Genomic DNA, 288,358 nt, shown 5'->3' with positions numbered 1-288,358 from the left:
GGCCTGTATGTAACCACAAAGTCAAACTCTTCAAAAAATTGAGCCCATCTTAATTGCCTAGCACTCAAAGTTCTGGCCGATCTTAAATACTGTAAATTCTTGTGATCAGTGATAACCAATACTGAATGTCTGGCCCCCATTTAATAATGACACCATTCTAGAAAAGCCTCCCTGACTGCCAAAAGTTCCTTGTCCATAATGGCATAATTCTCTTCACATGCTGTCAATTTGCGAGAGAAATAGCCACTGGATGTAGAATCCCCTTCTCATCTGCCTGTGACCAGATTGCCCCTATGGCCAAATTAGAGGCACCAGTCTCCACCTGAAACTGTTTCTCACAATTAGAATGACATAGAATCGGGAGCCTACGTGAATGCTGCCTTTAACCTTTCAAATGCTTTCTCTGCCTCCTGATCCCAATGGAACTTGGTTGCCTTCTGCAACAGTCGGGTAATAAGGTAGAATGATGTCAGAGAAATTATTGATAAACCTTTGATAGAAATTGGCAAATCCCAAAAATGATTGAATGTCCTTCACACACTGGGGAGACGGCCATTTGGTGACTGCCTGTATCTTCTTGTTATCCATAACTACTTCTGCTGGTGTCAAAATAAAACCCAAAATTCTACTCTGGTGGCATGAAATTCAAATCTTTCTAATTTGGCAAACAAATAATACTCCTGTAATCTAGTTAGAACTGCCTTAACATGCTGTACATGCTGTTCCACAGACTCCGAAAAAATCAAAATGTCATCAATGTACACAATCACAAACAAATCCAAATATTCTCGCAACACCTCCTGCATAAAATGTTGAAAAGCAGCAGGAGTGTTACATAAACCAAAAGGCTTCACCAAATACTCAAATAAACCAAACTTTGTACGGAAAGCCGTCTTCCGCTCGTCACCCTCCTTCACCCTGATGAGATTGTCTGCTCCCCTCAAATCCAACTTGGTATAAATCTTGGCCATCTTAAACTGGTCCAATACTACTGAAATTAAGGGCAAAGGAAACCGATTCTTGATGATCACCCTATTCAGTGCTCTGTAGTCGATGCAAGTTCTTAAGGGTCCCTCCTTCTTGGGCACAAAAACAATGTAGATGAAACTGGGGATTTAGAAGGTCTTATAAACCCACCCAGAGGCCAACATTATCATCTAAATATTCACGCAAATGTTGTGTCTCTTTTTCAGATAAGGCATACACCCGATTGCAAGGTAACATACCCTGCGGTTCCAACTCGATCATACAGCCAAAGGGCATATGGGGTGGCAACTAAGACGTGCCACCCGTCTCAAAAACACCAGCAAACTCTTGGTATGCTACCAGCAGGGTGGTAACCACTGCCCCTATCTGGGCCTGCTGATTCACTCCCTTCACCAAAAAGGTTGTGGGACCCCCAATGCCCGTTAAATGAGATCCACACTGTTCATTTCCAAAAGTCAATGTCCTTCGTCACCAGTCTATGCTGTGGTTACGTGCCACTAGCCGGGGCATTCCCAAAATCACCCTGAATTGGGGAGCAGCAATCAAATCCAACGTGATCACCTCCTCATGACCCTCCCCACACCACATCCTCACCTCTTGGGTCTGGTTGGTAATTGGACCTGATGTCAAACATGAGCCATCCACTGCCTGTACCAACTCGCTTTCATTCTTGATTCTTGTGGGGATTCCTAATTTGATTGCCAATGCAATGTCTATGAAATTTCCTGTGGCCCCTGAATCTACCATTGCCGATACCATCTCCTTACTATTTGCAAAAATCAAAGTCACCAATTGATAGATATGAGGAGCCTTAACCTGCATAGTATTAGCCACTACCGAAGGTAACTCTTCCTCCTGCTGGCTCAGGATAGTCGTTCCCCCACTTACCGAGCCCCTTCTTTTCCTGCCTCCACCTTTATCCTTTCCCCAACTCGAGCTGGTGTACTGGGACAGTTCTGGATGTAATGCCCCGATTTCCCACAATACAATCACAAGTTGTTAGACTTTCTCTTTTCCTTTTCTTCCGCTGACAAAGGTCCCTGAACGCTACCAATCAGCATGGGCTCCCCCTGCTCCCCACCAGCACATCCTCCTACCTCCCTACTTCTGTCTAAGCGCACAAAAAGTACCCTGTCTCACCCCTGCGCTCACCCAATCTATGGTTCAACCGCAGGGCCAAGTCAATTAATGCACTACATGACTCTGGCTGTGGTTCCACAGGATCTATTGCATCCTTTAACTCTTCTCGCAATCCATGATAAAATAAAACTGCTTGCTTGGGTTCCAGCACCGCCATCTCTATCACCAAGCTATTAAATTGCATCACATAAGTCACCAAATCCTTAGTACCCTGCCTCAGTGTTAATAACTCTTTGTCTTGGGCCAATTATGCATTTCGACGATGAAACAGTTGTGCAAATTCCACTGAAAACCTGGCCCAATCATACAAAATTGGTTCATCCTTTTATCCTAGGGGATTCGCCCACACTGCCGTGGCCCCCTATCAAATAAGAAATAACAATAGCCGCCCGTGTCTGAGCGGACTCAAATTCTGTAGGTATGCATAGAAAATGTAGCTTGCATTGTGTCAAAAAGGTAGAAAACTTCCTAGGTTCCCCTGCAAACTCTCGGGGGCTGCCAACGGAACACCAAGATGTTGTTGCACCACTACTGTATTTGATCGACTAGATGATCCTGCAGATGAAGCCGCAGCCGCCTCCCCCTGAAGCGGCATTCCTTGAGCTATAAACCCACTAACCTGAATCTTCAACATAGCAGTCTCCTGCCGAGACTGAATCCACTCTGCCTGAATATCCTATAGTGCATTTAGCACCTCTGTTCAAGGTGGAGGGGACTCCATCTGACTTGGGTGGTTTCATTATCTCGATTTGGGGGTTGGTGATTATGTCACACCCCTGGAGTATCACACAACTCCTTCCTAGCCACGGAAGCCAAGTGCAGGGGACCCCTCCCACCTTGGTTGGTACGGGCTCCTGATTTTAGCATATACAGGTACCTCGAGGCAGCCAAAGGGGGGAAGAGGGATAGGGAGAGGTTGTGGATAGGTAGGGGGTGTAAGGATCACCAGAAAGAGGTTTAGGGTTCTTGAAATGGATGGGTATAGGGAATATAGGGAAATTACTTGTTTAAACCAATGCAGAACCTCCTAACATCTCCTGAACCTAGCTAACACCCTTCTGGATTAGGATATTGATTCCTAACTCATGTATTTCTGCTCACCCCATACCAGCTACAAACATAAGCACATAATGAGTTATTGAGGGCCATAAGTAACTGCAGCAGCGTACACCATAATGGACAAGGCACAATCAACAACATGTATCTTTCAGCAGTGTGATATTCCCTTTGGAAATACTCCAACCCTTCCTGCGGTGTCACCAGGCGTAGGTTACCTTATAATAATGCATAGAACATAAGCGGCTTGCCACAGACATGAGATGGGACAAGACCACACAGACAAAAACAACATAGCGTTCCTCTGTTTGTTGTGTGAAAATGCTCCCCCCAATGTTCTAATGTTCAGAGCGCTAGGGTTCCGCTTGCCACGGTATGCCCAGCATGAGTTCATGAGACTCCTCTCTGCAGAGGCAAACGCACGTGCGGTACTTCGTGACATGTGCTTCAAACCTTATCAGCATGTGGAAGATAAATGTTCAGCAAAGTACACACAGTGTGAGTCGCATCCAAGAAATGACTGTATGAACCCAAGACTCACACACATACTCCTTGAAACACTTAACTGAGGCCTGGGAGAGCTCACCGGCACCACCCCAGGCAATGTGTTATCCTGCATTGGACGGACACACCGCTGTGATCTGCTCCGTGCCCTTATGAGGGACAAAGCCTTTCAGGAGCACGCCATCTCACGGCCTGGCCCGGGTCCTACATAAATCTTCCACAAACGCCTGCACACCTGCTCTCCTCCGGCCCATGTCAGCCACACCCACAATCACCAACAGGAAGCACGGGCTGGGGAGTGTCTTAAATAGAGCGAATGAGTCAGCATACCTGCTCTCCTCTGGCCCAACCAAAAACGAAAGGCTCATGGGAATTATAGTTTTTTTTGCCCGTTTGCGCAACACTTTCCTAAGCTGCTTTGCAGCCTACGCATCCCCTTTTTCCTCATAAAAACAGCTGAAAATCAGTGATACTAAGTAACGGAGTGGTCCAGCGAAAGGAAGTAGCCCACTCTGAAGTCTCTGTGAAAAGTACATTGTTTAAAGCGAATGAACATCAAAAGTTATATAAAGAAGTTTAGCTCCTAGAGAAGGGGAGAGTGAAAGTTAAACTGTAAACTTTGAATTGAAGTGTTCCTGTGGTGGTCTGTAGCGAAAGCCACGCACATGCGAAAGTCTTCGACATCCGAAAGAGGTCTGAGCCTGACAGAGGGAGACCCGAAGTAAAATAAGCTTGGGGAAGGGAGCCCCTTTGCCGGTTTGTGTTGAACTTTATCGTGAGAGGTCTGAGCCCGACAGAGGGGGACCTTAGTGAACTTTTTGGTTGAAACATTATTTTGCAAGTCAAGAAAAGCGAGTTTAATGTGGAAGGCCAGGTGGGCCTCGATCCACGTTTTGGAACTGTTTATTGTGTTGGAAACCGAGCCTTACTCTGTGAGGTCTAACGTGGGGAAGAGAGCTGGTTCAACAACATTTATTCATTTGAACACTGAATTTTTCTTTTGCATACATTTCTCCTTTTCACACTTTTTGTACAAGAGATAGGGCAGGCATTAGGTTTTGTTAGCATAGGCCATTTTGATTTGACAGACTCCACTAGGACTACGTTATCTATTATTTGAAGTAGGAGTTTCTCCAGCCCCAACAATTTCAATAAAGGTTTTACAAATTGTACCCATTGTGTCAGTGTCAAACTTGTGATACCATGCCTTCCCTACAAGAAGAACTGGCAAGATCCATCCTTAATGACTCATTTACCTACAGCAACTTCCCAGAACCCTTCAAAATCGTGCATGTCAAACATCTTCTAAAGAAACCATCCCTCAACCCTCTCCAACCATTCAACTACAGGCTCATTTCCAAAACCTGATTCTTGGTAAAGCTCATCGACCGCACTGCATACTCCCAGCTCAACCTTTTAGTAGAAACCAGCAACCTCCTAGACTCTGAAATCAGGTGTCTGTCCTTGCACAGAACAGAAACCACACTGAGCTCTATCTGGGATGACCTCAAAGTCACTGCAGATTCAGGAGGATGCGCAGCACTTGTTATTCTTGACCTCTCAGCAGTGTTTGACACCGTCATCCACACAATCCACCTTGACAGATTACACTACCTAGAAATAAGAGATTCGGCGTTAACTGCATCGCTTCACCCCTCACCAACAGATAGCAAATCACCTACCACCTACCCCCCACCCCCTTCTTCTCCAATGCCTACCCAGTGAGCACTGGAGCACCCCAAGGCACCTGCCTCTCACCCCTGCTCTTCAACCTTTACATGGTCCCTCTGCCCAGGCTCATCCGCTCTCACAACCTCACCTGCTATAACTACACTGATGACACACAAATCATCCTGAGAATCCCCAAATCGACCTCCTAGCCCCACCCTGACCTAGCAGCTTGGCTTACAGCCTTTGACCTCTGGATGACGAGTAACCATCTACATCTGAACCCAGGGAAAACTGAGATCATGAAGTGTAGCAAAACAGCCCTATTCCCACAACCGTCTCCCTGGCCATTCTCCCTCAGCCCCCCCAAACCTCCATCACTGTCCAAAACCTTGGTTGCACAATTGATCTGACCTAACTCTGTCACACCACATTAACAATGTATCCAAATTCCTCCCTAGGCTTCTGAAACGCATCTTCCCTTACCTCACTTACCCCAATAGACTGGCAGCAATTATGTCCATTGTCATGTCCAGACTTGAATATGCGAACTCCCTTTACCTAGGTGCAGCGGCCTACCAACTAAAAAAATTCCAAAGAGTCAAAAACTCGGCCGCCAGAGTGCTCCTTGCGCTCAGATGTGGGGATTGTATCTCACCTGCTCTCTGCAATGGCTCCCCATTGGTCAAAGTGCCACCTTCAAAATCCTGTGCATTACTCACTGAGCGGTGCACAAAGTGGGTCCCAAATACCTACAAGAAAAGATTACCCTTTGCCATCCAACATGAACTCTAAAGTCAAGCACTGCCCTTGTCCTAGTGGTCCCTGCCTTCAATTCAGCCAGGATTGGTGGGTCCGCCTACTCAACCCTGGCACCAACATTGTGGAACTCAGTGCCTCACCTCATTCGACACATCCAAGATTACATAGCATTCCGGAAAGCACTCAAAACTTGCATCATCCCCTAAAAATGCTACAAAGTAACCATTGGGCCCCCGATCACCCATTAAATCAGCCCTCCCGACCAACCAGCCATGGCCAAGAAATGGGTTGGAATCCATCGATATGGGCAGGTAAGAATGACTGGAACATGTAACCTCGTTGCTAGTAACAGATACTTTTAACACTATGAACCTACTGGCCTCTTACATACTCAGCAATGAATGCCTAGTTGCACTCATGCGTCAACGCGTTGATTGTGTTTACTCTACACTTATCTGGAATTTAATGCCCAGGACTCCAAACCCGGGGCCTAGTAGCACTTATGTTCTTACGCTATGACTGGGCTTGATCGTTGTCTTCCACCAGGTAAGCACTACATTCTCAGACCAGGTGTTCTTTACCTTTATTTGTCTGGAAATTAATGTGCAGAACTCCAAACCCAAGGCATAGTAGCTCTTATGCTCTAACGGTATGATTAGGCGTGATCTTGTCTGCCACCAGGGATGCACTGTGCTCTTTGATCAGGTGATGCTTACCTTTATTTGTTTGAAAATCCATGACCTTTACTCCAGTACCAGGGGCCTGGTAGCACTTATGTTCTAAAGTTATGATTGGGCCTGCTCTTTGTCTCTACCGCGTATGTACTACGCTCTCCGATCAGGTGAGCTCTCTAGCACATTCAACTCTCGCAAGGGACAATGATGCTCCGTAACTCATAACTCAAACTATAAACTAGTGTGGGAACACCCAGCCACTCGTTGTAAACAAATACCTGGGACCAGCACGTATGCTCCAGCATTAGAAATGGACTCGCATTGTTTCACCATCAAGGTACTATGCTATTAAATCAGATGAGAACTATGGCATAGCAAGCTCCTGCAAGTGACAACAATGTGCTGTTGCCTGTTATCAATACTGTGAAGGCATCATGAAGCAGACACAGACAACAGGTTCAAGGTTGATCCATAGAGTTTTATTAACTTTTAAATGCATGATGGATTAAGGCCTAACCTGCCCTATGGTAAGGTGGGATTTCTCTACCTAAAGAAAACTAAGGATATTCTGTGTCAAGAAGTCCAAAGCAAATCTCTGTCTGTGTTCAAAACCTATACTTGCCCTCACAACTAACGCTGTACAACGTGTCGGGATGTCAGCAACAAAATAAATTGTGTTCAAAGCTAAGTTCAGAGCTTCTTCCATCTCTCAACTTTCTCTGACCTTCCCCTTCCTCAAGTGCAAAACAGTTCAAAAGGAATAGGGGTTCCTTCCCCAAGAGTTAAAATATTCTAGCTTTTCCAAAGAACACAGTTTCTTGGGACACTTTCCAGCTCTTATGATATGGTTCTTTTTCACTAATTCACATAGACAGTGCAGTCTTTTGACTTCAAAACACATTAGAGGTTATTGTAAAACCCAAGCTTCTTTATAGGTGCTTTCACTGGCTCTTCCATACAGGGGTGCACTCGGTCTAGGCACAGTTGTCGGACCACACGGTACACCCATTACAGGTCACACAACCGATACCCCTTCATGGCTGCTTATTCACCAACACAACACCACTGCTTCAACTTGACAGTGATGCTTTGTTTATTCACCAGTGTCACACTCTCTTGACATTGTATTGTGACTTATTTGTCCACTATGCATGTGTTACACTTTCTTGCATTCTCCTGGCTCCTGCCAATGTTTGTTTCTTCATATGGTTTCTCCATAGGTGGTTGGCCACCTTTCATCTGTTAAGGTTTTCCTTCACCCACCAGATATGTATTAATATTCGTTTTCAACTTTCTCTCAAGCTGGTCACTGTTTTGTGTTACAATTCATTTGTTGCATTGGACTATGTTTGTTCTTAAAGTTCAATGCCTTTCAAACACATTTGTCACAACAACTTTCTCTCTTGTTGAGTTTTCAATATTTCAGGTCGTTATTCAAAATTACTTAAAGTTCAATAATTCATACAGACTCAACCACTCGCCGGGCCCGGGCCCACTTTTCTAGGCACACTCACAGGATTATGCATACAGCGGTTCTGCGAGTCTCTTATTTGTGGTGTGTTGGCATTCGGCAGCTCTGCTTCTTGCACCGGCACACTGTCAGCAGGACGGGCACTTCCTCGTGGGTCCACTGACTCATCAGTTTTACTCCAGCAGTTCAGCCTGGACCTCCGCCTAGCACTGTCTCCTCCTTCCGCTGCCTCAGCTCTGCACGCCCCGGTTCTTCTGCAAACCTCTCGCCTCCACGCACACCACCGATTGTGGCTCCGGCTCTCCCAGATGGCTTCAGCCACTTTGACTCCTCCTTCACAGGTCCTGGAGATTTTAAAGTCCCCGTCAAACTGAATGGTCTCCTTACAACTAGACCACTCACTATCTTTATGGAAGTCCCTTTTCCATGTTGTTTGTATTGTCCTCTTCCTCGCCCCAGTACCAACGTGGTGTTTGGTACTCTTCTTCATCTCTGTACCAAAATGGTGTATGTGTGAGTCAATGTCAATGAGAAAATAGGGACAGTATTGGTAACAACCTATAAAGGCTTGGAGTATATTTTATTCCCTATGAAAGGGAAATGGGAGATACAATGTGTCATCCAGGGATGTCCTCCCCCCACTCCCCAATTCTTCTCCACCCAGCTGATCCTTTCTCGCATATCCACCCCAGGGTCAGGAACCAAGAGTGATGGCCTTTCCCTGGCCACCCAAGAGGCAGATACAGGGGGAAAAGAACTGAGGAAGTCCTCAGGTTCCTCACATATTCTTCCCCTATGTGGGTTAGACATAGATGTTTTACATGGAAACTGGGAAATGAAGTTGACATTTCCCTGATATCGACCCCTCCGGTGTTCCACCGTGAAACAGCATGGCTCAAGGTCTAAGAACCATCGCATAGTTCTCGGGTTCGTCTATTTTCGGTGGCTTATCCACACTAGAGGAGAATGATCGGTAACTAGTCGGAATTTGTGCCCCAACAAGTAATATTTCAGAGGGAGTATGCCCACTTGATTGCTAGGGCCTCGATTTCAAAAATGTAATAATTATTTTCGCGGGGGAAATAACATTCTACTGTTCTAGAGTATGGGGTGTTCCAGTGCATCATGATCTTGAGAGAGGACAGCTCCTAATAGCATTAAAGAGGCATCCGTTTGCAGGATGAACTCTTTCAAGACATCAGCTACCTTTAAAATGGAGGCTCTGACACAAGGTGTCCTTTAGTGTGATATGACATTTTGGATATGATATGATGTGGCATTTATAACGCGCTGAAAAGTGTTTCAAGGCGCGACGTGGCAAGGGAGGGGGAACAGAGGGAAGACAGACAACGATCCTACTAGGCCAGGTATCATTCAGATTGCGCAAGTGCATGGGAAAGGGGAGGGGGGAAAGTGCAGTACATGGGATAAGAATAATAAACAGTAAGTAACGTAAGTGCAAGGGTAGTGCAGACATCAGGTATCAAGTGCTGGTGGTGAAACTGTATGGATACAGAAACAGTATGGGGGTTGCCAGAAGGCAGTGCAGGTGTGCTACTCGCGGGGGGAAGACATGGGTCCTAGTTCAGGGGGTGGCCAGGTAACCAGTGCAGTTTCAGTATCGGCCAGGAAGTCAGCGGGGGAGAGGAGGAGAAAAAGCAGAAGCAAAGAGAAAGGTTTTGAGGTGCTTCCGGAACCGGAGATGATTCTCCTGAAGTTACATGGAGGCAGGTAGGCTGTTCCAGAGGGACTGTTCCAGAGGGAGGCCCCAGCCGAGGAACGAGTTCTACCTCCAACTCGTTGCTTGGAGAAGAGACTGACCCTAAGGGAGTTGGATGAGCAAAGAGCTCGAGAAGGAAGATATTTTGGAAGAGAGAGCTGAAGGTATTGAGGCCCCATGCCCCAGAAGGCCTTGTGGACAATGCAGAGGGTTTTGAACTTAATCCTCACAGCCACTGGGAGCCAGTGCAGAGATTTCAGTGCTGCAGAGATATGATCCCAGGGCTTGAGGCCAAGGACAAGTCTCGCAGTCCTGTTCTGGATAAGTTTCAGAGGGCGGAGAGTAGAGGCAGGTAGATTTAGAAAGATTCTGTTACAATAGTCCAACCTAGAGGCATGGTACCTCTGAGGAGGTGCAGCAGGAAGTTTGACTTTTTATAGACCTCAGAGATATGGGCAGAGAAGGAAAGTGGGGAGGCAAAGATGACCCAAGGTTCTTAGCCTCCCAGGTAGGTGTAGGAGGAGGCGTGCCCAGGGAGGCTGGCAAGAGAGTGAGGGAAAATGATAGAGATTGTATGCCAATGAAGAGGATCTCAGTCTTGCTGGCATTCAGACAAAGGTCATTGGCGGCACACCAATCTTGAATGGCAGTTAGGCAGTCAGATATGAGAGAGGGAGAGGAGGTGGTGGGAGGGCAGTCGGAAAATGAGTTGAGTGTCATCAGCGTAGCACTGGAAATTTGAGCAGAAAATGGCAATGCAGTGGGCGCAAGTTGCCAGGTATTGGTTGAAGAGCCAGGGTGAGAGGTTAGACTCCTGCGGAACCCCACAGGAAGAGAGGAAGATAGATTATAGGAATGACCCCAGTTGAACCTAGGAGGGTCGATCAGAGAGGAAAGAGTTCAGCCAGGCCAGAGCCTGATCAGTGATACATAGGTTATCAAGGAGACAGTTGAGCAGGATGGTGTGGTTGACTGTGTCGAAGGCAGAAGAGAGATCAAGAAAGAGGAGGACAGAGGGAATGTTACAGTTTAGGTTGGAGAGCAGATCTTCACGGATGTTCAGGAGAGCAGTTTCTGTGCTTCTGGCCGCTGTGAAGCCAGACTGATGGTCATGGAGACAGCCAACAGAATCAGAATGAAGGTTAAGCTGAGAGATGGCCAGCTGTTCCAGGAGTTTGCCCAGAAAGGGGGTAATGGAAATTGGGCGATCGTTAGCCAGACAGGAAGGATCAGCTGTGGGTTTCTTGAGAAGAGGATGCACAAGGGAGTGCTTCAGAGGACAGGGGAAGGATCCTGAGGCAAAGGAGTGGTTGCAAAAATTGGCAAGGGCCGGAGCGAGGGTGTCAATGAGGTCCTTGATGGTTTTAGAGGAGCAGGGATGAACCTGTTTTGACGAGGCTTTCATAGATCGGACTTGTCTAGTGAGCTTGTCAGGGGAGAAAATAGGAAAGGAAGAGAAGGACGGTGGGGGGATGGTTAAAGGGGGGTCTGCAAGCACGGACTGAGAGGGAATAGGAGGGGCAGGGGGGAGAGGGTGGACAGGATGTCCTGGGTTTTTGAGATTAAGTGCGAGGCAAGGGCATTGCAGAGAGCCTAGGAGGCAGGAGGAGGGGTGGAGACTGCCGCAGGATTGGCAAGCTCCTTGCAGATTTTAAAGAGTTTGGCCCAGTTGTTAGATGCCACAGAGACACAGGCTTGAATATGGGCTCTCTTCTTAGTGCAGACAGAGAGTCAGTATTACCTTTGGAGCAGGCGACAGGCCTGTTTGTTAGAGGATGAGCAAGAATCCTTCCATTTCCTCTCAGCCACCCTACACTTACGATTAAGTGTAGCTAGGTCAGAGTCATACCAGGAATTGCACTGGCTTTGGACTTCAAGCGGAAACTCATGACAGGGGAAAGAGCATCAAGAGTATCAGAGATAGAAGAGTAGAGAAGGGACAGGATTGTGTCGGGATGTGAGTCAGCCAGAAGAGGAGGAGGGGCGGTAGAAGGTGGCAGCGAAATCCTCCGCTGACACACGCTTCATAGGTCGGATGTCTGAGAAAGTTAGTTGCCATGTTGGGGTGGGGTTGGCTTGGGGGGAAGAGAGTGAAAGATGGGAGGGGAGAAGGCAGTGGTCACTCCAGGAGGGGGGGAGTGATCAGAGGGATAGAGAGGGGGAGGCCAGGGGAGATCAAGACATCAAGTGTGCGCTGCAGAATGCGTCGGGCCAAAGGGGAGGATAGAGAGGGAGAGGGAATCACAGAAGTTGCGAAAGAGCAGAGATGAGGGACAGGGAGAATCGAGGTGGATGTTGAGGTCACCAAGGAGGAGGAGTTGAGTGGTTAAGGTCAGGAGGGAGGAGGAGAGGTCAAAGTTTCAAAAGGAATAGGGGTTCCCTTCACCAAGAGTTCAAATCTTCCAGCTTTTCCAAGCTACACAATTTCTTGGGACACTGCCCAGTTCTTATGATATTGTTCCTTTTAACTAATTCACATAGACAGTTCATTCTCTTGACTTCAAAACACATAAGAGGTTATTGTAAAACCCAAGCTTCTTTATAGGTGCTTTCAGTGGCTCTTCCATACAGAGGTGCAGTTGTCAGACCACATGGTCCACCCATTACATTTCACGCAACCAATACCTGTTCTTGGCTGCTTCTCCACCAACACAATGCCACTTCTTCAACTTCCACGTGATGAGGGTAGGAGCCCGTCATCCATCCGCTGCAGGAGCAGCTTTGCTGAGCAATCACCAACAAACTCAGAGTCGGGACGTAATTCCCGTCAGTGTTCCACTACCTGAAGAATCTTCTAATGTGGATGCTCGCAGTGAAAGCAGAATTGTGCGCGAGCAGCACTGAATGCACCTTTCCCTCTGTGGAGAATATTAATTGAAAATCTGACTGTAACATGGACAACGAACAAGCGAAAACCTGGGGTTTTCATCTTCACCAAAATGCCCGGCGCATTTGCGGGCCGTCGTCGTGCTTCATCTTTGTTGTTCCACGTTGCCTAGCAACGTGCACTATTTTAACCAATGGCAGTCCGCTGGTAGGCAGAAGCCGGCCCCGTTTGTAAGGCCCTGTTTAGAAGGCCCCTGTCCGCTGTCTGAACGCGTCTTGCAGTAAAATTCCGTGAGTATGACTGCATTTTTGTTTCTGGCTGCCCCCCTGTTGTATCTATGTGTCTGTGTGACCATGTTCTGCATCCAACTGTCCTCCCTGTGCCCACTTGCCTTTCTGCATCCTTGCATAGTAGCCGCCCTGCAATATGGGGTATGGCTCCTCAAATGTGGCTGCTTGATGAACTTTCTTCCTCCTTGTGTAGCATCCTCCCTGCAATATGGGGTATGGCTCCTCAAATGTGCCTACTTGATTGACTTTCTGCATCCTTGTGTAGCAGCCGCCATGCAACATGAGGTATGGCTTGTCAAATGTGCCTACTTGATTGACTTTCTGCATCCTTGTGTAGCAGCCGCCATGCAATATGGGGTATGGCTCCTCAAATGTGGCTGCTTGATGAACTTTCTTCCTCCTTGTGTAGCATCCTCCCTGCAATATGGGGTATGGCTCCTCAAATGTGCCTACTTGATTGACTTTCTACATCCTTTGTGCAGTAGCCGCCATGCAACATGGGGCTAGTTGATTCCATTGTGCTACCTGCACCCTATTGCACTCTTAGTAACTATATTCTGTGGCAACAGACTGTAACGAATACCTGTAACCACTTTAACTTACCTCTAACCATAAGCACTGTAACTAATTTCTTAAGCATAAGCGCCTAGAAACCCCCGGGTTTGGTGCGATATATAAATAATAAAATAACAAAACTTGACAGTGATGCTTGGTTGATTCACCGGTGTCACATTGTATCGTGACTTATTTGGCCACTATGCATGTGTTACACTTTCTTGCATTCTCCTGGCTCTTGCCAATGCTTGTTTCCTCATATATTGTAGGTCTGCATATCTGGCAGATTCACAAACTTTCTTTCATTCTGCTTAATATTCAAGAGTGCCCACAACTTGCTTTCATTCTGTTCAGTATTCAAAAGTACCTAATTGGCTTTCACTTGCCTGCCAGGTTAAAGGATTTCTCCTCCCGACCTCTCTCTCCATCTGCAGCATCACCCAGGGCTCCAACCTTTCTCCCTGGCTCTTTAACATCTATCTTGCTCCGCTCGCACACCTAATTTCCACCTTCTCCCCTAACTTCCAGTGTTATGCAGATGACACACAACTCTTCTTCAAACCTCCTCTGATCATCTCCTTACTTCGTCCATCATTCCTGAATGCCTATCTGCCACCCAGTCCTGGTGTGCCTCCAATGATCTCTGCCTCAATACCAGCAAAACTGAGAGCCTTCCCATTGGGACTCCTGCTCCCTCTTTCTTCCCTCACTCAGGCCACCCTCCATGGGCAATCCCCCTTCTCCATCATCTGAAGCTAGAAACCTCCGAGTCATCTTCGACTCCTCTCTTTCCTTCCGTCCTCACATTCAGGACCTTGTCAAGAAGGCCCACTTTCAACTCCACCTCCTCAAAGGAATCCTTCCTTTCCTCACTTTCCCCCAGAAGCTCAATGTCTATAGAGCTGTGATTCTCTCTAGGCTAGATTACTGCAATAGCCTCTTCCTAAATCTACCCTTCTCCTCTCTAAGACCCCTCCAGCTAAAGGAGAATAGGGCTGCAAGATTTATCCTTGGCCTCAAGCCAAGGGGCCGCATTTCTCCAGCCCTAAAATCTCTCCACTGGCTCCCGGTTGCCGCAAGGATCAAATTCAAATCCCCCTGCATCATCCATAAGGCTGTGTGTGGCCGGGGACCACGCAATCTACAACTGGCTCTAAATAAATACTCTCCCTCCAGAGCTTTATGTTCCTCCGGCCTCAACTCTCTGTGTGTCAAGCGCTTCGCTAAACAGCCAGCTGGTGACTGATCTCTTTCCTCCTCGGCTGGCCCCTCCTATGTAACAGCCTCCCCCTTCGCCTTAAGCCGTATCTCCTCAAATTCCAGAAGCTCCTCAAGACCTTCCTTTTCACCACCTCCTTCCCTCCCTCCCTCCTCTGCTGAACCCCACAGTTGCTGAGATTGGTGACCAGGGCCCTTGTATGTCTACCTGGGTCCTGGTTTATCACACTCAATCACCTTCAGCCTCTGCATGCTCCCAGCACTTGCCTAGGCACACACTGGCCTGTGCTATCACAGGCTTGCACTTACCTATTCATTGGCTATCACAGGCCTGCACTTACCTACCTATTGGCAGTTGACTACTCTCACCAAGTCACTTAATGCTGCTTACTCCCTAGCACTTCCTTCTGGGATACTCCTAGCGCTTAGCCCCCCTCCCTCATCCTTTCTCTCTCTCTGCACTTGCACGCTCTGAATGCTCACAAGGCCTAGTAGGACCGCCTCTTTCTTTCATTGTTATTTTTTGTTTCATTTCCATGATCCCTACCTGTTGCCCTGTGGGTGCTTTGAAACAATTTACTAGATGTATAAGCACCTTACAAATGCACAAAAAATAAAATCCCAAAATCCATAAGTGGTGGGCTACCTTTCATCTGTCAAGGATTTCCTTCCCCCACCAGATTTGTATTAATATACATTTTCAACTTTCTCTCAAGCTGGTCACTGTTTTGCATTACTATTCATTCATTGCTTTGGACCATGTTTATTCTTGAAGTTCAATTTCTTTCAAACACATTTGTCAGATCAACTTTCTTCCTTGCTGAGTTTTCAATCTTTCAGGTCGGTATTCAAAATTACTTAAAGTTCAACAATTCATATGGGCTCAACCGCCCCTTCGCCTCACCCGAGCCCCCTTTTCTAGACAAACTCATTGGATTATGTGTACAGCGGTCCTGAGAGTCTCCCGCCTGCCACGGTTTAACTTCTCTGTGTGGCTTCTAGCATCTGTGGTGTGCTGGCGTTAGCCAGCTTCGCTTCTTCCACCGGCAGGCTGTCAGCAGGACGGCACTTCTTCGTGGGTCCTCCGGCTCTCGTCTGCTTCATTCAAGCAATTCAGCTTGGACCTCCGCCTCGCACTGCCTCCTCCTTCAGCTGCCTCATCTCTACACTCCCTGGTACTTCTGCAAACCTCTTGCATCCACACATGCCACCGATTGTGTCTCTGGCTCTCCCAGCTGGCTTCAGCCACTCCGACTCCTCCTTCACAGGTCCTGGGGGTTTTAAAGTTCCCACATAACTGATAGGTTTCCTTACAAAGCGAGCACTCACAGTCTTTCCGGAAGACCCTTTTCCATGTTGTTGTTTGTGTTGTCCTCTTCCTCGTCCCAGTACCAAAGTGATATTTGGTAATCTTTTTCATCTCAGTACCAAAATGGTGTGTGTGTGAGTCAATGTCAATGGAAAATTGGGACAGTATTGGTAACAACCTATAAATGCCTGGGGGATATGCGATTCCCTATGAAAGGCAAATGGGGGATACCATGTCTCACCTAAGGATGTCCTCTCCCCACTCCCCAAGTCTCCTCCACCCAGGTGATCCTCCCTCACATATCCATCCCCAGGGTCAGGATCCAAGAGTGATGGCCTTTGCCTGGCCACCCAAGAGGAGGATACAGGGGGAAAAGAAGTGAGTACGCCCTCAGGTTCCTCACAATACCCAAACCATACACTAGACCTGTAACACTCATAATTCTGCTGCATGCAATAATGACAGCCAGGCACAGCACAACAACATGGCCTCGTTTTGATGCTTGACCTTCATGTTCACTGAGTACCAGTCCATGTGTCTAGGATTTACTCGTAATTCTGATAGAACAGAACAGGCTGTAACCGCACATCGAGAAGGTGTTAACCGACAAGCAATTACAGACTCAATTAGACACATGGATGGCCATAGACCTGCAATCGCTTGGCCCAGCAAAGGTTTGGAATCAGCCAACTCAGGACTGATGGTGCTGATAAGCCGGAATGATACAGCCAAGCTTGGTTAACAGAACTAAACCTTACTAGACCGAGAATGTTTCTGGGAGAACTAAAGCACTGAACTGCTAAAATAGGGAGAATTAGTCACCTCGGCAGACACTGGAAGGTAATCAGAAACAGGGGACCTCCTTGAATTGCACACATACCAATATTCTGACTCTAACCTTTGCACCAACAAACAATAGAATGCAACTATACCCCTCAATTAATTCGGCCTAGCTGCACACATAATTATACACCACAATGAATACCTCAACAATCTGGAAAATCAGCTTAGCTGCACACATACTACTGATCCCACACAACTTCCACACCACTCCTAGTACTAGTGTGCAGCTACCCACCATGAAAATTCAGCCTGACTGCACACATACAGAGTGCACCCAAGCACTACTCTCTCCATTGACCTGGACTATGGTCCCTGAGGGCCTTCAACCCACAGCGCCTTGTGATCATACAATGGTAAACAGGTGCTATACACATGCCCAAAAACATAGCATAACAACCTTGTAATATGTCAATCCTGAGAAAAAAATGCTCTGTCAAAAGATTATTGGTTTAGCTTTATTTTTCACTGAGTGAATGGAAAACTAGAAGTACAAGAATGCAAAATAATGCATACCGGAAATATATTTTCTTTTTACACTACTGTATTTTAGTCATGGTTAACAAAAGTTGTCTAGCAACATACCTGGATAAAAGAATGGTTTTTACAAACCTGTGGTTTGTGCAATGCAGAACAATCCCTTTTTTGCATGTCAGCATAACTGACATGGCCAACCTTTCAAAGGTGGCTTTCTCTTTTGTATATGTTCAGGCACTTAGCAGTGGGACACCTATTGACTAGGTAACGATCTGTGAGGGGCCTTTCAGATTCCAATGTCCCATCAGTGCCAAATGCCTAAGCATATGCAAAAGTAGGTAGTGGCGCAGGAAGAAGACAAAGGTGTAATTGTAGGCCATAAAGGACTGCAAGCAGCCCAGTGCAGAGTGCTCTGTGGAGCTGCGACATGTAATGGACTTCACAACAATGCAAAGAATCCCAACTACACATAAACATATGGTGAAAGAAGCGGAAAAAAACACGACACGTGACCTCCAAATATTAGAAGCAACTTTAGCCAAAAGGAAGCCCAAAGTCACTTATAGTAAGTGGACCTGGCAACACTCCTTATCTCTCGTACTGGCGCCCTTTCTATCGTCTACTCCCCTTCCTCCCACGTGACCCTCCCATCACATGGCTCCTTCCTTGTGTCAGCCACTGACACCTTAAGGGGCAGTGTCCCATTTATGCTGTAACATCACCCCCTCACAAATGTCCTTTGGCCATCTGAGCATTCTTTCACCAGGCACAGTGGTCTCCTGATTATTCTCTGGGGTCTGCTTGTATCATTGTTCTGAGGTATCTCTACTAGGTTTCAACCTTCTCGCTGATGGATATTTTCAGTCCCTTCCGCACCCCCAGCAGATCTTCTGGCGGGTCTTCTCCTGCAACTTCATGTTTGTTGGCTTCCGACTCCTCTGCCTCCTTTCTGAATAGATGTTGTAGTGTGAGGCGTTCCTCGTCAGTTCTTGACCCTCAGTCCTTGCAGGCACCATTGGCCCTTTGATGGCTACAACGTTAAACAGGGTTTCTGCATATCTTGAGTCCGTCTTCTTTTGTACTCGTCGTTTTATGGGTACTTTTTCTCCTGTGCTGAATTCCTTCTCGCTCCTCTTCTGTGATCAGCCTCTTCTTTCGCTCAGCGTTTACTCGTGGCGTCTCTTTCCTTTAGTTCTGCATCCTTGTCACTGCGGTGTGATGGCATTTTGATAAGCCTGGTGTTAATTTGATATGCCACCATGATTTCGGCTGGTGCTTTCTCTGTGGTTTCATGTGGAGTATTTCTGTAGTTTCTTAGCATCCTGCAAAAAGCCTGATGTGTTGATGTACCTTCGATGTTTGCTTTTTGAATTGTTTTTTTAATAGAGTACATGAATTTCTCTGTCATCCCATTGGCCTGTGGCCATAGTGGCATGATCTTCTGGAGGATGAAACCCATGTGTCTTGCAAACTTTGTAAATCCGTGTCCATTGAATGGAGGCCATTATCAGATTTGATGGTGTGTGGGATCCCCCTATTCACTGAGTATTTCGTCCATAACTTCTGCCATCTGCGGAAACACTGTTTTTAGGTGTTCGTTTGACTATTGGGAGCCTCGAGAACTCGTCTATCATTGTCAATACTTATTCCCCTGATTCCATCAGTCAATAAAAGTCTAAAGCATCTCTGTGCCATTGCTTGTTGGTGATCTCCGTGTGTTGTAGTGGTAATGGGGGGGGGAGGGTCAGCCCTGGCCATGCATTGACACAGTAGTGTGAGAAACCAGAAGGTGGCTCATCCACTAGTCCCCGGAGATCTGTCATCCAGGTGGCCAGGAAACGGCCATCGCTTTTAAATCCAATTCCTGGGGGTGGACCAGTGCAGGAGGATCACCTGGGTGAGGGGTCTTTGGGGAGTGGGGCGCCAGATTGTGAGACGCAGGATCCCCTTCCCTGTAACACCTTTACCCCATCCTACCCAATAGGATATTTAGGAACTCAAGCCCCCCCCCCTTAACAACGCAAACACTTTCTCACTGACAGCCCGCTCTAAGGGAAAAAAGACTAAAACCATAGCCGTGTACCTGACATGTCCCAATACTATGTTCAGGAGAGGTCTGTCAGTTATAGACAATCACTCATACCTGACCTCCATTACACCTCCCCACACGAATAAACGGGACAGCACAAGAGCACACTCTGAGCGAGGCAAAGCACACGAGGGAACAGCAGTTCCAAGATGGCAGTTTTACGAGAGAAGAGAGACGGCAAAACAGAATGGGGTCGCAAGGAGAGAAGTTCCCGTGATCTTTTCGACACCGAATAGTTACTTCCTCGAAACCTCGAGAGAAAGCGTAAGACCAGGAAACCAGGCTGAAGAATCCTAGATTGTGCGTCGGAGGTACCCGGGGCCCTCCCACGTCAGTAGTCAAGGCGAGGAGAATCTTCAGCCACTGTGGTACTGTCCTTGGCTTACAAGAACAAAGCCACTTCAATGAAAGCCACACAGCCGATGAGTTGGGGAGACCGATACAAGAATGGTGTTTGTTGAAGCCAAGGTTACAAGCAGCAACATTGTATGGCAAGCGCTGGAATGAACATTGTTGTTGTTATAAGTGCCAATAAGTGGAACAAACATTTTTAAAACACATGTGATAAGAGATGCAAAAGAAGTTAAACTGCTGATGAGTGATTGAACTTTGAAGCTAGCTACAATACCTTTGACAAAGTGGCCCAGCACAGGGTGGGTGCTCAATCAAAGGTCTCTGTAAAGCACCCAGCTGAGAAGTGATGAAAGTAGATAAAGTTGGTCCGAGGCCAGCCAAGGGAGATCAATTGAATAAATGTGAATCAAAGTGGTCCTGCAACGGGTCAAGTCAAATCCTGCACACAGTCGAAAGACTTCAATTACAATGAAGTAGAGAAAATTTAGAAAAGTACATGGATTTGGTCCAAGCCCGACAGAGGGAGATACATTGAAAGCTTTGTGTTAAAGTGGTTCTGAGCCCAGTGGAGGGGGGTCCGAAGCGAATTGAAAATCACCCAAGAAGTTGTACATGAGAATCCTAAGGAGAAAGGAACTTTTGAATGTTTGTTTGTTGCATCAGGCCCTCTGAAGTAAGAGACTTTGAATGGCAAAAAGACTTTGACATAGAAGGTCCTGATACTGAGATTTGAACTGCATCCTTGCGCTAGAGAAGACAGAGACTGTGCGAAGTTTGAGTGTGCCGCTTCGTCCCGTGCAGAAAAAGTGGGGAAGGGAGGCCAATGGCTTGAATATCCCGACATATCATTTCTTGAACACTTTTCTTTTGCGTAACATTGTTTCTCACTCTATTTGTATTTAGAAGGATTGGCAATAGGTTTATTAATATAGGCCCTTTTATTGTGACAAGACACCAATAGGACTATGTTATTATTATTTGATGGTCATAGCTTGCTCCCATATTTAGATTTAGGATTAGACAGGTGTTTTTCAAACCCAGTTGAAGTTCAATAAACACCCTTGAACTGTGATCACTTGTGTCTGTCTTACTGTTTGATACCATGCCTTCCTTAAATATGGTGTGCCAGGAGTGGGATGTGAATCTATTGAGACAAATTGGAGAACCCTAAAATTCCAGAAGCTTAGTCATAGAGCCTCAGATCCCGCTATCGCCACAAAAGAATCCATAGGCTTTGATATCTGTAGCAGCTGAGAAGCTACAATCCCTCCAGGGAAAAGAGGAATGATTCCTACAGACTTAGTCTGGATACCCCCTCCTGGGTGTAATATAAGATTGGCTCCAAAATCTGGGCTGGAAGTTCAGTCTAGATGTCCCAGTGGGCATCATAGATCCCGACTTCTGGGGAAACAAAGGTTCTCCTACAGAACCATAGGGAAATTTCATTTGAAGCACATCATGGCGACAACATTGCACAGGGAATTCTTAAAAGGGCTCTGTTTCCCCGTTTTATAGAAAGTGAAACAGAAGATATGGAGAGAGGTACCTTAGGGTTTGGGGAAGCTGATGAACCATCTACCATTGAGGCAAGATGGGAAGAAGAACCTACCATCCTTCCCGACGTAGCCTTCGCTCAGCAAAATGATCCAGCACTTGCACATGCTTTCTTGCAGGTGATTCTTGAAGCGGAAGGATTAGAGAAGGGAAGTCCTTTTTTCTTCCTAATGCAATAATTATTGTACAGAAAGGAAAAATCCACAGAACACCTAAGTAAAACTCAGTTAGTAATCCCCAAAACCTATTGGAAGATCATGCTAGAGATTCCACATTCTCATTTGACAGGGGGACACTTAGGACAATCAAAGACCCAGGTGCACATCACTGGGAAGTTTTACTGGCCAGGTATCCATGCTGATATAAAGAACTTCATTCAGACATGTGAAATATGTCAGAAAACCAGTACGCATATTCCCTTGCCTGCCCCTGTGAACCCTTTACCAATAATAGAAGTCCCTTTCTCCTGGATTGGGATGGATATCATTGGATCGTTGGAAACCTCTAGACTGGGTAACAAATATGTCCTCGTAATCATTGATTACACTACCAGATACCCTGAGGCATTCCCTATATGGAATAATACCCAGCAGTTTTTAAAACATCTATTGCCATATTTCTCCAGGGTTTTGTTTTCCTATAGGAAATTCTGATGGAACAGGGATCCAGTTTTATGAGCAAACAGTGCCTCCTCCAAGGAAACTCTCACCGACATCCTCTTTGTTGTGCCTTCACCTGATTTATGGACCCTTCATATGGTCTCTGTGCTCTCTCCTTTCTCCTCTTCTCCCATTAATGGTGGCACCCATTGGGACGTCCTCCTGGCCTCCTTCCACTCCTCTAAGGTCATCATTAAGGTTTACTCTAATGGGACTGTCTTGGTCCAAGGCCCTCAGGCCAACCTTCACCTCTTTGATAGACGCTTCCCGCGCCTCATCAACTTCCTTTCTTCTCCTGCTGTCCCCCCTCTCCTTTCCTCAGCTACCTTGCCCCCCGCCTCTATGCCCCCTCTCGGGCTCCTTCTACACATCCGCAGGGCGTACCTCTGATCTGTACCCCTCCCCGGAAGTCCTTTAAGAATGGCAACCTTTTCCACATTGCCACTCTTAACTCTCGCTCTGCTGTCATACATTCCTCTGATACCTGCCGCCTTCTTGAAGAACTTGACCTTGATGTCTTGGGTCTCACTAAGACATGGTTCACGGCCAGCTCTGTCACCAGCTTCGACACGCTCCTTCCTGACGGGTACAAGATCCTCTCAGTGCCCAGGCCCAACAGATCCGGTGGGGGTGTAGCCCTTAACTTCCCTGAGTGGATTCCTGCCTCTGTCACTCCTACGCAGACCTACTCCTCATTTGAATGCCTTTTCGGCCGGCTCTCTCTCTCCCCAAGCCATTCCCTTACTGTGGCTACTATCTATCGGCCACCTGGTCAGATTTCTTCCTTCCTCTCTGAGTGGGCGGACCTCTCCTCCTCACTCCTGGCCTCAACCACTCAACTCCTGCTTCTTGGAGACTTCAACATCTACCTGGATGCCTCCTGTCCCCCCTCTGGACTCTTTCGCGACCTCTGCGACTCTCTCTCACTCACTATTCTCCCCTCTGACCCAACTCATTCTGCAGGGCACAGTCTCAATGTTCTGATCTCCTCTGACCTTCCCCTCTCTGTCCCTCTCTCCATTCCTCTCTCCTGGAGTGATCACTTTCTCCTATCCTCCCACCACCCCCTCCCTAACCCCCAGGCCAAGCCACCTCCATCACTGCCACCCACCTTCTTGGTCATCCGACCCATGAAGCGCGCGTCAGTTGAGGCTTTCGCCACCACCTTCTCACCCCCTCTTCCCCCTTTGGCTGACTCTCACCCTGACACAGCCATCTCCATGCTCCACTCTTCTATATCTGATACTCTTGATATCCTTGCCCCTGTCATGAGAATCCGCCTGAAGCCCAAAGCCAAGTGTAACCCCTGGTATGAAACAGATCTTGTCACCCTAAAACGCAAGTGCAGGGTGGCCGAGAGGAAATGGCATGCTTCATGTTCATCCTCTGACAAACTGGCCTGCCGCCTGCTGCAAAGGCAATACCGGCTCTCCGTCCTCACCAAGAAGAGCGCTCATATCCAATCCTGCATCTCTGCAGCATCTAACAACTCGGGTGAACTCATAAAAATCTGCAAGGAACTAGCCAATCCTGCCGCAGTCTCTACCTCTCCTGTACTTTCCCAGGCCCTCTGCAAGGCACTGGCTTCTCATTTCATTTCTAAAACACAGGGCATCCTGTCCTCACTCTCCTCCTATTGCCTCCCTCCCTCCATTCCCTGCTCTTCCTCTGGCCCTTCTGCAGTCACCCCCCTCCCTCCTTCTCTGCCTTTCCCCTTTTCTCTGCAGACAGGGTTTCTAGACAAGTCCGATCTATGAAAGTCTCGTTGAAACAGTTTCACCCCTGTTCCTCCAAAACTATCAAGGACCACATCGACTCACTGGCTCCTGCCCTGGCTGATTTCACTCCTTCGCCACTGGAGTCTTCCCATCCCCCTGAGGCACTCCCCTGTGCACCCTCTTCTTAAGAAACCCTCTGCCGACCCCTCCTGCCTGGCAAACTATCGCCCAATCTCCATCACTCCATTCATGGGCAAGCTCCTGGAGAAACTGGCCATCTCCCAGCTTAATCTCCACACTGAATCTGTTGGTTGTCTTCATGACCATCAATCTGGCTTCAGAGCTGCCAGAAGCACGGAAACTGCTCTCCAACCTTGACTCCAACACCCTGTGTGTCCTCATCCTGCTTGACCTCTCTCTTCTGCCTTTGATACTGTCAACCATGCCATCCTGCTCAACCATCTCCGTGATAACCTGGGTATCACTGGTCAGGCTCTGGCGTGGCTGACCTCTTTCCTCTCTGACCGACCCTCCCAGGTCCAACTTGGGTCCTTCCTCTCGGATAGCTTTTTCTCTACCTGTGGTGTCCCCCAGGGATCTAACCTCTCTCCCTGGCTGTTCAACCAATACCTGGCACTCCTAGCCCACCGCATCGCCGCTCTCTGCCCTCATTTTCAGTGCTATGCGGATGATACCCAGCTCATTTTCAGGCTACCCTCGGCCTCCTCCACTCCTTCCCTCATCTCTGACTGTCTGTCTGCTATCCAGGAGTGGTGTGCCGCAAATGACCTCTGCCTTAATGCCAGTAAGACTGAGATTTTACTCATTAGCACACCCACACCCTCCTTCCCTGCAGCTCTGTGGCCAGCCTCTCTTGGCCCTCTTCCTGCTCCCACCTGCAAGGCTAAAAACCTCGGGGTCATCTTCGACCCCACACTCTCCTTCTCTCCTCACATCTCTGACGTCTCTAAGAACTCACACTACCAGCTACACCTCCTCAGAGGTATTCTTCCTTTCCTTTTCTTCCCCCAGAAGCTCACCATCTCTAGAGCCCTGGTTCTCTCTAGGCTGGACTATTGTAACGGCCTCTATCTAAATCTGCCTGCCTCTACTCTCCGCTCTCTGCAACTTATTCAGAACAGGACTGCGAGACTTGTTCTTGGCCTCAAACCCAGGAATCGTATCTCTCCAGGACTCAAATCTCTGCACTGGCTCCCAGTGGCTGCGAGGATTAAGTTCAAAACCCTCTGCATTGTCCACAAGGCCTTCTGGGGCCTGGGGCCGCAATACCTTCAACTCTCTCTTCCCAAATATCTTCCTTCTCGAGCTCTTCGCTCATCCGCCTCCAACTCCCTCAGGATCAGTCGCTTCTCCAAGCAACGAGTTGGCTGTAGATCTCTCTCTTCGGCAGCGGCCTCCCTCTGGAACAGCCTTCCTGCCTCCCTGAAACTTGAGGAGAACCATCTCTGGTTGCAGAAGCACCTCGAAACCTTCCTCTTTGCTTCTGCTTTCTCTCCCCCTCTCCCTTGCTAAATTCCTGGTTGAAACTGTACTGGTTACCTGGCCACCTTTTCTTATCTCGGGCCCAGGCCCCGCCATTTGCGCACATGCACTGCCTCCATGGCAACCCCCACACCTGGGGACTGTTATTCTGTATCCCTACAGCCCCCTACCAGCACTTATGTATGCTCATCATCTGGCCGTTTTATTTATCTTCTTTATTGTACTATCCCATGTACTTCACTTTCCCCTCGTACTTTTGCTTTTTTCCCCTTCCCATGCACTTGCGCAATCTGAATTACACCTGGCCTAGTAAGATCGTTGTCTGTCTTCCCTCTGTTCCCCCTCCCTTGCCTCGAAACACTTGTGTATAGGCGCGTTATAAATGCCATATCATACCATGGGTGAAGTCAAGGAATCGCTCCATATTGCCACCTTAAGAACCTCAGTTTACCATCCCCAAACAGATTGGTAGAAAGATTTAATAAAACACTTAAAAGTATCCTAAGAAAGTTGGTAGATAAGGATGGGAAGGACTGGGATCGCATGATCCCTTGGGCCCTATGTGCAGTAGGAAAGACCCCTCAGGCGTCCACTGGATTCTCTCCTTTCGAACTACTTTATGGTAGAGAACCAAGAGATGTTTCCTAGACATGTTCCCGGGAGACCTGGGAAGAAAGAGAAGAGGCACCTAATCCCCTTTCGCAAACAGTTACCAGATTGGGACAGCATATGAAACTTGTTCAAAATCTACTCTATACTCATATGTAAAAAGCCCCAGCACAGCAAAAGTCCACCTAGGACAACAAAAAGGTAAACTTAAGACCATTTTCAATAGGACAAAAGGTATTCCTCTTACCTACCGCTGAAAATAAACTTGTCTCAAAGTGGCATAGGCTGTATGAAATATTAGAACGAACAGGGACCTGTACCTATAAGGTAGCCCAACCAGACAGGAAGCAAAAGACCCATCTCTACAACTTAAATCTCTTAAAAGAGTGGAAGGAAAACAAGACCAGTCTGTGTTGTAGCCAAGATTGCAAGCAGCAACTGCAAGCTGGAGCGAACATTGTTAAAATGCGTATGATAAGAGACGCAAATGAAGTAGCTGCTGATGACGGATTGAACTTTAAAGCAAGCTACAATACCTTTGACAGAGTGGTTCGGTGCCCGTGTGTGCTCAATCGAAGGTCTCTGTAAGGTACTCAGCTGAGAAGTGATAAAAGTAAATAAAGTTGGTCCGAGCCCGACAGAGGGAGATCAATTGAATAAATGTGAACGAAGTGGTCCTGCGATGGGTCAAGTCAAATCCTAATCACAGTCGAAAGTCTTCGATTTCGATGCAGTAGAGAAAGTTTGGAAAAGTACATGGATTTGGTCCAAGCCCGACAGAGGGAGATACATTGAAAGCTTTGTGTTAAAGTGGTTCTGAGCCCAGTGGAGGGGGTCCGAAGCGAATTGAAAATCACCCAAGAAGTTGTACATGAGAATCCTAAGGAGACAGGAACTTTTGAATGTTTGTTTGTCGCATCAGGCCCTCTGAAGTAAGAGACTTTGAATGGCAAAGAGTCTTTGACATAGAGGGCCCTGATACTGAGATTTGAACTGCATCCTCGTGCTAGAGAAGCCAGAGACTCGGCTAAGCTCGAGTGTGCCGTCTTGTCCCATGCTAAAAACATAGGAAAGGGAGGCCAACGGCTTGAATATCCTTATTTTGACAAGACACCACTAGGACTGCGTTATTATTTGATGGTCATTGCTTGCTCCCATCCAGGGACGTCATTTGGGGTCACCAGAGGTCGCAAGTACGACCTCTGCCAACCTTCTGCGACCTCTGGACTGGAGCATGGGTTTAGCTGGTATTCCTTTAAGAAACAGTTTGCTGTTTTCAACAGGGGACAGGCCCCTGTTGAAAACAGCAAACTACCAGTTAAAAAAAGCACAACGCCCAAGCTGGGCCACGATGGGCGCCACTGTGTCTGCACGTTCTCAAGCTAGTGGTTGTTCATCATTTTGCTGTTTGGGCGGCGGGCGAGCACAGCCACCAATGTGTCTCCTTGATTGGCCTTCAGTTCTGTAAGCCTTGCAAGGTTTGCTTAGCAACCATTAGCTTATCAGAGAGCGCTGCACAATTGCACCTTTTTATCAGAGCCCAGGGCCTGGCACTGAGAGGAAGAAAAATAATTACTGAGCGTGGTGCATTTCTGGGGGCAGGGGGAGAATTAATCTTAATTTAATGCCCAGGGTGTCCCCGGCATCCAATTCCAGCTCGCCTGGTATTGTATGTCTCTGCGCAGAGGCTGGGCACCACCAGATGATGCGACTGTCACCCGCTAGCCCTTTCCACCAGTTCAGAGGGCAGCTGCGGGCTCCGACCAAAGGGCGGAATGATGTCTGCGGCCGTGTGGCGGGCTACAACCAGCATGCGGATGGGCGTCGGGGGCGATTGTGGCATTCTACTTGTGTATGTATCTGTACGTGTGTGTCCATTTTATTTGAATGACACACACTGTACAAATAATTACATTTTACAAACCCAGGTTTATCGCAACTGTTGTAAGGTCTGAATTGAATTTTCATCCTGGCTCAAAAGCGCAGTTGTAACATAGTTGGAGTGATTTTATACATTGTAAAAAATCAATATTTGTTTTGGTTTTATTCACAGTCATGCCTGGTGGACAAACGCATTGCTCCGGGTTATTCTCCAGGAACACTTACATGCATTTTGTACATGAAGTAGTATGAGAAACGTCCCAGCAGAAAACCTTGTTTTTGTTTGTTGACGTCATCCAAATGGTGTTTAGTACTGTCAGATTGTCCACAACGTTGTGTGGGCGGGCCTTCGCTGAGGACCAAAGGACTTGACATTCCGGATGGGACGTCAAGGGAAGGGGCGGGACGGGGTGAGGGGTCCGGCAGTTCCCGCCGGCTTGTTAATAAAGCAGGTCACCGTTAACCCGGCTCCTGCGTATCATTGCCTGCGACAGCCTGCAAACGTGCGTGTGTGTGAGTGAGCCCCCCCAACACTCGCGACTAGCGTGCACGAGCCCCCGCTGTCTCTGTGACGAGGTTTGCTGCCGGGCAGTCAAGCGCGTCGGTGCACCTCAGTCACGGAACGCTGCACGAGTGCGGCCCCGCCTCCCGCGCGACAACAGACTTGGCAAAGGGACCGGGTGAATCGGGCCCACATCCCCTAGTACTAAAGGGGTGTCAGTGGACACACGAAGCTCGTAATAAGAGTTTTAGCATCACAACGCCATTTCAAGTCAGAAGACGCAGAGCCCATCCGCCGCACGGCGTTGGCGGCGCTGCATTGAAGGAAACGGCGCTCGCCCCCCCCACAAGTAGCGGCACAGTGCAGGCCCCCCAGTGACAAAGGCTGTGCCACAGGCGGGCTGGAGTGGAGGATAAGCCGCACACCAGCCAGGAAAGGAAAAGCGTGGCCATCCTGCACCACGGGTGATCAGGAAGGGGATATTCACCCAGAGCAACAGGTACCACCGCACACGCTGCGCGAGCATTACAGGGGCACGCCACCACACAGGCCCACAGCATCGCCAAAAACATGTCGGAGTCGGCGAGCACCACGGCCTCATCATCGGGAGGGGCGGCACCAGCGGCAGCAGGAGACATTGATGCAAATCATGACAACAATCAAACAGCGGGAGGTGCATCCCAAGTCATGCACATGCCGAATCCATTTGAAATTCGTGATACCTCAAATCTAGGACCCAGATGGGCAATATGGCTCCGGGACTTTAAGTTCTACACGGGTGCCATAGGATTAACAGATGACACAAGACTGAAAAATACACTGTTCATGGCAGTGGGTCCAGCAGTAAGAGACATTGCAGGGGAACTACTGAATGTGGACACAGTCACATTCGGAGAACTACATGCCAAACTCTCAGAATACTTCGCACCTCATACTAATGTCGACTATGAACGCCATACGTTCCACACAACCAGGCAAGAAAAGGGTGAGTCAATAGACAACTTTGTGATGCGCCTCCGCATCAAGCTGAAACACTGTGAATTTCACAAGTACTCTAATGAAGAGGCACTCAGGTCACAAGTAATCGCAGGGTGCCTCTCACAACCATTCCACAAGCAACTTCTACAGAAACGTAGATCCCTCGAAGAAATCCTAGCTCTAGCTCGCATGGAGGCAGCAGTTGACTCACAATTGGACTGTCTGGGGAAGGTATCCATACAACAACCCCATGAAAACACTGAATCGGTCAACAAATTATACTCGCACCCACCTCAATGAAACAAATCCCTAGAAGCTACGTGTCACAATTTCGGATACGAGTACCCGCACACAGGGGAATGCCCGGCCATAGGACAAAAATGCGCCACATGTGGAGGCATGGATCATTACAGGGCCATGTGCAAGAACGCACCAACACACACGCCAAACAAACATCGAAACCAAGACAGTCGTCGCTACGCTCGCCAGAGCCCACCCAGACCCATGGGTGACAGCGAAAGGAGACACTATAGAAAAGAGGGCAGTGACCGCAAAAGCCGATACACTCGTGAAGACAAGCACTCATCGGAAGACACAAGACACTCGCACAGAAGGAGATTCGTAAGATACGTTGAAACCCGTTCCCCCACCAGCAGTGACACTCCATCATCCGAGGATGATCAAAGAAGAAAAGGATACATATGGGCTCTGAAAGACAACACGGCCGCCACTCAACATAGCCCTATACTGACACTCCAGGTAAACAATACCCCACAAAAATTCCTGATAGACACCGGAGCAACGATTAACATCATCAGCGAAAGAGAATACCAATCCCTGGTTCCTCAACCAAAAATCAAGAAAGCCACAGTTGACATTTATCCCTATGGGTCCACGACCCCCCCTGCCGTGCAAAGGAATGATCACGGCCTGGTGCACCCACAAAGAACACACGGCAAAGATTCCACTATACATACTGAAAACTGAAGCAAACAGCGGATGCATACTAAGTTTCCGGACCGCAGTAGACATGGGACTCGTGCACATTTTATATCAGATGATGGCTCACAAGTATTTTGCCAAACCGGACACTATTGAACAATCATTCCCTAAAATATTCACCAGCCTCGGCAAACTGCGAAACAGGAAGGTGCACCTACACATAAACCCTCAGGTAAAGCCGGTAGCCCAACATCGCCGAGGGATACCGTTCAACATTCAAAGACAGGTGGAAGAAGAACTGGACAAACTCATTAAACTAAATGTCATAGAACCGGTAACAGGGTCCACACCATGGGTATCCCTCATCGTCCCCGTCCCCAAGAAATCACCTGAGGGATCCATACGCCTGTGTGTAGACATGCGCAGGGCCAACACCGCCATTGAAAGAGAGAGGCATCAGGCGCCCCGAATCACCGACATGATTCACTTGCTTCATGGTGCAAGAGTTTTCTCAAAACTCGACCTCACAAAAGGCTACCACCAAATCGAAATTGCGCCTGAATCCCGGTACATTACTACATTTGTTACCCATCTCGGCCTGTTCCAGTACAAAAGACTCAGTTTTGGCATATCCTCCGCCACTGAAATATTCCAAGAGGAAATTCACAAAGTAATCAGGCATGTTCCCAACTGTCTAAATTATTCGGATGACGTTCTAGTCTACGGCAAATCGCAGGAAGAACATGATATAGCACTTCACAGAGTTTGCCAAGCACTGACTGATGCAGGATTAACATTGAATAAAACAAAGTGCGAATTCTCGAAAGGATTGCTGCGATTTTTCAGACACGTCTTCTCGGACAAAGGCATGAGACCCGATCCAGAAAAAGTGGAAGCTCTCAACTCGGCCACGCCCCCAATCAACACTACGGACCTGAGATCGTTTCTTGGCCTAGCCAGCTACTGCTCCAGATATCTGAAAGACTATGCCACCGTCAGTAACCCATTACGCTTGCTCACTCGCAAGGACACGCCATTTATTTGGTCGAAGGAGTGCCAAGATGCATTTGAAGCCATAAGGAAAGCCATATCACAAGCAGAGGACATGGCATACTTTGATGCCAACCGTACCACCGAACTGATCGTAGACGCCAGCCCTGTGGGACTCTGCGCCATTCTGACACAAAGAGACCCCAGAGAACCACACGTCACCCACATGGTGGCATACGCCAGCAGGAGCCTGACAAGTACAGAGCAGGCATACTCACAAGCAGAAAAAGAAAGCCTGGCGGTAGTCTGGGCGTGTGAGTATTTTCATCTCTTTCTGTTTGGTAAGGAATTCACTGTCATCACTGACCATCAGGCGCTACTCACCATCTATGGGAGCCCAAAGGCTAGGATGCCACCAAGAATCGCCAGGGGGGGTCTGCGACTGCAGGATTAGAGATTCCAAATAATTCACCGCCCGGGGAAAGAGGAAAACCCTGCAGATTATCTCTCTCGGCACCCTCTGTCCTCCACTGCGTCCCAACCATCCATAGCGGACGCATACATAAATTACATAATTCATCACCTGCAACCGCTGCCCGTGGGATGGGCTGAACTGTCGGCACAGTCGGAGATGGACCCAGCACTTCGAATTGCAAGACACTGCCTGTTGACAGACAAGACAACCCTCATGAGACAACAGGCCAGAGGAGAATCGGAGACGACACGCGAGGATGTCAAGTCACTGGACCAAGTAAAGGAGGAACTAACGGTAGTAGAAGACAATGTGATCCTGAAGGGCTGCAAGGTAGTCATCCCGAGAACTCTCCGAGAAAGGATAGTGCACCTAGCCCATGTAGGACATAGAGGAGTAATCGCTACGAAGCGCCTCCTTCGCCAGAAAGCCTGGTTCCCGCAACTAGACCACCTGGTTGAAACCATCGCAGGGAACTGCCACATCTGTGCACAAGTGGCGCCACCGCCACATCCCAACCCCTTACAGTCGTCACCGCTACCGAACAAAGCTAGCGGTAGACCTGGTCCACTGAGCAACGGGACCCACGTGGTCGTGCTCATAGATGAACATTCAAGATACCCGGACGCTCAGATAGTTGAAAGCAGTGCCACATCAAGCGTTATCCCGGCACTTGACAGAATGCTCTCTGCATATGGTATCCCCAAAATCATAAAGTCAGACAATGGCCCCACATTCATAAGCCAGGACTTCCAGAGATTTGCAAAGTACATGGGATTTCAACATCGACGAATAACACCCCGATTTCCCCAGGCCAATGGCATGGTCGAAAGATTAATGGCCAACATAAAAAGAACCCTACAAATCGCCCACGTCCAAAATAAGCAGTTCGAGGAGGCCCTCAACCAGCTACTCCGAGAGTACAGGCACACACCTCACAACACGACGGGAGTGTGCCCAGCTGATCTGCTGTTCCAAAGGCCGATCACCACGAGACTGCCAGAGGACCCAGACCACAAGAACTGACGTCGCTTGAGCAAGAAGCGAAAGCAAATGACACCGCGAGGAAAGCAAAGACAAAAGAAATCACGGACAGGAAGAGAAGAGCTTGTGAAAGTATAATGCAGCCAGGAGACGAAGTATGACTCAGGCAACCCAAGAATCGCAAGGAAGAAGCCACCTTTACACCCACCCCCCTCGTCATAACACACACCGGGGCACCATGGTCACAGCACAGAGGGACGACTGCTCTGTGGTGACCAGGAACAGCTTGCACTTCAAGCGTGTCAGACCGACACAGGGAAGGCAGTGGACAATGGACAGAGACAGCGATGAAGACAGACCACAAGAAGAAGCGTACCAAGGAGATGGGGAAGAGTCAGGAGGCGAGGCACACCTCCCAACTCCCGCCAGGGAACGATCAACCCCAAGCAGGGCGCCACGACCCCAGAGGAGCCGCATGAAGCCAATGCGACTCATCGAAGAAATGGGGCGAGAGTGAAAGCCGCGCGGCTCATTTGTTAAAAAAGGGGGAGATGTCAGATTGTCCACAACGTTGTGTGGGCGGGCCTTCGTTGAGGCCCAAAGGACATGACGTTCCGGATGGGACGTTTAGGACACAGTGCAATCTAATTGTTTTATTGGATTTCAAGTAGACGTAAAGTTGTAGCTGTTTTGGCTTCACAACATTAAGGTTGCATTAGCTAGTGTGAAATCGTAATGTTCTTTTTTTCAGGGTAATGGAAACATATATTCTTTGAAACGGGAAGGGGAAACAGAGCACAGTCTGCTTTAACACGGCAGAAAGTAACACACAATGTTAATATTATGTTACACACTCAAAGCGAGGAGAGATGGTGTGCACCATCCCTCTCACTCACGCTTAGCCTCTCGCGGACATATGGGTCTTGATTTACCCAAAAAATTTAAATAGGGAAGTCTCTTTGAAAAACGTTTGCAAATCAGGCCCACGGGCTCTTGCCTCGTTTTCTGATAAATGTTTATATGGTGCAGGCTGCACGCTTAGGCTCTTCTGATATTTTGGACCACAACTCCCATCAGCCCTTGCCAGCTTAGTCAGTGTTTATGGATCATGGAAGTCGTAGTCCAAAGCATGTGCAGTGCCACGGGTTGCAGGCCTCGGTATCCAAAGTAAGTACACCTGAAAAAGGATTGGGATCGCACATGTCCATGCGCACTTAGGACATTCTACTCTCCTTCCCTCTACACCAATCACCTCTCCTGCTTTTCTACTGATTCAGCCAAATTACATATGGTTCTCTCGGGAGGATGCAAGGTGAGAGCCCACTTCTGGAAAAGATGGGTTTTAAGCGCAAAAAGTTAATGTTGACAAATGCCACGGTCTATGAGAGGACACTGATAATTCAATGAACAGTTGAACTCAGCAAGTCAACGTATTCTTATTGCTTCAAGAGCTAATGGCCCGACTCTTAAAGGTATGCACAGGGACACATGAGGCGCTGGCCATGAGCATATCTGATCTGCACCTGCAACCTTATTCCTTATTCAGAAAGCCCAAAACCAGAGCTCATCTCTGAGATGCCCTTGAGCAAATATGTGAATATAATTTGCCCGTGACAACCTGTCAGATACTACAGACACCACTGTAGTGGCCTCCAATGATTACAAGACACTGGTGCGATGTGAAGAGGTGTTTATTCAGACACCTGACAAATGACGAGTAACAGGTGTATTTAAGTCCAAGATCAAAGGGGGGAAACCAGTAATCACAGTTCAGTCTCTTTGCCTCATGCAGTTGACTTCACTGCATGGTACATGGGCTGGGGTATTAATATGCCCTGCCAGCTGGCGATCCCACGAGGCTGCCCTCAGCCATGGTATTACCGTCAACTGTCTAGGGGCCTGCAGATGGGGCGGGTTTGCATAGGAGGGCTGAGTTCCCTCAATCAGGAGGAGCGCTGAGGACTGACTGTATTCTGGTCCCTGGCTCTGATTCTGCTGCGTATCGCTGTGCCTTCACGCTTGGTGCGCGAACTCTGGCGAGATCTCGCTGTGTCGAGTTCTCGCGTGACAAGTCCCTACACACCTCCTTTTGTAGGAAGAGCTGGATCCTAGTCCATGACAAAGTCTGTGAATCTGGTTGGCTTCCTTCTCTCCCGTTGGGGCCGGTTCTGATCAGTAGCCGCTTTGGGGGACTGGGTGGTTATGCGAGATGTGTCGCAAGGGGTTTGTTCCGCTGAGGTTGCTTCATGATATGGTTCTCTAGACCAAGGGTGTGGAGCTCATGTGTACATGTTCATTTTGGTTTCCTTCTGACGTCCATCTGTGGTTGTTGGCGTTTGCTGGCTAACTCCCACGGCTCATGGTCCTCTCCTACTCCCATGGAGGAGCAGGTGATGGAGGCCCTTTTTTTTGCACACGGCCACTCTTTCCAGGTTACACCTTCTACCATCACTGCTGTGGAAACGGTTGGTTCCTTTTCGAGTGACTTCTATGGCCCTGCTATATTTGGAGCTCGTCGCAGTGCGTTTGTGCGGTAGGTGTATTTTCACCAAGTCCCTTTCGTTGACCTCAGTGCGATGTGCTGCTTTGCGTTTGTCGCTCTGAGATTTCATGATCTACTTGTTCTTTTACAATCTGAAGACAATGCTGCTCATGTCGATGTCATCATCCTCTCTGACTTTGTGCAGCCACGGTGGTACCAGCGTGGATGCAGCCCTTCTCCCTCTCAACATTTGAAACAGAGATATTCCTGTGATGGCATTCGGCGTCAAGCGATGTGCTGCTACGGTCTCTGACAATTTTGCATGGATTCATGCCTGATGCACATGCCAGTTGTAAGGCTCCTTTGATGAAGCGGTTTGCCCTTTCCACCAGCCCATTGGCTTGTGGGTGATACAGGCTTGCTCTCAGGTGATCCATATTGTGGTTTTTAGAATGCTTTCCATTTCCCTGGAAACTAGTTGCAACCCATTGTCCATTACGATTTCTTTGGGGAGCCACTCTCTTTGAAAGACGGAGCCAAGTACTGCTATGACTGTGCCTGTGGTGATGTCTGGCACAAATTCAACTTCAACCCACTTGGAGAGATAGTCCACCATGACTACCCCATACCTGTTGTCGCTCAACATGCCGTCTAACGGGCCAATGAAGTCCAGCCCTATTTTGTGCCAGACGCCATGTGGAATTTCTGTGGGTATCATGGGTGCTTGCCTCACCTTCAATCGCTTGTCGCTGTTTGCGCAATCATGGCATCTTTCAATCATTGCCCTTACATCTTGGTCCATGCCAGGCCACCAATACGTGTCACGCACTCTGCGTCATGTCATATTGGTGTCTAGATGACCTGCATACGCTCTACACAATATTACCTTGCGGATGCCTCTTGGAGGAATCACTTGGTCACCTCCCATTATTAGAGCATCCATTTCCGTGATTTCTTCGCTAACTTTCCAGTACGGTCATAGACCTTCCGGTACTGCTCTCTTATTGGGCCACCCTTTGCAGGCCCATTCCGCCTCTCGGCCCGGGGCATCATCCTGTACCATTTCCTCCTGCCACAGCGACTCGCTAATTTCCATAAAGTCTTTGTTCCTTAGATCTCCTATGGCTACCACAACACATTCGTCTTTGAGGAATGTAGTGCCCGGGGTACTTTGATCCAATAACCTGGACATGCAGTCTGCTTGGGCGTTCTTCCAGACCGCAATGTGAGTGATCTCATATGTGTACTCCTGCAATTTGGCGGCAATTCTTGATAGACATGGTGTCACCGTTTTGTGCCATCAGGGCTGAACATGTGCACCAGTGGTCTGTGGTCAGTAACTAGGTGGAATTTGGTTTCCCACACGTATGACCTGAAGTACTCCACGGCCCAGGCGCAAGACAGCATCTCTTTTTCAACAGTAGAGTAGTTTTTCTCTAAGGTGGAGAGTGCTTTCGCCGCAAAGGCAACAATATTTTCATTGTCTTCCTTTTTTTGGGTGAGGGTGGCGCCCAAGCCGAATGCCCTGGCGTCTGTCATTATGTAGATTTCCCGTTTGGGATTGAACGGTTTGATTCATGGTGCATGTAGGATTGGGAGCTGTGAGAGGCTGGAGAAGGAGAGAGACGCTAAGGAAGAGTGCGGGCCGTGAAAGGGTCTACATTTCCAGCCGAGCTCCGGTTGCCGATAGCAATAGTAGGAGGCTGGGCTCTGCCCAAAGCAAGCATGAGAGCGCGAGAAACTCTCCGTGGCCACGACGAGGAAGGTGAAGCTCCGTGAGGGAGACAAAGCTGGTGGACCCAGGAGGATTGCAGAAGGAGAACCGGCAAGCTGCAGAGAGCCGGCATGCATAACCAGTGAGTGTAATCAAGGGAACACTCTGTCGGAGCACAACACTATTGCTGCTGTCTATTTTGAGAATACTGAACAAACTGAAAGAAAAAAACTATGAATGTCGAATGATCTGAAAGTCCTTTGGTCATCATGGGTAATCTTAACCACTAGGCCAATGACCAACTTGACAAAGTGGGCCTCAGCCTTGTGGACTCCATTACTTCAGTCAGACTCACACAATGGATCAAATCTCCCACACAAAAAAGTGGTCACACTCTCGATTTGCTCATATCGCAAAATACTAACATCTCAGACATTACGGTCACACCATGTATATGGTCTGACCATTCCCTTATCCAGGCCAAGATTGTCTTTCCTAATTCTCCGCCCAAACTTAACACCCACCTGCATCTACGAAAGATGACTCATAATTTGAAAAACATAACAGCCCCAAACTATCATCGTTGCTATCATCTAAGTTACAACCCTTATCCAACTTTGCTGACTCTTCTGCCTTAGTTAACCACTTGACTCTCATCATCAAGGAAGCAGTTAATGACCTTACTCCTATGAAAATGAAGGTAATCAAGTCAGAAGCCACAAAGATCACATGGTTCTCAGAAGATATTGTCACTGCCAGACAAACCAAAAGAGCTCTAGAAAGATCCTGGAGAAGGGACCCCAATGATGATACTCTAGCTGCCTATAAAAAATCCACACTGGCATACAAGAAACTTATCATTAATGCCAAAGCCACACACTACAACAAAAGGATCATAAAAGCCCAATCTAATGTTGGTGAGCTGTATCAGCCACCACCATCGAATAATATGACTAAAGATTCCAAATGGCGCCAAGACATCCACGATGCATTTTTATCTAAAATTGATTCCCACAAGGAAAACATTAAAGATGCCTTTAGCAACGTGACACCTAGGTCACCTATAAAAAGAACACCCCCTCTCAACAACTCTGATAGTAGAATTCCTCAATTCTCCTTCACTCATTACTCTGAAAAGGAGGTACTTAAAGTAATACAAGATCTTAAGGCTACATCCTGCCCAGCAGATGACTGTCCCACAAACATCTTCAAAGAATCTACTGACGTACTGGTCCCTTGGATCACCAAGCTGATAAACCTATCTTCTGATGAAGGTGTGGTACCTGATGCGCTCAAATCTGCCTAGATAACCCCTTTGTTAAAAAAAGAAAATTTGGATCCCACTAATAAAGACAACTACAGGCCAATAACCAATGTGCCCTTCATTCTGAAGATATTGGATAAACTAGCCTATATGCAATTGCAGGCTCATGTCGAAGAACACAACATTCTTGGCACTCGACAGTCAGGCTACAGGGCTCGTCACGGGGCCGAGACGGCCATGCTCAACTTAAAGTCCACTCTTGCGGGCATAGCGGACAAAAATCAAGCCGCGTTGCTGATGCTACTTGACCTCTCTGTATCCTTCGATCTGGTTGATCACAGTTTACTAGTGACAAGGCTCGAAGAGGTCGCAAATTGCTCCATGCTAGCATCAAGATTGATAGCCTCCTTCTTGGGCCCTCGAATGGTAAGGGTATGCATGGGAAGCAATCAATCCACTCCCATTTCTCAAAATTGTGGGGTCCCACAGCGTTCTTGTCTGTCGCCACTGCTTTTTAATTTGTATATTCGTCCCCTGCTTGATCTTCTTAGTAAACTTGGAGTTCAATATACAAACTACGCAGACGACACTCAAGTCACCATACAACTTAGTGGCTTGTATAAGAACGATGTTTAAACTATCAACAGCATCTACAAAGCCATACAGGACTGGATGGCCTGCAACTCCCTAGATTTGAACAACAAAAAAACGGAGCTCATGATGGAGTTTTCTTACAAGAACACCCGTAACAAACTTGATTCTGTATATGCCAACTTCCCTATTGCAGACAATACCATCAATGCCCAAAGGAAAGTTAAGACCTTGGGAGTCGTTCTGGATGAGGAGCTATCTATGAAGTCTCATGGCTCCAGCATCAGGTCCAGTTGTGGAATGATTAACAAACAAATCAGCTATATTCGCCCTTTCATTACAGCAGAAAAGTGTGCTCTCCTGTCAACAGCATTGATAAACTCCAGACTTCACTATTGTAACAGTCTTTTGTCTGGCACTACTGTCACCAATATTCAATCGCTACAGTTGGCTCAGAACAACGCTGTGCGCACCATCTTAAATCAATCTCCTCGCACTCATATTTCCACCTTCAGGATTAAGCTACACTGGCTTCCTGTAAAACATTGCACAACACACAAAGTGCTAACGACAACACACAAGTGCTTGTCCCTCGGCAATCCCACCTATCTGTCTGAACATATTAGCATCAAGTCCAATGGAAGAAACCTTCGTTCTTCCACTGCTACTCTCCTTGATCACCCCAGATTTAAGACCGCTACATTTGGGGGCACCACCCTTGACGTTCAGGGCCCCCTCCTCTGGAATGCCCTACCAACTGGGATACGACAGATCCAAAACTATTCCGTGTTTAAGCAAGCTATAAAGACCCACCTTTTCAATCTGGAGTAACCCTCCACAGCCTCACTCTCTTTTTACTGGTCATGTTGTGAGTCTTGTCTTTGTCTTTTGTGCGCCCTGAGGCCTACGGGCATGCAGCGCGTAATAAGAATTAAAATAAATAAATAATTGAGCATAATGCTAGATAACAAAGGGAACATAAACAAGTAGTAAACACTTACAAAGGAAATTTTAAACCAATATTGAATATCAAACTGAATGAAAACATTGTGGACAAAGCTGTGAGATGATGAAAGACAAACGGGAAGGAGCCAATTTAAAATAGCGCAAATGTGAAAGCGCCTACCAGAAATGTGGGGAATAAATATGACCACCACAAAGTGAACTGGCAAAGTCAAGTGAACTTGATTAATAAGTACCATGTGGCAAGGCCAAAGACTGGCAGAAGTTGTGTGACACATTGTGGCAAAGCCAAGAGGCTAACCAGCAGAGGCCAAGAGAGTGTGAAACTGCACATACAGCCAAGAGACCAACAAGGAGAATCTAAGTGAATGTAAACCTACACACAGGGACAAATATAGAATAACCTGTGTGGCCTGAAGAGCCTTGGGTTCCTGGTTGCACGATCTCAGATGGGTAGACTGTGTGGTCTGACAACTGTGCCTAGACCAGGGAACCCTCAATGGTGAAAGAGGAACACTTTGCATGAACTGTTAATGCAACCCGGAAGGAGTGTCAAGTTGACCTGGAGTTGGGTTGAACATTGGAAGTTTGAAATCAAGTATACGATGATGCGTTTGAGTCTTGGGGAAGGGAACCCTGAGGCTTGATGAACTACATTGTTGTCTTGAGGACGAACCTCAAGACCCCTTTTCTTTGGAACAGTGTTGCCTTGAACTTGTGTAAGGGAACCCCAAGGAGCTGTGGAAGTGTGAACTTGGGAAAGGTAATCTCAAGACTTTTGTGGAACTTTCTTGAACTCAGGGAAGGGGAGCCGAGAAGGAATCTACAAGCTGGTTGATCACTGTTTCATTTGTTATTGACATCCCTAAACATTGTTTAGCTTTAGATGTGAGGGAAAGGATAGGTTTGGGACACAGACAGACTTAAGTTGAACATTTTGACTCAGACTTTCCTTTGTTTTGTTCAGGTAGGGAAATCCCACCTTAGCATAGGGCAACTTAGGCCTTCAACCATCCATTTAATTTAATAAACCATTTTATTTTAAACTTTAAGTCGGTTGTCTGTGTCTTGCTTCATGATGCCTTCACAGAAGGTTAAAACATAAACCAGGGACGACGACAGGACAAAATGACATTGAAGCGGGATGGTGGAGAAAGTGCTAAATTAAGGATGGAGGCTGAGGGGGTGACACAAATGTGCTGTAGGGTTGTCCATGAAGGGTAGGGAGAGAGGAAAACAGGGTGATGGAGTAGCATCGAGTGCTAGGAAACAGGTTCTTCAGAAAGGAGAGCTCTGAGATTGGATGTAAATAGAGTTAGAGTTTGAGAAGTACAGAGAGGGAGAGGAAGAGCATTCCAAAGTTGAGGATAGAGGGAGAGCGGAAAAGGGAGTGGGCACTTGGGGCTCAAGCAGAAAAGGGAGGGGGAACTGGGGGCTCGAGTGATGGCAAGGGGGATGATCTTAAGTGAGGAGGAGAGTAGGGAGTGAGATGAGCAGATAAGTAGAGTGGGGCGAGTCCATGGACAGTTTTGAAGATGAGAAAGAGTTGATACTTAGCCCTTTGTTTCATAGATATCCAGCCAATCTCCAACGGGCAGAGGAGATAGAGGTAATGGGGTAAAGGTTCAAAAGTGTGCTGGGCGCGAAGTTGAGGACTTTGGTCAGAGATTAAAAAGCATAGTTGGGAAGGCCAAACAAAAGACTGCTACAGTAGACAGATCTAGAAAGGACTAAGGAGGGGATTAGCCGATTAGAAGTATTGAAAGGAAGATGACAGATTTCTCTGATATTGAGCATGTTGTGTCTGGCTGCAGTGGAGGATTTGGAGACGATGACCGAGAAGTCGTGTGATGGGTTGAAGATGACAGGAAGGTTACAAGCGGATGCAGAGTAAGAAAGGTAGTCATGTGAGTAGAGGAGGAGAGGAAGAGATAGCCTGTTTGTCTGTGAAGTAGAGAACTTCAGTCTTAATGGAGTTGAGCATGAGCGAGTGAGCCGCCATTCAATATTTTATTGCGGAGAGACAGTGAGATTTTTTACAACAGCTTGTCGGGTAAGTAGTGAAAGGAGAAGAAGCTTTAATTGTCGTCAGTTAAGAGTTGATAGGAGGAGACATAAGAGGAGATCAGGGCACCAAAAGCTGAAGTATAGAGAGTGAAGTTAAGTGGACCAACGGCAGACCCTTGGGGGATCTCCAACAGTAAATGGGGTACGGGGGGAAGTAAGTATGTTCCAGGATACCTAAAAGTATCTGGGGGCAAGGTATGGAGCAAACCAAGCAAGGGTCTCACCTCTGATGCTAAGGAGAGATAATGTGGTGAGATGGACACAAAGGCTGACAGTATTGAAGGCAGCAGAGAGGTTGAGAGGACTAAGAATAGATTCATTGTTTGCATGCTGAGCGGAGGAAATTATGTTGCTGACACTGATGAGAGCTGTCTCAGTAGTGCAGAGGTCAGAAGCCAGATTGAAGAGGGTCCTGGAGGTTGTGAGTATCAAGGAACTCAGTTAATCGATTGAATACTAGACAGGGTGGAAGTTGGCAGAACAGTTAGGATCTAGACCAGGTTTCTTAATGAGAGGGATGACAGTAGCCGTCTTATAGGATGAAGGAAAAGTGGCCTTGTCAAGAGAGGAGTTGAAGAGGAAAGTACGCTATGGAGCAACACTGGGAGCTATGTGCTTCACAATGTGTAGGGACAGTGGGTCAGTGGGGATACAGGAAGGGTTAGCCTTGAGGAGTAGGGAAATAATCTGATCAGGGTTGGTGGGGGCAAATGAAGACAGTAGCGGGAGAGGAGGGTAGGAGTGGTGGAGAAAAGTGAGCAGGAGGAGGGGATAGAAGGTAATTAGCGCAAATAGGTAGTGAATGGTAGAACATTTAGATGAAAAGTAGAAAGCAAAATCATTTGCAGAAAGAGTAGAATAGATGGAGGAGATGGGTTTAGGGGGTGAGGGAATTGAGTTGATAGATTTTTGGTGGCGCCTAGGTTGGGAGAATCGAGACAAAATGAGAGAGAGAGAGAGATAGTAGTCACATTTGGCAGAGTCAAGAGTAGAGGAATAGTTTTGGGGAACAGTGAGAGAGAGTTGAAGATCAAAGGAGTGTCTTGACCTTTGCCAAGTGCTAAGCTTTTTGGGCATTGATGATTTCAGGATGCAGATGAGAGGTTTAATCCAGAGCCATGGAGGGGATTATTTAGAAGTGAGTGTAGTAAGAGGGTAGTGAGAGGAAAATGGAGCATAAAGAGCAGTGTTAAAGTTAGTGAAGGCTCCTCAGTGGACGGAAAGGCGAGTTCAGTGTAGGAGGAGAGAGTGGTGTAGGTCAGAGGTGTAGTCAGGGAGTTTGGAGGAGGGAAACTTGCGCTCAGTAATAGTTGTAGATGGAGAGAGGGGAAGAAGCAGGAGTGGAGACTGAGGCAAAGATAGTGATAGGTGGGAGAAGGTGCGCTGGACATCTTAGAGATGGAAAGTTGAGAGGAGATGAGAATAAGGCCAAGAACGTGTCCATTGCAATGGGTGGGCAGAAGAGAGTTCATGTCAGTGGATAGAGCAGCAGAGAAAGAGGTGTGGCTGAAGCCACCAATGACAACGAGGTGGTGATTGGGAGGGAGAGAGTCAATTAGATGGGAGAGGTGGTTGAAGAATTGTCCTACCGGACCAGGTGGCCGGTAGAGAGAGAGAATATGTATGCTGTAAGGGGCAGTGATTGTGGAGATAGTGTATTTGAATGATGGAGAATTCGCAGCAGATAAGGGAGTAGGAGAGATAGGAATTTTGGAGGACGTAAACAGTCCACCATCATCTCTGCCAGTGGGGCTGGAACAGTAAGTAAACCTTTAGACAGGGTCATGAAGGGCAGCAAGGTTTGAAAAGTCAGAGGGAGAGATCCAGGTTTCAGTAAGGGTATTGAGGTCAAGAGAAGGTGAATGAAAAAGGAAGAAGTCAGAGGTAAAGGAGGTTTATTTGCAGACAGACTGTGAATTCCAAAGAGCAACAGAAAGAGATTGAGATGCAGACGCATTGCAACGTGGAGTCTGAGAAATAGAGAGGCACTGGGGATAGGTGTGAGAAGAGGATCTGTAATGGAAGTTAGGGTTGGAATAGGTTTTGTGAATAGAAAAAGTAGTGGAGCGAGAAGAGATGATAGGGATGCGGCGAGAGTTGGGATGGTTCAGAGGAGAGTGAAGTAGATGGGAAAGGGATAGCTAGCATGAGAAGTGCATGGCGATGGTGCAGATGGGAAGAAGCAATTAAGGGTACTTGCAGACAAGTAGCAGGACACAGCAAAGGCACATATGCTAAGAGGTAAAGAGGCTGGTCAACGGCTGGTTTTCACCCTTCACTGTTACACCCTTAACTGGGATGCCCTTAAGGAGTACAGAAGTGATGGCACACACTCTCATCACCTGGTCATCTACTCCATCAGTGGTTGATTAGTTGGTCTCCCTGATATTGTCCCTGCTGTTGCTGGCATGAGGCGATTACTTCCCGATTGGTGTCACCAGATGAGCCTTTTGTGGCCTTCAGCTGGCAATAGGGTTGATCCAAGATGGCTACAGGAAGTGATGCCACCAATCCAAAACAGCCACAGGAAGTGATGTCACTGATCCAAGAAGACCACAGGAAGTGATGTCACCAATCCAAGGTGGCAGCTGGAAGTGAAGTCCAGACAGAAATTGAAGCCAAAAAACCAGAAAGGATGGTACACCTTCCTGTCACCTGATCACCTACTGCATCAGTGGTTGCTCTCTCTGATATTGTCCCTGGTTGCTGGATGAGCCAATTTCTTCCTGATTAGTGTTCCAAGAGGAGCTTTAATCAACTCAATTTCAGTAGCCATCTTCATTTCATTGCAGTTAGCATTTTACTTTAAAATATTTGTACTATTATTTGTCACTTTAAATGCATGAATACCATGGAAAATCAAACAAATGCACTGCTCCGATAAGATTTCTTACACTGTCTAGGGTCTGAAAAACCACACTTGCCATAATCTCAGTAGGCATTTTCAAATCTATCCATCCATTCTCAATATGAAATTATTCAATATCGCAATTATACATCTACATAGTCACCCATGCTTCCATTATGTGTGTCCTATGCCACCACCCTGTGATCTTCTTTGCCATTCATCCATAGAAAGAGTGATATATTGAAGTGTTCTTATTTGCAACATATTTCATCCATTAGTGCAAAATTATTCTGAAGGCGCTTCACAACATTCTATCAATGCATTGAGCAAAGTAAAATAGAATTGGGAAAATGGCAGTCCTGTTTGCAAGACAAAAGTTCCAACGGGGCTCAAGGTCCTATGGATGATCATCAAGATCACATTTATGTTGCTGCAGGGATCATAATCTCTTCAATTTCCATGCAGAGCTGTTGGAATACTAATTGTGAATTGTTTGGTTCTCCTCTTACATTTTTTAAGCATTTGATCATCTTCCCAAGTCCCAGAGTGAGCATTGCAAAACCAAATCAGAAGATTGTAAAAAGTCAAGCGAGTTTGCCAGAACACCTCTTTTAGCCATATTTTAGTTTATTATGTGTTTACGATGGAATCTAAGAATTATGTGCTACTTTTATTTGCATGTCAACCGTAGGTGTTTCTAGATTTGCCTTTAACTTTCCAAGTTTGGGTATACACTGGTGCATACACAGTGTCAACTTCATAAATAATGGGCGATTTTGCTTCTTGTGTTAATAATGTTTGATAGTTTAGATTTGGAAACAATGACAATATTGAGACCCATTTCTATGTGGAAGAGTTTGCTTCTGGTATGTTATAACATGCTTACATTCAACCTCCTTCCCGGAAACCAGTAACAAACTCATTGCGTAACTGAATAAATATCATTCAAAGATAACTATGAACATAGCTTTAGTGATGTATTTGTACCAGCAATTGAACCATAACTGACATATACAGTTACAGTGGTGAAGTCACAATCCACACAACATAATTCATTCAAATGCACTGACATCACTGAGACAAACAAAGCTACAACGAACACCCAACATCCTACAGAATCAAACGCCAGCACGAGGAGTTGTGTATGTTCATCCAAATGAACTCTTAAACCATGATACCATTTCCCAAGTGCAGCATGGGTACAGTTGTTGCTATCTACATTCGTACTGTTTCCAATATTTGCCTATCCAGTGCACTGATATGACATTTCTCTAAAGACAAATGCCTCCAAGTTGTATTACTAAACTGCTTAACTATACTGTAGGTAATGAGCAGAATAAACCTCATTACCGAGTCGATGTGCTTGGGATGACTTTCGGTATTGCAGGAGAAATGTAGGATGTTCTTCAAACCTGCACGTTATCAACATCCAGACTTGGGGGTTGCAATGCATATAGTTACCCTTTGGACTAATTTCAGCTCGCTCTGTTTAGAGTTGAATTTTTTTGAAAACTAAGGACCTACAGCAGAAGGCATACACGGTTTCTGGAAGACGTGCCGCTATAACTGTCAGCTTTCCTATGCAGGCTATGTTTTATCAGGGCTTGGCAGGACCATTTGATCATCCGGCACATTATTCTGCCAGAGATGGCGTATAGCTTTCATAGCATTTAATCTCATTATTTGTAGATGCAATCTCTGGTGATTTTCCAGCTTTCTTCTATCATTGAAACATTTTTCACATTCATTACATGGGTAAGGTTTCTGCCTTGTATGTGTTCTCATGTGCATTTCGAGATGTCCATGAAAAGCAAAGGTTTTGGTACATTCGGAACACTGAAAAGACCTCTCTCCCGAATGAGTTCTTTCATGTTCAACAAGACTGCTTTTAAAACTGAAGTTTTTCTCACATTTTGGACATTGATAAGGCTTCTCACCTGTATGTGTTCTCGTATGTATTTTGAGATATCCCTTAAAAGTGAACTTTTTATTGCATATAGTACACTGATAAGGTCTCTCCCCTGTATGTGTTCTTTCATGTGTTATAAGACTACTTTTATAACTAAAGCGTTTCTCACATTTTGTGCATTGAAATGGCGTCTCTCCCGTATGTGTTCTTTCATGTATTATAAGACAATTTTTATGACCAAATCTTTTCTCACACATGGTACACTGAAAAGGTCTCTCCCCTGTATGTATTCTTTCATGTATAATTAGATTTCCCTTCACATTAAACGTTTTCTCACATACAGCACATTTATAAGGTAACTCTCCCTTATGCGATTTCTCATGTATAATTAGATATCTTTTACGACTAAAGCTTTTGCTACATTCGGTACACTGATAAGGCGTCTCCCCAGTATGGTTTCGCTGGTGCATAACAAGACTTGCTTTGTATCGGAAGCATTTTTTACAGTCAGTGCATTGAAAAGGTTTCTCTCCAGTATGTGTTCTTAAGTGTCTAGTCATGAATGCTTTCTGGCTGAAGCCTTTTCCACATTCAGTGCACGGATATAGGTGCACACCTGTATGCTTTTTCTGATGGATAGTAAGTTGTCCCTTCTTAGTAAATTTTTTATCGCATCGATTGCAATTAAATGATTGTTCAATCTCAGGATTCATGTCTTCGGATACAGCAGTTAGAGGTTTTGCAAGTGCATGTACACACACGTGATCTTTAAAAGTTCCTGTGCTAAAAAATGTTTTTTTACATTGAACATATTGGTAAGTTTGGTCGGCCAGGTTCTCTCTCTGGAGTCTGTTCTTCAGAGGTTTCTCAGTTTCATCACCTTTATAAGACATTATTTTGGCAACTTGTCCATGTAAATTAATATGGGCTGTGTCCTCAAAACCACTATCACAATGAGTAGATTTCCTTTCATTGGATTTCTGATTAACTTCAGACCATGACATCATTCCATCAAGGTCTTCCTTGTCACTGATCTGGGGCACAATTACTGTGATCTTTTTTGATGGTGATTTGCATGTCGTCATTCTTTCACTAAATGTCAGATCACCATTCGTCTTCATGTCCATGAGGCCAGAATCTGTTCAATAAAATAAGTCAGGTAAGTGATAGTCTTAATTAAAAAAAAAAACTGTCACATAACAAATCAAATAGTGATGCATTGTGGGGTCATACAAGATTCCAGATTTTGCAACCTTATGTCTGAAATGTTTTTGTTTTGGGAGCAATGTTTTTGTAGATTGTGTGATCAGAAATCACTTAGCTAAGCATACCCTGGGCCACCAAACTAATACAATTCTCTCATTTCAGCATAATCATGTTTTAGGTTTTGCCACACAATTCAACATCTGCTGCATATTTTTCATAATTCTGTAAAAACAAAACCTGTTTCTACAACACAAAGTTACACAGAAAAGCTCACAGGAATAGCAAACAACACACTCTGAAGTTGCCCTCCCATTTTTCAGCAATTAATTGTCACAGGAAGACCTTAAAGAGACATTAATCACAGACTAGTTACTTGACCCCTCCACCTCAGCGATGATTGGTAATTGCTGGTGACATTAATGTGGGCTTATGTCTGTGTTGGAAGGTTTAAACAGCCTATGCATAAATACTCATTCTTTATAAAAGAAAGGGGGCTACTTAAGCAGGTATTGTGGCCAAACACAGAAAATCCATAAAGAAAAATGAAAAATTTGAATTATACTAAACAATCACGCATATATTTTAACAAATATACTATGTATTAGATGTATTAGAGTAATACAAGAGTTATATATTTTTAAATACTAGTCTTGATATTTTTGTAATTTAACTGGAATTTTCTTATCAATGCAGAGTTTAGAAGAACCACAATGATTTTATCTCCGTCTTTAAGGTGTGTAGTCTTTATCCCTGATCACTTCTATAGTGTCTCCCAGTCACTCTATGGATAGTTAGGGGCAAGCAACAGAGAGAAACAGCTAGGGTTAGTGTCTAGGGATGTATTGACGGAGAAAAGCCCCTTCTATCACCACTAAGGAAAAATTCTCACTGACAGCAGCCACTATTACGAATGCCAAAAAAAAAAAGAGATCTTCAATACAAGAATACACAACGCCAAATCTGGCACGAAAGAGCTCTTCTCCATCCTAAGAGAATTGGAATCACCCGTGACCCCCTCCGATGACTGCATCAAGGACAAAACTTTGTGCAACAACATTCAACACACGCTCTCAAATAAAATAGCTCTCCTGCAAGCCAAAATAGAATCCAAAAAAGCTAGTCTCACAGCTAAAGACCACATCAGCTATTCACATAGCTCTCTTCATCCCGACTGCCCCCTCTTCCACTTCTCACCAGTCACAGAGGATGCAGTAATAAACATAATTGCTAGCCTAAAACCATCTAATTGTCTAGGTGACCCATGTCCTGCCCCAGTCATTAAGGACGGGCCAGAGACCTTGCTCCCTTTATCACCTCTTTGATCAATGCCTTGTTCAAAAACGCAGTAGTCCCGAACAACCTTAAAGAGGCTTGGGTCCTCCCTCTGCTCAAAAAACCCAATTTTAGACTCCAACACACCCACAAATTACAGGCCCATCACAACGGTCCCCTTTCTCCTAAAAATACTAGACAGAGTAGCATAGCTCCAAATACAATGACATTTGGAAGACAACAACATTATAGGACTGCGACAATCTGGCTTTAAACCCAGGCACAGGACGGAAACAGCCCTCTTGGATCTAAAAATTCAAATGGATGAAGCTAAAGACAAGGGCAATCTGGCAATCCTGCTCTTGTTGGATTTGTCCACAGCCTTCGACCTAGTCAACCACCAATTCTTACCAAACATCTTTCCTCGGCTGCTGCATTCTCCCAAGATGCCACCAATCGGATTCGGTCCTTCCTATCGGACAGAACAACCAGGGTCTTCGCCCCATCTGGCGGCGCAGCAGCTGAAACAAAAGACGAGGATCCGAAGTTAGGAACCCACTCATCCGCTGCACTCTATCATAAGTCCATCAAATGATGGTTCAGCAATTTTAAATGCATTTGTTGTAGTTAATTAATAATGTTCTGATCAAGTTAGTAGTAAGACTGGACACTCAGTGATTTCGTAAAAAACCCAAAAACAGGGGGCGGGGGGTTTAATTAATGTCACAGTAAATTCACCATACAGATTTGAAGTGAAAAAGCCAAAATGACTGTCTACAAAAAAACATGAGAACAGTAAACAATGATAGTCCATTTATACAATTCGTGGCTGACGCGTTTCGGGATATTCATCCCTTCTTCTTGAGCCTATTGGGTTTGGACTGCACAACCTAAACAAAAAACACCATTTAAACAAACATAGTATTCGCATGTAAAATGCTAAACATAGTGGTCCTTATTAAACCCACATCGAATTCACATGTATAGGTATATCTTAACTAGAATAGTTCAAATGTAACTATCTGAGGTATTCATAAACGTTACTCCCCAATAAGGGGTCCCAACTGTGGCCAGTGCACCAGGAACAAATCCATATTTTACATCAGAAAATAATCTAAGGAATAATAGTCATTGCCCATCTGTGAGAAACGTCTCCAGGGAGTGTGTGCCAAAGAAGTAGAGTGGCGGCATACCTTAAGTATAGTAGAGGTGAGGCGTAAGAAAACCCTCAAAGTTTGGTGAACTCGTGTTTCTCAGTTCTACCCACCAGCTGGTGGAGAAAACCCTCGTCTCAGGCGTGCAAGATGCCGATACATGAGATATAAATGAAGCGGTTCTAAGAGTTTGGATATTAATTACACATGTAAATGGTAAAAAAAAAATGTATATTGAAAGTTTGTTCACAGAATACACTAAAAACAAAGAAATAAAGGGACAACAGTCCCTTTATGAATAGAGATGAGTAGAAATGAATTAGGTCCATAAGTACATAATGGGCGTGAAAAATCAATGGAAGCATATGTAGAGCTCTTGCTTACCTTACAATCTGCAAGTTAAAACGGGAGTTACACGTGCGGATGCACTGCTGGCCCTGAAATATTCATATGTCCCAAAATGTCCTCGGGAACCAGAGTCTAAAGTGCTCGGCTGTAAACATGAAGGAAGCAAAAAATTCAGAATACTCCCCAGTGGAAAGGGGGGATCTGATAGATCGTGGTTTGTAATAGGTAAGGCGCCATTGATCTTGTGTTGTATTTACCTCTGCCAAGTAGTTTCAATGAAGCTATACGATCGCGTGTGAAGGCAAAAGCCGCTTCTGCTGCTAAATGTAACTCAAATACGGGCGCCTCCCGATAAGGGAGATGAGATGCTCCTGTGGACTGTGGTGGGTCTCAGCGTCTCCCTGGCAACGATCTACACAGACACCAGCCCATCCAAAACCGAGTGTGTGTGTGGGAAAGATAAAAAAGGACTAAATGAGATCTTCATGTGCACCAGAGCTGAAATGCTGGTGTTTAAATGAGCGCCATTATGGAAAGTGTGTTGCACAACAGAAAAGTGCCTGCTGTTGGATGACAACAAGCAATAATCCACATTGAAAGACTGAACAGTATGTTAGGGATGAGTCTCAGAGAATTATAATTATGTTAGTTGTCAAAGGACCCCAGATAAATTATTACAGATAATACAGGTTAAATGAATATACGTGCTGAATACTATGGCCACAGCACGGAACCTCCCAAGTGGGAGCCCTAGTGTATGGTAAATGTACCTAAATACAGGACATGTTATACATATGCTAAAGTATAAAGTGCACTGGTGTAACAGTGGAAACGCCCCCAATGGAGCAACATGAATACCAACTCCCTATCAATGCGTTAAAAGAAAGAAGTAACGCATTGTAGGACATAAGTTATTAAACAGTGGGCCGGTCGACATGTCCCGGACTCATGGTTTTAACAGTTGTTGCACTGTGGATGACAGTAATGACACTCAATATGTCCATTGGCGTGGATTCCATTATAGTTAAATTCAGTCAAAACAATTAAAGAAGCAGAAAAGAATTTAGAAGGAGTGTGAACAAGGTAAACTGTCTTTACTCGCACACAGTATAGACCAGAGAGGACAGTGAAAGAGGAGATCTTAAAACGCTACAGCGTGTTAACACCATTGTTCTATAGGAGAACATGGAGTCAGGTCAAGTTCAGATAAAACACCTCAAGGAAAATTCCTCATTGAGCCCTTTTGGGTTAAGTGTGTCTAGCTGGTGTATCCAAAACTTCTCCCTGTGCAGAGGATGGATTGGTAGTCTCCACCCCTATGTGGCTTCTTGACGACCTCCAGAACCTGAACCTTGATCTGGGCAACCGTGTGATGATGTTCCAAAAAATGTCTTGCCAATGGGGATTTTGTATTTTTGCACCTAATGTTGGATTTATGCTCGGTTATCCTCTCCTTAACCGCTCTTGTGGTCTGGCCCACATACAGTTTGCCACAAGGACATTTGATTGTGTAGATAACTCCTGTCGACATACAGGTCGCGAAGTCTCTGAATTTGAATTTCTTGCCCGTAAGGGGATGTGATATGTTTTCACCCTTAATCACGTTGTTACAATGGGAACACCCCAAGCATGGGAATGTGCCTTTTTTCCTTGTTTGTAGAAGCATTTGTCTATCTTTGGGAGGTTTTTCAGCTCTCACAAGTTTATCCCTCAGGTTCTGGCCTCTTTTAAAGGCCATCATTGGGTATTTGGGGAATAGCCTTTCCAGTAGTGGATCATTATGTAGAATGCTCCAATGTTTCTTAATTGCTCTACCGACTTGAAAGCTTTGACGGGAGTATTTGGAAATGTAAAGTAGTGGAGTATCCTTGTTTTTAATTTTAGGCGTGAGAAGTTGTTCCTTACTTATGTTAGAGGATCTCTCTTTTGCTTCTTCCAAAATGGGTTGTGGGTATCCCCTCTTTTCAAATTTGTCCAATAGCTTAGTGCATTCCACATCCAGCCCCGCTGGGTCAGAGACAATTCTCTTCAATCTAAAAATTTGGCTGTATGGTAAACTGCTTAGCATTGACTTCGGATGAAAACTCGAGAAGTGCAATAAGTTATTGACGTCCGTCGGTTTGCGGTAGACATTCGTGGCGATTACATTATTCTTAATCTCCAGGCTGACATCTAGGAAATGTAGGGATGGAGTACCTACCTCCATCGTGAATTTGATGCTCCGATGTACTGAGTTTAAGAAGTTGAAGAAAGTAGTCAGTTCATCCTGGGTGCCACACCAAATTCCAAAAATATCGTCGATGTAGCGCTTCCATACTAATATTCTGCTTGACCAATCGTCATTTTCCAAGACGTACCTGTGCTCAAATCTATACATGAAAGTGTTCGCATACACCGGGGCCATTGCTGACCCCATTGATGTTCCCGTGACTTGAAGATAGAAGTTCCCTCGGAATCTGAAATAATTGTTGTTCAGTATTAAGCTTAGAAGTTTTACAATCAACTGTGGGTCACCCCTTGGAGCCTGAGAGTTTAATAGCAGCCATTCTACTGCTTGAATGCCCTCCTCGTGTGGGATGGAGGTGTACAGACTACACACATCCATACTGAATAGTATGCAACCCGAACTAAGTGCTCTGACTTCTTGAATACAATTTAGGAAATCCGTCATATCCTTCAGATATGTAGGGAGGTTCTGTATGAGTGGTTGAAGTAATCGATCTATATAGATGGATAGTGGGTCAAAGATACTGTCTGTACCAGCCACAAAAGGTCTTAATGGGGGATCGTCTTGATTTTTATGGATTTTAGGCAAGCCATAGAATACCGGTGTGATGGGATGATGGTTAATTAAAAATTCACTTGTTTTACAGCTAATCCATTCATTCTCCAAGGCTTCCTCAATAATGTCTTCAATCAGCGCTTTTATTCTCATGATTGGGTCACCACTGAGTTTGGTGTAGGTACCAGCTTCATTGAGTAATAACAAACACTTTTTTGTGTAGTCCTTAGTGTCCATGACAACAATAGCTCCGCCTTTATCAGCTGGTTTTATTGTTAAGGATTCATCCTTTGCCAATGCTTCCACATGATCTAATTGGCACTTCTTCACATTGATGGGGGTGGATATTTGATAGTTAATCCGTTTCAAATCTGTGATAACTTTTTTCTCAACGAAGTTGAGGATAGAATTCTGAATCTGAGGATCGAAGTTGCTTTTCGGACGTATTTCCAGTATTTCCCCCCTCGGGTTGGTGATTATCCAAATTTTCATCGTACTCAAAAAAATGTTTCAGTCTGAGCTTTCTTAGTAGCCTATAGAGGCATATTTTCTCCTCAAATAGGGTGGTGTTGTTAGTAGGGATGAATGATAGTTCGCGGTTTAGCATCTCAAGTTGATCACTAGTGAGAACTTTCTTGGAGATGTTGACTACTAAGTTCTCACTGATCTGTTTTGCTTTCTTTGTTTTGCTTTGCCCTCTCCTCGTTTTTCTCTTGATTTGTCGCGGAGGCCTAAAAAAGCCCCAGTGTCCTCTGATCTTGGTGAGCCAATGCCCGGCGTTATAATGGCTGATTCAGCGGGTAGAGACCCTTCGATAGATGGTGGTGTTGGTCTACTTGCTGTCTCAACTGTTGAGCTCTTAGTGCGTGGTTGTGTTGGTTCACCTATGCTACCCGAGCTGCTATCATTCCCAGAGTTTGATGAATCTGGATTCCTAGGTCTTGTTTTGTTGAGGTTCCTATGGTAATAGTACTCCTGCCAGTTGTATACAATGTCGTTCATATAGTCAAAAGGTATCCCTTTTGAATTTCCTTAGTTTTCTTTGTTCGATGTCTGATTTATAGGAAGCTAGTTTGTCATTAATATCTACCAACAATTGTGCTAGTTCTTCAGAGGATTTAAATTCACTGAGTTGGGTTTTTAAATTGACAATGTCCGTGTCAATAGTAGTTAGTGACTTAGATAGTTCCTCTATTGTTAACAAAATGAGGTCCAGAGAGCATTTATTCAGGATACAGTCCCACTTTTCAATGAATGCTTTGTTTTCACTACACAGTGTAGGTCAGAGGTAGACCCTCAATCCCCTAGGAATGCTTTTGGATTTGAAATATTCTAACATGCTCGCGTGTAGTTTCTGTGCGATCTCCTTCCTAATGAGTTTTTCCAGCTGGAATACAAGGCGGTCTGGACAGACCACAAGAGCGGTTAAGGAGAGGATAACCAAGCATAAATCCAACATTAGGTGCAAAAATACAAAATCCCCATTGTCAAAACATTTTTGGAACATCATCACACGGTTGCCCAGATCAAGTTTCAAGTTCTGGAGGTCGTCAAGAAGCCACATAGGGGTGGAGACTACCAATCCATCCTCTCCCGCAGGGAGAAGTTTTGGATACACCAGCTAGACACACTTAACCCACAAGGGCTCAATGAGGAATTTTCCTTGAGGTGTTTTATCTGAACTTGACCTGACTCCATGTTCTCCTATAGAACAATGGTGTTAACACACTGCAGCGTTTTAAGATCTCCTCTTTCACTGTCCTCTCTGGTCTATACTGTGTGTGAGTAAAGACAGTTTACCTTGTTCACACTCCTTCTAAATTCTTTTCCGCTTCTTTAATTGTTTTGACTGAATTTAACTATAATGGAATCCACGCCAATGGACATATTGAGTGTCATTACTGTCATCCACAGTGGAACAACTGTTAAAACCATATGAGTCCGGGACATGTCGACCGGCCCACTGTTTAATAACTTATGTCCTACAATGCGTTACTTCTTTCTTTTAAAGCATTGATAGGGAGTTGGTATTCATGTTGCTCCATTGGGGGCGTTTCCACTGTTACACCAGTGCACTTTATACTTTAGCATATGTATAACATGTCCTGTATTTAGGTACATTTACCATACACTAGGGCTCCCACTTAGGAGGTTCCGTGCTGTGGCCATAGTATTCAGCACGTATATTCATTTAACCTGTATTATCCGTAATAATTTATCTGGGGTCCTTTGACAACTAACAATTATAATTCTCTATGAGACTCATCCCTAACATACTGTTCAGTCTTTCAATGTGGATTATTGCTTGTTGTCATCCAACAGCAGGCACTTTTCTGTTGTTTGTTTGTTTGTTTGTTTTATTCACTTATAATGCGCACCAGACCCGCAGGTATCCGGGCGCAGCAGTACAGAAAATGCGAAGCTTAAGTTGCAGGGTGGGGTCATGGGATATATACACTGTACAAATACAAAATACAAAATATAGACTGCAAAATATCACAGGAAACACACTTTCCATAATGGCGCTCATTTAAACACCAGCATTTCAGCTCTGGTGCACATGAAGATCTCATTTAGTCCTTTTTTTTATCTTTCCCACACACACACACTCGGTTTTGGATGGGCTGGTGTCTGTGTAGATCGTTGCCAGGGAGACGCTGGGACCCACCACAGTCCACACGAGCATCTCATCTCCCTTATCGGGAGGCGCCCGTATTTTGAGTTACATTTAGCAGCAGAAGCGGCTTTTGCCTTCACACGCGATCGTATAGCTTCATTGAAACTACTTGGCAGAGGTAAATACAACACGAGATCAATGGCGCCTTACCCATTACATACCACGATCTATCAGATCCCTCCTTTCCACTGGGGAGCATTCTGAATTTTTTGCTTCCTTCATGTTTACAGCCGAGCACTTTAGACTCTGGTTCCCGAGGACATTTTGGGACATATGAATATTTCCGGGCCAGCAGTGCATCCGCACGTGTAACTCCCGTTTTAACTTGCAGGTTGTAAGGTAAGCGAGAGCTCTACATATGCTTGCATTGATTTTTCACGCCCATTATGTACTTATGGACCTAATTAATTTCTACTCATCTCTATTCATAAAGGGACTGTTGTCCCTTTATTTCTTTGTTTTTAGTGTATTCTGTGAACAAACTTTCAATATACATTTTTTTTGACCATTTGACCATTTACATGTGTAATTAATATCCAAACTCTTAGAACCGCTTCATTTATATCTCATGTATAGGCATCTTGCACGCCTGAGACGAGGGTTTTCTCCACCAGCTGGTGGGTAGAACTGAGAAACACGAGTTCACCAAACTTTGAGGGTTTTCTTACGCCTCACCTCTACTATACTTAAGGTATGCCGCCACTCTACTTCTTTGGCACACACTCCCTGGAGACGTTTCTCACAGATGGGCAATCACTATTATTCCTTTGATTATTTTCTGATGTAAAATATGGATTTGTTCCTGGTGCACTGGCCACAGTTGGGACCCCTTATTGGGGAGTAACGTTTATGAATACCTCAGATAGTTACATTTGAACTATTCTAGTTAAGATATACCTATACATGTGAATTCGATGTGGGTTTAATAAGGACCACTATGTTTAGCATTTTACATGCGAATACTATGTTTGTTTAAATGGTGTTTTTCATGTTTGTTTAGGTTTTGCAGTCCAAACCCAATAGGCTCAAGAAGAAGGGATGAATATCCCGAAACGCGTCAGCCACGAATTGTATAAATGGACTATCATTGTTTACTGTTCTCATGTTTTTTTGTAGACAGTCATTTTGGCTTTTTCACTTCAAATCTGTATGGTGAATTTACTGTGACATTAATTAAACCCCCCTCCCCTGTTTTTGGGTTTTGTACGAAATCACTGAGTGTCCAGTCTTACTACTAACTTGATCAGAACATTATTAATTAACTACAACAAATGCATTTAAAATTGCTGCACCATCATTTGATGGATTTATGATAGAGTGCAGGGGACGGGAGGGTTCCTAACTTCGGATCCTCGTCTTTTGTTTCTACTTCTACTGTTATTGTGATCCTGTGCCAGGTTCACGTTTCCTCCCCCGCACCTCAAAAAAATATGTATATTTCTACACATTATTGAGTAAATCAATCTCTGATTATAGAATATCAGGGAGTTCTTCTACTGATCTACCCCTTGGCGCAGCAGCTGACCCAGTCCCAATCCAATGTGGAGTCCCCCAAGGATCCTGTATCTCCTCCACGCTTTACAATGTCTTCACTAAGCTCCTCTTTGTCCGCCTTGATGACCTGGGCGTCACATATACAAACTATGCTGACGACACCCAGGTCCTCATCGCTCTCACGGGGAGCTATGACGAGGATGTTGCAAAGCTGAATGAGATCTACCTTGAAATCCAAGCATGGATGGCCACCCATAGCCTCTGCTTAAACAATGACAAGACAAACTGCTTATTGTCGGCTCACAGGCCCGTCTCAACAAACTCGACCCCAGATACCAATCCATCATCATTGATGGTAACATCATAAAAGTGTCAAAAGAAGTCAAAACACTGGGGGTGTATCTTGACCCCACACTCTCTCTCAAAAAGCAAATCAACGCCACCATCTCATCTACAGCCTACACCAATAAACTTGTACATGCCTGTAAACCTTGTTTATCTACCAACAGCTGCCTAATACTTGCTAGAGCCCTCAAATTGTCCAAATTGGACTATTGCAACACACTTTTCCTTGGCTCCACGAACCACAACTTGAACAGACTACAGATACTCCAAAATAACGCCATGCGATGTGCTCTCAATCCCCCTCCCCGCCCCCAAGGCCCACATCTCCACTCTCAGAAAGGAATCTCACTGGCTCCCCATCCGTGAGAGAATTAAACTATGTGCACTGGTCATTACACACAAATGCCTATATCGGACAACCCCACGATACCTATCAGACGAATTTACAAGACAGAACTGTACCAGACCAACCAGACCCCCTTACCTACACCAACTCAAAATCCCGAAATTCAACCTGAAAACGGCCAGAGGAGGAAGTTTTCCTGTACTAGCAGCGAAATGCTGGAATGCACTACCTATGACAATTAGAGCCGACACATCGTTTTGGTTGTTCAGAGCCAAAGTCAAGGAACTGCTCATAACTCAACAATAGCCTGTCAACCGCACTTAGCTATATTCGATTGTACCATTATCAAATCTATGCCACTATGTATGCCTCTCTGACACCTGTAACACGGTCCCACCACAACCTACTGTGCCCCTTTTCGTGGACCATTCTGTAACCTGGTCCCTTTCGCCATTTACTGTACTGTATCATACTTGCCTGCCTCTGTGTGCGACTTTCTGTAACCATTGCTGACCCTAAAGACTTAGCACCCAGTTACCCTAGGGTTCGGATGCGCTATACAAATAAACTAAACTAAAGACAGGCAAGTGGGTAAAAGGGGGGGGATATCAGACAGAATGAGCTAGGAGAGCGGGTGAGAAGCCAGGCTGATCATGAGATGGGGAAGAATTAAAGAGGGGCCATGAGGGAGAGCAAGGGACCAGACCAAGAGGTCTGCAAGTATGGCCCTTGATAACTAGAAATCACACCAGGTTTTCAGGAAAACCATTGGATATGTGAATATATACCATCCTCCTTTGACTGGTACTCAATTTCCCTACACCATTGCAGGCCATGTGGTAAATCGGAAATAGCAGACGGCCACAAGAACATGATTCAACCAATGCTTTATTGGTAAACAAAGAAAAACCTTCTCTAGTCCTTACTACCAAGGTGGGTTACATATGTTATGAAACAAACCAGTGCTGGTCAAGATGTCGCAAAACAAATGCAGTCTTCACTCAAAAACCTAAATTTACCTATCACTAACTTATTTGAGTAGCAAAAAAAGAAGATAGAAAAGAATTCTAAGCGTGCGCTTAGTTTAAGGTTACTCCACCCAGCGAACTTACCAAAGGCTGGTTTCTGAACCCCATCCAGTGGTGCATAACATTTCTGAAAGTTTGTAGGTGTAGTTTCTTCAAGAACAAAAGAAGGTCTCTTAAAGTAAAAATTAAAAAAAAAGTAAAAATGTCAGAAAAATGTTCTCTCAATAAGGTCTCTACTCTTATCCATCTCCAGAGATAGTGCAATGTGATCACGGTTGCACAAATCCACTTCCAAGAATAATGGTCTCTCAACCTTCCGAGACTCTCTGCTTTTTTGGCCTCGGGTAGACGGTGGGTTCATACAGCCCAAGTTACTCTCCCTCTCAAATTAGCCTGTACTGGGCTGTGGGCTTCTTGGCTGGACCTTCTCAGAGTATGGCTTCTTCAGCCTTGGCCATTTCTCGGCTTGTCTCTCGTGGGGTGCAAGCTTCTCTAGCTTCTGTGGTTCCTGAGTTTCCCTCTCATGGACTATATGCTTCTTTAGCCTTTGATGCTTCTTGGTTAGCCTCTTGTGGTTTCTAAGCTTCTCTTGCTTCTGGGGTTCTTCGTTGAGCCCCTTGCATGCTACGGGTGTCTTTGCCCCTGTGGGTCCTCAGTTTGCCCCTTGCAGGCTGCCACTTCTCTTGGTTTCCCCATCCGGGAATCCATAGTGTTGGCGTTTCCAGACGTCGGTTTCTTCTCCGTCGGTGAAGGCGGTGCTGCCCGATTCAGTGGCCCAAAAGTGTGTGGAGACTCGTCATAGCACCAGCCTGCTCCTGCTAGGTTGGCATGTATCTTGAACAGGACTTCCCCCGTGGAGTGGCTTCACACGTCAGTGCTTCCTGCTCCTCAGTAGATGTTCTCATCTTCTTTGGCTATCCGGCTGGTTTTAAGTTCCTCCCTGGGATGGAAGCAACAATCAGGGTTGGTCCTGGCATTCGGCAAAAGGCAGCACCATATACAGATTAGGAACTAAGCGTTTCACCTTAAAGGGACCCTGTACCTGATGGTCATAATCAGTTCCAATATATCCCAAAAACATGTCGAAGTTTGAGGAAAGAGGAGGGTATATGTTGACATTAGGGCATTCCTTGTCCCCAAAGGGGGGAGGGGGATCACTGGCCCTGTCCCCGAGGGAGGGTATTGCCATCTCCCTGGATTTGTCACGGCTCGTAGACAATAACAATTCAAACGCAATAATTATTGTATACATTTAAAGAAGTGCAGGAGCCTCTATGCCAAATGAAACCTTTAAGACTTATATCCAGGGGCAGAGAACCTTTGGCACAAGTTGCAAGAAGTCCAAGGGAAGAGAACCTTTAGCACAAGTTACGGAAAGGCCAAGGGGGAAAGAAAGACCAGAGGAAGGAAGTTATATCCTTTGCCGGAAGACAGAACTGTGATAAAGAGACTATTGCTAAAGAGAACCTGAGCAACGCTTGAGAAGGGAGATGTCTTCCCAATATTGTTATGTAACTTGAAACTTTAAACTGTCTAACGCATCCCGAAGAAGGGAGTCATCAGTTCTAAGCAGGGTATAGTTCAGTTCTAGGTTTTCATCACTTCACTTTATTTCGACCTGGGGCCATAAAAATACATCATAACACCTGAAAGCATCAAATAACAAATATAGATATACACATATAAGGCATCAATAAGACAGGAAAGAATATGAATACATAACGCATTAGCAACATCCCTGGCTCTCGACTGTGCTCCTGCGTACAATTCGCAGTGGGGACTTCTTCACAAATTTACAAGAGTAACTAAATCATCAGTTATGCATTTGGCATAGGAGCACGAGCCAAGCAGGGTTACCAAGTGGTCCTTTCCCCAGCAGGATTACATTTGCGCCAGAAGCATGGCCCGTAGAGGCATGTGGTCAAGGTGGGTGTCAGCATTATTTCGGTGGTGGGCACTGATTTCTATCACACTATTTACAGGCGATTGGCATCGCTTGTCAAATCCCAGCATACCACAAGCTACACTTGGCTCCTTAAGTTCTATTTGTATAGAGTCATGCGCTCTTTCCCCCCTAATGGCGCAACCTGGTGCAACTTAGAATATCCCCCCGGTTACCAAATCACACCCCTGGACAGTTTTAAGCCAATTCATCCATTTGTTCAGAAGGGCTTCCCTTGGTTCATGGTAGGTTGGTACCAATTTGGGGACCTTATGCAAGACTAATAGCCCCTTTGTGCGAGTCGTTACCACCTTGCTGGTTCTTGTGGTTTTATTGGTGTAATTGGCCGGCACATTCCCAGCGTTGGCGAGTATCTTCTGTGAAGGCATCATGAAATAAGACACAGACCACAGATTCACTTGTCTGAAATGAAGCTTTTATTTTTCAAATGTCAGGATGGAGTAAGGCCTAACTGGCCCTATGCTGTGCCTGGGAGGGGCTGGAGGGAGGTCCCAACATAAAGAAAGGATAGTCTGTGTCATAAGGTTCAACTCAAAAGTCTGTCTGTGTCCAAAACCTATGCTTGTCCTCAGGCCTACAGATACGGGGTGAATTGGCCACTTTTACTCCCTAAAAATAAGCAAATACTCAAAAAATAATAGGGAATAAAAATACTCCCCAACAAAAAATGGGAAACTGACATGTAGAACCATGTGCCCCTGAGTTCACCAACACAGCTGCATGAATATGTCTGGGTCAGTAGTGCACATAGTACCACAGGAAGAAACTATTATTATTATTGCCTGATCAGAAGAAATAAACCTGTTTATTTTAATATGTCTGAATAAATAGGCGCAACAAATAATTATTACAAAAACATTTTAGTTTTTCCAGTTAAAATATTTTTACTTGCTTATAAAATATTCCCACTGTGAATTGGACTTACATTTTTACTCCCTAAAAAATAATTTTACTCTCAACTTTAAAATATAAGCAGTACAATACTCCCACTTTCCAATCTTTTCTGGACCACTGCTTGCCCTCACAACTAAATCTATACAATGTGTAGGGATGTCAGCGACCCAAAACAACAGTGTTCAAAATAAAGTTCTGAGCTTCTTCCAGCTCCTGGCTTGCTTTCAGCTTCCTCAAGATGCAAACAGTTCCACAAAAAGACCTCAGGGTTTCCTTGCCCAAGTTGAACACAGTCCCCAGTTAATTCAAGTTTCTCAGTTTTCAATCTTGATTCAAAATCCACTTTGTAAACTTTGAGAATATTCAACCATTCACTTGGCTTATTCTTCTGTTTAGTCACTTTAAAACTTGTTAAGCAAAATAACTTCAACCTCTTCATTTTCTTTGGTTCACGCCAAGTAGGAATTACTCGATCTAGGCGCAGCAGTCCGGCCACACGGTCTACACCTTCACATGTCACTCAACCGATAACCCTTGGCACTTTGTAATGTTCATTGATTCTTATTGGACTTCCTTGCCAACGTAGGTTTTCTCTCTGCACCCATGATATTAACCTATCTGTACACGTGTTTCTTTTTGGCAGTCTCTGGACTGCCAACACGCGACTTTCACACAGTTGACTTTGTGGTGTTTATTCCTGGTCACCACCTTGCTTTCTAACTATCCAATAGTGCTCATCATTTGCCTTTCACTTGCTTCACAAACTCTCATTGGTGGTTTTCATTTGGCTTTGTACTTTCACATTGCTCATAAATGCTTTTTCCTTATTTTCACTTCGTTCGTAAATACACATCACTTTCTCTCCAATCGTGCAGTATTTTCAAATATTTTGCATAGCTTTTCTTTAGTTTGGTATTCAATAACTCATTAAGTACTTTGCACCTTGTTCGGTATTCAATAACGTCCATTTGGTCTCCAGACCCATTCATTATATACTTTCACTTGTTCAGCATCTTCCTTTGCCCATACCAAGCCCTTGAGCACCCCGGCATGAGTGTTCTCTCCGTGTCACTCACAGGTGTACGGCCTCTCCTGGTGCTTGCACGTTCCTCTTCTGCTTTCGCTCCCACCCCTCTTTCACGTCGGGAGCTCCTTCTTGCTGCTTCCTGCAGCTTAGTGGAGGCTTCTGTGCCCTACAGCTCCAGCTGGTGACACGTGGCTCAGGGCTCTGCACGGCTCTCAACTCTCTCATGGCTCGCCCTGGCTTCTGCGTCTTTCCCACTCCTCCACAGCATTTGGGGTACTTTTCACGGGCTCCTCTTCAGCCTGCTCCACGTCGTCCTGGCTTCCCAGAGTGTTCTCTTTCTCCAGGCAGGTCTCTCCTTTTTATATGCACCTGTAGCCTCACAAGGAAGTGCAGGTGCGTCCTTTGCCTGACCACAATTACTTCTGTCAATGGTACATGCCTGACCTTTAGAGTGGTATTCCACAGTCCTCTTCCTCGCCCCAGTACCAAAGTGGTGTGCACAGATGGAAGTGTGCATTACTCCTAGTTGCCTCTTCCTCAACCCGGTCTTTAAGGGTTATGAATGTGGAGGAGTTGGAGTGTGCAACAGTGGGGAAGATTGGTAATCGATATAGATAAAAGTAAAAATGTGCGGGTTTGTAGAAAAACATATGTTCCCTATACAATTCCACACCGTTTCACCAATCTGCACCAAATTTTGCACAGTCCCCTGGTCGAATTGTTACTGATCGTGTCTACACAAGGAACAAGGTTAGTTGTACTACTGGCTATAGAGGGCTTGAGACCCACTTATCTCCCTCCATTCTGGTGGACACGTTCCCCCTTAGCTCTCCCATTGCCCCACCTTTTTCATGTGCTTCCAGGAGTTAAAAGAGTAACTTCTTCAATATAATTTCGGCCAAACAGAGCTACAGCTGCACCCATTGGCCACAAGTGCCCCTTTACAGACCTGCTTGAAGGTAGACATTACACCTGTATCTAGATGGAGAGGTGGGTATGGGGGCTGGTACGAGGTTAAAGACCACAGTATCTGCTTCCCAAATGTTTTTGTTATATTATGTGTCAACGTGGTCCGTATGATTACTTCACCCCGTACATTCTCCTTGTGGACTTTGCTCTCCATATGCTCCTCGTCTTCTTGTATGTTGATTTGGACAGTGTAGGAGGTGCGCTCACCCCGTAATGACCGTCAGGGGAGTAACCAAGTCTCCCTCATGGTAATTTCAGCGTCAAAGCTATCAGGGGTATCAGGTCTCTCCAGCCGGCTCTGGCTGGGAATATAGGTGGCAAGTAATGAAGTGGTTAATATAGACGGGATGAGATAGTTATTGTCTTGCGATATATGGAGGGGTTTGAACACAAATCATTGCGATAAAGCCGTTGATCAGTAGTCTGGTCAGCAGCAGTATCAGCACTTAGAGGTATTCCCCTTAACCTCTAATTACAAAGTTTATGTTGGGTTGGTTGTGCCGGAGACTTGCGCTACACCCTAGTGTTTGAACATTGTATTTAGAGTTCATTCACTGATCTGCATGATCCAATGCCTCAGTGCTATTTATTGTTGTATTGAGTAACAGCCGACACGGTTTCAACCCTCGGTGGTCCTCAAGGCAATTGTTGTAATTCAGGACGAGTCTCCCCAAGTAGTGTTCCTGCGAAGTTTATATTTGATCAGTGTTGTTCCTTCAATAAAACGGTTTATGACATTGCCCAATCCCATTCCTTGTTAGGTGTAGTATATCCATAGGAATAATTCCCTGCCTCGTGTCCGTTTTCCGCACGCGCGAGGCAGGGAATTATTCCCATTGATATTCTGCAACTAACAAGGATCGGGATCGGGCAATGTTATAAACAGTTTTATTAAAAGGAACAACACAGACCAAACAAACTTTGCAAGACCCTAACAGTGTATCACATTGGTGACCGAATAGAGAAAGGATACGGGCAAAGACCGTAAACGCTGAGCACAAGAAAACACTAGTTAGGGAGACTACTACTGAACTACAATTGCCTTGAGGATGACCATGGGTCGAAACACGTGTCCGCTCTTACTCAGTACAACAATAAATAGCATTGTGCAAATCCTTGAATGAACTCTAAATACAATGTACAAACACTAGAGTGTAGCGCAAGTCACCGGCACAACCAGCCCAACATATGGTATATATTACTCAACGTAATCGTATTTCTGATGCTTGTATCTGCTTAGATTCACAGGCTATGCATAGGCTGACATCTAGTGGAAGCTGCAGGGTATTAGAATTGTTTTCGAAATTCGAAAAGTGACGTCGACAAGACGTGCCAGTAATACTATCCCTAGTGTGACGTCCACTGTACCCATGGTCCTTCACGCGTCGAGGGCCCTCAGATAGTTATTTTTCTGACATGACATAGCATGAAGTCTAGCGTGAGTACAGTTGTATCCAAGCAGATACGTATCACACGTTCATAAGCATCCATGTGCCTTCTCTCCGAGGGGAGCATGGGTGGGCGCATGTGATCTAAGCAGATTCAAGCAACAGAAATACGATTACGGTGAGTAACGTATCCCTTCTGAGGCTTGTGGAATCTGCTTAGATCACATGCTGTGCATAGCTTAGCGAGCAGTGTTAGGAGAAGGTGGTGGGATGTGAGAAGGTCCATGGGTGAACAGATGTCTTAGAACTCCTTGTTCCACCTGTGTATCTGTCTTGGAATGAGCGTCAATGCAGTAATGTTGAGTGAAAGTGTGTATTGAACTCCATGGAGCTGCTTTGTAAATGCTTTCTAGAGGGACATTTGCAATGAAAGCCCGAGTGGCTCCTGTGCTCTTGGTGGAGTGAGCTCTAGGCATGAAAGGCAGGGTCTTGTTTGATAATGAATAGCACAATTGTATACATACGATGATCCATCTGGAGATGGCATTCTTGGAAATGCGGTCTCCTTCTCTGCCTGGTGCTATGGAGACAAACAGTTGGTCTGTTTTTCTTAGCGGTCTGGTCTTGTTTACATAGTAAAGAGCTGCCATCCCCACATCTAGTGTTTGGAGTTTTACCTCAGCTGAGCTGGCGGGGTTCTGAAAGAAAGCCGGTAACTCAATAGACTGGTTTACATGAAATTTAGAGATGAATTTAAGGGAGAACCTAAGGTGAGGACGTAAAACCAGCTTGTCCTTGTGTATGATAAAGAAAAGATCCTGCACTGACAATGCTTGTATTTCACCAACTCTTCTTATTGAAATAAGAGCCACTAAGAAGGCAGTTTTGTAAATCAGGTGTTTAAGACTGGTCTTATGCATAGGCTCGAAAGGGAGTCCCATGAGCTTAGCAAGTACAACATTGAGATTCCAACCTGGCGGCGGATTTGAAATCGGAGGGTGGAGTCTCTTTACTCTCTCCATAAATGCTTTGACGACGGGCACCTTCCACCATGAGATCTTATTGTGCAAGGTGTTGTAGGCTGACAAGGCCGCCAGGTGGGCCTTTAAAGAGTTGAATACTAACCCGAGTCTAGCATGTGGAGCAAATATTTTAGAATGTGGGATGGGGTACATTCTATGGGGTTAATTTGTTTAGACTGCCACCAAATTACAAATCTTCTCCAATTGTCAAAATAACAGTGTCTAGTGTTTGGTTTTCGTGCTTCATTCAGGATATCCATACACCTCTGTGGCAGGTTAAGATGTCCAAACTCTATAACTTCAGGAGCCATGCTGCCAAGTTCAGTGAGTGAGGTTGCGGGTACACTGTTAATTTCCCGTGCTGAGTGAGCAGATTGGTCAGATACGGGAGCTTGATGGGCTTGCACATCTCCAGTTTGCGCACATGTGGATACCAAGGTTGTCTTGCCCACATAGGAGCAACTAGGATGAGCGTCACTTGTTCCTTGTGGATCTTGTTCACCACCTTCTTCATCAGAGGCGTCGGGGGGGGGGGGGAGCGCAAGCACATTTCCCTGACCAGTTCATCCATAGGGCATTCCCCTTGGAGCCTGGCTGGGGGAACCTGGACGCAAAGTCTGGGCATTGACTGTTTTTGCATGTAGCGAACAAGTCTATTGTGTGGAAACACCATAGAGAGAAGATGATGCTCACCTTGCTGTACTTTGCTATCCATGGATGAATATGATTTTTGGTTGATTCATTACTTGTGGATCATTTGTGAGAGTCGCTGGCATGGATGATAATGACATTCTGGGATCACATCTCTGAAAGCATCTCTCAAGAGTTGGATCCTTCCACTGAGAAATGACAAACTGGGGGGAGGTATTATCAAAGATGTATGTATTCCTCTCTGGCATGGGCTGGTCCAAGTCCTCTTCAAGAGGATGAGGGGGGCTATGGTGGTACGAAACTCACCTCTATTCTCCACAGTAGCCTCGCTGGTACCTACTTCCTGGACAGTGAAATAGGTAATGGGCTCACCTCACAAATGAATTGGTTCATGGAATCCCCTACCTGGATCAACCGGCCATCATATCCATCATACACCAGGATTTTGTGGACCTCTAGAGGAGGAATTACAATAGAGTGCTAGGTTCCAGGGGAGGGATTACAATAGGGATTTGTCCTAGAGTGAACAGTGCACAGGGCTTACCAATACACAGTTGGGTTTTCCTACAGGAGTCGAAATCCTTAGCAGACTCTGGGTCAAATCAAAGTTCATAACCCCTCAAGATGCCATAGTCTACAAAGCAAGGCCTCCAAAAGGATAGCCAGCAACATTTTCCAATACCCAAACTAACAGGCCTTTAGCCTCCTGGCTACTGTACACTAATAACAAACATCCTAAGGCTTTTGCCCAATGAAAAGGTTCAAACTTAGTCTAATGGATAAAAAACAAAACTATTCCTCTAGAAAGGTTTTTGTAGCAGTTACTCACAAAATGGTGTCTCCTTCAGCCTGCTCTGCTCCCACCTTGTGTTTCAAGGCCTCTACTGTGTTTCAGAGTTCAAGGGTCTCTACCCCCTTCAGGCTTTCCCTCAGCATTGCAAAGAGCATTTGTGGTTTTTCCCAGCCCTTGGGTTTCTCAGGGTTTACTGTACGTATCTCCCAGACCACAGGTTTATCAGGATTCACAACAGGTCCTTCCCATAACTATCATTGTTAGGATTTACAACAGGTCCCTCCCTGACTTTGGCTTTTTTCTCTGAACATCTACAATAGCAGCAATGGGTAATTCCCTCATTAGGGTCTTTGTCAAGCGGCCAATGTTATGTGACCCTTCTGACCCGGGTCCAGTCTCTCTCCCTTTTACATTAGGGTCACTGGTGGATCACCTCGGGTGGTGTAAGTCCCTCAAGGATTGTGACGTGATTGCCAAGCACCCTGGTCAGCTTTTCCTCCCAGGGCCTCGAGGCCTGGAATGCATCGAGTCTGTACTGTCCATCCTTCTTTCAGGTGATAATCCTTTTACTTTCCTGGTTCTTGCTTTAGGGATCTCCTCTTCTGTCAAGGGAGTATGTGCACATATAGAACATGGAAATCTTTCCAAGGAACCGTATGCTCACTAAATCTGTGCTGAAAAGCTACGTAAACAGTGACCAAATAGGAAATAATATTTGGGGAAAAAAATCTATGTGTACTTAGATTAAAAGTCTGACCACACAATATTTCTAACAAAATCCATTCTAGGTTTAATCAAATGTATATTTCAATTGTATTGTTCATTTATAAACGCGCTTAATACCAGCAAGTGGATTCTAGGCGCGTGATCTGGATTCAAAACTGTGTTGCCCCTTGTTGTCTTGGTTCCAAGACACACACGTTGACACAGCTGAAGCCAACGCATTTCAGACCAAGTCCGTCATCAGGGAAAATTCTGTGCTCACGTATGATGTCCAGCATAAGGTCTATCTAGTAGTACAAAGGAGGAGCACTTTTTACTCACCACTGTCATGTTTTAAGCTTTCGCCTCGCACAAAGCCCTCCTGTTCTGGATATTGTTCATCGTCTTCCTTGATAATAAACGACGCATCCTCATTTTCTTCTCCTACAATCAAAAGAGATAATATAATAGTAAACAAATATAATATGTGGTTTTGCCACACTCTAAAGAGAAGGCACGACTGGTACGGATCTGATCACACTATTCAGATCTTTCACAGAGCCTTTGCAGTATTTGTCATAGACCAACAAAAGGAATGAGGTTGATTAGGTGCATGGTTACAAGCAGCCGGCTACAGTTAATACATTCCCACTTAGCGATTCAATGAACAAGTTACTTTCTTACCTGGTAACGTTCTTTCGATGGGATGGTCCGACGACGTATTCCATATCTATGACAGGTAATGTCCACAGCTGTGCTGCTTCGGAAAATCTTTGGCGTCTGCGTCCTGCGTCGATGACGTTGATGCGCCGTCCCCGAGGACCTCCTCCGACAGCCGATGTCACCCGATGTGATAAGTAGGACGCACGACGCCCATAGCCTCAGTTATAGTTTTTTCCCAGAAGGTGTGCCACCAGTTTTCTGCCAGTCAGGCACACAAGGCCTTGCGGAACGCAAGCTGCAATCACAAAAGAAATTCTGCAGCGGGGAAGGCAGGGAGGGAGCGATATGGAATACGTCGTCGGACTATCCCATCGAAAGAACGTTACCAGGTAAGAAAATAACTTGTTCTTCGAGGGGATTGGGTCCTCCGACGTATTCCATATCTATGACAGACTCTCAAAGCAGTACCAAGCAAGGAGGTAGGAAAGAATTTAGAATACAAATTTAGCATGCCCAATCAAATTGCGGAATAGAGAACTGCCTTGCCAAAGGCCAGATCTTGCCCTCTGATGGAATCGAGGGAATAGTGACGGACAAAAGTATGTACTGAAGTCCAGGTGGCTGCATCACAGATGTGACGAATAGGAACTCCCCTCTGCAGGGCAGTAGACGCAGCCACTCCTCTGGTAGAATGGGCCCGCAAGCCAGCCGGAGGGTCCTTACCCGCCAAGCGGTAACACTCGGAGATAGCTAAAATAATCAAACGAGACAAAGTCTGTTTCGTCACAGCTTGTCCCAAACGCTTTCCAGCGTAACCAATGAAAAGTTGATCGTCCACTCTGACCCGGGACATGCACGAGATATAAAAGCTCAATGCTCTCCTAGGATCAAGCCTATGGAGCCTCTCCTCTTCCTTACCAGGATGTGGAGGAGGATAGAACGCCGGAAGAACAACCTTCTGGCTCAAATGAAATTCCGAAACCACCTTCGGAAGAAAAGAAGGACGAACTCTAAGGACAACCCTTTCCTTGTGAAACACAGTGAAGGGTGGCTTAACTGAAAGTTCCTGTAACTCACTCACTCTGTGAGCGGAAGTAACCGCAACTAAAAACACAGTTTTCAGAGTTAACATCCTCAAAGGGCAAGAATGTAAAGGCTCAAACAGAGCACCCATAAGAAACTTAAGAACAAGGTTCAAATCCCAACCTGGCACCAAAAAAGTGACGGAGGGAACACATTAGTGAGCCCTTTCAAAAACTGTGAAATTAAAGGAATCCTAAAATAGGAACACTCTTCAGACGAGCACTTAAATATGGACAGCGCCGCCAGGTAACCTTTAATGGTCCCCACTTGCAAGCCCCTGTGGGCCAAAGAAAGCAAAAAAGACAAAACCATGGGAATGTCGCATTCAAAAGGATCCACATTCTGGACTCTGCACCAGTCGCATTTCTCCAACGGCAACGGTACAGAGACTTTGTTGCCGGTCGCCTGGCCGAGAGCAAAACCTCCATCACGTCTTCAGGGAGGTCCCAATCCTTATACCTCAACCTTTCAGAAGCCAAGCGTGAAGATTGAGGGATCTGACCTCTGGATGGAGACCCTGACCCCCCTCCCGTGAGAGCAGATCGTCTCGGTAGGGAAGACGACGTGGAGGGCAGATGGACAAGTCTAGAAGGTCTGGGTACCACGTCCTCCGGGCCCACGCTGGAGCAATGAGGATCATCCGGGAACCGAACCTCTGTAACCTCTGCAACACTTGCGGGATGACGGGGACTGGAGGAAACGCATACAGGAGTGGGAATGACCACTCCAACCCAAATGCGTCTCCTAAGGCTCCTTTAGGAGGAAATTCCCACGGGCAAAACCTTTCGCACTTCCGGTTGACACTGGAGGCAAAGAGATCCAGTTGAGGAGTCCCCCAAAGGGCGAAGATCTCCAGGAGAATCTCCTGAGCCAGCTCCCACTCGTGAGAGATCGTGCTCCGCCTGCTCAGAGCGTCCGCCGTCTCGTTGTCGTCTCCGGCCAGATGAACTGCCGAGATCGAAACTTCCTGCTGGATGGCCCAGAACTCGAGCTGCATCGCCTCCCTGCACAGCGGAAGTGACCCTGCCCCCCCCCCTTTTTGTTGAGGTAGTGCATGGCCACTGTGTTGTCCGTCAGAATCAGGACACTCTTCCTGTGCACAGTCGGCAGAAAAGCCTTCAGGGAAAGCCTGACGGCCCTCAGCTCCAACAGATTGATATGGAATCTGGACTCGGACGGAGACCAACGACCGCTGACTGTCAGCTCGTTGGCATGAGCTCCCCATCCCGTGAGGGATGCGTCCGTCACGATCGTCACCTCCGGCCAGGGCAGCCAAAATGGGGCACCCTTCATCAGATTGCCCTCGACGGCCCACCACAGAAGGTCCCGGGCTACCGACGGCGGCACCTGAACAGGATCCGACAGCCTGCCGGAGGACTGAGACCACTGGAGCTTGAGTGCCCACTGCAAAGATCTCATCCGCAGACGAGCCTCTGGCACCAGAAGAATGCAGGATGCCATGAGGCCGAGCAGTCTCAAGAACTCGGACGCTGGGAGAGTCTGGGCAAATTGAAACTTGTGCACCATCTGCTGAATGTGAAGAGCCCTCACCTGAGGAGGAAAACACTGCCCCAGGGACGTGTCAAGCACTGCTCCGATGTACTGGAGCCGCTGTGTTGGTGTCAAATGGGACTTCTTTAAATTGAGGGAGAAGCCCAGCCTGTGAAGGGAGTGGCAGGTGACGGACAGATGATCCAGGACTTGCTCGGGAGAGCTCCCCTTGATCAACCAATTGTCCAGGTAGGGGTAGACGTGAATCCCCCTTTCCTGAGATGCGCTGCCACCACCACCATGAGCTTGGTGAAAACCCTCGGAGCGGAGGTCAATCCGAACGGCAGGACCCGAAACTGAAAGTGCAAGTCGCCAACCGCGAACCTCAGGTACTTCTTGTGCTTGGGATGGATCGGCACATGGAAGTAAGCATCCTTGAGGTCGAGAGACACCAACCAGTCCTGAAGCTGAAGGGCCTGGAGGACTTGAGAAAGAGTCACCATCTTGAAGTTGTCCTTCCTGAGGAGTTTGTTCAAACCGCGCAAGTCCATGACGGGTCTCAATCCCCCGTCTTTCTTTGAAATCAAAAAATAAGGGGAATACCATCCCTTGTTCCTCTCCGCTACAGGCACCAGTTCTATGGCGCCTTTCTCCAGCAGGGCTTGAATTTCCTGCGCAAGGAGCGGATCCGGACTCTTCAAAGAGAGGTTCCCTGGTGGATTGTCGTGAGGCCTCTGCCGAAAAGGAAGACAGTAGCCGTGGGTTATGATCTCCAGAACCCACACATCCGAAGTAATGGCTTGCCACTCTACAAGATGCTGCGCCAGCCTTCCCCCAACCGGCGAACCACGGGACCTGGCCTCATGACTGAGTGGTAGGCAAAGAGGCAACTGCCCGAGCGACCTTGGCACCTCAAGTACCTTTGTTTCCACCTCTGGCACTCTTACGATGGCCTCTTTGACTGCTAGCTCCTCTTGCTTTACTGAAGGACGAGTAATAGCGAAAAGAACCTCCCCTCCATTGCTGTCCCCTAGGACGAAAAGGCAGAGGTTGGGGAACTGCAGCGCCCAACGACTTCGCTGCAGCTTTGTAGGTCTGCAACCTCTCAAGGCTCTCGTCAGCCTTGCTGCCAAAAAGGTGTTCACCGTCAAAGGTCATGTTGAGGAGCCGGGACTGCACATCAGGAGCGAACCCAGACTTCCTCACCCACGCAAACCTGCGCATTACGGTGCTCGCCACCATGGACCGGCTGACACAATCCGCCAAGTCCAAACCCGACTGAACGGCCTCACACATGGCATCCTTGCCACCCTGAACCATAGCAAGGAAACCATCCCGTTCGTCGCCTTCGGGAATATGATCAGCCGCTAATGCAACACAGTTCCACACAGTGTGTGTGAAACGAGACAAGGCACATATGGAGTTGGCCGCCTGAAGCGCCATACACCCAGAAGAAAACACTTTCTTCGCCCAGCCGTCAAAACGTTTGTCATCCCTATCCGGAGGGATGGTAGGATACGCCGCCTGCTTTGCCGGGGCCGTGGCCGCCTGCAACACCAAACTCTCCGGGGTGGGGTGCCTAGACAAGTAGCAGGGGTCGCTACTGGCTGGACTGTATTTTCGCGACAAAGACTTGCCCACTGCCGGGAGACTCTACGGAGCAGTCCAAGCCGCCGCCACCCTTCTCTGCAAAGCCATATGAAAAGGCAAAACCGGGTCAGTGGGTGGACCGAGATCAAGGATGTCCGTGAGATCATCCTGAACGAACTCCCCTGGGGGAGCTGACCAACCCAAGTACTCGGTAACCCGAGACATAAGGCGCCGATATGACGAATCGGCATGAGTGCCAGGCTCCGGCCGACAAAACTCCACCTCCGGAGAGGTGTCCAGTCCACTGGCATCATGCAGTGACTGCCTCAGGTCATCAAACGGACTATGGCCCGAGATAAGGTCATCCGGAACCGGAACCGGAACCAGACCGCCATCAGAGCCTTCATCACCCTCTGAAATGTACTCCAGGCGGGGAGAGGAAGATCTCTGCGGACCAAAGCAGTGCCGGACCTTAGCCATAGCCTATTTAGGGTCAAACCCCGTGCCACGGGGCCCCTCCGACACCACCACCTTGAAAGGCGTCAAGCGAGTCGGCGTCGACAGAAAAGGCGTCAACGTCGAGCGAATCGGCGTCGACGTTAGCTGCAACGCCTCCAGCATCTGCGGAGTCGACACAGTCCTCGAAGCCGCAGCTCCGAGCGTGTCTCTCGACAACCTGGGCGCTGACGACCCCCTCGAACACCGAACTTCGAGAGAAATCGCCGACGACCTCGGCGCCACAGGCGTCGACGTCTTCTTCGAAGACGGCACAGGATCACGCAGTCTCGAGCGTGTCGAGGACCGGGACCTGGAACGGGCATGGCGAGAACAGCTACCCTTGTCCGAACGGGACCTCTCCCGCGAGCCGTGCCGACCACCCGAGCCCGAAGGCGTACGGGCGGTGTCTCTCGACCAGTGCCAACCGACCCCACTCGGAGGCGCAGACGGACCGGTGCCCTGCGATTCTAGAATCGCTAGCATCTGCTTCCCGAAGGAAGCCCATTCTTCCGGTGTCGCTTGCATGGAGGGATAAGCGACCCGCCGACGGGCAGAGTCCTCGGAAGAGGACGGGGAAGGCGACCTATGTCGTTGCTTCCTGGAATGCCTAGAAGAGGCGGAGGAGTGGCAAGACCGACTCCTGGAAGGAGACTCACCGGACTTCCGACGACGACGTGGAGAGTCACCCCTCGAGTCATCGGTCGAAAGCCCCGCAGACCTCGACTTCCCGGGCTTATACACCCGACCTACCGACAGTTTCTTCTTGCGTTCTCGCAAGCCCTTCACAGTGAGCGACTGGCAGTCGACACAGTTGTCCGTATCGTGGGCCTCCCCGAGGCACCAGAGGCAGGCGTCATGCAAGTCCGTGACCGACATCTTGGACCCACAGTCCCCACAGTTCTTGAAGCCCGGACGCAGGGTCGAAGATGAGAAAGACATTGCCACGAACAGGTCTTCACACCAACCGAACAGGTTCAACGAACCGAGAAAGAAAACAGCAACTCCAACGAGTCGAGACGTATATTCACAAAGCGAACACGTTCGTGGAAAAAAACTGAACTGAGGCTATGGGCGTCGTGCGTCCTACTTATCACATCAGGTGACGTCGGCTGTCGGAGGAGGTCCTTGGGGACGGCGCATCGACGCAGGACGCAGCCGCCAAAGATTTTCCGAAGCAGCACTGCAGGTGACAGCACCTATGCTACAAATGCAACACTGGGAGTCATTGAAACATCAAGCCATTTCCAGCCTCTTCTGCCACACTCTCAAGGGGTGGTCAAATGCTGCATGAAGAATCGCTGTTGGCAGTTGCCTGCTGTGTTTCTACTACTCTCCATTCTGGTGATCCCTCATGTGCAATGTAAGCTGCAATTAACTGAAAGGTGGTCCTGGCTTTCCCACGCTTATGTAAATGAAGACAACAGTGAGTTCATACATGGCTGCTCAAGAGCAGATTGACAGACAAGAGACGCAAGGGACAAAATGGAGCACACATTTTAGAACGGGAATATGTGATTTTTAAAATAGGATAGAGGCAGCGTGTAAATGATGTGCGGCACCAGACTTCCCATTCAATCAAGGCAGTGCCTGTGGAGCAGTAGTTTCAGAAATGCTACAAGCCTTTCCCAGGCGGTGCAGGAAGCGGAGCGTGGGAAAGCTATGAAGGCAATATCTAGTCAGTTTTTGTTCCAGCTATCGATGTGATGTGTGCACCTCCTCGATAGTCACAATTCCAAGTAAAAACACATTTTCTACTCACCAGTGGATTTAGTGAAGCTTTCTTTTTTCTTCGAGTCTTCGTCCACAGGCCATGTATCCTTCTCTTCTTTAATGGTAAATGAATGAACAGGAAATTCTGTTTCTAAAGTAAAAATAGTGAATTTAACAGTGCACCAGTAAGAAAAAACAATCCTTCACAAACTAACGTTCCATTGAGAAAAGAAGGCAGAGTTATGCATGATGGCCCTGTGCACTGCAAGATTGTTGTAGAATAATATGAAATCTGGGAATAGGCCGTGAGAGAGTGATCTCCATGTACACGTGTGTTCTCCAAGAAAGAGGCAGAACTAAAGAATAAAGCGAGCTAGGGAGAGGACATGCTAACATTTCAACAGAGATAGGCAAGCCTCACAATGCTAGGACATCTGTTCTCTTTCTCTATGCTGCACAGGGGCGTTTTTTGGCAATGAGGATTAGTCACGCTCCTGTCTGCAAGGAGGGAAGGCTAGAATTTTACTGAGGCTGGAGGAAAGACCAGTGGGTGGATAAAGTTTCTTTACGCAGGAAGCAGCAGAGATAAAACTGTTTCCAACTGCTGTGGTGTCAATCTGGCTGGCAGCGACCTTTGTTCTCCATCAGATCGTTGGGAAAATGGTAGAGAATACGTTTGAAGCCACTGGCTCTCTGAGAACATTACCAACTACACTTAAAGTATCTGTAAAAGGGTTGCACAAAAGCAACAGGACATGTACACCCAAAAGGGTGATTGACTACAGAGCAAACGCATTAGCTTAACAAGCAATGACAAAAGGAAACCTTTTTTGTTCGTTTTTGAGATGGTATTGGCCAAGAGCCATATGTTAGTTAACAACATTATTTATCAGCTATTTCCCTATGTACAACAGTCAGTTATGAGATTTTGCCATCATTCGCACTGTCACTCACATTATATGGGAAATCTATCACTATCGTATAACAGTAATGAAATCGAAAGCCCAAAAGGAAATCAAGCTTTTGCCAGGTTTTGCCATTAACAAATGCACAGACACTTATTTTGCATTAGGGTTTTTATAGTGCAAACCCAGCTAGGAAGCAGTAGAGCGCTGGAGGCAATTGCCAGCTAGTGCCAACAATTTGGAGACTCAAATCAGCATCAATTGCATGTTATGAAGGGTCGACGGACCTCGTCGATTTGGCATCGCTGGCGTCACATTTCCTCAGTCTTTCAGAGTACTCCCAAGATGGCGTCCCATACTGAGGGTATCGTTCCAGGCCGAGCAAAAGGAAAACGAGAGACTCCTCCCTCATACTCAGAAGCAGTATTTCTAAAGCAGAAGCCAGGACCGAAGTGCGTTGCTACTGCTTATTGTGGTTGCGCTACGTGAGTTATCGAGTAATAGTTTCTGACCATTCTACTGAATACTTACCTTTCATTCCAGTATCTTTTGTTCCTTACCTCTCTTTCCTTTGTGCTTCCAGGCAATCCCCTTCCGCGCGTCCGCCGAGCTCGGACACAAACATTGCTGCCCTAGTGAGACCGTGGATCCCCATTCCGAACGTAGGTGCTGTTCCTTCCCCAGTTTCAATCTGTATCTTGCCCGTCTACTTCATTCAATAATTTCTTCTCTATTGTGTAGCTTCCTCCTCATCAAAAGAAGACTCGTAGTTACAAAACTACAATACCCAGCATTCAACCCGCTCACGTCGCGGACGTCCTCCTTAGCGCTCTTGGTAGGTGGAAGTTTCCAGACAGATTAGTTATTGACTCGAGTTCCCTCTGCCTTCCAACGAATCCCTTCCCATCTTGCCTAACAGGAATCGAGTGTTTAAATGACCGGCAAGACTCCCTGCCATTCTTCATTCCTTTCAACTATTTCTGTTCACCGGAAAGGTATCCTTGTTTCTCTATCCTTCTATAATGCTCAATAGCTAAATTGCCACATTAACTCTTCTTTTTTTCATTATAGTTCTACTCCCGAGACTTAGAGAGGCATCTAGTTCTACACCCTTCAGTCCCAAGGGGGAAATCAACGCTCACTAGCGACGATCCCTATTTTCCCCTTTCAAGGGTTTCCCTGCCGCGGTCTCTTGTTGCTTCATCTGTAAGCATATAGAGAGTGTGGCAGGTGAACTTCTCATCTCTAATGGCAGAAGTCAAGGTAGGCTTCACTTCGGATTGTACTGTCTATCTGTCAACGCTGAGAGGGAAGAGTCTTTTTGATACTTAATGCAAGTGTAATAGTGAATTAACATTGCATGAAAAGGTAATGCACTCACACCAATGGCATAAACACTAACAAGGCATGCAAACAATAGGCCCCATTTGCCACCCTATTCCCAGTTACTGACACACAGTTGTTCCCAATTAGCACATCATGTTTATTTGACAACACACCATGGATGGCCACATTCCAGCAAGCGCTGTTAGTTCTTTACTTTCAGTTTCTATTCTGCCCACTTAGCATAGCAGGTTCACTGATCATTATGCTCAGCTGGCACAAAGATAAGAATCAGTCATGCCCAGTTACCACATCCTGGCCAGACACAACCTAGTCCATGCATTATGCCCCATATTACCATGTTCTACTGAGGGCAGCAGGGTGGCCGTTTGACTGTTGCAGTGGTCCAGTTACCACAGCATGCCCAGTGTACAGTAGGCTCAGCTGGCATAGCTTGCCCATATTCTATGTTTAGTCAGCACATCAATGCCAGATTATATCATGCCAAATTAGAACAACAAGGCCAGATTACAGTATATACAGTAGGAATAAGAAGAATACATTCTATTATGTCCAGTTAGCCATGTATTGCCTGATTGCATTTTGCCAGTCAGCAGTTTAAGGTAGATTCCATTCTCCCCAGCTAGCACTGCAAAGTCACAACGAGTGGTTAGCAATACAAGGCCAAATTCGTACTCATTATGCCCAGTTGATACTTCAAAGCCAGATTTCATTATTACCGGTTAGCACTGCAACACCTGAATTCACCATGCTAGTTAGGACAAGGTTTGATTCCATTATGCACAGTAAAAACTTGAAGGGCAAATTCCATAAGGCACATATACACATTAAATGCTACAGATTCCAGTTATAACCATTTGGCCCCTGAAGGCCTGATTCCATAAATAACTACAAATGCTGATATGATTATGTCCAGTTCACACGGCAAAGCCTGATTCCAGTTTGCACTACAGACTGGTTCCTTTATGCTCCGTTACCACTCACTGCAAGTTAACTTATTCCTATATGCCCAATCGGCACTGCACAGCCCCGATTCCAGAATGAAAGGCCAAATTGCATGCCCAGTTAGCAGCATAAGGCACAACTTAAATATGCACATTTAGCACTGCAAGGCCATATTCCATCATTCCCAGTTAGCACTGCGCAACATTATTCCGAGATGCTCAGTTAACACTGCTAGGCCAATTCTGGCACACCCAAGTAACATAACACCCAAGCAGACCTCTTATTAAACATATGACATGCGTTACTTACTGTAATAGCATGTCTGATGATTGTATCTGCTTAGATTTCCATGCTGTGCATATAGTCCAACATCTAGTGGTAATCGCAGAGTATTGCATCTTGTCTTTCGAGGATCGAAAGGAGACGTCGACATGGGCGTGCCTGTAACACTATCCCTAACGTGACGTGTAGTGTACCCAAAATCCCTCACACGTCGAGGTCCCTCCGATTGTATTTTTTCTGCCGTGAGGGAGCCTTATGACTAATGTGAGTGAGTACAGAGAGAGAGAGAAGTAGTAGTATTAAGATGTCTATGTTCCTTCCATCCAAGCAGGGAGGAAGGGTGGGCGCATGTGAATCTAAGCAGAAACAATCATCAGAAATGCTATTACGGTGAGTGATGCATGTCTTCTCATGCTTGTGAATCTGCTTAGAATCACATGCTGTGCATCGACTAGGGAGCAGTACCCAGAGTTGGTTGTGGAAAGTGAGAAGGAACAGTAGTGAAGTGATGTCTTCGTACTGCTTGTCCCACCTGAGAATCAGACCTAGAGTGAGTATCCAGGCAGTAGTGTTTTGTAAAGGTGTTTACAGAACTCCAGATTGCTGCTTTGCAAATGGACTCAAGAGGGACATTTGCAATTAATGCTGTGGAAGCTACAGTGCCCAGAGGAGAGTGTGCTCTAGGCTTGAAGGGCAGATCGCTCTTGGCAAGAGTGTAACAGAGTGTGACATAATTGACAATCCACTTAGAGATGGCTGATTTTGAGACAGGGTGCCTCTCTCTACCAGTCGCCACTGAGATGAAGAACTGGTTGGTCTTCCCTAATGGTCTAGTCTTTTCCAGATAATATATGACTGCCCTGAGCACATCCAGTGTGTGTAGGCTTCTTTCTGCTATGTTAGTGGGGTTCTGAAAAAAAGTGGTTAGTTCTATTAATTGGTTCATATGAAACTTCAAAATGAATTTGGGCACAAATCATGGGTGAGTGCGCAGAACCACCTGGTCTTTGTGGATAGTGACAAATAGGTCTAGAACTGAAAGGGCCTGTAGTTCACTAACTCTTCTTATAGAATTGACTGCCACCAGGAATGCGGTCTTGTAAGTAAGTGCTTGAAAGCTAGCCTTATGCATCAGTTCAAAGGGAGATCCCATAAGTCTAGTTAGTACCATATTTAGGTCCCATCCGGGAGCTGGTTTTGAAATGGGGGTGAAGTCTTTTAACCCCTTCTATGAAAACCTTGATTACTGGGATTTTCCACCACAAAACCTTGCTCAGGGACGTGGTGTATGCTGAAAGTGTGGCTAAGTGGACCTTCAGGAAATTAAAAACCAGACCCGAGTCCAGTAGATGAGTCAGGTACAATACAATGTGTAGCCGAGCAGTGTATAGGATTGATGCTTCTGGAATTACACCAGATGACAAAGCGTTTCTATTTGTTGGAGTAGCAATGTCTGGTGTTAGGCTTTCTTGTATGTACATGCATGCATCTCTGAGGAGGTTGGAGGTGCCCAAACTATGACTTCAGGAGCCAGGCCGCTAAATTGAGAGTTTGCGGGCATGGGTGTAGTGTTTCCCCCTTGTCCTGCGATAGCATTGTATGGGCAAGGTTGTTTCATTGGAGGGGAGATAAACATCAGAAGAAAAAGGATGGGCGAACCCTCTTTTTTAGGGGGCCTGACTCGAGAGGGTTAAGTAGTACAAAGATACGAGGGGGTTGAGTCAAAAGCTTCCCAAGCCAATAGCTTGACAGGAGGTCACTAAGGCCTTGCCAAAGAGCTACATTACTACTAGCTCTGAACACACACACAGTGGAGAACAAAACAATACAGATTTATTTATCAGGAAGACATTTTTCAGTTTTTTACTTATGCTGTGGTGCGGCACATATGCATACAACAAATCTGCATAATAGTGAGTTTGTCACTACTGTATACTGTCTATTTTATGTGTTTGATATCACAACACATTGACGTTGTCGACACTTGAGTTGGTGTTTCTGGTTCGGTAAACGGTTGACAAGAAGCAGTGGCTGGTAGAAATGGAGCAGCTCTGCACGGTGAGTATCGAACTGTCTTCAGGACATAGAGGTCGAGTTGAGACTGGGTGAATGAGTAGGGTGTCGTCCTATAGTAAAAGACACTATGTTAAAAACGGTGAGAATAGATATTGTCCACTAATGGTGAGAAAGGCAAGGCAAAGGACCTACCATGTAGATGTTAGTTGGCGCCATGGCTGTGGTCTGAGTAATTTTCAGATGCAGGGAATGCGGCTGGGGGGGTCAGTCTGCAAGTGTCAGAGGCCCCGATCTAAGTTAAAGAAAGTCAAAAATGACTGGTCAGAAGGAGCAATTCAAGAATTAATATGTGCAGAGGCCGTGACTATGCGAAGGCTTAAAGAAGGCTTGTGAGCAGTGAGCGGTCAGGACCAGGATTAGGATGTGAAGAGCACCTGTGGATGGTCTCAACAGTAACAAGACAACTCTAAGAGTCACGTGAGTGTGTCTAGGAGGTAAATTACGGGGTAAATTCAATGCGAGCATTGCAGTGATTCAAAAGGCCAGATCTTAAAAATGGGTTCTGAGTGGTGCTTTCAGTGAGAATGCCAAAAAAACGACTCGATGCACAGTCTGTGATATAAACAGTATAGCCAGTACAGGGCTCGGATATTACAGTGGTGTGCCCGTGTTTAATCCGACCAGCGGCGGGGGTGAATCATCAGAATGAAGCTGGCAAGAAGGCTGTGGATAGCATAGATGGGAAGGCAGGACGGGGGAGGGGGAGGGGGGGAGCTGCGTCCTTGCCATGGATTTTACCTGTGTCGGAGTCAGGAAAAAGAGCTGTGTCACTGCCGTCAGTTGTGCTGTACTGGCTGCACAGTATTTAGAATGAGGCTGCTAAACCCCGCGTGGACTGCACATGCGTCCGGGAATAGTGTGAGTGGTTGGATTAGTCACACTGAGTGCGTCGGATGAGGCTGTGTTAGGCACGCGCATGCATGTTGGTCATGTCGGAGATTTGAAAACTTTAAAGAAGCACCGTTGTTGGACTAAGTGTGCCATCAATGCGGAATTACAATTGTAGGCATGTAAAAACAGATTTGCACATCATTTGAGTCATGACAGCAGTGCAGGGTATAAGAGTATATCACATTGGGTGGCGGAGCTTGAACATAGTGGCGCTCGATCCCATGGTGCCCGAGACATTATTGCAAATGTAAAAAATGTCACAGTGGCCGTATCTTTTCTGTGCAGCTATATTAAAGACGTGATACAATGCATTAATGTTTCATGCTATCAATACAGGGCTTCAAAAGAGAGTCATGTGTTACAGTTTAACACAAAGAGTGATCAGTACCCAAACATTGTATTTTGTCTATGCACACAAATAGTGGACAGTAATGCATAAGGATAGTCGGTGCATAATCACTATCTTTTTGTGAGCACATTGCTAGTGGACATTAATGCATTAGGACTGAAAGAGTCAGAGTAGATCTTGATTTTAAGGGCAAGCCATAGGGTATGGCAGCATGACGTGCTGTTTAGGGTGAGTGAGGGAGACCAAATCAGGGTGCCAGGATAGCATGAACAAAGCTCAATGATGGGCGCTAAACATGGCTTCACTTGTTAAAAACAGGTTCCATTCGATGGAGATGTTGAGACCCTGCTTTACCGAATCCAAGCGATAAATCCATTTTTGCTCGAGATTTTCGAAGTGCAAGGTCCCTGTCGCATCCGCGTGAAGGATTGCCTACTGTTTGCAATATTGCCCAGAAGATGTCGTTGTGGGTATGATTCATCATCTTGAAGTGTGCCACTAGTGGTTTGTCTTCTATTTGGTTGCGCACACAGGACCGGTGTTCGCAAATCCGTTGGCGAATTTCTCTCTTAGATTTACCTATGTAAATAAGATAACATGGGCTTTTTATGATGTATATGGACCGTTTTGTTTCACAGTTGGTAAACTAGTCCACTGGTTTCCTTTCAGATCGATGGTCTTGAGATTGGCCGTAAGGTTGCAGAAGGAACAATTGCTGCGTTTGAAGTGTCCTTTTACAGGTGGGAGGTTCCACAATGTGGCTTGGGTACTGTTAGGAGCCTCCGCTTCCGTGTACGTATGTACAAGGCGGTCTTTTAGGTTACGACTGCGTTTAAAAGCAAATCTTGGTTTGTCTGGTTTACAAGATTCAGTGTGGAGTTTATATTTTTTGGGATAAACTCCACACCAAATCTTTTTTAAAAGACAGCCTTGTACACACGTACACAGAAGCGGAGGCTCCCAACAGTACCCAAGCCACATTGTGGAACCTCCCACCTGTAAAAGAACACTTCAAATGCGGCAATTGTTCCGTCTGCAACCTTACGGCCAATCTCAAGACCATCGATCTGAAAGGAAACCAGTGGACCCTTAACTCGTTTACCAACTGTAAAACAAAATGGTCTGAATACATCATAAAATGTCCATGTAATCTTATTTACATAGGTAAATTTAAGAGAGAAATTTGCCAACGGATTTGCGAACACCGTTCCTGTGTGCGCAACCAAATAGAAGACAAACCACTAGTGGCACACTTCAAGATGATGAATCATATCCACAACAACATCTTCTGGGCAATATTGCAAACAGTAGGCAATCCTTCACGCGGAGGCGTCAGGGACCTTGCACTTCGAAAAACTCGAGCAAAAATGGATTTATCGCTTGGATTCGGTAAAGCAGGGTCTCAACATCTCCATCGAATGGAACCTGTTTTTTAACAAGTGAAGCCATGTTTAGCGCCCATCATTGAGCTTTGTTCATGCTATCCTGGCACCCTGATTTGGTCTCCCTCACTCTCCCTAAAAAGCACGGCACGCCGCCATTCCCTATGGCTTACCCTTAAAATCAATATCTACTCTGATTGACTCTTTCAGTCCTAATGCATTAATGTCCATTAGCAATGTGCTCACAAAAAGATAGTGATTATGCACCGACTATCCTTATGCATTACTGTCCACTATTTGTGTGCATAGACAAAATACAATGTTTGGGTACTGATCACTCTATGTGTTAAACTGTAACACATGACTCTTTTGAAGCCCTGTATTGATAGCATGAAACATTGCATCCCGTTTTATCTAGCTGCACAGAAAAGATACGGCCACTGTGACATTTTTTACATTTGCAATAATATCTCAGGCACCATGGGATCGAGCGCCACTATGTTCAAGCTCCGCCACCCAATGTGATATACTCTTATACCCTGCACTGCTGGCATGACTCAAATGATGTGCAAATCTGTTTTTACATGCCTACAATTGTAATTCCGCATTGATGGCACACTTAGTCCAACAACGGTGCTTCTTCAACATTTTCAAATCTCCGACATGACCAACACGCATGCGCGTGCCTAACACGGCCTCATCCGACGCACTCAGTGTGACTAATCCAACCCCTCACACTATTCCTGGACGCATGCGCATTTCACATGGGGTTTAGCAGCCTTGTTCTAAATAGTGATACGCGCAGCCAGTACAGCACAACCGACGGCAGTGACACAGCTCTTTTTCCTGACTCCGACACAGGTAAGATCCATGGCAAGGACGCAGCTTCCGCCCCCACCCCCGTCCTGCCTTCCCAGCTATGCTATCCACAGCCTTCTTGCCAGCTTCATTCTGATGATTCACCCCCGCCGCTGGGCGGATTAAACACGGGCACACCACTGTAATATCTGCGCCCTGTACTGGCTATACTGTTTATATCACAGACTGCGCATCAAGTCGTTTTTTTGGCATTCTCACTGAAAGCACCACTCAGAACCCATTTTCAATACCTGGGCTTTTGAATCACTGCAATGCTCGCATTGATTATACCCCATAATTTACCTCCTAGACTCACGTAACCCTTAGAGTTGTCTTAGTACTGTTGGGACCATCCACAGGTGCTCTTCACATCAGAATCCTGGTCCTGGCCGCTCACTGCACACAAGGCTTCTTTAAGACTTTGCATAGTCACGGCCTCTGCACATATTAATTCTTTAATTGCTCCTTCTTACCAGTCATTTTTGACTTTCTTTAACTTAGATCAGGGCCTCTGACACTTGCAGACTGACCCCCGCCTAGCCGCATTCCCTGCAGCTGAAAATTACTCCGACCACAGCCATGGCGCAAACTAACGTCTACATGGTAGGTCCTTTGCCTTGCCTTTCTCACCATTAGTGGACAATACCTATTCTCACCGTTTTTAACATAGCCTCTTTTACTATAGGACGACACCCTACTCATTCACCCAGTCTGAACTCGACCTCTATGTCCTGTAGCCAGTTCGGTACTCACAGTGCAGCGCTGCTCCATTTCTACCAGCCACTGCTTCTTGTCAACTGTTTACCGAACCAGAAACACCAACTCAAGTGTCGACAATGTCAATGTGCTGTGATATCAAACAACACATAAAATAGACTGTCACTAATGTATACTAACTCACTATTATGCAGATTTGTTGTATGCATATGTGCCGCACCACGGCATACGTAAAAAACTGAAAAATGTCTTCCTGAAATAAATCTGTATTGTTTTGTTCTCCACGGTGTGTTTGTTCAGAGCTAGTAGTAATCTAGCTCTTTGGCAAGGCCTTAGTGACCTCCTGTCAAGCTATTGGCTTGGGAAGCCTCTGACTCAACCCCCTCGTATCTTTGGGGAGATAGACATCTCCATAAGATGGGAGAACCAGGGTTGGCGGACCCACCATTATCATTGTGACTGGTTCCTGGTGCATCTTGTGCACCATTTTGTTGAGTTGGGGAGCGGAAAACAAATTTCCCTGACCATGTTATCCAAGAGACTGTCCCCCACGGAGCGGTTCTGCGGGTACCTGGTAGCGTAATCTGGGCATTGTCAGTTCTCCAGAGTTGCGAACAGGTCGATCTCTGGGAAGCCCCATTCTGCGAAAACGTTGGAGACAATGTCTTCTTGTAGTCGCCATTCGTACTCCGAGTTCCCCTGGAATGAGACAGGAGGAACATCTTGTATCTGAGAGCTCACTTCCATATGTTCTGGGACAGTTTGGATAACCCTGAAGAAAGAGTGCCTCCTTGCTTGTATAGGTAATGCATGGCAGTGGTACTGTTCGTGAGGAGTAGTACCGTCTTCCCCTCCAACTGTGTCTAAAAAGGCCTTTAGGGCTTTGAACACTGATAACAGCTCCAACAGATTTATATGGTTGGATGCTACTGCTGGGGACCAAACGCTGTGCACAATCTGTTGGAGGAGGTGAGCTCCGCACCCTGTGAGAGATGCGTCTGTCGTGAGAGTGGCTTAAACTGCGGGGGTGGTATAGGTTTTTCCCTTCAAGAGGTTTTTCCCTCGACCAGCACTGCAGAGAGAACGAGGGCTGCTGAGACAACCACTAGATCATCCCATTGTCCGCTGGCCTGACACCATTGGCTGTTGAGCCACTCTTGCATGGGGCGCATGCGCAAACATGCGTGTGGGACTAAATAAATGTAGGAGGCCATCATTCCTAACAGTCGCATAGACTTGCGTACCGTTGCCTCTCGACTGGTTACCTATTGAAGGATTTGAAACAGCATGTTTTGAACCCTTTCGTTGGAGGGGAACATGAGGCTGTCTTCTGTCTGAATTAGAGCCCCCAGAAATTATTTGACTTGACTGGGGTCTAGGCTGGACTTCTTCTCGTTTATTGAGAAACCAAGACTGAAGAGTAGATCGATCATCTTTTGGGTATTTGAAGGGCATGTTCTGTACGAGTCTCTGTTATGAGCAAGTCATCGAGGTAAGAATAAAATGGGATGGATTGCCTGCACAGGTGAGCCGCCGCCTTTGTAAATACCCTTGGGGCTGAGGCAATGCCTAAGGGAAGGACCGTGTACTGATCGTGCTTGTTCGCCATCATGAACCTCAGGTATTTTCTGTCGCTGGCAACATTGAAATATGAAAGTATGCATCTTTCATGTCCAATGTTGCCATGTAATCCCCCTGTGTTAGTAGAGGGCTTTCATTTTGCAATGTTATCAATCGAAACTTTTGTGGTTTGACAAATTTGTTCGCTAGGCGCAAGTCTAGCACAGAGCGCATGGTGAGATCCATTTTGGGGTACAAGGAAGTACACTGAATAAATACCCTAGTTTACCTGTAGAACGGGGACCATTTCGATTGCGCCATTTACCTGCAAGATCTCAACCTCTTGAGTAGGATCTTCAGATGTTCCGGTGACAAACTCCTGGTCGTTGGTGGTCGGCTGAACTCGATACAGTAACCGTGGGTGATGGTCTTGAGCACCCACTGCTATGTGGAAATTCCGACCCATGCGTGGAAGAATGACATTATCGGTCCCCAGACCAGGGAGGCAGGGGAGGGGACCTGGATCAGCGAGTTATTTCTGATTGGATGCCGGGGGCCTCTAGGAGTGGTGCTTCTACCCCTTCCTTTACCACATCGTTGTCCCCTAGACCGATATTTATTTGAGGCTGACCCCTGTCTCGTACTGATTGTGAGGGGAGCGAGGGAAATACTGTCCACGAAAGGAGCCGGCGAGAGCTTCCACCTCGGTGCTGAAAGGGCCATTGAGTTATTAGGTTTAAGGATTTCAAAGTCTCATGTTCTTTTTTCACAGTTTCAAGTTCCTCATCTACCGCTCTACCAAACAGGTTAGATTCCTCCAGCGGTTTGTTAATGAGGGACACCCGAGTTTCTGGCTTGAATCCCGTGTTTTTCAACCATGCATGCCTCTTTAATAGGGTACCTTGAGCCAGAATTCTCCCTGCTGTTTCTGCAGCATCTAGGAAGTTTTTGAGAATATTATGATTCACCTGCCACCCCTCTGACACAATCGCCAGCAGGTGTGGCCGTGTTGGCTCAGGGACCTCTAGCATGACTTCTTGAAGGTTCCACTGAATGTTGCAGTAGATAGCCAACAACGTAGCATTGTTGGCAATTCTAGTGGAATAGGCTGCCGCAGTTGTGACATGTTTCCCCAGGGCATACCATTTTTGCAGTCCTTGTCTGGTGGGGTTTAGCCCGTGGACAAGGGCACCCCTGCTCTTTTCCTTGATGTAGTTACCACTAGGGAATCAGGTGTGGCGTGTCCCCGGATGTAGAGAGAGTCTGTAGGTGAGGGGCGAAAAGGTTTTGACCCGTGGATTCACAGCTCTTGTCTGCGATGGTGTCAGCAAAGAAAGGGCGATACGCCGTTTGATGGAGTTCAGTAAAGGTATAGCCTGGCTTGCAGGTGGTTTCTCCTTTAGAATATCTTTCACGAAGTCGGTGTCCACCACTGCTTCTTGCGTGACAATCTGAAAATGCTCTGCCGCCTTCTTTAGAATGGCATTGAATGCCATCTGGTCATCTATGGGAGATGCCTGTCTGATAGGAGGAGATGCGGGAGGATCCATGCACAATGTGTCTGGATCAGGGGTATTGGTTGGTCACAGCCATGGTGCATTATCCAATGGCTGCTCATCCTCCCAATCTGGGGTCTGGTCAATAGGGTCCTCAAAGGGATCACCTCCCTGTGTAGAAGCGTCCTGAGGAACCTCTTCTGGTTCCGTCAGGTCAAACACCTCCTCATGAAGAGGACAGGAGGTCCTTTGAAATTTAGATACTGTAGGGTATAGGCCCTCCTCACTAGGCCTTTTAGGCATGGTAAACCTTTCGAAAGTCTTTTCATACACCCCTCAAACCCATCTGTGGTCCATAAGGATGAACCAGAGGGGTCTGGGGGGGGTCTCCTCTAAGGGACCTGAGTGCTTAGACCGTCAAGATTTATCTGAGAGAGTCTTAACCAGGGACTAGGGACCTTCAGAATAGTCTTCCTGCCTTTCTTGGCATGTGGACGTGTCTTTCGACCTATCTTTAGGCCTATTAGCCGCCAACACAATCTTCGCGAGACTCTCACGGATATTCTGCGTTTCTGGGAGAGATTGCGACTGTTCTACCGGCTTTGCCATAGTTTGACATTGTCAAAACCTTCTGCGTCGGCACGCTATTAAGAGGCGTCTCAATGCTCTCATGAATTTTGGTGCCGAAGCCCCTGTCAGTAGAACGCTCAGACGCATGCCGCTCAGGCGGTTGCAGGGAGGACTGACGACCCTGTGGATTGGCGGGTTCCGTCGATTAAATCGAAGTACCCGTTGGCGTCTTTGACCATCCCGATGATTCCGTCGAGGCGATTCGGGGGATTGTGCGTTTACCTTTGTGAGTGCCGTGTGCGTTCCTGTCGCCAGAGTGTGCACTCCCCATAGCAGAACCGGTGGCCTGCCTGCTGGGGCCGGACGACTCGGAGAGAGGCTTCTCTGAAGAAGAAGGTCGATGGCCTCCGTATCGGAGCCATGGCTGTCGCTCAATTCCTCGCCACTCTCGGCGCCTGCGGCAGTGGGGGAGCTACCCTCGGCATGAATCATGACATAGGCCGCCCACCGCTTAACTCGCTGTTCTTTGATTATCTTAGGAAGCAAGAGCTGGCAAGACTGACAGGACGCCTCGTGGTGATCTCGAGGGAGACACTTATTACACCTCCAGTGCGTGTCCTTTCAGGGGTACTTGCCTTTACAAGAAGGGCAACATTTAAAAGGAGTCCTGTCCATAGCTCAGGTTTCTAATGACAGCACAACCATAAGGGAACAGAGGGTAGAAGGAAATACATTCTTAAAAAGAAATAGAGCCCCGGACCCCACTCTCCCTACTGTGTAGGCCGGCCAAGAGCACCAGCCGTCGAAGTCTGGAGTTGTCTTCCGTGGTCTTTGGCGGTGGTGGTAGATAAGTAGTCGTAGATGAAGGGGATGAATATATAAAACAACCAGAGGTCGTGGACAAAAATTAATTTGCAATTTTTAGGAGCTCTGCATAAGGCGACCAGCTGGCTGGGTGGAAAAAAACAATCTGAGAGACCTCGACGCGTGAGAAATTTTGGGTACACTACACGTCACGTTAGGGATAGCGTTACAGGCAAGACAAGATGCAATACTCCGTAATTACCACTAGATGTTGGACTATATGCACAGCATGTGAGTCTAAGCATCAGAAACTGAATTATTTGACAACTCATTTCTATGTCTACACTCTTCTTTAAAAATATTGTTTAATTTGTTAAACTACTGCACTTGATACAGGGACTGCAGTACCAGAACATGTTCTCCTAATATGAAGACTGCATGGAAAAATACATGTTCTAAGTTCTGGAACAATACAGTAATGATCAATTAAATGAACTGAGAACATGTGAGGTGAGGATTCTTCTTTAAAAGGTTGACACAATTTAAAAGAAAAAGAATGGAGTCACAGAACTGACAAGTAGGGCAATACACTGTACGTTTAATCAATTAGATATTCACTCTGTAGCGGATCCCGAGCACCCGATAAACATTTTTTTTAAAAGTGTGCTTTGGCCTATACGCAGGATTTAATATTTTCAAGCATGCCACCTAACAGACCCCATGCAGACAATGTGCAAGGTGTCAGAGCATGACAGGAAGCATTGAAACTGGATTCCTCTCTTGCACCTCAGCGCTGTTGAGGAGCTGACTGTACGAGAGTAACAAATCCTCTCAGACCTTCTGCTGCCTTGTCTGCCACCCCTGCCCTCCTGACTTTTACAGCGGGCAGAGCAGGAAACAAGCAAGCTTGCTGGGGCATAGTGGCCAGGCGCCGCCTCATGCCCAGAAGCAGTGTGCCCCAAAGACCAGTAGAGTAGGAGGTGGCCTGGGGTCTTTCATCGCCCCATCGCAAAGCATGGACTGATCAGCATTCCGGGTGTCAATACACGCCTCGATTCTGCGAGGGAACGCTTAAATCTAACTGCCAAAGAAATCATATCACCGGGTGAAAATAGAGAAAACGAAAAAAAAAACCAATCATAACACACTTTCCTCAACAGCACTTCTTATTAAGAACAACCAGGTTAAGGTATGTATTTATTAGACCTCCCAGGAACGTACACAGCACATACCTTAGGAGTTAAACACTCCTATACATATCCCACATTAGGAAATAAAGAGGAACAACGCCACCAACAACTCACACCCCAATCAAGGCCTCCCAATTCACCTTTGTTCCCCCTCAAAACCAAAGAGCATAATTATACCACAACACTTTTTTTGTTTGGCTAAAAAGGTTGTGTTCAAAGTTTAAGCAAACATTTTGCTACGTGCAAAATGTGGTATACACACAAGCGTTGTCAAGTTCCCAGCCTTAATGCCAACATAGCTATATGCCAGTGCAGTTACACAAAGAATTCTGAAGTGGCCATAGCAAAAATAGATTAGCTCAGGAGAAGGAGTTGCACAAAATCCTCTGGACCTCGGTGGCCACAGTTTAATGTTAATGTTAAAGAACATTTGTACCGCGCACTATCACCACCGAAGTGCTCCCCTGGCGCTCTGGTGGCTCTGAAAAGGGGAGGAGAGGGGGTGGGTTAGTGGGAATAACCTGGAAAAGTGCAAGAGAGCAGTGATGTGCTGTTGTCAGCCTCAGCACGGTGGGTCCGTTGGCTGGGCTTGGGGTGTTTTATGGTCCGTAGTCGACATGTTCTGTTGTGCAAGTCTATGTGTGGTTTGTTTTGTTGTTGCATTGTTGTGAAGTTTGTGCGGATTGCTGCGTTTTAGGCTTGCGGTTGTGTTTGGTTATAGTTTCAGAGGTGTATGCAGAGGGATGGAATTGTTAGTTGGTTGGTTAGTTGGCATTGCTGTCCTTGCAATTGTGGGAATCCATCTAGGTGCGGTACATGCTAACAGTCACATTTCTATCTAGATGCCGCGCAAGCTAAAGTTCAGAATTCCATACTAGTGTGGCACATGCTAACAGTCACATTTCTGTCTAGATGCGACGCAAGCTAGGGTTCAGAATCCTGAGTGTGGTGCATGCTAAGAATCACATTTCTATCTAGATGCAACGCCAGCTAAAGTTCAGAATTCCATACTAGTGTGGAACATGCTAACAGTCACATTTCCATCTAGATGCGACGCAAGCTAGGTTCGGAATTCTAAGTGTGGTGCATGCTAAGAATCACATTTCTATCTAGATGCAACGCAAGCTAAAGTTCAGAATTCCATACTAGTGTGGCACATGCTAACAGTCACATTTCTATCTAGATGCGACGCAAGCTAGGTTTGGAATTGTAAGTGTGGTGCATGCTAAGAATCACATATGCTAACAATCAAATTTCTGAAATTCCGTCCAAGTGTGGCATATGCTAACAATCACATTTCTATATAGATGCGATGCGAGCTAAACTTGAGAATTCATCTAGGTGTGGCATATGCTAACAATCACATTTCTGTCTAGATGCGACACATACTAAACTTGAGAATTCCATCTAAGTGTGGCATATGTTAACAGTCACATTTCTATCTAGATGCGACGCAAGCTAGATTCAGAATTCTAAGTGTGGTGCATGCTAAGAATCACATATGCTAACAATCACATTTCTGAAATTCCATCTAAGTGTGGCATATGCTAACAATCATATTTCTATCTAGATGCGATGCGGGCTAAGCTTGAGAATTCCATCTAAGAGAGGCATATGCTAACAATCACATTTCTGTCTAGATGCGACGCATACTAAACTCGAGAATTCCATCTAAGTGTGGCATATGCTGACAGTCACATTTCTGTCTAGATTTGGCGCAGACTAAACTTGAGAATTCCATCTAAGTGTGACATATGCTAACAGTCACATTTCTATCTAGATGCGACGCAAGCTAGAGTTCAGAATCCTGAGTGTGGTGCATGCTAAGAATCACATATGCTAACAATCACATTTTTGTCTAGATTTGGCGCAGGCTAATCTTTGTGGGTCTCTCGGGGTATGGTACCAGTTAACATTATACTGCAGGCAGTATTTGCTGTCCGGCCATGAATAGGTTTAGGCTGGTGGTCACATATTTCTCTAATAATGCATGGTGTAGGTCTGTAGCAGTCTAGGCCATTGAAAGGTAAGTTAGAGTGGCAGGAGCTTTCTGGAGTAGAGTAACTGCTCTACCCCCCACCCATGCCAGCACTTACAGTTTTGACGGTGTTTGGTGGCTTCATTGGCTTCCCCTTCTGACACCTGCAGACACATCTTGGAACCGCCAATGTGCGAGCCGCCCTTGTCCTCGGGCCCTTAGCTGCAGGGCTGCACGGGCAGAGGGCTGCCCTGGGAGGACCAGTGATGAAGGGCTCGGGCCGAGTCGGAGCGGGGATGGGCGGGTCGGGAGGCGGGAGGGAAGCAGGAACTGGAGACGCTGCAAGGGGATGCGGGCACACGAGGCCTGGAGACCCCGGTTTTTTAAAATAAAGCGCACAATGGGGCAGCGCAGAGGTCCAAACTCACCTGCTTCCAGGATAACGACTCAGGGGGGTCAAATAGAACACAGAAGGCCCGGAGGGACTTCAGAGGGGCCTCCACTCACCTGCCTTGCACAATGGAAAGTGCAGGCAGGGGGAGAGAGGCAGCGCAGGGCCTACAAAGCTCTGTGAGGCAAAGCCAATCACCGGAGGGGGAGGGCTAGGGAGGCAGGAATAGGGGAAGTAAGCAGAGGGGAAGGGGAGCGGGGTACACGGGCCGAGGAGGCGGCTCAGGGGGGTCAAGTGGAACACAGAAGGCCCGGAGGGTCTTCAGAGGGGCCTCCACTCACCTGCCTTGCACGATGGAAAGCTTCAGTCTGATGTAAAGGTCCGCATTTATAAGCCATGAAGAAGAAAGTCAAGGCACTGGCCAACGGCCGTATGAAGAGCCCTTTGTTGCATTCGATGTATGGTCGCTGCAGATTTTAGACTGCGCTAAACACTATTTTTAATGTGCTAAATACCCAAAGGTTTGTAAACGCAGACCCAGGGATTGAACCTGTGTCGCTCCACGTTGTCTTACTTCCAAGGCAAATAAGTTGCCCCTGAGCTATCCTTCCGAGGAGGCTACTTTATTCTGTCGGCAGACAAGGAACACTACCCAGGACAAGCGTAATACAATCACGCCTGCTAATTCAATGAACCCAGTAAAACCTGGCACATGGGTGACTGAGATTTTTCTTTTTTAAGTGATATGGAAGTTTCCCTCAACATGAAATGTTGCAGTAATATACCTAGAGATTGAGATCACATATATCTAACAGGTTTTTTAAACTTTGGATTTGCAGAATCCAGGAATGTGAACATTGTACTACATTTTCAGAAATGGTCATATAACTGGGGATAAGACTTGCCCAGTTCCGCAGAGTGAACAGATCTGCAGGTTTTCTGTTCACTTGGCCCTCTTCTCCGGCTGAATTCCACCATCATAGCAAATGCATAACAGAAAATATCTCATTTGGTTCTATAGTTCAGAAGTTGATTGATGCCCTCGATTTCAACTAATCACAGTAACAAGGTCATGGCCGGTTAGAATAGTTGCAATGGTCTGGTCAGTCTTATTTTAAGGAATTCAGGGGCATTAGAGCAATCTGATTTACACGACCACCTCGCCACACAGAATAATGTGGAAAACTTTGTATATTCCATAATGGTATGACAAGTCACCTCTAAGGTCGTCATGAGCAGGTACTTGGGAGACTGGTTGCCAGGCGGCAAAGTTCAACCCTTGCGACTGGTATCTGGGGAGGCCGACCTCCCAAAGTCCACTAAGTATGCACTCTCAGCACCTGCAACTCTGAGACTCATTATAAAGAATGTCATCAAGATGGTAAAGAAGGGGCCCCTAGATGAGGAGACCAAGGAGGAAGCAATTTCAGGAAACCGGGATACATGCCAGCCTGGCGTACGAGAACAGTCATGAGTACCACAGTACATGAGGGGAACATATACATTTCCTTGGGCTCGCCTCACTCTGCAGACTTGCTTGCAGGGCGGGAAAACCCTACACCATGCATACAAGGCTAAAGAAGGCACAGGGTGGAGCACAAATAGGAATACAAGGAAGCTTGGCACTCAGATTCAGGAAACAAACAGATGGTACATGCTCAGTGCGCTTGAGATGTTAGAAGGAAAATACAGATGGACAGTTGGTGGGACCACCAGACCTATGTTAGCTCTACCTGGCTTAAAGATGGTGGACAGCCGTTTTAAATCCTTGGGGACACAATCACCCAGCCTACTACAGAACGTGGGCTTTTTTTATTGTAATTTTTTTTATTGCATATGGTTTATACAAAAACCTTTACAAAACAAAAATATCACATGAGTTAAAATGATAACAATAATACATTTCCAAAACATTCTTTACCTTGGAAACACCATCTTAGAATTAAAATTCATCGTGGAACCAATATGTTGGCCACAAATTGCAATGATGAAGTGTGCAAAACAACGCATTTGCAAAGGTGCTGTGAGAAGAATACTTGAACCCACAGCACAAGGGTTGGTTGCAAAAATCAAAATATTTTGGGTGCAAAGGCTTCACATTAGAGTGACATTGTTTATAACAAATCTAATTTGATAACAACTCCTTATTCATAACAATTAAAAAACAAATAGGTAAAAACACATCAAAATTCGCCTTAAACCTACATAGTGGTCACAAATTGCCATAATACAGAGTGCAAAGCAACACATGTGCAAAAGGATGAGAAAGGATAAGACATGGGTACTCTATGTGTACTCAGGTCCACAACGCAATGCCAGAGAGCAAAAGTGCTACTAGTGGGAAATCCACATTCAATCATCATCATTAATGTCGAGTTACGTTTGGCATCAATTTCTTGTTGATTACAGTGAGAAAGTTGGTGAGCAAGATGATCAAAGGCATTTTCGCCATAAATGGACCCATAATGTCCATTTCAATGAGTGAGAAGAGCACCTCAATTAATCGACAGGTGCTGGTGTCCAGCTTTAAAGTGAGAATGGGTGGTTTCCATAACTTCCTTTTGAAAAGGTGTTGGGGCCAGAAATTGATGACAAACTTTCTGTGCCCCCTTGGTTTCAGCTGAACGTGTAAAGGAGCCCCTGTTGTTCTATAAGAAGTGATGGCCTTGCCACACTTTTCCTGCTCCTTCTGTGTCACAGCCATATGTGAAGTAGCAAATATTATAAATTCCGGGATTACTAAGAGGCACCGTTTACCCGAATAAATTTGAAGCATGAGGGACTCAGCCCATGGAGAGCAGAACATTTGTTTCAGGGTTTCCGTGTTAAGGAAGGAAAGCACAGCAGACTGAAGATCATCTCGATCGCATGCTTAAGCAGAGAATCATCAATGCCTGCTAGCATGGATACCCGGAAGAGGAACTGATCAGAATACCATCAAAAAGGGAGTAAACACCTGTTTGAACACTTCACTTCTGAAGTGTTCGAAACTGTGCTGTTCATGCTCCCATTGCCGTTCCCGGACAGTATATCTGCAGTTGAATCTCAGACCACCCATCCACAACCTCCAGCTTCTTTGACGCAGCAAGTTTCTTCAATTTTGCTATGCAAGCTGCTGCTGCTGACATTTTAGTTATTGGGGACTTGCTTGCCACTTAACTCCTTTCAGCTTCTGAAATGCACAGACTTCCCAGCTATTTCACTAAATTGTGCATGCTGGTTTTGCTGCCGACCTCAACTCCCCTTCGTAGAGGGACGCTCACCTTGCTGTTCCTTGCAATCCAGGGATGACATCGATTTCTGGTTGATTCATTACTTGTGGATCGTTTGTGAGAGTCGCTGGCATGGATGATAATGACATTCTGGTATCACCTCTCTGAAAGCATCTCTTGGAGTTGGATCCTTCCACTGAGAAATGATAAACTGGGGGGAGGTATTATCAAACATGTTTGTATTCCTCCCTGGCATGGGCTGGTCTAAGTCCTCTTCAAGAGGATGAGGGGGGTTGTGGTGGTATGAAACTCAATTCTATCCTCCACAGTGATCTCTCTGGTAGCTACTTTCTGGACAGTGGAATAGGTAATGGCCTCAAATTAATTGGTTGATGGAATGTCCAACCTGATCAACCGGCCATCATATCCATCATGCACCAGGATTTTGTGGACCTCTAGGGGATGAACTGCAATAGGGTTCTACGTTCTAGGGGAAGGATTACAATAGGGATTGTACTAGAGTGAACAGTGCACAGGGCGTATCAATATGAAGTTGGGTTTTCCTACAGGAGTCGAAATACTTAGCTGGCTCTGGTTCGAATCAAAGTTCATAACCTATTCTTACAAGTCCTGGTCTCCCTCAAGATGCCATATCGTACAAAATCAAGGCCTCCAAAAGGATAGCCAGCTAAATGTTCCAATACCCAAACATAACAGGCCTTTAGCCTCCTTGCTACTCTACACTAATAACACAAACATCCCAATGCTTTTGCCCAAAGAAAAGGTTCAAACATAGTCTAACGGAACAAAACAGAACTATTCCTCTATAAAGGTTCTCGTAGTAGTTACTCACAGGGCCTGATCACGACTTTGGCGGTAACGCCGGCGGTATTAGCCCTACCGCCGAACTCCCCAATAGCGCCGGATCACGAGTTCGGCAGTAATGTTAATCCCCATTGAGCCCATTCGAGAATGGAAATGCAAGAAATTAGAGCAAGGGAGTCCTCTTTTTTAGGGGGCTGTGTGGCTGAGGACTAGTTAAGGCAAATATAAGGGAGGTACCACAAACAGCTACCTACCTATACACGCACAAGGTGTGCCTGGTTGTAACAAGTGCTACTTATCATGTTGGTCAAAAGATCCAAACAGGGGAAATAGAGAAAAACATTTTAATCAGTTCATGTAAAAACAACCGGAATGATTTCCGTATAAAACAGTGGACAAAAAATGCATTTTGTAAACAAAGAAATCACATAAAACAATCTCATGTGACGGTCATATTTTTCAATAGTTGAGCAAAGCCACAATTTTCATATAGTGACAGTTTTGTGAGGTTAGTAATAATGTGTGACAAGCACAATTATTTCTGATGTCTTTAAATGATGATAACTAGTCCTTGACTCCGTCGACACAACAACATGTGTTTCTGGGACACAGTAACAGTTGTTAGCAGTTTAAGTTGGCTATAGAGTATTTCTATTAGGTATATACTGGACCAGTCTTCAGGACGTGGAATTATGGCATCACCAGAGGTGGTGGTGAAGTGGAAGGGAGAAAACCATCAGTCAACCTTTCCAATTTGATGTAATCTAAAAACCAAAAGCACACAAGACGGCAAATTGATGGAAGAATGATAAAAACCCAGATTTTAGGGTAGCATATCTCTATTAAAGTGCACGTACAACCTTTTGCACTAACCTTTCAAGTATTTTGATGGCGTGTATGGTAGCGAATGAGGAAAGCAGTTTTGACCAAATTCGACAGGAATCGCTGTGGAGACTCACAGTGATTAAGGCTGAAAAAGCAAAAGCGGAGGGAGCTTTAGAAACTCACGTTTGCCAATCCTTCCTAATAATTCTGATTTGCACATAAGATTAGGTACATTAGAATGAGATTATTTCTTTTTTCTTTTTTCCTTTATCAGAAGCTTGACTATAGCTGCTGACCTTTAGTTATTTTTTGATTTTTAAAGTAATTACACATAAAATGTAATCAAACATTTGCATAGTTTTTCGTTCAAATGCAAGTTAATGATAGCACCATGGTAACGAGCTACCTAGGGTGCATGGTGAAATTTAATTCGAAGTGCTGGCAATCTATACCACCAATATGTTGTATTTTCTAGTGGCGTATATTAGCATTACATTCCATAGATGAACAAATATATACCTCAAGAGCTCGTTGGATAATTGCCACGGTCTTGGTGGACGAAACGTCTGTGTGTAACGCCAACGTGGTTTCTAGCTTCTCTTGAAGCAAACTGTGTAAAAAGGAAGTTGAAGTTTACTTGCTGCCAATGAAAAGTACGACAGGTTGTCATGCAGCGTTACCGCGGCGTGGCATTGCTTACCTTCCATCTATATGTTTTGCTGATGAATTGATGGAGCCGCTTGCCGTTTAGAATCAGACCGAACGCCGCATAAGTGCACGCCAAGTGCAAACACAATGTCTGCGTTCGAGATTGTTTAACTGATCCGCGAACGACTAGACTGTAACCACTGGAGAAACCTACGAGCCATCTTGGAGTAAGAAATGGCGGGTGGAAAGCCGTGAAAATAGATAAACGTCTATCTGGATGCATTCAAAATAGAGACGCCATTTCTCAATGGAAACTGGCGAAATGTCGACATAGTGCAGAAGACAAAAAGCCATATTTTCATTTGGTGGCAACGAAACTCGAGGTGTACTAAAACCATTTTATTTTAAATAAATGCCACCGGAGTATTTTAAAGGCACATTAAGCTACTACTGAAGCTTAGACAGAAGCCGCCTAGTTAATTCTAAATTATGGGCCAATATAAATCTGTTCATAAAAAGATTGAATGTGTTCGAAAGAGAAATTTGAATACAAGTAAAATGACAGGTGGAGAGCTTTAGAGAAGTTCACGTGGATGAAAAATTCTTATGTATATATATCTCTAAAGTCTATTACTTGAAAGCTGTAAGGAGGTGAAGGGACTTAGCTCTTATATACATATATGTAAAGTCTGTGAATCTAGTTGGTTATTTGTGAAGAAAGACACTCCACTCAATACCAACATTTTGGCCTGCCTGTACAGTGTTAAGATTATAGATCCATGTTTGCTCTAATTGTTTTAATTTGCGGTCTCTATCTCCACCGCGTGGGTGTGCTGGCACCGTTTGAATGATGTACCACTGTATGTCTTTGGCAGTGTGTTTAGCCTTCAAAAAATGAGAAACCAAAGGTTTATCTGGTACTGAATTTTTCACACAGGAACGATGATCGCAGATTTTATGCTTAATGGGTCTCTTGGTTTTTCCGATGTACATCAGGCCACATGGGCATGTGATGACAAATTGACCATGGTGTGTTGCAATTTATAAAGTTAATTAAATGCCATAATCGGCCATTTAAAGTAACGGACTTGATGTTTTTCGTCAAATCACAGACTGAACAGTTCCCACATTTAAAGTGCCCACTAACTGGTGGTAACTGCCACAATCTAGTTTGTTGAGAGTTGGGCAGTTTTTTCGGGACTTTGTATGTATGGACTAACTTGTCACGCAAATTCGGCATACGCTTGAAAGCGAAGCAAGGTTTGTTAATGGAAAAGTCTTCGGTTTGGATAAGGGGCCAATTTTTTAGAATGCAACGGCGTAGATCGTTGCTGATTGGCGAATAGGTGGAAACACACGTTATTTTCTCTTCTTGGACTTTCGTTTGTTTTTCTAAACAATCAGATCTATTGATGTTCCGCGCTCTTTTCAACAATCTTCGAATAATGTGGGGTGGATATCCACGTTCTTTTAACCTGGATGATAAATTTTGACTATTGCTATCAAATTCTTCTTTTGTCGAACAGTTGCGTTTAATGCGCAAGAATTGCCCGAAGGGCAAATTTTCCCGCAGAGCTTGTGGATGGAAACTTTTGAATGACAATAGGGTGTTTTTGTCTGTTGGCTTCTTATACAGAGCAGTATTTAGGTTGCCAGCAGGTGTCTTGTAGATAACCAGATCTAAGAAGGCTATTTGTTTGTGATCAAAGTTCATAGTGAATTTTATGCAAGGGTCTCAGGAATTTATCCAAACCAGAAATTCACAGAGAGATGTTTCGTTGCCTTGCCACAACATGAACACATCATCTATATAGCGATGCCAAGCTTTTATTTGTGTTTTAAATGGATTATTTTCATGGTACACAGATTCTTGTTCCAGGTTATCCATGAATAAATTTGCTAGATCTGGAACAAAAGTGGCACCCATACTGGTACCATGGAGTTGTTGATAGTATTTGTCTTCTACCATAAAGAAGTTGTTAACTAAGGCTATTTTTATACATTCACATATGAAATCTGTTGGCACCGATAGATCTTCTCTTTTTTCAAGGTATGTATGTATGGTTTCAATGCGCCGAAGTTGGGGAATGCTAGTGTAAAGGGATTCTACATCTAAAGTGACCAAAATGTCACTAGATTCTGAAGCGAGGTTGTAGATGATTTTTATCATACAGGTGGTATCCTGGACATATGACCTCATTTTAAGGACAAAGGGTCTAAGAAAAAAATCTGTATAAATTGACAATGGTTCTAGCAAGGAGCCGATGGCAGCAACAATGGGACGCCCAGGAGGATTGAGAGCGTTTTTGTGAATCTTGGGCAGACAGTATAGGGCTGGAGTAATGGGGGTATTCGTTGTTAGAAAAAGTTTCTCATTATCAATCCAACCTTCAATGTAGGCATGCGAGAGGAGGCTGTTGATTTCCTATTTTATTTCATTTGTTGGATTGCCCGTAAGCTGTCTGTAAAACTTTGTGTTCTCTAGTTGTTTATTAACTTCAGCTTTGTATTTTAATGTGTCCTACAACACTACTCCACCGCCCTTATCTGCAGGTTTAATCACAAAAAGGTTGTTAGCTTCAAGGTTACTGAGAGCTAACTGCTCCTCTTTCGAAAGGTTGTTAGTGCATCTATTTCTTGTTTTAATGAAAGTTTGCATTTCTCGAAGCACTTTATTTTCAACACTTATGATCTCAGGTGAGACCATGGATGTTAATGGAATAAAGGAGGAGGGTGGTTTCAGACCTGTTGTGCTCTTTTCTTGACCAATCAAGTCCTTGTCCCGAAAAAAGTATTTTAATCTTATGATGTGAAAAAAAATTCTCATCTCGGTTTCTGTTTGAAACAGATTTGCACTATTAGTTAGTACTAAAGACAGTCCTTTGCTTAAAAGAGAAATTTCGATTGGGGTCAGAACATGCTCGCTCAGATTGAAAATCGGGATCCCTAAAATTGGGGTCGCCATGTTTGAGGGGGTGGTTGCCATTGGCGAGTGCGCATCCCGTGGTTGCCTGGTTGCCGCATTTTGCCCCGTCCCTGAAAAAACTGGCCTCGTGAGCCACGTGAGGAATTTCCGCCTGTGTTATTTGGAGTGCTGTTCCCAGAACCTGAGTCTCTGCTGGCACTAATTGGAAAAAGAGACCTTTTTTGTAAGGTTTTTGCCAATGGGGACCTCGAAGAGGGCCTTGGTTGGCATTCATAGTCTGGAAAAACCCTGGAACTAAGTAGGGATAAGTATATCTTTTTTCAGTTTCCAAATTTTTTTATCCAGAGTGAATGTTTTAAATTTTGCCATTTCTTCTTCCAGTTTTTCAAGCAGCGACTTGAGGTATATATTTGTTCATCTATGGAATGTAATGCTAATATACGCCACTAGAAAATACAACATATTGGTGGTATAGATTGCCAGCACTTCGAATTAAATTTCACCATGCACCCTAGGTAGCTCGTTACCATGGTGCTATCATTAACTTGCATTTGAACGAAAAACTATGCAAATGTTTGATTACATTTTATGTGTAATTACTTTAAAAATCAAAAAATAACTAAAGGTCAGCAGCTATAGTCAAGCTTCTGATAAAGGAAAAAAGAAAAAAGAAATAATCTCATTCTAATGTACCTAATCTTATGTGCAAATCAGAATTATTAGGAAGGATTGGCAAACGTGAGTTTCTAAAGCTCCCTCCGCTTTTGCTTTTTCAGCCTTAATCACTGTGAGTCTCCACAGCGATTCCTGTCGAATTTGGTCAAAACTGCTTTCCTCATTCGCTACCATACACGCCATCAAAATACTTGAAAGGTTAGTGCAAAAGGTTGTACGTGCACTTTAATAGAGATATGCTACCCTAAAATCTGGGTTTTTATCATTCTTCCACCAATTTGCCGTCTTGTGTGCTTTTGGTTTTTAGATTACATCAAATTGGAAAGGTTGACTGACGGTTTTCTCCCTTCCACTTCACCACCACCTCTGGTGATGCCATAATTCCACGTCCTGAAGACTGGTCCAGTATTTACCTAATAGAAATACTTTATAGCCAACTTAAACTGCTAACAACTGTTACTGTGTCCCAGAAACACATGTTGTTGTGTCGACGGAGTCAAGGACTAGTTATCATTTAAAGACATCAGAAATAATTATGTGCTTGTCACACATTATTACTAACCTCACAAAACTGTCACTATATGAAAATTGTGGCTTTGCTCAACTATTGAAAAATATGACCGTCACATGAGATTATTTTATGTGATTTCTTTGTTTGTTTACAAAATGCATTTTTTGTCCACTGTTTTATACGGAAAACATTCCGGTTGTTTTTACATGAACTGATTAAAATGTTTTTCTCTATTTCCCCCGTTTGGATCTTTTGACCAACATGATAAGTAGCACTTGTTACAACCAGGCACACCTTGTGTGTGTATAGGTGGGTAGCTGTTTGTGGTACCTCCCTTATATTTGCCCATTCGATAATGCCGCATTCCCCATTGGGCTCAATGGGGAATTTTCGTGCTCTTACCGCCGGCGGATTTCCCGCCGGCGGTAATAGCACAAATTTTCGGCGGATTTCCACTCAGCTCAGAGCTGGGTCGAAATCCGCCGAAGTCCTGATTTGGCGGACCCTTAAATCGGCAGTAATAGCGCGACTGCCGGATTTAAGGGTTACTGCCAAAGTCGTGATGAGGCCCACAATCTGGTGTCTCCTTCAGCCTGCTCTGCTCCCACCTTGTGTTTCAAGGCCTCTCCTGTGTTTGAGTTCAGGGGTCTCTCGCCTTCAGGCTTTCGCTCTGCATTGCAAAGAGCACTTGTGGTTGTTCCCAGCCCTTGGGTTTACCGTAGGTATCTCCCAGACCGCAGCTTTAACAGGATTCACAACAGGTCCCTCTCAGAACTAGCAAGGTTATGATTTACAACAGGTCTCTCCCTGACTATCGCTTTTTTCTCTCAACATCTACAACAACAGCAATGGGTAATACCATCCTCATTCGGGTATTTGTCAAGCGGCCAATATAATGTGACCCTCCTGACCCGGGTTCAGTCTCTCTCCCTTTTACCTTAGGGTCAGTGGTGGATCACCTTGGGGTGGTCTAAGTCCCTCAAGGTTTGTGACATGATTGCCAAGCACCCTGGTCAACTTTTCCGCTCAGGGCCTGCAGGCCTGGAATGCATCTAGTCTGTACCGTCCATCCTTCCTTCAGGTGATACTCCTTTTACTATCCTGGTTCTTGCTTTAGGGGTCTCCTCTTGTGTTAAGGGAGAATGTGTACATATAGACCATGGAAATCTTTCCAAGAAACCGTGTGCTCACAAAATCTGTGCTGAAAAGCTACTTAAACAGTGATCAAATAGGAAATTATATTTGTAAAAGAAAATCTATGTGTACATAGAAATATTGTGTAGTCAGAATTTTAATCTAACAAAATCCATTCTAGTTTTTATTGAGTTTTTATTTCACTTTAATGTTATAAACTAACACACTTAATACCAGAAAGTGGTCTATAAGCACGGGATCGGAATTCGAATCTGTGCTGCCCCATGTTGTCTTGTTTCCAAGACAAACATGTTGCCCCTGAGCTATCCTCCCTCCCCAAAAGGAGTCGGACACAGCTGAAGCCAACGCATTTCGGACCAAGTCCGTCTTCAGGGAAAATTCTGTGCTCACGAATGATGTCCACCATAAGGTCCATCTAGTAGTACAATGGAGAAGCACTTTTTACTCACCACTGTCATGTTTTAATTGTTCGCCTCGCCCAAAGCCCTCCTGTTCTGGATCTTGTTCATCCTCTTCCTTAACGATAAACGACACATCCTCCTTTTCTTTTCCTACAATCAAAAGAGATACTTAATATAATAGTAAACAAATATAATACGTATTATTGCCCCACTCTTAAGAGAAAGCATGACTAGTACAGATCTGATCACACTATTCAGACCTTTCACAGAGCCTTTGCAGTATCTGTCAGAGACCAACGAAAGGAATGAGGCTGATTAGGTGCACGGTTACAAGCAGCCGGCTACAGTTAATACATTCCCACTTAGCGATTCAATACAGGAGTTGACTAGTACACACAGTTTTCCTGCCCTGAAGATTGAGTCTCTGTAGAAGCTTCCAGAGAATGCCTGCAAAGCACTCTGGTCAATTTGGCACTGAACCAAAGTACTGTCAAGCAATATTAAGGCCCAAATGTGTCTTTTCTTTGTTATTTAGGATGTGGCATTGAGGAACCTATGCTTTTTGAGTATTATGTTACAAGGTGCCTGTGCAGGAGCGAGGAGACCTTGCAGCAGAAAGCCGTTCTAATTTTGCAATTGCAGTTTAATTTCCTCAAAGCCAAAACACTGGGTCGGCATAAATAGAACCGATAAATACAGCACAAAGCAAGCACAAATACAAAAGTGATTCTGCAAAGCCCGAGATTGTTTGCTATCGGATATTGCCCAACTCAAATCCCACAAGTATCTTCTGCTCACTAGAGTCCTTTTCTAACTCTTCTTTCCACTGAGAGCTTTGATGTTCTGGGGAATTGGGGTCATCTTCTTTAATGCATGTAGATGAAATCACCTCTCGTTCTATTCCTAAAATGAGACCACAAGTGTTATACTTCTCAGAGACAAATGACACACTAATGGTACACACTTTTTAAAGATCACACTATTCATGCCTTTCAGAGAAGCTTCACAGCCTGGCATAACCTTAGGCGAGACCTGGTTACACGTTGCAAGTGCAGGGGTATTCGCTCGCCCATCTAATGCTTTCACCATCCATATGTGCTGCAAGGTAAAAGTAATTAAACACCACCATCTATAGCTTTGGATGCATTGGACAAAACACAGATCCAGCATTAACAGTGAAGCATGGGCTTGGAGAACAATCTTTTCTATTTGCAACAATAGCTGACATTTGATGGGAACCTAAAATGCCAATCTGCTGGAAAACAGTAAGCATTGTGTGGCCAAGTATATTCTGTGCCTGGCCTGCTGGCAGAACCATTACCACTAGGCCAACAAGGAGAACACCTCATAATCCCCTCTGCCCAGTACACCTGTGGAAGAACGATGGCGTTTACCAGCAATAGTATGAATAACAGGAGACGTGCTACATTCCTGGGGTCCTGAGAATAATACTCACACTGCTCAGTTGGTATTTTACTCTATGTCGGAATCTCTATTAATCTTGAACAACAATGAAATGCCACTCACATATGATAAACAGTGTGGTAACCATCTCAGAGGGTCATCCATCAGGGCGACCCACCTCACCCCAGACCATACCTCCAAGTCCATGTGCAGAGACAGCACTGAGGGTGGCTATAGTTAAGATAAATCCTCCCCGCCATTTAGCACTACTTCCAAAGTGAAGTCTGGAATATAGCAGAATACAGTCTTACCCAGGTTACACCACCCTATTAATTAGCATGAAGAAAGCACCAGCAGTGAGGTGGTACCTGAAGCATAAATGGTACGCACACCTTGTAGCGCTCTCGGCCCAAACGTGAAACAAGATAAAATGAACTGCCTCCTCACCTCATGTGCCCAAGAAGTCAATAGCAGTGGCTTATTCAGGATTTCTGTTGCCATAGGCCCAGTAAAGTGCTTGCATCCCTGCTTTACTCCACCCCCTTTACCCAAATCTGCCCCTCACCAGACTCCACCAGAAGAGGGTACTGCAAACCTATCCTGCCCATGATGTGTCTGGAGATAGGAGCAGTCAAGTACATTTCAGGATGTTTTATCAGACGAGTCCTGAGGAGCCTGCAGGAGCATTGCAGGAGTGGAGTAGCAGGAGTGGGAAACCGCTTCCCATGATTACCCAGGTCATTGCCCCCTGTAGACACACAGCGCAGCATACAGCACAGATGCTGCTCAGCACAGCACCATGGACTCCGATTCCATGATATACTCTGACTTGGCCTAAACAGCACGTGACAATAAAAACAGAATGCACGCACCTTAAGTGTATTTCTTTGTTCTGTGGAGGAGCACAGGGACCGAAATAAAAGAGCCACGGCCACAGCTCCATGCATGCAGTCAGAGAGGGCTAAATGTTCTGCTCAGATTAGCCTAAATCTGCAGTTCACACACGATGCAATTGTAACCTTTTCTCTTTCCCAGAAGGCGTTACATGGGAACACGCTTAATCGCTTTTATTGTATCCATTCACGAAATAACACCCGAGCCTCTGGACCAGGAAATAAGAACTACATCGCCTCCACCCACCTTTATTAAGGGAGAAGTGCCTGGAAACCCCATGCAATACCGAAAGATGTATCCCATTAACAAATGCAATTTAATTCAAGTGTCCGAAGTCAAACCGGATTTCGAATACAACAAACTCAGAAAGCCAGGACTGAGAGTTCACTACTCTGTATCTCGCCTCCAGGGGTCTTACATAAGAGCAAATGTATATACTGGACCCAAATGTTCAACACGCTACCTTCAGGCTCCAGCTCCCCTTTTAGATATCTGAAAGCAGTTCTAGATCCAATGATTTAAACTACAAATCCCAGAATACACATGACCATAGAGTCCAGAGGTGGAGAAGAAGTGGAAAGCCGCCCTTGGTTCCAGGATAACTGCCCTATGTAGTAGAACATGTAAAGAGGAAAAGTGAAATCTTGAAGTGTGCATGGCAAACCGATGTATGAACCTAACGCATTCATTGTCTGCAGACCCAGGACCTCCTTTGCTGCGGGTTCATTCATGCACGAATGTCGCACTGCACATGCACACTACACAGAACCTGGAGGTAACCCTCATGGACGGGGAACCTTCCGTATCCCTCAAACACTGCCTTTGGCCTTTTGCTTCTCAACAGCTGCATTCTCAGGATTCACAAAGTAGGGTGGGCAGGAATTTCATGCAATCAACTGATGCAAGTACAACATATTGCTTAAATCAAGTGGCAGAAGGCAGTGTTGATTAAGACATTTTTACTACAGCAGGAACTGGTTTAAAGATGAAATTAAGGCAGACCTTTCAGAAGACAGCTTAAAATTAACACTGAACAGCTATTAAAAGCACAGAGCTAGCTCAAAGAGATCCTTAAGATTTTCAATTCTGAATATTAGTCATTAAGAGTGATTTAGCTTATCCTGACCTAAAAAAGCATCACTCATGGTTTATGGCTGAAAATCGGGTCAGGGGTGCTCCTGCTTGATCCCTAGAAGAGCCTGGTTAACTTGATACCAACCTCTTCCAGGAGCTAGTTTTGGCTCCCCAGGCCAACCGATGTGTGAGGCCTTGGTGCGTCATTACTGTTCTCATGATCGTCACCCATGTACAAAGTTTACCAATTTGTGTGATTGTGCAGTTGTGAGAAAATGCCTAAAAAGCAAAGGGGATACGAAGCTCTTTTCCACTCCAACCAGAAGGCCGATTCATGGAATTAATCTGCGTGGAAAATTCCTGCGCAAGAGTGCGAAACCGTGCGAATCTCAGTGCAAGTGCGAAAATCGCAGCAAAACCCGCGCACATCGATTCATGGAAGTCCGTGCGCGCGTAAAATCTGAGATGTGCGTTGAAAATCTGCGTGGCGCACGCCGGCGCACAGGTCATCTAACGGCGTGCACTGCGGCCACAGCGAAAGCGCACGAATAGGGCAAACCAGCGCACGGGCAAAGACGCGCACAGGGACAAGCGAAGGCAGGCGGTAGCGTCCCTGCGCATGAAAAAAATGTGCGCCAAAATGTGCGCTAACAAAAAGCACGTATATACAGCTCTGATGAATGTCCCATACGGTGGCCCTCTCGGACAAATGACGTGCAAAGAGGTACGTGACAAACACGGACAGCCGCTGTGTCAAAAATAGCGTGTGCATGTATTTCTGGGGTTCGCGTGAAGTTTCACACACGATTGGCCTTGGGCGAGCGGGGTACGTGTAAATCTGGGGTTCGCAGGAAGTTTCACACGCGATAGACCCTGTGTGCGTGGGGTGCGTGTATTTCTGGGGTTCGCGTGAAGTTTCACACGCAATTGGCCTGGGTACGTGTAAATCTGGGGTTCGCGGGAAGTCTCACACGCGATTTCAGCAGGGTACGTGTATTTCGGGTGTGCCGTGAGTCCTACACATCAATAAGCAGTGTGGCTCCTCCCAGGTGTTCGCTCTACACCCTCCACGGCCCCTGCAGGCAGCCCACACCACAGGGGACTACCCTGCACCCCTGGTCATGTCCCGCAGGCAGCCAGTCCACCATGGGCATGCCCTCCAGGCAAGCCACATGTCAGCTTGCACTACTGATCAACGCATGACCCCCTCCACACCCACCCCCCAGCACTGAGGAGCACCTGCCAGCAGGCCCTGTAAGGGAGAATACTCTCTTTAGGCTGAATTTCCTAACCTAGTGAGTCCCCCAGCAGCTTTGCTGGATTTCTGGAGTTTGTTTTTTCTCCTGCCAAGAGTGAGACTCTTTTTCTCCCACTCTTGGACATGATTTATGGTGTTCCTTTGACTGCTAATGTGTTTTATGGGCTATGGGGTCCTTTACTCCATAGGGTCTCATGTGTTTTTTTCTATGTGTGTTACACAGCACCCTCCGTGCAGTAACACAGGGGTGACATAGTGACACCCCACCATAGACTCCATACCCTGGGACTGACTACTGTCTCCCAGGGCATGTAAAGTCACCATTGGCTTTACTAGTCCCAAATTATTAACAGAAACCAGTACAAACCATCATATTGTGGACGTACTGGTCGGGGCAATTCGATTGCCCTGGGGTCTGTTAGTCGAGGGGGCACGTCTCCGTCCCCCCTGATCGAGTTTTGGCTGGTGGCAGTGGATACTACTTTTTATATTCGACCGCAAATATATTCCTATGGGATTTTCCCATTGTTCGAGGCTACCAACTTTAATTATTTAATTCTCATAGCCTCGAACATACCGCCGGTTTATTTATTTAATATTAATTCGTCGGTTGGTATTTTTTGCCAGGACTCTATTCTAAAATGGCGTTTGTGTTCTCTTCTGTGACTCCAACCCAAGTCGAGCCCTTGGTTCCACTTTTTGGCGGGCTTCTCGACAGAAGCCTCCAAAAGTGGTGCCACTCTGTCTGGGTACCACAGGGGGTGTAGGAGGGGGTTTAGGCACCCTGGGCAGTTACCTTGGTAACTGAAGTCCCACTCTTGTGTGATTGGCCCAAGTGGTGAGCCAGCTGTTTGATTGACAGCTAGGCTGAGTAAATGGGGGTGTGCTGCATAAAAGCAGGGCTTTGGGGACTGGAACTTCAGAAGTCGCCACAGGACCTGAGAATCCGACGAGGGAGAAGCTGAGCCGACCTACCACGACAACACCACCGGTGGAGCCCTGCGGAACCGACTCAACACTTCCTGACGACAGAGAAGATCTCCCGGCTGGAGAGGCTTCTTCCCCTGACTGGTGGGCACAACCAGTTTACCTTCTTCTCTTCGCATCCTAGGCTGTCTTGTGGTCGAATTCCCTGTGCCAAGCACCCCGGCAACCGGAAAGCCACTTACCACTGGACCGCGAATAAAAGGACCGCTCCTTTTACCTGAGAACTCTGCGGCTAGTTTCTTCCCTGGCAGTGCAACGGACTACTGTCTTCCTAACCGACGAGATCCTCTCTTCCCCCGGACGAAGCACCGACTTGCATCCGCTGCCAGGTACAACTGCCTAAGGGAGTGTATATCTTTTAGTGCCTGTGTTTTTGAATTGCTTACTATTAGTGCCTGTGTGTTTTTCTAGATGTGGTTTTAAATAAATAATTATATCTCTTTTACACCAAGCTCTGGTCAGTGTTTACTTGTTCTACTGTGTTCTTTTGACCTATTGTGAATACTCTGTATACTGCCTAACTCTTCTTGAGGGAAGTCTGACTGCTCAGCCACAGCTACCGAATATGTGTGGTACAGACTGCTACCAAGTGGGTTTATTGCCAAACACCTGTAGTCTTAAATCTTTTGCAGTGGTCCCAGAGGGAACTGCACAGGTTTCTGCCTAACAGGCCCCCACTCATGTCCCCCAGCACCCCCACCCCCCAGTAGTGCAGGGCACCTGCCAGCAGGCCCCCACTCATGTCCCCTTGCGCCCCCCACCCCCCATTAGTGCAGGGTACCTGCCAGCAGGCCCCCACTCATGTCCCCAGCACCCCCAGCCCCCCAGCAGTGCAGGGCGCCTACCAGCAGGCCCCCACTCATGTCCCCCAGCGCCCCCACCCCCCTGCAAGGAGGGGCACCTGCCAGCAGGACCCCACTCATGTCCCCCAGCACCCCCACCCCCTAGCACTGAGGGGCACCTGCCAGCAGACCCCCACTCATGTCCCCCAGCACCCCCACCACCAGCAGTGCAGGGCACCTGCCAGCAGGCCCCCACTCATGTCCCTGAGAACCTTCACCCCCCAGCAGTGCAGGGCACCTGCCAGCAGGCCCCCACTCATGTCCCCCAGCACCCCCAGCAGTGCAGGGAACCTGCCAGCAGGCCCCCACTCATGTCCCCTTGCACCCCCAACACTGAGGGGCACCTGCCAGCAGGCCCCCACTCATGTCCCCCAGCACCCCCACCCCCAGCAGTACAGGGCACCTGCCAGCTGGCCCCCACTCATGTCCCCCCGCACTCCCACCCCCCAGCAGTGCAGGGCACCTGCCAGCAGGCCCCCACTCATGTCCCCCAGCACCCCCAGCAGTGCAGGGCACCTGCCAGCAGGCCCCCACTCATGTCCCCCAGCACCCCCACCCCCCAGCATTGCAGGGCACCTGCGAGCAGGCCCCCACTCATGTCCCCCAGCACCCCCACCCCCCAGCAGTGCAGGGCACCTGCCAGCAGTCCCCCACTCATGTCCCCCAGCACCCCCAGCCCCCAGCAGTGCAGGGCACCTGCCAGCAGGCCCCCACTCATGTCCCCCAGCACCCCCACCCCCCAGCAGTGCAGGGGACCTGCCAGCAGGCCCCCACTCATGTCCCACTCATGTCCCCTTGCACCCCCACACCCCAGCAGTGTAGTGCACCTGCCAGCAGGCCCCCACTCATGTCCCCCAGCACCCTCACCCCCCAGCAGTGCAGGGCACCTGCCAGCAGACCCCCACTCATGTCCCCCAGCACCCCCACCCCCCAGCAGTGCAGGGCACCTGCCAGCAGACCCCCACTCATGTCCCCCAGCACCCCCACCCCCCAGCAGCGAGGGGCACCTGCCAGCAGGCCCCCACTCATGTCCCCCAGCGCCCCCACCCCCCCAGCAGTGCAGGGCACCTGCCAGCAGGCCCCCACTCATGTCCCCCCAGCACCCCCACCTGCCAGCAGGCCCCCACTCATGTGCCCTTGCACCCCCACCCCTCAGCACTGAGGGGCACCTGCCAGCAGGCCCCCACTCATGTCCCCCAGCACCCCTAACCCCCAGCAGTGCAGGGCACCTGCCAGCAGGCCCCCACTCATGTCCCCCAGCTCCCCCACCCCCCAGCACTGCAGGACATCTGCCAGCAGGCCCCCACTCATGTCCCCTTGCACCCTCACTCCCCCAGCAGTGCAGGGCACCTGCCAGCAGGCCCCCACTCATGCCCCACTCATGTCCCCCAGCACCCCCACCCCCCAGCAGTGAAATGGCGATCTCATGACACAAACCAAAAAGTCAACTATGTACATCAACACACGTCTGCCACACGAAGGCAGGCGGTAGGGTCCCTGCGCATTAAGAAAATGTGCGCTAACAAAAAGCACGTATATACAGCTCTGATGAATGTCCCATACTGTGGCCCTCTAGGACAAATGACGTGCAAAGGGCTATGCGACAAACACGGACACCCGCTGTGTCAAAAATAGCGTGTGCGTGTATTTCGGGGGTGCGCGGGAAGTTCCACACACGATTGGGCCTGGACGAGCGGGGTACGTGTATTTCTGGGGCGCGCGGGAAGTTTTACACACGATTGGGCCTGGGCGAGCAGGGTATGTGTATTTCAGGGGCTCGCGGGAAGTTTTACATGCGATTGGGCCTGGGTGACCGGGGTACGTGTATTACTGGGGTGGGGGGGGGGGGAGTACAGGAGGCAAGTGCGCGGAACGGCCACACGCTCGCCTACAACACGTATTAATGGAATCGAACGGGGCTAAGGCATGCGCCAAAAAAGACGTGCCAATCCGGAAAGACATACGCCAGCAGGAAGCAGGCATACGTCGACCCACGCAGCATAAAAGTGCGCGCAAACAACAAACAAGCTCAGACGCCAGGATGAATATACCGTTCCTAGCAGCAGTGGCCGTGGGATATCACAGGAGGAGGAGGATAGTTAGGGCCAGAATTTTTACACCCAGAACCAGCCTTTTTGGGATGCCCGATGACCAGGTGTATGGGAGGTACAGGTTTCCACCTCACATAATACTCGACCTGGTCAGTGAGTGGGAGGATGACCTCACATCACCCACTCTGTGCTCCCAAGCACTCAGCCCCCTGGAGAAGGTCCTTAATGTATTGCACTTCATGACCACTGGATCATTTCAGCGGACAAGTGCCATAGTGGGGGGGGTGTGACAGGCCACTAAGTCACGCCGTCAACACCCGGTCTTGGCCATCATCACTGCACGCCCCTCAGTCCGCAGGCACATATACCTGCCCAGAACACCTGCAGAAAGGCAGGCTTCCGTCCAGGATTTCTACAGGGTGGCACAATTTCCCAAAGTGCTAGGTGCCATTGATTGCACCCATGTGGCCCTACGTCCCCCCAGGGCATCTGAGAACATCTATAGAAACCGCAAGCACTGGCATTCCATCAACGTCCAGGTAGTATGTGATGCCAAGGGAATCATCACCTCAGTATATGCCAACTATCCAGGGTCTACCCACAACAGTTTCATCTACAGAATGTCAACCCTAAACCGGGACCTAGAAACTGGGCGGCATGGTGACACATGGCTGCTTGATGAGTATAAATGCCACTGCACATGCATGCATGTCAGATACTGAGTAATGTCACAACCCCACTAATGATACCCATCACCACCTCCCCAGGGGACAGTGCCTACCCTCTGAGCACCCACATGATGACGCCAATTTGGAACCCCACAACACCACCCGAGGTAAGATACAACACAGCCCACATTGCAACACGGGGCATAGTGGAGCGCACATTCGGAGTGCTCAAGTCACGCTTTCGCTCCCTTGGCCGTTCTGGCGGGCAGCTGTTATACGCTCCCACAGTAGTGTTCAGGATCACAGTGGCAGCATGTGTCCTGCACAACGTTGCAACACGCCGGGGCCTGCCCGTGGACATGGTGGTGCCCCCACATCCCCAACCACATGCACGCCCGCTGCACATGGGAGGGGAAGGGCACGGGGTGAGGCCGCCCGTACGCAGCTGGTGGCTAATTACTTCACCTAAAATCACACCCCTGTGGAGTGCACACAGCCCTGGCACATACCATCTAACAATCAATGATGATGACTCACAAGACAGTCAACTGTCACTACCATACCAGCCTGAAATTGTTCACCTGGAAGTGTTACATTGTGTGCATCCCTACCGAAACACCACCAATTCTGTGTCATTAAAAGACATACATCTATGCCAGGGCTGCACAACTGATTTTGAGAGAGGGCTGAAAGTATCTTACATGAGGGCTATAGTGGCCCGAAAAGTAAATGTGCGTTAGTTGGGGCGTGGCAGGAGGCTCCTTCAAACCACAATTTGTATTAAAGACATGGAAAAAGAATATGTTGTTGAGGGGTAACGAATTTCATTTGCATTTCAAACGTACATTTAGTACTACACATTATCCATTGTCATGAATCATTTCAATTTAGTAATTGTATATCGTCTGTTCAATCAAAACATATATATATTTTATTGACCCTTGATTGGACATTCAGTTCTTTTTCACCGCTATAGTTTGCTGTTCGGGTTGGCCAAGAGGAGTAGGTCCTTCGTTGGGTCAGGTTTCCTCATAAAGCAAAGGATGTACATCTCCTAACTGTGCCTGTTTCAGCTTTATTATTGGGTTCACTCTTGGAGTGCAACACAATGCCCCATGGCCCCCTTACCCCCAACTAAACAATGCCCCATGCCTCCTACCCCCAACCAAACACTATGCCCCATGGCCCCCTCACCCCCAACTAAACACAATGCCCCATGGCTCCCACCCCCAACTAAACACAATGCCCCATGCCTCCCACCCCCAACTAAACACAATGCCCCATGGCCCCCTCACCCCCAACCAAACACCAAGCCCCATGGCACCCTCACCCCCAACCAAACACTAAGCCCCATGACCCCCTCGCCCCCAACCAAACACAATGCCCCATGCCTCCCACCACACTTCGGGCCAACATCTCCAATCAGGCACGAACTCGAACCCCCACCCCCCTAGCTCAGCACACACACTCTCAAGCATGCACCCATACAGACCCGAACCCCACACCCCCCAAATTGCTAAAACATGACAGTACTAAGTGAAATTAGTGGTAGTCTTACAACCTGAATAAGCCAGCACATCAACCCCTTCCAACTGTAGTGTTGCTGCCACGCAAATGTGCCAGTGTACTGCATACAACATGAACTCCATCTGCAAAGTAGACGGCCTTGTGAAGACATGAGGAAGGAACCTGCAAATTTGGAGGAAGACATGGATGCACAAGCACATATCAATACACCATGCAGTGTACAATACAACAACAATATCCACTAGGAATGTATACACAGTATTGACTACAGACTGCCCACACAGCTCATGGGAGTCCAACGTCACTGTGTAAGTCACTGTCACTTGGGCACACCCTTTGCAAGCCCATGGAAACGGGAAGGAGGGGTGTGTGTGTCATGAACCAAGCATCTAACCCAAACTCAGGACAAGCCTGCATGTGCCCAGCCGGAATACAGTGGATGCCCACGGGAGCCACACAAGGCAACACACTGTAAAAAAAATTAAAAATTAAAAATCAAAAATGGCCATGTGGGAACCAGAGGGGGGTGGGGAGGCCACCCAGGAGGTCCGAGGACAGGGTGCACATCAACAGCCACCTGTGTGGATGTTGGGGAAAAAAATACACATCCATGGGCTCATGGCCTGCACGGCTACGGTATTGTGAGAGAATCGCTGCTGTTGCTCTCCCCACCCTCTGCTGCTGCATCAGGAGGTGGTGGCACTAGGGGAGGCAGCCCACACAAAGCCCTGGTCCGCCATGGCAGCAAGCATGCGGGTGTGGAAGGTCTCGTTCTGGAGGATTATAGTGCAGAGATCCCCATGCACCACCTGACGTGATGCCCGGATCTGCTCCAGAGTTGCCTGCATCTCAGCTGAGAGCGAACGTGTGAGCCGCTCCAGCTGCTGTTCTTTCCTCAGGTTAGTGGAAGCCTCAAGGTCAACAAGAGTCTCCCTGAGGTGATGGAGTTCTCGATTGGCGTAGAGTCTCCAGTGCCGCCCGTCTGTCCCTGTTGGACGCCAACATGTCCTCCCTGAGTGATTGGCAAATGGAGTCTGTTGCCTGCTGTAGTTGCTCCATCTGCCTTTCAGGGGGAACAATGGAAGTGGCCACCCTCTCCATTGCTTGAGCCATCATCTCAGCTGATGCTGCCTGTTGGTTTGCCATACCATATATGGATTGCTCCCATGCGGTATTGCCTGGTGGCGTACGGCCACCGCGTCGGCGGGCACCACACCTGTTTGGGGCAAGGTGAACTGCGCCTTGCTGTGCCGGCACTGCCTGAGGCTGCAGGACTGCATTCCCCCTCTGATCTGCTTGCCCAGGAACAGGATCAGATGTTGCAGAGTGTGACCCTGCATCCGTAACCACCAAAGGCAGACCTACCAACACTGGCATCCCCATAGAGGGTTCTAGCCATGGTGCAGGTGGGTTGGACAGAACAGAATCCCTGCCAGAACGACTTACCTGCAACGGCACATAGGTCTCATCATCCGAATCAGCACCTGAATGGAGGTCTGGGGAGGTGTACCCAGAGACACCCCTGGAGAGAATGGTCTGCAGCAAGATTGGGTTCTCACCCACCACCACACCACGTCCCCCACTGGTGCCCGGTCGTACCTGAGATCTCTCCTGGGTCTGCACCATCTCCTCAACCTCAACAGCATCAAGTGCGTCATCCCCTGCAAAAACATGAAAGCCAAAAAATGGAAACGGGCATTAGCACAATGGCACACAAATAGGCCAGACAAGCTACAGAACCAGTACATGATTGACACATGTTCCACATGACTATAAACCTCCGTTGCATGCACTGTCACCGAGTTGGAAGGGGAGGCAAATGGCAGACACTGATGACACCAAGATGGAAGAGCAACACATTAGCTTCATGCTGGGTAGCAGTGCCATCACACATTGGCCTGTGAGTGGTATGTCCAATCCACATACATGACACATGCCATCACACAGATGGCATGTACCATAGGCATGGTGCATATGACAAGTACTGCCATATGTCAGTGAATGAGTACTGTCACCCATCCATGTGAGATGGACATGATGAGATGAAAAATGCTACATAGCGTGACAATATTACACATGTGCCACTCACTGCAACACATGCAGCGTACAAGAATACACTGATCGCAGCAGAGGTACACATCAATGGTTCTTCACTTAAACCTCCCATGAAACAACTATCATGTACCACATACAAACTGGTACCCAAAAATCAATGTCAGTAGGCCAATTCTCAATCAGCCTGAATGCTGTACTCATTCACCTAACAAGGTAACACATGTGGGCCAATGTGGTGTGTAATGAATGACAGAAGCATGTCACATATGCGACAATAGGGCTGAGAAATGTGTAGTGAAAGTGGGAGAATTGAAACAATCAGCCTGATGAACACTGAAAAATACGGAACAATGTTGTTGCAAGATGCCACTTAAAGGGCAACTGCCGTAGTGTTGCGCAAAATGTCTACTGTGGGCAGAAGGGATATTGTAATACCCAAATCCAAGGCCACAGAATGTTTCGGATGAAGGACATGGGTGACCCAAACCACTCAGGCACACACCCTCAGCTGGCACTCAATCAGAACCCGTCACACACACAAACACACACAACATACATATGGATCACACATACATGCATGCGCACTCACCGGACAATGCCTCGTAATCTAGCAGTTCTCCAACACCTTGGATCTGTTCCTCTGTGGCGTAGGTCCCAGCAACATACTCCTATATAGTGAGTTCGGTGTCCTCTGGTGGAGACCCACCGCCAGTCACCAGAGTAGCGGCATGATTTGAGGCCAGCTTTTTCTTTGCCCTGCATTTCAGGTCATTCCACCACTTGTAGCAACCACCAGCTGTGCGCCTCACAAATCCAAGGGCACTTATGATGTCCGCGACGGTCTGCCAGTGTGCCTGACGTTGACCAGGTGTGGTCTTGCACCCTGCAGTAATCAACATTTCGCGGTCATGTGTGGACACATACTCCACAAGTGCATCACGTTCGGCCTCATTGAAGCTAGGCTTCCTTGACGTGCCGGACTGTGTAGCCGTGTCTGGGGTATCAGCCTGTAGTGGACGAGCACTCTTCTTCTTTCTTTTCGAAGGTGGTGGGGATCGTGAGTGGCTTACGCCGCTCTGGTCACTAGGGGTAGGAGCACCGGTGGACTGGGTAGTAGGAGTGTGCGAATGCACACTGACCATGGGACTTGGTGCAGGCATTGGCTGGAGTGTGATGTTGTCAGGGGGAACGTTAGTATGATGGACCAGGACTGACACTGTCCTGGCTGGGAGAGTCAGAGCTGGGGCGGATGGAGCTGCAGCTGCCCCTGCAGCCTCCCCACCCTGCATACTTGGGGCAGCAGATGACATAGCTGCCCCAGATCCACATGGATTGGTGACAACAACTTGCACCGCCACACGTGGCCTAGACTTGCTGACCTGGAAGTCAGCCAGGGAGTCATCCTGTGCCAGGTCAGGTGCCACAATGGGCTGGTCCAACAGGGGCTGAGCTTGGATGGTGTCAGCCACGTTTCCCTCAACCATGGGCGGGGGGGGCATGGGTGTCCCCGATTGTTCCTCCACACATGGGGGCATACGGGCACCCTGCAAATCCCAGCCACGTCCCCTACCGCACCCACCACGCCCACCTTTTGAGGGTCGGCCACCTTTGCCTCCCTTACCGCTTGGTCGCCTCCCAGCCATGGCACTGATGTTGTTGTGCGTATGGGAGTTGCAGTAAACTATTGTCCTGGGCAATTGGGGGTCAAAGGGGTAGGATGCCAGATGGAATTCGTACCCTAGTGCTCTAACAAGGCTGTCTGTGAATAATAAACGTGCACGCAACCCCTCGTAGACCACGTGTGTGAAAAAATGAACTCGCACTACGCTGTGGCACCCAGAAACACAAAAATAAGCGTACGCGTAATACACGCAGCCTACAATGACCTCTGAAGGGGAACGCGGCACACGGGGTAAGTACAGTTGCTAAGTACATGCAGAACTCACCGTCTGCCTGGAAAAAGAATGTGAAAAATACGCACATGTGCGCGTTCGCAACACCCCCGCCAAAAGAAGAATTGTACGCTGTCTGAGGAGACAGGACAAAAGGAGAAGTGAACTCCGTTTGAGGAAACAGGCCCAACAAAAAAATCAGAAAAGAGCTGTCAGAGGTTACAGGGAGTACGAACCAGAAACGCTGTGAAGTAATCGCGTGTGAACCGACAAAAACTACAGATTTCACCCACTCGCTCTCCACGAAAAGCTCGTACAAGGAAATGGCGTCCTACACGCAGCTTTTAAGCCGGCCTACACGTACACGTCAGAGACGCGTGTACGCGGGCGCTTTCATCCAATTACACGCAATGACATTCGGACGTGCAGTTTTTCCACGTGTGCTCTGTCATCACGTGCTATGAGGGGGAAACGCCCACACGCGTAATGTAACTTAAGCGCCTACGCGCTAACGGCCTTTGGTCCAATGGAATCGCGCGCGTGCACTGACGCGCTAAGGCCCTTTCCTCGAATTACACGCGGACGTGCAAGATTTTCACGTGCCGAAGCACTCCGTATCAAGCTGGCCATGCAAAAACACACGGAAGACCACGCTCCTGCCCTGAAGGCCATTTTCCTGCCCCCAGGAACCCCGAGCACGCTCCCACCTGCCATCTGCTGCTGCCTGACTGCCTGCTGCCCACGTGCCCTGCTATTTGGTGCCTGCACATCAGCCATCTGCAGGGGTCCAGTTGCTGTGTCCACCCCTGCTGGAACTGAAGACTCCCGACTGGGATACCATTGCTCCACAGCCCAGCCCCAGGACCTAGTTGCCCACCCACGCCTGCCTCGGGGGTCACCATTTCGGGGCAAACACCATCTGAGACCACTGGCGACCCCCAGCCAGAGGGGCAGAGGGCCACTAGCTTCAGTCAGAAGGAAGTTGGTGTCCTGGTGAAGCATGTCCTGGGGCAGTATGATGCCCTCTTCGGAACATCACGCGCCTACAAGGAAGGACGGGATAGGATCTGGGACGACTTTGTGGTTGCCATCAACGTGGAGGGGGTGGCACCCCGCAACATCAAGCAAGTCAAGAAGCGCTGGGAGGACTTGAGGTCCAGGACCCTCAACAAGGCCCGGCGCCTCATGGAGGGGGGCCGGCGCAGCAGGAGTACCATCCAGATGAGGGTCCTGGAACGCGTAGGCCCAGCACTCCACACCCAGATCCTTCGGAGGCAGACCCGTCCGGAGTTCAGCGGTAAGTGGCCAAGCATTGCTGTGAGAGACAGGGCATGTTGCAGGGTGCTGGTTGTCGGATACTTGCCTGTATGTGTGACATAGGCCATGTACGTATGTGTGCGTGCAGGGACATCATGGTCATGCATGTGAGACCAGTAATGTGTGAACCACATGGTTGGTGCATGTGTTACAATGCAACATGCGGAGCAGGATGGGGAATGCACACATTAATGCATGCCTGTCTCTGTTATTGGACATGGATGGGGTGTGAGAGATGGGTGCTGCTGTCATGGACATGTATGGTGTCCATGTCTGTGTGTCTGACTTGCGTGTCTGTGACTTGTAAATGCCATGGATGCATGACACAGGTCTGTGACAATGTTCAGATTCACTGATGCAGCCTACTCATCCTTGTATCCACTGTGTCTGGGGTGTACGAGGCCAGATGGATGCAACTACAGTGAAGTGTGTGAATGTGATAGGCATGACCCATGATGCATGTGGGTTTCAAACCAGCATTGTATGTTTCAAGAGTCCCTTGGACATGTATTCTAATGTTCATAGCATGCGCCATGCCTGTTAATGCATGTGTTTTGCCTGCACTGACCCATGTGTTGTGGAGGGACATGATGGAAGTGATGTTTGACAGTGCCACTCATCTGCTATTGCTTCCTGTCTAGGGGACCATTGTACAGTACCCTGATGCTTGTGTTCTATGTCTCCCTCTACACAGCGGCAAGTGATGAAGAGGGCGGAGACGGCACTGTGGAGACTATGCGCCAGTCGTTCTCCATGCCGTCATCCGGCCCAGATGCCACCAGGGCCCCCTGTGGACCTGCCCTGACCAACGTAGCCAGCTCGGTGGGGATCCCATCCCTGCCAAAGTCGGGAGTCGGAGGTCCAGCAGGGGTGGACACCACAGCAACTGGACCCCAGCAGATGGAGGATGTGCCGGCATCATCGAGCAGGGCACATGTACGACGGCGTCACTGGATTCCATCAGCCTGGATGCCGTCGTGCTGGCAGAGGCAGTTGCGTCGGAGGCAGCGGCAGGCTCAACGTGGGAGGCATCATGGCTCGGGCCATCTACACCAGAGGGGCAGGCATCGGCCGGAGGGCAGGAGGACCCTGGAATGGGAGTGTCTTCCATGTGGCAGCGGTTGGGCCAGCAGATAGGTGCGGAGCGGCGGCGGGCGGAGGAGGCACGGCTCACAATGGTCAGGGCGGAGAACTCCGTGCGCAGGGCGCAGAGGCGGGCTGAGTGCCTCGAGGGAATTCGCAGGGAGTTGGAGGTGGACATGGTGTTATCCCTGCGAGACCTTGGGGCCAGAGAACAGGCCCGCCACCAAGACATTGAACAGGAGTTCGATGATGCCCTGGCCCATGACATCAACAAGTGAGCCGTTGGACTTGCCCGCCGCCATTGTATATAGTTCATTAGTGTTAAATTTAATTTCTTTTTTCTTTCATTTGGGGCGCATGGACTATGCCCCGCATTTTTGTATATAGTTAGTAATTGGGTAGGTTACATTGTAGGTTTAATTTATGTCGTTGGGCTCATGGACCCTGTATTTGCTATTTGTACATAGTTTTACAGTGGATTTGTATCCTTCATCTTTATTTTTCTTCACCATGGAGCAATGGATATTACGCTTTTCTTTCCCTTTGGATTTGCTTTGTTGGACAGTGACTTTGGACACCTTTTCGTTTGGATTAATTTGGATTCTCTTTTTTTAGTAATTTTTTGGGACATGCTGCATTTTGATTATTATTGGCATTATTGTGTGTTTTTATTTCATTCCCTTCATTTTGACTTGAATACATTTTTGTTTCTTACTTCAATGTGTGGTCTTGATTGGTTTCGTGCATGTCACAATGTGGGTTTTCTCAGTCATGTGTTGCCATTGTGTGGGTCTGACAGACTTGTACTCGTGCGCATACTGCTTATTTGTGATCTATCATGTAATGATGATTTCAATTTGGAGTGGAGGTAAAGCTTGGTTGGGCGTTTGGACTGGGGTGCTGTGGGTCGGATTTGTGTGGCCATAAGAGCCAGGGATCTGGATTGTGATGACGTGTTGGCTGGGGGACATGTGTCGGGGCCTGCTGGCAGGTGCCTGTCAATGATGGGGTGGTGGGGGTGCAGGGGGACATGAGTGGGGGCCTGCTGGCAGGTGCCCTGCACTGCTGGGGGGTGGGGGTGCAGAGGGTCATGAGTGGGGGCCTGCTGGTAGGTGCCCCCGACTGCTGGGGGGTGCGGGTGCAGGGGGACATATGTGGGACATCAGTGGGGGCCTGCTGGCAGGTGCCCCTGACTGCTGGGGGGTGTGCGTGCAGGGGGACATGTGTGGGGGCCTGCCTGCTGGCAGGTGCCCCCGACTGCTGGGGGGTGGGGGTGCAGGGGGACATGTGTAGGGGCCTGCCTGCTGGCAGGTGCCCCTGACTACTGGGGGGTGGGGGGTGGGGGTGCAGGGGGACATGTGTGGGACATGAGTGGGGACCTGCTGGCAGGTGCCCCAGACTGCTGGGGGGTGGGGGTGCAGGGGGACATGTGTGGGGGCCTGCTGGCAGGTGCCCCTGACTGCTGGGGGGTGGGGGTGCAGGGGGACATGAGTGGGGGCCTGCTGGCAGGTGCCCCAGACTGCTGGGGGGTGGGGGTGCAGGGGGACATGTGTGGGGGCCTGCTGGCAGGTGCCCCTGACTGCTGGGGGGTGGGGGTGCAGGGGGACATGAGTGGGGGCCTGCTGGCAGGTGCCCCTGACTGCTGGGAGGTGGGGGTGCAGGGGGACATGTGTGGGGGCCTGCTGGCAGGTGCCCCTGACTGCTGGGGGGTGGGGGTGCAGGGGGACATGTGTGGGACGTGAGTGGGGGCAGGTGCCCGTGACTGCTGGGGGGTGGGGGTGCAGGGTGAGAGGTGTGGGAGCTGCTGGCAGGTGCTCCTGACTGCTGGGGGGTAGGGGTGCAGGGGGACATGTGTGGGACATGAGTGGGGGCCTGCTGGCAGGTGCCCCTGACTCTGGGGGGTGGGGGTGCAGGGGGACATGTGTGGGTGCCTGCTGGCAGGTGCCCCCGACTGCTGGGGGTGGGGGTGCAGGGGGACGTATGGGGCCTGCTGGCAGGTGCCCCTGACTGCTGGGGGACATGTGTGGGGGCCTGCTGGCAGGTGCCCCTGACTGCTGGGGGTGTAGGGGGACATGTGTGGGGGCCTGCTGGCAGGTGCCCCTGACTGCTGGGGGTGGGGGCGCTGGGGGACATGTGTGGGGGCCTGCTGGCAGGTGCCCCTGACTGCTGGGGGACATGTGTGGGGGCCTGCTGGCAGGTGCCCCTGAATGCTGTGGGGTGGGGGTGCTGGGGGACATGAGTGGGGGCCTGCTGGCAGGTGCCCATGACTGCTAAGGGGTGGGGTGCAGGGGGACATGTGTGGGGGCCTGCTGGCAGGTGCCCCTGACTGCTGGGGGCTGGGGGTGCAGGGGGACATGTGTGGGGGCCTGCAGGCAGGTGCCCCTGACTGCTGGGGGTGGGGGTGCTGGGGAACATGTGTGGGGGCCTGCTGGCAGGTGCCCCTGCACTGCTGGGGGGTGGAGTGCTGGGGGACATGATTGGGGGGCCTGCTGGCAGGTGCCCTAACTGCTGGGGGGTGGGAGTGCTGGGAGACATGAGTTGGTGATCATATTGCAACATGACATGTGGCTTGGCTGGGGGGCATGCCCATGGTGGATGGGCTGCCTGCGGGACATGACCAGGGGTGCAGGGTAGTCCCCTGTGGTGTGGGCTGCCTGCAGGGGCCGTGGAGGGGGTAGAGGGGACACCTGGGAGGACCCACACTGCCAATTCACTTGTAGGACTTCCCACACACCCCCGAAATACGCGTTCCCCACTCTGACAGCAAAACCGCGTGTGAAACTTCACGTGCACCCCTGAAATACACATACCCAGCCCAATCGCGTGTGAAACTTCCCACGCACCCCTGAAATACACGTACCCAGGCCAATCGCGTGTGAAACTTCCCGCGCACCCCTGAAATACACGTACCCAGGCCAATCGCGTGTGAAACTTCCTGCGCACCCCTGAAATACACGTACCCAGGCCAATCGCGTGTGAAACTTCCTGCGCACCCCTGAAATACACGTACCCAGCCCAATCGCGTGTGAAACTTCCCACGCACCCCTGAAATACATGTACCTAGGCCAATCGCGTGTGAAACTTCCCACGCACCCCTGAAATACACGTACCCAGGCCAATCGCGTGTGAAACTTCCCACGCACCCCTGAAATACACGTACCCAGCCCAATCGCGTGTGAAACTTCCCGCGCACCCCTGAAATACACGTACCCAGGCCAATCGCGTGTGAAACTTCCCACGCACCCCTGAAATACACGTACCCAGGCCAATCGTGTGTGAAACTTCCCACGCACCCCTGAAATACACGTACCCTGCTGAAATCGCGTGTGAAACTTCCCGCGAACCCCAGTAATACACGTACCCCACTCACACAGGCCCTTTCGCGTGTGAAACTTCACGTGCACGCCAGTAATACACATTCCCCGCTTGGCGTTTGCTGTTTAGCAGCCCTGTAAACTGGTCCAGGGTTAGCGCAGCCCTTTGCGCTGAATTGGGAATTTTGATGGCTTTTCCTTGCGCAAGGGCGTTCTTGGGGCGCCACTCTGCGCCACGGCTGGTTTTGGAGGCTAAAATCCATGAATACGCTGTGCGCGGAAATTGATTTTAGCGCAAGCGGCTGGCGCAGACATTTGCACGCGCACACTGTGCGCCAGCCGCGTGCGCCACTTTTGTGCAAAATTTTATGAATTACCCTGTTAATGTTTATGCTTCTATATCTTTAAGGTAATCAGGTCCCGAACAGGGTGGAGTCTGGTGGAGGGGCAGATTCTGGTAAAGAGGATAGAGGAAAGCAGGGGTGCAAGCACCTTACTGGTCCAAGGGCAGCAGAAATCCTAAATACGCCACTGCGCATGCCAGGTTTGACCCCTTACCGCTGACAGGAGTGACGTAACTGGTCAGCTGATCCTTAGGGCAGCAAAATCTATATTTCATGTCACGCACCATGTGAAGATTACTGCACTTCATCCGTTTTTGTCCCATTTACCTTCATATTTGGAAAAAAGACTACATTGCCCATACGGAGGGATATTGATTTTAGGCAATGTCTACCAGCCTAAGTGTTTTTTATAGAGAAAATACTCACTTGGGCCTTACTTTTGTACCTTCTGCAAGCTTTGAAACTGAGAAGCACCGTTATGCCTCCCTGACGTATATATTACTACTGTGACTTTTATCTTCTTTTTAATTGCGTTTTATTTCTGTGTTTAAGAATATATAGTGTTTTTATGCTGTCTGCTTTCTTCCTACTACCTTTTATATATATTTTTAGATTATGCAGGGTTTACCGTGATGCCATATTTTTTTGTTATTGCATGTAAGTTTTATGGAATGCTGATGCTGAAATAAACGTATTTGAATGAACGAACACTACTTCCCAAGGGAAGTCTGGCATATAGTGACATACATTCTTGGCATGAAGAAAGCACCCGCATTGAGGTGATACCTGGATGTATCAATTGTATGCATTGCCCGCTAGCCCTTTTTAACCCAACATGGAAACACATTAAAGTGAGCTGCCTCCTCACCTCAATGTGCCCCAGGTATCATCTCAGAGTGTGATCTCAGAGTGTGATCTGCAGGCAAGCTTATGTGAGAGCCTTAAGCCCAGGGACCGCACCTCTCCTGCACTAAAAGTCTTCACTGGCTCCCGCTTGCTGCACGGATTAAATTCAAATCCCTCTGCATCATCCACAAGGCTGTCTGGGCCAGGGGGCCACACGATCTTCAACTCTATCTCACTAAATACTCTCCCTGTAGACCACTACATTCCTCTGGCACAAACTCTTTCAAAGGAACCGTATGCTCGCTAAATCTGCGGTGAAAAGCCACTTAAACATTGATCAAATAGGAAATAATATTTGGAAAGAAAATCTATGTGTACATAGAAATATTGTGTGGTCAGACTTTTAATCTAACAAAATCAATTCTAGTTTTAATTGAATTTGTATTTTAATTGTATTGTTCATTTATAAACGTGCTTAATCCCAGCAATTGGTTTCTTAGCACAGGATTTGAACCTGTGTTGCCTAGTGGTGTCTTGTTTCCAAGACAAACGCGTTGCGCCTGAGCTATCCTCCCTCCCCAAAAGGAGTCTGACACAGCTGAAGCCAACGCATTTCGGACCAAGTCCGTCATCAGGGAAAATCCTGTGCTCACGTATGATGTCCACCATAAGGTCCATCTAGTAGTACAATGGAGAAGCACTTTTTACTCACCACTGTCATGTTTCAATTGTTCGCCTCGCCCAAAGCCCTCCTGTGCTGGATATTGTTCATCCTCTTCCTTAATGATAAACAACACATCCTCCTTTTCTTCTCCTACAATCAAAAGAGATACTTAATATAATAGTAAACAAATATAATACGTATTATTGCCCCACTCTTAAGAGAAAGCATGACTAGTACAGATCTGATCACACTATTCAGATCTTTCATAGAGCTTTTGCAGTATCTGTCAGAGACCAACGAAAGGAATGAGGCTGATTAGGTGCACGGTTACAAGCAGCCGGCTACAGTTAATACATTCCCACTTAGCGATTCAATACAGGAGTTGACTAGTACACACAGTTTTCCTGCCCTGAAGATTGAGTCACTGTAGAAGCTTCCAGAGAATGCCTGCAAAGCACTCTGGTCAATTTGGCACTGAACCAAAGTACTGTCTAGCAATATTAAGGTCCACATGTATCTTTTCTTTGTTATTTAGGATGTAGCATATATGTTACAAGGTGCCTGTGCAGGAGCGAGGGGACCTTGCAGCAGAAAGCCGTTCTAATTTTGCAATTGCAGTTTGATTTTCTCAAGGCCAAACACTGTTGGCATAAATAGAACCGATAAATACAGCACAAAGAAAGCATAAATACAGAAGTGATTCTGCAAAGCCCGAGAGTGTTTGTTATGGGATATTGCCCAACTCAAAGCCTGCAAGTATCTTCTGCTCACCAGAGTCCATTTCTAATTCTTCTCTCCTCTCAGAGCTTTGATGTTCTGGTGAAATGGGGTCATCTTCTTTAATGCATGTATGTGAAATAACCTCTGGTTCTATTCCTAAAATGAAAACACAAGTGTTATACTTCTCAGAGACAAATGACACGCTAGTGGTACACACTTTATAAAGATCACACTATTCATGTCTTTCAGAGAAGCTTCACAGCCTGGCATAACCTTAGGCGAGACCAGTTACACGTTGCAAGTGCAGGGGTATACGATTGCCATCTATTGCTTTCAACATCCATACGAGGACCAAGGCAAAGGTAATTCAACATTGCCATCTATAGCTTTGGATGCATTGGACACCACCCAGATGCAGAATTAAAAGTGAGGGATGGCCCTAAAATTGATCCACAGATGGCATTACCCCCCCACAGAGGATAGTCGGGATGAGGAAGGGATATGACCCACACTGCTGGAAATGCCATACTGAAAGGGGGGACTAAGTTCATATGTGGTGGAAATGTCATGTGGTGCAAACCTATTGGAGCGAGGTCCTTTCCTGGATAACGGAGGTGGATGGAATTGAAAGTACCCTATCCCCATGGTTAATGTTGTTTGGCATTGAAGTAGAGGGTGGCCCGAAGGTATTTCATGACCAATTGCTACAGGTCATGTTAGTGGCTGCTAGATGTTGTGGGGCCCAAAAATGGAAGGCAGCTCGACCTCCCTGGGAAGCGGAATGGGTCACCAAACTTTGCACTATATACGACATGGAATTCCTGACCCACCTAATTGATGAATCTAACACCAATATTGAGGGTTTATGGCTCCCCTTCGACAGATACGGGAGAGCAGCCTGAGGACTACGGAACACTTTAGAAAGACCGCTGGACTTGAATACCGGCCTCAGAAGACTCCGCCTCAAGGATCAGGGGGGCTTAATGGGACGGTCGTCTCAACTCCGGAGTACTGGGCCCTACGTCTCGAGCATCAGTATAAGAACTACCCCTTGCTTGCAAGTGTATCATAATATATTGTGTTGGACCTTTGCCGTAATTGTTATTCCAGGATCCATGGTGGGGAAGGGGGAGGGGGAGGAGGAGAGGGGGAACGGAGGGGGATGGGGGGGAAAGGTTGCGATTGCATCAGTGTTCATTTTCGTTTTTGTACTGTTTTATTAATGTCACAAGCCAAAGCCTTGATTTAATTGAATTTTCAAAATAAAGTGAAGCATGGCCTTAGAGAACAATCTTCTGAATTTGCAACAATATCTGACATTTGATGGGAACCTAAAATTCCAATCTGCTGGAAAACAGTTAGAATTGTGTAGCCAAGTATATTCTGTGCCTGGCCTGCTGGCAGAACTATTACCACTAGGCCAACAAGGAGAACACCTCATAATCCCCTCTGCCCAGTACACCTGTGGAAGGAAGATTGCGTTTACCAGCAATAGTATGAATAACAGGAGACGTGCTACATTCCTGGGGTCCTGAGAATAACTCACACGGCTCAGTTGGTATTTTACTCCATGTCGGAATCCCTATTAATCTTGAACAACAATGAAATGCCACTCACATATGAGAAACAGTGTGGTAACCATCTCAGATGGTCATCCATCAGGGCGACCCACCTCACCCCAGACCATACCTCCAGTTAATGTGCAGAGACAGCACTGAGGGTGGCTATAGTTAAGGTAAGTCCTCCCCGCCATTTAGCACTACTTCCCAAGTGAAGTCTGGAATATAGCGTAATACAGTCTTACCCAGGTTACACCACCCTATTAATTGGCATAAAGAAAGCACCTGCAGTGAGGTGGTACCTTGAGCATCAATGGTACGCGCACCCTCTAGCGCTCTCAGCCCAACCGTGAACCACGTTAAAATGAGTTGCCTCCTCACCTCAATGTGCCCAAGAAGTCATTAGCAGTGGCTTATTTAGGATTTCTGCTGCCCTAGGCCCAAGTGCTTGCATCCCTGCTTTACTCCATCCACTTTACCCAAATATGCACCCTCACCAGACTCCACCAGACGAGGGTACAGCAAACCTATCCAGCCCATGATGTGCCTGGAGATATGTGCAGTCCAGTACATTTGAGGATGTTTTAGCAGATGAGTCCCGAGAAGCCTGCAGGAGAATTGCGGGAGTGGAGTAGCTGGAGTGGGATACCGCTACCCATGATCACCCAGGTCATCGCCCCCTGTAGACACACAGCGCAGCATACAGCACAGATGCTGCTCAACACAGAACCATGGACTCCGATTCCATGACGTACTCTGACTTGGCCTAAACAGCACGTGGCAACAAAAACAGAATGCACGCACCTTAAGTTTATTTTGTTGTTCTCTGGAGGAGCACGGGGGCTGAAATGAAAGAGCCACGGCCACAGCTCCATGGATGCAGTCGGAGAGGGCTAAATGCTCTGCTCCGAGAAGCCTGTTCTCACATGCTGCAATCTTAACCTTTTCTCTTTCCCAGAAGGTGTTCTATGGGAACCTGCTTGGTTGCTTTCATTGCATCCATTCACAAAATACCACCCGAGCCTCTGAACCAGGAAATAAGAACTACAGCGCCTCCACCCACCTTTATTAAGGGACAAATGCCTGGAAACCTCATGCAATACTGGAAGATTATCCCCTTAACAAAATGCAATTTAATTCTATTGTCAGAAGTCAATACCGATTTCGAATACAGCAAACGCAAAAAGCCAGGATTGAGAGTTCACTACTCTGCATCTCGCCTCCAGGGGTATTTCATAAGGCCAAACATATATACTGGCCCCAAACGTTCAACACGCTGCCTTCAGCTCCCCTTTTAGACATCTGAAAGCAGTTCTAGATCCAACGATTTAAACTACAAATCCCAGAATACACTTGACTATAGAGTCCAGAGGTGGAGAAGAAGTGGAAAGCCGTCCTTGGTTCCGGGATAACTGCCCTATGTAGTTTGTAGTAGAACATGTAAACAAGAAAAGTGCAAGCTTGAAGTGTGCATGGCAAATCGATGTATGAACCAAACGCATTAATTGTCTGCAGACCCAGGACCTCCTTTGCTGTGGCATCATTCGTGCACAAATGTCACACTGCACATGCACACTACACAGAACCTGGAGATAACCCTCGTGGAAGGGGAACCTTCGGTGTCACTCAAAAACTGCCTTTGGCCTTTTGGTTCTCGACAGCTGCATTCTCAGGATTCTCAAAGTAGGGTGGGCAGGAATTCATGCAATCGACAGATGCAAGTAGAACATATTGCTTAAATCAAGTAGCAGATGGCACAGGTGATTAAGACATTTTTACTACAGCAGGAACTGGTTTAAAGATGCAATTAAGGCAGACCTTTCAGAAGACAGCTTAAAATGAACACTGAACGGCTATTAAAAGCACAGAGCTAGCTAAAAGAGATCCTTAAGATATTAAATTCTGAATGTTAGTCATTAAGAGTGATTTAGCTTAACCTTAACTTGACCTAAAAAAGCATCACTCATGGGTCATGGTTGGAAATCGGGTCAGGGGTGCTCCTGCTTGTTGCCTAGACGAGCCTGGTTAACTTGATACCAACCTCTAACAGGAGCTAGTTTTGGCTCCTCAGGCCAACTGATGTCAAACGCCTTGGTGCGTCATTACTGTTCTCATGGTGGTCACCCATGTACAAAGTTTACCAATTTGTGTGACTGCACAGTGGTGAGAAACACCTAAAAAGCAAAGGAGATGGACCAGATATTGGAGCTGGGTGGCTAGGTAGCAAGCATACATGTCTGGGTAATGTAACCCCCCAGATTCATGAGGAAGTGTTAGAGTGTCAAGCGCTATCTGTCCACGTTTACCCGCCCAAACCAATCTGGTCAACAATGACCACAAACGCCTCCAGAACCATGCCAGGTGGGACATTATTGAATATATATAGCATTTTAGGTACAACCAACATTTTGGCCAGGGCCAGGCGGGCCGCCGCCTGGGATAGAGGCAAGCAAATCCACATCTCCACCTTGCGCTCCAGTTGTGAAAGGGTTGCCTCATAGTTTTCGTTGAGGAGTCGGGGGGGTAGAGGGGGACGTAGAGACAACGATCCCCAAGTACCTCATGCCCTTGGGGCACCAGCGCAAAACAAGCCGAAATCAGTTGGGAGGACTGAAGGGTGAGTGGTAAAATCTCATATTTATTCCAATTAATACGCAGGCCAGAGAAACCCCTAATGCATGTAGATTCTGTCTGGGATGTTTAATGTACAATAACATCTCCTCCGCATAAATGGAAATGATGGAAACATGTGAATGTATGTGCACCCTCCTGTGTAAATACAATTCCCTAATAGCACAGGCAAGAGGCTCCACAGCCAAGGCGAAGAGGAACAGGGGAAAATGGGCAGCCCTGCTGCGTCCCCCTGGTGGCGAAAAGAGTCTTCGATGTCTGTTGATTTGTAAGGACAACAGCTTGCGGGGGAAGTATATAACAAATCCAACTTATATACTGCAGGCCCAGTCCCGATCTGCGCAGGACCTTGAACAAAAACGGCCATTCGACAGAGTCAAAGGCCTTTTCTGCGTACAAGGCCGTGACTACCACAGGGACCTCCTCGCTGACATTGTGCATATTCTTTATAAAAATCGGCAGAAATGCCATCTTGCCCAGGGGCTTGTATAACCTTGCATATTTCCTCCGTAGTGAATGGAGCATACAGAAGATCTGCTTGAGCAGGGTCTAGCCATCTCAGGGCGACGCCATCTAAATATAACCTAATGTCCTCCGAAGAGGCTGACAACTGGGACGAGTACAGACGGCTGTAATAGTCCTGGAACACCCTATTAATTTTGAAAGTGTTGCAGAGTAAAACACTGTTGGGGTCCGCAACTTCAAGTATACCTCCCTGACCCTTCTCTGTACTTATCGCCCAAGTGAGGGTGCGACTAGGTCTGCCTCCCTCTGCATAACTGATCGCCAGAGCTGGATCCACCAAGAATGTATCTTTCATTTGTGCCATCTCAGAGAATTTGCGGCACCTGTCCCCAAGTATACCAGCCACCCTTGAGTCGGTGTCTGCAACCTTCTTGTTCTCAAGCTCCTTCATCTCTTCCCCCAGGAGGCGAAGAGTCACCCTCAGGGACTTAAGGACCCCGCCCTCCATTGAGATACAGCATCCCCAAATGAATACCTTGAATGGCTCCCAAATCGTTTGATAGTCTGGGACAGAGCAGATATTAATACAAAAATATTCTTCAATATTGTTGCGCAGTCCATCTTGGAATACTGCATCTTCAAGAGCGCAGGGATGGAAGCACCAACGAGTGGGGCGGCGCATTGATGTTGGTACCGGCACAACGGCCAGGGCAGGGGAATGGTCAGAGAGCGCCCTGGGCAGAATTTTTGAACATCACGTGGTGAGGGCAAAGGGGAGAGAGAGCATTATGTAATCGATCCTGCAGGCCGTGCCATGTACTCCTGAATAGAATGAGAATTCTCTTTGGGCTGGATGATTGTGCCTCCATATGTCCAGAAGTCCCATGGATTCAGCTATGTCTCACAATGCCACAGCCCTCTAGAGGTCGTGGTTTGTGTAGTGGTGGGCCGATCCATGTGTAGTGTCATTGCCATGTTAAAATCCCCTGCCCATATACTTGTGTGCCGAAAATTTGTGAATCAAAGCGGCACAATTCTGGCGAATCCGTGTTAGGGGCATATATGTTAACCACCAAAACCTTCATTCCGAGACATTCCCCTGCAACAATTAGATATCTATCCTCCACATCGGCCATATGCTTGTGCAAGCTGAATTTTAAGTATATGGCGACACCTCTGGATTGTGAGGAGTATGAGGCCCCAGACCGATGTATACCCCAACTCCTGGCCACGGGGAGAGGGCCCTCTGCCGGGAGAAGTGTCTCCAGCAGACATAACACATTGATCCCATGTAATTTAGCATGGTTAAAAAACATTTGCGGTTTGTTTTTGGTAACCCCACTAATGTTCCAGGACATCATACTGAACGCATTACAGGGCATTGCGTTCTGATTCAGGAAACACTACCATAACTGCCAGTTTTTTACAAGTTCGATTCACCATATGCATATCTTCCCCAACCACAGATAATGAGGCATTGCTGCAAACAGAAATTACCAGTGTACTTTAACCAACAATAAACTACCCATCCCTCCCCCCATCCACGCCAGAAATGTAAACATACCGGCTCGATCCCCCATCCCAACTAAGCAAAAACTAACCAAACCAAATGTAGTGGTTGTGTCAATGAGGTGCAGCACACAGCTGTAGAACCTGAACACTTCAGCGACTCTTATATGTGTGCTCCAACAATGCGTCTGCCTAAAGTATAGGTAGAGGCAGGGGGCCCCAGAGGTGAGCATCCCGCCTCGTGGATGAAGGACTTAAGCCAGCTTTCAGTCTGGGGTGCCCTGGGCCTCCGTAGTATTGGGTAGTTTAGAGACAAATCTGTACACTGTAGCGGTGGTAGTGAAAAACATGGTTTTGCCGTCATGAACCACGTGAAGTTTAGCTGGAAATAGCATTGCGTAACGAATGTTATTCGTTCTCAATTTAGTTTTGACAGCTTGGAAAGTTTTCCGTTGTTCCTGGACTTGCTGACTGAAATCTGGGAAGAGTCGGATGGTAGAGTATCCATGTCTCTCGTGGCTCGAAGGATTACATCCCTGTCTCTGTAATTTAGGATTCGGGCAATGATAGGCCGATCAGGGGCACCACGAGGTGGTTTAACTGACAAAGAATGATGTGCCCTCTCGACCAAAAACATGGAAGACAGCGGGGGTGGTCGAGTAACTCTACCAAGAAGTTTTCAACAAAATGTTACATATTGTCAATGTGTGTGGACTCTAGGACCCTCGCAATACGGATATTATTTCTCTGTGATCTGGGTTCCAAATCCTAGATTTTCACCTCCACCCGCCTTACCGACTGCTGTAGAGACACAATCTCTCTCTGTATGTGTGTGACCCTATGCCCTGTGTCCCCGATCCGCTGCTCCGTCTTGTCCATTCAGCCACACAGTTTGTCTATTTGTATGGCGGCGGATTCAACCCTGCAGGTCAGCGTGACAATTTTCAACACGAGGGGGCCGGTGCCGTTCTTTAGGCTCTACAGTGTCTGATTCAGCGTGGCCATATCGACAGCTGCAGGGTCCGAGGTCGAAGGGGGAGCTGCCGAAGTCTGGTCCTGATGTGTAAACTGTCCCTCTTCGCTTCTTTCCTATTTCCCATGTTTCAAAAGCTGCCAAGCAAGTGTCGAGTGGGGGTCTAGGTCCGGGCAGTCTTTGCACCACTTGCTCAGATGGATAATGTGACCACCCTCACATTATCCAGGGGTTCTGTGCTTCATACCAGGCAGTTGGGGGTGTCAGTGTGCGAGTGCCGTTGGGCGACGTCGCCGTGTGTGTCTACCTGGGAGCAGGCCCAGCACTCACTTTGGGCCTTATTGCGTGCCGCATAACGTTTGAATGAGACGTAGCCTGACCATACCAAAGCGGGCCCCGCCCAGGGGCGAGCCGCTGGTGAGCTGCATCGCCGGGGGGCGGTGACAGCAGTATGTGCCCCAGAGATGCGGTCACCAGAGCAAGTGTCCAATGCCCTCCGCACTAGCAGGAGGGCTGCCTAGAGTTTGCCAGGAGTGTCCAATGGGCCCAGGGACGGTCCGGATCAGGAAGAATGGCGAGGCCCAGATCCAACGTCCAGCAGTATGGAGGATTATGTGCGTCAGTGCATGCGGGGCATAAAGCTACCCCAGCAGGTCAAATTGGGATGTTAACGTTATTGCCCCCTGTGTTCAGCAGCATTGATTGATTAGCGTGGCACGCTCAATTGGGTAGGGCCCCGTTAAGGGGACCACAGGCGGTGTACCCTGAGCAATGTGGAGAAGAAGCAGGCCAGTTCTGGGTGAACGTATGGGAAGGAGCCGACCGGTGTCGCTGCGCTCCAGGTTTTGGTGCGTTCTGCCCCTGGGCCACAGTGTATACACTGGGGGAAGGGGGAGCGGCAGGAGGGCAACTCACTGAGTCAGACAGCCACAGGTGTCGCTCCCCAGGCGGCCGAGGCAGATTGTCTGTGGTCTCAGTGTCCTCAGGCGCAGATCGCGCAGATGCTGGAGTCCCGCATACTGGGAGCTGAGGGTCGAAAACAGTCACTGCTCTCCAGGGGTGCGAGGGGTTATGCCCCGCAGCGACGCTCCCACCATGGGCTTCTGGGGCTCTCATGTGGCTGCAGGCAGGACGAGGGCACTCAAGTTAAATCGGGAAGTGCACTGTAGTCTCACAGGTACTTTGCTGGTGTTTGTAGCAGTCTGCAGGCTGGCAGGAGCAGGATATCGAAGGATATTAAACGTGACTGAAAGCAAGCTCTCTCAGGCAGTGGCCATCTTAACAACTGCGCAACAGCACCCACTCCCCCCCCATCCCTGCATCCATGCAATCTTATCAGCATCCACTTCTTCTTGTACATCACATGCATACTCAAATGCAGTTAACCAGTCCATAATGTAATTGTCATCAAACACACTAAACAAATCTTTGGGAAATCTTGGATGAGAGGAGGGGGCCAGTCCCATTACCAGACCCTCTGAAGGAGCCATTGGTGCTTTTCAGTCTAGCAAGCTCCAACTGGTGATTCCTGTCCTTCTGTTTCTCTGCCTTCTACAGTTCTGGCTTAGCCCTGCGAAATTCAAGCTCCTTCTGCTTAAACAGCAGCGCTTGCTTCTTGAATTCCAGCCTGGCCTCAGCCTTCAGAGCCAGTCAGTAAAGCATAGGGCACATCATCATCATCATTATTGCCCTGTTCAGTAATGGCACTAGTTACTACATTACTGGTACATGGGATTGTCCCAGTACCTTCCGCGCTATCATAGGCGGGCAAAGCCTCAATCCTAACTTCCTGCCAATTTGTGATCCTTTGGATCATATGGTACCAATCGCCGACAGGCCCCTTTCAGAACAAATCTTCCTTAGTGTCTCAGATTTTGAGGCACTCAAAGCAATGTCTGTAATTGCTTCCATACTGCAAGTAAAGGCAGGTGGCTTACAGTTAACTTTAACCTAAGGACACTGTCTCCTGTTAAAGTATAACACAAGCACTTCACCAGTGTGCAACACTGGGTACCTACGATCTTATCCCACAGCTGTACACCAACTTGTTAAGATGGATTTCTCAACTCTGACATGGTGGGCAGAGATTTAGGAGGCCACCCTAGTTTGATGGAACAGTGAAACCTTCTGGACAAGCCAGACCAATCTAGGTAGATTGGCAGGCGGTCAAGACTAAGTCTCAGGAGGGGTGAGTGATCGGGAACCCACAATGAGCACCCACAGTAACGAACCACAGCTTACTCTTACACAAGTGTATATCAAAAATAGCTATACATCTATTGTCGGCCGGATCAATTGACACAAGTAAACTTCAGTTATGTTAAAACAATTACCACACAATTCCTATACTAAATCTTTATATATAAAGCTGAATGTATAAATGTGTGTGTAGGTTTGTCTGGCTATACAAATCGACACTGTTGAACTCACTGCTACCAAATTTTGCATGGATTCCTCATTTGTCTGGGGCAAGATTGTAGTCTATGTTTGGATGCAAACAATTCTCTCCGTAGACAACTCATTTACTGATGCTCACCCTCATTCAGTACAGTAGGTACTAGAAGGAGGCAACATTTGGAAAAGTGTCCGAAGCAAAATGTCCGATGTGTTGGTTATTCCTTTGAAATTTATAACTACTGTATAAAGTTCAAAATTGTTTATTAAATCATTTTTAAAGGGAATTTAAAAAGTCACGCCACTCCAAATATGGGAAATGGCAAGGTTACATTTTACTAAAGTTCATTCACAAAAAGAGAACAAACAGTCTTTCTTGGACAGTTTCTCAAACGTGCTGAAGCCATTGAGGGACTGAAACATGACGCACAAAAAGCGAACATCACTTGGAAAAGCTCCATCTGATGCAAAGCGAAAATCAATATCAAGAGCTTCTGAAACACAACAACAAACAGCAGCACGACTAGCTGACCAGAGGGCAAGAGCAACTTTCTCCAGGGCAAATGAGATGCCAGAGTAAACTGAATCAAGACTTGCCGACAAGAGGACAATAGCAACATCCTCCAGGGCACATGAGAAATCACTCGATCAGGACACGGGCAACGCTGGGTACCCCAGCTAGTAATATATATACACAATATGTTTTCTAATGCGACAAAGGATTAAAACACAGCCACAACCTGTAATGAGGAGGGCGAGTTAATACACTAGGAGCATTAGACTATTCTTCAGAGTCGTTCCCTAACTTTCGCAGTCCAGCCCTAACAAGTGGGGAGCCTTGTGCTCGATAGTACAGTTGTGTGTAAAACACACGATCACGTAAGTTGAACAAAAAGCGGGTCTTTTTGAGAGAACTGTAGAGAGTCAGGAAGGGGATTGGGGTGAAGAATTGGTTCCCACTATTCGAGTAGGGTCTGCCCTTCGTGGCAGAGCAATTTTCAAGAGGTGGGAATAGCTAGGGAGTGCAGGCTAACCCAACCAAAAGCGGGTTTCTTTTCAGGGATATTCGTGTGTAAAAGAGATTGGTTGTGCCAGGGAGCCACCAGTAAGTGATGCAAATACTTACCGACCGTCAGCACAGTCCGGACCAAACTTTGCCTTTTAGTCGTGGTTGCTAGTAGGTTCGAGTCCTGCAGTTTCACGATGCTGCGGCTCTCAGCAGCTGCGGGACAGGACAATCGTCCGTGACGGGAGAGTGGCCTTTTCTCAGCTCCCGAAGGAGATACAAAGAAAGTTCTGGTGCAGCAGGCTTCGGGGCACAGGAGGGCAGGTCAGCAAGGCACCTACAGCGACAGTCACCAACAGGTAGTGACACAGGGATCATGCACTCTCCTAATTCGCAACCCAGCGGAGCTACGCCTATGTAATTTGGCAGCAGAGGGCACAGGACCACAAGCAAGCGATGCCATAAATCTCGGGTTTCAACTCGAGATGGCAGCGATTCTGCGGGATAGTCAGAGGTAGAGCTGGTACGAGTCTGAATGTAGAACTGCCAAATCGAGGTTGGTATCTATTCTGCAAACTGCTCTTATAGTGGATAGAAGTTTGCTACGAATTTGAGAGAAAGCAATATAAAAATATTACCCAAGAAAAGAAAGTAGCCTTTCTCGAATCAAAATGGACAGGGGTAAAAGATGTCGTAGGCAGCGAAGATGCTATTAAGTTTTGGAAGTTGGTGTTGGGTTAAGAATGTAATGGTTGCAATGCCCATCAATGTAACATCAATTCTGATAGATGGCTTTGACATTTTTCTGAACTTTATGGTTCTTTCACTATGCAACCAACTGGTACCCTTACAATCTGTCCGCTAAATGTTGGAACCATGCAAGAGGGGAAGGTGCTTTTATTTTAAACTTGGATGACGTTTTTGAGACTATTATCTCTCAGAAGAGCAGTTCTGGGCCCAGACTGTATTCCCATAGATCTCTATAAAGAGGAACCATCTGTTTGGGTCCCGGTGCGGCAATGTCTCTTCAACAAAGCTATCTGTGAGAAGGTTGTTCCCATAGCATGGCGTAAAGCTGAGCTGGCCCCCATTTCAAGAAAAGAGATAAGGACAACCCTTGGAGTTATAGTCCAACCTGCTCCTGGATAGCTCTGGAAAGATCTTTGCCAAAGCCATATCGGGGCAGCTTCAGGACTGGTTTGAAGATAAAGAAATTATTGGTCATCTCCGGGCTGGATTCCAGCATCGGAAAAGTACCCAACATCAAGAGTTTATTGTTTGGATCCACCTAAAACAGGGAGTGACAGTTACCCATCTCTGTTTTATGAGGGTGATGCAGTTCTCCTCTAAACTACCACTATGGGCCTAAAACGCACCCTAGGACTTTGCCTGTTTAAATGCAAAGGATTAGGTATCATGCTAGACACCGGGAAAACAAAGAGCTTGAGCTTCCGACCTAGAAACAACAAGAGACATGAACTGTGCATAATAGCGGATGACACTAGACTAGGGCAAGTGGAAACGTATGATTATCTGGGCATCCGCTTTTCTGACATTGGTTCTTGGTCACCTCAGATGGTAAAGTCAAGAATCAACCTGGACAAATACAGTGGTAGTGCTTGCAGTTTTCTTTAGGAGACGCAGCAAGTGCACTATTTCTCCTGCCTTTGAAATATACAAGATGCAGGCAAAAGCCTTGGCTCTCTATGGTGCAGATATTTGGTGTTATACAAACCATCAGGTCCTACAATCCGCAGAAAACATTTTTGAAATCTTGCTTGCACTGCTGCAAGGAATGCCCAATGCCTCCTTACAAATGGAGTTTGATCTGCACCCAATTGGGGATGAGATTAAATTAAGACCAGTCCTGTATTGGGTTAGGGTGCAGGGAACACCTGGTCTTGCCAAATACAGAGAGGCCATGATGCATTTCCTGACATTAGAAGGTGGCAAAAATCTGCCATGGCAGTCTAGTTACCCTTAACCTGTCCAGTTTATGGTTCAGCCCAAACACCATTGGCAAAGCCATTCCCACACTAGTAAAAAATGTGGCACTGTTACTCTCCATGAAAAAGAATGGAAGTGTATGGGGCTGCAAACCTTGAATGTAAACCCGACTTCGGGTTTGAGGCTTATTTATATCTGATTTTGCCTCCAATTGCTCGAACCCTGTATCTGGAATTTAGATTGGGCACGCTTACGGTTGCATCCGTCATAAAGGCCTGGGATGGAGCAAATAGTGGTTTATGTCCAGTTTATGGGGTTCCATGTTATTTAACGAACTACATTACTTCGGTGCAATTAACTTTCTTGCTATTTTTTTGTGGGTGGTCACCCCCACGCCCCAGTTCCCTGTCGCTACCACCCTCCCCCCAATTCCCTCCCCTCCCACCTTTTACCTCTTAACCCACAGATACATATAAAATGCAAAGTATTTTTAAAGTAATATCCATGAAGTAAACAACGGGAGACCCTTTTATGGCCACAATTCGGAATCTGTGTTACACTTCTTGTTGATCTGTACCAAATTGAGAGCACTGAGAAGAGTTTATTAAAAACCTATACTTAATCTCTGGGCCATACGTTGTACATTGGTTGCTCTGAAATTTTGCAGCACTGCTAATAACTTAGTAATGGTGTATTGGGTGGCCAAATATATTCACTGGGCATGGCTGAGACGAAGTCAGGTAATTCAAGGCAGCGGGATGACTGTAGATGGTCCTGCTGGATTTGCTATTTTAATTGAACTGTTCTTTGTATAATCATGATGTTTTAACCATATACTTTTTTTGAGCTTTTATGAATTGGCACATATAGTTTATTTTAGGCTATTTACATGTGGTTGCTGTATTCATATTTTTTTTAATGGGCTGTTGAATTTTGCACCTGTGCCTAAAGAACTATATCGAATAAAGGCCATGAAATGAATAACAGCTGAAAGAGGTACATCATTAATATGACGACTCATGAGATAGAATAAACAATTAATCTTGGTTGGTAACTTAAATTTTGAGGATTATATTTGTGGTTTAGGAACTAGGTTATATTGGTGGAGCATTAATAGAGTATTTATATATTTTCACAACGGACAATAAATATGAAGTTGATGGAAATTAGCTCGATGAAGAAATCTTTAATTTCGTAACACGTAGAGAATATAACACATTGCGTTTCATCAACGGCAACAAGGCTCATACAAAAGTTATTGACAGAATTTTAAGGAAAGTTTTAAACCAACATAAGAGCATTTTCATGCTGTATTCATTTGTAACTTGAGGATACAAACATGTCTGGTGAAAACAAAATTACTTTTGGAAAATCACTGAAAATGTAAATGAGTTAAATTATCTTAAAACAAATTTGAATTTATTTTCAAGATGATTGAAATTTGTAAAACGCTGTTGGCTAATATTGTGAAGTTTTCAATAGTTTGATTATTAAAATATTGGGAAAATAAGATAATTTATTAGGATTATTCCTTCGGAGATCGTGTTGTCTTTCCAACAGAGGTTCTCTGAGGAGTGTTGTTAGTTTTTATGTTGTATTCTGTCAGGGTAGATGTTGATCCAAATGTGTATAGGAACTAGGGAAATATCTACAGACAATACAGATGTTCCTTAAGTGAACAGGGTCATGGATTGGGCAATACAATGTGGGCTTTTCTCCAGGTGTCCAACACCTTCAAGGGTGAGAGTCCAAATCATACAATTCTTAACCTGTTTTCCATGCTGGGACACTCTACCCTACAAAACAATGTCCAAACTGTGCAGCCAACAGAAAGTATAAAATCCTTGTCTTAACAGGTCTTTTAGCAGTCTGGGTACCTCGCCCTTAGAACACACATTTTCCAAAGTGTAGCCAACAAATTAGTTCAAAAATACTACTTTCAAATGCCCAATACTAATCTAGGCAAAGAAACTAGATCAGTTCTCTGGGGGAGGCTCTACAAGGGTTTATTGACAGTCTAGACCACTTGTCAGTCTTCCTGCTTCCACAGTATGCTTTCAAACCACTCCCCCCCCCCCCTTAAATTTGTCAGGCTTCTCAGTTTCCTTTTCACAGGCTTTCCCTCAGTCTCTGGTTTATTGATCTTGCACTAGGCTTCTCAAAACACTCCTTGGAGTTTTGGACTTGCCAGATTAACTTTAGGTCTCCAGAAGACTTTAGGTTTCTTCTGCAGTCACATGAGATCCCTCGCAGACCTTGGATCTCTTTGACATTCACAATAATATGTGTTTAACGCCATCTCCCCCCCCCCCCCCACCGCCCTCCTTCATTCATGGTCCTTTTTCAGACAGGCAATATTAGGTCACTCTCCTGCATGGGGTCTCTTCTGGTTAGGAAGTACTTTGCCTTTAGACTTCCTCCTGCTTTGTTTAGGGACCTCTCAGGGAATGCCTGCTTCTCCCACTACAGATGGAAGATGGAGTGTGGATTCCTCAAAAATATGTTCATGGCCTTGGCTGCTTAATAAAGGAGGCAGGTGTTGTGAAGACTGTAGGAGGTGAATATACCAGTATATCAACCACTTTGGTGGCAGAAGGCCCTGCCTCCTGGTGGAGTTAGCAAAGGAGTTCTGGCATTGTTTGCCTACTGAGGAGGGCTTCAGTGACAGCAGAGCCATTTCCTTACAGGTATTATTTGGTAGTGGACCGAAACTCCAGATACCTCAGTGATCTGAGTGACTGGAGGTTAGAATGGCAATTATTTGTGAAAAGAGTCGAGAGGCCCTCCCATGACTGACCTTTGTGCCCAAAGACTCAATGTCCAACTGCATTAATTCTTCTGTTGGAAGCTGGAACCAATTGCAGTGCTTGTGGATGCTTTCCTTAATCCTTGAGGCCCGGGGATGAACTATGCAGTTTCACCCTTAATTCTGATTGCATGGTTTACTGGTGTAAATTAGAAGGGAGGAGATAATTATATAATTATAATTGGTTATTAATAATGCGCTTAATACCCAGAGGTTTCTAAGCGCAGACCCAGGGATCAAACCTGTGTTGCTACGCGTCGTCTTGCTTCTAAGGCGAGAATGTTGTCCCTGAGCTATCCTCCCAAGATGGGCTTGGTGTTGATAATACTCTAGAATGGCGCAAGCTCGATTTCTGGATCTACTGGAACTTTCTTCAGATTTTGCAATCTTACTCTGCCTGAATCCCAACATTGTGATTAATGTAGTTGGGGGAAGTGTGAACACTTGGCTTCCATTGGGGAGAAATTATTTTATCAAATTGAGAGCTGCCTCTTCAAGTTCACTTAGATGGATTAAAAGAAACAAAACTCTCAACATTTCTCTCTGACAATCTTCTTGTCCTCTGCGGGGGGCCTCAGGGTCTCCCCTTTCCCCAATAATGTTCAATATTTACATCAGGCAGTTAATGGGCAGCTTTGGAAGGTTTGGGTTGAACTTTCACTCCTATGCAGACGACACACAAATCTAATTCAGACTGAAATCCCCATTTGAAGACATCAAGTGTATGACGGACTGTACCAATGCTATAGGCAGCTGGATGGTTGTAAACAAAACCCTGCAAAAACCGAGGTTATTGTCCTCGGTCCAAAAAATAATTTGATTGATTTTCCTGCCACAACACTATATCCAACCATTTTTAACACCCCAACCTTCATTTCTGACAAGGTAAAAAATGTAGGCCGTATATGGCAAGTATCTTTGAGCTGTAAAGCTCATGTCACAGAGACGGTCAGATCTGTTTACCATCAATTTAGGCTATTAAAACTCAACCTTCCATTTATCTTTGAATCCGACCGTTCTTTGGTTGTCGGGACAATGACAAACTCTAGATCGGATTACTGAAGCACTCTTCTGTTAGGGGCACCAGCGAATCAGCTGCACTGACTCCAGTTGCCCAGAATGCTGCAGTTAGATTTATATATAGTCTTTCCAAATCTGCATCGGTTTCCTGTTACCGTAAGAAGTTACACTGGTTACCCGTCACTCTATGGAGGAGCGCCTAGTTATCTGACTTCCAAAATCATTTTCTACTATCTGACACACTCTCTCAGTTGAACTGGGAAAAGTCTGCTGACTATCCCACCATCTCACTTTGTCTAACGAGGTAATCAATGTTTTTAAATCAAAATGCCTCATTTGTGGATCCGCTGATTTTTGGTAAGATTTCTTGCTTGAACTTTAAAAAAAAAAAAAACATATTTGCTCTTAGAAACTTCAGCCTTTTACTGCTTGAAGGAGTCTGGGGAAACGCAACAACAACAAAAAATCTGCGCCGAGATGCTGGTCTCTGCTTGGTTCCATTGGATACACGCAATATAAATACAAATCATCATGATCATCAAAAGGCAGACTGTGTCGAGGAAACAGACAAATTCAATAAAACAAGAGTGCTGACACCACCGGCAGGAACCTACTAACTTAGATAATCCATGATGGCTGTGGCCATAGGCTCTATCCCATGCAAAAGGCAAAAAACTCAATTGTGCAGGATTTGGAAACACTAAGGTATTAGAACCAATGGGTGCCGAGGTATTTCAAAGAGTGCAAAGATCAAACGAGAAATCAAAATTAGGGGGTGGCTTACTTTCTGGGGAAAGAGCAATATGTCCCACCCTGTACCTGGCCTGATGGTGGACGGGCATTGACAGACTTCCCTTTGGCTTGCCACAGGCACGCTCGCAGCATCTGTCTGCTGTGCTTCTACTCCATGGTCAAATGTCTGAAGGAAATTGCAGTGTCAAAGAAAGATTCAAATTAAGCAAACATCGGTGTTGTAAATGGTCATAATTTTGTTGGTTTTAAGAAACAGATCCTTTCACTTGATCTTTCATTCATACAATTGTATTTTGCTTGTTAATGTTAAAGGATATTTAAAGCGTGCACTATCACCAGCAACGTGGTCCCCCGGCATCTGAAAGGTAAGAGGGTGGGATCGGTTAGTAGGGCGTAGCGGGATAAAGGTAGAGCAAGATGTGTGATGTCCTGTTGGCAGCTTCAGTTCTATAAGCACTGTCTGCTGAGCATGGGTGCCGTTCATGGATCTGTGGGCTCCCATGTGCTGTTGTGCGAGGCTATGTGTAGTTTGTTTTGTTGTTTTGGTGAAGTGTTTGCGGTTTGCTGTGCACGAGAGTGGTATGTGTTAGTTTATGGTTTGAGAGGTGTGTGCAGAGGAGTCGAGGTTTTAACAGATGGGTTGGTGGGGTTACCTCATTGCTTCGGACATCTGTGTTGGGTCTCTTTTGGCCTTGTTGCCTACTGGAGCGTTCCTCTGCAGTTCATTCGCCTGGTTCTGCACGAGCCAGTGACCCATCTCTGTGGCTGCCTAGTGATTTGTGGGCCTGAGTGAGGAGAGGGCCTCCCCCACCCAGGGTTAAGATTGCTTTGGTTGTGGGTTGCTCTTTGGTCGTTAGTGGAGTCAGCCTGGCATTGCCTCCATGAGCTCCAAGAGCGTGATTTCCTCCCTGTGAATTCTAAGCGCTTCCTATCCTGTCGAGTGCTAGTTAGGGATTAATGCTCCTTCGCTTCCAGCTACGTCCCTGTCCCTTGGGCCTTTGGCTTTTCCTAGTGAAGGGTTTTGGCTTGGGTGAGGTCAGTCCCTTTTTATTTTAATTTTATTTTGTTTCCGTCTGGTTCTGAAGTGAAGAGCCAGGTTTTGAGAAGTTTCTTGAATTTTAGCTGGTCCTTTGCATTTATCCTTGTGCGTAATATAGCTTTGCATTCAATTTTAAATTTTCATAAGACTGGCACAAGTGTTTCACGGTTGACCCATCTTCTTTGGGGGAGATTTTTTGTTTTACCTTTTTAATTGATTCTTTTGAAGCACATGATGTACTATTGACTCCTAGATTCTCATTGGCTTGTGTTAAATGTGGCCCTCTACAGTACTGATTGCAAAACCTATGAATTTGTATTCAATGTTCCCTGAAATGTGTGCTGTAAAATGAACCATTTTGAACTACAATTAAAATATATATATCAAGACTGCGAGAACCCCAATAACCATCCTGAGCGATTTCAGACTTGCTCACTTTGCTGGCTTGCGCTAACCTAGGGCATACTTTTTATGTCGCACCACTCTAAAAATCCATCCGCCGCCACCGTTGATAATTATTTGCATGAATGTTCAAAGCCAGACAATGGGCCTGCAAGAGGAGCATTTGAATCCAAACAGGCACACTGTCCCACCGAGTTTGACAACTCTGTTCTAGAAAGACACGTGTAGGGGACACCTTAAAGAAGCCCTGGGTGCTTATTGGCAAGTCTGTTTCTCCCATCAGTAGGAAGACCCCAGGAGAAAGGGAATATTACGAAAGGCTGGCAGTATCCTATTGCTAGGCACCCACCACCCCTACATACTAGTGCAGCTCTCAGTAAAAATAATACACTAAGGGTTTCATAAAAAGCCAAATAGATCCTTGCAGTCACAGGACATGCGTTCACCCTCCCAAGAACATGTGTCTGTATCTCGGTTGGGGGCCATTACAGCAATAACAAAATGCAGGAAACAAGGTCCTTGGCATAGTGCAAACTAAACGAGATCATCACTGATGGCTCACTCGTGCTCATTTAATTCCCTCCACATTTTCAAACTCAGTTTAATGCACAATCATAAGCAAGTGCTGTGCTCGAACACATCCACACACTCAAGCATTCATACTCCAGCCATCGGCCATATTCTCACAGCACCAAACTTTACGAAACTCACTGATGTCTCCTATTCACAACCACTGGGGCAGCATGAAAGAGCCAGAGGAATACAAGTATGGTCCATACCTTTAATGCGATTGCGCACACTTTCTTGAAACAATCAAAACTGTGCTACTGTGAAGTTCACAATGAAATGCATTTGTTGCAAGCCATTCCACCACTGCTAATGCAGTATTTTCCAAGAATATACCTTGATCATCAGCACTAGTTTCAAGCATTTTGCCATCCTCCGAGTCATAATGACTTTCATCTTCATTCTTCATTTGAACGTCCTCTTCTGCTACCTCCTGTGAAAAAAGTATTTTTACAAATAATTATTTCCATTGATTCAACAAGGCAAGATATAGTAGCAAGTAATCTGTACTTCTTTAGTTATAACCACACATCGAGCAAATAAACAGTGACATGAATCAAGGGTGTTAATCCCTTCTTCCCAGTCCCCAGGAGGGAGCCACCCACTTTGAGGCCAAGGAGGTGCGCCTGCCCCACAAGACCCCCCCACCCCCCGGGGTCTGGGCAAGTGGGACATCACTGGGAGAGACTCCCCCTTAGGGGACAAGGACTCTCATTCCCATAAGTAACTCTGTAAACCAACAACCGTATCTGCCTATATGGGACTGCCTTCAATGAAGAATACTGTGAACTCCTATTTGGCGGCAGGCAATGCTGAACCAAATGAGCCATCGAAAGGAAAAGAGGATATCTGTTTAATAACAGTGTTGTACAAAAGTGAGACGAGTGGATCACTGAGTAAGAGAGAGTACAGTGTGCAGGGAAAGCCCCAGACATAATCACGTCTTGGAGAGGCGGACCAGAACGAAGCCGCTGAGCCAGTGACAAATCAGAAGGCAAAGTACACCAGCTTGACACGCCATAGGACCGGCAAAGCTGACAACAGGAAGTCTGTTGCAGAGACGGGGAGAGAAGAACAGTTGAACGTGGTGCCATGACCTTGGCCATACCATGGTGGGCTAGGTGCTCGTCGAACACCATGACCAGTTCAGCCAGAGAAGCCAAAAAGCAAAGTTGATTATCCGAGTGAGTGCAGAGCCGTGTGAAGTTCCCCTGGACAACCAAAGATACTGGGGTGAAAGGGAGTTGGGAAAAGTCACACAAACCCTCAGAAGGGTTGAACCTCAAGAAAGTGAGAAATAAAACTAAAGGGAAGAGTGTGAGACAGCATTTGAAGGGGAATCGTCATAAGCCTAACATTAAGGAGAGTACAAGACCAATGAGCGTTTTGGAGGAGCTACATGAGCTCATAAATAAAAGTGACAAAGAAGATCATCCTAAGAAATATATTTTCAAGCAGAGACATTTTCTATATGGACAATACACCAGAAACAAGATAAAAACCCTGCGAGAAAGCCACAGGAGAGAAGGCATCAAGGGAAACAACCAGAAGAAGAGACATTATTTTGGCTGACTTTGTCATATTAGTGGTAGGGTCAGATAGAGTTGGGTTTGGACTGAGGACATTTTACTCTGGACTTCCTGACAACAGACACCCAACTTTAGTTAGGTTGAGAAATCCCCATAGGAATAGGGAGAGATAGGTCTTTTCTTTATCATTTTATTAAAAAGAAAGTAAACATGTCCACAGTGTGCCCAAATCCTTCTTTCCACCCGCCACAACAGACTGCAACCACTCATAGCCACAAATGACCACCAGTCGTGGTACATACTGACATGCATACCACATCATCAATGTACACCTATTCGAAATCAGACTGCATGCTTGCTCGTATTAATCACTAAATTACACACCAACATCATACAATAGATAAGCCCATACCCTTTGAAATTCCAGCGTTGTCGCCATGTCGGCTGTCTGGCCGCCTTCTACACGGGTCGCTACAGGGTGCTTGCTCGTCTTCTTGGGATATGCATCTGGTACTAGATTGAGTTTACGCTTGAATCCACAAGCCCATTGATAATAATTAGCAAAGTCCACTGGCGCTTCAAAATGTTGGCAGCAGATGACACTGTTCTTGCTTCCTGCAACCCAGTCTTTTCTCGTTGAGGCCACAAAGTTGTCCCATTTGTGCCGCAGAGGGTAATCTTTAGGCCAGTGATGTAAACTGACTTTATCCAGATTGGTGTTGCTGCAACCACCGACAACACATTTCTTCGTCATATTTGTAAATTAGAAAAATGTCACTCCTTTAATTAAGGGAAAATCACAAATTACTGAAAAGAAAGTGGTTATATAAAACTGAGAATTATCAATTGGGTGTAGGTGATTGATAATTTATGATCATCATCAGATGAGCATTATGACAACAAAACAGCCAGTGGTATGGCGCTTATGGTGAAAGTATCCGCACACTAGGACATAGCACACACTGTTCTTTGGAACTGCATTATACTCCCTACAGCAAAGTTTAGCATATTTACCAAAATTATTTCAAAGCAGGGATTACAAGCAGCTCCTGGCTATAAGACTTCATCCAGTGGACAGGGGCTACTACTGGGTTTCATGGAGCTAGTACACAGTGATTTGAAGATCTGACGTTCATGTGAGTTGCACACTGTAACTTGTGCCCATTATATATAAAGTAGTGCCTCGTCACGAGTTGGGCGGTATCTCGACGGTAATACCGCCAGCGCAAATAACGTTACTGCTAATCACGATTAGCGGTACAGCAGTAAGTTCCCATTCTCCATTGGACGCAATGGGGTTGGGGGGGCGCTATTACCACTGGGTGTAATTGCGGCAGCAGTAACAGTGCTGAAAACAGCTGAAAACGGGCGACAAGGAAACATTTTTACCTCCAGCCAAATGCTAGAGGTAAAATTCCCACTTACCGCCTGACTCATGATTGGGTATACCCTTAAATGCGGCAGTCAAAGCATGACCGCCGCATTTAAGGGCTAAGGCCCAACTCAAGAGGCCCTTAGACTTTAAATGTGTTATACAATGTATTCTAGTACACCATTATTATTCCAACAGCAGTTAACATCGCCTAAGTATGTTCATATGGCATCAGTTGGCGTCAAGAGTCAAACGTAGCCTTGAGGTAGCTGTAGGTGTGGAGCTAACAAGGCTGTACTAAACCTTGAAGCTGGAGCTACATAGCTTCCAGCTCCTGGCAATTTCAAACCCTGCACAGACGTGACATTTGTGAACTAGAAGTAGAGCCTACCAAAACAAAACAACCATCTAAACCTTGACAAATGTGACGTAGCAAAAGGAACATTCATTAAACCTTACAGCAAGTTAAGTTCCGTGCCTTGAAATGTTAGTAAAACCTCTGCTATTTCAGCATAGCGCCTCGAAGATGTGCCAAAAGCACACTGTTTTCCTTCTGCCTGGCTGTAACGTTCGAACAAAGTTATGGTCTTTCACAACTGTCCACTGGGGGCAATAAACATATGCTTCAGAAAATGGGAAGAGGTTGCTACATCCAACTAAATCTCTGGGACTGGAGAAACAAGAGTGACAGAAAAAGATGCCGAGCTCATACTCCGATACACGCAATTTAGAATAACTTCCCAAACTGCATTGCAGGCAAATAAAAACAACATGAGAACAGCATGCTGCAACCGGAACTGCTGTGTCAGAGTGCCTCAACGAAACATACCTTAAACGAACAGATACACTTGCAAAATTAAAAAAAAAAAGTTCAGTCTGTGATGTTAGAATCAAAGTGGTGAGCAGCAGGAGCACAGGGAGGTTTCTAAAACAAAAAGGAAAAAAAGCACCATTTTAATTCCACAGAAACAACAAACGTAAAACATGTTGCTGCGAATATGCACTTATAGGGTTAGATTTTCTGGTCGGCGTAATGGTAGAAAACTCACAAGCGCCGCGTGAAGGCTTGCATTTTAGTTTGCCTGTGAGAAACGCGTTTTCTTTTTGTGTTCTGGTTTCATTAAGCATCATGGCAACAGGGAGTAGCTTTCATATTAACTATTTCAAGTGCAATTCGGCATCATTGTGAGTCGATTATAATCTAGAAATGCACAGGTACATTCTGCATACAACAAAGAAACCCCCACTAGCCCTGTTCTGTCAGAAATATATGCATTTATCCGATATTTCTATCATGAACTCCATCTGCTGGGGTCCTGTTGGCAGATGTTGGGATTGCTTAAGGAAAGACATGGCTGCTGTATACTAAACAGCACACTGGCTCTCCCTACAGCAGTTAAGTAAAGTAATGAAGAGGAGGGGCGCTCTAATTGTGTATATGTTTAAACTGTGCCTGCACCTACAAATAAAAAAATAAAACATCTTTCCAATAAATTTCCCAAAAGCAAATTACCTTTTTTAACGTGTAGGCTTCCATTTTATAACACTTCCTTGTGTGTCTATGCTTCAATACCCTCGCGGCAATAATCAAACACCAGCCACCTCCAGTGTGCTTGCAGGCACTCGTTAGCCAGAGGGAGCTCGAGCTTGTGTACTACCGTCAACACATTGAACTCTAATGATGCACAGTAGTATTATTACTTGAATAAGAGCCTGGTGTCTTTTTCAATCTCTAATTCCTCCCCAGAGGATTCACAGGACTCAGACTCTCCCCCCCAAAAGATGAGGGGTCCATTGTGCATACAGGCACTCACCCCTCAAAGGAACTATACATTTTAGATGATGGAGGCATGCCTTTCTTTGACGCAGCCAACATTTAGCATATTAGGGGCCTCATCACGAGTTGGCCTGTATCCCGACCTGGATATCGCCCAACTATATTTGCGTTAGCGCCCACCCATCAGGCGGTATTACCGCCGGATCACGGGTTGGGCATTAAACTTTAGCCCCATTCCCCATTGGACCCAATGGGGAATCTTCGGCGCAATTACTGCACAGTATTACCACCAGCAGGAAATTGTGCCGAAAATTGGCATTTTCCCAGCGCGTTTACCCCCAGCTATGAGCTGGGGGTAAAACATGCCAGACTCGAGATTGGGCATAGCGGTAAATGCAGCAGTAACCCCGTTTCCGCCACATTTAAGGGCTACCGCCCAACTCGTGATGAGGCCCTAGGTCAGCGGAAATGCAAACATTCATAGGCAGTATCTTACTTTTAAAATCTTTAGTAAAATAGATACCCCTTGACCAAAGAGGACAGAAATTATCTCCAGTCGGAGTACCCTCGACCCACACCTCTTAAGGTGTCCCAAACACCAGAAAGAGATCAACCCAAGGTGTCTTTTCTTGTGCAGGAGGCCAAGGACGCAAAAAGGGGGGGTTGATAAAGCCCCAAGAATGTGCCTTGTCTAATGGGGCCCATTACGCAAACATTTGACATGACAGAAACCTGTGCTTTACATGATACACCTTTGGCCTACAGGCCCCTGAGGAGCTGGATTCAAAGAGCTATTTGCCAGCTCAGCAATGCAAATGCACCCTTATCCAAGGAAAGGCGTGAGGCATTGCTCATGAGATTAGACCCAAAGCTGGCTGACACTGCAGAGGTGGGGGGCTGTCTCCAAGACGCACAGTAACCTATGTATTAAGGACGTATCATTTGACCATACTTTCATTGCCCTAGACAAGACTGACTAATACATGGAAATGATTTCAACTCTCTTTGAACTCACTTGCTTCCCCCATACTTTCTCCTATCGCCATCAGGATGGCTGGCTAACTATGCAAAACAGGGCAAGATTCAAATGTCTCCTACTAGTGCATAAACCCATCACGGTAAAGCATGCTGCATCTATCCTCTTCTATCAACCCCTACAAACCCTCTCGCAGCCTTTGCTCTGCCTGCTCCACCACCCTGGACAATGAACAATTAGAACAATTTGGGGAGGACGGATAGCTCATGGGCAACGCATTTATCTTGGAAGCAAGACAACAGCGCAACACAGGTTCGAATCCCAATCCTGCGCTTAGAAACCACTCAGTATTAAGTGCGTCATAAATTAACAATTATTATAACCCATGTGGCACCTTGTCCATCCTATGCTTCCTCTCGCTTCTGGCCTCACTCCTCTTGCTCTGCTTGCATGGAACTCCCTCCCCTTTGCATTTCGAAACAAGATCCACATCGATGTATTCAAAAGCGAATTGAAAGCCCACCGCCTCGCTTCTGAGCTATCTTCTTGACTCACCTCTCCAGCCTCACCGCCAACCAGACTGTTCCCTCTTTTCCCCACTAGACTAGCCCTTCTTAAAAGTCTGAGGTCCCAGCTCATGCTTAGCTGGCTACACTGCCTACCCGCTGACACGTACTTGCCCTAAGTTTGTCCACTGTACTGCTCCTGGTATCTGTCCAATATACCCTTTTTCAAACCCGGTCATCATGCCACTCACACTCTTCCCCTTTAGAAGAGGCTCACTGCCTCCAATTTATCAGATATATTACCTTTTGTGTACATTTGCCCCAAAGGATTTCGACAGGCCCAGATGATGCGGATCCCGCTCCACTGGGTGTTTTTCCCAGGGCTCTTCCCACCCAGCCTAGTGTAGATTCCAAGGTGCATACAACGCCTTCTCTGCTTGAGGTGACCAGTCAGGATTTTTTCCCCAGAGAAGGCGATGCGCAACCAAGGGTTTTGTTGACACAGTCCTCCAAAAGGTAAGAACACATTTTTGAAATATTTCTTCCCAGAGATTTGGGAGGGCGATTAACCATGCTCCTGCCAGAAAGGGAGAATCTCACATCATACCCTTAGATTCTCCAAACTGTGATGGGCTTCCATGTAGTTGGTTACTCCCCTCGTCAGTTGGTGCAACCTGCCCCTCACAATGTCAAAACATTCAAACAAACCCTAATAGATTTAGAGATCCAAGATCTCATCAGAAGGCCTCTCAATTTTTCAGCTCACCTTCTGGTCCCAAAGGCAGATGATGGCTATCGTCCAGTCATAAACCTCAAGGTACTAAATTCATTTTTGGTTTGTCAACATCTTTTTTTTTGCATTTATATATTTATTAATTTTAAAAAATAACAGGCATTACAACCAGCTAACTATAATAACATAACTACATAAAAAACAAAGCATATATACAAAGTTAACCACCTTTTCTTCACAGTTTGAATGTTTTCCATGGCAAATCGTATAAAACGTTCGTACAATGTCATATAATTCAAGCAAAGTTTCACAGTTCTAAAAAAGTTTTCCCAGATTTGTTCATAAAGATTCCTTTTCTTGTCTCTGTAGAAAATAACTCTCCAGTCTAGATACTGGTTGCATGACCAGCAGCCATTCGGACACATCTGAGTTGCCTCACCTTTCCATTTCCTCAGAATTATTTCTTTTGTAGAGTTCTCAGCCCTAAAAAACCAACAGCGCTGTGGGAATGAGAGTTCTTCTACCAAATCTTCTTCACCCAAAATTATGCTCATGTAATCAAAGTCTTTGTTTATCCTCAGGACCTTATTAATTCTAGACGCTACCTCACTCCAAAAGGTCCTCAAGCTGTTGCATTCCCAGATCATGTGCTCAAAGGTGCCCTCACTGTGCTTTCATCTCCAGCAAGCATCCAAATCTGACATTGCTCTGGTGAACAATGTTTGCGGAGCCCAAAATACTCTGTTTAAGATTTTTATTTGACTGCTTCTGTCACCTAAATTCAATGAAGTTAATGCCACATTCTTACATACATTCCTCCACCTTCTTACACCATCTCTAATCCTATTATCCCAGACCATTTGTCCAGAAGCTCTTTATTCGGTTCTTTGTATTGTTCAAGTTGTTTGTACACTTTAGAGGCTATGTGACCATCAGATTTATAGTCTCTTAAGCAATCGGTCCATCCTTTAACTTCCTCTGGCATTTTATTCACCAATGCCTTCTTCAGCTTTCTGTATTCTCCCAACGTGCAGTCTTAAGACCCTTTTCTTGTTTCAATTGCTTGAAGCCAATACATTTTCTATCCTTAAAAAGATCTTCCATCCATTGCATTCCACACAAAAGCCAGTTGGCCACAGTAATGATTTTCCCTCCCATCTTAATGTCTGGCTTCACCCACAATGAAGTCACATCAGAGCCAGAGATTTCCTTGTTAGCTTTCCTCGGTAGATTTTTCCAACATGTCCTTATAAAAGTGGTTGGTGCATATTACCTGCAACCCAGGTTTATCAACATTTCAAGATGGAGGGCATCTATCTGCTAAGAGACACCCAATTACCAGCGGACTGGATTGTCAAATCAGACATCAAGGTCGCATATCTAGAAGTCCACATTTTTCTCCCTCATCCAGAGTATCTCCAGTTTCTGTGGAGGGATCACTGGCGTCAGCTTTCCTCTCTCTCATTTGTCCTCTCCTCAGCCCCTTGGTGCTTCACCAAGCCTTTGAAACATAATGGCATATCTCACGGGGATGAGGATCATTGTATATCTGGATGGCATGTTCCTCCCAGTTCAAGATTACGCCACTCTCCAGACACACCCAACTATCACAGTATCGCTGCTCCAGTGATTGGGGTTCGTCAGAAATGTGCCAAGAAATAAATTCAATCCTACACAAAGTACCCAATTTCTGAGCTTCAATATAGATTATCAGCAGTGTATCCTTCTGTTACCAGTGCCAAGAATAGTCAAAATACGAAAAGAAATTTGCCTTATCCTAAACAAAGAGAGCTTTTCCATCAGACAGTTAGCAAGAGTGGTACAAATGCTGAAGACCATCTTTCCAGCTCTACTCCACTACAGAGCCTTTCAACACCTAAATGCCAAACACCTTTGCAATAACATTTCAGATTCCCAGTTCATAACTCTCTCTTCAGATGCCAAAGAGAAACTTCTTTGGTGGCTGAAGCACGTGGAGGCTTGGAATGGTAATGCACTTTTTGGTCCTTTTCCAGAGAGTCTTTGAAACGTATGACAGCAATTTGGTCTGGGGAGCCAGGGTAGGAAAGACTTCCATGGAAGGGAAATGGTATCAGGAGCAGAAGACCCTCCATATTAACTGTCTGGCGGTCTTAGCAGATTCCTTCGTAGTGGAAAGTCTGCTAAGGAATCAGATGAATTGTTGTGTTCTTCAATGTATGACAACACCTAGGCAGTTTGGCACGTCAACAGTCTGGTGGGGCGCACTATCCAATGGTCTAGTAGAATTGGCAAAATAATGTTGCTATTTCTGCCTCGACAGGAATAGAACGCTCTGGGCAGAAAATCTTCAGAGTCTGGACAATACAGTGGCGGAATGGAACTCCAGACCTCTCCTACACAGGATCAAATGGAACCTAGACAGACAGGAACATGTTCTCCCCCATTCACAGACTCTGGGGTCCAAAAGAGAGAGACAGTTTCCTTCTTCAGGCTCAACGGTTAGGTTACCAAATTCTTGAGTTTGAGGCCAAACCCAGGAGCACTGGCAATGGATTGCAATATTGGTATGGGAAAAGAGTTCAAGCTTTTCTCCCTTTCGCCATGATAGTGAGGGTAATGGTTCAAGTGCACAGGAAAGAGTTGACATTGGTGCTTCTAACCCCTTTTGATCCTCTCAGGTGTGGTTTTGTTCCATTCTGGAATTGACATTCCGAGACGCATTCCAGTTCACCCCCTCCACCTAACAGACCCTGCAGGCCTTCCTCGTGAACTGTTCCATCTCAGACACTTGTCCCTCATGGCGTGGAAGATTTTAGCTCTCCCTAGTCATTCCCAGGTTATTTTGCATGTTATCAGGGATTCCTGGGCAGACTCCACGAAGACAATATATTCATCATGGTCCAGGTGGGTGGGCGGGAAGGTGGGCTGGCGTGTGGTTATTCACATTAATCCCATTTCTTTTCTGCCTCTCTAGTAGCAGTAGTGAACTTTTTGGTTTCATGGTTCCAAGAAGGGAAAGCTTACAGAACAATTAATGGGTTCAGGTCACCAATAGCTGCAGGACATATCCTTGGGAAGGGTGAACCCACAGGGAAACACTTTGGGTAAAAATAAAAGGCTTTCAGGTCTATACACATTAAAGGTACCCCCTAAGGCAAAGTATTCCGATTTGTAAACCTGGTTTTAAATTTACTTCAGTCTTTACGTAGTAATGATATGTTAATGTTTCAACAACTGTTTGGCAAACTATGTTACTGTATCTGATGTAAGGCCATTAGACATTGATAAGAAGTGATGTTTTTTAGTACGATGGAAAATAAAGGTATGTCCACATAAGTATCTAATCCTTCCTTCCAGGAAGATCACAAACTGTGTGTGGCACAATGTTTGAAATGTTTTGAAGAAATAAACTGCATGTATAAAAGCACTGGTTACCCCTCTGCTGCTCATTTCTTATTTTAAGCCTCACGGACCTGTCTCTTCAGCCACTCTAGCAAGAAGGGTCAGATGGGTTTTGAAGGAGGCAGGCTTTAACATCACAGTGTTCTGGGATCATTCAGTGAGGGGAGCAATGCCCTCAAACTTAGGATCTCTGGAGAGAGCAGGGGGTGGGGGGGTGCTTGCACATGTATAAAAAAGTAGCTAATTTTTCTAAGGCATAAACATTCAAAAGGTTTGATCATAAATGCATTGAACATGACATGTAGCAGTGAATGTTTTGCAAGAGCTTTGAACTTGCATTATAGGAAGCCTCTGGTCTTGACATAGAATGACTAATCCCCCAGACCATCATGGGTTGGGGTTTTGATTCTGTTAAAGACACAGGGGCAGGTATGATCCCTCTCACCCCCTGTTTGTTTTTTTCTTTTTTGCAGCTACAGTGTGAGGAGATAAGGACACAGACTTACATAAGTGGAGAGGATGGCAACAGCAGATTGAAAATATGTCCACAGTTTTGTTTTCCTCTGTTCTGAGAGGAGGTGTTCCTATTTGTCTTCCAGATGTATCCCATAAATTGCCATTGAGGGGTCGATTCTGGAATTAGGTGCTCTCTATATTTCATTGAAGGCTTTTGGGAAATAGTAGGCTCATGGAGTTCTGTCTCTGTCCACCCCCACACGGTCAGAGGTTTGGGAGTAACAGTTTGAGTGCCAGTGGTCATGGGGTATAAATTCCATATGGGGAGTTGGAAGTTCCTGCAAGAAAGTGGAGAACGCAGCGTTGTTCCTTCCCACAATTACTTCTTCGGGTAGCCCAGAAATGATGGCTTATGATACCAAATATGACTCCCCCCTGATGTTAATGTACACCAGTATCTTGGGGTATATTTTGTTATCCCCATGCACACATGTAACTCTAACTAGGGTTTCATTCTTGAAGTCTGTTGTAACCAAATCGGCCCTTATGGCGGTCTGTTTTCTACCTGAGTCGACTAATGCCTTTACGTGTTTCCATTTACCACAGCCTTTTCATACATAAAGTCAGCGGAAGACTGACAAACATATACTAAAAGGTCTCCAGATCTTCAGGTTCTTCTCCTTTTAGACAGCCTATTTCCAAGGGTTCTTCCTTAAGATTTTTAGGATAAGGACAGTTTCTGGCCAGATGGCCAGTTTCTCTAAATAAAAGGCAGATAGGAGGCGAGGGTTTGATTCCTTTAGGTTCTTCTCTGTTGCTTTCCTCTCTACCCCTTGGGTCAGTTCTTTTAACTTCCATTCTTTCTTTCTGTATCCATTCCTTGGATTTATAGGATCCTCTGCCTCTATCTAGTACCTGGGGTTGGGAGTGGTAAGTTTGTGATCTTGCCGCTCCTCACTTCGATGTACCAAGTGGAAGTGTTTGCCTGCATCCATGTGGTTTTGGGCAGTCTCAATAGCCATAATTAGGGTGGGTTGATTCAGCTGTAGTACTGCCTTTTGCAAAAAGGGTGGTAAAGAATTGGTGAATTGCTCCAGAATAATAATTTCTACCAATTCTTCTATTGTTTTGTTGTTAATCCACAGGACGACTGTTTTTAATTCTTTGTCCTAATTCAAGGGAGGTTTCCCCAGAGTGGAGTCAAATGGCCCTTCATTTTTGCCGATAGAAGTTGGTTTGGCCTACCCTTTTAGAAGCCCCTCTTTTATGGATATAGAGGTAGCCCCATGGGCAAGGTTAAGTAGCTGGTACGCAGTCTGTAGCTCACCTTTCAGCAGAGGCCCTAAATTAAAAAAATGTTAGATTTTCTTCCCATCCGAATTGCTCGGCTAATCGCTCGAAATTCAAAAAGAAATTCCCTAGGTATTCACCCTCTTGGTATGGTTGTAGTATCCCTTGAGGTAGTATGGGTCTTGCCTGTAACTCAACCAATTTTTTTAAATTCTCTTGAAACCGAGTTTTGGCCTGAATCTGATGGTTGGCTAGCTGTGCCATGATGGCTGTCAGGTCTGCCATGTCTTCCAGCGGGGTAAGTGTTCCTTCTGTAGTATTTTCTTAATCAGAAAAAAAAAAAAGTTTCACTCCCTCCGATAGGGTTTTTTGAAGTCGTTTGATTCCTTCGAGTGTGATTCCGACAGAGGAGATGATCTAGATAGGTTGATTGCTAAACCTGATGGACCAGGGACCGAAGCTGATTTGGTACCAAAAAGAAAAAAGTTTCGGGAGGAGGTGGATTCAGAATGCTAGGTCCAATGAAGATGCGCGTTGGTCATATTTTTAAGATTATTCGATCCCATTGTTGGATGTTATAATAGGAAAGAGGAAGGGTATCTAATAACGGATGAGTTTTGAAAAATAAATCTGGTTAACCAGATGGGACGTGAAGCTGCGAAAACAAAACCTCTTTAATAGCAGATACACGATCAGAATCGAGGAGTTCAAAATTCTATTTTCCACTTGTGGAGGTACAATAATTATCAACATGGATTCTCAATTTTTGTCATCGGAATCATATCCCATTCCGACACCACATGTAAGGAAGGCATGGTATCAAACAGTAAGACAGACAAGTGACCACAGTTCAAGGGTGTTAAATGAACTTCAATTGGGTTTGAAAAACACCGATCTAATCCTAAATCTAAAGATGGGAGCAAGCTACGACCATCAAATAATAATAATGCAGTCCTAGTAGTGTCTTGTAAAAAAAATAAAAGGGCCTATACTAATAAACCTATTGCCAATCCTTACATCTAAATACAAATGGTGTCGGAAACAATGTTATATAAAAGAAAAGTGTTCAAGAAATGATATGTCAGGGTAGTTGAACCGTTGGCTTCCCTTCCCCAAGTTTTCAGCACAGGACAAGGCGACACACTCGAGCTTAGCACATACTCTGGCTTTTCTAGCACGAGGATGCAGTTCAAAATCTCAGTATCAGGACCTTCTGTGCCAAAGTCTCTTAGCCATTCAAAGTCTCTTATGCCATAGTGCCTGATAACATTCAAAGTTCCTTTCTCCTCAGGATTCTCATATGCACAATTTCTCTTTTGATTCACTGTTCATCCCGGGTCCCCCTCCACCGGGCTCAAACCCATCTCTCTTTAAGCTGCCGTCTTGGAACTGCTGTTTCCTTGTGCGCTTTGCCTTGCCCAGAGTGTGCTTTCGTGCTCTGTCTTTTATCCGTGTGGGGAAGCTTAATTGAAGTCAGGTGTGAGTGATGGTCAGTAAGTGCCTGACCTCGCCTGACCATTGTATTGTGTAAGGAACTCATGGTGGCAACAGAAAAGACAGGCACAAGTGATAACAGTTCAAGGGTGCTTATTAAACTGCAAAAGGTAGGTTGAAAAACACCTAACCTAAATCTAAGATGGGAGCAAGCTTCCACCATCAAATAATAAAAAGACAGTCCTTATGGCGTTTTGTGAAAGAAAAAGGCCTATGCTAAAAAAACTATTGGCAAATCCTTTCAACCAACTACAGAAAGAGCGAGGGTTTTCAAGAAAGGAAATAGTGTCCACAAATAATAAGTCAGGATGTAAATGTCAGGGGTCTCCCTTCCCCATGTTTTGAACAAGGGACAGGGTGGTTCCGTATCAGCTATCAGATTCTTCGATGGTTAAGTCTCTTAACAAAGGTTTCTTGCCTCGAAGGCCTGATGTTTAAAAAAACACAAACTTCTGTTCCACGTATACATTGGGTGATGGCTTCACCCCTGGGTCCCAACTCTTCCAGGTATAGACCCCCCTCACAAATCGTATTCAACAAAAACTGTTATTTTCTCAGTGAACTTTGGGTGATGTCTTTCCACCCCTGGATCTCCCTCTTTCGGGCTCGGGCCCCTTTCAGACGCCAGCCTCCCTTCTTCGGGTTCACTACGGCTTTTCTTGCATTCACGAGTCTTAATGTCTTTCCTAACAATCCACTGTGGACATCCCTCAGTCGGGTTCACTCTTGCCAACTTTTGCAACACACTGTTCATAGGGACTTCAGGCTTCGCTCCCTTTTGTCAGCATCCCTCCGCCGGGTTCACTCTTGCCAACACACTGTTCATTCGGTAATTTCACCAAGAGGGATAATTTCCCTTTGCTTTACAATCATCAGCAGGTCAAAGAATTTCGACTGTACAGAGGATTTTACAAGACCCCTGTATGACCACTTTGATCCCTTTTTGCCCTCTTCCAAGGCCTTCTGGTTATCGTAGTTTCAACAATTGGGTAATCACCAGAGTTTTCCTGAGTGAGCACCCACGTGGTGCCAAACTCCTCTGTTGCTGGTTTTGCCCCTCTAACTTCAATAGCTCTTTATGTTTTCACAGTTCAATTAGCTGCTTGCTACTTTTCGTTCCACGCAGTTTGGTTTCTTATCGACTCTCCCCTCGACTCACCGGCTGTGAAGAACCGCTTGGCTTTCTTCTCCTTTGATTCAAGGTTGGTACCACGGAAACCAGCATCTCTCCCCTGCTTGGTTAACATTGGAGGAGAGTCCTGTGTACCGTAGACATCTGCTGAAACACACGCTGGCTATTGTTTGCGGTTTTAGGATTCCTTTTGTGGAGGATTCACAGGCCTTGGTCGCAAAGGGCAAGTTAGCTTCTCTACTTGTCACCCCCTCAAAATAGGTCTTTCTCATCCTCTTGAACTGCTGTGCTGAGTTAGCGCTCACGTCGTGTGGTCTGCCTTGCTCGTCCTGTGCTCTCGCGTTCGCGCTCTTTTATCCCTGTGGAGAAGGGAAAGGGCCGTCAGGTGTGTGTGATTCTGGTTAATTGCCTGACTCTGCCAGACCCTTGTGTCGTGACATGTCAGGTCTACAGCTCTAGGGTTCCACTGGGTAATAAAATGTTTGTGTCAAAAGGGGGGGCGGTGGGGTTTGTCATGAAAAATTATACTCTTCCTTTTAGGGTGGGTTGGTAAATTCAGAAGGGTGAGATTGGTATGGTTTGTGCAGCAAACAGGAATGACTGGGATTTTTATCAAGAAATAAACAAGGGGGATTGTGGGAACGGTAGTGTTTTATCTTCACAGGTTGGGAGTTCGGGAAATGGGAAGGAGAATGACTAGGAGTATTCTGGTGCTCAACATGAAAACAAGGATTCTGAGAGAGGTTGTTTCCTACTGCACCAGGGTTTGGGCTTTTAATTGGTTTGCCAGAGGCGTATGGGTGGTGGGATTCTACTAAGGAAGCTTCATTGGGAGGAAGGGGGACAGATGGGGTACAACCTATAAAGGTCTCGGGGATCTCGTCCTCCTCTCCTTCCCCTGTATAGTACAGCGTCTCACCTGGGGTATTCCCCTTAGCACAATCCTGGGCTCCCCTACCCAGGTGATCCTTCCTCACTCGTGTAGGGAAGGACTGGCCGCGAGGCCCTCCTCTCCTGCAGTCTTCTCCCCAGGTGAGGACCATGACTCGGTGGCCGTCCCCTCATGCCACCCGGGCCCAGGTGGAGGAGGGGTCACCCGCCGACGACATTGCCCACACATATCCGTTCCCTGCATATACCAAAATTTAGTTAGGCCTAGAAGCCATCTTGTTTAGCAAACATGGCGCGAGTTCAGCACACTGTAACGAGGCCCCCACCTTTGGAGGGCCTTTCATGCATCTCTGCCGCCGCAGTAGCCCTGGTAGATCCGCTGCGAGCGCGTTCCCATGAGAAAGTCGGATATGAGCTAACCCGAGATGCTAACACTGCAACATTTTCATCCACAATGTAATATTGCACCCTGCATGACCTGGTCCGCGAGGCCGGGGTGACGGGGAAAAAAGCTGAAGCATCACTATCTGAAGAAAGTAGAAAATAATTCAAGTATTGGTATTAACGAACTACCTCGGTTTAAACAGATCCTGTAAACTGTGAATAAACCATAAAGATGTAACGTTACATGATACCGCCCCAGGTCTGGACTAGTGCTGCTACAACCACAGAGAAAGATGTAGACCAAATGTATAGCCTTTATTTACTCATATATGTTTTCTTAATCACCTAAAGCAGCGAGCATCAATTTCTGTAGGCCATAACCTAGAACGACCTCGTGTAATGTTTAATGTACATAAAATAATCACATCATGTAGTAAATATAATGTTAGGTAACGAAAAGGTACTCGGACCGACTGTATTAAAGAAATGTGTAACGAAATGGAAATATATATGTGTGTTTAAATAACATCAAAATAAGGCGGAACATTATAAAAGTTCTGCATTCAAAAGTTAGCAACGCACGAGGAAAAAACCTTTGTGAGTATATGCAAGGCCATTCTCCCTCCCACCCTACCAAGCCTGCCAGATAAGGAAGCTAAGGCCTGTGCCGCGCTCCCTCACCTCCCCCAACCAAGCTGGAGCCGCTTCAGAGAATCAGAGGCCCCGGTGCCGCACCCAAGGCCACAGCCCACCACCTGTGTTATTTACAGCACGGTAATAAACCCACGTTTTGAATCCACTGATCTACCAGCACCCTCTCGTAAAGTCCACAACCCTCCCCCTAGACCACCCCAAGAACGACCCCCATCACTGGGACAAGACACAGAGACCCATTTATATAATAACTTCTAACGCGGCAGACAGGCATGTACCAGTCGGCTCAGGCCCCAGAACTCAGCCCCTCGACCTACAATACCGGTCAATAGGACACAGGTAAATCTCACCCCAACCGACAATCACCGGACCTCTCAAGAGGTGCATTCCTCATGTGTTGCGTTTATTTTATAAGACGAACTGCCAAGCGATTTATTGATGAACTTAGATGTCGTGTCTTGAATAACTGCAGTGTGCATGGCCTAGGGCAAACGAGTCAGGAAAGGTATTCATCTTTGTCACAGGCTGCCCCAGCATACCAACACCGCTCGGATGACCTCAAGCTGGCCTGCCAGGCCCAACCCAACCCACGAGGCTGACCAGTGACGTCCTCACGCCAAGACCAACCACGCTGCAGCAACACCTATAGTTAGTCGACGCCACCCAATCCCAATTAACTTGTGCCCCCTATAGTGTGTAGGTTCTGATGACGTTTTTTGTATTAGAAATACGCCTGTCTTTGCTATTGTCAGACAGAGCGCTCTCGGAGGTTGCAGAGTTCTTTGCATGCCCTATTCTTTGGATAAACTCCCACTTACGCTCACCCGCACTCTGTCTTGGCCTTATTCCCATTACGGGAGAGTCCCTTATTGTCTCTCATTGCGGGGAGGATCGTGCTGAAATTGGGGGCGCTTCCTTTCAGTGGTGACCCCGATAGCGTGATATCTCCAAATTATTTTTCCTAAACTCCTTTCTAACGACCCCCTTGTGGCACGAGAATCTCCGGTCGAGAAGGGATACGCACGGTGAGCCGGCTCCGGGAGGCTGCCCGCCAACGGCGACCGGCACAATAAGAAGTGCGCACTCAATGAGAAAGGGTACGGGATCCCGATTGGAAAAAAATCCCCTTTGAGTGCCGCTCGCCGGAGCCAGGGGCTGACCGTTGAGTTACCGGTGACACCGCCTGGACGGACCCAGTTTCGGAGACTATCGGTTCAAGACGGGCACGTGAGTACTGAGTGCGAGCGATCGTAAAAGGGAAGGGAGGGGAAACGGTGAACAGGAGAACGGGGGCAGGTAGAGGGGAAGAATAACGGGGTCTACTAAAGACGGGTCTTGAAACTTTCCTTATCTTTTCTTTGCATATGGCCATTAGGAGTAAGAAATAAGTGAAGTGGTAAAAGTGACGGAAACCTAGCTCCGAAAGGGGGTGGAAGGCGGCGCCGCATAGTGCTATCTAAACTAGTACTGGGAATATATGAAGAAGTAAGGAATAAGTTATTGGTGTCTAGCAAAAGGAGACACCGGGAATATTTTTTAGTGATTGCTACTCTCTCTATTTCTTTTTTTTTTTCCATTCCACGGGGCAGGGGAAGAAAAGCGAAAAGGGTATAAGATAAATATACTTGTAGAAGAACTATAAAATAGGGAGCACATTTTGAGGAGTGGGGACTAAGTAGTGGTACGTACAGAGGTGAACATAGCAACCTTAGCAGAAAAACAGGGACAGCTGGCCAGGGAGGAAAGGGAGGAAATAAGACGAGGTGTGAGTGGAAAGGCATTGCGATGGGTGCGCGCACCGTGTGAGTGTTGGAGACGATCGGTTGACCGCAAGGTGGCGCCAGAGAGTGTTGACCATAACTAGTACTTGATTAGTTGCGAGCGGAATCACATGAGAGTGTATGTGAATGGGAAGGAGATGAGCTATGGTGAGTGCGAAAGGATTTGCGTAGTGAATAAACTTGGGTGATAATATTTGAGACGTCCGCTCTTGTCTGTGCCATAAAGGCATACATACACATATCTACACCTAACTAAAAGTAAAGAAGGTGGACACGGCTGTGTGAGTGATTTAGAGGATGGGGGCCGAAACTCCCTTGTCACATATTTGTAAGAGCTTACCGGGATACGCTGAACGAATAAATAAATATCACGATCAATGGGTAACAGAATTGAAGGGGGAGGGTCTGCCCCAGATTTGGCCCGAGGGAGGGTCTTTTGACAAAAGCGTTCTTGATATGGTACGAACATGCATTAGCCTCAAGTATAAGGGGAAACAATGGCAAAATAGGAAGGAGATATTAGACCTCTGGAGATTGTTTGAGGAGGTACCCCCACCCAAAGCTCCGGCACCAAATATTGATCTACCTTCCACCACAGATAATCCATTGATGATTCCAAGAGAGGAAAAGGAACAGCTAAGTACAGCACAACCTGCGGAGGTGATTAGTTTGTACCCGATATTACCTAAACCAGCCCCCGCAGCAGGATACAGCGACCCTGCGTATGTGCCTCCCCCCACAACTGGTACACCACAAAGACCAACAGCCCCCCCGCCATACGAAAGCACCAGAGAGCGCGCCCAGGGAAGCACACAGAGGGTGGATATAGAGAAGCTAACGAGCGACTTAGAGTCGAGGCTTACTGTGGCAAGGGATGAACTCTCAAGAATAAAAGACATATGTGAGCGCACAGCGTGTGCCCCCACACAATCAGGACGCACGTCTAGAGCGTCGAGCGAAGGTAGACAGATTGAGGAAGGATGGAAAAAGGGGGAAATACTGTTCAGGATTGAGGAAGAGCCGACACGAATAATAGAGGTAGGAACAGTAGAAGGGAGCATTGGTGATGTATCACGAGAGAGAGGGATCAGAGAGGACTTGTTATGTGATGTCAGAGGAGGGTTGGATGACAGTGATAGGTTGAGTATGGCAGTGGGAGGGGAAAGCGAGGAAGTGGACGGTGCATGTTCGCTAGGGACTATAGACGACGAATGGATGGGACGACTAAGAAATAGGGTGGGGAAGATGGCGTCATTGGAGTCAGCAGCGACTAAGGAAAGGGAGGGTGCAACTGCAAAAGGGAAGTTACAACTCCCATTGATACACAGAGGGGGGGGGAGACCAAACTATATACCATGGGCTCAGATGGATAAGGATAATTTAATGAAATTATTGCCCCAGCTGTCAGGAGGGGCGAGCAAGTGGATATATGCATTTGAGAAACATACCGCCGGCATACCGTTGGCAGTAGGTGATGTGAAAAGCCTACTAGTCACCGCAGTAGGAGATCAAGCGGACAGAGTATGGGCTAAGGCTGGTTTCCCGGCCGTGACGTTAGATTGTGATCGTCACGATGGGGCTTCCTTTAATACAGTACGAGCAAGGGTGTGGGACGCGCTGCGGGAGACATTCCCAGATACCCCTGATTTACAGTCGGTAATGCAATGTACAATGAATGATGGGGAGGATGCTATGGATTACATTCTCCGGGTGCAGGAGATGTGGAGAGCGGAAACGGGCACGCCCTGGCACCAATCCACGTCTCTATTTTATTTTATCATTAAAAGAGGGCTCCCAAAAGAGGTGCAGAAGGCACTCGATAAGATAGCGGGCGTTGAGGCGAAGGGGTGGCCAGAGATCCAAAGTATAATAGTGCACCATTGCAAAAGGATCAAAGAGAGAGAGAGGGAAGTAGCACAGAAAAGGTTGGCAGACGAGGCAAAGTTGGTACAATCAAAACTAGTGAAGGTTGCAGCAGCGGTAGCAGGGCTCCCACTCATGAGGGAGGGAGAGGAAGGAGAGGAGGGGCAAATAGCAATACAAGGAAGAATAGCAGCAAATTGGGCAGGACAAGGACAACGACAGTGGACCGAGCAGGAGCAGAACGGAGGTCCAACGTGGCAAGAGTGGGCCCCAAGAGGGGGAAGAGGTGGGTACCGGGGCCGAAGAGGAGGACAAGGGTATGGAGGAATGGGAGGTAATGGGTGGCAGGGTCCCAGAGGTCCACAGGGGAGCTGCTGGAATTGTGGGAGATGGGGGCACTACTCAAGAGAGTGCAGGAGCAGACAAAACAACGGGTTCCAGGAGACAGAACAGTACGGTCACCCCCACCCAGGAAGCCCCTACGGCCTCCCTATGGGACAATACCAACAACCAGAAAATGTAGGACAAAGAAGTAACGCACAACTACACGGACATCAGTACAGGACACAAAACCACCCACAGAATAATGACAATATGCACTACACGCCAGGTAACACTTTCGCCACAGTAGCTAACGGAGCACCTGCCCCCGCACCTTACAGCGGGGTGTCAGTAGTTTCGGGGAACATTTTTGATCAAGGGGGGGCAATGAGACACCCCGCATAGGACAGCCCACAGAGAGCACTTGCGTGTCCAGTACTATCTACGACCCACAATGCATCAGAGGAACCATTGATAGGAGCGCAGATAGGAGACAAGCAGTTCATATTCATGGTGGATTCGGGAGCGGAGAAATCATGCATTAGAGAGGGCCGGTTCCCGTTATCTAATAGAACGTTAGAGACGCAGGGGTTCTCTGGGGCTGTAATTGAAGTTCCTTACACAGAAGCATTGGATGTGACAGTGGGGGGTAAAACAGTGAAAGCACCCTTACTGTACTATGAACACTCTCCCATTAATTTGCTGGGGAGAGATCTCTTAAGCAAACTAAATATGACAATATCATTCACAGGGAGCGGTATCGTATGTTCAACGCCAGGCATATGCCCCCTCCGCATATTAGCAGTAATACACGGCCACACAATTATGCAAGAGATCAGAGGGTTACCAAGAAACGAGGAGATGTTTGTTGAGGGCATGAGAACATTGGCTCTCATAGTACCAGAACTAAAAAGGATGGATTGGAGGATTCCAGCCGAATTCCTCTTCCGCCCCATAGCAAGCCCCGACACTGCTCTCGGGTCAGTGGTATCGTTGGATTTACACGCAGTACACGTGTCAGCAAACAGAATATGTGTGATTGGCGTTGACATGGAAGGATGTGAGTGGCGGACAGTACTGTGTACAAATGCAAATATCCCACTGAGGGAGCTCTCGGACGAGGAGCTATTTTCAGACGCTGAGACAGATGGCGAAATAGTGATGGAACTAGCAATGCCGTGTGACATTGTAGTTACAGCCAGAAAAACTCAAGTTGAATTAATGGCAGTAGTAGGAGCACCACATGCATTCTTTGATGACGACATGAGGTTAGTACCCACTAACATATGGACAAAGGGCCCCCATGACGTGGGGTTATTGCATGAGGTTCAGCCTGTGGTAATAAAACTGAAACCGGGAGCAATTATACCCCGGGTAAAACAATATCCATTGTCACGCGAAGCAGAAGAAGGGATCAGAGAGACACTAGATGCACTGCTAGCACAAGGAATAATAGTGCCCTCAAACTCCCCATGCAACACATGCATTTACCCGATTAAAAAGGCGAAGGGAGGTTCATGGAGGATGATACAGGATTTACGCCCACTCAATGATGTGATTCAGAAGGAGTTCCCTTTAGTGCCGAACCCATCAACAATACTGTGCAACATTCCGAAAACGGCATCCCACTTCACAGTTATTGACTTAAAAAATGCATTTTTCTCGATTCCCTTAGCAGAGGAGAGCAGGTACTTAACAGCGTTTACACTAGGGGGGAGGAGGTTCGAACACTGCAGACTACCACAAGGGTATTGCGAGAGCCCAAGCATATTCAACAGGGTACTACATGAAGATCTGGGGAATTTGTGTGTTGAAAGCACAGTGATTCAGTACGTTGATGATTTATTGATCTGTGCACAAACTGAGGAAGAGTGTAGAAAGGACTCAATAACACTCCTGACATTATTGGCCAATAAAGGGTACAAAGTGGACAAGGGGAAGTTACAATACTGTCTGACCGAGGTCCTATACTTGGGACAGCTGATATCAAAGGACGGCAAGCGGATCATACCAGACAGGGCACAGGCAATTAGAGCAGTTGGGGAGCCCAAAACAGTAAAAGAGATGCAGAAATTTCTGGGTATGTGCAACTATTGCCGAGCGTGGATATTGGATTATGCAGCATACACAAGGCCCTTGTTACAGGCACTAAAAGAGGCACAGCAGGAAAACAAACACATAGAATGGACAGAAGAGATGAACACAGCATTTGACTCACTAAAAGAGCTGATATCAAGCGCTCCAGTACTGGCAAATCCAGATTATGGGCGCGAATTCTTCTTATTCTCACATTGCAAGGGAACACTGATGACAGCAGTATTGACACAAAAGACATCGTTAGGGCACAAACCACTGGCTTACTATAGTGGCACCCTAGACGCAGTAATGCAAGGTCATTTCGCATGCGAGCAATCTCTAGCTGCAGCCGCGTTCGCGATTGAGAAAAGTGCCACGATAGTGATGGGCTGCCCTGTGACACTGTTTGTGGAACACTCACTCTTTGCAATATTAGAGCGATCAAAGAGCACATTGACAACACAACGCGCCACAGCATATGAAATAATACTGTCCAGCGCAAACATCCACATAGTAAGATGTAAAACAGTGAACCCAGCCACATTCATCACAGAGGCGTGCACCGTAGAAGACATGCAAAACCACAACTGTGCTACGTTCACAGGTGACGAAGGTCAGGATCAAGTGATTTTTGAGAATGCCCTGAACGAGGGAGAGGTGTATTTCGTGGACGGGTCAGCATCAATAGATATGGAAACAGGAGAGAAACATGTGGGTATGGCAGTTGTACGATTAGAGGAAGATGAATACGAGACACTAGTGCAACACCGCCTCCCATCCCACTATTCAGCCCAAGCAGCAGAACTAATTGCGCTAATAGAAGCATTGCATGCCGCCAAGGGGTGCGCAGTGACAATATATACCGACTCAGCATACATGACAACAACAGTACACGGCGGGTTGGCACGGTGGGGGCGGAGAGGGTTCCGACGAGCAGATGGAACACCAGTTCAGCATGCAGAACTATTGAAAGAACTGATTGAGGCTCTGCAAGACCCCACGGCAGTGGCCATTGTAAAATGCCAAGCCCACACCACAAATACAGATTTTATATCTTTGGGGAACGCGGCAGCAGACGCCGCTGCCAAAGAAGCTTCGTATTTACAGAAAGGTGTAGTAGGAGAATACATGTTGCACCACACAGCAAGCCAAGAGGTCCCCACAGGATACAACATGATGCCCACACAGGAAATAATTGAGCTGCAAGAGGGAGCTAGTGCAGAAGAAAAATTGCTGTGGACTAAAAGGGGATGCAGCAAATCGCCGACTGATTTGTTATGGCGACAAAAAAGTTCAGGAAAAGCGGTAATGCCAGTAACATTGTTAGAAATAGCATTTCAACAACTACACTTTCCCGCACATAACGCAAAGCAACACATAATGGCAGAGATACAAGAAGATTGGTTTGCACCTTGCCTCCATGAACACGTCACAAGACTGGCTTTAGAATGCCCAACATGTCAGATATACAACTCAGGTATGACACTGCGCACACTAAGAGGAACGATACCCAAACCAAATGGCCCATTCAGAGAGCTCCACATTGATTATGTAGACATGGGAGAAAGATGCAACGGGGCTCGCTACATGATTGTGGTTGTATGTCCGTTCTCGAGATGGGTGGAGGCAGGCCCCTGTGCGCGCCCTGATGCGAAGGGCGCCGCGAAGTTCCTAGTGCGGGAAGTGTTCCCGCGCTGGGGGATTTGCGAAGTTATTCGCTCAGACAACGGCACGCATTTTGTTAATGAACTCTTCAAGGAGGTGACTACCCTATTGGGAATAAAGCACAAATTATGTTCAATTTATCATCCTCAAAGTAATGGCGTAGTGGAAAAAATGAACGGTCTGTTAAAAAGCAGATTGTCAAAACTGTGTTTTTCCCTTAAAAAGACCTGGATGTACTGCCTGCCTCTGGCCTTGTTCGAGTTACGAAATCAGCCAAGTAAGGACCACCACTTGTCCCCGCATGAGATCGTCACGGGAAGGAGAATGCACACAGCGCATTCACCTCTCCGTGAACGTTCTGATGCACACAGAAGTGCAGCGGTATTAGGAGAAGAGTTCACAGAGTACTTGAGAAAACTGACACGGGCAGCGCGCGTAATTGCAAAGCAACTAGCCCCCCCCTCTACAAGAGAGGAGGGGAACACAACAGAAACAGAGAGAATGCCTGAAAAACCATTACAACTGATGCCTGGTGACCTTATATATGTCCGAAGTTTTGTGCGAAGGTGGAATGCACCACGTTTCCATGGCCCTTATGAGGTAGTGTTTTGCACACCCACAGCAGTAAAGGTAAAGGGCCTACGATACTGGGTGCATTTGACAGACGTACGCAGAGCTTATAGCGCCGCGGAAGGTGAGGTACAGGACGAGGCACAGACAACTGCGGACAATGAAGTTGTGCAGAATGGATGATGGGAATTTTGGGTGCATTAAGTGTTGAACACTGAACACGAATGGCGCACGACATGTGTACTGAAATAAACCTGTGTATATACATATATATATAATGTTTTACAACTTTTGAAGGTTTTTGTGGTTCTTTTTGGGTTTTGGAGAAGTTTTTTTTCTCTCTCTCTCTCTCTCTCGACTTTTCTCTTTATATATGAAATAATGTACTGATAGTAATATTTGTAAAGTTACCTTGTCTGTGGACATACCCCCTCCTTCACCCACTCCCATACTTTGCCGAAAACATTTCACAACGTTCCAAATGTTTACATGCTTGTACTTAATGCACTTTCATGTCTCAAACAGGATTTACTATGGCATCGGATGGGCAGCCTGCAACTAATAGATTTGTTAGATTTAGAGAAATGTTAGTAGATAGGTTGACATATTCATACGAATGCGGTCTATCAATGTGTGTTATTGTGTTCTTCATCTCAATATTGTGCCTAATGACACATTGGGTCATAGCGTTCATCTCTACTGAGATGAACGAGGGGGGAGGGGGGAGTAACACCACCCTTGCCCCTGGCACGAATTCAATTACAAATACAAATATTAAAGAAGGTGATTTTTTGATCTGGGATGGATCCCGCCTTGTATGGGGTTACTACACTGCACCACCCACTGCTGCCCCGTCACGATCAAAAGATAAAGATATGAAAAATGACACAATGTCCCTACCTGAAATATATGACAGCCCCACTACCCTTCCCGCCCCGATACAAAACAGCGACCTGTTTATTGAGGAAAATGGAAAAGTAATTACAATGACAGAACACAAGTCCCTATATGAAGAATTGGAAAAGGGGGGAGGGAATGAGAAAGGGGGGCCTATTCTTTCACCTATCGAAACTATAAGGTATAGGAGGGGGGAGAGAAGTAGGCGAAGAAGAGAAACAAGCAGGAAGGGGTATGATGAGTATTATGGGTTAGGATTAGACAAGATGGAAGACCCACGACACCCCCACCAAGCAAATAAATGGTATGCAGATATGAGTACAACAGCTAAACAGACAACTAATGAAAGCTGCTATGTCTGTTCGCTCATCCCCCATGCATCAGGTACACCCAAAGTGTTGTTGCCAAGAGAATTGCCCATTGTGGATGCCCAATGTCTCCTTCATCTCACACTGTGTAGAATAAAGAACACCTTTCAAGCACATGATGTCTCTTTCAAAATAATACAGGACAACAAAACGTGCTATTCAAAAGCGTCTGGAGTGGTCTGTCCTAAAGAACCTTTCTTTGCAATACAAGGGACGCTGTTTTCAGAAAACAAATGGAAAGATGAAGAAGTACTGTGCAAAGCGGAAGCACTGAGGGGTGTGCAACCAGAGAAGCTGCGATGGATGGAAAAAACGTGCTTACCAATATGGAAAGAACACATCTCTAAACTAACATGGGTAACAGCGATGGAGAAACCCTTCAAGCTGCAAAGTGAAATACAAAACGAACTATGTTTCAAGGGAGAAGGAAAAGTGGCAATGGGAACGAACAAAAACTGTAACAAAACTCTCACCATCCCAGACATGAAAAAAGGAACAGCAGCACTAATGGACACATACTGGGTATGCGGGAATCAGGCTTACTTGCACCTTCCCCAGGCATGGAGTGGCAGCTGCTCAATGGCCACTTTGCATTCGGCCCTAATGGTGATTCCAGAAAGCCACGTCGACAAAAATAAAAAAACGCAAGGAAACATGAACAAGGACGAGACGTCTCCCACTGCCGAAGCACACCTCTATGTCCTGTCCTCCGGAGGGAAAGAAGAGGAGCTATCACGGAACAAGCGAGCATCAAACTACATATCACAAGCGTCATCCGATTTATTGGCACAGATCCCAGACAGGTATCGCCTGTTCAGCTCCGTGGAAACATTCTTTGCCTCACTGGTCTCAAGTGTCCAAGCAAGAGCAAATGCAAAATGGCTTCAGATCACACGGTGGGAACTGATTCAGCTGGCCAATGACACTGAAGAAGGGTTCAACATAATAAAGGTGGAACTACGAGCCCTGCGACTAATGACCATGCAGAACAGGTATGTTCTGGACCTACTAACAGCAATCGATGGAGGTGTTTGCCGAAAAATAGGAAGTGCGTGCTGCACGTTCGTACCTTCTGATGACGCAGAAAATGGGTCCCTGTCCCACGTCATTGAAGCAGTCCATAACCTGGGAGAGAAAATGAAGCTGGAAGGTGGGGCTGAAGACAGCTCATGGTTCGACAATATCTTCTCCTGGGTTCCCTCCTGGCTTGGAATGACGATGAAATTATTGATACCAGTTGCGGTGGTCCTCCTCGTGATGTTCTGCCTGTGCCAGGTGGGCCTTCGATGTTGTGCTAACGCAGTCCCTAACGGTGCGATGATGATGGTGACAATGGGCAACTCTGGTGGTACAATTAAGGCGACACAAGAAGTACATGTACAGACAGGACCAGATAACACTCCCAGATACCAGTTAGTGCCTATGTGCCGTGATAAGTACATAGTAGATAAACTATGGCACACCACTATCAAAGAACCCCGAGATGTGGAACTGGAATGGTATGAGGAGGTCTGGGTAGACTTGGACGGGACGGGTGACTGTATTTATTTAACATGTACCCCAGATGAGTATGCTAGAAGAGGTGAGAACTTGAGGGGGGTATGCAGAGCCTGGATGCCTAGAAAAGGAACACCTGCATGGGATGACGCAGTGATAGAGGAGCAAGAATGTAGAAGATTAGAAGAGCTAAAGAATTCGTTACTTTAGTAACGAAAGGGGGGAAATGTAGGGAAGGACTGGCCGCGAGGCCCTCCTCTCCTGCAGTCTTCTCCCCAGGTGAGGACCATGACTCGGTGGCCGTCCCCTCATGCCACCCGGGCCCAGGTGGAGGAGGGGTCACCCGCCGACGACATTGCCCACACATATCCGTTCCCTGCATATACCAAAATTTAGTTAGGCCTAGAAGCCATCTTGTTTAGCAAACATGGCGCGAGTTCAGCACACTGTAACGAGGCCCCCACCTTTGGAGGGCCTTTCATGCATCTCTGCCGCCGCAGTAGCCCTGGTAGATCCGCTGCGAGCGCGTTCCCATGAGAAAGTCGGATATGAGCTAACCCGAGATGCTAACACTGCAACATTTTCATCCACAATGTAATATTGCACCCTGCATGACCTGGTCCGCGAGGCCGGGGTGACGGGGAAAAAAGCTGAAGCATCACTATCTGAAGAAAGTAGAAAATAATTCAAGTATTGGTATTAACGAACTACCTCGGTTTAAACAGATCCTGTAAACTGTGAATAAACCATAAAGATGTAACGTTACATGATACCGCCCCAGGTCTGGACTAGTGCTGCTACAACCACAGAGAAAGATGTAGACCAAATGTATAGCCTTTATTTACTCATATATGTTTTCTTAATCACCTAAAGCAGCGAGCATCAATTTCTGTAGGCCATAACCTAGAACGACCTCGTGTAATGTTTAATGTACATAAAATAATCACATCATGTAGTAAATATAATGTTAGGTAACGAAAAGGTACTCGGACCGACTGTATTAAAGAAATGTGTAACGAAATGGAAATATATATGTGTGTTTAAATAACATCAAAATAAGGCGGAACATTATAAAAGTTCTGCATTCAAAAGTTAGCAACGCACGAGGAAAAAACCTTTGTGAGTATATGCAAGGCCATTCTCCCTCCCACCCTACCAAGCCTGCCAGATAAGGAAGCTAAGGCCTGTGCCGCGCTCCCTCACCTCCCCCAACCAAGCTGGAGCCGCTTCAGAGAATCAGAGGCCCCGGTGCCGCACCCAAGGCCACAGCCCACCACCTGTGTTATTTACAGCACGGTAATAAACCCACGTTTTGAATCCACTGATCTACCAGCACCCTCTCGTAAAGTCCACAACCCTCCCCCTAGACCACCCCAAGAACGACCCCCATCACTGGGACAAGACACAGCGACCCATTTATATAATAACTTCTAACGCGGCAGACAGGCATGTACCAGTCGGCTCAGGCCCCAGAACTCAGCCCCTCGACCTACAATACCGGTCAATAGGACACAGGTAAATCTCACCCCAACCGACAATCACCGGACCTCTCAAGAGGTGCATTCCTCATGTGTTGCGTTTATTTTATAAGACGAACTGCCAAGCGATTTATTGATGAACTTAGATGTCGTGTCTTGAATAACTGCAGTGTGCATGGCCTAGGGCAAACGAGTCAGGAAAGGTATTCATCTTTGTCACAGGCTGCCCCAGCATACCAACACCGCTCGGATGACCTCAAGCTGGCCTGCCAGGCCCAACCCAACCCACGAGGCTGACCAGTGACGTCCTCACGCCAAGACCAACCACGCTGCAGCAACACCTATAGTTAGTCGACGCCACCCAATCCCAATTAACTTGTGCCCCCTATAGTGTGTAGGTTCTGATGACGTTTTTTGTATTAGAAATACGCCTGTCTTTGCTATTGTCAGACAGAGCGCTCTCGGAGGTTGCAGAGTTCTTTGCATGCCCTATTCTTTGGATAAACTCCCACTTACGCTCACCCGCACTCTGTCTTGGCCTTATTCCCATTACGGGAGAGTCCCTTATTGTCTCTCATTGCGGGGAGGATCGTGCTGAAATTGGGGGCGCTTCCTTTCACTCGTCAACCCCCAGGGTTGGGATCTGAGAGCGCCAGCCCTTCCCATGCCACCTGAATAAGGGATTCTCAAGGTTTAAATGGGAGAATACTCTCAGGTTTCTCACAATTTGGACACGCAGGTATACTGTTCGGGTGTTAGTCATTTTACCCCCAGAGCGGAATGTCCTTGTGAAAGTGTTTGTGCAGGAAAGGGGGGGGGGGAGGGGTAGAGTTCCAACGTATCCCATCTGATAGGATGGGGTAAAGGTGTTACAGGAAAGAGAGGAATACCGCCGCTCACCATCGGGCGTCACACTCCCACTCGCCAAACACCCTTCACCCAGGTGATCCTCCTGCACTGGTCCACCCCCAGGAACTGGATCCAAAAGAGATGGCCGTGTCCTGGCCACCTGGATGACAGATCTCAGGCGACTAGTGGGTGTGACACCTTCTAGTTTCTCACACTGGCATTAATTATACTCTATTGTTTCTTCTGGATGACGTGTTTTGGGGGAATGTTGGGGAGCGGATCCTGTAGCAATAGGATGTGTGCATGGGATGAAGGAGTCACTGCAAATACTGCCCCACATACTGTTTGTGAGCCTCCCGGCCCTGGCTGAGTTGGATTTAGTATTTTGTATCTACTGCCTAGATCCTCCCGAGTGGGTTTCTCTTTCCTTCTCATTTTGATTCTTACATGGTTGCATTATGATCTTCATATATTATCGATTATCTTTCTGTCAATACAAAGATTTAAATAATGGCATCTGGGAGGGCCCAGGAGCAATATTTCTACTGAAGGGCTTGTGGGAGGGGGCTCTGCAACAAAGTTTTTACTCAAGAGGAGCTTGGCATGAAATAGTTTGAATACCACTGGTGTACATGAGGCTTTTTGGTCCCAACACAAGCATGCTGTTAACTAGACTAACACAGGCTCATCTGCAAATGAGTGATCCATCATGTAGTGGTTTACAGGTATGACATTAACCTCAGCTGAACGTTGGATCCAGGCTTTGGATATACAAACACCACAAGTAACATCCCAAGCCTATACATGTTTTGTGAAAAAGATGGTGAGGGATTTTGATACTGAGAATGCAACGATATTCCTGGCAACAAAGGTAACCAGTGGGAATTGTATTCAATATATTTTGAGACCTGGATGCATCAGGGCATAGCCCACTTGCTGTATGATCAGAAGATACTTTAAGATTAAGTTTAATATTGCTAGTACATTGGAGATTGTAGGAGCAAGATTGGGCATACTGCATAGTGACAGGAATTTTAGACTATGTGCGTAGGATTGTATGGAATCGTCATGACAGCTTCTAATGGATTATGAAGTTTCGACTGTGCTACAACGTTTATATTTTAGAATCAATAGTAATGAAAACGTTTTTATAACAAAAGGAATTATGGGATACTGTTATGGAGGGCAATGCTACCAATGTAATATTATATACAGTACAATTTATGAATGATGTAATGTTGATTTTATAGGATTTTTCCTTTTAAAATGTTATGGAGGAGACGTGTAATATGGAAGTTGTTGTATACAAGGTCTACTTGACTATAGTATAGTGTAAATAAATAAAAAAATAGAAGACTGTTACATACTTTCGAAAGTAGACAGTAGAAGGCATGTTTTGCTGCGTTGGAGCTCTTGGTCCAAGCAATGTCGAGAGTGAACCTGGATTTGCATCTGGCATTAGGGAAACCACATGCCTTTCCATGTGATGCCGAGAGATGAATAGAGCAGGTTTTTATTTGTTCACATGGGGTTTGCAATAAACACCTTTAGGAGCTAGGGAAATAGCTAAAATGGGAAAGGGTGAAATAAGCTAGTGGCTGGGATATACAGCCCAGCACAGTTCTCTGGTTTCAAGTCACAGTCTCAGCTTGATACTCGAAAGGCACCCAGGGTAAAGTACTTGGATCTGTTCTTTCCCTTTCAAACCCCGGTCCTATGAATATAGCACCCAGCATGTTCTCTGGGACTAAGAGCCCCACTCACTGTAGTGAAATAAAGTGCCCAACTCACAGAAGTATGGGTGTAGTAAACCACTAATTATGCTGTGCTTCCAACTTGCAGAAATAAATCTAGAGAGGCTAATAAACATAAATAAAATATGTAAAAGTATCCACAAAAATGTAGCCTCCTTCATTATCAGAGTAATACAAGGTCCATTAGAGCCGGGAGCTGTAGATTATTTTAAAGATCGTAATATCATAATAATGTGAGCAATATTGTATATATATACTGCCAGTTAGCTAGTTTATTAGAACAATTATCAAAATATATGTCTGACTTTATTCCAATCCTAGATTTCATGTACTGTTTCCATTCAAGTTCAATTTAGAGTTGCTAATGGCAATAGTAAATTGTTCCATATGACCATTTACTTTTTTCCAACTTTGGTGGGAATCACGGATCTTGACCATTTGTTTATATATAATATAATCTTTTCTCTGTGGGCCTGTCGCAGGAAAAACGATTAGTGGCCAGTCAATTTATCGAAAACATTACAGAGTAGTACACTTCAGAGTGGTCCATAATACCGAAAAACACCAAAAACATTAAATAAATATATAAAGGGCAGTGGGGTAAAGGGGTTAAAATGGGTCGGGATAGCATTAAGGTGGCGTTGTAAAGGTGATACAACAGTGGGCTTGGGGGGGGGCAAATAAAAAAAACATTTAGAAAAAAAGAATGAATCTGTGTTTTTCGGTATTTTGTCTGCGATGAAATGTGGCACTCTGTAATGTCCGTCTGTAAAATCATATATAACCAAAGGATTTATATGAGGCAGAACCATATGTTCACAAGTTCCCTTGTGCGAAACAAGGGCAAAGTTCTTAAGGCTGAGATTTAATCTCAGGCAAACCATGGAGGTGTTGGGCACTCGAAAGGGGTTTAAATAATCTGAGAGATCATGTAGGCTATGTAAAATTGGGGATCATCTAGAAACTCTGGAACACCTGCTCACGGATTGTTCAGTAACTTTAGAAATTAGGCACAAGCATGTTGATACATTTTTAAACAACCAGCGGCTAACACTTCTGGAACAGGATTTTAGTAGGTCTGGAAGTTTCCTTGTCGATCGCAGTGATAAAGTGTATAGAGGATATATTGTTGATACTTGAATGATCTTAATGGCCGTTGAATATTGATCATATTATGCATGTACAATAACGTGCATTTTATGCATATTAATAATATGTGAATGCAAATTTGTTTGAAGAGATAGCTCGGTCTGAACTGCAATACTTTGAGTTAACAGTGTTCCTGTGCAAGACTACTGTTTTGGGTTTATATATGTTGTGGCTTGTAGAAACTCCACTGAAATCTTTGTACAAGTGAAAAAGTGGTACATGCACGGAGCACAAACCTTGTGAGGATCAACAACATGCCTGCCTGTTTTAAAGCGGTGTCACCGATTTTGCTGCAAAATTGTATCAGATAGGATAGCCAGGATGTCCCGCCAGGGCAGGCCTGCACATCATTAGTGTGGGCCTAGGAAAATGACCCATGAAAATAAAGAATTTTGTTCTGGGTTTTCTTTACCATGCACCCGAAAATCCATGCTTATCCTCATCTCCTGTCACGTGAGGGATGGCCTGCTAGCCATGGTTGTGTCCTTGTTACTTTCATAGGGAGGCACTCATAACTGAGCCCTTCCCGCTAGTGCTTCGTAGTGTTTCGTGGGCGTTTCACCCCGACATCTGCAGCTGTTGCATGTATGCCGTTTGTGCAGCGTGCTGGCGGAACTTATGTTACAAGGGTGTTGGACATGTCACAAGATGGCGGCTGTATACCTTGTGAATGGGTGAATGTCCATGGTGCTTCCAGTGTCATGGTTGTTGTGCATGTCCTACATGTGGGCTACATCTTTGCTAATGTGCCTTAGTTAGGGTGCACGCCTAACATGCCCATTGATATACTATACCAAGGTGTTTAATTTGTTGTTATTGCAGTGGCTGGGTAACTGCAAGTGTGTCTGTTGCCATTCCAATGTAGTTGTTGTGCATTTGGGACATGATCCACTTGCTGGTGTACTCACCAGGATCTTTCTGGCAGCTGGCTTTCAGATCCCCCGTACCACCATCTCATGGCCCACCATGTGAAGGATGTTTTTAACCCTCTCCTCCCATGGTGTGAGCTGTAGTGGGGCCACATTGCCTCCAACTGTGGCCACTGCGTCGTTGACGAGAATCTGCACCCTGTTTCTCAAGTCATCCCACTGCTACTTATTTCGGCCATGTCCCGTCGGTGGTTTCCCACGGCGGCCACCGTGTCCCTTATTCTGGACCATATGTCATCTTTCTGTAGTGTGGCCCATACGGCTTGTGTGCATTAGCCACCACGTCCTCTGCGAGCACAGAGATCCCGCTCAATGAATTTTAGCTTTCTGTGCTGCATTTCTGTCAACTTCCCTTTGCCTTAGGACATGTTTGGGGTGTATTGTAGGATTGGAAGGCAATCCCTTAATAGTGATTTTCAGTGGATTGCATTATTAAAAATGACTGCTGTCGTGCTTCCTTTTCCCGCAATGACAGATTTCCAATACATGACTGGGCAGTAACAGTAATTCGGCTATTTGACAGATGTATTGTCACTGCCAGTGGTGTGTGCGTGCGCCAGCCACGTTGGAATATGGCAGTAATTCCACTGTTCCCCACGGTGGTAACGCTAATTCCTCTGCAGCAGAGTTACCGCCGACTTTGGCCCAGACTCACAATGAGGCCCCCAAATCTCTTCAGTCTGTTAGGGCTCCACTGCAACCTCCTTTCTCCTCCTTATCCAAGCCCTCTGGGTCTCTCTTCCAGCCTGCTAAGTCCTACTCTCCCCAGGCTCCAAAAACTCTCCACCAGTTTTTTTTATCCAGTTCTTGCTCCTTCCCCCAGCTCGGTCTTCAGTTTCTTTTTTCACCTCTCTGGCCTGCTCCAATTGGGCTCTTCCTACTAACTCCAGCTACAGACTGATCCCTTGGACTTAAAGGGCTTTGACCCTTCTTTCCAGCCTCCCTCTGGTGAAACAGGGCTTAGGTCAGGTAGACGGGATGGGGATTGCCTGCCGGGGTCTACCTCTAGTCATAGCTACAGCCATAGTGTGGGACCTCGGATATCCTTGCCCCTTCCTCTGGGTGGCCCTCCTGCCTGACAACCCCTGGCCCTGCCTTCCAGACCAGTTTTTGTTGAGCTTATTTATCTCCATGCCCCTTTGAATGCAAAGATTGATACATTTACATAACTCCTTACGTAAACCACTCAGTGGTTTGAAGATCAGAGCTGCTTTGTCCTGATAAACGAAAATACAGATTATATCATGACCCAAAAAGGGCCATCCATCTGGAAGGATGTGGTTCGTTCAGCCAGCTCGGTATTATAAAGACAAAAAGGGCTGGTGTCAAAACACATTCCTGCCCGTTGCCTTTTTGAATTGCAAAGAGTTTCAATGTTTGGCCTATAGCCGCATCCGATTGTTGCCATGCTATATTATAGGTATCTCTCAGCAAGGACAGTGTAATGTTGTATTTTGAGAGTGTTCTCCACAACTTGACCCTAGGGACCCCATCAAATCAATAAAAACGAATACAACCACCATTTCCTGAGCATCACCTAATTTTCAATGAGGAAAGAAAATGTGAAACATTGGTCTGTGCTACTGAATCTTTTGACAGCGGACTTAAAAGATTGTCTTTCTTTCTTCAATATATGGCAGGATCGCAATGAGCCTACTGGAGGATTGCTGCCAGCCGTGGCGTTAAACCCGTCGTATATGTTCACCTACCCCATCCAAGATTGAAATCAGGCCATAAGTACTGGGACATTTGTGCCCCCCCACCCCCATTTTGTACAGTACTACTCAACTGATCTCCAAGATGGAGGGGCCGTTTGAATAGTGGAAATTGCTTCAAATACCACCAGCAAAGCAAGGGCCCAGGTTTTGTGTCCTTGCTTAAAATAATAGTTATTATTTTATTTTTTTATCAGCCCGTTACTTATCTGACCAGCTTATTGAAGATTAATTGCTGCCAAAACTTGACTCAAGGAAAAGTGTAGCAAATGTACAAATGTTCTTGATCTCTCTTTTTGGAAGAGGAATGAGCGTGGGCAGGTCTTACCCAACATGCTGGATTCCGAATAATGGTTTTATAGGTTATAGCACTAACTGACATGCACGTCTCACTTATGTAATGTTGTTGTTCACGGTGTTTCGGGATCATGTACACAGAAGCATTTTTACCCTTGCAAACTTTGGACCAGGAGCAAACCACAAATGATTGCATGAATGGCGAAGACAAGCTGGACTTTCTCACTACACCACTCTTTGGCATGCGGAAGAGATGGCTACTCTCGCTTCAGACCAAAGAACACAAACAGACGGGAGACCAGAGGGTCCGACCTCCAGAAGCCTGAAGGAGTCACTAGAGAAAGGAACCTCAATTTGATCAAAGATGTCTTCCCCATCTATCTGTCAAACTATGCCCTCTACACTATTGATGCTTCGAGAGGGTGCATGGTCTTGTTGGGCACAGTATGTCTGTTCTTATTTTGGGAGCAATGCTAGGTAAGAGAAAGCATGTATTGATACTACCTTTTTAAGAAGGGTAGCAAGCAAGCACTGTGCTACCTCCTGCACCGGTACTCCCGAACCTGGCGAGAAGACTTGAGAAAGGGCAGCTAATGCGCATTGGCTTGCACACCAGACAGATCCTTGGTCTGTCTCTGTGTGGTTTACTCTGGGCAAAGCAACCACACACTGGGCAGTGCCTGGGGTGTACACTTCAGCATCCATAGGGCTCTCCTATGCTGCTCCGCTGACTACTGAATACTGCCTCTAGATCAGTTCACTGCTCCTCTCCATGCTCTAATGCCAGGAACTGGCATCTACTACCACCATTATTTTTTGTTATTCTCAAAACTGGATACTCAGTGCCTTCTGTCCATCAGTAGGAGTCTCCCTACTCTGTTCAGCCTAGTTTGTGATGATCTACGTATATGTCAGCCTTACCTTGGAGCTTATTATGAATGTTTCCAGTTAATATGTTGTTGACTTTGAAGTTTCCAGTCTGTGTAACTCCCTTCCACTCGTCAGCTTCCACACCACTGAGCTGAACATCTTCTGTTGCAGGGATTACAGAAGGCCAAAACCCTACCTTTCTTTGGACAGCTAAGCAGCACTGGAGTGCTCATCCATGACTGGGAGGTGCAACTTCAGTTGACGGCTACTGCATGTCTTAGTGATATTCCTTGGGATCCTGCTGTCTTGTTATTGAAATCATCTCGGACACGGCTCTGGATCCTCTGTATCAACCAAGATGAATATCTGGACTGCTGCAGCAGTCCTTCAAGTACAGTGTGAGTGATCTGCATGTCTTGCTGTTCACTTGCGATTCAGAAAGACAAACCAACCTTAACCCTTCACTCTGGAAATGAGGTTTGCTTCTCCTTCTATTGCTGTGCAGCTCTTCTCTATTTCAGTGATCTCAAGCAGCAGTCTTCGTCATCGACGACAATCGTCTCTAGCAGCACAGCTGTGGTTATGATGGCTCCTTAGTTTCCATGGCAAGAAGATTCTGAAGGCGAGAAGAAACCTCTGTCCCACCTAATAAACCTAGTAAAGGATACCTCTGGTTGGGTCTCGCACCCACACCGACCAAGGCACTCTATCATGGATACAGAAACAAAGATAGATAGGAGGTTGTATGAGAAGGAGCTTGGATCCTTCGGGTACATTGCCACCATGTTCTTCTGCCTCATGCCAGTCATTACTCTTTCGGATAACCCCATTTCACGACAGAAACTTCCTTTGTTATAGATTTAGAGAAACTGTACCATACAGAAGTGATATGTTTATGGAAGAAGAGTGAGGGAATATCGCCTGTACAGTAGCATCATTTGTACACCAATGTGTTCCTGGTACAGAAAATGTCACAAGTTTTAGACCTGTATCTGAAGTGTCTCAACCAACACATTGTTTACCATAACCTCAAGATGAGTTGAAGTCAAGGGATTAATAGTTCAGCCGGATCTCAAGAGTGGTTACATAACTATTCTAATTGCTCATCGTCACTGACACTTTCTATGCTTTCAATTGTAACACTGTTTTTTTGGGGGTCTGTTCACTTGCTTTTGAATTGTCTTCCACCCGTGTTGTAAGACAAAAGTCTTAAAATCAGTGTCGGGATACTTTAGAGCAATAGGGATCAAAATGTTGCTCTACCTAGACAACATTCTGATTAGCACACTGTCGCAGACAGAGATGAAAACAGGCCAAGAGTGTAGTGAATATTTTGAGTTCGGAAAAAAATCAGAATTGCCATCTTCCCAAAGGATCGTTTTTCTAGGGTTCCTTCAACAAGAAAAGATGAAGGTAATAAAGAAAAAGATAGAAATATTTAACATTAACACGACTAGTGTCCTTAAGACGTCTGGCATCAGCAATCAGTCTCTTGTCAGCTTTAATACAGGCTATTGCCCAGGTCATTACCAATACAGGCTTCTTCAAAGGTTCAAGGTTCAGCAGCTAAGAAAAGGAGCAGAACTAAGACTTGGTGGTAATTTCGACTGAGCTAAAGGAGGGCTCCAGTGGTGGTTGAATCACATGGATGCTTGGAATGGCCAAGCCATGTTTGCTTTTGCCACTGGTGTTCTATTAGAAGAACATATAGATCTGTTAAGAGGAAAATCAGGGAGGGTGGAGGTAGGGGTGGGGGTGGGGTGTCATGGTTTCATTTTAACTGAAGGTAGGTATATCAACTTCGTATACATGGTCATGGGATTCTTGCAGGATCTCTTGCAATTCGAAGCTTTGCAAAACATAAGTAGCACTCTAACATCAGATGAAGGATGGGCAATGTTTTGTCAGTGAAAATATGTGTGTGTTTGGGGCATGAGATTGAAGGCCCTTTCGGATCTAGCCAAAGCCTTGTGCACATTTTGTCTTCCTCTGAAAAAGAGATTCGGGCAGAGTTCCTTCTGGTTAAGTGGACAATTGTGAGGACACAGTCAATTGGAAAATACACAAGAAGGTGTTTATGAGTTGAACTCTCATTGGGGCGTTGGAAGGTTTTTTGCTTCAGGTCTCACTGTGCAGATCAATGAGAATACAATCAATCAATCGGCTGCTGGATTATGCACAGGTCCCACGATTTTACAGATGGACACTGTATCTAGCTTCTCTAGACATTGACACATTTTCCCTGGAATGTGGTCAGGATGCTCTCTAACAATTTCCGTCTTTTTAAGTGATTGCACAGACCCTCTGGCCTATAAGGTAGCAAAAGGCAAACCTGGAGCTTGTGAAACCATTTTGGACCACTCAAGAATTGTATCCAATGTCTTAACTCTCAACAGTGTCCAATTCTTCTATCCAAGGAGAGGCATTTACTCAGGAACCCAGCAAGAAACACACCTATTGACACAATCAGAAAATCAGTGTGGCAGGTTTCAGGGATAGACGGTCAACCGAGGGAATTTCGACAGAGACTGCATCATTCATTTCAAACTCATCAGCCTCCAGCGCATTCATATTTTATGATTCTACCTGGAAGACATTGCATAATGTTAACCTCTAAAGTTCAGCTATTTTGAAACTTCATGATTTCAAAGAGGGGTTGCCTGTAGGGGAACGAAAACTCCACAACCTAGATAATTCAGATTATTTAAAGTTTTATCTTTAGTTTTAACATAGCCAGACAATGAAGGCCCCTCTTTACAAGCATATTTGTTAAGTTTGTGTGCTTAATAGCTTTTTGGAGAATATCAAGTAGTGTATTTTCTCTTTATGATTCTAAATGTACTACAACTGCATCCAAAATCACTGCATTTCAGCCTGTTCTGCTTAATTTATGCTTGGTTCACAATGGCGCGGGCATGCAATGCATTCTGGGAGTGCTCGGAGCCATGTTGGATATTTACTTCACTCCGCAGTGAAAGGCTGCACACATTTTGCTGAAGGGTTAGATTCACAGTGCTGAGCAAACATGCTTTTTTAAACTTGGTATGCAGTCAAGGCCATTTCTGCTGGGAAAAGCTCAAGTTGTTATGACTTGCTACTGTTCTCCGTGGAGAATGTTTTTAGAGCAGGGAGGCCCTGCGTTCCTTGGGGGGGGGGGGGGGGGAGCTCTCGATTGACCCAGCTGGCAACCGACGGCTGTTCCTCAACTGCGCAGGTGCAATTCCAGAAGGTTCGAGAATGAACTCCCCTTTTGTGGAGTTCCTATATATGCGGAACCCCGGAGGGGTCAGGTGAGACTTCAGCCAGAGAAGGACGCTCCATCTGGCCTTCCTGTGAGCTGTAGCACTCTCTTCCTGGCTGCTCCCGGAGTCTTCCAGCCGCTTCTGGACGAGATGAGGACCAGAATTACGCTCACGGTGATGTATTTCTTTTAACTTCTTTACTTCTTCCGTGATCTATGTCCATGTTAGTTTTATGAGTTATTTCTATGTACTTGTAATCTTTGAATAAATAGCCGTAAAGAGCTGATTATCTTCTAAAGAGTGCGTGGCTGTGAGTTATTGTGTCCGTCTGTTTATGGGTTGAAGTATTTGCTCTATAATTGCATTGGTGATTTATGGTTGTTCCGTGCAATTTTCAGAGGAGAGCAATACATTATGGCGTTGTGAGCAGGGTTATTTGTGATGAAGTGTTCCAAATATTCCAGCATCTGTTTGAATGTAGATAGGCTTCGGTTATCTTGCAAGCAAAAGTAATTTGGCAGCGAGTGTTGCTGTGTTAAGCTGTTTTTTTTCTTGCTGGTGTGTGCATGCTTGTGGGAGTGATTGCAGTGAGAAAAGAAAAAAAAATAGATATAAAGAGGTTTTGTACCATTTTACAGTAATTAATAGTTTGTTCAGGAAAAAGTGTTCCCGCTGGCGGTGAATGCTCTGATGTTATCATTCCAGGCTGGACTAAGAGTCCATATGATAAGTTGGCTCAGGCATGGGTCTGTGGTGCCGGGCTAAGTGAGACTTGGGACCAAGGATTGAGGGATGCCGATCCGGCTGATGTAATTGCATGCTTGCAACAAGTTTCAGTAGAACGTGGTAAAGAATGTGTGGCATTAGGCAGGCGAGGTTGGGGTCTTTTGCATGCTTATAGGAAAATACATCAGAGGCAGATGGATATGAAAAATTGAGGTTTTGTAATTAGAGGGAGAGCTAGCTGCAGAACGGCAGACTGCGTTAATGCAGCAGATTCAAATGAAACTGTTTAAAGATAAGGCCGACACATATCAGGCGGTGGCCGAGAGGGCAGCAGTCAGAGTAGCTCGTTATAAGTATAGGAAAAGACGGGGAGGGGTCAACAAAAGAAAGGTGGCAACTGTAATCGCTACCGCTGGCACAGACTGGGATCCAGACAAATGGGATGGTGATATTTTTGATTCGACCAGTCTAGAAAGTAGTTCTGCAGAAGAGTCTGACCCCAAACCAGAGGTAAAACAGAAAGCAGTGGCGGCGAAGCCTTTTGGAAGGCGGCGAGCAGGACCACACCCGCAGAATCCTGGTGGTGGTATGGTGGATTTAACCACGCTGGAAGATTACACACAACAGGAGGTTGGGGAAATGATTACCCGTTTGAGGCAAAAATCAGGGGAAGCTTTATTGACATGGATGGTGAGATTGCTAGATGGGGGTGCTGCAGGGTTGTTGCTAGATTCTACTTATTCACTGCGTTTTTTACCACCGTCAATTGACACCAATGTACAGGAGGTCTTAAGAGCAGGACCGCCCCCTGATGCAAATGGTCAAGATACGCAGGTGTCTTTGTTGCACCTGATAGCTCAAGCATGTAACCGTAAATACCCCATTAACACAGATCGGCCTAGTGAAGAAACGAAGTGGTATACATTGAGAGAAGCAATTCAAAATGTCAGAGAGCATGCTATGAAAGAGGCGATTCACATAGATGCTCCTGATCACATGGGAGCCGTGACGCTCTCAGTTTCAACTCGAAACATGGTGATTAGAACTGCGCCACCCGCATACAAAAGTATCATTATGAGTTTGCTTGTAGGTATGACGGGCAAGGCTACTGATGAGGTAGCAGATGCCATTAGGCAACTTGCCGATTTGGGGGAGTGGGACAAGAGCGATAACAAGCCACGGGAGAGAGAGGGGCGTAGTGAGAGAAGAACTGAAGGCAGGCGGCAAGATAGCAGAGACTCCCGAGTGTCCCGAAAAGATATGTTTTTGGCTTTGTTAAAAGATGGTGTGCCACATGAAGAAATTGATGGCATTGAAACCAGAGTAATGTATGAATTATACAAAAAACGAGGACTTGCAGCAAAAGAGCGTTATAAACAGGTTAAGAAACAAGTAGTCACCACGCCACAGGGGGGACACTTCACCTTCCGCTCCCCCTGCAGAAGAACAAGATGAAGGGTCTATGGGGACACCTTCCCCGTACCAGCCGACATACGCCGATTTGAGAAAGGTGGCGAGTGCAATGCTAGAGGCGGAGTCAAGTCACACTCATTCGAAGTTTGACTAGGGCTACGGCCAAGCTCCGGCAGCGTCTGCCCGCATAAAAGTGGATAGGCGGCCTCATGTTGATGTCAAGATTTTTTGGGGGCCAGGAAATACACAAGGGTTGCGAGCATTGATAGACACCGGGGCGGAGGCCTCTTTGATTCATGGTAATCGACACAATTTAAAGGCAAACAGTTTACGATCACAGGTTTAGGGGGAAAGGATACCCCCGCAGTGCAAACGCGAGTGGAGATGAAAATAGGCAATTTAAAGAGGCAAAAATAGTGTTGATTGTCCCGATACCTGAGTATATAATTGGCTTTGACATTTTGGAAGGGCTAACCTTGGGACTTGGCGGTAAAACGTACCAGTTTGGGGTGAGTGCATTGATTTGTACCCCCATCAATTTGCCTACAGTAAAGATGCCCCCAGTGCAAGTGCCAATAGCAACCAAGCGGGTAGCAATGAAACAATACCGCATTCCTGGGGGGGCACAAGGAAATTTCAGACACCATCAAAGAGTAGGTGGAGGCGGGTGTATTACGCCCTATTACCACATCATGGAACAATCCGCTCTGGCCCATTAAAAAGGGGGATGGGTCGTGGAGGATGACGGTGGATTACAGGGAGTTGAATAAACATACTCCTCCCTTAGTGCCCGCAGTCCCAGATGCTATTACTTTGATTGAGAATGTCCAAAAGTTCGAGGGGACTTGGTATGCAGTGATAGATTTAGCTAATGCATTTTTCTCTGTGCCCATTGCTGATGAGTGTCAAGAGCAGTTTGCATTTACGTGGGGTGGACGTCAGTACACTTTCACAAGACTACCCATGGGGTACATGCACAGTCCGACTATCTGTCACCGGCTGGTGGCAGAGCACTTAGACAAGATACCGTGTAAACCTGACATCCAAAATTTCTCATTACATTGATGACATTTTGATTCAGGGCAAGGATGAGCACAGTGTGCAAAGTCAGTTAGATGTCCTTATGGAAGGATTGAAAAAGGAAGGGTGGGAGATTAATCCGAGTAAAATTCAAGGTCCAGCTGAAACATTGATATTTCTAGGGATTCAGTGGCATCAAGAAATGGTGCCAAAAGCTTGACAGAAAATACTTGAATTCACCACTCCAACGAACAAAAAGCAAGCTCAGCAGTTTATAGGACTGTTTGGGTTTTGGAGAAAGCACATTCCCCCATTTAGGGCAGATATTGGCCCCCCTCTACAAGGTGACACGAAAGAAATATGAGTTTCAGTGGGGGGGGGGGGAGCAGCAGAGAGCCTTTGAGATGGCGAAAGACACCGTGCAGCAAGTGCTTGATTAATGGCCCTTGAAGGAAGGCGAAGTGGAATTAAATGTGTCTGTGCAGGACAATTATGCTAACTGGAGTGTGTGGCAGAAACAAAACCGGAAACGTGTGCCATTAGGGTTTTGGAGTCGTAAGTTGCCCGATGCTGGTAACTCATATACTCCGTTTGAGAAGCAATTGCTGGCATCTTATTGGGCTCTTGTTGATACTGAGCAAATGACGGTGGGCCATGATGTATTGATGAGGCCAGAAATACCAATCATGCAATGGGTACTGAGCTCTCCTAAAACACATAGAATAGGACATGCTCAAGAAGCCAGCATAATTAAATGGAAATGGTACATTCAAGACAGAGCCAAATCAGGAAAGGGTGGAGTGGCAAAATTACATGAGCAAATAGCCAACATACCGCCCTCAGATTACATACCACCGGAAGTGCCTGAAAAACGTGAGTCTCCTGTGAAATGGGGAGTACCTTACAGCGATTTGACCGTGGAACAAACAGAGTATGCTTGGTTCACGGATGGTTCAGCCCGATACGTGGGAACTGAGCGGTACTGGAAAGCAGTGTCGTACAATCCCAAAACCAAAAAGATGTTGACAACGACAGGGAAAGGAAAGAGCAGTCAGTTCGCAGAACTTTACACAGTTTACCAAGCACTGAAACAAGAGACCCCTGGTCAATGCTATGTGTACACAGATTCATGGTCAGTGGCGAATGGATTGGCAGTGTGGTTGCCAACTTGGCAAAAGAATGGATGGAAGATTCATTCAAAAGAATTGTGGGGAAAGGAACTGTAGCAAGATATTGATCATGTGGACGCTGTTAGGAAAGATTTCGTAATTGTAGGGAATTTTCCTTCCATGTGGCAACCCCTAAACTTTTTGCTATTGTTTTTAACCTTGTTCTTGACTTTGCCAGAGAAGTACAGCCTTCTGCCGCACTTCTCTGGGCTTTCGCTCCTTTCTTACGGGGAAACTGACATGCCCTTAAGACAGTCAGTACCGGGGAACGTGGTTTCCCGTAGTTTCTTTTATCGTGTCGCAGCTTTAGTGCAACACGACACAAGAGGGCACTGTAAGCTAAGTTACAGCTCTCTTGGGTCTCTAGCCTTCTACAGGCCCTAAATACTCTTTTAGGATGGTATTTGATCGGTGCAAGTCATTCAGGGACTGGAATGGTGGCAGCGATCGTTTTGTTTATTTTGAGCTCCTTTTGGCGTTCTGAGCACGTTTTTGCACTGAACCCAAAATGGTGGCCTGGCTCCCAAAATGGCCAGGCCGCGAGGCTCCTTTGTCCTGTCCACTGTCCGTCTTGCTCCCTTCACCTTCCCCAGGTCCGGCGACCCGGGGCCTTCCTTATTTGGGCATGTACTTTCCCGCGAAACGTGGTTGCTTTCGCGGGCTTCTACATGTCGTTTGCGTGCCTCCAGGGTGTGGGCTGGGATGTCTGGTCCCAATACACATCCTGGGTGCCAGAGAGTCCAGGGTGGTGTGAATGCCTGGGACCACCGTGGTCCGTGATTGGTCCACGTATGGTATGTGTTTTGATGAGCGGATCTCCCATTGGCTCCCCTCCGTTTTGGCGCGAAGGGAACCGTGGATAAGAGGGGGCTGGAAACACCACTACCATGTCGATCTCCTGAGTTCTCACGAACGAAGGAATACAGGAGCCAAGTATCCTGCAACCAAGAGGCTGGACCGAGGAATCGCTGGTGACCCGCTGAAGGAATCCTCCTTTGCACTGCTGTCGTCCGGAGAGCCCCTGTCCTCCTTTGATCGAACCAGAAGGCCTGTACTGGTGCTTCGACCTTTGGAATAGCAGGAACAGCTATTCCCGGCATCTTCAACCATCTCCTGCCAAGTAAGCCTTCGGAAGCGTCTCTGGGCCATCCAGTTGACTGACCAGCTTACCAAGGAGTTTGGCTCTGCAACCGCCGCGAGGTTGTGTTGTATTGCGAGTCCTTGTCACTCTCCCACGCTTCGTACGCTTGGCGTCCCCAGGTCTGGAGGGAGGAGTGTTCATTTGGCTCGAATACGCACGGCCGCTCCGTTGTCCTGTGCGGCAACAAAACTGTGCCGGTTTCGTCGATTGGGACGTCTTTTTGCTCTACACGACTACAAAGCGTTCCCTGCTCTTCTGAACCTGCCAGCTGCTGAAACTATCGTGGAGAAGCCTGGGTCCGCTTGCTTCGGGGACCGGTGAGTAGTATATCTAGGATCTGGTCGCCCTCCTGCAGTATCCCATTGCTTTTCCCTGCTGTGTAAAAACAGCACCCTTTTGCCGCGCTCGCGCTCTGCTTCTGCCCGCTGTGGAGGCTGCGCTTGAGTTGCGGAACCTGTTCTTCTTCTGCTGTGCACTAACGTGAACCGCCTGACTTCCTCCGAAGAGCTTCCCCTTGTGCCCGTCGGCACCGGCGTGGCAGGTACTTTGAGCACAAGGCTCCACTCTTCGCAGGGCTCGGACTTCCATCTAGTTAGGTGCCTCTGAAGGCGAACTGAGTCTAAAGCGTTATCGCACTGCCTGTTTTCCTTTCCTTTCAGGTGGACTACATATTTCGTGCTTTAAACGCTTGCGACTGTGTATTTGTATATATATTGTGTTGATATGGTATGTGTTGGTTTAATATTGTGATATTGTGATTTTCTCGCTACGGTCATTATTTTAAAGGCCTTAAAATAAATGTGTTTATATTTTTGATATAACAACTGTTTGGAGTAGTTTGTAAGCGCTCTTGCTTTGTGTGCTCATTGCGGGCTTTCAGTCACCCTCACCCCTCTTGAGACCTAGTCTTGACCGCCGCGATCGCTACCTTGATTGGTCTGGCTCGTCCAGAGGTTACCCTGTTCCAAGTAATTAGGTTGGCCTTCTGAACTTCTGCGCCACCAGGACAGAGTTCAGAAATCCGTCTTAACAGACGCACATTGTGCCACAGATTCATTAGAACGTTGGTTTAATTCTGTTGCAGATGAACACACCAAGATTGCCTCAGTGGATGCAGAGGCTCGGGAGGACGATATGGAGGGTTTGGCCAAATGGACCCATCAGTAATGTGGGCACCTTGGAGAAAAGGCTACTATCAGGTGGGCACAAGCTCGAGGCATCAGTCTTCCTTTAGAAGTAGTGAAAACCATTATTTTTCAGTGTCCCGTGTGCCAACACCAATTGCATACACCTATACCTCAAATTGTTCGAGGCACATTGAGAAGAGTAAAATTAACAGGTCAAATTTGACAGATTGATTATATCGGTCCTATGCCAATCAGCAGAGGTTGTCAGTATGCATGCACTATTGTAGATACATACTTGGGATATTTGATGGTTTTGCCGTGCAAACGTGCAACGCAATTGAACACCATCAGATTGTTAGATCAGATCATATTACATTATTGAGTGCCTTTGCAGATTCAAAGTGACAATGGGTCACATTGCAAAGGCAAATTAGCCCAGGAGTTTTGTCAGGAGAAGAGCATTGAGTGGGTATATCATATTCCCTACCACTCAGCTGCAGCAGGGCTAATTGAACGAATGAATGGGTTACTGAAAGAACAGTTGCGCAAATCTGGAGACGGCAGTGGCAGGCTGGCGTGATCGTGTGTTTGATGGGGTGCAAGTGTTGAACAATAGGCCTGTGTATGAACATGAAACTCCTTTGATGTGATTAATGACTCCTACTTTGCAGGTTCAACCCAATTCAGTCAGGGAAACACTATTATACTGGGAAATTACACCAGGTTCTTTAGCTCCCTATCAAGCAACTCCAGAGTCAGCAGGGGTAGACTTGCATTCTAATGAAGAAATCAGATTAGATCCAAGAGGAATAGTTGCTATTGAAACAGGGATTGGAGTATAGATTCCCCCAGAGCATATGGGATGGATTGCCCCTAGATCTGGCCTAGCATTGAAGGGAGTTCAAGTGTTGAGAGGGGTAATTGATGCCGATTACCAAGGCGAGATTAAAGTCATCCTAATGAATAGTGGGGATCAATTGTTATCAATCCACAAAGGTGATTGAGTGGCCCAATTGATAGTCATTCCTATTAAAGTTGTCCATGATTAAGAAAGGGGAGCCTCCTACAGTGTTAACTACTCGTGGGGATCGCGGTTTTGGCTCTTCAGACAGCATGGTACCGGGTGCAAAGGTGTGGGTGGAACAGCCAAGTGGTCCACCAGTGCCAGCAGATGTCATTGCATCAGGCAAAGATCAAGTGGTTTTAGTAATGGAGCCTGGTAGAAGGAAATGGCAATATGTACCCGCAGACAAATGTCTGATGTGCAACACTGATATCTTTTCTGGGTTTGCTTTGTAGATCCTGGGTCTGGTTGGTGTGACTGTGGCACTAAATGGACTCCATTTGGACGGGTTAAGAAGTCTTCTGTCACCAGCAAAAAATGTCACATCTGTGCCAGTGGGATACTGATAGTGATGAATAATGTTGTCCCCAAGCAACCCTATGCCAGTGCCGACAAGCCCGCCAGACCGAAGACATGGATCCGTGAATTGCGACAAACATCAGAAGCAAGTGGAAACAACCTTGATGCCAGTTGTGCAGGAGCCCTTTGTAGGACGGAGGAAACACTCTCCTACGATTACTTAAGAAGAAAACATGTGGATCTATTTGGCACAGCAAGTACTGAATATATCACACTTTTGTTTATCTGATGTGCCCAATGCTGAAGCTTTATTGACTATATGTTTAATAGCGGTGCCGACACCTGTTCCGGTTTTAAAGCATATTTTCGGCGTCACACATAATGATTCTTTAGTTCAAGACTCAGACATTAGACAATCTTTTTCAGTCTACGAGCACTGCCGGTTCTGCCAAGAAACTGACAATGGGAGAAATTTGACACGCGTGATCACGTACAACGTAACCCAAGGTGATGTGTGTTATATTATGACGTGCAAAGCACAAGAAATTGGTAAATGCAGACAAATAGAGTTGACCGATCAATACAATCATACCACATTCGAGAGGAGACTGTGTTCACGAATGTCACGCAAATGCACCAGTGTAAATAATACTATGTCTTGCAATCATACAGTGATAACTGCTAGTCATTTGAATCATGTGAAACTACCAACAGGATGGCTCTTTTCATGTGGTGACATTACATATACTTATATTCCAGCTAACATTTCTGGAGGTCCATGTGCTTTGACTCGATTAGGACTAATGGCGTTTCCTTGACACTCAGCGATAACTCGAGGTAAAAGGTCAACCTTTGAATCTATGGGACTATCTCCTGACTGTGATTCACATGTACATTTGCAATCAGAAGCTGAGGTTTTAGCATTAACCCTTTCATTAGTAGGTGTTTGGGGTTTAGCTGCTGGAGGTTACAAATCTTTGAAGAAATTAGTGTGTTTAGTAGTTAAAAGTCTTAATCATACTTCACAAGCTTTAGAAGAATTACTCCTTGATAGTCAAGTTATTAGAAAAGCTACTTTGCAGAACAGAGCTGCTGTTGATTACTTATTGCTGAAACATAATTTAGGGTGTAATGCCTTTGAAGGTATGTGTTGCTTCAATTTGAGTGACCACTCACGATCCATTGAAAGTCATATTCGAGGTTTGAGGGATCTCATTTCTCAAGTGTCTCGAGATCGTAATAAGAACTGGTGGGATTGGTTATTTTCATGGATACCTGATATTGGGGGTACACTACGTTATATTTTTGCTTGCATTTTTATCATTCTGTCTATTATAATTGCTTGTTGTTGTTGCCTTCAATGTATTCCCAATTTAACTTTAACCTTTCATAGGTTTCAGAGACCAGTTCCAGTGCCACCTGGCTACGGAAGATAAATATCCAAAAGGGAAGTGTTCTGCTTAATTTATGCTTGGTTCAAAATGGCGCGGGCGCGCAATGCATTCTGGGAGCGCTCAGAGCCATGTTGGATATTTACTTCACTCCGCAGTGAAAAGCTGCACACATTTTGCTGAAGTGTTAGATTCACAGTGCTGCGACAAACATGCTTTTTCAAAATTGGTATGCAGTCAAGGCCATTTCTGCTGGGAAAAGCGAACGTTGTTATGGCTTGCTACTGTTCTCCGTGGAGCATGTTTTTAGAGCAGGGAGGCCCTGCGTTCCTTGGGGGGAGCTCTCAATTGACCCAGCTGGCAACCGACGGCTGTTCCTCAACTGCGCAGGTGCAATTCCAGAAGGTTCGAGAATGAACTCCCCTTTTGTGGAGTTCCTATATATGCGGAAACCCGGAGGGGTCAGGTGAGACTTCAGCCAGAGAAGGACGGTCCGTCTGGCCTTCCTGTGAGCTGTAGCACTCTCTTCCTGGCTGCCCCCGGAGTCTTCCAGCCGCTTCTGGATGAGATTGAGGACAAGAATTACGCTCACGGTGATTTATTTCTTTTGACTTATCTATGTCCATGTTAGTTTTATGAGTTATTTCTATGTACTTGTAATCTTTGAATAAATAGCCGTAAAGAGCGGATTATCTTCTAAAGAGTGCGTGGCTGTAAGTTATTGTGTCTGTCTATTTATGGGTTGAAGTATTTGCTCTATAATTGCATTGGTGATTTATGGTAGTTCCGTGCACTTTTCAGGGGAGAGCAATACACAGCCTTCCTTCAAATTCACTGCCTGAAACAACATGAATTGTTAATTGTATATTTGAGAACACTGTCCAAAGACCTTTTTCTTTCAAAAACACAGTTTGTCCCATCTCTTCTGCCACTCTTGCAAGGCGAGTTAAATGGATTATGAACTAGGTGGGGTTAGACATATTTCGTTGTATGGGCTAACTCCTCTAGCGGGTCCTATGGCATCGGCTTATTGGGCCAGGGTCCACTTCGGAGATATTCAAATTAGCAGATTGGAAAGATGCTACCGTCTGTATACATTTCATTGTAAACCTGCAGTGAATGCATCAACCGTGGTGCTTTTGTGGCTTTAAACATGCACAATAGGAAGCCTAATCACCTTGCCTAACCTTAGACAAGTGATTGGTCCTAGTAAATTACGCCAGACAGTGGATATTCTTCTGAAGAAAGGAAGGCAAGTAATATCCCTGCCTTGCTCCCTAGTTGGTCATTTTTTTTCATTGATCTTTTTTCTGTCCCAGGACTTGGCACAAACCAAATCTTTTCTGATTGAACAGCGTCGTATTATAAAGAACTTGGTGAATCTAAAGGGACGTGGCCAGGTAAGGATGTGATCCCTGTTGCTCCTGCTGATCCGATATGATCCTATCCTGTATTGGATGCTATATAATGTGTTGAAGTCTGCTAATATATCACCGGCTACATAAACAAGGCAGGCACAGTCGTGTGCAAGCAGGATGTCGTGGGTGAGATAAGTGCTAAGAATGGGATCGAGGAAGTTTGTGACCCAGCAAGCTGAGGCGAACGCAAGATGGCGGTGGCCGAAGTGACAAAGGGCCTCATTACACGGATGGCGGAGAACCATGGCGCTATTAGCGCCATGGTTCATGCCGGTAAAATACCGGCACCGCCTTGGCGGAAAGGGGAACTACCGCCCCATTCCAAGGTTGGCGGGGCGGTAATTCCCCCTTCCACCATTGCCCTTCCCCATTCCCATTTTTGCCCCATAGGGCTCAATGGGAATGGGGAAGGCGCTAATTACGGTACCGCTAATTGCGGTACCGTAATTAGCTCCCTGGGTCCCTTTGCGGGTTGGTTTTTAACGCCTGCAAAAAGCAGGCGTTAAATCCCCCAACCCGCAAAGGGACCTCATAGTAAGGCGGTAAGGATTTACCGGTACTTTACCGGTACCGGTAAATCCTTACCGCCATCCGTGTAATGAGGCCCAAAGACTTGCATGGACATGGAGCAATGTAGCGTTGTGAGGCATCGCAGAAGGACAGCCGAAAACAGCAGGGACTCGGCCAGATCCTGCATGTGGTCCGTGTCGGGTTGGATCTCCCCCAGCTGAGTGTCGGGAGCAGTCGAGGTCCATACCACGGAACACATGGCTGCGCCCTTCCCATTGACGGCAGGACCTATCGGGTGAAGAACAGTGCAGCTTCCATGCCCTAGGCTGCATGAGGATAACTGGAGGTACTGGGGTCAAGTCAGCGGTACGGGCGGCTGCGGGATAGCCACGTTAGCTTGCTGCATTGTAATCTGTACCCGTATTAGCGCTGCCCCACCACCACCGGATGCCGGACTCATACATCAGCCAGATCTAGGGGGCAGGCTGGTCGGGAGGCAGCCCGGACTACACATAGCGGATTAGGGGACATAAAAATGCATGGTACAGGCAGCCGAAGAGGCGGCGCAGTCCCGGAGGATCACGCTGCATTATATCACAGCAGCAGCTGGGACACATTTGCACACAAATCGGGTTGGGGATGTGAGGGAGGCGGAGCCGTGTCTGGGTTTGCATCGGCACCCCTTGGCCCCGAACCTGCATTTTGGCTGCACATCGGGGTCAAGCAGAGGCATGAGCCAGCCTGGACGTGGGCGACCCGAATTCAGGACAATTGCACACGGTGCTCGTCGCCGTAGTTTAAAATACATTGACATAAGCAGTCCCAAAACCATATAAGCACGGCCCCGGCACAGGATCAGTTTGGTTGATAAATGTACCGACAGTTCATCATATAAGAGGACACACTGGGCTGCCTGACACCAAATTGTATACCTCAAGCCACGGCCCCCAGGAAACAAGGGGGTACTGCAGGTAGCGGGTAGCTACCCTGACATGCACACAGACCGGTGGAGTACCTGCGGCAGTCAAACACGGCAGTTGAACACACACGTGCGACTCGGCGGCAAGACGATAGATAAGACGACTATCCACATGCAACCCTAGTCTTAATATTCAAGGCAGCACAAATGACGATTACCAAACTCCACCAGCGCAGCAGGTTCCCTATGAAGAGAGGGAACCGAAATAGACACGAGCGCCCATATAAGCAAGTGTGGGCGAGCTTGCCATCACCAACTGGCCTAGGGCGAAACACTCTGGGCACTGCAACGTGTACAACATACAAATGAACAGGTGGTTATGCTCCACTGCGTTGCATAGATGCTCCACATCACGATAGACCTTGGGGTGGCAGCCGACGAGGCATGCTGGAGAGACCCAAACAAAAGCTCCTAGGCTTTGAACACAGCTGGGAGCCTCCACCATACACCAGCAGGGAACCAACGGCATAGGTACGAGATGAAGGCGGGACCATCCGCCGGCAATTGGCGACCAGCAGGATAAACACAAACAAGCGAGGGCTGGCACGAGGTCAATTCAACCAAGAATGGCGTCAACCAAGAATGGCGTCCAAGTTACAAAAAAACAAGGCGAAGCCGCCACTATGGACACTTTTGCCAAGCCCACAAACTCAGCGGAGTGCACCACCCCTGTGACCTCATCACAACAAGGAGAAAAGGTCCAAACGAAAGGGGACCATCAGGTCCTGGAAGCCATGGCAGCGCTGAATATTGCATTGGCATCTAAAATGGACTCCCATTAGTTTAGACATGAACCTCTTGGGGTAAGATGTCAGGTCGCTCGATGAGCGCACAGGAGCTTAGGAGAAAGAAGTGGCAGTATTCAAAACAAGCAATTTATGAGACACTGCGAGAGAAGTTGTGGTACTTCAGCAACAAACGTGAAACCTCGAGGGAAGAGTCAATGATGCGGAAGGACGGGCAAGCTGCAACAATGTAATAATTATTGGGCCCCCGGAGAGGGAAGAAGGGGCAAGCCCCACCAACTTTATCGAGAACATATTACTACAAGAACTCGTTCTGGGTCCACCTGGAAGCAGTCAAAGCATTTGACTTCGTCAAATGGCCATGGTTGCTGGCAGTACTGAAGAGCTTCGGCATGGGAACTACATATATTAAATGGACACGGCTGCTATATAAATAATCCAACGGCGAGGGTCAGGACAGGCGTCAACATCTCGGATCAATGGCTGTTAGGTAAAGGTACACGTCGGGGCTACCCATGGTCTCCTCTATGCTATTCATAATGGCCTTAGAGCCGCTTGCGGTGTATCTCTGCAAGGAATATCAAGATGCAGGTACAGTTACGCAGGGCTACAAAAACCCAATTTCCCTATATGCTGATGATATGCTTCTTTACCTGGAGCACCCACTTACAGTACATTTTGGATGTGTTTGAGCGCTACGCAGACCTATCGGGTATTACGATTAACACACAGAAGTCTTGTTTGTTCCCCCTAGAAGGGTATAGAGGGAAACCCCTGAATACACTACCAGTTCTACCAATTCAATGGGAGGTGCACACATTTAGATACCTAGGAGTAGATCATTTTCACGATCCTAAAGCAGAAAATATTCAAAACAAACTAAAAACGGTAGGGAAAATTGAGAATCCATGACTTTGAGCCAGAATACCGCTCTCACTGATGGTGAGGGCTGCACCATTGAAGATGGTGGTGCTCCTGAGGCTTCGCCACTATTTCTCCAATGTCCCGTACAACATACCTAATGCCTTCTTTCGGAAACTGGATGGTGCTAGCGAAATTGCAAAGTCTGTACGATCACAGGGGCATAAAAGTGCCTAACTTTGAAGCATGTCTCGTGGCGTGCCAACTCCAATTTGTTACGAGCTGGCTGTCGGATGAGCAGACACAGGACAAACAGCTGCTACAGCCGGCATGCACCCCATTCTTTTTGAAGGAGGTGATATGGACCGATGCTCTGAGCGAACCTAAACTTCCCACTACGTCTGACACTAGGTAAAACGATATGGCACAGGGCCGGACGGTGGTTTTTAGATAAAGATATCGCCCTACTCCCCCCAGATCCCTTTGTTGACACTAAAAATGGATGATTCACAACCGAGGTTGAATGTGAGGAACTATTGGGAACCTATGTGATAGTCACAGTGGGAGACTTGCTACGAGGCGGAAGGCCTATGAGCTTCGATGTACTCAATTCAGAAACAGAAGTGCAGGTAGGACAACACATCGTCTATGCCTCACTTCTCCACGAACTGTGGCCGGGGACAGACACGGTACTACAGGAAGATGAAACAACAGAAACATTTTATGATATTTCAGAGGGCGGACATGCGGGATCGCTAATATATGAGCTGTTGATGTCAAGGCCTGGGGACAAACTGGCACAGTCTAGGCGTAGTTGGGAAGTGGACTTGCAGGAGCAATTGACAGACGAGGTCTGGGGCAGAGCGCTAGCTTACCATAAAACTGTCCCGAAACGTGAAATTCCAGCTGATTCAAGTCTATGTATCTCATAGGGTTTACCTAACCCCGAAGAAAATAGCCAAGTTCAGTAAGGCAATGGAGCAATCCTGCCCGAAATGTGGCCAGATCGATGCAGACCTGGTACACATGTTCTGGCCTTGCACAACGATCTGCCAATACTGGGAGGAGGTAGCTCAAGCCTTGGCTAAAGCTGGTATAACATTGGACATTGGTTCTTCCACAGCCTGTCTGCTAGGAGTTTTTGCAAGACCAAAGCGAGCAAGACATGTTAGTAAGCTAAGAGATCTAGCATGCATCCTGGCGAAACGTAGGATAGCGATGGGTTGGAAGGCACACAAAGGGCCGGAAGATCGAATGTGGTGGAGGGATCTCCAGAAATGGACTCTGGCAGAAACCGCAGTGTGGCAGGAAGCAGCATGCCAGGGGCAAGGGGGGCTGAATGTAGACTTAGAATCTTGGAAATTCATGGTGCAGGAACTGATGGCCTCCGAACACAATGGCACTCGGAAGGAGACACATGTACTGGCACAATAGGAGAACTAGAGAGCAGGATATATACCTGGTACAGTCAGACGAATTAGGTTAGTAGATTTTATAGGAATAGGCTGGGAAGAGGATGGGGGCATTGAGGAATGGGGTTAAGGGCACAAACGGACGTAACTGCTGTAGATTGATTGTGAAAGGATACAGAAGTCGTAAGTTACACTGTTGTTGAAAACGAATAAAATTTTACACAAAAAGAAAAACTTGGTGGATCTAAAGGGTCATTAGACTTTTTATCCAAATTACAGATGAATTAAAACAGAGATTTCATTTTTAAAAAGGACTAGTTGTGAGGAATTTATGGTGAAAACAGATGGTTCATTGGTGGAGGCCTCTGAAAGGCAAGGTCATTACACAAATGGAATGGTGGCACTTGAAGTTTGTTAAAAGTTACATTCGTTCTGCTGTATAAAAAGAAAAAAAAATGATGTTGCATAATATTCGCCTCCATGCCTTTTGACAGAATCTCGACTGTCCAGCTTAATTTGCTGCGGCCAATCAGTATGGTCATGTTTGAAATTATACTTTATTATTCAGGGCTTAAAGTGGGATGGGCCTGAGCACGGTTTCAAATTCTACCTTAAGATTGTGACCTGCTGGGGTCTCCGAACAGGAGCAGACTCCCCATTCTCGTGTTATCTGCTGGTTCGTTTACCACCGGCACAGCATAACATTCAGTGCTGCAGGCATTGAAACACAAAGGAAGTCTGTTTGAGACATTTACACTTCACGGTCACAAAGCACTTCAGATCGCTGCAAGAACATTTTTATTTTTGTTCAAAGGGAGTGGGTGTTTTTTAATGGTATCAGGGCTTTACTGCGCCGACAAAAATGCCTCTGTTTTTTTCCAGATTTCGGCAGTTATATCGGGTGTGGGTAAGGGTAATTATGTAAGGGGAGTATGGAGGGAATGCAGGGGGTCTCCCCGGTATATAACTGCACAAATCGAAACAACTAAGTTCAGTATTTTGGCATTCAGGATTTTTTACTCTGTGATCACACAGATGCTTTTTTATTGCCAGGGAATGAATATATATATATATATATAATGTTTTTTTTTGGGTATGTAGAGGTTGTCTAGAAAAGGGACCATGGTTGGTCTCTTTTGATGGAGGGATCTGGAGCCAGCATATTATGCAGATATTGATGCAGAGGCCGCATTCATCACTTGCGCCAACTTCTAGTTTGCACGCATGTAACGCCAACAGCAACTTTGAACACCTTGGGCTATCTTACATGGATTGGAATTTGCACTTACCTTTTTCTGGAAACATTTCACTTTATTTGAATATTATTATTTTAATGGACTCGCTAAACCGCTCAATGATATTGAACACCACGTTTTTTAATAGATTAATTCTTCTTTACATCAGGTACAATGTGTAATAGATTAAATCTCAGCCCCTTCTGGTAGGCCACTCGGTTACCAGTCAAATGGTCGAAAACATTTGGTCGACAGACAATTTGGTCGACACCATTTGGTCGAATGCCAAATGGTCGAATTTTTTTTTTTTTTTACCCATTTTTGTTTTTTTTTGGGGGGGTCCCCCCCCCCCAACCCCCTTTTTTTTCTTTTTTTTTTTTCCCCACACGAAAACCCAGAAAACACATATATATTAAAAAAAAAAAAAAATTCGACCATTTGGCATTCGACCAAATGGTGTCGACCAAATTGCAGTCGACCAAATTGCAGTCGACCAGTTGACTGGACACCAGGCCACTCACTTAGTTCTATAGGCCACACCTTCTAAAATGGTTCCTTAGCTACTTAAGTAACAGACACTTCTGAACTTCCTTCCCCAAATACTGTTTTGTGACCCGATAGGGCCCCCGTTTGGTTTCTTCTCACATTTATATTTCTGGTGCTACCTTCTTTGTACTCTGAGCCTCCCTCTGCCAAAGAGAAGGCTTTCCATTGTTTGGATGCAAGGATAAGAGTCTTGATGCACCTGGATTGAACAGATAAGTTAGACAAAGTAGTCCTCACCTTTAGGAAGACTGAGAAGGTTGTGAAGTCCTTTTGTACTTCAGCAAATAGCGGGATCCGAGTGGTAATTTATTTGGCGTATGCCCTTGCTGATGTCTCTTTACCTCTGGGGGTGCAGGGGAGATCCGCTAGGGGTGTGTCTGCATCTTCGGCAGAGTTCCAAGGGTTTGCCTGGGCAAAGTCTGTGTGGCTGCTATATGGTCTTATCCACACAGGTTTGGAACACAATATGCAGGTGCATGGATCCAATACACAAGATTGTGGGACTCGGCCCTGCAACCAGCAAGTTAGTGGCTTCATTTTGCACACTTCAAATGAATACTTTTTACAGTGGGGGTGCAGTAATTACTGGTCTTTGGGTGATTTGTTGAAGGATCTACGTTCAATGTTTATTTATTTTTGGATAAATCTCAAAAGCAATAACTGGCACAAGGAGAGGGATTTTAGGTAACGTTTAAATTACACTCGTAGTCTTACTTTTACTTACGAAAAACCCTTCTCTCCCTACTACGCTAAGATGTTCATGGGCACGCTACCAAAATTCTACCCTCTACGCAATCCCTACTGTGAACAAAATGTGGAAGTGAGTTGGGAACGGACAACCAATTTCACAATTCCGGAACTGGGCTTTTTGAAGCTAAAGCCTAGCTCTACCTTTTACCAGACTCTAGCAGGTACAGCTAAACTGAAATCTATTTGAACACACAATCATGAAGCCTGGACGATATCTCAGTCTGGATGTATTCCATCTGGCCTTATCTCATCAGTGGGAAAGGGTTGAGGTCCCGCTAATACTAAAAATAAATCTCACATCACATCCCATTTCCCCCTGATTTTTGAATGCCTAGTCATTCTAGTTGGTAAAGGTCTAGAATATTCAGAAGGGATGCTACTTTAATACCAGGTGGCTATGCAGGATTTTCCCTGCTTAACATATGTGTGTTTGTATGGGACTTAGTGGCTAGTCACTGACTATCCCAATTAAGTTCTGGGGGGTACTTCATTTAACCTTATTAGCAAGCTCCAGGTGGCTCAAACTGAATGATTTCTGTATGTAGGAAATGTAAACGTGTCCAAGCGTCTTAATCTGCTGTGGCTTCCAGTAGACTAGAGAAATCAACGTACAACTCTTTGCATCCTCTTCAAATGCGTCCATGGGGCTGCACATGCATCAAGCGGCATATCCCTGGATGGAAGCTCTGGACTATGAAGGAACACATACTTTTCATCCACAAGACTGTCAGACCAAGGTTATAAGACATCCATTGTTCATGACAGGGGATGTTTTTCTAGTTGCAAGTCCCTGTTGAAGCAGCATCTTTTCAGATAGGTGTGTGTTCCAGCAAAAATACAAAACACCTTTTTCCTGTTCCACGCACTTGGCTGTCAACTCCTGCTGTAAGGAACTCATGGTGGCAACAGTAAAGACAGACACATGTTATCACAGTTCAAGGGCGTTTATTGAACTTTATAATGGGTGAAATAAACGCCTAATCTAAACCTAAATCTAAGATGGGAGCAAGCTACGACCATCAAATAATAATAAGGCAGTCCTAGTGGCGTCTTGTCAAATAAAAAGGGCCTATATACAAAAAAAATAACTATTGCCAATCCTTACTGCTAAAATTACAAATAGAGCGTGGAATAGTGTTCACCAGAAAAGAAAGAAATGTTCACAAAATGAAGTCATGATGGTATGGCTGGGTCTCCCTTCCCCACGTTTTAAGCACGGGACAAGGCGGGACTTCCGAGCACAGCACATTCCTGGGCCTCATCAGCACAAGGTTCACAGTTCCAGTTCAACGATATCAAAACCTTCAGAGTCTCTTTCCTGAGAAGGCCTGCTGATTCACAACGAAAAACAAACAAAAGTTCTCTCAGTGAGCTTGCACCTTGGGCGATTGCTCTTCTCCCCCAGGACCTCCCCCCCATGGGCTCGGATCCTCCTTGTAGTTTGGGCCTCCCCTCCGTCGGCTTCACTATGGCCTTTCCTTAAACACAGTTCATGTATTTCTAACACAGTTCATGTATTCATGTATTGCTAATTTTCATCATAAAGCAGTGTTTTCCTTCTCCTAGCTTTCTTTCGGCATCCCTCTGTCGAGTTCACACTTGTCTTATTCCACAATTCACAATCTTATCTGCACGGTTTGCTTCCACTAGTTTTCCTCTGTAAACAGATCAGAGACTTTCGACTGTACAAGGGATTTAACGGAACCCTTGTAGGACCACTCCGACACCTCTCGCCACCCCTTCCTAGTGCCTTCTGGTTCTTGTAGTTTCAAACAGGTTCAGGTCAAAGTCTTTCGAAAGAGCGCTCACCTGGCGCCGGACCCCTCTGCACCTAGACCTCAACTGGGCTTTCTTTAAAGTTCAAACACACACACACGTTCTTTCTATTTCAAATTCCTTGTTTTCAAAATGTTGCTACTTGCAACCTTGGGCTCAACACAGTTCGGTCTGCTATCAGCTTCCTCCGACAGACTCACCGGCTGTGCTGACCCCGTTGGCTTCTTTGATCTCTGGAGTCAAGGATAGTACCACAGTAGCCAGCTTGCCTCTCCGCCTTCCGTTATCAATGCAGGAGGCCCCTGTGTACCATTGACATCTGCTGCTCCGCACGCCAGCTGTGGCTTCCGACGATTTCCCTTTCAGAGGTTTCGCGGGTCTGAGTTGAAAAGGGCAAGGTTAACCCCCCCCCCCTTCGCTGTCCTTCCAGGTCTCGCTGCCTTTCTCCTCCGTTTGAACTGCTGGTTTGGTGTAGCTGTCTCCTCATGCATTTGGCCTTGCTCGAAGTGTACTTTCGTGCTCTGCCTTTTATCCCTGTCAGAAAGGTAAAGGGCAGTCTGGTGTGCATGGTTATTGTCAACTGCCTGACCGGTGTGTTGGGACATGACAGGTAAACGGCTCTGGTGTTAGTCCATATTATGTTACCGTGTAAGAAAATGTTTGTGTGGCGAAGGGGTGTGGGGGGTGGGGGGGTAGAGCTTCTAAATATCCTACAGGGTAGGACGGGGAAAGGTGTTACAGGGAAGGGGAAGGAGATACCACGTCTCAACCCTCAGTGTCCCACTTCCTGTCCCCGAAGACCCCTCACCCAGGTGATCCTCCCCCACTGGTCCACCCCCAGGAACTGGATCCAATAGTGATGGCCGTGTCCTGGCCACCTGGACGACAGATCTCCGGGGACTAGCGGGTGAGACACCTTCAGGTTTCTCAAACTGCCCAAAACCTCTTGGCATACATTGCACTATGCTTCTGCCTACCCAACTTCCCTTCGAGGTCACAGTTCTACTACTCCTTTAGGTACACTTCTGCCAATGCTCTGAACTCTCCTTGGGCTGTATTCTCACCCACTCTCTACTTGGTACCCACTGCTGCATGATCCCTTTCTGTTCCAGAGGCTTCCCACCGCTCATCCTGAACACGCTGCTGCACATTGTCCATTGCCAGAGGCACCAGTCCACAGCAAAGTGCCTCCGGACATCTCCTCACAAGTACTTTCATCGAACAGCACCTCTAAGGAGATGTTGCAATGGCCATGCAGGATGGACGCTTCACATTGCTCATCATTGGGGCCCTCAACTAACTGCCCAGCACTAACATTCTCAACTGCTATGCTCAAACACACTATAGGCACACCAAATAAGTTACTCATATGCTGTAATTGCATAAACCACCCAAAAGACATGAAATAACAGAACACTACACCTCTACTCTCAACTTACTTATCTTAGTCTCAGCCAATGCATCCTAGCACTACCGGTACACAAGGCTCCCCTATGGACACAAATACACCTTTGCTCGCGAGTCGACACAGTGCATTTATAAAAATACCTGCACGCAGAGATCGGGGTACTTTTTTAAAAAAGATTTTATTAGAATGTTCAATAAACAATACATTCGCCACTGAAACCGCCCCTTCCGTCTCCCCACATGCCACAGTCGCTATGAACCCAACTTCATGTGGGTATTTGTCCAAACCAGCCTGATCCTTATCCATATTTCAAACTTTCAAAGTTCACAGGTCGAGAATACAAATGTTTTGCGGGCACCATTGTATCATAAAATCACTCTTTAAATATTCCATCATCTCCCCCCAATCGCGCCTGAATTTCTCTGCATCCCCTTGAATCCCATATGTTATCCATTCCATTGACAGAAACTCCCACAATCTATGTGTCCATTACGCAAACGTCAGGGGGGGGGGTCATAGCTTCTCAATGTTTTAGGCCTCGACAACCATGCCGCCATCAACACATCATAAAAGCTTTTTTCACAGGCTTAAGGGTCTGGCGCGGGTCTGGTCCTAACAATCCACACAATTTCCTCCCAATTATGTAGTATGTATTTATTCCTGGATACATGGGTTCCGTATGTATTTTAACCTCCTCCCAAAATCCCTTAATCTTTGGACAATCCCACTGAATATGCCTCCAGTTTCCCTCCGCATTACATCCCCTCCAGCAGTCCTGCGACACAGCAGAGTACATTCTGTGAAACCTCTGAGGGGTGGAATGCCATTGTATCATCATTTTGTACCACATTTCTCTCAGCTGTATAGACCTCGTCAATTTCCGAATATTTCTTCACAGTTCTACCCAATACTCTTGTGAGATGCTTTCCCCCTATTGTTCTCTCCTAAACCAACTGATACGGCCAAGCTTTTGGAGATCTAAAGGATAGTAATATCTGATATAGTTGGGACACCAATTGTTTGTCCCCCATATGGGTAGTTATAGGTCTCGAATTGTGTTAAAGGTCTCCTTGCTGCTTGCCTGATCTCAGGTAGCATCAGCCAATTTCTCATTTGCCCATATTCAAATCTGTCAGTCTCTATTAGATTTATATGTTTTTTACAGTCCTGTAATGTCGCTATGTCTCAACCCCATGCCATGCCCCCTATTTCCCTGCATTCCTTTTCTTTCCATGGGCCAAATGCACCTTTTAGCATACGTGGGGAAAACTGAGGATTCTCAAATAGGGGAGTAAATGGATAGGGGCAAGACGATAAATGCCCCTTCACACGTTTATCCCATATGTCACACATTGATTTGATGACAGTGCTAAATCGAGCACTCAGAGGTCTATCCCTTTCTGATAGCCGTAACAGACCTGGAAAGGATGTGCCTGCTATTTTCACAATGGAAATCCGACCCAGCCAAGACACCTTAAGAGGGGTCCATCTCTCAAAATCTCCTCATATTTTCTTTATGGAGTGAGGGTAATTTGCTCTGTACAAGTGAGTGATATTGCATGTCTTTTTTACCCCTAGGTAAGTCAAATGATCGAATTTCCAAACGGGAGCGAATTTATGCAAGTTAGACATTTGTTCTCTTGAGAAACCCCCGCCCAATAATTCAGATTTTGTCATTTATTTTACGGCCAGACATCTTTTCCTGTTCCCTCGGTAGGGATACCAATGCTGGGATTGATGTCTCGGGTTCTACCAGTGTCATATCATCAGCGTATGCCGCCGTCTTGTGCTTCCCCCACCCCAAAAAAGGTATGTGCTTTATCTCACTGTTTTGATGGATCATAAGTAATAACGGTTCCAGGTATATTGCGTACAATAAGGCGGATAGCGGGCAACCTTGCTGTGTTCCACGTTGAATCTTTAGAACATAGAATGAATAGAAAAGTGCATTGACGGATTTTTATAATTTTCATGTACCATCTGTATAAAATCTGTGCCGAAATTCATATTTCCCCATCGCCTCGAAAAGAAACGGCCAACCGACCCTATCAAATGCCTTTTCAGCAGCTAAGAAGATGTTGCAGGGATATGTTTAATTGCTACTTTTTCTATCAGATGTATAACCGGTCTGATGTTATCCCAGGTTTGTCTCCCCAAAATGAATATGGATTGGTCCAATCCCATCAAAGAAGAAAGGATGCGTTTTAGTCTTGCTGCTAAGATCCCTGTGTATATGTTAGCATCTATGTTTAATATCGCTATAGGTCGGTAAGAACCGCATCAAGTTAAATCTTTGTTTGGTTTCAGTAGTAAGATCACCTTTGCTTCTGACATGGGACATGTTATTGGCCCTCTATGCCTAAATGAATGAAATACTCGTTAAAATGGGAATCAACTCCCTGTTGAAGGTCTTGTAAAAAGCCGCCGAGAAGCCATCTGGGCCTGGCGCCTTATTCCTACGTCGTCTTTTATATTTTCCTCTAATGCCGCGGTTATCTTTGGCAACTGTAATCCATTGAAGAACCCCTTTATTGCAACTGGATTTGGACATACCTTGGAGTATAGTTGTGTATAAAATGACAAGAAGGATTGTATGATGCCGTTTGTTTTATACCATTTGTGACGATTTGCATTTGGGCATTTCAGTTGTCGTGCAAGTAATCTGTCAGCTTTAATATAGTCATTTTTTTTAATGTTAAGTAGGGGTTTCTTCACTCTTCTTGTGCAAAGTAATTCTAACTGCCTCTGTACATCTTTTGTTTTCTTGTAACCCTTCCTGCTCTTGTGATTGGCCAAGTCCATGTGTGCTTTACCCAATTTGTTCACCACCTCTTTTTCCAGCCTCTCCCTTCGTTTTGACCTTTGTGCTTGGAGTACAATCAACTCACCCCTAATCACTGCTTTAAACGTGTTGCATACATTGTCTAAGGACACTTCATATGTAATATTATTCTGGGAATATTCCTTAAATTTTCCCTCTCAATGTTTCATGTGAAACAGAGTCGTGTAAGACCTCTAAGGGAAGTGTCCATGTCCACAAACGATTGCCCTGCTTCCACCCCTTTAGCATGACTTTCATGGGGGCGTGGTCAGATAATGAAATTGAATCTATCTCTATGTCCACCAGTACCCTGATCACTCCGGAGTGCCCCACTCATAATCTAGTCTGGAGTATGTATGTTGTACATGAGAAAAACAAGTGAATCCGTTCTTGTTCCCTTTTTTCACTCTCTAAAAAACGTCCTTCAGGACCATATTCCGGAATCTCTCTTTTAATGTATCCGTCGGCCCCAACCCCCTCCCAGTTATATGAGCACTGCTACCTCTCTTTGGGTCCCAGGCCAAATTAAAGTCTCCAGTTAGCAGAAGCTCTCCCTCCGCAAACCGTTCCAGCTTTTCGAACGTTATATGTAAAAACACTTCCTGTCCATGGTTAGAGGCGTACAAAGTTACTATTGTCATCTTCTTATTCCTCATAATTAGTCGTAGGAAGATGTATCTACCATTAGTCTATGAAGAAACCTACCATTAGTCTAAGAAGAAACCTAACATCCAGCGTGTCTTTAAAACCAATCATGACCCCGGCCGTTTTCCCCTTTGCGTGAGCCTGAAAGATCTGCGGAAAATGACTCAATCGGAATCTAGTCTTATCCGCCTTTCTAATGTGGGTTTGTTGAAGCAATATTATGTCCGCCAACCCTCTCCTTATCTGCATCTCTGATTTCTTCCTCTTCGTAGGGGTGTTCAAGCCCCTTACATTATGAGCCAAGATTCTCATGTCCATCATAAGATTATGAATAGATTTGCTTCTTTAACCTTTTCTTTAGAACAAACTGGCAAGGTCCCCTTCCATAAAACTGATCTCTTCCCACCCCCATCCCATCCCCTTCAACCACTTTCCCTCCCCAGCCCCCCCCCCCCCACCCACTCCAGATCCGGGCTCTGTATTCTAGGATTCATCCCAAAATAGTCTTGTGAGCCGGCCTTTGTTCAAACCCAGAACTAACTGCGAGGGAACGAACCCCTCAACTGATCCCACAAACAGTCAAATGTCTCAAGCCCGACCTGGTTTGTTTCTTCACCAACCAAGTCCAGCATTCCAATCTAATCCAATGCATCTTAATTCCACCCCCAACATACTGTCTTATTCGGTTGCCAGACAGTTGGTCGAAAAAAATTCGTCGACAGGACATTTGGTCGATTTTTTTATTTTTTTTATTTTCACTTTTTATTTTTATTTTTTGTTGGGGGGGGTCTTGTTGGGGGGGTCCCCCCCCCAACCTCCTTTTTTTCTAAAAAACCCTTTTTTTCCCTAAACTACAACCTAAAAAATATATATATATATATAAATTAAAAAAAAAATTCGACCATTTGGTTTTCGACCAAATTACGTCGACCAAATGTCTTTCGACCAAATGACTTTGAACGAAATGTCCGGACACTGTCTTATTCTGTGGTGAAAATCAGAATTAAACCTCTTTGTCCCATGATTCGTTCTCCTCGAAAACATCAGCGTGTAATGTCTCTTCGTAACCAGGTAGACGGTCCTATTAGCTTCTTCCATCTCTTCTCCATTGGGCCGGACCATTCCCAAGCTCTCCTTCCTTGCCCCCTAGGGCCTTGGTACTCCACTCCTGTTACCACATCATCTTCCTCCAAACCCAAAATAGATAGGCCCTCCTGACACGTAGTAACCTATGTTGTTTGCCGTCCCAAGAGAACAGAATGCCAAACGGAAAGGTCCATTTATAGGGGATCTTTCCAGACGATAATAACCTGGCAACTGGTTCCATCGCTCTCCTCTTTTGCAGTGTAGTTACTGCCAAATCCTGGAATAAGAGAATCTTAGATCCATTAAAAGTAATGTCTCTATGGCTGCGAGCCGCCCATATGACGCAAGTGCCACCAATACATCTCAGAGTCTGTCTCCCTTCCCAGATCTTCTCGGACCTACCCGTGGATTCAATCTATTTGAATATCTTCTGGTGCAGAGTGTGAAACAAGGTTTGTGAAGCACTGTTGTACCACTGCCTTTAGGTCAGCATGAGAAATTGCTTCAGCCAGTCCTTTTATCGTAATATTGGACTTCCGGGAGCGATTCTCCAAATATTCTGTTTGAAATAGTTCCAGATTGTGTGTGGCCACTGAGATTTATTCCAATAATTCAGAACTCTGCTTCACTTTGACAGAAACCACCAACAGACCCTACTCTGTGATGTCCAGGGTATTTATTTCTTCCTTGATTTCCTTCAGAGAATTCTTTAGTTCTTCCTTTAGACCCGCCACCTGGTCCTGCAAGGGCGCCGTCATCCGATCTTCCATTCCCCCAAGCCAAGCTGTAAGATCTTCCTTGTTCAGCGTCATATCTCCGATCTCTCCAGAAACCTCTTCCCTTCCACCAGCCACCTCTTTCTCACTCGCCAATTTTTCTGCAGGGAGCCGTCTCCAGCACCTCACCAACTGACCCTCTTTTGTGTCCTGAATCAGACCCTTTCTCACTGGGGTTGCCTTCCCTTTCGTTCCTGGCACCTGAGGGCATATACCGACCACCAAACTCCTTTACAGTTCAATCGCGGATATCCTGATGGGGTGTTAAACTTCCAAATGGAACATAAGTGAAGACCAATTATCTCTACGAACCCCATAGGGGTTAACCTGCTCCTACCAGCTACTAAGAGGTCCTTTATAATCTGCTCTCCTCCCTACATGTAAAAGCGAGGGATGGGGGGAGGGGAGGGCCCCGACCTTCAACAATGCCTTTATTCTGCATGCTGCCCTTCCTGCACCGGGAGTGTACTTTCTCTATCCTCCTTCTCTCTAAAAGTTCACCTGCCTATAGACACTGCCAGTTGGTCCAGGCCCCTCAAGGACTGGTGTCCCCCCCGCTTCCCCCTAACAAGTCGGTATCCAGTCATGTTTCTCCTCGCCTCTGCTGGCTGCTCGCTCTGTTATCTTATCATGGCCACACTCCCATATGACCTCTGCAGCGTTCAGTCCTGAAAGCGCCCCTTCATGTCACAACAGGGCAGCCATGTACCCCTCCTCTGCAGTGTGCAATACTTCACCACTTTACTCCCATCCGGGTCAACCAGGAACACTGAAAAAAAAAGTCTTCCTCACGTGCTTCTGTTCTGGACTCCAGTTTCGGCTCAGCATTGTGGACACACCGCAGTAAGACCGTGAAGTCGGGCTGATGTACGGCACTCTGTCCAGCCCAGGGTCACTGTCGCAGCTTTACCCCTTTTGTACTCCGGCCTGTTTCACTGGTGTGTGCCTCTGCTCCCAGCAATCTTCAGCCTTGGGCTCCCGGTGCCACGCCTTTCCTCTACGGGTCGCATGCCTCGATACTCTCACCAATTTAGGTTCTTATTGACCCACTCCTGTGTGTGGGGTGGGTTTATACACTCCTGTGCGTTCCTGGTCTGCTTTCTTCATCTGCAGCAATGGCCGGGCTTGGAGCTAGAGGAAAGACATCCACACTCTCCGGTGGCCATTTTGGAATCGAGATCAGGGTACTTCTGGTCAGTAGACAGCAACACAACAGCAAAGCCATCGCCATTTCCCGTCCCTCCCTAATAACTGAACCCATTCCCATCTTTCAGGTCAGCCAGAGCACCAGGATACGATGCAAATGACAGCAGTGAACTTTATAAATCCCAGGAACATACCATAACATGTTATTGGGATGTAATCGGCCCAACTAAGTGAGTATGAACTGAGGGAGTATCCAGCATTTCAAGAGTGTGGGGGCGAGCCATGAAGAAAGTCCTGCTACTTTCCCCCCCAAAATCCACCTTGGAAAATGAATGCTAAACTGACAGACCATTGTTCCTGCTCCCCATATGATGACTTGATTCTGTACCCTCTCCCTGAAACATTCGGACAAGAGTGGGACATGGAGCCGTGTGCTCCTACTCTGCATCTGGCTCTGCCCCTTATTGGTGGGCCTGCACTGCAGTCAACGGCCTGGGACGCAGAGCGGATTCCTTCGATGCCCCCCCACATCATGCATGGACAGTGCAGAGCAGGAGCATATGGCCACACTGCTGTCTGGGTCCTGCTGCAGACCCCTGTTCTAGAGGCAGTCAGGCTGAGCAGGAGCACACAGCAACACCCTGTCCTCTCCCCCCCCCTTTCCTCCCTTCTGCCTCTAATCTCTGTTCTCCGTTCTTCCTTTGGCCCTTCTTCGGCCACCTATCCTCCCTCCTTCTCTGACTTTCCCCTGTTCTCCCAAGATGAGGTTTCTAGACAAGTCCGATCTATGAAAGTCTTGTCAAAACAGGTTCTTCCCCGTTCCTCCAAAACCAGCAAGGACACATTGACTCCCTGGCTCCTGCCCTGGCTGATTTCTGCAACCAATCCTTTGCCACTGGAGTCTACCTACCCTCCCTCCCCCTGAAGCACTCCCTTGTGCACCCTCTTCTTAAGAAACCCTCTGCCGAACATTCCTGCCCGGCTAACTATCGCCCATTCTCCATCACTCCATTCCTGGGAAAACCCCTTGAAAAGCTGGCCATCTCTGAGCTTAATCTTCACACTGAATCTGTTGGTTGTCTCCATGACCATCAGTCTGGCTTCAGAGATGCCAGAAGCACGGAAACTGCTCTCCTGAACATCCGTGAAGACCTGCTCTCCAACCTTGATTCCAACACCCCCTGTGTCTTCTTCTTACTTAATCCCTCTTCTGCCTTCGACACGATCAACCATGCCATCCTGCTCAACTGTCTCTGTGATAACCTTGGGGTCACCGGTCAGTTCACCGGTCAGACCCTGGCATGGCTTTTTCTCTCCGATCGACCCTCCCAGGTTCAACTCGGGTCCTTCCTCTCCTCCATCTCTTTCTCTACCTGTGGTGTTCCCGACGGGTCTCACCTCTCTCCCTGGTTGTTCAATCAATACCTGGGACTTCTTGCCCACCACATTGCCGCGCTCTGCCCCAACTTCCAGTGCTATGCGAATGACACTCAGCTCATTTTCAGGCTACCCTCAGCCACCTCTTCCCCCTCTCTCATCTCGGTCTGTCCGCCACCCAGCAGTGGTGTGCCGCCATTGATCTCTGCCTTAATGCCAGTAAGACCGAGATTCTCCTCATCGGCACACCCACACCCTCCTTTCCTGTCACTCTCTGGCCGGCCTCTCTTGGCCCTCTCCCTGCTCCCACCTGTGAGGCAAAAAAACTTGGGGTCATATTCGACTCCACACTCTCCTTCTCTCCTCACATCTCCAACGTCTCCAAGAAGTGAAACTACCAGCTGCACCTCCTCAGAGGTATTCTTCCTTTCCTCTCCTTCCCCCAGATGCTCAAGGTCTCCAGAGCTCTGGTTCTCTCTAGGCTGGACTATATCCAGCCTCTTTCTAAATCTGCCTGCTTCTTCTCCCCGCCCTCTGCAACTTATCCAGAACCGGACTGCGAGACTTGTCCTTGGCCTCAAGCCCAGGGATTGTATCTTTCCAGGACTGAAAACTCTGTACTGGCTCCCAGTGGCTTTGAGGATCAAGTTCAAAACCCTCTGCAATTTTCCACAAGGCCTTCTGGGACCTCAATACATTCAACTCTCTCTTCCTAAATATCTTCTTTATCGAGCTCTTCGCTCATCCGCCCCCAACTCCCTCAGGGTAAGTCGCTTCTCCAAGCAACAAGTTGGTGGTAGATCACTTCCTTCGGCTGGGGCTTCCCTCTGGAACAGCCTCCCTGAAACTTGAGGGGAACCATCTCCGGTTCCGGAAGCACCTCAAAAACTTTCTCTTTGCTTCTGCTTTTTCTCCTCTTATCCCCTGCTGATTTCCTGGCTGATACTGAAACTGCACTGGTTTACCTGGCCACCCTCTGATCTCGGGCCCAGGTCCCCTCCTCCGCCAGTCGCACACCTGCACTGCCCTCCTAGCAACCTCTGCACTTGGGGACTGTTTTCTGTATCCTTACAGTCCCACTACCAGCACGACACCTGATGCCTGCACTTACCTTTACCCTTGCACTTGCCACCTGCTGGCCATACTTTACTATTGTTATTTATTCTATTATCTCATGTACTGCACTGCCCCCTCCCTCTTGCCCCCTGCACTTTCCCCATTCCCCCTTCCATTGCACTTGCATGATCTGAATGACACCTGGCCTAGTAGGATCGTTGTCGGTCTTCCCTCTGTTCCCCCTCCCTTGCCTCGTCACGCCTTGAAACACTTGTGTATAGGCGCATTATAAATGCCATATCACATCATATCATATCACTGCTGTCCCGGACAGGATGCCCAGAAAAAGGCATGACACAGTAAGAAAGGGCTAGACTGGCTGCCCCCAAATGCCAATCTAGCCAAGTAATAACACATACCATACATGTAAACCTCCAAATTTGCATATGGATTGCACCAACAGAAGCGACTTCACAGAAAAGGACATTGCAAGGAGCATCATCAGTCTTTGACACTTGGAGGCACCATAAGTTTCCATAAATAAGCCAAGTGAAAAATAACTTTGTGGTGCAAAATACCTACATTGCACTACTATTATATAATCGAGCAACTGTATAGTCATTAGGCTTTTTTCATATAATAGAGTAATATATTAACACAAGCTATAGCTATAAAGTGAATTAGTGAATTTTAAACACTCCAAAGCCCGAGGTAAGTCCAGAAGAAGCCCCCAGCCACTGAAGCGACCTTATTTTAGGATCCATTTCCATTTTTAAAACACACGGAGCGCTGCCTGCATAGCAGTCCCCACCCCCTGTGCCCGCTTCCTCCTCTGGCCCCATACCTGCCTCCCAGCCCACCCCTGCACCCTGATTGGCCCATTCACCACCCCCTTGACACAAGACCAGTTACCTGGTGCCTTGGCTTGGAAAGCGCCATTTGTGACAAGGCCTGAGGTGAGTCCACGAGAATACCCAGCCACTGAAGCGACCTTATTTTAGGAACCAGTTCCATTTTTAAAACCTGCAGAGCGCGGCCTGCATAGCAGTCCCCAGACCCTGTGCCAGCTTCCTTCTACGCCCACATTCCCGCCTCCCAGCCCTCCCCTGCACCCTGATTGGCTCATTCCCCAAATACAAGTCAGCACTGCGGACAGCCCTCTGCGGCTAAGGGCCCCAAGCAAAGGGTGGCTCTTACAGAGGCAGCTCCAGACTCTGTCTGTAGAAGTCAGCAGGGGAGGTCAGGGCCAGCTGTCAACCAGCACCGACCATCAAGGTAGGTGTGGCATGGGTGGGGAGTAGAGCAATCATTTTACTCCGGAAGCCACTCTACCTACCCTCAGAACATAGAACGCCACGCTGTTAATACTAACCAGCTTAACAACTAGATAGAACTGTGAATATTAGCCTATGCCACACTGAGACAGAACTGTGAATATTTGCCTGCGTTGCACTCGGAGAGAACTGTGAATATTAGCCTATGCCACATTAGACAGAACTGTGAACATTAGCCTGCGTCGCACTTGGAAAGAACTGTGAATATTAGCCCATGTCACGTAGATAGAAATGTGAATATTCGTTTATGCCATACCGAGAGAACTGTGAATACTAGCCCGCGTCGCACTCGGAGAGAACTATGAATATTAGCCTATGCCACACTGAGATAGAACTGTGAATATTTACCTGTGCCACATTTGACAGAACTGTGATTATTATGAATATTCGCCTATGCCAGACAGAGAGAACTGTGAATATTAGCCCATGTACACTGGGATAGAACTGTGAAGATTAGCCCGTGTCGCACTAAGATAATTGTGAATATTAACCCATGCCACACCGAGATAGAAATGTGAATATTAGCCTTTGCCAGACTGAGAAAGAACTGAATATTCACCTATGCCACACTGAGATAGAACTGTGAACATTAGACTGTGTCGCACGCAGAGATAACTGAATATTAGCCCATGCCACACTGAGATAGAACTGCGAAGACTAGCCTGCGTCGCACTCGGAGAGAACTGTGAATATTAGCCTATGCCACACTGAGGTAGAACTGTGAATATCGATTGAAAATCCATCATCAACACAAAAGGCTTTTAAATAAAATGTTTCATACCGTGAAACCTAGGCCTCTCTCCCACTATACAGGACTCTCAAATCTAGGTGTATCCCCATATCTGCCTATTATATTGTGAAACCTATTCTAATGTGAAACCTTGGCATCTCTCCCTCTATACAGGACTCCCAAATTAGGTGTGTCCCCCATACCCAAATTGTACTGTGAAACCGAGTCCTCTCTCCCACTATACAGGACTCAATTCTAGGCATGTCCCCATGTACCCAAATTATGTCTGAAACCTAGGCCATTCTCCAACCACACATGGTTCTCAAATCTAGGTGTATCTACCTCATCTGCCTATTATACTGTGAAACTTACTGTATTGTGAAATCTAGGTCTCTCTCCCACAATAAAGGACCCTCAAATCTAGTTGTCTCTCCCATACCCAATTGTATGGTGAACCCTAGGCCTCTCGCATACTATACAGGGTTCTCAAAACTAGGTGCAGCCACCTAATCCGCCTATTATATTGGGTAACCTATTGGATTTTGAAATCGAGGCCTCACTCCCACTATACAGGACTCTGAATTCTAGGTGTCTTCCCCTGTAGCAAAATTGTATGGCGAAACCTAGGCCTCTCCTACGATACAGGGTTTGCAAATCTAGGTTTATCTACCTTGTCTGCCTATTATACTGGGTAACTGACTGTATTGTGAAACCTAGGCCATGTGCCTACTATGCTGTGAAAGCAACTATATTTGCAACCTAGGTATAGGATTGGTTTTGGAAGTAGGATGAAACGCGCAGTGCCTAGGGCAATAAGTTGTATAAAACATAGATTTTTTCCTTTTACAAGTCAAATTATAATCACAAATACAGTTCTGTTTTTTAGCATGAGAAAGGTTTAATCGTGAAGTGAACAGCCGGAGTATTTGAAACCTAGACCTCGCTCCCATTGTACACGTCCCTCAATCCTACTATATAGTGTTCCCAAATGTAGGTGTATTGTTAAGGATTTCAATCAGGCAATACACCCGGGTCTCAGCTTAGCATGCAATGCACAAATGAAATACTTTTTATTGTGTTTATAGGTTCAATATTCTGAGTGATATACCACTCATATCACACCCTTCTCAAAATACCCCCCTGGTCACAATGGACCAGGAATCAGGCTAGTGGGTAAAGGTAATATTTACAATGAAGAGTGTGCAAAAATCATTAAACTGATATAGATTCCTATGGGAGCAACACTGAAAAGATCCTAACAAACATAAGCTATAATATGGGCAACAATACACACTTTGAATCAGAATGGAAGTTTGGAAATACTTTGAATGGGAAAACACACGTGTAAAACTTTAGCAAAATTCCTAATTCCTGCCTAAATTTTGCTCCGCGATTTTTAAGAAAAACGGGTCAAAATCACTGTTAGGTAGGGATATAGCTAAAGGTCTTAGGTTTAAGTCAGGGTTGAAATTAAGTCTCTAGCTATAGAATTGAGGAAGCTACGCAAGTTTGAATGAGAGGCGTTTTTGGAAAATAAAGGCGTGAAAAATGAAAATGGAAATCAATTTTTACAATGACAATTATGCTCTAAAGTAGGGTATTCAGGCTGGTTATCAATTTGAAACACAGTAAGCTCCAGAGTGGTCCACGGAACCAACCCCAGCACCTCCGTCTCTGCCTCGGAGGACTCAGTCGTATTATCCGAGGGATTTGCTAAATAATGTATTCAGCCTTGCAGCGGTTACTGGCGCCCTTAAATTTGAGTGGAAGGATATTCAAAAATGTCAAAACTTACAATACTGGTGAGTGGCTTGCAAATTCAAAATACAGTTCACCCTCAGGCTGACCAGGGTCTGAAGTGGAAATAAAGAGAAGATTGCTGTAATATTAGAATTTGCTCCTTTATTTAAAAAATAATTTTGTTTTAATTAAATCACTTTAGTAGTCTGTGTTTTGTAGGATATTATCAGATTACTTTATTCTATATGTTTCCTCCTTATTGTATATTCTTCATTTGCAGAGCAGTCACTGAATTTCTTTATTGTGTTCAGTTGGTTTGTAAATGTAGTTTAAAGCCTTTGGTTTTTTATTTGGAAAACAGCCACTGAATTAATGTTTACATTCAGCTGGTTTGTAAATACTGTTAATAGACTTCGGTTTGATTGATTTCTTCCAAGGTTTGTGAGATTATTCAGTATCCTTTCATTTACAAAATAGTCACTGTGTCTTTGGTTAGCTTGATTAGGTTAGAGGCACCTCGACACGCGTTTCCCCGTATAGGTTTGTGGCGGTTCTTCAGGAGGTTCCTATGTATCGATTATAGTTTCTTGGTTAAGCATGAGGTTTTTGTTACTCCTTCTTTGGTTCAGAGGAGGTTTTAACATCCGATTCTTAAATCTCGATCAATCTGTTGTGGGCCAATTTTCTTATTGAGAACATTCTTTTGCCTATTATGGGCTGTTTTTCTCATTGAGAGCGTTTGTTTGCCTTTGGTGCAGGAGATTCCTGTGTGTTAATTTTTGGACTTGATTAATATATGATCTGTGTCCCCTTGAGCCCTTCCTTAAAGAACAAATTGAAGCATTGAACATTCCTGAAAAGACCTTCAAAAACGATTAAATTCTCGTTAAGATTATTGATCACCATATGGAAGCTACTAAATTCAAAAAACAACGGCAATTTCTAAGGGACAAAATGGACTATAAATTTAAGAGGGTATACACGTTCCATAAACCACCAGCAAAATTCAGCTCCAAACCAATCACAAGTTTACCCGGTCGTCCCAAGTCTCAACATACACCACAAACATCAGACACTGATTCTACTAGCGATGGAGACACTTCCCCATACATTTGAAAAAACTATGGATCAAACCATCAACTTAACCCCACCGTCAACATCTTTTTTAGAGGAATGCCAACAATACAAGAAAATGCGCATCTATCCAAGCTGGGCCAAGGTACCAACTACCCAACCAAATAAAGGAGGAGGTCCACTTTAATTTAAGATTTGGACGGTCAATGGTTCTGGTCATCCGGATCGGGTCTACAGACAGCAAGGCACTTCTGGCGGGATAGGTCAGCTGGGCGGTTCTGGTCAATTCGACTGGCACCTCAGGCTGGATTGGATTGGCCCTTCTGGTTACTGGACACTGTAGATCAGTGGGATGGCGAGTTTCAACAGGCAAGCATGAATGGTAGCAAGCCAGACTAGATCAGAATTATGTCCCTTATGTTTTGGGATGGTTTCAGGATTTGGGCCTAGCTGAAGAAGAGTTCAGCAATGCTGAGGTCTTAGCTTGCAAAGAAATCTGGAATCAGGAAGATGGAGAATTCTGGAACAGAGCGTCACACGGAAATCAGGACGGAGCCAGGAAGCAGTGTGTCTGTCTTTTCTGAGGTTCCCTTATTTATCCTGCCAAATGACATCACTAAGTTTATGGGAGGGGCAGACTTACAACCCACAAGGCAATGATAGGTCAAAAGGCACAGTTCCCTCCGTGCTCTCTGCTGGTTGGTTGGCAGAAAGGGTTGTCATATTTTATGATGCGACTTGGGAAACTCCCACAGCTATTTGGAGCAAAAATTAACTTTCCCATAAATATTTATATACTTATGCCCTCTAATAAAATCGGACAAATACATTACATATTTTGTGGGTTACATTTACATCAACTCCCACGTCAGTGAGACCTGGTCTTGTTTTTCTATTGAATTTTGTCAATTTTACTCAAAGATTTGGCCTAACAATTCATAATTCGGTACATATATGTGCAATTACCCCTAGAACATGGTTACACAATATTAGGTTTGCAGCATTAATAGTTTTTGCACAATTGGTCTTTTTGCATAACTTTTGTTCCTCACGTGGTAAAAACGCCTACCAAGTTTTCAAATGTCTAACATGAGTTCATAGATATGTATTTTTCACTCGTTTACTTATTTTGGCTGCCAAGTTAAACATCCTGAAGTTCTTAGGCAAAGTAAGCAATTAAATCCAAAATCACAAGTCATTTTTTTTTATTCCTTCACAAGTGCAACTGGTCAGTCATTTGAAGTTCAATGAGAAGGCTACTCTCAGAAAATGGAACACCCTGCCCCTCCCCCTGTAGGGATGAGTGTTCAAGCCTGCCATTGTCTTTGCTTGAGCCACAGACGAAAGTCTGATGAGGTCCTTTGTTCCGAGTATGCGAAACCTCCCCTCCTCCTAAGCCTTTCTGCCAGCAGTGGAGTGTCGCTCTAAAGTGTCAACCTTTCCCAGACTGAGGACTGTCAAGCAGCATTGTAATTAACTCCAAACTGGGTTAATTTAAGTTTTACCTACATCTTTCATTAAAACATAAATTGAACACAGTTTCAGTGTATTTTGACATTAGCAATCCTTTGACATTTCTGAAAGAATTAAGCCTTTCAACAAAAACATGCTTTTAAAACAGGCGATTTTGCACTTTCTTCATGGAAAAACACATTACTGAGTTCTTTTAAATCCAATTTTCTTATGCAGTACATACACATTTAATTCAACATTATTTCTTTCCTTGAGTGCTGGGAGTGTTTGTAACCTGGATACATGTATCCAGCCTTTGTTTAAAACTTCTGTCTGCACAGCGGATTTTGTTACATGTTGCAATTTTAGCTGCATTTTTCCCAGTGGAACTGAAAACAAACGCTCCTGGACTGCCTTTTCCTTAGATACATTTCAGAACTGCTATCAGTCAATGAGGCCCGGTTCCTCTGGCCATACTGGATGTGGGCCCCTCGCGTCCCCGGCACACTCAGTGGTTACCCTCCCTCTTCCAGTTTTTCCAAACCCACAACCTTGTGTCAAGGTTGCGTTAAACTCCTCAGCACCTCACTACCAATCTTAAAACTAACAAATAGGTTTCTCTAGGACAACAATAGGAGTGCATATGTGTTCATTGTTTCTTGTCATACTGGATGATCCTGACATTTCAGTACCTTTTTACTCTCAATGATTCAATGGATCTAGCGCCAAAAACAGCACTTTTGAAGGTTGCAAAGCTAACATTTTAAAGGCATTTTCGGTTTTCAGCACAATTCTGCTGCTTTGCTCCATGTTGAAAGTTACAGAACCCACTGGCATGCTGCTGCAGTGATAACTCTGTTTTTCACCCCCCCCTCACTGTGTGTGGCAGGGTTTGCAGCTTTTTCCTGGTTGTGACCCAAACACAGTTTTGCAGATTTTGGAGCGCACAGGAGCCAGCGCATCCATTTTGGGCTGTCTCTTTTCCCATTTGTACAGCGATGCAGTGGGGCACATTGGAATGGGTCAAAATATCCCACAGTATCCACCTTACCTGCCTATTATACAGGGTAACCGACTGCATTGTGAAACCTATACCATATCTGCCCTCACCCATATCTGACCATATCACTCGCCCTCACTGCTCAGACTCTCGCACCAGAGAGACCACAAATAATGAGACCATTCCATCGGCACTGGACAAAGATCGCTGCAGCCGAACAACATCGAAGCCTACGGTACGTATACATCACACCGCGTTGGTGGACACATGCCGCAGGCACAACCAAGCATCGATGCACCATACAATGCAGCTATGGCTATGTTCATCCGGTCTAGCAGCGCATATAGCCGTCCACACTGAAACACCCGACGTACTGCAACACTTCTGCCACTAGCATACAGCGACTATCAACGAAAACAAATTCATTATAGCTGGCCACACATCGACTCAACAATAGCACTCTATCCCAAACCACCAACAGCGCCCACCCACGTGCCTGACCTAATTGGGCTGCTTAATCAAGCCTAGCCAGTCACCTAAGTCCTAGACCGCCAAAAATGCACACATGCATCTCCTAATCTAAAACTCTTAGAACCTCCAGCACACTGACTACGGTCACCGAGGGCGTTCCAACCACAAAGCGCATGGAGGCCATACAAATGGGGAAAGAGTGCTATATAAATCCAAATACAATGCAATACTTACAGAGCTGCAGATAAGACACAGTGCGATTAAACGATTTGCCCAGGATCACACAGTTCGGTCAAATGGTGAAAACTGTGTTAGACCAATAAAACATTTTTTTTAAAAAAAACATTATATATATTAAATTAATGGTGAAGCCCGGATATGACAATTTAAGCAACTGAATACATCTTCACAGGTTTAGGTGATATAAATATTTATTAAGGTTTTGCTTTGCATTTCATGTCCTTAAATATACTATTAATAGTAATGCCCTCCCCTCCAGCACTATCTGAAATGTCATCAGGCCTAGTACGATAGTTGCTTGTTTTGTTCCTCTCCCTCCTTTCTGCTCCCCTTCTCCCCTTCTTCTTGTCAATCTCCGGCTCTACCAGAAATGTCGTCAGGCCTAGTACAGTCGTCGCCTGTCTGTGCTTATTTCCTTCCCATTCACTCCCTCCCTCCCGATTTGTGTTTTAGCTCTTGCATTATCTGAAATGTCGCCAGGCCGAGTACGATAGTTAATTTCACATTCTTATTGTTCATGGCCTTTCACATTCTTATTGTTCATGGCCTGTAAGAATGTCACTGTATTTTTCCTTGTTCCCTCGCTTGCTTTGAAACACATTGTATATAGGCGCTATATAAATAAACTATCATATCAACACATTGTATATAGGCGCTATATAAATAAACTATCATATCAATGCCTTGGAAGCAAACCACATTACATAATAAACTAGCCTTTCATAGTAAACTATACACTATATAAATTGTCATAGAAATATGTTGAGCAATAGGAGTATGGCTTTAGTTGTATTCTCCCCATCCTGCATGCAAAGTCGCAACAGCATCATACAGATTATTGTGAGCCTAAGAAATCCCCCTTGGGCCATAGTCATGATTTCATAGATCATGCAGCTTTATGCACCCTTCTCACTTCTGATCACCCCCATTCACATTTCTTAACGGACAGAAGTCGCTGCCAATAGTCCCCCCCTCCCTCCCATCAGTGCCTAATGTCTCCAACTGTAATGCTCGAACTGTCACACAGACAGTAAAGGTGTCCTGCTGCCAGGACAGTGAGGGCTGTCTCTCCGGCATGCCTGCTACGCCACAGGTATGAACAGGAGGTTTTGGGGCGGGGGGAGCAGTTTTATACCGCCTCCTACATGAGCGGCAGAAAACATTTCACATAATGTTATAGATAATATGGTTCTCATTTGTGAGATTGGAATATCTCAAAAGTAAATATCGCAACGAGGGTGAGTAGAACTAAGCCTACTGAAGAATACAAGTAAGTAATATTTGTAAGCCTTAATTCTAAAAATCAGTGAGAATGTGCATAACATCTGGGTGGCGTTAACCTTATGCAAACACCCAAGGGTGCTTTATCATAGTAATAATAGGCACGAATAATAGTTATAATAGGCAGGAATAAAAAAAATCCACAACATTAGGAAATTATATAAAAGCAGTAGCACTGCGTACTAGGGGGTAAAAGTGCACCGGTAATTTAGAAACATATGGTAAAACAACGTCAATAACGTTAATCGAAACATGTGCAAAGTGCCCCGTATCTAAGGAAGTAACTCACCTATTCGGAACCCAGGTGTGGCTTTACTTGAAGGTCTGTGTTTGCATCTCAAAGATGAGCTTCAAGGCACCGCGGCCACTCCCTTCGTTAACAGGCCACCGCGGGGAGGAAACAGCCCGGAGTCACGCCTCTTATTGGCCGCGGATACTGCTCTGTGATTGTCGGTAACATCATCACTTGCAGCAACGCACCAGGCTGCTAGCTCGGTATCATGCTGCAAAAACAGATACCTCTTCTGGGCGCACGTTCAGAGGGTGCGACTGTCCCAATCTTCTCAGCACACTCGAAGGACTAACGCTGCTCACCAACACTTGCTCAGTGCGGACAGAAGACCGTGCTCTGGGCGGAAGCTACCTCCCTATATGCGCGTCTCAGACATTGTATTCCATTGACTCGTCGAGATCCACAGAAGCGTATGCACTTTTGAAAGGACAAAAAAAAAAAAGAGTAAAATCAAAATATCAAAACGACTATCCCTACACCGAGACAGCCGAGAGATGTGTACATCCATCCGCTTCCGTGTTATCTTTTTCACAACAGTCATAGATAGGGCCCGGGGTGGGAGGTCATTAGCTTGACTAGTATCCCTTATGTCCCGCATGCGCAATATAGAACAAGCCTGGGCCATCCTGCACAGCTGGATTCCCATCAGTTTTGTTTCTAGCAAGGACGCTTTAGTGTAGTTTTCTTCTCATGCCCAGACACACAACAATAAGAAATTAAAATTAGTTAATAACTGTCAGTGCTGTCGCACCTTACACACACTTGAATAACGGAGGCAACACCAGAGAGAACTGGATACGTCGTCTTTGTTTAACAAACGAATATTAACTAACTTGCTTCCCCTTAACTCCTCCCCTTCCTTCTCATGTCCTCGCTTCCCACCTGGAATCTGTCTCGACCTTAAAGGCGCAGAGACCACCAAAAATCACCCCGGGCAAAATGTTCTGACAATGGGATCAACACTCTTCCACCAGGCGGCCTTGTCTCTGAGTCACGTGCTGGGGCCTTGGTGAAATCCTCTCACAGTGTACTGCGTGCTCTTGAGGGTCCATCGCATCTTGCATCGCGCGTCAAACCTCCATCGGTGGGACCCCGTCTCATTCCGTGGCTCTCGGGGTTCAGGATCTGGTTCCAGTCGGGGTAGCTCAGGTTCCTCTCATGATCTCACGTTCAGCATCCGGGGCTGTCACCATGGTCCCTTTAATGGCAACCACGTTCGTGGGTTCTGAGAGTATCTCGCAACTGTTTTCCTGGCTTTTCGTACAAGAACTTTGTCTCCGATTTGAAAATCCTTCCGTACTGCCCTCCTTCTTGCGTCTGTGTCTGCCTTGGCTCGCTGTTTTCCCTCAGTGTCCCTCTTTACAATCTCTGTATCTTCCTCCTCTGGCCCGCTGCCATTTCTTACAATGTGCATACAAATTTGATAGGGCATCGTGAGCTCAGCAAGTGTCTTATTGATAGCTTCATGGGGCGTGTTGCGGTAGTCGCTTAATAGTCTGCAAAGGGGTTGGTGGGGGTTGGTGCCTTCTATGCAAGCTCTTTGGATTGTCTTTTTGATGGCCGCCATGAACCGTTCAGCCATTCCGTTTGCTTGTGGCCATCTGGGGGTGATTCTTTGCTGTGTGAAGCCCATATGCTTCGCAAACGCCGCGAACTCATGGTTGTTGAATGGGGGTCCATTGTCGGATTTGATGTATCGTGGGATGCCCCATTCGCTGAATACCTCGTCACATATTGCGGCCACTTGAGGGTACTCTGTTGTTGTCGTGCTCTTAACGATAGGGAATCTGGAATACTCATCAATGAATAGTAGGAGGCATTCACCAGATTCCACCGGACCGTAGAAATCAACTGCTACTCTGTCCCATGGGCAGTCGGTATGTGCCTTGGTTGTAGTGGGATGGGAGCTTCTGCTCGCGCCGTGCATTGGCACGGCAGGTAAGTCTTGACCCAGCAGTTTACGAGTGAGTCCAGGAACGGAAACCATAGGTAACACCTCAGCTGCCTTTTCGTGTTGTTGGATCCCTGGGGTCCTTCATGTGCCGTTCTGATGACCTCAGGCCTGAGTGTTGCGGGAATGATTAGTCGGCACCCTCTTAGTAGAATGGAGTGGTCTTTGACCGCTAACTCGGTGTGCACTCTCGCTAATCTCTCAATTTCATCTTTGGGTTTCGGTGAGAGAGGCATAGTGGGGAATGTATCGTGCACAATATCCGGCCATCCCGAGGAATGATCGCACATCTGCTGCCTCTGCCGGTTCCTGCAGGTTGGTGATTATGCTTACTTTGGTCCGGTGTCATGCCCTTGTCGGAGTACATATGTCCAAAAATGTGTAGTTTGCTCTTGCTGAACCTCACTTGTCCAAGTTGAGCATCAGGCCAGCCTCTTGCAGTGCTGCATATGTCACCAGCAGTGCTGTGTCGTGTTCCTCCTGTGACGTGCCGAACACAAGGATGTCGTCGCTGTAGTTTAGTGCACCCCTGATTGGTCTAATTATTTGTCTTATGGCTTCCTGGAAGATTTCATTCAGCAGCATATGAGATGTCAAAGTTTAGGCGTTTGCACCGAAACAACCCTTCGTAAGTGGCAAATGTGGTGATGCTCCTCGAGACTGGGTGCAGCTCGTGGTACCCTTGAATGAGATAAAGTTTCGAAAACAATGTTGATTTGTTTAGCAGTACTATCATGTCCTCAATGCGTGGGCCAGGGTGACGCTCCCTTTGTATGGTGGTGCTGGCCATCCTCATGTCTACACAGAAGCGCAGGTGTCCTCCTTCCTTTGGTACAATCACTAGTGGGGATACCCACAGAGAGGGAACCGTTTCTGGCTCAATGATGCCGTTGTTGAGTAGCTGGTTGAGTTCTTTTGAGATGGCTTCTTGCAGGTGGAAACCTACTCTCCCGAGGTGTTGAGGAATTGGTCTGACCGATTCGTCAATATGTAGTCTGACTGGTGCTCCCTTGAATCTTCCTATCCCGTTGCATATGAGTGGGAACTTTGCTAGGATCGTCTCTTTGGTGATGAAATGCTGTCTTTTCTGGGTGGCATTGATTGTATAGGCTTGATCTCCATTGCTTCCAGCAAACGTGGATGAGTGGATCACTTTGCCCTCTCAGAGGTAAATATCAATGAGGCCCAGACAGCAAGCTGCGTGGTAACTGAGGAGGCAGTGACCTTTTGTGGGGCTTCGGATGACATGAGTGGCGGTGTCTAGCGTTCGTACATTGAGCATCAGTCGTCTCTTGAATCGCCCGATGGAGTGTAGGGGCGATGTTCCCCATTGAAAGATCCTCGGGTTGGTGGTTTCGAGCTCGGGTCTCTCGGGCATCTGCAGGAATTCTTGTTCCGCCATTATGTTGACTGTCGCCCCTGAGTCATCTAGAACATGGAACTGTTTGTTTCCCAGGTTGACTGCTATCCTGGGCGCTTCCTTCACTTCCTGATCATCCTTGATGAGATTGACACATTAATCTAGGCAGTTCTGGTCATAGTCTCCTCCCCCGCGATATTGAGTGGTCCGTTGGTATTCTCCGTAGTCTAGATGTGTAATGGGGGGCTCGTCATATTCGTCCCAGAACTTGGAGTATTGGTTATATTGATCGTAGTCCTGGTCATAGTCTTGCAGGTGGGCTTCCTATATCAATGTTGTCAATGGTAGTAGAGCCTGTTGTGGTAGGCATGGGGATGGGGGGTGGTCACCCGTATTGTCTGTTTTGTGGTTGTGGAGTCATTCTTGAAGTGGGGAAGGGTCTCCCTTCACTGCAGACCGACTGAAAGTGGCCTTCTCTGCTGCAGTTGGAGCATCTTTGCGATAGAGCAGGGCACGTTCCTGAGTGTGGGAAGTTCATTCCGCACCAATAGCAATGTCTTTGTCCTGAGGCCTATTTGGTTGGGCGCTCTGTTCGGGAAGGGGCCCTCTGTCCATGGGTCGTTGGGGTGGTGACTGGATGGCAGAAATAGATTCTTCCTTCTCCTGTTTCACAGTGGGGCCTCCTGTCATGGAGGCTGCTTGCACGTCAACCGCCATCTTGCTTACTTCGTCGATGGAGAGTGGTTTCTTCAGCAACTGCTTCCTGAGGGCAGGTGATAAGCAACCTTCTATCACATGCAGTCTAATTGCTTCATCGGCATAGAAAGCGTGGAACTGACAATGAGTGCTCTTTACCCGAAGGTGGGTGATGAATTCGTCAATGGTTTCCTCTGTTCTTGTCATGGCCACATGCCCCAGAACACAAAAACCACACCATCAAGTGATGGGGCAATGGGTCACTTGACTCACTTATGTCCATTTGGGACCCATAAACACAGGGGCCCTGGCTGGACTCAGTCCTGGCACAGTTGGCGCCAGGCTCATATAGAGATGTGAGCAGGAACACTTTATTTGAGTGCAGGAGTGCTTTTATTTACAAGAACTTTCAAGGAGCTGAAAGCCTTTAAGACAGAGAACATCCTCATGTGCTGACTCATCGGGTGTGGCAGGCAGACTGAACCTGGTGGGCGTGGCTTCAGAAGCTCATCTATATAAGCGGCTCCATATTTCAAAAAAGGTAGCAGGTGCTCCTCTCCAGAATTAACATGGCATGATAACCTGTTCTGAGATGAGTTTGCAGCACACGCTTTTTGCTCACTGTACTTTTCACAGATGGGAAATATCCATTTGCATATCAGTCTTTGTCCCGCCCACATGGGCAGTCCAGCACCGAAATGCTATGGCAATTCCTCTCTGAACAAAAGTACCAACAGCAACCCCATACACGTGTTTCAGCCTTGTTGGGACTCATCAGTGAGGTGAAGCGGTGCCTCTCTGAGCACAGTGAGCAGGGAGTCTACGTCTGGTTGCCCCCAGGTAACTTAAGATAACCAACCCCAAGTTCCTTGCAAATATTTCAAAAAAGGTAGCAGGCGCTCTTCTCCAGAAAGAACATGGCATGATAACCTGTTACTTACCTTTGAAACCAGGCGTTCTCCTGAATACTCACCTCCAGGAACCCAGTGCTTCATCGCTTCATCTGCAGACTCATCTCCTGACATCCAGTGATCTTGATCCCGATGCTACAGCACCACACTCCGCACCTGCGAACTCGGACCCTGTGAAGAAGAAGAAAGACAAGGTTAGAACATCCGTCCTAGGGCCACGCCGCATTTGAACCCCGCGCGCCCCCTCGTTAACAATTTACCAGCTACTGTACCCCTGCAGCTTTGTTTCTCATTCCCTCCGGCTGCCGCCTTGAGCTCCGCAGCTTCTGCTGGGCCGGCAATATCACCTGCAAGGGAAGAAAGCAAAAAAGCAAACATCAAAAGTGGAACAGGCAGCAACAAAAGACAACAAACTTTACAATACAACAAAAAGAGATGAGGAAAGACAAAGGCAAACAGGAGCCCTTAACTGAGGTATAGTGGCTTAGTCGCAGCAGGACTGGACTACCACGTGCAAGGGACTAGTGAAGGAACTTGGCCCAGATCATACAAGCGCCCCTGCCAGAAGCAGCAGGACGAAGTGCTCGCCAAAACTAATCAACAGGTGAGCTTTCCAGGGACAGCGCATCCCACGGGTACCACGGTTTGGGAGAAGGGGTCTGGAAGGGGATCAGGCGCACAAGCTGGCATACTCATGCCCCCTATTCTACACACAGGAGCAGTCCAGAGCAGCATCACCTATTACCACTAGTCACCACATAAGCGCAGTGGGCGAAGTCTGACCCGAGCGACCTCGCCCCCGGGAGGGCTGCAACCGTGCCCCAACACCTCCGCAGAGACCAGGTGAGCGTAACAGTTCTCTGCATGCTTTGGTTGAATATATATCTTTCGTACTCCCTGCTGGGTTCAAAAACTCCTTTTCTATTGAGGGAGGCAATCAGTGTGGGGAAATTAGCTTGGTCTGCAGGGGGAATGGTCTTGATAATAGTTTTTGTTCTCTCACTACCCACAAGATTGATGAACATGTCATGTAAATTGGGGGATTTCTCTTATCCGACCGCCTTTACGAAGTGGTTAAAGTCTTCTACCCATTCGATCCACCTGGGGCCCTTGTCGGCTTGGGGGGGGTCATGGTGAATGCGAGTGGCTTGCGCAGCAGGCCTGCTTTGGACGTCGGGGTGGGAGGTGGTCTTCCTGGGCCACTCATGTTGGCAGGGTGTGGGTTAGTGGCTTGGGCCGCCCTCAGGGGCTCGTCTTGTGGGTCTGCGTTGTTGGCGGCGCCTTTGCCGACCGCTGTCTTTGGCGGTATCGGGGGGTCTCGGTGCCGCCTTGTGTGCCGCTGTGTAGCAAAAGTGGGGGCCTTGGGCTTTTGTTGAGGTGGAGGGGCGTGCTGTCCCTTTGCCTTGCGTCTCTCACTTGCTCTTCTTTTGGGTGTGATACCTTCTGTTTCTGTCTTGATGTGCCATATTGTAAAAGAACTTGGCTCTTAATATTGCGTAAAAACATATATTTTTGTTTTCTTGTGGGCTCCAGTGAGCTGGCCCTAGGATGAAGGCAGTCTGACTGGCGTGGGAGGACTTGGCGGCATCGCCATCAGTGTTTTTTTTGTCTTACTTTTTTTTTATAGGAGGAGGGGCTGTTCGCACTTCTTAGCCTGTGCTGCCCTAGATGTGGTGTCTTCTGCAGCCACGTGGTTCTGGGCGCTGGGCCGCTGGCGGACTGCTGCGCGGCTATGTGCTAGAACACCACGTCTCTGTGAATTCCAACTGGAGGTCCGGCCCTCGTCCGTGCTGCGGGGCCCGGCATTGGGTGTGTTGACAAATGTAGGCGAGAGTGCCTCTGGAAGAGTGGCGTAAGAGGCTGACCAGCCCCCGTAGGGGCCGCTAGAGGGCAGCCTACATAGCGGGCTGTCCCCTCTGGCCACCCCCTTCCGGGGGTTGGTGTAGCCTCTACTCTTCCTCCCCGTCTTGGGCGGCGATGGCGCCCCGGGGTGACTGGCTTCCGATCTATTTGCCCGGGGACGCTTATAAGGGCGGGAGCTGCAGGTGCTCAGTCTCTTTGAGCAAGCAGCTCCCGCCGTCAGTTGATCACCCACCCACCCACACCAGTTTTTTAGAGTGAAGGACTGAGTGCAAAAGGAGAATTGGTCTGAGGACTCGTGAGTTTAGCATGAATCTGTGCGGGGCCTTTTTTATGTACATATAAAAGAAGTTGTAGAATCAGGGTGAGGTGTTCGCATCACCGACAATAATAGTACATGTAGAAGATGAAAGTGATGACGTGTGTATAAAATAATTGTATTGTGTTGTGTGATGTGTTGCTCATTTTCTTCCTTTTGTTGCAGGCGGAGTATCGGGGCGGTCCTAGCCAGTGAGGGACTTCACGCTGCAGGTTCGGCGGCAGCGGCTCGGGATTGGCCGGGCTCGAGCCGATCCCTTGACGGGCACTGACTTCTCTTCCTTAGGGCTCTAGGCCAACAACCTCCTGGTCAGTGCCCATGAGTGTCCTGCTGGTAGTAACCAGTGTTGGCTGGTAGTAACCAGAAGTTTGTCAGTTTTTGCTGGTGGCAAGTAGGATGACATGGTTCACCTGTAACCTGACTGTAATTATTATGTGGCTGGGACCCTCCCAAGTTATTGTCTTGCTCCTAATAAACTGCGACCATGTACTTTCAAAATCTTACAAAGTTGTCTGTGTCTACTTATTCTGGTGTCTGTTACACTGATCAAAGGAGGTGGGGGTGTCCAATGGGGATCTCCCCGCTATGGGTCCTGTATGCGGGATCGCCTTTGGAGGGAGAGAGTATGCCGCAGGACTGCCGGCGTTCAGGCGGGGGAGGCGGGATCGCCTCGCAGGAGCTGAGGAGGTGCAGTGGGATCACTGGCCACTGTTAGGACTCTGGTATGCGAAGGAACGACCTTCGTTGCCAGTTGTCGCACCTTACACACACTTGAATAACGGACGCAACACCGGAGAGGACTGGATACATCATCTTTATTTAACAAACAAATACTAACTAACTTGCTTCCCCTTAACTCCTACCCTTCTCATGTCCTAGATTCCCTTTTGGAAGCTGTCTCGGCCTTAAAGGCGCAACGACCACCAACAAGTGCTAGTTTCAAATGTGGTGAGTGATGCGATTGCCACGTTTGCTGAGGTAAAATGGAGCAGGACATTTCGCCACCACCAGTTTGGTGTGGGCCGATTTGGCGTGGACGTTTGGCTGCAAGACCCGTTTTGGCACGTCCAGTTTGGCGTGACCAGTTAGGTGCGACAATGTCACTATTTTAATAAAATAAAAAAATAATGCATTGTTGCCATCTTGAACCCGGGCCAGCTGGACTCCAAGACCGAAAAATATAACCACAAGGCCACAGAGATCTTATTATGTGCAAAAGCACAAGATATATATATCAACCCAGGTCATATTTCAGAAAATGAAAAGCAAAGCATCCAGAATGATTTGGGTTAATATATGTAACTTGTGTACATAATAAGCAATACAATCTGTATGGCCTTGTGGTTAACTCTCCTGTCTCTCAGTCATGGGGTCGCGACCGACCAATTCTGATTTAAAAAAAAAAATGAAATAGTGATATTGTCCCACACAAACATGCTGGCGCCAAAAGATCTCTGCGCCGAACTGGGTGCGCCAAAATGGGTCTTGTGTGCAAACATCCATGCCGAAATTGGATGTACCGTAAATAAGAAAGTAAAATTAGGTAATAACTGTCAGTGCTAGTTTCAGATATAGTGAATGATGTGATTGCCACTTTTGCTCAGTGAAAAAATCAGACATGAATAATGCTCCGCCACCCTAGATGGTCAGATAGCACAGCGAGTAGAGTGCTTGCTTTGACATCCGTGCAGAGCCTGCTGACACAGGTTCGAATCCCGGCAGGGCCAAACTCAGCCTTTCATCCTTCCGAGGTCCATAAATGAGTACCACACACCGTGGGAAATAAGCAGCGCTCAGATACCTGAGGGTTCGTAGCGCAATGTTAATGTTAAAGGACATTTGTACCGCGCACTATCACCACCGGAGTGGTCCCCCGGTGCTCTGGCGGCTCTGAAAGAGGAGGGGAGGTTGAATTAGTGGGAGGGAGCAGGAAAAGTGCAAGAGAGCAGTGATGTGCTGTTGGCGGCTTCAGCCCGGTGGGTCCGTTAGCTGGGCCTGGGGTGTTTGCGGCCTGTAGTCGTCATGTACTGTTGTGCAAGACTATGTGTGTTTTAGTTTTGTTGTTGCAATGTAGTGAAGTTTGTGTGGTTTGTTGTGCTGTAGGTTTTGGTTGTGTTTGGTTTGGAGTTTGAGAGGTGTATGCAGAAAGGGAGGTTGTTAGTAGGGTTGGTTAGTTTGCGTCTCTATCCTGAATTGAGGCGCTCGGCTTGCGTAGTCTCCCCTGATGTGGCTCTGTCATGATCTGGGGCCGACTTGTAGACAGGGTTCCTTACTCCTCTGGCCCCCACCTCTAACATGCTCTCTCATAGCTCCCCTTATCCTCCTTCCTAATCCTGTGGCCAGTGCACCTGCCTATGTCAGCCTCTCAGGTAGTGTGGTGGGAGCCAATATCTGACAATTCCAAGCTACTGTGGTACCTGGCGGTAACTAAGGGGACGGGCGAAAGTGTTGGTGGGATTGTCTGGGATAGTTGACTCAGTCTCAGTGCGTGCCATCTGTGTTCCCTTCTATCTGGTGTCACCCGTCCAGGTGCCATGGGAGCTACCCTCTCAGGTCGGGGATGGTCCGTGTCCTTTTCGGTTTAGTTGTCCTTTTTCCGGTTTTGGTTTCCAGATTTAGTCTGTGGTATTGAAGAGCCAGGTTTTTAGTGATTTCCTGAATTTTAGGTGATCTTCAGTGTTTCTTATTTCTTTTGGGATGTTGTTCCAGGTTTTTGCGGTTAAGTGGTAGAAGGACAAACAAAGAAAACAAACCTATCAAGTGGTTCCACCCATTATAACACCCATATCCCACCTAATGAAAAGCAATGCTAATTTGGTTTATTCAGTTCAAAGAATTTCACATTATTTTCGAAAGCAAGTGGTAGACAGAATGATCAGATCACTTATCGGTAATCTTCATTACTCCTAGTACTACTCTTTCTCTTCCCCGTACTTATGAGGTAACCTTAGCTCTCCTCAGGAACTCTTCACTTTTTACTTTCCTTTCCCTGGCTCACCTGCTCCCTTTGAGTTATATAGTGCCCCTGGCCCGAAATTTATCAGTTACTTGACACTGCCAAAGGAGGCCCATTCTCATATTACCAGTCTGGAGGTAGAGGTGGAACGTGTGTACTGGGACGAGGAAGAGCAGAACCAGGAGTAATGAAGATTACCAGTCAGCAATCTAATCATTAGCTCCATGTCCCTATTCCTCGTCCCAGTACTTAAGCGGTATACCAACTCTAGGCAATGAATGGGCCAAGAACAGAAAATACCAGACAAGCAGGGACGTCATTTCACCAAAATGCAAGGGGTAGCGGAAGAGACATCACATAACCCTTGACCTCTGATGACATCACAGGTAATGATCAAGTAAAGGCTCATGGTTATGCTTGAACCAACAAAGCGCTCTCATTATTCCCTATCAACAAGTTGAATCAAAATGTGTGCATTAGATCCAGTCCTTACAATACAATGATTCAAGTCATTAAATCATCGGCCTCATTACGAGTCCGGCGGTAACCGTGCCTGAAATTTCGGCAGGTTACCGCCGGACTTGTATTACCATTCCGCCTCCGTGATTCCCAGAATTACCAGGGCATTATGATCCCGGTGACCCGGGAATTCCAGAGGCGGACTTTGGTAAATCCCCATTCCCATTGAGTCCTATAGGACTCAATGGGAATGGGGAAGTGGAAACCCCGGCACTATCTTGTGATGGTGCCGGTGTTTCCACGTCCGCCTGCAGGCGGGTGGTGTTAAACCCGCCAGGTCAGACCTGGCAGGAATGACACCTCCCGCCTGCAGTACTCGAGATCACCTGGTATGGAAACAACGGTGGCGGCGGGTCTACCGCCACCGTTATTTCCACACCGGGTGACTCGTAATGAGGCCCATCATCTCTATATCCATATTTACTGACCCCGTATTTTATTTTTTTATTTTTTCATAAAGGACAGTGTAGATCTGCAAGTGCCCTAAAGCCAATGCATTTCGGATAGAGCAGTTGCTTAACTGGTGGCTATTATGGTAACTTTTTTTTATCTTTTTCAGTTATGCACAACTTTTTAACTAATTGCAGGTAAAGGGTTTAGTTACTTACATACCCAAGAAGATGAAATGGCTTGAATTTGAATATGAAACTGATGATCTTGTGTCTCCTTTTTCTTGTGTTTTTTCTGTGTGTTTCATGTTCTGTGTTGTTTTCATGTATCATTTATGGTGCATGTGGTTGTTTATGTTGTTATTTATATGCATTGTAGACAGTGTTTAGCCCTGAAGATGGACTGAGCTGTCGAAATGCATTGGCTTTAGGGCACTTGTGGATATACACTTCCTTTTATGAAGAAATAAAAAAAACAGGGTCACTAAATATGGATATAGAGATGATGATTTAAGGACTTGAATCATAGTATTGTTAAGACTGGATCTAATGCACACATTTTGATTCAACATTCTAATGGGGAATAATGAGAGAGCTTGGTTGGTTCAGGGGCAAACTTGAACCTTTATTTGTATATTTGACATCCTTGTGGCAAGGTTTTTTTCACTGAAGTGCTCTGAAGAATTACACTCAGTATTGTATTGATCACTTAAGTAAAGAGACGGTAAAAGCAAATGAACAAAGTGGTGCCCACCCTTTACCAATTTTTATCACAGGAAGTGATGCCATTTGATCCTGACCCCAAGAGATATCACAGGAAGTGATGGCACATGACCTTTCACCCCTTGACAAAACAGGAAGTGGCATCAGTACACTTAAGAAAAAAAGTTTTCGATATAACTGTAATATAATATACATTTCATACAAGAATGGATCACTATATGTAGTGTTACTATCAGTCTGTATAGGCCCATTTAACCAAATTACTGTGAATGTAAGCAGACGTTCAAGGCCAAATGATGCCATGCAATGGAAAGAAAATACATGTGCCTGTTGCATGAAATGAAAGAAGGTCTGTCAGCAAATTCAACCCTTGGAAACTGACCCAGAACAAAAGGTGATCCCAACCAAGGGATGCATGTAGTGCTTAATTCGTAAAAAATAAGTGGCTGGGCCCAAATATTTTCAAGCATGCCTGCAACGCAGTGGCCGACAGCTCCTCGCCACTGTTGCCACCACCCGTGACCGCACACCACAGTGTCAACATATTTGGGATTAAAGTTGCAACTCGCACTGGCTCATTTTATTTATTTATTCATTGATTGGTTTTCACCGCGCCAAAGCCCACAGGCATCAGGGCGCAACATGGAACACAAGACGAACAAGACAAAAACTATTAAGGAAGTCTATCCTAATCGTCAACATTTTTTTTCAAGCTTTGACTGGATTGTGGGTTCATTTAAATAAATGGGTCTTCAGCTTTTTTCGGAAGCTTTGGTAGTTCCTTTCTCGTCTTAACTCCACAGGGAGTTTGTTCCATATCAGGGCTACTGTGACTGGGAAAGCTCTGCTCATGCCCTGTGAGCATTTGAACGGGGTGCTTTTAATCTGGTTCTTCCCTTCTGACCTTAGGGATCTTGTAGGTGTGTACAAGGTGATCCTTTCTTTAAGATAACGTGGAGCCTGTCCAAATAGGCACCTGTGTGCCAAGGTCAATGTCTTGAAAATGATTCTTTCTTCAACTGCCAGCCAGTGAAGATCAATTTGGTCGTTGGTAAGATGTTCTCTCCATGGCCTTTTTTATTATTCTGACCAAATTGTTTAGAATTGTTTGGCACTTGGCCATGCAGCTTTTACTTGCACCAAGCATCAAAGCATTTCCTTAGTCCAGCCGTGATAAAATAATGGCTCTTGCAATGGTTGCTGTGTTCTCTTCGCTTAAATACGGTCTAATGGACCAAAGTAGGAGATTGTAGTATTGGCAGTTCTTTTGCAGGTGCATTACCTGAGCCACAGCACCTAGTGATGCTTCCAGGGTCATGCCTAGGGTTTTTACTTCATCTCTAACTGGAATGGCCGAATCCTTGATGTTAAAAGACTTATAATTGGGGCTGAGTTTATGCATTATTATTATTATTATTATTATTATTATTATTATTATTATTATAGAGCCAAAGATCATAAGCTCAGTCTTCTTTTCATTTAGGCACATCCAGTTCGTCAGCATTTATGCCTCAATGATGTTATAAATGTCTCCTAACCATGCGCAGTCATTGCTGTAACTCCCGCTAAGTTCAACCACCACCTGGGTGTCATCAGCGTAGTTGGTGAAAAATGCTCCGATACTCTCCAGCACAATACAAAGACATATCAGGTATGGCTTGAACAATAGCGGGGAGAGACAAGTGCCTTGAGGGACGCCACATTCAAGGGGCAATTCCACTGAGAATTTATCTCCCCAATGGATTTTGGATTTTCTCCCAGAGATGAAGGAAGTCAGCCGTTTAATGGCAACTGGGGAGCAGTTAGCCACTTTATCAAGGACCCACTGGAGCTGCTTGTGGTCCAGCAAATCAAATGCGGCACTTATGTCAAGCAGTACAAATAGGCCTGTTTTACCTTCATCCTCAATGTTTAACATGTGAGTCTGCAGGTTTATCATGGCTGTTTCAGTACTATAAGCTGATTTAAAACCAGATTGTTGTTTGTGTAAAATATCATTCTTTTCTACAAATCTTTGTAACTGGGCTGTCACAATCTTGTCCATGATTTTAAGGAGAAAATTGCAGTTTGTTATTGGCCGCAAGATGCTGCGTTCCTTGGGATCTAGTCCTAATTTTTTTAACAGTGGGGTCACAGTGACGGTCTTGATATTCTCTGGGATTATACCTTCTTTAAAAGATGCATTCACCACCTTTGTTAGTAGAGGTGAGAACATTCCTTTATTATCTAAGATGATCTTTGGGGAAAGAATGTTCTCCGCACAGGCTGACGGTTTCATGGAATTCAGTATTTTCAACGTCTCTACCGAGCTTATTGGTTGAAATTCAAATGTATCCATATTCTCTAGAATCTCCGTCAGAGTAACTGATTTGGGCTGGAATGGTTGTGCCGTTTGTGCACTTCGGATGCTGTCTCTTATTTTGTTGGCAAAGAAATCTTGCACTCTGTTACAGTCTTCCTGAGACGGGGCAATAGGTGTGGATAATGCTTTAGGTTTCTCAATTGATTTCAATATTTGCAAGTTTGCTAAATGAGTTGGAGGCCTGGCGAATTTCGTCATTAAAAAAGTTCTTTTTGCCTTGGTGATGCTGTCTTTATATTGTTTCTCTAGTTCTTTCCAATTGTTCTTATTTTGTTCTGTTGGGGATTTCTGCCAGATAGCCTCCCTCCTCCTTTTTTCCTTTTTCGGTTTCTCAAGTTCGGGGTTAAACCATTTTTGATGGTTTTTGTTTGCTCTAACCAACTTGTTCTTTAGGGGCGCTTCTTGCTCCAGTATGTTTTGTGTATGTGTGTTGTATTTGATGATAATCTTGTCACATGTGTCGTCTATTGGGCTTTCTTCTAGAATTGTTTTAAGTCAAATTTCTAGGTTGTCAGAGGTAATGTTCTTGTAATTTCTGTTCAAGATTCTTACATGTGCATTGTCTTTGTGAGCCATGGAAATAAACAAATACTTTAAGAAAATGAGCAGTAGGGCATGTTGTACCATGAACTTTTCTTTTTTTTAATGTATTTAGTTCATTTTGAACCTTTACAAATTAATTCTTAATTACAATAAAAATTCATAAAAATATGGTTAACTCTTAAACATTTCCACATATAACTTTCTCTTAAAATTGTTCCTAATTTCCATTTGAATTACATGTCACAAATATTTTACAATTAATCCTTTTCTTAAATATAATATTCCAATTTCGATTTAAATCACATTGCAATATTACATTTCAATTTAAATTACATTGCACCATAGCTATACTACTTCAAGTACTAATCGTTCTTTCAACACTTTAAGAATTTTAATTAGCTTAATGATTAAATTAGTACTATTTCCCCACATACATTTGTTCCATAATACCATCCTGGAAAGTTCTGATCCTGAATACTAGTGACTTCCAAACTCCTTAATTCTTAAAGACTTGAAGAAAGTACAATACATTACCAAGTGTTTCAATGATTCAACCATACTGGGAATGCAGCAAAACCGACATTCACTACTTTGTATTCCAAATTTTTCCTTATATGTCATCCAATTTGATACTCGATCATAAGTCAAACATTGATTTAATTTAAAGCGCATATATAAACCCCTTGCAGCAAAACCCGGAAATTGGAGAATATATCTAGGTACTTCTCCCAGTTTCCTTCTATATTGTGCATCTTCTTTATAGGATTCATGTTGTCCAATTCGATCCGACTGTAAGCACCAACTCAAGCGTTGGAATTTCTCCTTATTGGATGGAAGACCAATTATTAGATCTTCCTTAGAGATAATAGAAAGATCTAATATTTCATCCATTTTTTTTACAAATTTAGTTAGAGCAGAGGACGATTTATAGACCATAATCTTATTTAGATCTTCATAAAGTGAATTTTTTGGAGGACACAACATCTTGATGTAATTATTCAAAAGCCTCCAATTTTGTTTAGCTGAAAGGGGTAAAAGGCCAAGTTTGTGGCGAATTATATCGTTGGGAATGGAGTTCGCTAATCCTAACACCTTTTTCCATAACATTCCTTGCGCCATATCCAGCAAATCATCTATCTCTACAGTGCATATGTCAAATATATAAATAATACTTGGCTCAATTTTTAACAAGTACAATTGGATAATTGGTACAATTGAGTCGATACAATACTTTCGATAAATGATAGACATCTGGGAAGTCAAAGGCTTAAGTTTTTCACATAGTTGTTCTTTCCACCATTTTTTAAAATTCTGATCAGATAACATATTTCCAAGGTATCTCAATCCCTTGGCCACCTCGAGTTCAACCAAGCCTATTAACCAGTTGAATTTCTTAATTTTCCTGTTCCCATTCGCAAAAATCATTATCTGAGATATAGCTTGGTTAATCGTTAAATTATGGGCTTCAGAAAATAAGAAAAAGGCATTTAATTTGTTCTGTAAACCTGACGGTGTTTTGTCAAATAGCAGCAGATCGTCCGCAAAACTAATATAATTAAGTTTGAGAAGAGCTAGACACGCAGGATATATTGTTGTGTCCTTCCATATATAATCTATATCCATAAGGTATAGATTAAATAGGACTGCTGCTAGAGAACAGCCCTGTTTGAGCCCAATCTCTGTTTCAATAGGAACCGTTAGTGTTCCAATTCTATTAAGGCAAACCCTATAATTGGTCTTTGAGTGTAGTAATGCAATCAGGGCTATGAGATGTACTGGGATACCTACATAAATCATCTTATTCGACAGGATTCCTCTTATTACAGTGTCAAACGCTGCACCTAAGTCAAGGGCAGCCATATATATAGCCCCTTTATCCTCTTGTTTCATCTGACACTGTAATAGAGATACAATTGTAGCATTCAACAGGCAGCCCATCAACTTTCTAAACCCTATTTGATATTTCGAGAGAGTATTATTGTTATACAAAAAAGATGCAATTCCTTCAAGATTAGTTGTGAAAAAACTTTAGAAGAGGCATCGGTCAGAGCAATTGGTCTAAAATGTTCAGGATCATTCACATTTCCTTTTTTATAGATAGTGACAATAATTGCGGAGCACCAAGAACTTGGGATTCTTTTAGACAGAAATATTGCATCAAATTTTACTTTTAAAATCCTTGCCCAGAAATCTGGGTCCATTTCTATTGCACATGAAGGGATCCCATCGGGACCTGAGGCTTTTGAGCCCTTTAGTTTCGCAATTGCATCAACTATGTCCTCAGTAGGACAGGGACAACTCTCTAAAATAAATTCTGAATAATCAACAATACATTCCTTATAAAATACTTCCGGACATTTAAATTATTTGGTTATATATTATCCCCAGGTAGAGGCTAAAATAGCAGGTTGGTTGTATACTTGGGGTGAGTTAAGAGTTCTAATCAATGTCCAGATGCTTCTAGTATCATGGGTTAGCATGTTATGCATCATACTCTGATTGTCCTTATTAGCTAAAGTGTATCTCAATTCTTTAGTTTGATTCTTATATGAGGTGATAATGCATTGTTTTTCAATTCTATGTCTATGAACGCACATTCGATCTGTACAATATTCTCAGTTTGCAATTTTTGTTAATCTTTAGGCGGTGTACTCGTAAGTTGAAAGAGTGCTTATGTTCAATAGGAAGCGTCAACCTCTTAGAATCCAGTGCAATATTCATTATATGCTTTTCAATAACAGTACTCTAATTGCTTCAACTCATATGTTACAAATAGGGGATCCTCCTTAAGGGACCTAATTAGTTTCCTAGAAGTATTGGGGTTCCATCTGATAGCTAGACCCGATCTTTCAATCTCCAATAATTGCAATACGACATCTGAGTCCAACCACCAATCATTGATAGTTAAATTTATAGAAATAACTGAATGATCACTGTAGCCATAGTCTTTAATTTGCACCGGTTCACAACAGTTACAAAGGTTTGTTGAAACAAAAAAATGGTCTATGTAAGAAGAGATATCACCCCTCCTCAAAGTCGAAGGGCAAGAGACCAATGGCGGCTGCACTAGTTGAATATCCCAGCCCAGAAAATATCTCACCCATTTTTGAAAGTCAGGGGTAAGCTTCTATTACAAAGACTGACAGTTTTACCCTTGCTCAAATAACACGAGGAATTAAAATCACCTCCTATTATGAACCCCACCTGAGACTTGTTTACAAGTATATCTTCCAGTACTCCATCCAATGAGTTCACCATTTGGGCCCATGTATTTACTATCATGTTCCAATAAATACATACAACTACAATGATTAATTCAGATGGATCCTGTGGGGTGAGCTGCAATACAATCACACCTGAATCCTCATATAATATCTCAGGATCAATTTGCATTTGTTACTAACCAAGATAGCTATACCACCTGATGGCCGGCCCTTTGATCCTTTTATAGCTGGTTTAGTATAACAACCATAACCTGCTATATCAAACAAAGACGTATGCATGGTTTCCTGTAACAGTATAACTTCCGGACGGTTGTTCAGTTCAATACTACCAAACCATCTTAAAAAATTTGCCAGACCACAGCAATTCCATGAAATTATTTTAAAGGGTTTCTCATTACGCTGAGGTACCCTGATTCACCTTCACAGTTGGAACTTTACTCACATTAGATTCAGAGGTAACCCCATTGAGTGCAACCACTAAGGCCAGAATTTGTTTAATAGTATCTGCACTAATGTTAAGCTGGGGTCCAGTTGTTGCTTTCTCACTTTTTTTAGCTCAATTATGGGTGGCATCTCCAAAAACGTCTCAGCATCTTTTTCCTTCTGGAAAATTTGGGGAACAAGGCCCAAAGCAATAAAGTTTTCCTTTTGTTCCCACACCATTCTCATGACGATCATGGATTGAAAGCCGCAAATCATACAATGATTGTAATTTGTAGCAAGGTGGATCCATTCCAGATCGTCAGAGCGAAGTGTGCGCAAAGGGGGAATAGCTTGGAAAGTTCTGAGCATGAAAGTTCTATTCAGACTACCTGTACCATTAATTTCTACACTACTTTCCCAACCCATAATAATAGGCATTCCTGGCTTTAGTTTAACCTCATGAATATCTTCGTTCTTTATACTATCATTCTCATTTTGCGCTTCTTGTGCAACTTCCTCTTCATTTCCCTTTTGGGGCAGATTTGATTCCGTCTTGATACACAATTTTAGCTTCTTAGTTTGATCTATAGGTACCATCCCTACCAACTGGGAGGCATCACCCTATCCGTCAATACCCCCGATCTTTACTTCCTCTTCTTGTGCATCACTATCAATCATTACAATTCCCCGTAGCTCTTTATTCAATTACTCTATCCCGCTACTACAGCCACTCATCCTTCCATTTATAAGGGATTGTTTAAGTTTCTTTGCAGTTCTTTTATTCTTTACAGGATAATATTGCGATAAAGCTGTCAGCACATACTGGTGTAGGTATCTCAGGTGTACAATCAGTCCCTTTATCTGAGACTCCTCAGATTTTGCCCCGCCAAACAAACCATATCCCGTATTCTAATGCTTTGTCTTCGCTAAGCATTTATTTGGTGCTTGTAGCCCCTTCGTAGTTCCTTCTAGCATAAGGTTCAAATGTACCTTAGACTCTTCATTTAATTGATGCAAATCCAGGCCACTGTCCTCATCTTGATTGCCCACTACAGCTTTCATAGAGATATCAATTACATCCTCCATCACATTATTTGTTTTTATTTTCTTTTTTTTGGACTTCCTGATCTTATTATTCCTTGCATCTCTTTTCTGTTCTCTGACTAATATTCTCTTTTCTCTCCGTGTAAGCACCACAACCTTTTTTTCTATAAACTCTTCAGAAGCCAGATCTATCTTGCTATTACCCAGCTCTTTCGTGGCGTCTTCAGAGAGATCTATCAGATCCAATAGCACTGTAGGACTATCACACTCCTCCCTCAAGATGGATGTTTCTTGCTTTGGACTAGATGAGTTCTCCTTCACAATGTTATTGCCACAGTTAATAGATTTCTTAATTAACTCCATATCTGATTGTAGATGTTTCATAGCATTACCCAGCACACCTATTGCTTGTAAGACCATATTGTTAGATTCAGAGTCAGATTGTATGTTGACCCTAGGTTTCGCTGCCATTTCAGTAAAAGAGCTTGCTTCCACATTCACCATTCTCTCATCACCCGGTGTTTGTGTCATACTATCCTTCAAGAGTACTTCCTTCCTGTTTCCTTTCGCTAAAATGGAAACAGCTTCATAAGTAAATAGCACTCCTTCCACTTTATTCATTTTGCACAAGAGATCCATATTTATAGCTCTCATATTCTCTAATTCACAATGAGTGCGCTCATGGCCCATGTCAAGCAGATCCAGAATTCTAGCTAATACCGGAAATTCTGCACCAAATGTGGGGGCTTCGCGAGCACGAAGATCAATTTCTTCCTCTACGCTAGCATGTTCATACCCAAGCTTTTTAGGAAGAGATCCTGTTGTCTTGTCCAAGAGTTCAATCTGTTCATTTGGATTAGTAAAAGTATTTTTTCATTGTCAAATTATTTGTGACAGTGGCTTCATGCTTCCTTTCAAAATCCTGTGCTATTTGTATCTTTTCATTATATTTATCAATATCAGCATTGTAACCCGAAAAAGAGTAGAAGCCCCTATTATAGTGCGTTGGCAAATTAAACATGTGCACATCCTCTTTTCCAAATACTCTTTTCGATACCGGGGTAGAAGGCCCCAGCGAAAATCTCATGCTTTTTCCAACTTCGGCTTCAATGGCGGGGCCCAAAATAGAGCAATCATTCAAACCACCCATAACACTTTTTGTAATACCCTTCGAGTCAACCTTTTTATCCAGCCACCCATCTTTCCCAACCTAAGTCATATCTAGATTTAGGGGGGATAAAGGGACCATTCACCTCCTTAACATTATATTTAATCAGGGATGATACCATATTTCTAGTCGCCCTTTTTGTTTCACTTCGACTTCTATGGTATCAGATATTTTCTCATGCTCTTCATGCATACTCAAAGACTGAGGTTGTTACAGGGCTTAGTTCACTGCATTCGAAGTTTACAACATCTCCATGAGGAGCGGTTTGATTTGCTAAGTCATCATTTAAAGATCTTTCATTCAGCATTTCAATATTTATTTTCAATGGACTAGATATTCCAGTAAGCTTTCTTCCGCTCCTTAACCCATTAACCATACTGCCTGCAACACTATTCGCGTTATGCGCAATATGCGTTCAATGTTACTCAGAGTTTTTCCCCACAACAACCACCCTAACAGTTCTGTAAAAAACAAACATTTTTTTTCTCCTACATTAAAGGGGTACAGCCTTACTAAATATAGTAAACACAAAGCGGATGCTGTCGGGCAGGGGGGTGTGGCCGCAACGGGAAAGCTGCAGAGAAAGAGCAAACACAAGTAAGCCCCAAGAGTGAGTGTGATATAAACCGCGTACTGCGGTAAATTCGTAAATATAGCTGCAAAGTCCAAAGAAAAGATGTCTTTACCTGGAAGTTGTAGTCCACGTGTTCCAGCTTGCTGCCTGTTATGCCTGAGCTAAAACATGTCGCTGGTGCGCAGTGTATTCTGGGAGCACTTAGAGCCATGATGGATATTTACTTCATGCTGCAGTAAAAAGCTGTACTCATTTTGCTGAGAGCTAGATTCACGATGCTGAAGAAAACATGCTTTCCAAACCTGGTATGCAGTCAAGGACATTTCTGCTGGGAAAGCTAGCTTTGTTATGTCTTGTTATGAGTTACGGGACTGTTTTCCGTGGTGCTTGTATTTAGAGGAGGGAAGCACTTTGCTCCTTGAGGTTACTGTCGGTTGACCCAGCTGGCAACCAACGGCTGCTCATCAATGCGCAAGTGCGTTGCCAGAAGGTTCGAGAAATTGCCACCCCTTTTTGAGGAGTGCATATATGCGGAACCCCTTAGCGGTCAGGTGAGACCTCAGCCGGAGGGAGGACGCTTTCGTCCGGCATACGTGTGGGCTGTTGTGCTCTCGGCCTGGCAGTCATTGGGGTCTTCCTGCCGCTTCTGGCGAGATGAGGGATCCAGTTACGCCCACGGTGATGTATTTTCTTTTGAACTCTCTGTTTCTTCTGTGATTTATTTCTATGTTATCACTTGTTGCTTCCAAGCTTTGAATAAATGGCCGTATAAGTGCTCATTATTTTCTAAGAGTGTGTGTGGTTGCAAGTTATTGCATCTAACTGCGTTTAAAGTATTGGCTCTGTAATTGCACTGGTGATTAATGACTGTCCGTGCACTTTGGGCGAGCAATACATTTTGGCGCTGTGAGCAGGGTAATTGTGATGAATTGTTCCAAATACTAAAGAATCTGTTTGAACGTAGATAGGCTTTGTTTACCTTGCAAGCGAAAGTAGTTTGGCAGTGAGTGTTGAACTGTGTTAAGCTGTTTTTTTTTCTTTGCTGGTGTGTGCGTGCGTGAGTGATTGCTGTGTGGAAAGAAAAAAAATATTGTTATCATTCCAGGCTGGACTAAGAGCCCATAGGATAAATTGGCCCATGTGTGGGCATGCGGCGCGGGGCTAAGTGAAACATGGGATCAGGGATTGGAAGATGCTGATCCGTCTGATGTAATGTTGTGCTTACAACAAGTTCCAGTGGAACGGAGCAGAGAATGCGCTGCACTAGATAGGCGATGTTGCTCCTCTTGCATGCCTATAGGAAAATACATCAAAGGAATTTGGAAATGAAAAATTAGGTTTTGCGATTGGAAAGAGAGCTGGTTGCAGAAAGGAAGACTGCGTTAATGCAGCAGATTCAAATTAAACTTTTTAAAGATAAGGCTGACACATACCAGGCTGTGGCCGAGAGGGCAGCAGTCAGAGTAGCCTGGTATAAGTATAGGAAAAGACGGAGAGGAGTCAACCAAAGAAAGGTGGCAGCTGTAATCGCTACCGCCGGTGTGGACTGGGACCCGGATAATTGCGATGGTGATATTTTTGACTCAACCAGTCCAGAGAGTAGTTCCGCAAATGAGTCAGACCCCAAAATGTAAATTAAGCAGAAGACAGTGGCTGCTAAACCAGTTAGAAGACGGAGAGCCGGGCCCCACCCGCAGAATCCTGCAGGCGGGGTTGTGGATTTAACCACGCTGGACGATTACACCCAGCAGGAGGTTGGGGAAATTATTACTCGTTTGAGGCAAAAATCAGGGGAACCTTTATTGACATGGATGGTGAGGTTGCTAGATGGGGCGCTGCGGGGTTGTTGGTAGATTCCACGGACTCACTGCGTTTTCTACCCTTGTCAACTGACACCAATGTATAGGAGGTCTTAAGGGCAGGGCCGCCCCCTGATGAGAATGGTCACGATTCACAGGTGTCTTTGTTGCACCTAGCAGCCCAAGCATGTAACCGTAAATACCCCATTACCACAGACTGGCCCAGTGAGGAAACAAAGTGGTATACTTTGAAAGAGGCAATTCAAAAGGTCAGAGAGCATGCTATGAAAGAGGCAATTCACGTAGATGCTCCAGGACACATGAGGGCCGTGCCACTCTCAGTTTCAACTAGAAACATGGTGATCAGAACTGCACCACCCACATACAAAAGTGTCATTATGACTATGCTCGTAGGTATGACGGGCAAACCCACTGATGAGGTAGTGGATGCCATTCGGCAACTGGCAGATTTAGGGGAGTGGGTCAAGAGTGATGACAAGCCACGGGAGAGAGAGGGGCGTAGTGAGAGAAGAACTGAAGGCAGGAGGCAAGATAGTAGAAACTCCCGAGTGTCCAGAAAGGACATGTTACTGGCTTTGTTAAAAGATGGTGTGCCACGAGAAGAAATTGATGGCATTGAAATTAGGGTAATGTATAAATTATACAAAAAGAGGACTTGCAGCCAAAGAGCGCTATAAACAGGTTAAGAAACAGGTATTAACCAAGCCACAGGGGACACCTCACCTTCCGCTCCTCCTGAGGAAGAACAAGAAGAAGGGTCTATGGGGACACCTTCCCCGTACCAGCCAACATACGCTGATTTGAGGAAGGTGGTGAGTCAAGTCACACTCATTGGAAATGTGACTAGGGCTACGGCCAAGCTCCGGCAGCGCCTGCTCGCATAAAAGTTGATAGGCGGCCCCATGTTAATGTTAAGATTTTTTGGGAGCCAGGAAATATGCAAGGGGTGCGAGCATTGATAGACACCGGGGCGGAGGCCTCTCTGATTCATGGCAATCCAGCACAATTCAAAGGCAGACAATTTACTATTACAGGTCTCGGGGGAAAGGAGACCCCCGCAGTACAAACGAACGTGTAGATGAAAATAGGCAATTTGAATAGGCAGAAATACCAAGTGTTGATTGTCCCGATACCTGAGTATATAATTGGCTTTGACATTCTGGAAGGGTTGGCTTTGGGACTTGGAGGTAAAACGTACCAGTTTGGGGTGAGTGCATTGACCTGCACACCCATTACCGTAGGCAAATTGAAGATGCCCCCAGTGTAAGTGCCTGTGGCAACCAAGCGGGTAGCCATGAAGCAATACTGCATTCCTGGGGGGCACAAGGAAATTTCAGACACCATCAAAGAGTATGTGGAGGCGGGTGTGTTACGCCCTATCACCACCACATGGAACAATCCTCTCTGGCCTATTAAAAAGGGGGATGGGTCTTGGAGGATGACGGTGGATTACCGTGAGTTGAATAAACACACTCCTCGCTTAGTGCCCGTTGTCCCAGATGCCATTAACTTGATTGAGAATGTCCAAAAGTTTGAAGGCACTTGGTATGCAGTGGTAGATTTAGCCAATGCATTTTTCTCTGTGCCAATTGCTGAAGATTGTCAATAGCAGTTTGCATTTTCTTCTAGCGGGCGTCAGTACACCTTTACAAGGTTACCTATGGGGTACATACATAGCCCGACTATCTGTCACTGGCTGGTGGCAGAACACTTAGACAAGATACCATGTAAACCTGACATACAAATCTCTCACTACATTGATGATATTTTGATTCAGGGCAAGTATGAGCACAGCGTGCAAAACCAGTTAGATGTCATTATGGAAAAATTGAAGAAGGAAGGGTGGGAGATTAACCCGAAAAACATTCAAGGCCCAGCTGAAACAGTGATATTCCTACGGATTCAGTGGCATAATCGGCATCAAGAAATGGTGCCGAAGGCCCGACAGAAAATACTTGAGTTCACCACTCCAATGAACAAAAAGCAAGCTCAGCAGTTTATAGGGCTGTTTGGGTTCTGGAGACATTTAGGGCAGTTATTGGCCCCCCCTCTACAAAGTGACACGAAAGAAATATGAGTTTCAGTGGGGGGAAGAGCAGCAGAAAGCATTTGATTTGGCGAAAGACACCATGCAGCAGGTGCTTGATTTATGGCCATTGAAGGAAGGCGAAGTGGAATTGAATGTGTCTGTACAAGACAATTATGCTAACTGGAGTGTGTGGCAGAAACAGGACAGGAAACGTGTGCCATTGGGGTTCTGGAGTCGTAAGTTACCCGATGCTGGTAACTCATACACTCCGTTTGAGAAGCAGTTGCTAGCATGTTATTGGGCCCTTGTTGATACCGAGCAGATGACGATGGGCCATGATGTATTGATGAGGCCAGAAATGCCAATTATGCAATGGGTACTGAGCTCTCCTAAAACACATAGAATAGGACATGCTCAAGAAGCCAGCATAATTAAATAGAAATGGTACATTCAACACAGAGCCAAATCAGGGAAGGGTAGAGTTGTGAAATTACATGAGCAAGTAGCCAACATACCGCCCTCAGATTACATACCACCGGAAGTGCCTGAAAAATGCGAGTCTCCCGTGAAATGGGGAGTACCTTATGGCGATTTGACCGTGGAGCAGGCAGAGCATGCCTGGTTCACGGATGGCTTAGCCCGATATGTGGGAACTGAGCGATACTGGAAAGCAGTGTCATACAATCCCAAGTCTAAAAAGATTTTGACAACGTCGGGGAAAGGGAAGAGCAGTCAGTTTGCAGAGCTTTACGCAGTTTACCAGGCATTGAAACAAGAGACCCCTGGTCGATGTCATATGTACACGGATTCATGGTCAGTGGCGAATGGGTTGGCGGTGTGATTGCCAACCTGGCAAAAGAATGGGTGGAAGATTCATTCAAAAGAGTTGTGGGGAAAGGAACTGTGGCAAGATATTGCAGAAATGTTATCACAAAGTGAAGTCACTGTGTATCATGTGGACGCGCATTGTGCCACAGACTCATTAGAACGTTGGTTTAATTTTGTTGCAGATGAACACACCAAGATTTCATCTGTGGATGCGGAGGCTCAGGAAGACGATTTGGAGGGTTTGGCCAAGTGGGCTCACCAGAAATGTGGGCACCTTGGAGAAAAGGCTACTATCAGGTGGGCACAAGCTTGAGGAATCAGTATTCCTTTAGAGGTAGTGAAAATTATCATTTTGCAATGTCCAGTGTGCCAACACCAACAGCAAAGGCCTGTCCCTCAGATTGTTCCGGGTACATTGCGAAGAAGAAAACTACCAGGTCAAATTTGGCAGATTGATTATATTGGTCCCCTGCCAATCAGTAAAGGTTGTCAGTATGCATGCACTATTGTGGATACATACTCAGGATATATGATGGTTTTGCCGTGCAAGCGTGCCACACAACTGAACACCATTAGGTTGTTAGATCAGATCATATTGCATTACGGAGTGCCTTTGCAGATTCAAAGTGACAATGGGTCACACTTCAAAGGCAAATTAATACAGGAATATTGTCAGGAAAAGAGCATTGAGTGGCTCTACCATGTGCCTTATTACCCTGCCGCTTCAGGGCTGATTGAACGAATGAATGGGTTGTTGAAAGAACAGCTGCGCAAATCTGGAGATGGCAATTTGGCAGGCTGGCGTGATCGTGTGTTTGATGTGGTGCAAGTGCTAAACAACAAGCCTGTGAATGAGCATGAAACTCCTTTGATGCGGCTAATGACTAAGGAAATCAGATTAGACCCAACAGGGATTGTTGTAATTGAAACAGGGATTGGAGTACAAATTCCCCCAGAGCATATGGGATGGATTGCCCCTAGATCTGGCCTAGCATTGAAGGGAGTTCAAGTATTGGGAGGGGTAATTAATGCCGATTACCAAGGCGAGATTAAAGTCATCCTGATGAATAGTGGGGACCAATTGTTACCGATCCACAAGGGTGATCGGGTGGCCCAATTGATTATCATTCCCGTTAAGTTGTCCATGATTAAGAAGGGGGAGCCTCCTACAGTGTTAACTACCTGTGGCGATCGTGGTTTTGGCTCTTCAGACAGTATGGTACCGGGTGCGAAGGTGTGGGTGGAAAGGCCAAGTGGCCCACCAGTGCCCGCAGATGTCATTGCATCAGGCAAAGACCAAGTAGTTTTAGTAATGGAGCCCGGTAGAAAGAAATGGCAATGGGCCTCATTACACGGTAGGCAGTAAACCATGGCGCTATTAGCGCCATGGTTCATGCCGGTAATTTACCGGTACCACCTTGGAAGAAAGGGGAATTACCGCCCTATTCCAAGGTTGGGAAGGCGGTAATTCCTCCTTCCTCCATTGCCCTTCCCCATTCCCATTTTTGCCCCATAGGGCATAATGGGAATGGGGAAGGTGCTAATTACGGTACTGCAAATTGCGGTATTGTAATTAGCTCCCTGGTCCCTTTGCGGGTTGGATTTTTAACGCCTGCAAAAAGCAGGCGTTAAATTCCCCAACCCGCAAAGGGACCTCGTAGTAAGGCGGTAAGGATTTACCGGTACCGGTAAAATACCAGTACCGGTAAACCCTTACCGCTTCCGTGTAATGAGGGCCAATATGTGCCCGCAGACAAATGTTATCTGAGAGAGTGATGTACAACACTGATATCTCTTTTCTGGGTTTGCCTTGTAGATCCTGTGTCTGGCTGGTGTAATTGTGGGACTAAATGGACTCCGTTTGGGAGAGTTAAACGGCATGCTGCTACCAACGAAAAATGTCACATCTGTGCCAGCGATCAAGGGGAAAATGATAATGAGTAATGATGTCCAAAAGCAGCCTTATGCCGATGCCGAAAAGGCAGCCAGACCGAAGACATGGATTCGTGAAATGCGGCAAACACGTCAGGCGCAAGTGAAAACAACATTGATGCCAGTCATGCGAGAGGCATCTTCAGGACGGCGAAAACATTCTCCCATAATCACCCAAACGGAGAATATGTGGATATACATGGCACAACAGGTGCTCAACATTACGCACTTTTGCCTTACTGACATGCCCAATGCTGAAGCCTTATTGACTACGTGCTTAGTAGCAGTGCCGACGCCAGTTCCGGTTCTAAAGCATATTTTCGGCGTCACACACAATGATTCTTTGGTTCAAGATTCCGATATCAGGCAATCTTTTTCCGTCTATGAGTACTGCAGGTTTTGCCAGGAAACAGATCACAAATGGAGAAATTTGACACGTATTATAAACTATAATATAACCCAAGGCGATGTGTGTTACCTTATGACTTGCAATGCAAAATAAATTGGCAAATGCCAACAGCTCAATTTAACCAAACAGCAAAATCACACTGTGATCGAGCAACAATTGTGTTCGCGAGTTCCACGCACATGTACCAGCGTGAATAACACTATGGGCCTCATTACGAGTCCGGCGTTAACCGAGGCGGTAAAACCGCCTGGTTAACGCCGGACTCGTATTACCATTCCGCCTCCGTGATTCCCGGAATTACCGGGGAATCACAACCCCGGTTTACCGGGAATCACGGAGGCGGAATGGTGTAAATCCCCATTCCCATTGAGTCCTATGGGACTCAATGGGAATCGGGATCATGGAAACACCGGCAGCATCTTGTAATGCTGCCGGTGTTTCCTCGTCCGCCTGCAGGCGGGCGGTGTTAAACCCGCCAGGTCAGACCTGGCGGGAACATCACCTCCCGCCTGCAGGGGTCGGGATTAGGCGGTCCGGAAACAACGGTGGCGGCGGGTTTACCGCCACCGTTATTTCCGGACCGCCACGGTCGTAATGAGGCCCTATGTCTTATAATCATACAGTGATAGCTGCCAGTCAACTGAATCATGTGAAACTTCCAACAGGATGGCTCCTTTCATGTGGCAACATCACATACACTTATATTCCAGCTGACATTTCCGGAGGTCCATGTGCCTTAACTCGATTAGGACTAATGATGTTCCCTTTACACCCAGCAATATCTCGAGGCAAAAGGTCAACTTTTGAGTCTGTGGGTCTATCCCCCCGATTGTGATTCACATGTGCATTTGCTATCAGAAGCTGAGGTTCTAGCATTAACCCTTTTATTAGTGGGAGTTTGGGGTTTAGCTGCTGGGGGTTACAAATCTTTGATCAAATTAGCATGTTTAGTAGTCAAAGTACTTAATCATACTTCTCAAGCATTAGAAGAGTTACTCCTTGATAGCCAAGTTATTAGAAAAGCAACTTTGCAAAACAGAGCTGTTGTTGATTATCTATTGCTAAAGCATAATTTAGGTTGTAACGCAGTTGAAGGTTTGTGTTTTTTCAATCTATGTGACCATTCACAATCCATTGAAAGTCATATTCAAGGTTTGAGGGATCTCATTTCTCAATTGTCCCAAGATCATACTGGGAATTGGTGGGATTGGTTATTTTCATGGATTCCTGATGTTGGGGGTACACTGCGTTATGCTTTTGCTTGTATTTGCATTATGTTAGCTATCATAATAGCTTGTTGTTGTATTCAATGCATTCCCAACTTAGTTTTGATATTTCGTCGGTTTCAGAGACCGGCTCCTCTGCCACTGGGCTATGGAAGATAAATATCCAAGGGTGGAATTGTTATGCTTGAGCTAAAACATGCCGCTGGTGCGCAGTGTATTCTGGGAGCACTCAGAGCCATGATGGATATTTACTTCATGCCGCAGTGAAAATCTGTACTCATTTTGCTGAGAGCTAGATTCACGATGCTGAAGAAAACATGCTTTCCAAACCTGGTATGCAGTCAAGGACATTTCTGCCGGGAAAGCTAGCTTTGTTTTGTCTTGTTATGAGTTACGGGACTGTTTTCCGTGGTGCTTGTTTTTAGAGGAGGGAAGCACTTTTTCTACAAATCTTTGTAACTGGGCTGTCACAATCTTGTCCATGATTTTAAGGAGAAAATTGCAGTTTGTTATTGGCCGCAAGATGCTGCGTTCCTTGGGATCTAGTCCTAATTTTTTTAACAGTGGGGTCACAGTGACGGTCTTGATATTCTCTGGGATTATACCTTCTTTAAAAGATGCATTCACCACCTTTGTTAGTAGAGGTGAGAACATTCCTTTATTATCTAAGATGATCTTTGGGGAAAGAATGTTCTCCGCACAGGCTGACGGTTTCATGGAATTCAGTATTTTCAACATCTCTACCGAGCTTATTGGTTGAAATTCAAATGTATCCATATTCTCTAGAATCTCCGTCAGAGTTAATGATTTGGGCTGGAATGGTTGTGCCGTTTGTGCACTTCGGATGCTGTCTCTTATTTTGTTGGCAAAGAAATCTTGCACTCTGTTACAGTCTTCCTGAGACGGGGCAATAGGTGTGGATAATGCTTTAGGTTTCTCAATTGATTTCAATATTTGCAAGTTTGCTAAATGAGTTGGAGGCCTGGCGAATTTCGTCATTAAAAAAGTTCTTTTTGCCTTGGTGATGCTGTCTTTATATTGTTTCTCTAGTTCTTTCCAATTGTTCTTATTTTGTTCTGTTGGGGATTTCTGCCAGATAGCCTCCCTCCTCCTTTTTTCCTTTTTCGGTTTCTCAAGTTCGGGGTTAAACCATTTTTGATGGTTTTTGTTTGCTCTAACCAACTTGTTCTTTAGGGGCGCTTCTTGCTCCAGTATGTTTTGTGTATGTGTGTTGTATTTGATGATAATCTTGTCACATGTGTCGTCTATTGGGCTTTCTTCTAGAATTGTTTTAAGTCAAATTTCTAGGTTGTCAGAGGTAATGTTCTTGTAATTTCTGTTCAAGATTCTTACATGTGCATTGTCTTTGTGAGCCATAGAAATAAACAAATTCTTTAAGAAAATGAGCAGTAGGGCATGTTGTACCATGAACTTTTCTTTTTTTTTAATGTATTTAGTTCATTTTGAACCTTTACAAATTAATTCTTAATTACAATAAAAATTCATAAAAATATGGTTAACTCTTAAACATTTCCACATATAACTTTCTCTTAAAATTGTTCCTAATTTCCATTTGAATTACATGTCACAAATATTTTACAATTAATCCTTTTCTTAAATATAATATTCCAATTTCGATTTAAATCACATTGCAATGTTACATTTCAATTTAAATTACATTGCACCATAGCTATACTACTTCAAGTACTAATCGCTCTTTCAACACTTTAAGAATTTTAATTAGCTTAATGATTAAATTAGTACTATTTCCCCACATACATTTGTTCCATAATACCATCCTGGAAAGTTCTGATCCTGAATACTAGTGACTTCCAAACTCCTTAATTCTTAAAGACTTGAAGAAAGTACAATACATTACCAAGTGTTTCAATGATTCAACCATACTGGGAATGCAGCAAAACCGACATTCACTACTTTGTATTCCAAATTTTTCCTTATATGTCATCCAATTTGATACTCGATCATAAGTCAAACATTGATTTAATTTAAAGCGCATATATAAACCCCTTGCAGCAAAACCCGGAAATTGGAGAATATATCTAGGTACTTCTCCCAGTTTCCTTCTATATTGTGCATCTTCTTTATAGGATTCATGTTGTCCAATTCGATCCGACTGTAAGCACCAACTCAAGCGTTGGAATTTCTCCTTATTGGATGGAAGACCAATTATTAGATCTTCCTTAGAGATAATAGAAAGATCTAATATTTCATCCATTTTTTTTACAAATTTAGTTAGAGCAGAGGACGATTTATAGACCATAATCTTATTTAGATCTTCATAAAGTGAATTTTTTGGAGGACACAACATCTTGATGTAATTATTCAAAAGCCTCCAATTTTGTTTAGCTGAAAGGGGTAAAAGGCCAAGTTTGTGGCGAATTATATCGTTGGGAATGGAGTTCGCTAATCCTAACACCTTTTTCCATAACATTCCTTGCGCCATATCCAGCAAATCATCTATCTCTACAGTGCATATGTCAAATATATAAATAATACTTGGCTCAATTTTTATAAGTACAATTGGATAATTGTGTCATGCGCCGCCTCCGCACCTGGCGTCTTTGGCCCCGCTGCCGCTTAGGGACTTCCTGATTCCCGTCACGCTGACGCTACGTTCTCTCTATGCGGTCTAGTCTTCTCCGCCGTAGCGCTATTTAACCACTCCTCTCCCTGAGCACAGCGCGTTGCAACCTTCCACAGTCAGCTGCTTTTCCTCGCTGCCGCGGTCTTGCTACACGCTGTTTACCTTTTGCTCCTCGAGCATTTTTACTCTTACTCTTTCCGTCCTTATTACCGGTCCTACTCCGGTCCCAGTCTTTCGTTTCCTCTCTACCTCCATTCCTTAGTTCCAGCTCTTTGCCTTTACTTTACCTTTTGGCGTTTTTCGCTGCATTATAATTCCACCTGGTTCCGGTTGCTGCCTTCTCCCATCATTCATCTGCATACACGTCCAGCGGCCATCAGGATACTTACCGGTCCAAGGGGTTTTTTGCCTACTCTGGCTTTTTTCCCCCTTCCCGTCTCTCCCGGGAGGGGGACACGGTCAGGGCGCATTTACACGCTCTCACTGTGGCTTCCTCTTGTGGGAGACACTCTCAATCTCGAAAAAAGGAAAAGGATTATACGGCGCATCGAGCACTCAGTCCAGCTGAAGAGGATTTCGACTCCACAGGTGAGGAGGTTGAAGAGAGAAAGAAGGGTATTACACCAGTGGTAGAATCGGAAGCTGACAGTTTGCAACGCCAACAAACACCAATCATGGCTACTCCTGAGCAAGTGCAGGAACTAATCGCTGCGGTACAAAGCCTTTCTCTAGAAATGCAGAATATGAAAACTGAAAACAATCTGTTTAAACAAATGGTGGCAGTAAGGGAGCCCCCCAACACAGACCTGCCCCCTATGCCTTTGTCTTCAGGGAAGTATGATGGTTCCCCCAAGACCCTAAAAGAATTTCTTGACGCTTGCAGGGTGTATTTTTCCTTCAGAACCCGCACCTACGCCTCAGATCATGCCAAGGTTGGATTCCTGGTGTCTAATATGACAGGGAACGCTCTAGCTTGGGCCACCCCTCTAGTCACCGGAAATGACCCTGTCCTTCAGAATTTCGATGCATTCATTGCTTTTGTTAAACAAACCTTTGAGAGACCCGAAGTCTCAATGGCAGCTGGTGAAGACTTGATGGACATTCGTCAAGGACAGTTTGATGTGCTGTCTTATATCTCCTCATTTAAGAGATTGGCCATGGAGACGGGTTGGTCTGAACAGTCTCAATTTATTTTGTTCCGCAGAGGACTTCGAGAAGAATTAAAAGATGAAATGGCTCACTTTCCTCGGCCTACTTCCCTGCAGGATCTTATGACGGCCGCCCTTCAGATGGAGTTCAGGATGCAAGAAAGGCGTCAAGAAAGAAGAAAAGCACGTACCTCCTTTTCAAGGACCTCCTCACCTCCTTCGGCAGCGCCCAAACCTCACGATGAGCCCATGCAAATCGGCACTACTCGCCGTTCTTTAACACCTGAAGAAAGAAGGAGGAGAAGGGAACAGGGCCTATGTGCCTACTGTGCCTCTGATCGCCACACGGTGCATAATTGTTCTGAACTAACCAAGAAACCGGCGGAAAACGCAAACCCTCGAACCTAGTGGGGACGGGTTATCGAGGGCAATCTTCCAGTCCCTACGTTACTATGTCTATTGATTCCTCGAACCCTTCTGAAGATTCCCGCCTGATGGTTATAACGGTCCAGGTTACTATCAATGGCAGCCCCGTAGAGACGCTGGCTCTCTTGGATTGCGGTGCCGCAGGAAACTTCGCTGACACCCTTTGGGTAGACAAAGTGGGTGCTTCACGGATAGACCGCAGCCACGGTCAGAAAGTAGAAGGAGTAGACGGCACACCTTTGAGTTCAGGACTCATTGTTCAGACAACCGAACCCCTTCCTCTGACTATATTTCAACATTCAGAAGTCATTACTTTTGACATCATTCGAGCAGCCCATTTTCCTCTTATCTTGGGGATTACCTGGTTGCGACAACATAATCCCCATGTCGACTGGAAGTCTAACACTTTGCAGTTTAATTCCAGCTATTGCCAGACACACTGCTTTAAAGAAGCACATTACCAGGAGGTAAAGATATCTCCCACTGTTCTCCCCACGAGTATAGGGGTGCTTTCCATTGACTCGGTATTGGAAGAATACCCTATGGTGTTTGCTGAATCCGCTCCAATGGCATTACCACCTCACAGACCGGAGGACTGCTCTATCGAGCTAATACCTAATGCCCTGGTCCCATTTGGACGAATGTTTGCTTTATCCAAGACTGAAAAGGACGCTTTACGAAAATATCTGGATGACAACTTGTGCAACGGTCTCATCAGACCCTCTAAATCCCCGGCGGGTGCTCCCTTGTTTTTTATTCCAAAGAGGGATTCTAAGGACCTCAGACCATGCATCGATTACAGGGGACTCAATAAAGTCACTTGTAAGGATAGATATCCCATGCCCCTCATTCCTGACATTTTGGAATCTGTACAGGGAGCAACAGTCTTCTCTAAATTGGATCTGCGCAATGCATATCATTTACTCAGAGTGAGTCCAGGAGATGAATGGAAGACGGCTTTCAGGACACCATTCGGCCTATACGAATACTACGTTATGCCTTTCGGACTGGTCAATGCTCCCGCTATATTCCAAAGGTTCATAGACCGAATATTCTCTGATTTATTGTTTATTTCAGTTGTGGTTTACCTTGACGACATACTTGTTTTTTCACAGTCTATGTCAGAACATCTACTACATCTCACTGAGGTCCTGGAGCGCCTTAAAAAACATCATTTATTGGCCAAACGTGAAAAGTGTGTTTTTGGGGTATCCTCGATCCCTTACTTAGGGTTTATCCTCTCACCACAAGGAGTACAAATGGACCAAAAGAAGGTTGAGGCCATTCTCCATTGGCAGGCTCCTTCCTCAGTCAAAGAAGTTCAGAGATTCCTGGGCCTGGCTAATTTTTATAGGCGTTTCGTGCCAGGTTTTTCCAACACTGTCCTACCAATTACCAATTTGTTAAAGAAGACATCTGTGCCTTTCATTTGGAGCCCACAGGCTGAAGAAAGCTTTCAACTCTTGAAGAAGAGCTTCTGCAGCGCTCCCATCCTATGCCAGCCAGACCAAAGCAAACCTTTTATTGTTGAGACAGATGCCTCTGCCGCAGCAATAGGAGCAGTTCTACTACAAGAGCATGACAACGCGGAACACCCAATAGCATATCTATCAAAAACTCTCACTCCGAGTCAACGGAATTATTCAGTAATAGAACGTGAACTACTAGCCATGAAAAAAGCCTGTGAAGTCTGGAGACACCTCTTACAGGGGTGCAACCACCCTTTTGTAATCCGGACCGACCATAAGAATTTACAAGTTTTACAGTCAATGGATTGCATCAATTCCAGACAAGCCCGGTGGGCGCATTTTTTCTCACAATATGACTTTACCATCACATATATTCCTGGAAGCCAAAACACTTTGGCAGATGCTCTGTCCAGAAAGGCTTTCTCCTCCCATGTTGCCTCATCCTGCCCGGAAAAGTTGTTTCCCAGGAACCGCATTGTTGCCACTATCTCTTCCCTGTTTCAACGGATAAAAGAAGCTGTCTCCTTACATCCAGAACCTCGCGACATGATCCAAAAGGATGGTTTGTTCCTGAAGAAACAGAGGATCTGGATACCATCCAAACCTCTTCAAAAAGACATAATGTCCTGGTGCCATGATCACAAGACAGCAGGCCATAGGGGACAAACCAGCACCTTGGACTTGATTAGTAGAGCTTTTTATTGGCCTAATATGTCTAAAGATGTTAAACATTATGTCAAGTCCTGCAGAGTCTGCTGTCAGAGTAAAAACAACACAAAGAAACCCATAGGTCTGCTACAACAAGATGCCATCCCGGAACGTCCGTGGAGTCATATATCTACAGATTTCATTGTGGACTTACCTTTGTCCCACGGATGTACATGCATAATGGTGTCCATCGACTCTCTCACCAAGATGGCTCATTTTTCTCCACTCCCTGGTATACCAACTGCCGATGGTATGGCATTAGTGTTCATTAAAGATGTGTTTCGACTCCATGGTCTCCCCGACAAGATTGTATCAGATCGAGGAAGCCAATTCGTCTCCAGATTCTGGAAGTCCTTATGCGCCGCTCTTAATATTCAGCGCGCTTTGTCATCAGGATATCATCCCCATACCAATGGGCAGACAGAGCGGTTAAACGCCACCTTGGAACAATATTTGCGCAGCTATACCAATATGGAACAAGACAACTGGGTGGATATGCTGCCGACAGCGGAGTTCGCATATAATAATGCCAGTCATTCCGCAAGCAAAATGTCTCCATTCTATTGTTCATATGGCTTTCATCCCCGAGCCATCATTCCACATTTTTTCTGCAAACCTGCACTTCCGGCGGTAGAAGAGACACTTATCCGAATAAAGGACATCCAAGACAAAGCCAAGTTGAATCTCAGAGATAGCCTCCAGGCTTACAAAAGGCAAGCTGACCGGCACCGGCAGGTTGTACCTGATTGGGAGGTTGGTTCCAAGGTATGGTTATCTACTAAATACCTTCCTAGATGGTCTCGCCCATCTAAACTGTCCCCCAGGTTTATCGGTCCCTATCCCATTTCTGCCAAGATCAATCCAGTGGCCTTCCGCCTTAAGCTGCCACATTCTCTTAGGCGGATTCACCCAGTGTTTCACGCATCTCTTTTGAAGAGTGCCGAACAGTCATTAAGGGCTCGTCCTTTCCCCACTCTTTCTCACTCACCTGATGCTCCTGATTATGAAGTGTCCGGGTTGCTGGACTCCAGATACCGCAAAGGGCGCCTGGAATACCTGGTGCATTGGAAAGGTTTTTCACATACTGAGGACTCTTGGGAACCAATTGCACACATCCACGCTCCTATCCTTCTCCGGAAGTTTCACCGTTTGCATCCCGGCAAACCGGGTGGCCTGGGCCTTGGCAGGGGGCATACTGTCATGCGCCGCCTCCGCACCTGGCGTCTTTGGCCCCGCTGCCGCTTAGGGACTTCCTGATTCCCGTCACGCTGACGCTACGTTCTCTCTATGCGGTCTAGTCTTCTCCGCCGTAGCGCTATTTAACCACTCCTCTCCCTGAGCACAGCGCGTTGCAACCTTCCACGGTCAGCTGCTTTTCCTCGCTGCCGCGGTCTTGCTACACGCTGTTTACCTTTTGCTCCTCGAGCATTTTTACTCTTACTCTTTCCGTCCTTATTACCGGTCCTACTCCGGTCCCAGTCTTTCGTTTCCTCTCTACCTCCATTCCTTAGTTCCAGCTCTTTGCCTTTACTTTACCTTTTGGCGTTTTTCGCTGCATTATAATTCCACCTGGTTCCGGTTGCTGCCTTCTCCCATCATTCATCTGCATACACGTCCAGCGGCCATCAGGATACTTACCGGTCCAAGGGGTTTTTTGCCTACTCTGGCTTTTTTCCCCCTTCCCGTCTCTCCCGGGAGGGGGACACGGTCAGGGCGCATTTACACGCTCTCACTGTGGCTTCCTCTTGTGGGAGACACTCTCAATCTCGAAAAAAGGAAAAGGATTATACGGCGCATCGAGCACTCAGTCCAGCTGAAGAGGATTTCGACTCCACAGGTGAGGAGGTTGAAGAGAGAAAGAAGGGTATTACACCAGTGGTAGAATCGGAAGCTGACAAATTGGTACAATTTAGTCGATACAATACTTTCGATAAATGATAGACATCTGGGAAGTCAAAGGCTTAAGTTTTTCACATAGTTGTTCTTTCCACCATTTTTTAAAATTCTGATCAGATAACATATTTCCAAGGTATCTCAATCCCTTGGCCACCTCGAGTTCAACCAAGCCTATTAACCAGTTGAATTTCTTAATTTTCCTGTTCCCATTCGCAAAAATCATTATCTGAGATATAGCTTGGTTAATCATTAAATTATGGGCTTCAGAAAATAAGAAAAAGGCATTTAATTTGTTCTGTAAACCTGACGGTGTTTTGTCCGCAAAACTAATATAATTAAGTTTGAGAAGAGCTAGACACGCAGGATATATTGTTGTGTCCTTCCATATATAATCTATATCCATAAGGTATAGATTAAATAGGACTGCTGCTAGAGAACAGCCTGTTTGAGCCCAATCTCTGTTTCAATAGGAACCGTTAGTGTTCCAATTCTATTAAGGCAAACCCTATAATTGGTCTTTGAGTGTAGTAATGCAATCAGGGCTATGAGATGTACTGGGATACCTACATAAATCATCTTATTCGACAGGATTCCTCTTATTACAGTGTCAAACGCTGCACCTAAGTCAAGGGCAGCCATATATATAGCCCCTTTATCCTCTTGTTTCATCTGACACTGTAATAGAGATACAATTGTAGCATTGAACAGGCAGCCCATCAACTTTCTAAACCCTATTTGATATTTCGAGAGAGTATTATTGTTATACAAAAAAGATGCAATTCCTTCAAGATTAGTTGTGAAAAAACTTTAGAAGAGGCATCGGTCAGAGCAATTGGTCTAAAATGTTCAGGATCATTCACATTTCCTTTTTTATAGATAGTGACAATACTTGCGGAGCACCAAGAACTTGGGATTCTTTTAGACAGAAATATTGCATCAAATTTTACTTTTAAAATCCTTGCCCAGAAATCTGGGTCCATTTTTATTGCACATGAAGGGATCCCATCGGGACCTGAGGCTTTTGAGCCCTTTAGTTTCGCAATTGCATCAACTATGTCCTCAGTAGGACAGGGACAACTCTCTAAAATAAATTCTGAATAATCAACAATACATTCCTTATAAAATACTTCCGGACATTTAAATTATTTGGTTATATATTATCCCCAGGTAGAGGCTAAAATAGCAGGTTGGTTGTATACTTGGGGTGAGTTAAGAGTTCTAATCAATGTCCAGATGCTTCTAGTATCATGGGTTAGAATGTTATGCATCATACTCTGATTGTCCTTATTAGCTAAAGTGTATCTCAATTCTTTAGTTTGATTCTTATATGAGGTGATAATGCATTGTTTTTCAATTCTATGTCTATGAACGCACATTCGATCTGTACAATTTTCTCAGTTTGCAATTTTTGTTAATCTTTAGGCGGTGTACTCGTAAGTTGAAAGAGTGCTTATGTTCAATAGGAAGCGTCAACCTCTTAGAATCCAGTGCAATATTCATTATATGCTTTTGAATAACAGTACTCTAAATGCTTCAACTCATATGTTACAAATAGGGGATCCTCCTTAAGGGACCTAATTAGTTTCCTAGAAGTATTGGGGTTCCATCTGATAGCTAGACCCGATCTTTCAATCTCCAATAATTGCAATACGACATCTGAGTCCAACCACCAATCATTGATAGTTAAATTTATAGAAATAACTGAATGATCACTGTAGCCATAGTCTTTAATTTGCACCGGTTCACAATAGTTACAAAGGTTTGTTGAAACAAAAAAATGGTCTATGTAAGAAGAGATATCACCCCTCCTCAAAGTCGAAGGGCAAGAGACCAATGGCGGCTGCACTAGTTGAATATCCCAGCCCAGAAAATATCTCACCCATTTTTGAAAGTCAGGGGTAAGCTTCTATTACAAAGACTGACAGTTTTACCCTTGCTCAAATAACACGAGGAATTAAAATCACCTCCTATTATGAACCCCACCTGAGACTTGTTTACAAGTATATCTTCCAGTACTCCATCCAATGAGTTCACCATTTGGGCCCATGTATTTACTATCATGTTCCAATAAATACATACAACTACAATGATTAATTCAGATGGATCCTGTGGGGTGAGCTGCAATACAATCACACCTGAATCCTCATATAATATCTCAGGATCAATTTGCATTTGTTACTAACCAAGATAGCTATACCACCTGATGGCCGGCCCTTTGATCCTTTTATAGCTGGTTTAGTATAACAACCATAACCTGCTATATCAAACAAAGACGTATGCATGGTTTCCTGTAACAGTATAACTTCCGGACGGTTGTTCAGTTCAATACTACCAAACCATCTTAAAAAATTTGCCAGACCACAGCAATTCCATGAAATTATTTTAAAGGGTTTCTCATTACGCTGAGGTACCCTGATTCACCTTCACAGTTGGAACTTTACTCACATTAGATTCAGAGGTAACCCCATTGAGTGCAACCACTAAGGCCAGAATTTGTTTAATAGTATCTGCACTAATGTTAAGCTGGGGTCCAGTTGTTGCTTTCTCACTTTTTTTAGCTCAATTATGGGTGGCATCTCCAAAAACGTCTCAGCATCTTTTTCCTTCTGGAAAATTTGGGGAACAAGGCCCAAAGCAATAAAGTTTTCCTTTTGTTCCCACACCATTCTCATGACGATCATGGATTGAAAGCCGCAAATCATACAATGATTGTAATTTGTAGCAAGGTGGATCCATTCCAGATCGTCAGGGCGAAGTGTGCGCAAAGGGGGAATAGCTTGGAAAGTTTTGAGCATGAAAGTTCTATTCAGACTACCTGTACCATTAATTTCTACACTACTTTCCCAACCCATAATAATAGGCATTCCTGGCTTTAGTTTAACCTCATGAATATCTTCGTTCTTTTCCATTTCAATACTATCATTCTCATTTTGCGCTTCTTGTGCAACTTCCTCTTCATTTCCCTTTTGGGGCAGATTTGATTCCGTCTTGATACACAATTTTAGCTTCTTAGTTTGATCTATAGGTACCATCCCTACCAACTGGGAGGCATCACCCTATCCGTCAATACCCCCGATCTTTACTTCCTCTTCTTGTGCATCACTATCAATCATTACAATTCCCCATAGCTCTTTATTCAATTACTCTATCCCGCTACTACAGCCACTCATCCTTCCATTTATAAGGGATTGTTTAAGTTTCTTTGCAGTTCTTTTATTCTTTACAGGATAATATTGCGATAAAGCTGTCAGCACATACTGGTGTAGGTATCTCAGGTGTACAATCAGTCCCTTTATCTGAGACTCCTCAGATTTTGCCCCGCCAAACAAACCATATCCCGTATTCTAATGCTTTGTCTTCGCTAAGCATTTATTTGGTGCTTGTAGCCCCTTCGTAGTTCCTTCTAGCATAAGGTTCAAATGTACCTTAGACTCTTCATTTAATTGATGCAAATCCAGGCCACTGTCCTCATCTTGATTGCCCACTACAGCTTTCATAGAGATATCAATTACATCCTCCATCACATTATTTGTTTTTATTTTCTTTTTTTTGGACTTCCTGATCTTATTATTCCTTGCATCTCTTTTCTGTTCTCTGACTAATATTCTCTTTTCTCTCCGTGTAAGCACCACAACCTTTTTTTCTATAAATTCTTCAGAAGCCAGATCTATCTTGCTATTACCCAGATCTTTCGTGGCGTCTTCAGAGAGATCTATCAGATCCAATAGCACTGTAGGACTATCACACTCCTCCCTCAAGAGGGATGTTTCTTGCTTTGGACTAGATGAGTTCTCCTTCACAATGTTATTGCCACAGTTAATAGATTTCTTAATTAACTCCATATCTGATTGCAGATGTTTCATAGCATTACCCAGCACACCTATTGCTTGTAAGACCATATTGTTAGATTCAGTGTCAGATTGTATGTTGACCCTAGGTTTCGCTGCCATTTCAGTAAAAGAGCTTGCTTCCACATTCACCATTCTCTCATCACCCGGTGTTTGTGTCATACTATCCTTCAAGAGTACTTCCTTCCTGTTTCCTTTCGCTAAAATGGAAACAGCTTCATAAGTAAATAGCACTCCTTCCACTTTATTCATTTTGCACAAGAGATCCATATTTATAGCTCTCATATTCTCTAATTCACAATGAGTGCGCTCATGGCCCATGTCAAGCAGATCCAGAATTCTAGCTAATACCGGAAATTCTGCACCAAATGTGGGGGCTTCGCGAGCACGAAGATCAATTTCTTCCTCTACGCTAGCATGTTCATACCCAAGCTTTTTAGGAAGAGATCCTGTTGTCTTGTCCAAGAGTTCAATCTGTTCATTTGGATTAGTAAAAGTATTTTTTCATTGTCAAATTATTTGTGACAGTGGCTTCATGCTTCCTTTCAAAATCCTTTGCTATTTGTATCTTTTCATTATATTTATCAATATCAGCATTGTAACCCGAAAAAGAGTAGAAGCCCCTATTATAGTGCGTTGGCAAATTAAACATATGCACATCCTCTTTTCCAAATACTCTTTTCGATACCGGGGTAGAAGGCCCCAGCGAAAATCTCATGCTTTTTCCAACTTCGGCTTCAATGGCGGGGCCCAAAATAGAGCAATCATTCAAACCACCCATAACACTTTTTGTAATACCCTTCGAGTCAACCTTTTTATCCAGCCACCCATCTTTCCCAACCTAAGTCATATCTAGATTTAGGGGGGATAAAGGGACCATTCACCTCCTTAACATTATATTTAATCAGGGATGATACCATATTTCTAGTCGCCCTTTTTGTTTCACTTCGACTTCTATGGTATCAGATATTTTCTCATGCTCTTCATGCATACTCAAAGACTGAGGTTGTTACAGGGCTTAGTTCACTGCATTCGAAGTTTACAACATCTCCATGAGGAGCGGTTTGATTTGCTAATTCATCATTTAAAGATCTTTCATTCAGCATTTCAATATTTATTTTCAATGGACTAGATATTCCAGTAAGCTTTCTTCCGCTCCTTAACCCATTAACCATACTGCCTGCAACACTATTCGCGTTATGCGCAATATGCGTTCAATGTTACTCAGAGTTTTTCCCCACAACAACCACCCTAACAGTTCTGTAAAAAACAAACATTTTTTTCTTCTACATTAAAGGGGTACAGCCTTACTAAATATAGTAAACACAAAGCGGATGCTGTCGGGCAGGGGGGTGTGGCCGCAACGGGAAAGCTGCAGAGAAAGAGCAAACACAAGTAAGCCCCAAGAGTGAGTGTGATATAAACCGCGTACTGCGGTAAATTCGTAAATATAGCTGCAAAGTCCAAAGAAAAGATGTCTTTACCTGGAAGTTGTAGTCCACGTGTTCCAGCTTGCTGCCTGTTATGCTTGAGCTAAAACATGTCGCTGGTGCGCAGTGTATTCTGGGAGCACTTAGAGCCATGATGGATATTTACTTCATGCTGCAGTGAAAAGCTGTACTCATTTTGCTGAGAGCTAGATTCACGATGCTGAAGAAAACATGCTTTCCAAACCTGGTATGCAGTCAAGGACATTTCTGCTGGGAAAGCTAGCTTTGTTATGTCTTGTTATGAGTTACGGGACTGTTTTCCGTGGTGCTTGTATTTAGAGGAGGGAAGCACTTTGCTCCTTGAGGTTACTGTCGGTTGACCCAGCTGGCAACCAACGGCTGCTCATCAATGCGCAAGTGCGTTGCCAGAAGGTTCGAGAAATTGCCACCCCTTTTTGAGGAGTGCATATATGCGGAACCCCTTAGCGGTCAGGTGAGACCTCAGCCGGAGGGAGGACGCTTTCGTCCGGCATACGTGTGGGCTGTTGTGCTCTCGGCCTGGCAGTCATTGGGGTCTTCCAGCCGCTTCTGGCGAGATGAGGGATCCAGTTACGCCCACGGTGATGTATTTTCTTTTGAACTCTCTGTTTCTTCTGTGATTTATTTCTATGTTATCACTTGTTGCTTCCAAGCTTTGAATAAATAGCCGTATAAGTGCTCATTATTTTCTAAGAGTGTGTGTGGTTGCAAGTTATTGCGTCTACCTGCGTTTAAAGTATTGGCTCCGTAATTGCACTGGTGATTAATGACTGTCCGTGCACTCTGGGCGAGCAATACATTTTGGCGCTGTGAGCAGGGTAATTGTGATGAATTGTTCCAAATACTAAAGAATCTGTTTGAACGTAGATAGGCTTTGTTTACCTTGCAAGCGAAAGTAGTTTGGCAGTGAGTGTTGAACTGTGTTAAGCTGTTTTTTTTTCTTTGCTGGTGTGTGCGTGCGTGAGTGATTGCTGTGTGGAAAGAAAAAAAATATTGTTATCATTCCAGGCTGGACTAAGAGCCCATAGGATAAATTGGCCCATGTGTGGGCATGCGGCGCGGGGCTAAGTGAAACATGGGATCAGGGATTGGAAGATGCTGATCCGTCTGATGTAATGTTGTGCTTACAACAAGTTCCAGTGGAACGGAGCAGAGAATGCGCTGCACTAGATAGGCGATGTTGGGTCCTCTTGCATGCCTATAGGAAAATACATCAAAGGAATTTGGAAATGAAAAATTAGGTTTTGCGATTGGAAAGAGAGCTGGTTGCAGAAAGGCAGACTGCGTTAATGCAGCAGATTCAAATGAAACTTTTTAAAGATAAGGCTGACACATACCAGGCTGTGGCCGAGAGGGCAGCAGTCAGAGTAGCCTGGTATAAGTATAGGAAAAGACGGAGAGGAGTCAACCAAAGAAAGGTGGCAGCTGTAATCGCAACCGCCGGTGTGGACTGGGACCCGGATAATTGCGATGGTGATATTTTTGACTCAACCAGTCCAGAGAGTAGTTCCGCAAATGAGTCAGACCCCAAAATGTAAATTAAGCAGAAGACAGTGGCTGCTAAACCAGTTAGAAGACGGAGAGCCGGGCCCCACCCGCAGAATCCTGCAGGCGAGGTTGTGGATTTAACCACGCTGGACGATTACACCCAGCAGGAGGTTGGGGAAATTATTACTCGTTTGAGGCAAAAATCAGGGGAACCTTTATTGACATGGATGGTGAGGTTGCTAGATGGGGCGCTGCGGGGTTGTTGGTAGATTCCACGGACTCACTGCGTTTTCTACCCTTGTCAACTGACACCAATGTATAGGAGGTCTTAAGGGCAGGGCCGCCCCCTGATGAGAATGGTCACGATTCACAGGTGTCTTTGTTGCACCTAGCAGCCCAAGCATGTAACCGTAAATACCCCATTACCACAGACTGGCCTAGTGAGGAAACAAAGTGGTATACTTTGAAAGAGGCAATTCAAAAGGTCAGAGAGCATGCTATGAAAGAGGCAATTCACGTAGATGCTCCAGGACACATGAGGGCCGTGCCACTCTCAGTTTCAACTAGAAACATGGTGATCAGAACTGCACCACCCGCATACAAAAGTGTCATTATGACTATGCTCGTAGGTATGACGGGCAAACCCACTGATGAGGTAGTGGATGCCATTCGGCAACTGGCAGATTTAGGGGAGTGGGTCAAGAGTGATGACAAGCCACGGGAGAGAGAGGGGCGTAGTGAGAGAAGAACTGAAGGCAGGAGGCAAGATAGTAGAAACTCCCGAGTGTCCAGAAAGGACATGTTACTGGCTTTGTTAAAAGATGGTGTGCCACGAGAAGAAATTGATGGCATTGAAATTAGGGTAATGTATGAATTATACAAAAAGAGGACTTGCAGCCAAAGAGCGCTATAAACAGGTTAAGAAACAGGTATTAACCAAGCCACAGGGGACACCTCACCTTCCGCTCCTCCTGAGGAAGAACAAGAAGAAGGGTCTATGGGGACACCTTCCCCGTACCAGCCAACATACGCTGATTTGAGGAAGGTGGTGAGTCAAGTCACACTCATTGGAAATGTGACTAGGGCTACGGCCAAGCTCCGGCAGCGCCTGCTCGCATAAAAGTTGATAGGCGGCCCCATGTTAATGTTAAGATTTTTTGGGGGCCAGGAAATACGCAAGGGGTGCGAGCATTGATAGACACCGGGGCAGAGGCCTCTCTGATTCATGGCAATCCAGCACAATTCAAAGGCAGACAATTTACTATTACAGGTCTCGGGGGAAAGGAGACCCCCGCAGTACAAACGAACGTGTAGATGAAAATAGGCAATTTGAATAGGCAGAAATACCAAGTGTTGATTGTCCCGATACCTGAGTATATAATTGGCTTTGACATTCTGGAAGGGTTGGCTTTGGGACTTGGAGGTAAAACGTACCAGTTTGGGGTGAGTGCATTGACCTGCACACCCATTACCGTAGGCAAATTGAAGATGCCCCCAGTGTAAGTGCCTGTGGCAACCAAGCGGGTAGCCATGAAGCAATACTGCATTCCTGGGGGGCACAAGGAAATTTCAGACACCATCAAAGAGTATGTGGAGGCGGGTGTGTTACGCCCTATCACCACCACATGGAACAATCCTCTCTGGCCTATTAAAAAGGGGGATGGGTCTTGGAGGATGACGGTGGATTACCGTGAGTTGAATAAACACACTCCTCGCTTAGTGCCCGTTGTCCCAGATGCCATTAACTTGATTGAGAATGTCCAAAAGTTTGAAGGCACTTGGTATGCAGTGGTAGATTTAGCCAATGCATTTTTCTCTGTGCCAATTGCTGAAGATTGTCAATAGCAGTTTGCATTTTCTTCTAGCGGGCGTCAGTACACCTTTACAAGGTTACCTATGGGGTACATACATAGCCCGACTATCTGTCACCGGCTGGTGGCAGAGCACTTAGACAAGATACCATGTAAACCTGACATACAAATCTCTCACTACATTGATGATATTTTGATTCAGGGCAAGTATGAGCACAGCGTGCAAAACCAGTTAGATGTCATTATGGAAAAATTGAAGAAGGAAGGGTGGGAGATTAACCCGAAAAACATTCAAGGCCCAGCTGAAACAGTGATATTCCTAGGGATTCAGTGGCATAATCGGCATCAAGAAATGGTGCCGAAGGCCCGACAGAAAATACTTGAGTTCACCACTCCAATGAACAAAAAGCAAGCTCAGCAGTTTATAGGGCTGTTTGGGTTCTGGAGACATTTAGGGCAGTTATTGGCCCCCCCTCTACAAAGTGACACGAAAGAAATATGAGTTTCAGTGGGGGGAAGAGCAGCAGAAAGCATTTGATTTGGCGAAAGACACCATGCAGCAGGTGCTTGATTTATGGCCATTGAAGGAAGGCGAAGTGGAATTGAATGTGTCTGTACAAGACAATTATGCTAACTGGAGTGTGTGGCAGAAACAGGACAGGAAACGTGTGCCATTGGGGTTCTGGAGTCGTAAGTTAGCCGATGCTGGTAACTCATACACTCCGTTTGAGAAGCAGTTGCTAGCATGTTATTGGGCCCTTGTTGATACCGAGCAGATGACGATGGGCCATGATGTATTGATGAGGCCAGAAATGCCAATTATGCAATGGGTACTGAGCTCTCCTAAAACACATAGAATAGGACATGCTCAAGAAGCCAGCATAATTAAATAGAAATGGTACATTCAACACAGAGCCAAATCAGGGAAGGGTAGAGTTGTGAAATTACATGAGCAAGTAGCCAACATACCGCCCTCAGATTACATACCACCGGAAGTGCCTGAAAAATGCGAGTCTCCCGTGAAATGGGGAGTACCTTATGGCGATTTGACCGTGGAGCAGGCAGAGCATGCCTGGTTCACGGATGGCTCAGCCCGATATGTGGGAACTGAGCGATACTGGAAAGCAGTGTCATACAATCCCAAGTCTAAAAAGATTTTGACAACGTCGGGGAAAGGGAAGAGCAGTCAGTTTGCAGAGCTTTACGCAGTTTACCAGGCATTGAAACAAGAGACCCCTGGTCGATGTCATGTGTACACGGATTCATGGTCAGTGGCGAATGGGTTGGCGGTGTGATTGCCAACCTGGCAAAAGAATGGGTGGAAGATTCATTCAAAAGAGTTGTGGGGAAAGGAACTGTGGCAAGATATTGCAGAAATGTTATCACAAAGTGAAGTCACTGTGTATCATGTGGACGCGCATTGTGCCACAGACTCATTAGAACGTTGGTTTAATTTTGTTGCAGATGAACACACCAAGATTTCATCTGTGGATGCGGAGGCTCAGGAAGACGATTTGGAGGGTTTGGCCAAGTGGGCTCACCAGAAATGTGGGCACCTTGGAGAAAAGGCTACTATCAGGTGGGCACAAGCTTGAGGAATCAGTATTCCTTTAGAGGTAGTGAAAATTATCATTTTGCAATGTCCAGTGTGCCAACACCAACAGCAAAGGCCTGTCCCTCAGATTGTTCCGGGTACATTGCGAAGAAGAAAACTACCAGGTCAAATTTGGCAGATTGATTATATTGGTCCCCTGCCAATCAGTAAAGGTTGTCAGTATGCATGCACTATTGTGGATACATACTCAGGATATATGATGGTTTTGCCGTGCAAGCGTGCCACACAACTGAACACCATTAGGTTGTTAGATCAGATCATATTGCATTACGGAGTGCCTTTGCAGATTCAAAGTGACAATGGGTCACACTTCAAAGGCAAATTAATACAGGAATATTGTCAGGAAAAGAGCATTGAGTGGCTCTACCATGTGCCTTATTACCCTGCCGCTTCAGGGCTGATTGAACGAATGAATGGGTTGTTGAAAGAACAGCTGCGCAAATCTGGAGATGGCAATTTGGCAGGCTGGCGTGATCGTGTGTTTGATGTGGTGCAAGTGCTAAACAACAAGCCTGTGAATGAGCATGAAACTCCTTTGATGCGGCTAATGACTCCTGCTTTACAGATTCAACCCAATTCAGTCAGAGAAACCCTATTGTACTGGGAAATTAACCCGGGTTCTTTAGCTCCCTATCGGGCGACTCCAGAGTCAGCAGGGGTAGACTTGCATTCCCATGAGGAAATCAGATTAGACCCAAGAGGGATTGTTGTAATTGAAACAGGGATTGGAGTACAAATTCCCCCAGAGCATATGGGATGGATTGCCCCTAGATCTGGCCTAGCATTGAAGGGAGTTCAAGTATTGGGAGGGGTAATTGATGCCGATTACCAAGGCGAGATTAAAGTCATCCTGATGAATAGCGGGGACCAATTGTTACCGATCCACAAGGGTGATCGGGTGGCCCAATTGATTATCATTCCCGTTAAGTTGTCCATGATTAAGAAGGGGGAGCCTCCTACAGTGTTAACTACCTGTGGCGATCGTGGTTTTGGCTCTTCAGACAGTATGGTACCGGGTGCGAAGGTGTGGGTGGAAAGGCCAAGTGGCCCACCAGTGCCCGCAGATGTCATTGCATCAGGCAAAGACCAAGTAGTTTTAGTAATGGAGCCCGGTAGAAAGAAATGGCAATGGGCCTCATTACACGGTAGGCAGTAAACCATGGCGCTATTAGCGCCATGGTTCATGCCGGTAATTTACCGGTACCACCTTGGAAGAAAGGGGAATTACCGCCCTATTCCAAGGTTGGGAAGGCGGTAATTCCTCCTTCCTCCATTGCCCTTCCCCATTCCCATTTTTGCCCCATAGGGCATAATGGGAATGGGGAAGGTGCTAATTACGGTACTGCAAATTGCGGTATTGTAATTAGCTCCCTGGTCCCTTTGCGGGTTGGATTTTTAACGCCTGCAAAAAGCAGGCGTTAAATTCCCCAACCCGCAAAGGGACCTCGTAGTAAGGCGGTAAGGATTTACCGGTACCGGTAAAATACCGGTACCGGTAAACCCTTACCGCTTCCGTGTAATGAGGGCCAATATGTGCCCGCAGACAAATGTTATCTGAGAGAGTGATGTACAACACTGATATCTCTTTTCTGGGTTTGCCTTGTAGATCCTGTGTCTGGCTGGTGTAATTGTGGGACTAAATGGACTCCGTTTGGGAGAGTTAAACGGCATGCTGCTACCAACGAAAAATGTCACATCTGTGCCAGCGATCAAGGGGAAAATGATAATGAGTAATGATGTCCAAAAGCAGCCTTATGCCGATGCCGAAAAGCCAGCCAGACCGAAGACATGGATTCGTGAAATGCGGCAAACACGTCAGGCGCAAGTGAAAACAACATTGATGCCAGTCATGCGAGAGGCATCTTCAGGACGGCGAAAACATTCTCCCATAATCACCCAAACGGAGAATATGTGGATATACATGGCACAACAGGTGCTCAACATTACGCACTTTTGCCTTACTGACATGCCCAATGCTGAAGCCTTATTGACTACGTGCTTAGTAGCAGTGCCGACGCCAGTTCCGGTTCTAAAGCATATTTTCGGCGTCACACACAATGATTCTTTGGTTCAAGATTCCGATATCAGGCAATCTTTTTCCGTCTATGAGTACTGCAGGTTTTGCCAGGAAACAGATCACAAATGGAGAAATTTGACACGTATTATAAACTATAATATAACCCAAGGCGATGTGTGTTACCTTATGACATGCAATGCAAAATAAATTGGCAAATGCCAACAGCTCAATTTAACCAAACAGCAAAATCACACTGTGATCGAGCAACAATTGTGTTCGCGAGTTCCACGCAAATGTACCAGCGTGAATAACACTATGGCCCTCATTACGACCCTGGCGGATTTCGCGGTGCAAAATGCACCGCGGAGCATGGCGGAAAGCCGCCGATAGCGCCATGGGGGTTGGCGGATTTACCACCCCATGCCGACCTTGGCGGAGCGGTAAATCCCCAATCCCCATTTTACCCTTCCCCATTCCCATTCTTGCCCCATAGGGTATAATGGGAGTGGGGAAGGAGTTAATTACGCCGCCGTAAAGTACGGCGGCGTAATTAACAACGAGGTCCCTTAGCGCCATGGTTTTCTCCGCCCGGTAAAACCAGGCGGAGAAAACCTCCATGGCGCTAAGGGAACTCGTAGTACGGCGGACGGGTCCGCCGCGATTACCGCTGGCGGTATCCCACTCCGCCAGGGTCGTAATGAGGGCCTATGTCTTGTAATCATACAGTGATAGCTGCCAGTCAACTGAATCATGTGAAACTTCCAACAGGATGGCTCTTTTCATGTGGCAACATCACATACACTTATATTCCAGCTAACATTTCCGGAGGTCCATGTGCCTTAACTCGATTAGGACTAATGATGTTCCCTTTACACCCAGCAATATCTCGAGGCAAAAGGTCAACTTTTGAGTCTGTGGGTCTATCCCCCGATTGTGATTCACATGTGCATTTGCTATCAGAAGCTGAGGTTCTAGCATTAACCCTTTCATTAGTGGGAGTTTGGGGTTTAGCTGCTGGGGGTTACAAATCTTTGATCAAATTAGCATGTTTAGTAGTCAAAGTACTTAATCATACTTCTCAAGCATTAGAAGAGTTACTCCTTGATAGCCAAGTTATTAGAAAAGCAACTTTGCAAAACAGAGCTGTTGTTGATTATCTATTGCTAAAGCATAATTTAGGTTGTAACGCAGTTGAAGGTTTGTGTTTTTTCAATCTAAGTGACCATTCACAATCCATTGAAAGTCATATTCAAGGTTTGAGGGATCTCATTTCTCAATTGTCCCAAGATCATACTGGGAATTGGTGGGATTGGTTATTTTCATGGATTCCTGATGTTGGGGGTACACTGCGTTATGCTTTTGCTTGTATTTGCATTATGTTAGCTATCATAATAGCTTGTTGTTGTATTCAATGCATTCCCAACTTAGTTTTAATATTTCGTCGGTTTCAGAGACCGGCTCCTCTGCCACTGGGCTATGGAAGATAAATATCCAAGGGTGGAATTGTTATGCTTGAGCTAAAACATGCCGCTGGTGCGCAGTGTATTCTGGGAGCACTCAGAGCCATGATGGATATTTACTTCATGCCGCAGTGAAAATCTGTACTCATTTTGCTGAGAGCTAGATTCACGATGCTGAAGAAAACATGCTTTCCAAACCTGGTATGCAGTCAAGGACATTTCTGCTGGGAAAGCTAGCTTTGTTATGTCTTGTTATGAGTTACGGGACTGTTTTCCGTGGTGCTTGTTTTTAGAGGAGGGAAGCACTTTGCTCCTTGAGGTTACTGTCGGTTGACCCAGCTGGCAACCAACGGCTGCTCATCAATGCGCAAGTGCGTTGCCAGAAGGTTTGAGAAATTGCAACCCCTTTTTGAGGAGTGCATATATGCGGAACCCCTTAGCGGTCAGGTGAGACCTCAGCCGGAGGGAGGACGCTTTCGTCCGGCATAACTGTGGGCTGTTGTGCTCTCGGCCTGGCTGTCATTGGGGTCTTCCAGCCGCTTCTGGCGAGATGAGGGATCCAGTTATGCCCACGGTGATGTATTTTCTTTTGAACTCTCTGTTTCTTCTGTGATTTATTTCTATGTTATCACTTGTTGCTTCCAAGCTTTGAATAAATAGCCGTATAAGTGCTCATTATTTTCTAAGAGTGTGTGTGGTTGCAAGTTATTGCATCTACCTGCATTTAAAGTATTGGCTCCGTAATTGCACTGGTGATTAATGACTGTCTGTGCACTCTGGGCGAGCAATACACTGCCTCGCAGGTCGCTTCCTCTTGCCGACGATCACTTTTCACTAGTTGTCAAAGTATATTAGTTCAAACAGCTCCAAATAGCTCCAACATAACAGTCCCAGCCAAACAGCCACTTTCGATGGCACTTCCGATGCGCCCTTGTCCATGAACTTTAATTCAAGTTACTTGTCTCATTATTTATTGCTAAGCCGTGCGTATGCATTCAAAAAATATGGAAAAGTACACCTAAAATGTAAAGCCAATGTTTTGCTAAATATATCTATTTATAAAATTGTTCTATAAAGAAATACCCTTTATTATTGCTTTGAAAACAAGTGTTTTCAAACTGATTTGAAGAGAAGCTTATGTTACAATTAACAATTTAAAAACTTTAAATAGATTGGATTGTGTTACAAGTGAGTAGCGTCCACCATTTAAAGCCTGCAATCACATTGTCCGTGACCAAAGACTGTGTCTACCATCTTGATCTTTTTACTGTTTCTGTAATCGTCGATAGATAGGGAGCAGTAGAGGTTGCAGGGGGCAGGTAATAATGGTGGAGAGGACACATGGAAGGAATATCAGCAAATGAACACTGAAGGTTGTAGGGTAATTGACAAGTGAAGTGAGTAATGTGATTGCCCGACCGTAGCACCAGTCCTGCAGCTGAAGTAACAGATGGACATATGTTATCTTGTCTGTGTTACACTTTTAGTCCGTCTTCTAATAGTGCCATTGGAGGCCACTTGTAATCAAGAAAGAGAGCGGTAAAACCCTCAATACTGAAAACCACTGAAAAGTGGTGTAGTAACTGTTTACTAACAGGATGTGTGATTATTGACTCATGTGTCACACATCATATGGACATACATTAAAGCACTTCATTCCTAAAGAAAGACTGAGTCCACAAAATATGCCACTTCCACCATCACCAAATTTATTCAGGAAAAATAGACCACAGAACCCATGTTCATGTGTGCACAATAGTGCCACGATCACTACCTCATACCTAAAGCTCCAGCTTCCTGCCGGTGTAGATTAAGACAATAATACTTGATGAAGAGGTTAGGGTCTGCCCAGGTGACTGCCCTGCACATGTCCTGTATGGAAACACTTTAAGAACACACACAAATGGACCCCTGGGATAGGGAATGGCACTTCTAAAACATTTATCTTTTTAGTTATACCAATGAATGTCACAATATAGTATCAAAATTATTTTTTATTATTATCCTATACACACATATATATAGTATCAATTCATAAAAAAATATTATCACATTTCATACACAATTCAACTCACATACAGTCACTCCTACCATCCATTCAAACCTCACTTTCTTAAAAAACGTACATATCACACCTGTCTCTGTGACCACCTGGTCAACAATATTTAAACTGTAAAGTGCCCTCAAATAGACTCTTAGATGGTTCTGTCTATGTATAATCAATTACACAGATCTAGTTGGCGACACATGTTTCGGCTGTCTGTTTGGACTTCAACATATTTGTCTATTTGGTAAAGAAGCCTTCATCAGGACCAACATGGGGAATTCAGTCATTCCCATTTGACAGAGTAGGGTAAGTTACACCACCTAAAAAGCAATAAAAAACCATTAACACTAAAATCGAGCCATTCCCTGTTTATTAATTTAATGTGAATGAACATGATTCTCAAAAGTAATCATTGAATCACCATTTTGAATGTTTATTTCTTGCCATTACAAACATGCTGATACTTTGGAAAAAATCCTATTCACAACCATGTGTGAAAGTAGTAACATTTACCCTCACCCCAAGGATGCAAAAAAACTGTTCAACCTGTTCCATTCAGGTTATAATTTGAACTCTATATAAATAAAATACTTACTCAAAAACGTGCAACACAATGTTCTTGGTATCACCTTCAGAGCGTTGCACTGTATCTTCACTTGGTCAAAAAGGATTCTTTATACACCGAATAATCTGGTCATATACTCCTTGTCACCCTATAATGGATAAGGTATATATTTAATGAAAAAGGTATATATGGGCTAAATGTATCCGTGTCTGCCCCGGCAATTACCATTGCCTCATTGAATTGGGATACTTACATTTAAAGTGAAAAATGAGGTCTATTCAAAACTATTTCTTGATTGTGTTCCCAAACTTGTTGTTCCATCCCCAAACTTCTATAGAATGAGCCGCCACAAAATTCCTAGGGCGACATCATATAAGAACACAGGTTAAGGCACACTCTCTAGTGTCTACATCACAAGATCATTCTCATGTAATGCTAGGATATACTTTCCACTATAAATCCCTAGATCTACTAGCAGGGTCTGACTGGGACAAGAAATAGGCCCGGTCACGCAAAAAAAAGTAGCCCACCCCTTGCCTCAAAAAAGTGGCCCACCCCTCGCCTCACGACCCTTGAACTCTGATGACATCACCAAATTGTATGTCATTTGACCCCACCCTAAAGTGACATCCTGGGAAGTGATGAAACACGACCTTTCACCTCTTGAAAAAACAGGAAGTGGCATCAAATAGCATTGTTCCTAAGTACACTCAATTATTGTGAATCCAAGCAGATGTCCAAGGCCAAATGATATGTTATTGTATAGCACTTACGTTTAAGCTCTTTTTTTATAGAACAAATATGCATACAATATCACCCAACCTGTGTTGGTACTCATTTATCGATGTAAGAAGGATGAAAGTGTTTTTGAAAAAGAAAAATAAATTGAAGAAAAAAATATATTTTTTCCCATTTCTTTTCTCCAAACCAAGCCAGGAATGGCCAGAAACCGGCCCCCACTCCCCAGGGACGATTTCGGCCCAGCCACGGGCCGAGAGGCCGAGGGGCCAATCCGACCCTGTCTACTAGTGCGTATCTATTTTGTACTAGCATCTCACTCAGTCTCTCGCTTCATAAATGCAGCTGTGTGCAAAAAAGGCCAATCCCTATATGTGTCAGGAATAACAGGTGGAAGCTGTGGCATAGCTGGAAGCATTAGCCTTAGGAACATTTTTCCCGCTCTAGTCCTCATATAAGATGGCCGATTTCAGTATTTAAGCAGACTCCGCCCCCCACTCTGTGCGTTGTATCTGTTTTTCACCCTACAGTGCTCCGCTGCTTACTTGGTATTCTTGCCAGTGACTTCCAACCTTTTTCATGCTTTTTCCCTTTTTCATTAGGGAATGCTTCTGTGCCCTTGCAGGTTTTCTGCTACTTTATCCCAGCTTCAGTTAGTTCTGTTTGTTTGTTTTCCTTTCTGAATCTTCTGCGGTGCTTCCGCATTTCTATCGAGTAAGTGTCCGCGCCTTCTGTTTCGGCGAAGCTTGTTTTGTCTATCACTTGGTGTTCTACCGCCATTCGTTCTTACCTGACACCTTCCTTGGTTTCGGGTTTCTTACGCGGCTCTTTGTGGCTCCATCTGTGGAAGGGGTTGTGTACCTTACAGCCCTTCAGGTCACTGTTCTGCCGTTTCGGTTTCTTTCTAGTTTTCACAATAAGCCTTAGCCATCTTTCTCTCCTAAACCTTATATTATTTTTTCTTCTTGTATTTTCACCCATGAAGTCTCTGCTCCTCTTCCCTGGAGGAGCAGACTTTCTACAGCACACTATCATTTCCAGACTTCTTTCTTATTGACTCCTACTTTCCTCTCACCTCTGTGCTTTCTTTACTTTCATTCATTCTTTTCTATTGCTACTTGAGGGTCTTTACCTTCGAAGTGTTCCCGTGCTGTAATTCCGGGCATTTGCTTTTACCACAAATCCGCTTCTCCCAAGACTTCAGACATCTTTCCAGTGATCTTGGATATCAGGGTTTTTTTCTGCCCATTGGCTTTTTCCCTGACTGGGGGTTTGGCTCCTCGGGGTCCCCCAAGGGCAGGTGCCAATCCCTGCCAAGGTGGCCTCTGAGGGAGCCAGACCCTAATTGCACAACCGAAAGTCTAAGGAGAAACAGCTCGCAGACAAGAGGAAGTCCAGTAAGAAGACGACTTCCACCACCAAGGACAAGTCCTCTGAAGGTTCAGGTGAGGAGGAGGTTTGGGAAGGAGGACAGAGGTCTGACAGCATACAACACCAGTATTACCCATGGCGTCTTTGGAGCAGTACCAGGAGTTGGTGGCATCAATGCAAAACCTCACCGAGAATGTGGCACTTTGGCAACAGGTTGTATTACATCCGGACGGCCGTGGTGATCTACCACCCTTGACACTATTCTTTGGCAAGTACGATGGGCATCCAGGAGGACTTAAGGACTTTCTTGATGCTTGCCAGGTATATTTTACTGGCAACGATCCTTCCTTAAATGACTATGACTGTTTTCTGGAGTCGCTTAAAGAGCTTTTTGACCGACCTGAGGTCCTATACACCTCTTTGGAAGCAATTTTGGATGTACGTCAAGGAGCTACTGATCTACAGACATACATTTTCCTGCTTTTTGAGATTGGCAACTAAGACGGACTGGCCAGATTCAGCCAAACAAACCATTTTCAGAGGTGGACTTCATGATGAAATTAAGGATGAGCTGGCAAGGGTGGCAAGACCAGCATCCTTTCAAGAACTGATGACTTTGTCCCTACAGATTGAGTTCAGGTTGTAAGAACGACGTCAAGAAAGACGAAGACCCCGAGTCACTCCTCAGGTACCCAGCCTACCTTCCCAATCTCCTAGAAAAAGCCACGCAGCAGAGGAATTTATGCAGATTGGAGCAACATGAGGACCCTTGACATCTGATGAGCGAAGGAGACGTAGAGAAGCTGGCCTTTGTATGTACTGCGGTTCCTCCAAGCGCCTACCAAGGAATTGTCCTGAAGTTCCACCTAGGAGGAAGGAAAACTCCAGCCCCAGATCTGCTGCAAGAGAAGTATCGGGGAGCTACCTTCAACCCTTGCGATGCTTCAAGACCAATAGATAACACAGAGGACGGCCGCCTTGTGGTCTCCTGAGTCTTACTTTGGTTACCTGGTTCAGAACCCAAGGAAGTACTGGCTATGTTAGACTGTGGTGCGGCAGGCAACTTTATAGACCTAAACTGGGCCAGAGAGAATCTAGTGCCATCTAGACCCAAGCAGAGACCCATACCAGTTGAAGGAGTCGACGGAACCCCTCTGTCATCTGGTCCCATCACAAGAGAGACCTTACCATTGAAGATGAAGTTGGGAGAACACCAAGAGTACATGATATTCGATTTGATCAGAGCGGTGCATTTCCCTCTGGTAATCGTAATACCGTGGTTGAGAAGATACAACCCTCAGATCGACTGGTCATCCAATCGGGTGAGCTTTAACTCATAATATTGTGGATCCCACTGTATGAATTATGCAGTCCAGAAGACAGAAGAGGAAGAGACTAGTGTCTGCAGAACCATGATGATATCGGCAGTCCCACTTCAGTATCAAGAATATTCCGAGGTATTCCAAGATACCTTATCCAGATTGTTACCGCCTCACAGAGCGGAGGATTGTGCCATAGACCTGATTCCAGAAACTACGGTACCTTTTGGGCGCATGTACCCTTTATCGTTACCAGAAAGACGAGCCTTAAAGGACTACTTAGACGCCAACCTACAGAACGGCCTCATCCAGGAATCTAAGTCATCTTGTGGTTCATCATTGTTTTTCTTTATTCCTAAGAAGGACTCCTCTGAACTAAGGCCATGTATCAACTGTAGAGGTCTAAATCAGATTACAATCCATGACCGGTATCCAATGCCCTTGATACGAGACATTTTGGAGGCTGTGCAAGGTGTGGTCTACTTCACCAAACTCAACCTAAGAGGGGCCTAGCACCTGCTGAGAGTAAGGAAGGGTGATGAATGGAAGACGGCCTTCCGCACCCCATTAGGTCTGTTTGAATACAGAGTGATGCCGTTTGGGTTGGTTAATGTCCCAGCGATTTTCCAAAGGTTTATGGACAAGGTCTTTACTGACATGTTGTTCTTGTCGATAGTAGTCTATTTGGATGACATCTTAATATTTTCCCGGACCTTACAGGATCACCGCCATCAAGTGAAGAAGGTATTACACCGCCTGCAATCACATAGACTAATGGTTAAACCTGAAAAGTGTCAGTTCGAGGTTACATCAGTATCTTACCTGGGATTCGTTCTTTCTAAGGAGGGCATCGAGATGGATCCCAGCAAGATCAAGGCAATACTAGAATGGAAGGAACCCCAGAACGTTAAGGAGGTACAAAGATTTCTTGGGCTAGCAAACTTTTATCGTTTGTTCATTCCTAACTTCCCCGGAATAGTATTACCCATCACATCTCTTCTCAAGAAGGGAGTCAAGTTCGCATTTGATCAGGAACCCAGAGATGCCTTCCAACTTCTCAAGAGACTGTTCACTTCAGATCCGGTTTTGGTACAACCGGATCAAGGCAGACAATTCATCCTAGAGACAGATGCTTAGATAGGAGTGGTTGGAGCCATCTTGCTTCAAGAGACCGCGGATGGTCTGGAGCACCCGGTGGCTTACTTTTCTAAGACCTTGACAGCAGTAAGCGCAACTACTCGGTTCTCGAAAGAGAACTATTAGCCATCAAGTTAGCCTGCCAAGAATGGTGCCATCTTCTGCAAGGCGCAGCTCACAGGTTTCTTATTCGGACGGACCATCGCAACCTTCAAGCACTGCAACAGATGGAATGTTCCAATGCACCCCATGCTAGATGGGCATATTTCATTTTACAGTTTGATTTTCTTATTACCTACATTCCTTGGTCTGAAAATAAGAAGGCTGATGCCTTATCTTGCTGTCAAGGAGAAGACTCTGGGGTTTATCAGGGTCATGAACGGGTATTCCCGGAACTGAGAATAATCGCTGCAGCCTCCCCATTTCTCCAAGAACTGGTTCCGCTTTATTAGGGTCAGACAAGCATTCCCTCTAAGGTAACACCAGGTATTGATGTGTTCTATTACCATGATTCGGCACTCTATGTCCCCACAAAGAAGCTTCAGGAACAGGTCCTTTCCTGGTGTCACGATACACCATTATCAGGACACCCAGGGATAAGGAAGACTTATGAGTTACTCAGCAGAGTGTTCTGGTGGCCCACACTCCGAAGGGATGTAGACGAGTATATGTCTTCTTGCCCCTTCTGTGCATCCAGTAAATATCAGACGGGTAAACCTATTGGGTTGTTGCAACAACCTCAGCTACCAGGACGGCCGTGGGAACACATATCTACAGACTTTATTGTAGACCTCCCTAAATCTCATGGCATGACTGCCATTATGGCTACTGTGGATTCCTATAGTAAGTTGGCACACTTTTCTGCCTTCCCTCAGATTCCTTCAACCCATGAAACAGCGGCCACCTTTCTAAGGGATATTGTTCGTCTTCATGGTCTACCCAGAACTATAGTGTCAGACGGGGTACTCAATTCACCTCTAAATTTTGGTCTGCCCTATGTCGGCTACTGGATATTCACAGAGCTCTCTCATCAGGATATCATCCACAGAGTAATGGGCAGACTGAACGACTTAATGCCAGCCTCGAACAGTATTTAAGATGCTTCTGCAGCTCCCAACAGGATGAATGGTTTAGTTTTATACCTCAAGCAGAATTTGCCTATAAGAACGCATTCCACACATCCATCCAGATAAGCCCGTTCTATTGCATTTATGGTTATCATCCTCAACACTTACCTTGGTCCAGCATGCAATCTACGAGTGTTCCAGCTATAGACAGGGTGCTTAAGGACCTGCGCGATGCACATGATCTAGCTGAGAAGGCTCATGAGGCTAGCCAACAGTCACAAAAGAGATGGGCAGACAAGAGAAGATGTGCTAATCCTGACTGGAAGGAAGGCCAGTTGGTCTGGTTATCTTCCAAATTCCTGTCCCAATGGGTTCATTCTGGCAAATTTTCCCCAAGATTTTTGGGTCCCTTTCCTATAGAATCTCAAGTCAATCCAGTGGCCTACAGACTAAGTTTGCCTAGGAATCTCCAGAGGGTGCACCCCGTATTTCACACTTCCTTCCTGAAGGCATACAAGGAAGACCCCTATCAGCGACACTGTAGGAGAGTACAAACACCCACTGTTCAGGTTCCAGATGAATACGAAGTTGCCTATCTAGTTGATTCAAGATATCGTAAGGGCCGAGTACAATACCTGGTACATTGGAAGGGGTACCCTACTGCGGAAAGGTCTTGGGAACCAGAGAGTCACATCCATGCCCCATTATTGGTGAAGAGGTTCCACCGGTTGCACCCTGGAAGACCGGTGGGTCCCCCGAGATGAAGGGGGTATACTGTCAGGAATCACAGGTGGAAGCTGTGGCATAGCTGGAAGCATTAGCCTTAGGAACATTTTTCCCGCTCTACTCCTCATCCAAGATGGCAGACTTCAGTATTTAAGCAGACTCCGCCCCCCACTCTGTGTGTTGAATCTTTTTTTCACCCTACAGTGCTCCACTGCTTACTTGGTATTCTTACCAGTGACTTCCAACCTTTTTCATGCTTTTTCCCTTTTTCATTAGGGAATTCCGCTTCTGTGCCCTTGCGGGTTTTCTGCTACTTTACCCCCGCTTCAGTTAGTTCTGTTTGTTTGTTTTCCTTGTTCGAGTTTACTTGGCGTCCGTGAGCTGTTAGCCGCTCACCTTTGCCCCCGCTTCTTTCTGAATCTTCTGCGGCGCTTCCGCATTTCTATCGGGTAAGTGTCCGTGCCTTCTGTTCCGGCGCAGCTTGTTTTGTCTATCACTTGGCGTTCTACCGCCATTCGTTCTTACCTGATACCTTCCTTGGTTTCGGGTTTCTTCTACGGCTCTCTGTGGCTCCATCTTTGGAAGGGGTTGTGTACCTTACAGCCCTTCAGGTCACTGTTCTGCCATTTTGGTTTCTTTCTAGTTTTCACAATAAGCCTTAGTCATCTTTCTCTCCTAAACCTTATATTATTTTTTCTTCTTGCATTTTCACCCATGAAGTCTCTGCTCCTCTTCCCTGGAGGAGCAGACTTTCTACAGCACATTATCATTTCGAGTCTTCTTTCTTATTGACTCCTACTTTCCTCTCACCTCTGTGCTTGCTTTACTTTCATTCTTTTCTATTGCTACTTGAGGTTCTTTACCTTCGAAGTGTTCCCGTGCTTTAATTCCGGGAATTTGCCTTTACCACAAATCCGCTTCACCCAAGACTACAGAAATCTTTCCAGTGATCTTGGATATCAGGGTTTTTTCCACCCATTGGCTTTTTCCCTGACTGGGGGTTTGGCTCCTCGGGGTCCCCCAAGGGCAGGTGCCAATCCCTGCCAAGGTGGCCTCTGAGGGAGCCAGACCCTACTTGCACAACCGAAAGTCTAAGGAGAAACAGCTCGCAGACAAGAGGAAGTCGCGTAAGAAGACGACTTCCACCACCAAGGACAAGTCCTCCGAAGGTTCAGGTGAGGAGGTTTGGGAAGGAGGACAGAGGTCTGACAATATGATATTCCTCATATTACGGCACTCGATAGCATGTTCATTTTTACTCGTGGTTCACCCCGTATGGAAACACCCATGGCCTCTGCCCAGGAAGCTGACATGCCCAGAATCCTTGGAGGAAGAGGTGAGCATGAGGTCCCATAGGCCAAGGAGATGGTGACCCGCAACTGAGCCACTGTGGTCACCACTGCTTTTTCCCCAGAGGTGACACACAGGCCGTTGGGTTTTAAATCAATAAAATATTACTTATGTAGATGTAGCATGAAGCCAGAACCCAGGCTTGATAAGTGATATTTGGCTTTACCTTTGGGTCCTATAACACTTTGGGCACACTATGTCTGAGGTCTGATCCCCCAGTTGGAAAGGAGACAACTAGTGAGTTAACTGTCCACCTCCAGCATACTACTATAAGCATCAAAACTGATTGATAGGAATTAGGAGGTGAAGTCTGAGTCCAAAACGATTGTCTCAGGATTTTTAGGGCCTGAAATCCAGCTATCCTGGCCTAACAGCCTGTTGGCCAATCCTGCTTTGCGCACTTCACACTTCATGCACTCAGAGCACCTCACTGATTTTGTGTGTCTGCTTCCTTATTCTTTTTACATCAGCAGCCAGGCAATCGCACAGGCATCCAGTGGTGCACCACCACTTATTTATTTATTTTTGCATTTATTTCAGCACACACTGTGGCTCGACTTCAAGGACATAATGCTCTTGGTCACTGGCAATTTTGTGCAGCAGGGAAGCAGCTCAGCAAAACAGCATGGTCACAAGGCAGTGCAATTCTTCTAGGCTGCTTACAGCATAGCTTACCCCAAGGTGTAGAATAAGGCTTCTATAGCTACCCCTGGACAGTACTCATGCTTACAACATGCAGTAACAAACATCTGCCAGTCCAAATAATTAGAAATCAGTCATATAGTTCTATGAAGTGTTGTTGCCAAC

General features: G+C 46.0%; 1 protein-coding gene across 4 annotated transcripts; it reads right to left on the bottom strand.

Moving 5' to 3' along the window:
* Positions 1-45,269: 45,269 nt before the first annotated feature.
* On the bottom strand, positions 45,270-226,704 carry LOC138510515 (zinc finger protein 182-like). 4 transcript variants are annotated; one of them, XM_069626221.1, is made up of 12 exons: positions 226,003-226,704; positions 150,325-150,420; positions 148,536-148,903; positions 146,931-147,027; positions 127,575-127,679; positions 126,852-126,953; positions 105,382-105,486; positions 104,632-104,733; positions 75,717-75,818; positions 68,975-69,076; positions 49,461-49,570; positions 47,541-47,709 (listed from the first exon to the last, which is right to left on the bottom strand). In XM_069626221.1, the coding sequence occupies exons 3-12, from the start codon at positions 148,875-148,877 to the stop codon at positions 47,689-47,691; spliced, it is 1,188 nt and encodes a 395-aa protein (XP_069482322.1). In that variant the 5' UTR covers positions 148,878-148,903; positions 150,325-150,420; positions 226,003-226,704; the 3' UTR covers positions 47,541-47,688. The 4 variants fall into 4 exon arrangements, with proteins under 4 accessions (XP_069482319.1, XP_069482320.1, XP_069482321.1 ...); XM_069626218.1 differs by lacking the exon at positions 49,461-49,570 and having other exon boundaries at positions 45,270-47,709; XM_069626219.1 differs by lacking the exon at positions 49,461-49,570 and having other exon boundaries at positions 45,270-47,709; positions 75,717-75,812.
* Positions 226,705-288,358: the final 61,654 nt, after the last annotated feature.

The sequence above is a fragment of the Ambystoma mexicanum genome, chromosome 6p, assembly GCF_040938575.1.
Source record: "Ambystoma mexicanum isolate Mex_15411 chromosome 6p, UKY_AmexF1_1, whole genome shotgun sequence".
Taxonomy (NCBI): domain Eukaryota; kingdom Metazoa; phylum Chordata; class Amphibia; order Caudata; family Ambystomatidae; genus Ambystoma; species Ambystoma mexicanum.
This window is presented reverse-complemented; position numbering and strand designations above follow the sequence as displayed.

Coding starts and splice junctions, on each gene's coding strand:
- LOC138510515 (XM_069626218.1), bottom strand. CDS start 148,877: ATGACGAAGAAATGTGTTGTCGGTGGTTGCAGCAACACCAATCTGGAT. Junction 127,680..146,930: donor AACTAGTGCTGATGATCAAG/GTATATTCTTGG, acceptor TTTTCATTTTAG/GAATAGAACCAGAGGTTATT. Junction 75,819..104,631: donor ACAATTAAAACATGACAGTG/GTGAGTAAAAAG, acceptor TTTTTACTTTAG/AAACAGAATTTCCTGTTCAT.